General features: G+C 44.7%; 5 protein-coding genes, 1 long non-coding RNA gene and 3 other non-coding genes across 20 annotated transcripts; 7 read left to right on the top strand and 2 right to left on the bottom strand.

Annotated features, from left to right (window-relative positions):
- The first annotated feature begins 4,284 nt into the window (after window positions 1–4,284).
- PRDX3 (peroxiredoxin 3) lies at window positions 4,285–13,328 on the top strand. Its single transcript, XM_072740220.1, has 7 exons — window positions 4,285–4,377; window positions 6,169–6,304; window positions 8,236–8,377; window positions 9,156–9,291; window positions 10,519–10,622; window positions 12,038–12,203; window positions 12,540–13,328. Exons 1-7 carry the CDS (start codon window positions 4,342–4,344, stop codon window positions 12,591–12,593), a joined length of 774 nt encoding a protein of 257 aa, XP_072596321.1. The 5' UTR covers window positions 4,285–4,341; the 3' UTR covers window positions 12,594–13,328.
- Window positions 13,329–15,944: 2,616 nt separating this feature from the next.
- SFXN4 (sideroflexin 4) lies at window positions 15,945–41,156 on the top strand. Its single transcript, XM_072740219.1, has 14 exons — window positions 15,945–16,096; window positions 17,395–17,460; window positions 19,262–19,336; window positions 20,452–20,478; window positions 20,565–20,619; window positions 23,236–23,261; window positions 23,578–23,631; window positions 23,721–23,777; window positions 23,915–23,980; window positions 24,894–24,966; window positions 25,937–26,052; window positions 30,549–30,634; window positions 32,300–32,417; window positions 38,296–41,156. The coding sequence occupies exons 1-14, from the start codon at window positions 16,058–16,060 to the stop codon at window positions 38,371–38,373; spliced, it is 936 nt and encodes a 311-aa protein (XP_072596320.1). The 5' UTR covers window positions 15,945–16,057; the 3' UTR covers window positions 38,374–41,156.
- DENND10 (DENN domain containing 10) lies at window positions 40,988–81,871 on the bottom strand. Of its 11 annotated transcripts, none has more exons than XM_072740214.1 (9): window positions 81,769–81,871; window positions 61,317–61,513; window positions 59,159–59,238; window positions 55,805–55,953; window positions 53,980–54,091; window positions 51,029–51,129; window positions 46,664–46,771; window positions 45,213–45,307; window positions 40,988–42,364 (listed from the first exon to the last, which is right to left on the bottom strand). In XM_072740214.1, the coding sequence occupies exons 4-9, from the start codon at window positions 55,950–55,952 to the stop codon at window positions 42,188–42,190; spliced, it is 741 nt and encodes a 246-aa protein (XP_072596315.1). In that variant the 5' UTR covers window position 55,953; window positions 59,159–59,238; window positions 61,317–61,513; window positions 81,769–81,871; the 3' UTR covers window positions 40,988–42,187. The 11 variants fall into 11 exon arrangements, with proteins under 11 accessions (XP_072596315.1, XP_072596314.1, XP_072596309.1 ...); XM_072740213.1 differs by having other exon boundaries at window positions 61,317–61,533; window positions 81,450–81,857; XM_072740208.1 differs by having other exon boundaries at window positions 81,450–81,851.
- On the top strand, window positions 74,002–74,108 carry LOC112918314 (U6 spliceosomal RNA). The gene has a single exon (XR_003234666.2). It is a non-coding gene; the product is annotated as a U6 spliceosomal RNA (small nuclear RNA).
- Window positions 81,872–81,877: 6 nt separating the features above from the next.
- Window positions 81,878–118,890, top strand: EIF3A (eukaryotic translation initiation factor 3 subunit A). Its single transcript, XM_025994267.2, has 22 exons — window positions 81,878–82,172; window positions 88,469–88,659; window positions 88,832–88,968; window positions 89,381–89,544; window positions 91,630–91,829; window positions 94,380–94,588; window positions 97,042–97,213; window positions 99,676–99,780; window positions 100,164–100,262; window positions 101,626–101,742; window positions 101,987–102,172; window positions 102,894–103,241; window positions 103,570–103,674; window positions 103,763–103,876; window positions 105,547–105,669; window positions 106,408–106,561; window positions 107,118–107,302; window positions 111,074–111,162; window positions 111,811–112,472; window positions 114,993–115,224; window positions 115,930–116,111; window positions 117,667–118,890. Exons 1-22 carry the CDS (start codon window positions 82,124–82,126, stop codon window positions 117,894–117,896), a joined length of 4,053 nt encoding a protein of 1,350 aa, XP_025850052.1. The 5' UTR covers window positions 81,878–82,123; the 3' UTR covers window positions 117,897–118,890.
- On the top strand, window positions 99,891–100,020 carry LOC112918157 (small nucleolar RNA SNORA19). The gene has a single exon (XR_003234609.1). It is a non-coding gene; the product is annotated as a small nucleolar RNA SNORA19 (small nucleolar RNA).
- LOC112918148 (small nucleolar RNA SNORA19) lies at window positions 101,160–101,288 on the top strand. The gene has a single exon (XR_003234608.1). It is a non-coding gene; the product is annotated as a small nucleolar RNA SNORA19 (small nucleolar RNA).
- A 3,953-nt stretch (window positions 118,891–122,843) lies between the features above and the next one.
- On the bottom strand, window positions 122,844–124,195 carry NANOS1 (nanos C2HC-type zinc finger 1). The gene has a single exon (XM_072740207.1). It carries the CDS (start codon window positions 124,056–124,058, stop codon window positions 123,174–123,176), a length of 885 nt encoding a protein of 294 aa, XP_072596308.1. The 5' UTR covers window positions 124,059–124,195; the 3' UTR covers window positions 122,844–123,173.
- A 415-nt stretch (window positions 124,196–124,610) lies between these two features.
- Window positions 124,611–134,741, top strand: LOC112916529 (uncharacterized). 2 transcript variants are annotated; one of them, XR_011997596.1, is made up of 3 exons: window positions 124,611–125,047; window positions 125,320–126,595; window positions 127,083–134,741. It is a non-coding gene; the product is annotated as an uncharacterized lncRNA (long non-coding RNA). The 2 variants fall into 2 exon arrangements; XR_011997595.1 differs by having other exon boundaries at window positions 125,320–134,741.
- Window positions 134,742–243,793: the final 109,052 nt, after the last annotated feature.

Genomic DNA, 243,793 nt, shown 5'->3' with positions numbered 1-243,793 from the left:
ATCTATTCTGACAAGACTTTTTTCTCTATGAGACCCTTCTTGAGTTCTTTCTCTAAACTCTCATAGCTCTTTTCCTGGACTCTTTCATTTAATATAACAAACACAGTACTCACTATGTACCTGTTGACTGTGTTAAATGCTTTAAAATTTAACTCACTTATTGCTCACAAGGACCCTTAGGGGAGGTATTAATATCATTCCCATTTCACAGATGAAAGAACAGGTAGGGAGTAACTTGCCCAAGGAAGCTGGTTTTTGAACCTCAGCTGTTCGCTCTCAATCATTATGCCTCATTTAGGCCCCTTAAAATTATGGATCTTGGATTTGGGTTTTTTACAATCTTTACTAAATGTTTCCTGGATGCCCATGGAGTTCCTTGGCAGCAGGGCCTGTATATTCCACTCAGTAATACTGATATATACTTATTCACTGATTAAAATCACATTGCTAATTGACACAAATTCATCCAACACAGAAGGCTCTACCTGGAACCTAAATAGGAAAGAAAATGCATTATTCCAAAGGCTAAAATAAGCTTGGGGCATAGAGGATGCAGAAACTACACTCTAGGTTGAATGGCAGCATCAGGAGGATGGACAAAATGGAAGGTAGTGTCACCTTTATGCCTAAGCAGGTCCCATCCAAAGAAATAGTACTAACTAAAGTTTCTAAATTTTATTTATTTTTTAAATTATTATTATTTTAATTTTATTTATTCATGGGAGACACAGAGAGAGAGAGAGAGAGAGAGAGGCAAAGACACAGGCAGAGGGAGAAGCAGGCTCCATGCAGGGAGCCCGATGTGGGACTCGATCCCGGGTCTCCAGGATCAGGCCCTGGGCGGAAGGCGGTACTAAACCACTGAGCCACCTGGGCTGCCCCAAGTTTCTAAATTTTAAAACTAAAACCAAGAGAGGAAAAAATAAAAATAAAAAATAAAATTAAATTAAAAAATAAAACCAAGAGAGGGAACTCCACTTGGTTCTGTTGTTTTGTTTGCACTGTGATTTATATCACAGTTAAGTGTAGTTATGAACCAAACTGCCTATGTGTGGAAACTAAAGGACATGTGCATAAAATAGGAGAGAGAGGTGTCCTCCAAAATGCTAGAGAAGGGCAGCCCGGGTGGCTCGGCGGTTTAGCACTGCCTTTTTGGCCCAGGGCCTGATCCTTGAGACACAGGATCGAGTCCCACGTCAGGCTCCCTGCATGGGGCCTGCTTTTCCCTCTGCCTATGTCTCTGCCTCTCTCTGTGTGTGTCTCACATGAATAAATACATAAAATCTTTTTTAAAAATGCTAGAGAAAAGGAGAAAAGGAGAGGTGGACACCAAAGGGCTATGGGTCTAAGGAACATGGGAAGAGAAAAGCTACCTCTTGCCTTTTCTCTGTCTCCCTGCCCCCTCACCTTTTCCAGCTCATATACTTGCTGGTCAGGTATGAGGATGTTCTGGGTTCTAGTCCCATCTCTGCTTCCAACCACCTACATGACTTTGGGAATATCTCTCCATCTCCGAGTCTCCATTTTCTTGTCTACAAATAATCACTGGGCTAGACCATAGCATCCCTACTTTTTTTTTTTTTAATTTGAGGTAACATTCACCTGATATAAAATTAACCATTTTAAAATGCACCATCCTGTGATATTAAGAACATTCATGGGCAGCCCCAGTGGCGCAGCAGTTTAGCACCACCTGCAGCCCAGGGCGTGATCCTGGAGACCCTGGATCGAGTCCCACGTCAGGCTCTCTGCATGGGGCCTGCTTCTCCCTCGCCTGTATCTCTGCCTCTCATTCTCTCTCTGTGTTTCTATGAATAAATAAATAAAATATTTTAAAAGAAGGACATTCAAAACATTGTGCAATCACCACTTCTCTGTAGTTCCAAAACATTTTCATTACTCTGAAAAGAAAACCCTGTACTCATTAAGCAGTCAGTGCCTCTGCCTCCTCCTCCCCACACTTGGCAATTGTCAATTTTCTTTCTCCTTATATGGATTTCCTTATTCTTCATATTTCATATGAAAGGAATCATACAACATTTGGCCTTTTGGATTTGGTTTCTATTAGTCAGCATAATGCTTCTTTCAGTTCATACATATTACAATATGTATAAACCTTCATTCCTTTTTATGGCTGAATAATATTCCATTACACACTACAGTATGATTTTGAGCTCTCAGGTTATGATCTCCCTTCCTTTTCAAACATCTGTTCACAAACATGTTATGAACACCCACTAAACACAAGGCAGGTACTAAGGGGAAATGATTGAGAAATTTGTAGTCCCTTGCTTCTTTTATATATATCTGTATATATATATATATATATACACACATACATATGTGTGTGTGTATATATGTATATATATATATATATATATATATATAAACTTTTAATTGGAGTGTGACATTGGGATGACTGGGTGGCTCAGCAGTTTAGCATCTGCCTTTGGCTCAGGGCGTGATCCCGGAGTCCTGGGATTGAGTTCCACATCAGAATCCCCATGGGGAGCCTGCTTCTCTCTCTGCCTCTCTCTGTTTCTCATGAATAAATAAATAAAATATTTTTTAAAAATTGGAGTATGACATTTAAAACTGCCCAAATCATAAGTGTACAGCTTCATGAAAGCTCACAAAGTAAATACAACTATTAACTTTAAGCTAGGTCAAAAGATAAAATATTACTTGCTCCCCATTCTTGTCTTCTCATTACTCTCCCCCAATTCCCATTTTCTCAAGGTCAACACCATTCTGACTTCAAACACTATATATTAGTTGTTCCTGTTCTTGAATTTCATATAAATGGAACCATATTGTGTCTCCTTTCTCATGTCTGGCTTCTTTCACTCAACATCGTGTCTGTGAAACTCTCCCATCTTGTTGCATGTCACTGCCATGCATTCATTCTCAATATCATAATTTATTCATTCATTCTATGATTTTGATGGGCATTTGTGTATTTTATCTCTGTGTCATTATCATAGTGTTGCTATGAACTTTCTAGCCTATGTCTTTTGATAAACTGATACATACATTTTTGGGGCATAAGCCTATGACTGAAATTATTTGAGCCATATATTCAGTTTACTAAATACTGACACGGAATTTTCCAAAATGGTCAGATCGTTTTAGATTCTCATCTCTAGCTTCTAAGGCAGTCCATTCCAAAGCATGGGGCTGGTACCCACTGCGGTACTAGTGGTGCATACAAGGATTTATGTGAGGAGCAAAATAAATAATGTTAAGGCCCAAAGTGAGAAAATTATTACCCTTTTAATGCTCTTTAAATTCTTCGTATTACATAAAGAGAACCCCATGTGATACCAGGATGTTGCTAGCCATCTCTCCATTTCCCTTTTTACAAAGTCTCAGATTTTCAGCAGGCAACTGTACCTACTTGATACTTAATAACATTTTGTTTTAATGTGTTTGTTTTAATTACTTTCTATTCATAGCAAGTTATAAGGTTTTCCATTTAAGTTATTTAACATATTCTTTCAAATAAATTCATTTACGTTTTTCAAAATTGAGTCAACTTAAAGAAAATAGTAAATAATATGCAGATGATATGAGATTCAAGAAACTATGTTGGTAGCGGAATGACTGATGTCCGGAAAATACCTACTTAGAATCTGCATTTACCGAAAAGCCAACGTGTGATTTTTATCTGTGTTTGATGAGCTTGCTTCAAAGTACCATGATCACCACTGAGCACTTGGCTTTCTAATTGACAGAAAATAGAATTTAAATTTATCCCAGTTCTTCCAGTTTTGGGAAGAGAGGCCAATGGAAGTCCAGACAGCATCCCAAAAGTTTTCAGAACCCAAAAACTTGATGTGTATGGCCCACTTGGCTCATTAACGGACAAAAGTTGCATTAAAATTAATTCCGTTTCCTGCAGAATCCAGAAGGCCATTTGCAGGACGGGTAGAAACAGTTATCCACACAGGTTAGCCATATAAAGCAGAAGCTCCCCACCTGGATTAGTCCTTTTTAGGATGGGGCGACACTTAGAAGTGAGGTATTGTTTTCCCAAGCATTCCGTTACTTAGAAGCCGCGACGGGAATTTTCTCCTAGAATTTTCTCTTCGGAATTGGGGCTGAGGCACTTGACAGGTGAGTTGACCCAAGGAAGGTCCAAGCAAAAGGTGGGGAACTCATCTTTCCCGCCCAGACTCCAGCCCCGCCCCGCCGCTCGGGCCTGGCCCCGCCCCCCGCGCAGGCCCCGCCCCCGCCCGGGCCTGGCCCCGCCCCGCCGGAGGCCCCACCCCCGGGTCCGCCCCCACAAGCCCCGCCCCCTCTGCGTGCCCGCCAGTCCCGCGAATCCCGCGCGCACTGAAGATGGCGGCCGCGGTGGGAAGGTTCCTCCGGGCTTCGGTGAGTGCCTGCCGGCGGGGACAGGCGCGGAGACACAACAGTGGCTCCGAGAACGTGCTTCCCACATAGGATCCTGCTCCCTGCGGCCGGGGGGCCTTTCGCCCTTCTTGGAGGGCGCCAGCGGGTAACGGCCCCGGAGGCCTCGGCCGTAGGGAGTGCGCCTGCGCAGAACCGTCCCCCGCCTCATTCCCGTCCCCTCCTCCAGTCCCTCCTCGCTCCGGGTCGAGGGTCCGCAGCCCTCCGTGCACCTGAGCACCTCGCCCGGGAGGCAGGCGCCCTGGCCCCCGTTCCCTGTTCTGTAGCTACTCTATGACCTTGGACACGTGACTTCCCTTTTCGGAACCTCGGTTTAGTGTCCTCGCCTTAAGGTAGAGTGATGCCAACATCAGGGCGTTGCAGCGAGTATCTACCAAATGGTGGATGGAAACCAAAGTGCTGAAGTACAGAGTGCGAAAGTGCAAAAGGCACTTTGCACTTTAGCATTCCTCCCATCCCCTGGGTCTGTCCCCCTCCTCCCGGCAAAGCCTAGTACCCTTTTGGTAGCCCCCCTCCCCCTTCTCCTTGGCTTGGTTGAACTCCAGGCTCTTCTTCCCTGAGTCATGCTAGACGCGATAGTTGAGCAAAAAAAATAATCCCCTTGAGGCCTGTTCAAAATTTCCCAGAGTGTGAACTTTGCTCTACTTGTTTGCTTCTCTGTGGGGGGCTTGGTCTTTTCTGGGAAAACCTTGACATGATTGAACATGCTTATTAGCAGGTCATGCTGGTAAAGGGCGTAAATACGCAGGGCCTGGCCAAGTCCCCTTGGTTTTTGAATCCTCTGTGGTGTTTTTTTTTTTTTAATTTTTTTTAATTTTTATTTATTTATGATAGTCACAGAGAGAGAGGCAGAGACATAGGCAGAGGGAGAAACAGGCTCCATGCACCGGGAGCCTCATGTGGGATTCGATCCTGGGTCTCCAGGATCGAGCCCTGGGCCAAAGGCAAGCGCCAAACCACTGCGCCACCCAGGGATCCCCCTCTGTGGTGTTCTTTTTTTTTTTTTTTTTTTTCTCAACCTCTGTGGTGTTCTTAAGAGCATGGAGTCTTTATCGTCTTATAATTCCCCTCTGCTTTGCAGGGTTTTTAAGAATTATGTATATATTTTTAAAATAAAAGTTATGTATATTTAAGATGTACAAGATGATTTGTATACATATACATAATGAAATGATTACTATAGACCAGCATCTCTTCACATAATTACCGTTTTTTGTGCTTGATGAGTGAGGAGTGTGCCTGAAATCTACTCTCTTAGCAAATTCCGAGCAGCCCGGGTGGCTCAGCGGTTTAGCGCCGGGTTCAGCCCAGGGCCTGATCCTGGAGTCTGGGGATCGAGTCCCATGTCAGGCTCCCTGCATAGAGCCTGCTTCTCCCTCTGCTTCTCTCTCTCTCTGTCTCTCTCATGAATAAGTAAATTAAAAAAAAAAAAATCTTAGCAAATTCCCAGTGTTCAGTACAGTATTAAGTATAGTCATCATTACCCTACATTAGATCTCTAGACTAATTCATCCTACATAGCTGCAACTTTGTACCCTTTGACCAGCATCTCCCCTACCCCCTCTTGCAGTCTTGAGAAAGAAGGAAGCAGAAAGGAATAGGAATGTTAAAGAACATTGAGATTCATTCTACACTGTTACGGGGTTTGGTGTTTAGTTCACAGGAACGAGGATTGCTGAGGCCCAATGGCCTGGTGCTCTTTCAGCCGGGCCAGCCTTCAGGCTACTTTCTAATATAAAGTGTTTCTCTTTCCAGATTGCCCGACATGTGAGTGCTATTCCATGGGGCATCTCTGCCTCCGCAGCCCTTAGACCTGCTGCTTCCAGAAGAACATGCCTGACCAATGTATTGTGGTCTGGTTCTGGTCAAGCAAAATGCGCTTTTAGCACCAGTAAGTATTATGCCTTGGTTTGGCCCAGGCAGTATGAATCATCTCGCACCATGGGCTCTGAAGCCTGGGTATACATTAGACTCGGTTGGGGAGCTTTGGAAACTATAGCACTACCCCAGTCCCACCCTTGACAAATTAAGTCAGTATCTGAGGTGAGACCAGGACATCATTTTGGTTTTTTGGTTTTTTGGTTTTTTAAGCAGAATGTAGTTGACATAATATGGGTTTCAAATGTACAGCATAGTGATTCAAGATTTATATACGTTAGGTGGTGATGACCATGATAAATCTAGTTGCCATCTGTCACCATACAAAGTTGCTATGGTATTATTAACTATTCATTGTGCTGTCTGTCCCCACCCCCCCGTCCATCTTTCTGTAACTGGAAGTTCATATCTTTTAATTCCTTTATTAGTATATCCTAAAAGTTCACTGAATAATTCTAATGTCCAGTCAGGATTGAGAATTACCGAGGCACACTGCTCTTGTGTCACATTTCCTTGTTGGTCACCAGAGGTTTTTATGTTCTGTGTTGAGGAACACATAGGTTGGGGGAGTGGGGGGACTCAGATGCCTCCTGGACCCTGTGTGTGAGGGGACATGAGATAATTGGCAGTGGCCGACAGCCTGTTAGAACCAAGGCTTTTAGATTCAGACCTGGCCATGTTAGAGCATGGATTCCTCCATTATCTGGTATTTCTTGAGATTTACACTGCATTTTCTAGAATGTGGGCTTTGCTAAGATCAGCCTCAGATAATGAGTGGTACTTGAAAATACCTCCTTTAGATTTGTCCCACACCTCCCCCCCCCCCTTTTTTTTTTTAAGATTTAGTTATTTGACAGAAAGAAAACACAAGTAGGGGGAGCTTCAGGCAGAGAGGGAGAAGCAGACTCCTCACTGAGTAGGGAGCCCTATGTAGGACTCAGTTCCAGGACTCTGGGACCATGACCTGAGCCGAAGGCAGATGCTTAACCTACTGAACCACTTTAGCAAAGCCTTCGTTTGTGGGCGAAATGTTCTGAAAAGTTTCACAGTTCCACAACCCTGGAGCTTTAAAAAAAATTTCTAGTAGTGATTTGATGACCCACATTTAAAATTTTCCTTGTTCTCTGTCCCAAACCCCACACCAGCAGCTCCCACTGTTTCTGAAGACCAGACATTTTGATATTTTGTCCCAAGTTCCCAGGTGGAAGTGAGTCCCCTCCAGTTCTAATACATCTCTTGCATCCTTTCCTTCCCTCCTGTCCTTCTCAGGCACACTGCTCCCATCCATACATCTTATTAAGATCACTGAAACCCCTTCTAATACAGTCTCCCTCCTGCTCTCCTTACCCTCCCCAGCCAGACTTAGCTTCCTAAAAACAGCTGATTTACCTTCTATGTCCTACATGGAAATCTCCAGTGAGGACTCTTTTAAGAACAAACTCTAGCCTGATATTTAAGGGCCCTCAGAGTGTGGCCTTCAACCTTTCTTGCTTTGTCTCCTACGCTTCCTTCCAAACACACCTGCTCTCTGTGTTCTAATCAGACTGCCACGGGCTGTTCCCCACACATGCCCTATTCCCTCTTCCCTGTCCCTCCTGGGTATGGCAACAGCTGAACCATATTTAGAATCTATCCCTAGGCTCCTGTCCTCCTCCATTCTATCTTAATTCCATCCCTATCATTTTCTGACATCATCATCTTAGTCTTTTCAGTACCCATAGTATTTTTGAATTGAATTTGGGTACGATCTAGAACTACAGAAGGGGGGACAAATTACCTAAGATATAGCGTTGAACTAAGATACAGAAGGGGGGACAAATTACCTAAGATATAGAGTTAATTGATTTATACTACTAATTAATTATCATGAGAGAGTTGAATAAAGTCAAATAAGTGTGTGATTTAGCAGATGATGAACTATGTGTATGTGTGGGCTTCCTTCAGGTTCCTCCTACCACGCTCCTGCCGTCACCCAGCACGCGCCCTACTTTAAGGGCACTGCCGTTGTCAACGGAGAGTTTAAAGACCTAACCCTTGATGACTTTAAGGGGAGATATTTGGTGCTTTTCTTCTATCCGTTGGACTTGTAAGTGTGATTTCTGTGGTGCTGTAATGTCATTCTGAGAGCAAGCAAAGGTCCCTGACATTTCCTATCTCTGGTTGCTCTCCTGGTCAAGGAAGGGTTCTTTCGGGTCCTTTTATCACTAGTGGCCTTGCTGAGTACAGCTTGCATCTGCAGCTAATCTCATAAATTTAGAGGATGGGGTGGCATTCTTGTTAATGGGGTAGGGTTTTATTTTTTTTTATTTTATTTTATTTATTTATGATAGTCACACACAGAGAGAGAGAGAGAGAGAGAGAGAGAGGCAGAGACACAGCCAGAGGGAGAAGCAGGCTCCATGCACCGGGAGCCCGATGTGGGATTCGATCCCGGGTCTCCAGGATCGCGCCCTGGGCCAAAGACAGGCGCTAAGCCGCTGCGCCACTCAGGGATCCCCCTGGGGTAGGGTTTTAATACGGCTCTGTTCTATGTGCTCCCGAATGGTGGTTCCTGTAAGCCAGGCTGTAAGGAAGTTTTCCCTGGTCTGGAGGGAAAGGAGAAAGGTAAAGATAATAAAATGGGTTTTCTCACAAAGCTACTTTATTTAATTGTTTCTTTATTCTTAGAATATGCCTCTTTTCCCCTGCCTGACCCCATTTTTTAATATGATTCTTAAGAGAGGTGAGTACAATGAGGGTGGTTAATTGTTTTTGCCTTTTTCACCTTTAAGCAAGTTGAACTAGTTTTTAGACTACCTGTGTTTAAATTTTAAATCCTTGTTTTTAAATTCTCTGATGGGAATTTCTGCCCTTTTTTTTTCTAGCACCTTTGTGTGTCCTACAGAAATTGTTGCTTTCAGTGACAAAGCCAAAGAATTTCACGACGTGAACTGTGATGTTGTTGCAGTGTCAGTGGATTCCCACTTCACCCATCTCGCCTGGATCAACACACCACGGAAGGTATAAAGTGCAGTGGCCCTGCCTTTGCACTTAGGATCCCCTAAACTGAAAAGATCCCATGAAAGACTAACCTAGAAGTTGTTAAAGCATGAACTAGTGCTGAAATGGGCTATTTGTGGGCTTGAAGCTTCTGGCAAGTTCTATGAAACTCTGTCCATATCTTGCCTAGCATTGCCTAAATTTACTGCCCACTACATGTGTGTTTTCCAAGGTACAAAGGGTTGGGACACAGGGTTGTGGGGGGTGCCCAGCTGGGGTTCATTGCCTCCTCTCTCAAGGGTACCTTGTAGATCCCACATACTCTGCGTGGCTTGTGGGGTGGTGGTTAGGTTCTCTGATTTCACTCTTCTGCGTGATAACTTTTCTTGTCTAAAAATGCTTGGAGGAATCAAAATTTCTAGCCATTTTGCTGAACTATCAATACCAAATTATTCAGTCTTTTATTTATTTTTTTTAAATATTTATTTAGGGATCCCTGGGTGGCGCAGCGGTTTAGCGCCTGCCTTTGGCCCAGGGCGCGATCCTGGAGACCCGGGATCGAGTCCCATGTCGGGCTCCCGGTGCATGGAGCATGCTTCTCCCTCTGCCTATGTCTCTGCTTCTCTCTCTCTCTCTCTGTGTGACTATCATAAATAATAAATAAAAATTTAAAAAAATTAAAAAATAAAATAAAATATTTATTTATTTGAGAAAAGCAAGAGAGAGAGCACAAAGGGAGAGGGAGAAGCAGACTCCCCGCTGTCCGGGGAGCCCAATGTGGGGCTCCGTTCCAGGACCCCTGAGATCATGACCTGAGTTGAAGGCAGATGCTTAACCGACTGAGCCACTCAGGTGCCCTTATTCAGTCTTTTTATTACTCTTCCATTTTTTTGCTATAGAAACTAACCTTCAAGTAAAAGAATGCATCAAGAATTAGAAAAAGAAAGGTCTCTGGGTTTAAATCCTGCTTCTGTCCTGTTTTGTTCCCTGGAACAAGTTGCTTAACCTTTGTGTGCCTCAGTTTCCTCGTGTATAAAAAGGCAGTGATGGTAGTGTCTGCTCCAGGGTGGTTATGGGGAGGGAGTGAGTTCACAGAGAAGAGCTAAGAGCAGTGCTCAGCCCGCTCTTGGTTCTCCATTGCTGCTGCCTGTCGCCTTTCTTGTTGGCCTCAGACATCACATTACGTGGCTGAGAACGGTGAGAACGAGTGCACTGTGTAACAGCCAGTCATGTTCGCGTTTTTGTTAGAATGGCGGTTTGGGCCACATGAACATTGCACTCCTGTCAGATCTGACTAAACAGATTTCTCGAGACTATGGCGTGCTGTTAGAAGGCCCCGGTATTGCTCTAAGGTAAGATCTTGTTTCTTTTATGAACTTAAACTATTTCATGCTAAGCACCATCCCACTTCTTAGAGAATTTATGGAGCCCTGCTTTCCTTTTGACTTATACCTGGAATTGTAGTTCTGGGAGCCACGTTGGAGCTTCAGCCTCTTTTACTCCATGGAGATTGTCTTCATTTAATAAACTAAGGCCTGGCTTTGACAAAGTTGGCAAGGGAAGAAGGAGGAGTCCTGGCTTTGTCCTCCAAGGATCCCCTTCCCTGTAGGGTCTTGCTAATTTTGCCATTATTTCCCTTGCTATTAGGATTGACAAGGGAGTGTAGGGTGGCTTGAGTGGTTTGTAAGATAAGGCTTGCTTTCTGGAGTGTGGGCCCTGCTCCATCCTAGCCCTGCATCTACATCTATACCATGCATTCCAGCGTGGCTCCACTCGTGATTGAGGAGCTTGGGGCAGAACCCTTTGAGCCTCAAAGCCTAGACCTCCAAGAGCCAGGCCCAGGGAGAAAGAAGTACCTTTTCACCTTGCCTTTTCTCTTGCTTGCTTTTTCCCTACATGATTAACACTTGGAATGCCACACCCCTTTAAGAGAGACTGTTAAAACCTGTGGTTTAGGGCAGCCTGGGTGGCTCAGCAGTTTAGTGCCGCTTGCAGCCCCAGGTGTGATCCTGGAGACCTGGGATCGAGTCCCATGTTGGGCTCCCTGCATGGAGCCTGCTTCTCCCTCTGCCTGTGTGTGTGTGTAGCTCTATGAATAAATAAACAAAATCTTTAAAAAAAAAAAAAAAAACAAAAACCTGTGGTTTGAACATATCTGCATATGTCATGGTAACCCCAGCACTTGTACAGAAGATGAACACAGACCACAGGGCAGGTCGTCTTGTTACACTGCTGCCAAGTGATAAAGAGTAAAGGTCTTGGGTTTTCCTTTAGATTTCTGCTCTGCCTAGACTTAAGGCCAGTAAATTCTTTCTGCTAAGATTTCCCCAGTGATTTTCCCCCATTTACCAAAGAATTCACTCATTTAGTCAGTATTTATTGAATATAGATAAAATCATCTGTCTCCTCCCATATGTCTCTGGTTTCTTGTCAAGATCTGATACAGCAGCCCAAAGAACACCTAGATCACTTATATGTTAAAGAAGTCTGTTCTCTGTGACTCTTCTCTGTGTGAAATTCTGCTCTTTTCTATGTTGGCCTGGTCCACTCACACCTTTGTGTGGCACATCATCAGTAAGATGATGATAAGCGTTTTGTGTAATAGTAAGAGGTGATAAGCTTTTTGTGTAACAGTGAAAACCCCATATTTAAGCATATGCTCAAGTTTAAAGCTTTATTGAGGAGAATTAAAGACAGAAGCAGGTAGAAGATAGACTTCGTAGTTGTTGTGCTGCTGAGGTACTAATGGGGCTAAATCCTGATGCAGAGGTCTCTTCATCATTGACCCCAATGGAGTCATCAAGCATTTGAGTGTCAATGATCTCCCTGTGGGCCGAAGTGTGGAAGAGACCCTCCGCTTGGTGAAGGCATTCCAGTTTGTGGAAACCCATGGAGAAGTCTGCCCAGCAAACTGGACCCCGGATTCTCCTACAGTAGGTTTCTTTTCCAAAAGCAGTGAGACCTCAGCAGAGGGTCCCAGGTCATCACTGCCCTCAGGGCTGCTGGCCTAGAGTACCTACAAAAGGAGCCCACCCTTGGAGCAAGGGTGCAGATAGTGTGCAAATGGGTGAGGCTGCTGAGGGGTGGGGGTTTGGTTGGGACCAAGGATTAGGCAGGCTGCTGATGTAACTTTCATCCATGTATTTTAAAGGAAACAGACCATGCTTTAAAAAATTAAAGAACTTTGGGTTAAAAACAGAGTTTTCCATTCACTTTTGAGGCTTTTATCATAAAGTCAGCCACCTGATTAAATGTTTTTGTATTTTCAGATCAAGCCACATCCAACTGCTTCCAAAGAATACTTTGAGAAGGTAAATCAGTAGGTCATCCCGTGTGTCCCCACCTCTTCTCACATGAGGAAAGAGCGCAGTTGGAACTCACCTTTAGCATTTCAAAAATGATTATTTATTGAAGATAAAACACAATTATGCTTATATTCGTAAATCTAAATGTTTTGTTTTTGTAACACTGGCCAAGGCTTTTAAATGTACTCACATCCTTTAATTGGTAACCTCTTGATGGCTAGCTAGTTTGTAGGATGCTAGTTCACCTAGTCCTTGCATTATGTCTTCATGGGAAAGAGGAAACATTCTTCTTTGTTGGCCTTACTTGAACCTTTATGTTCACCAGAGTAGTACAACAAGCACCGAAGGTTGTGATCAAAGGTCCTAAAACTTTGTTGAATTTCTTTGCGATAAACTAAATTTTTTTTTAAGGCAGCAAAGATCATACATAGTTTTAAGGTGTTAACATCAGTGGTCTAATGTAACTCTTGCAATGGCTGTATATGTATTTGAAACAAATGTGAATCATGTTTTTAAAAAAAACACGGTGGCAGAGTGACTTAAGTGATCATGTGTGTCTCTCATCCTGAGATTAACATAGTTATTTTACTTATTTGTTAGCTAACGTAGGGTCTACATACAACTCTAGATATTGATTGGATATAATTATAGAGGACATTTATTGAATCCAGGAATTGCATTCTGAAATCATTGTAATTATTTTCTTTTCTGAAATGCTCAATGTAAAGTACATAATAAACATATTTTAAAATATTTGCTTGTTCAATACCATTAATTGTTGGTTCAGCTTATATTACAGAACTCTACTCTAGTTTTCCTTTTGATTATATCACCTAACACGTGTGGAGCATTTAATGCAGGGCCCACAAAGATGAGTAAGATGTAGCTCTACACCCGAAGAACTCAGGTTCAGGCAAGAGAGATATGGAAGTATTTATTTGTTTTTGGTGTCTTTTTTTTTTTTTTTTTTTTTTTTTTGAAGTATTTGTTATTTCAGGAAATCCTGAGTGCCTCTCATATGCCAGGTGCTATTTTGCAGGCCCAAGGGTGAACAATGGAGTTACGTTCTTGAGGGGGAAACCCAATAAATATAATAAAAATACATAGAATGTCTGGAAGGGAAATAACTGGAGCAGGGGGCCAGAGCAGAGAATTGAGATGTTCGGGATAGGGTTGTTAGAAAGACCTTAATAGAGTCAATATCCAGGTCTGTTTTCTCATCTGTAAAAAGAAAGCAATAATTGTCCTTAGGGTTTTGAGGAGGATCAAGTGAGATAAAACATGTAGAAAGTAAGGGAGTTAGGAGGGTAAGAAAATGTTAGGCATAGGGTTTGGCAACTGCAAAGACCCTGAGGCAAGAGCAGGCGTAGAGTGGTGCAGTGGTGAAGGAGGAGATTGGTAACAGGCCAGAGTGCCATTTGAACAAGCTAAGGTCTTTGGATTCTCTTTTAAGATGGGAAGTGTAAGGAAGGTTTTGACGAGACTCTCATCAACTTGTTCTAGGAGGATCACTGTGGCTCCTTTGTTAAGAGTAGACCGTAACAGTCCTGAGAAGAGAAGCTGGCTGGATTTGTGATATACTTGAGGGCAGAGCCAGCAGAATGATACAGATGTGCTAAATACCATGGCACAATAGATGCATTCCTGGGGCATAAGGGGAACACTGAGGAGGGACACCCTACCCAGGGAAGAATTTCCTGGAAGGAGAGGTGAACTCTTGAGGCTATACAGAAGTGAGCCAGGTGGACTGAGCAAAAGAAGTTGCAAAGTTATGTCGGCCTGAAGAAAACCAGGAGCTGGTTTTGTGTCCCTGGAGGGGAAGGTAAGGCAAGGGATGGAATAGGCCCGCACGTGTGGGCCACGTGAGAGGCCCAAACAGCATTTCCAGTGGACCCCATGTCATATTAGGCTTTTCACATGTTTTACCTCATTTGATCCTCAACAAAACCTCAAGTAGATACAATTATTGTTCTCATTTTACAAATAAGTACATAGACCCATTTATATTGACTTGACCAGGGCCATCCAACTAAGTAATTGGTGGTGCTGGGTCCCCAACCCAAGACTCACACCAGGATCCCTGAACTTAAACATCCAGGAACAACAACAAAAAACATGGAGGAACATACATTCAAGAAACACATAACCCCCACCTACACTAGGGCAGGGCAGGGGCTAGGGGAGGCAGCAGCAGGAGGAGGGAGGTGCAGTTTTTCTCTACAACCAGCCCCTACTCCATCTGGCATTCAAAGAAGGAACTGGATCTGCCCCACTGCAGTCCTGATGTCCCCTTCACAGGCTGAGAAGGGCCCCACACTTAGAAGGGCGCTGGGCCTGGTTTAATGCTCTGATGTTGACTTTAAAATTCTCAACCTTGGGGGATCCCTGGGTGGCGCAGCGGTTTGGCGCCTGCCTTTGGCCCAGGGCGCGATCCTGGAGACCCGGGATCGAATCCCACGTCGGGCTCCCAGTGCATGGAGCCTGCTTCTCCCTCTGCCTGTGTCTCTGCCTCTCTCTCTCTCTGTATGACTATCATAAATAAATTTTAAAAAAAAAATTTAAAAAAGCGTATTTAAAAAAAATAAAATAAAATAAAAAAATAAAATTCTCAACCTTGGGGATCCCTGGGTGGCGCAGCGGTTTGGCGCCTGCCTTTGGCCCAGGGCGCGATCCTGGAGACACGGGATCGAATCCCATATCAGGTTCCTGGTGCATGGAGCCTGCTTCTCCCTCTGCCTATGTCTCTGCCTCTCTCTCTCTCCCTCTCTCTGTGACCATAAGTAAATTAAAAAAAAAAAAAAAAAATTCTCAACCTTGGGCAACCCCGGGTGGCTCAGCGGTTTAGTGCTGCCTTCGGCCCAGGGCGTGAGTGAGCACGGAGCTTGCTTCTCCCTCTGCCTGTGTCTCTGCCTCTCTGTGTTTCTCGAATAAATAAATAAAATCTTTAAAATAAAATTCTCAACCTTTTAAAAATAAGGGGCGCTACATTTTCAGATTTCACTGTGAAATTTAAGTAACCAGTCAGACTCTCCCCGGTGCCCTGCACACTAGACTTTAAGGGCAACTGAAGATTTTCCACGGTGATGTCCCAAGAGGTTGGTGCACCCGTCCTCCGGGAAGGCGCAGGTTCTTCTCAGTGGGGCTGTGATGCGGCGGTTCGCACGGGCGACTGGAAGGGCCTGGAAGGGCCTGGAAGCGGCGCAGCCACCCTACCCGGTAGGTGAGGTTGGGAAGGCTCGGTGCGTGGGGGTGGCACGCGGGGACAGCAGGCAGCGGGCGCACCGGGCCCGCCCCCCGGCCACGCGGAGCCGCGGGCGCGCCGGGACCGGGCGGCGGGAACCGGGGACGCGCGCGCCCGGGGCGGGGCACGCTGCCGGCTCCTCCTCCGCGCGGGGCCCGGCGGCCGCTGCCTCTGCGGCCCCGACGCGGGTCCCGGGAAGCGGAGCCGGAGGCGGGAGGCGGGCCCGGGCGGCGGCGCCCTCATGGAGCCCAACGTGCGCTTCTGGATCGCCGAGCGTCAAGTAGGGCCCGGGCCGGCGCGGCTGGGGGCGGGGTGGCCCTGGGCCCCGTGGGGGCGCCGCGTGCGCCCGCCCGCCGGCCCGGGTGACCTTGGGCAGGCCACGTGGTCGCGCCCCCCGCCTCCCCAGCTCGGGTCCGGGCGGGGACGACGGGGAGACGCAGAGTGCGGGTGCCCACGGCCGCGGCGGGGCCCGCCCGTCACCCCTGCCCCAGGCCTGGCCCGCGAGGGTCGCCGCAAGGTCACCGCGCCCTGAGGAGTCACCTCCCCTCAGGTGCCTGCGTCTGCCGCCGTGGCTGCTGCTGGGCGTCAGGTTGGGGCGGACCAGGTGCCCCCGGAGCGCCCGGCCTCCAACCTCGGGGCCTCGGCCGCTGGGGACGCGGGGACACGGGGCTGCGGGCCGCCTGGGGCGTGCCTGGGCGGCGCTGCCGGTGGAGGCGTGACGGAGCCTGTCGGCCCTTTAAAGATGTTCTAGTGGCCGCGTTCAAGGGGGTAGAAAGAAAGAGCTGAGATTAATTTTAATGGCATACTGTATTTAGCCCAACAAATATAAGACACTAACATTTCAACATATAACCATTTATTAATGAGATATTTACATGCTTTTTTTTTTTTTTCTAGGAAGTTCTTTGCAATCTGGTGTATATTTTACACATAGTTTGGCCTGGCTGCGTTTCAAGGCCCCACAGCCACGTGCGGTTAACTGCACAGTGTGACCCTAGAGGGTTCTCTTTCAGCCTTACCTAAAGTAGGGCCCAAACCTGTTTTCTTAAGTGAGGAAGTTGAAAGGCAGAGGGAGCTCATGCTTCCTCAACTTTGCACCAAAACTGGTTGGGAGCAAGCCATGCTTCCTCCGTGTGGGAACCAAGCTGCCTTCACTGAGGCCTTGCTGGAGGTGTCTGGTTCTTTATGACGAAAGTGAAGCCTAATAACAATGATAAGGGGGTAAAGAAATCCTGAGACCCTTCGTGGTATTAGGTTCAAGGTCATTTGTGGGATGTGGACTAGGCCCATCTGGCCCCAAAGTCTGGGCTTTTAACCCTCAAGAGTAATTTGATATTGGAGTAGTTAAGAGCATATGCTGCTGAGTCTTATCCTGGCTGGGTTTCCATGAGCTCTTCTACACCTCTTTCCTCACCTGTAAGATGGGGATGTTGGGAGGATTCCAGGAGGTGTTTCAGTTAGAAAACCCTCTTGGGGTCTCAAAAATAATGTTGTTTTTATTACCATATATCTCTTTTTTTTTCCTGCCACCATTAACCTGGTGTTCTCCCTCATAAGTTTTTTTTTTTTTCTCTTAAGTCTTTTATTCAGAGATTTCTTCAGTGGACAGAATTGTTGGATCCTACAAATTTGGTCGTTTCAGTTGTAAGTATTTCCTTGTTTTCAGAGATAAGAAATTTCACATTTTATTCTGAAATGTAAAGACTTCGCTTCCCTATGACAGCAGTTGAAACCGAACCCATATATATTATCATGGTTTTATTCCTTCCAAATGAGCTTGTTAGATTGGAAGGTTAAGAGCAGACAGGTAACACCAAACTCTCAGCCAGGTGCTGGTGGTTGAAAAGGGATCAAAACAACACCCCCTGGTATGGAAGGAGGATTGACAAAGGTGGTCACTGACCTAGATCTCGGGATCTAAGGGAGGGATATGGCAGGAAACTGGGGGAGGGTGTTGAGGGAAGGCCAGGAGGCAGGAGGTAGGCAGGAAGGGCCAGGTAGAGGGGACTGTAAGCAAAGCCCAGGGACAGAGCATGCTGTCCAGTTTATCTTTTATTTTATTTTGTTTTATTTTTTTAAAGGTTTTATTTATTTATTCATGAGAGACACAGAGAGGCAGAGACATAGGCAGAGGGAGAAGCAGGCTCCCTGCAGGAAGCCTGATGCAGGACTGGATCCTAGAATCCCAGGATCATGACCTGAGCCAAAGGCAGGTGCTCAACCACTGAGACACCCTGGCGTCCCTCAGTGTGACTTTTAATGCAGGAAAGAAACCAGGCATTTCCTGACCAGCCTTGTGTGCATTCAGAGGGGAGGGGTTTGCATTTAGCCTACAGGGTGAGGTGGGGATGTTTGAGTTCCAGAGGGTCTCTTTGGTCACCATGTGGCGAGTAATCAGAGGGGACCAGATGGTAGGTAAGGTGATCTGTTCAGGGGATGGCTTGGCTGTCCAACCAAAGATGAGGGTTTGAAACAGGTGTGGCTGAGGGCTCAAGAGGAAGAGATACTGTATCACCAGCAATCATTCTTTAGGCCCAGACCCACAGGGACACTCCCATCCTTATGCTCAAGATGTCTCATGCAGCCTTGTTTATAATAGAGAAAAACAACCTGAATCCCCAATAGCAGGGAAATAGAGAAACATAATGTGGTATATTCGTACAGTGGAATACTTTTATTAAAAAGTTAAAAGTGATGATCTAATTATCAATGTATAATATTAAGTGGAGACACAATATATATGATGTTAAATGAAAAACATCTACAGTGTTGAGTGGAAAAAGCAGGATGCATAAAGTACAATATTTATGGAAATTGCAATATAAAGACCCAATACTACATCTTTCTTTACAGATACATGTATTTGTAATGTATATCTAACTTAAAAAAGTGGGTTGGAAGTTAATACCTTGAACTCATAATAGTGGTTATCTCAGAGAATGGGGAGACGTGAAACTGGGGATGATGGCTTTTTAGGAAAAAAAAATTGGAAGCAAATATAACTGAGTGTTTACAGTTCTTAATTCTGGGTGAGGGGATTGTGCATATGTACTCATTTCTTTGTATTTTCTGTATTTAAGTCTCTTTACTCAAATTAAGAAAAAAATGAAGAGAGGAAGTAAGCCTGAACCGATCAGATGTGGGAGTGAGAGAGAGAAGGGACTTCCAGGTTTCTAACTTTTAAAGCCAGGCCGCTGGCGATAGTGCTCACAGAGACAGCTGACAACAGCTGTCTGGGGGGAGGGGGAGGGGAGGCACCAGCGGGTTGAGCTCAGGAATCCGAGTGACACACAGGACTATTATCCTCTTGGAAACGCAGGGAGTAGAGAGCCTTGGCTACATGTTGCACTAAAATCAGGTGTGCATGAGCATGTGATTCCTAAATCTGTGGACAAAAAGAAACAAGGTTGAGATCATTGCTCGATTTTTTTCTGTCTGATTATAGGAAAAAATAGAAAAATCAAGGCAACTATTGTTAACAAATGAAGATGCGTCCATCCGTGACTTGGAGGACCCAAGGGTATGTCTTCTATGCTTGGTTCAAGGTTGGATGTGGTTGCTTTCAGGAGATTTTGCTTTCATGGTCTGAAATCAGGTGGAGTTTTGTCATGGGAGACACTGCCCAGGGGATCTGCTTTCCAAAACTGGGTTAGGTTGTTTTTTTGGTTTTGTTTTGTTTTTTTTAGATGTAATTAGAATCCATTCTCATAAACCAGATTATTAGTAGGAAGAACTACTGTTAAGGAGAAAAAAAATCATAGGTCCTATGCTCAGATTATTAGTGGGGATTCTCTGTGGCTGATCCCTGGAGCCCCATGGCAAACTCCAGAATTCAGGCGGGCCTCTGAAGTCGGAATCTATTTCTCATTAGAGGTACTGTTTCGGATTAGGGCTATATTCCTGCCCAAAGAATTAAACCAAGTATTTGTTATCTGTCTTGTGGTGTATGGGGCTTTCCAGAGCCCACAAACATCAGTCCTGTGAGGCAGCCTGTGGAAAGCTCACATATTTATTTATTTTTAAGAACTTGGTGGGGCTTCTGGGCTCACAGCCTGGCTCTGAGGCAGGTGCCTTGGCCAATGGCACGGTGCGTCCCCTGCAAACAGCCTGCTCTTCTCTGAGCCAGGGGCAGGCTGGATTCAGGGACTCACCTGAGGGATAAGTTAGGTGTTGGCCATGAGTCCTCTCCAAGGTGAGACACTGAGGACCTTTTATTTTTATTTTTAAAAAAGATTTTATTTATTTATTCATAAGAGACACAGAGACACAGGCAGAAGGAGAAGCAGGCTCCCTGTAGGGAGCCTGATGTGGGACTCGATCCCAGGACCCCAGGATCACAACCTGAGCCAAAGGCAGATGCTCAACCGCTGAGCTATCCAGGAGTCCTGATACTGAGGACTTTTTAATGTTGTGGTCATTTTCTTTCTGTGGATCATCTCATTGCTTATTGTTCTTTTGTTTGTTTGATTCATTTATTTTTATTTGTTCCAGTCATGTGGCATGGAACCATTCTGGCCTTCACTCTTGAAAAGCAGAGTAAAGGTGGCCCCAGAAATGAGACTTGAGTTTTTTTTTTTTTTCTTCTTTGCTGCCAATTTGCCTTTCAAAGCTGTTGCTTGTTTTTTCTCTTTTTAGATAAAAGAAGCTTGGAAGAGAAGTCTCGTAAGTTTCAGTCCCTTCCTAATTTTTAGCTTCCTGGGGAAACAAAACCAAACACCAGACTAACTGTTGTGTTTACCCTTGTGAAGTCAACAGTGCATCCTGACAGCAGCAAACTGATCCCTGTTCCTTTACGACCTGCAGGTGAGCTGATTCTAATTTTTGGAAGTGGGTTGGGCAAACATGGTTTGTAACAGTTAAAAGAGTCTGGCCTGCCCTATTATTTATTTGTCTATTTATTTATTTTTCCTAGAAGGATTTCTTTACCGTGAGTCTGGAAACCACAGCTTAAAAAGGATGTTTGAAGAGTCTGGGGTTGGTAGAGGAGTAGAGCAGGTTTGGGAGCAGAGCTGTGTCCAGTCCTGTGGAAAGATCTGGGGGCTGGGGGTGAAGGCACAGGCCTGGGTCTGCAGCCTGCTTTGCTCTGTCATTCCCCAAGGAACACAACCAGTCATTCCATTGATGGTTCCAGAACTTGTAACTCATAAGTGTTTTGGATTCCGTGTAGTCTTCTCTCTCTCTTAACTATGAGGAGGGGAATAAAACCCATGGTTGTACAGGGCCTTTTTAACTATAAAATTCTCTCTGTTAGAAACAAGAAACTGAAAACAATGTGAATATCCAGCAATTCAGACTATAGTTAAATAATTCATTAAAAAGAATGAAGTAAATCCTATGCACTAATGTAGAAGGATGAATCTTCAGGAACTAGTATTAAGGGGGAAAAAAGGCAAAGTATAAAACAGTATATAGTGATCCTATTTGTATAAATAAGTACTGCAAGGATAAGAGAATGTGGGAGTTTGCATCTATCTTGATAGACATCACGATGGAAAAATACTTGTTTCTCCTCTCAATCTTCACTTTTTTTTTAAGCCCACACACATGAGTTGGCATTTTTTTTTTAGTTATTTATTGTTTTTAGTCATCTCTACACCCAATGTGGGGCTCAAACTCACAATCCCCAGATCAAGAGTTGTGTGCACTCCCAACTGAGGCAACCAGGTGCCCCTGATGCTTTACTTCTGACATCAGATGTGCAGGCTTTTCCTATACCTTTCAGTTCTGTGGCAACAGCCAGGTGTCCTACAGTGTTTTTTTGTTTATTTGTTTATTTAAGATTTATTTATTTATTAATGAGAAACAGAGAGAGAGAGAGAGAGGCAGAGACACAGGCAGAGGGAGAAGCAGGCTCCATGCAGGGAGCCTGATGTGGGACTCAATCCCCAATCCCTGGACTCCAGGATCACGCCCTAGGCTGAAGGCAGGCACTTAATCGCTGAGCTACCCAGGGATCCCTATCCTACAGTTTTAACTTGTGCCCAAGATTGCGAATCCGAGAAACCACCAAGGAGCCGACACCGATGCAAGTACATGAGGGTTTATTTACCAAGCTTGAGCTTGGGTCCAAGTGTACTCCAAACAGCAGAGCAGGGACTTGGACCCCGAAGTGGGTTACAGCTGGGTTTTTTATGGGCTGGTCTAGGGAATCTTCAGAAGGGGTGGAGGAATTTTTTCCATTCCAATATGGGGAAAAGGGTGGGGGAGTTTCTTAAGATCTGATATGGGATTCTCTGCCGAGGGCATTCTGAGCTTTATTGTCTTTCTGATATGGGATTACCTGCCTAGGACAATCAGCAGTTTTTCCTGTAAAGTTCAGCTCTTACTCCCAGGGACCTAAGATGGCTGTACTTGTGCTAATGCTAAACTTGAGGTGGGATGGCCTTAATTTTTCTCAGCCTTCACAAACTCAATTCTGACACTATCAACCTGGAGACAGCAACAGACCCCACGAGTTAAGGGCTCAGGCCCACAAGACCATCCCCTTACCTCAGATGCCAATTGAAAGTCCAGATTCCCACCTGTCCTTCTGACCAACCTGCTATAAATTGGAGATTCCCACAACTCCCTCTTTAGGTTTGAAATTGCTAGAATGGCTCACAGAACTCAGGAAGACAGTTTACTTACTAGGTTTCCAGTTTATTATAAAAGCGAACAGATGGAAGTGATGCAGAGAATAAGGTGGGCTGGGGGCGGGGGGAGGGGGGGCTTCCACACCCTCTCCAGGCCACCACCTGGCTGCATGCTCAGCAGCCCAGAAACAGTGTGAACCTGCGGCTCTACTAGTATGGTTGACTAAAATCCTTGGCATTGTGATTAGCCCTGCCTCCAGCCCCTTTCCTTGTCCCTGGAGATAGAGGTAGCAGGTAGGGCTGACAGGTCACCTGGGTGTTCCCCTGGCAACCAGCCCCCTCCCTAGGGGCTTTCCGTAAGTCCCCTTGTTAACATAAACTCAGGTGAGGTGGAAGGGGGCTGGTTAGGGTTAAAAAAAAAAAAAAAGACCCCCATTTCACCTTTTTTACTGCTGTTCTCAGGAAATTCCAAAGGTTTTAGGATCTCTGTGCTAGGAACAGGGACCAAGAGCAAATCCAGGTTTCTTCCTATAAATGACAGTATCACGGATGTGCTAAGTTCGTGTGGAAGGAGGAACAGGTTAACGCCACTTGCCTTCTAAGTGGGCCTTCCCAGGGGGGAGGCCTCGTTCGGTCTCTCTGGGCTGTGCTAACAGAAATGCTTGCCATATGCACGTAGTTATTATTAGGAAAAATAAAAAATGAGTAAACACTGTCCTGCGGTGTCTGTGCCTTCAGGGCGCCCGAGGGGAGGTTCGCAGGGGGGTGGTGCCCCTCTGGGCCTCCCCCCTCATCCCCTCTCGGCCTGGGCAGCGGCAGCCACTAACCCCCTTTTCTTTATTGCCAGCTCTCCTACCGTTCACGGCACCCATGGTGAGTCAGCTGCCTTTATGAGACCCCAGGTTTAGGAAGATGCACTTGGGAGTACATACTCCTCAGCCGCCCTGCCCTGGTACATCATATGTCCTGGAGGCAGGGACCACTCCCAGGTGTCCCCAGGTGTCCCCAGTGTCCTGTCGGTGTTCCCTGAGCATCGCTCACCCATCGCCTGCCTGGTAGCCTCATCCCAGCTTCTGGGGGTGGTGGGTCGGGGGCTCAGCGCAGCATCTTCCCTGGGAAGTTCTTTACCCTGGCAAGCTCCCTCTTCCCTCTAAACACTTAAAAGATATTTTCTTTATTTTCTTTAAAGATATTTTTCTCCATGCTGTCAGTAAAAAGTCTGAAGTCCCTGATTTTACCTCAGGTAAAAACTATTTCTATGTCATGATGACTGAATTCTGTTGTGCCCGAATGATCCTAGTGTGTGATCTGTGTGCCTCTATCTTTCTGCAGATTTCCTTCTATACCTACACTACAGCGTTCAACATTGTCAATGGAAACGCAAGTTATGTGAGTATTATGAGGCTGAGAGGATATGTAATCCTGTGTGATTTCTTTGGGGTTTTTTGTTTGTTTGCATGTTTTAATTATCCTTCCTGGGTAAAACTGTGGTATTTGCTAAATACCTACTTTTGATTCTTCCTTAGAATCGTCACCTATACGAGAGTCTACTGCTAGGGACAGGAGTGATTGCCTCTTCATCCTTTTTCGGAGTGGGTATTTTAAAAATCTGTAAAATCTTTTTCTTTCTTCAGAACAATAAAAACTATTCTGAATTACAGATTTGTTTCAATGTAAACAATTTAGAAAGTGTGGCTAAGACATAAGAAAGGAAGTGGTCACTTGTAATCCTGTCACCCCCTAAATAAGCATCTCCATATAAGCACATGCATATTATGCATTTGTGCATAATAAGCATTTCCCAAATTTTTCCCAAATTTTTGGTGGCCAAATTTTTATGCATATTATGCATTTGTGCATAATAAGCATTTCCCAAATTTGTGCATAATAAGCATTTCCCAAATTTATAAAATTTCCCAAATTTTATACTCAAATATGAGTATAAGCATATACTCAGTACTCTTTAACTTTTTTTAAAAAATTACTTATGCTACATAAATGTGTTATACAAATTTTGTGTTGCTTTGGATGTCAGGACACTGTGATAGTTAAAAATAAAGACATCAGAGTCAGATAAACCTGCATTGGCATCCTGCCTCAGATTCTTTTTTTTTTTTTTTTTAATATTTTATTTATTTATTCATGAGAGACACAGAGTGAGAGAGGCAGAGACACAGGCAGAGGGAGAAGCAGGCTCCCTGCGGGGAGCCAGACGTGGGACTCGATCCCAGGTCTCCAGGATCAGGCCCTGGGCTAAAGGCGGCACTAAACCGCTGAGCCACCCGGGCTGCCCCCTGCCTCAGATTCTTACAGGCTCAGAGACTCTGGACAAGTTACCTCCCTAAGCCACCACGTGTTCCTCTGATGATTGGGAGAACACTTCAACTTTGCAAGAATTAAAAAATACACAGACAGCACTTGCCATGGCCTGACCTGTGCTATTGTGTATGTTGAGCCGATTTTCTGGTCCCATGCAATAATGATTTTTTTCTCTTATTTTTCTAGCTATTTCCCCGTCTGCTCCAGCTGCGGCTGAATAACGCTTTGTTGAAAAGAGCCCTTCCCATCATCTTTCTCAGTAAGCAGGAAGCATGTAACCTTGTGGTCTCTGAGCCTTCCTACATCTTCAGGGACAGCCACGTCCCTTGCTCCATGGTGACGAATGACCGCTGCTGTTTTGCAGCTTCCTGGGGCCTCTGGGCCCAAATTAGGACCTTGGGTTGAGAGGTGGCCCTTGCTCTGTAGCTGTGCTTCCCACTGTCAAGGAATGAACACAAACCCAGGGACACAAATTGCATCTGAAAGACTGTGCAAGCCCTCTGCATGCATTATTTCACTTATTCCTGACAAGATGTGTGGGTAGCAATGTTATTCCACTTACAGATGAAGAGTCTGAGGCAGGACTTTAAGCAACTGCCCAAGGGTCATACACAGACGAGGTGACAGCATGGGGAATTCCAGCCTGGTGGGCTGACTCCAGTGGAAGTCAGGGAAAGGCAGAGATCTTAGCCCACCTGTTTTAAGTTTGCCAGCCCGCAAGTTCACTGGTTCACGCTCCAAATTTGAGTTTGAAAATCCTAACAGTTTGAGAGTTGTCAGAATGATATCAGTGGTAAAATATGGGAAAATGTTATAGAAACCTGGCCAGACCTTTCACTTTTGAGGTTCATCCACCTGTACCATGTACCTACTAATAGTTTGTTGCTTTTTACTGCTGGGCAGCATTGTATCCTATGGAAGTACCTGGCACGTGTAGTTCAAGGACGCAGGGACTTGTCCTGGAATCCTGTCGGGGGGCTGGACTGGACTTTCAGGGTTGCTGGAACCTGGTGCCAGGTTGTGGGCAGAATCCCAGAATGGGAGGCCAGCAGTTCAGACCCAGCTCCACAGCCCCCACGACAGAGCTTGGCTGGCCAGAGCATGCCAGGTGACTACCTGAGGGTTGGGGAAATGAAGCCATCAGAGAAAGAGGCTTGACACGAGAAAAGACGTTCCTTTGCTGGACCCAACTCACCCGCTGTTGTGCATTTTCTTCTTCACACCCACAGCCCACATCAGTGCAGTGAATGTTGTTGCAGTCCGAAGTCTTGAGCCCATTCGAGGGATTGAAGTCATGGACAAGGAAGGCCATGTCATGGGCTATTCCAGAAAAGCCGGGACAAAGGTAGGGGGACACTATGGAGTCCTAGCTGGCTTGCCTTTTGGGTGGAGCATGGAGTTTTCAGTTTGAGAGCTGGGAACAAAATCCTTTTTCCCTTCAACTTTTCCTTATCCGGTTTTCCCTCATTATGTGAAGGGGAGTAGTTTTACATTTTTCCCCACAGTGTTTGTTTGGTTTTGGTTTTGGTTTTGGTTTTTTTGCACCACAGTGTTTGAAAGATGGTGCATTAGTCTGGGTTCTCCAGAGAAACAGAACCAATAGGATATTGATTGGTTGATTGATTGTAATTGGCTCATGCAATTATAGGGCTCACAGGCAGGCTCGAAACTCAGGAGCCCATGCCATGGTCTTCAGGCAAAATTTCTTCTTTTTGGAAAACCTTATAGATTTTGCTCTCAGGGCATTCCATCTGTTTGAACAAGGCCCATTCACACTATGGAAGGTAATCTTATTTAAAGTTAAATGATTGTAGATGCTAACCGCATCTAGGCGGCAGCACATCAGTTAGGGTTTGATTAAATTCCTGGGTGCTCTAGCCTAGCCAGGTTGATGTGTGTGACAGACCACCACGGATAGGCCTCTGCCAAACCCATGGCCGCTCTCTGAGGGTGAGACCTGGTGTTTCCAGTTCAGCATCCACCATACAGGCTGCTCTGTACTTGTGGAAGTCAGCAGATTCCCTCTCTGGGTTTAAGAGAAGCATTTCTTTTCCACCTCACAACAGATTTTCTTATAGTCTTCATCTTGGAGGACCAGTTTGCTATAGAGAATGGCCTGAGGAGGGGCACCTGGGTGGCTCATTGGTTAAGTGTCTGCCTTTAGCTCAGGTCATGATCCCAGGGTCCTGGGATCGAACCCTGACCCCGCTCAGCAAGGGGAGTCTGCTTCTCCTTCTCCCTCTGCACCTCTCCCCGCTCCCTGCTTGTCCTCTCTGCTCTCTGTCTCTCTCAAATAAATACAAATCTTAAAAAAAAAAAAATGCCTGAGGAAATCTAGTGCTCTGACCAGAACTCCTCTAAAAGGCCTCAATTTTTAATAAGGTTTATTATTAAATAGTTTATTCTTTTGATCCATGTAGCACAGTGGCTTCTGTGTACATTCAGGTTGAAGAAACTGGAATGGCCTAGAGGGGTCTTATTTTGGGTGTGAACTTATTAAAAAATACTTTTTCAGCAGGTGAGTTTTTTTTTTTTAATGATTTCCATGAAGTGACATTAGCTAAAGAATGCAGTGTGAGACAGTTGTGTGCAAATGGCATGAGGAACAGCACAGAACAGCCCGATTCAAAGTGAAGGGAACAGTTTCTTACGGCGTGTGCGTCCGAGCGGACTGTCAGGACATCCTCCTGTCCCGTGTGTTAGCAGAAGAGGAGGTCAGAAAAGATGGCTGCTCGTTCGGTCAGTAAATACATCATTGTTCAGCTCACAAAGCACTCCTCTAAACCCTATCCATGAGTCACAGAGCTGAATTATAAACCATCAGATACGTGCCATCAGATTCCTGCCCGACCATTTCGTGGCATGTCTGAAAATAATGGCCACCTTTCTAAAGGAATTACAGCAGAGACTCAGTAATTACAGGTAACAAGGGGAGAATTGGCTGTCAGAAATAAAATACCTCATTTTTGAAATAAAGATTTTGTGCCCAAGAGCCACCCTAAGGAGACCTTTTTAATAGCTTTATTGAGATATAATTTACATACTATAAAATTCACCTGTTGTGAGAGTGTAGTTTGATGAATTGAGTAAATGTAAGCAGTTGCACAGCTATCACCACCACCAAAATGACCAAATTTAGAACATTTTCGTCCTAAAAATTTCCCTTATGCCCATTGAATCACTCCCTTCTCCTATCTCTGGCCCCAGAGAAACACCGATCTGCTTTATGCCTTCATAATTTTGACTTTTCAGAAATTTCACATTAGTAACTCCTACATGTGCTTCTTGGGTCTGACTTCTTTGACTTTTGAGCTTCATCCACCTGTACCGTGTACCTACTAACAGTTTGTTGCTTTTTACTGCTGGGCAGCATTGTATCCTATGGATGTACCTATGGATGTACCGACACATCTGCATATCCCTTCCCCCAGGCAGTGGGCATCTGGACTGTGTCCAGTCTGGGGCAAGTCTGCATAATGCTGCTCTGAACCTGTGCAAGTCTTTTTTTTTTTTTTTAAGAAAATTTTTTATTTTTATTTATTTATGATAGTCACACAGAGAGAGAGAGAGAGAGAGGCAGAGACACAGGCAGAGGGAGAAGCAGGCTCCATGCACCGGGAGCCCGACGTGGGATTCGATCCTGGGTCTCCAGGATCGCACCCTGGGCCAAAGGCAGGCGCTAAACCGCTGTGCCACCCAGGGTTCCCTGAACCTGTGCAAGTCTTTAGGTGGACATCTATTTGCATTTCTCTCTCTCTCTCTCTCTATCTCTCTCTGTCTTTTTTAAGATTTTATTTATTTGAGAGAGAGGCAGAGACACAAGCAGGCTCCATTCTGGGAGCCTGACATGGTTCTCGATTCTGGGTCTCCAGGATCACACCTTGGGCTGAAGGCAGCACCAGACCGTTGAGCCACCCGGCTGCCCTGCATTTCTCTTCAGGTCCTTTACCTGCGGACATTAGGGCTGCTGTGAACTGTGCCCACAGCTGAAGAGAAGAGTGAGAGCCGGTGCACTTAGCCTGCGTGCCCGCCAGGTGTGGTGCTAGGCTCTGCTCCGCTTGGCCACGCTCTCAGCCACAGACTCCTTCTGTCCGGGAGCTGGGAGTGCTCAGCCTCCCAGGAGAGGCAGCCTCAGGCCCCGCCAGCTGTCTGGGTATCTAGTCCGCCTCTCCAGGAGGAACTTCATTTTTTGCATGAAGGCCGATTTAGAGTAAAAGAAAGACTTGATGGTCTGCTTCTTTTTTTTTTTTTAAGTTTATCTTCCTCTTAAGAATAGAGTCTGCCACTGTGCGTAAGCATAAGCATTCTTTCATCATTTCCCTGTCACTAAAACGTTGATTGTCTTTGGCTAAAATTTCAGAAACTACGCAACTAGCAATATCTGATTGTAATAGGGCACCTTTGATTGGATTTCAGGGGCCAATCCATGCTGTTTTCCCTTGACTGGCCTTGGAAGCCGTTCAGCTGTGAACTGTGACATGTGTCCCGGTGCCCCTCAGGATGGGTGTTGGGTTCGCAGTGTCTTCCCCTGGCACACAGGCAGACTGAGGGGGGCCTTGCCCCACTGACGTCGAAACGCACCACCCTCAGCAGCCACTTTTCTCTTCCTGAAGTGGAGCAGTTTTATTTTATATTCCTGAAAGTTTATTTATTTTCCTATTTTAAAGATTTTATTTATTTATTTAGGAGTGAGAGCAAGAACAAGAGAGCAGCATAAGGAGGAGGGAGGGGCAGAGGGAGAGGGAGAAGCAGACTCCCTGATGTGGGGCTACATCCCAGGACCCGGAGACCACGACCCAAGCCGAAGGCAGATGCTTAACTGACTGAGCCACCCAGGTGCCCCCTGAAAGTGTATGTTTGAAGAGCCACCCTCCTTGTCCTTTTGTCCTTGTCGGGGAAAGGCGTTCCCCACAGAGGAATCAGATGAGTAAGCGTCAGTGTAAGAAGCACTTGAGAGCAAGAGAGAGGAGCCCAGAAGGCGGGCTGTAGTCACATCCTGAAGCCAGGAGTGGAAGAGACACGGTGGGAAGGGGGTGGTGGAATGTGTGCCTGTCCATCTTGTGCAGGGCAGTGCTGTATGGGGCGTTGTATCTTACCAGGAGTTGGCTTCTGTAGTTAGCATGCGAGTGTCACCTGTGGTCAGAAGTCCCTTGAGAGTCTCTCTCTTACATTGCCCTTGAGAACGTGTGACTTTGTGCATGTAACCCATACGATGGCATGTTTAAACGTTCAATATGTTGAGTGCATTATAGGAAAGATGACAAAATGTTATAAACTGTATATGTGCAAAGTGAGACTTTATAGCACACTCAATTACACAAGCGAAAGGTGCGTGCATACAGGTGGACTCGTGCGTGGCCCATGTGGGTATGATGCTATGCCAGTGCCCTCTGAGCTAGACTTCTGGAGCGTTCCTCACTGGAAAGGGTGGAAGTAGCTGGGGTGCTGCTCAAGATCGGGAGGCCAGTGGCAGCAGTCCTCAGTGGCAAATCCAGCATTTCCACTGAGGGGACTACCCTTTGGTTCTAGGAGACGATTTTTCTATAAGCTGCCTTTGCTGGTACTTGGTATTTTATTTGGGTGGTTAGTGGACTGATGGGGAGACAATAGTGAAGTTGCTGGGAGGTAAATCCCATCTCTAGTTACTCCTGGCACCAACCCCAGCCATCCTCCAGCCATGTGCACGAGAGGGCCACAGCCTCTCTCCGCCTCTCTCCACGCACAGTATTTTTCTAAGTGAGAGAGGAGAGCTACTGTTTGCTTATCTCTGTCTTGAGTTGCAGGATCCCCAGAAATAGTCTCACTCCATGTGCTAAGATGCTTCCTTTCCATTTCCGCCAGGCCGTTAGAGATACAGCATCATCCAGGGTAGTGCTGTATGGGACCTCAGCTTTTATTCCTGAAGTCTTCTCACACTATTTTGTAAGGTAAGAAGCATACTCAGCTCCCCGGGTAGGAATAAACATTCAACCCTCAAGATCCTTGAGTGTCAAACACTGAACCTGGTGGGAGGGATGGGAAGAAGTTGGTTCAGTCATCTTCTTAATCTCTCTTCATTGAAGCTGAGACAGTTGGACTGATTAGGGGCAGGTGTGGAAATCCAGAGGTGCACATTCCTTAACCCTGGACTCTCGCCCAGGCCCCCTCCTCAGTTAGCTTTGTGTTCTGAGGCATGTCCCAGCACCTGCTGAGGTACAGCCCCTCAGGTCTTGAACGCTGAGTTGAGCTGATCTGCAGGTTTTCCAAGCTCTGTTGTGCTGTGAGTATTGCTCCAGCCTGTCTTCTTCCTTTATGGCAAACGTGCTAAGTCAGCCTAAGGGACTCAGATTCAGTGGACGGTCATCTCTTTGGAAAAGCAAAAAATGGCCTATTAGGAGGAAGGCCTGGGGACCAGCCAGTGTGAGAAGCCCAGCATGCAGGAGCTTCAGCCAGAAGGCAGACGTGTTGCTTTAGATCCTGGGTCCGGGCAGGGGCGTAGCCTATGGCAGCTGAGCAGAAGCTCTACTCCTCCTCCTCCTCATAGTGTCAGCTTCCTCCTGTCCTGCCACACATTGGCTCCTTCGTGTTGATGAAGGATGTGCCTGCCAACACCTCCCGGCTCATGTCCTCAAAGAGTCCTGATGAGGGACTAAAAACAGCAACCCCCAGGGAAGGCAAGGAATGTCTTCCACTCAGTTTACAAACTCCCAGGGAAGGGTTCGGTTGGCCAGATGAGGTCACCTGAACCAGTCGCCTCTGTCCAGCGTGGCGAGCTAGGAAGCCTTTGTTAGGACCACGGAACAGCATATTTTCAAGAAGTAGCAGCATGCGGCTTCAAGCCAAGTGTTACTTCCCGTGGTCCATCGGCTGGGTGGGGGTGGAGACTTCTGCTGGCCCAGGCTCTTTCTAGAGCACTCTGGCTGGGTCAGAGCTGGGGCTCCCATGAAAGCTGCGGCCCCTACCTGTTCCTTAAAGCCCACATAGTGGCACCAGCTACCTGGGAGGAGAGATGGCGCTCATTTCCCACTGGCCTCTGCAGCCACAGTAATATCCAAGCCAGACTGACCTTAGTGGCTCTTCTGGCTCAGCCCTTTCATTCTTCCTATGAAAAAAACCCAAGGCTCAGGAAGTGACTTGCTTGAGACCACCTCGGGCTTCTCCATGGCAGACACCGGCCGGACTCAGGACCTGGGGCTCCCAGGCTGAGGTTCTTCGCATCCTCCCGCACTGTTTCTGACACCCTCAGAGGTCAGGGTCAGAATGTCCCAACCGTGTCAGCGGAGACCAGCATCTAGAGTCGGGCCTCTCACTTTTGAGCTGTGGGATTTTGGACAAGTGACTTAGCCAGCCAGCCAGTCAGTGGCTGTGTCCTCATTTGTGTGAAAGGGGCGATGATAACACAACCTCAGAGGGTTGCTCAGGATCAAATGGGCAACGCCCATGAACTGCTTACTCCAGGCCTGACGCACAGTGAGCTCCGTCAGCATGCCTGCTGGTCTTGCGTGTTTGCTGGGGAGTGGGGACCAAACCATGGACCAGCGGCTGGCTACACACGAGACATCAGAGCTGAGGGCCAGCCTCTAAAAAAAGCCTTGTAACCTTGTCTCTTACAGGACCCAGTTCTTCCGGCAACATCCATGGTCATTGTGGACCTTCAAGCTGGCCTGTACTGTTTTAGTAATGGGATTGATGGTGCCAGTTTCTTTTAGTATATTCCCACAAATTGAACGGGTAAGTGCCCTCTATTCAAATTTTTCTCAAAAAAACAAACAAACACTTTTTCTTTTCCTCGTTATAAGAGTAAGATAAATAATTCTAAAATATCTGCAAAGTTTACAAAAGTGTAAAAATAACATTATTTAATCCCACCCCCCAGATCACTTGTGCAATTTGGGATTCTTTTTGTCTTAGCAGTATATCAGAAGCATTTTTCTGGGACATTTAAAAAAACCTTTGAGATATTTTTAATACCTCTTAATATTCCATGGTAATGCCCCATCCAATGGGACTTTCTGCAGAGATGAAAATGTTTTATATCTGTGCTAATACAGCAGCCACTCTCCGTGTATGGCTGCTGAGCACTTATAGGGTGGCGACTGTGGCTGAGGCACTGAATGTATATTTTTGTTTAGTTTTAAGTTATGTACTTACGTGCAGCCGGTGGCTATTGTATTAGTGCAGTTCTATAGCCCGGGATATATTATAATTCATGATGAGTCCAACTACCTGGATTCAAATTCCCAGCTCCTCTATGACCTTGATCAAGTTGCTTAAATTTTCTGAGATTGTTTCCATATCTGTTTAAGAGAATTGAAGATAGTAGTATTTCTCAGAGGGCTGTTGCTGCTATCAGGGACGTTGTTGATATAATAGACATTTCTGGTCTCTGGCATGTCTTCGCTGAAAATTTCAAATGCTTGTTTCTATCACTGAAGTTAAAAATCAATGATGTCTTCAAAAGTATTTAAATTTAGGGATCCCTGGGTGGCGCAGCGGTTTGGCGCCTGCCTTTGGCCCAGGGCGCGATCCTGGAGACCCGGGATCGAATCCTACGTCAGGCTCCCGGTGCATGGAGCCTGCTTCTCCCTCTGCCTGTGTCTCTGCCTCTCTCTCTCTCTCTCTCTGTGTGACTATCATAAATAAATAAAAATTAAAAAAAAAAAAAAAAAGAAAGCTAAGGGTAATTCCTAACTTTAAAAAAAAAAAAGTATTTAAATTTATGGAATGAGCTTGTTCAAAACCCAAATTACACTAATTGTAGGTTCACAGAATCATTAATTCAGGGGACTTTGCCAGCACATAACAGAGAAGCTTTAAGTCATCTTAGATCATTGCGGTACAGCTCTAAGGGTGGTATTTTAATTTTTTTTTTTTTTTTTTTTTTTTTTTTATTTATGACAGTCACACAGAGAGAGAGAGAGAGGCAGAGACACAGGCAGAGGGAGAAGCAGGCTCCATGCACTGGGAGCCCGATGTGGGATTCGATCCCGGGTCTCCAGGATCGCGCCCTGGGCCAAAGGCAGGCGCCAAACCGCTGCGCCACCCAGGGATCCCTCTAAGGGTGATAAATGACAGGATGGGATGGGCAGCTTCTCACTAAAATAAAATGTTAGAAGATTTTCTTTTAAAGATTTTTTTTTATTTATTCAAGAGAGATAGAGAGAGGCAGAGACATGGGCAGAGGGAGAAGCAGGCTCCCTATGGGGAGCCCAGTGTAGGACTTGATCCCAGGACCCCGGAATCATGACCTGAGCCAAAGGCAGACACCTAACCACTGAGATGTCCCGTTAGAAGATATTTTTAATTTTCACAGGCCCACCGATTAGACCATGGCTCGTCAAAATAAGATTGCAATAAAAGTGAATCCTTTGTAAATAATTACTTCGGATTGCGTTGGTACTCCGAGTGAAGCAGATGGCTTAGGTCATTTGCAGAAGTCTTTAAATCTTGGGGGACATCCTGCTGCCTTGGTCTGATTTCCCCGGGGGGTCTTGTGTTCATCTTGCAAACACTTAGAGAGGGCCTCCCCTGACACACCGGCAGCTAGGTGCTGGGGTCAGCCCAGAGTAAATGGGGTCTTGCCCTTGACTAGCTAAGAAAAAGCAATGACGTGTGGCTACCACGGGCTTTGATTTGAGGAAATAGGGGGACAAGGAGCCACAGAGCCCAGGAATCCTGACCTGGCTGAGGGTGCGGGGTGGTGTGCTTTAAGAAGTCCAAGGGGAGAATCTTTCGCAGAGCTCCCTTTGCTGGCATAGGGGAGTCAGAATCTAGAACCAATGAGTTTCTGTTAGATAATCAAGCCTTTCTAGTTTGTCTCGTCCATGTCATCATGGGTCCTGGGATACATTTTTCCGGTGTTAGGAGTAACTTGGTTCCTTACTGTGATACCATTTTGGTCTTGGCTAGTGGCTGCTTTCTATGGCTGGGGCCTCTGGGGCACGAGGTCACCCTTCTTAAGGAAAGCCTAGATCCAGGACAGCCTGTCAGGGGTCAGAGCAACCCTCTCCCCCTTTACCACCACCATTCTCACTGGCCTTCTTGAGTCAGGCGGCCACCAGACTTAAAGTTACAGGGCCGAGTGGATGTGTTTGGGTCCTCGGGCCTGTGAGGGAGACTTCCCCACACAGGTGGCTGCAGACGCAGTGGGATTGCAGGGGAACACAGACACAGACGGGGCGGTATGGACATGACAGAGGCAGCGTCAATGGTCAGGGGCTGGGGACAGTGGCAGGGGACGCGCTGGGGAAAGGCAGCGTGGGCAGAGGGCACAGCTGGTACAAAAGCAGGGAGATGTGCTCTGGTGTGGTCCATCCCGGGCTCCCTAGACCCAGATGGGTTGTGTGTGAGAAAGAAGAGGCTGCAGGGTATTCCCACCCTTAACAAGTGTGACTTCTGGTTTATCTAGCACCTTCTGTGTCCTGGGAACTGTGCCACACAGTTAGTGTCTTGTCTTCAAGATAACTTTTCAAGGTAGTTTGTATTCTCATTTTATAGGTAAGGAGCCTGGGGCTCGGGAGAAACATGAAGTTTCCCTGTAGGTTATTCAGCTATGGAGTAGCGGGGCCAGCGGGTGAAGGGCCTCCCATGCCCCCCACGGTGATAGAACTTTATATGGAGACAATGAGGGAGATGTTTCAAGGAGGGAGTGGCATGGGGCGCCTGGGTGGCTCAGTCGGTTAAGCATCTGCCTTAAGCTCAGATCATGATCTCAGGGTCCTGGGATCAAGCCCTATATGAGGCTCCTTGCTGAGCAGGGAGTCTGCTTTTCCTTCTCCCCCTGCTCCTTCTCTCTCTCTCTCAAATATATCTTATCTTAAAAAAAATAAAAGAGACAGAGTCTGTGGTAAAAGTGAAAAAAAAGAATTACTTAAAATAGGTGTCAGGAAGCTATAACCATGGATCAGCTCTCTGTGTTTTTTAAGTTATGTACTTACATGTTCATTTACATATGCACTGACGCTGGCAGTTGGGTGGTTGGGACAGAGATCCTATGGCCTACAAGCCTCAAATATTTACTGTCTGGCAAGGAAAAGTTCAAACTCCCTGCTCTAAAATATTCATATTTCTACATTTAAAGAATCTGCCTAGGACGCCTGGTGGCTCAGTCGATTGAGCGTCTGCCTTTGGTTCAGGTAGTGATCCTGGAGTCCCCATACTGAGCCCCGTGCAGGCTCACTGCTCTCTCCTTGCTCCTTCTCTCTCTCTCTCTCACTTTCTCTCAAAAAATAAATTTTTAAAAAATATTTTATTTATTTATTCATGACAGACACAGAGAAAGAGGCAGAGGGAGAAGCAGGCTCCATGCAGGGAGCCTGACACAGGATTTGATCCCGGGTCCCCAGAATCAGGCCTTGGGCTGAGGGTGGCGCTAAACCGCTGGGCCACCAGGGCTGCCCTCAAATAAATAAACTTTTTTTAAAAAATGGCACAGGAGTGGCTTAGGTTGTATTTTAGAAATAGCACTCTTTGGGTGCCATGCTGTAGGTGGGAGGCGTAGGGGGTTGTAGAAGTACTCTCTGGCTGGAGGTGATGGGCAGTTTGGAGTAAGTCCATGGTAGGAGGTAAGAGAAATATTTGAATTGGACAAGTTAGAACTTGTGAGCATTCAGATTGGGGGTGAAAATGAAGACCAAGGGACGCACAGGGGCGCCCACATGTGTGGTTTTAGGTGTGATGCCAGTAACCAGGGTGCAGGGAAGGAAGGGCTCTGTATTAACTAGGATTACATTTGGTCGTAACCGCGATCCAAGGCAACAGTGCCCTCAACAAGGGGGAAGTTTATTTCTCCTTCACATAAAGCATGAGTGTCATAGGCACACTACGCAGGTGCACACGCAAGTTGTGTCTTTCCGCAGTGTCAGCTTTACTCAGTCATAAAGCAAAGTAATCACAATTATAAAGCAGGTTCGGGATTCCAAACTCATTGGCATTTCACCACGCGAGTAAACTTGGCTTCATACACAGCACACGGAACGGGACAGAGGCAAGCCACAGGACAGGCAAGGTTAACGGGGGGTGTAGGAAGTTAACGAACCAAACGCAAAGTCAGTCTGTGGGCGCGCCGTTGAGATGAGGCCTCAGTCTGGGCCGGGTCGGCTCTCACACTTACTGCTTCTGTTCAAGCAGCTCTCAGTTCCGTTCGGAGGCCAAGCACGCAGAGCCTTCGGCAGCAGCCGCCTTTCCGAAATGCTCAGAGGGAGGTCACATTTGAAGACCCTGACAAATTGATGCAAAAATCTTTCCCTTTTGAAAGGGATTTAATTGGGGGGGGCCACCTGGGGGCTCAGTGGGTTAAGAGTCGTGACTCGTGAGATCAACCCTGCACGGGGCATGGAGCCTGCTTAAGATTCATTCTCTGCCTCTGGCCTTCCCCTCCTGTCACACCTGTGTGTGCTATCTCTCGGATGGATGGATGGATGGATGGATGGATGGATGGATGAATTTGGTCTTGGGCCCCTTGCAGATGCCCTGTGCTTCTACTTGTTACCAGTTCTGGGGGGTCAGCTGATGGTGGTCCCTGCGATACCTCATACCTTTAACTGCTTACATCATTGATTGACACAGGCTCCTGCTTGACATGAGATCTTCCATTTTGCTCTCTACGGCGAGGTAGCCAGCCCAGTAAGGCAGCTATGCATCATAGAGACCCCAGGGGTCTAATGCCTCCCAGCTCAGCATGCCACCATCCCTAGGCTCGGGCGCCATCTTCGAGGTGCAAGATGGCACCTTTCTCATTCCACTTGGCCAAGTGGCACTTCTGCTTCTGTCACATTGGCCAGTACTTAGTCATGTGGCCAAGCCTTGCTGCAAGGGAAGCTGGGAAATGAGGTCTTTATTCCAGACCTATTTAAGATTCTGCTGCTATAGAAGAGAGCAGGTGGGTGGGGCACATGGCCGTCTGTCACTGGCTTTTGCAGGAAGGGTGACGTGTCACATATGGAAACAACGGGTTACCTGCTAGAAAGTAAGTATGACTGAAAGGCCGTGGGGACATTAGGGAAAGAGGAGGTGCCAGCGGATCCTGGAAGGCTGCATGGAAGAGGTAGGCTTTGAACATGGATGGATTTGAACAGGCAGAGATGGGGAGGGAAGAGGGCATTCCAAGTGGGGGTGAGGGAAAGCTGAAGAGTCCACAGTAGCTGGGCACCTGTGGCTGAGTGTGACTGGCAAGACGCTTGGGGCCAGAGGGCGGGGCCTGCACGGCCAGACTGAGGTAGCAGGCTCTACTCTGGAAGGCAGTGGGTGGGTTGTGCAAGACTTAAAGGGGCGGGACTCTCAGAGGCCAGAGAAGAGGCAGGAAAAGGAGTCCGTCTCCCCTCTTGAGCCTCTCCCCACCAACACCCAAGGAAGTCTTGGCATTTGCTGGACCTTGAAAATGCCTTGTTGATTCAAGGTGGATCCAGAGGCATAGGAGGGTTCGTTATATTCTTTCTGAGTTCGTTTATCTTTGCAATTCTCCGTAACAGAGTTTTCCAGAAGTTACATGTTTTGCTATCTATCACCGAAAAAGTTGGGACTGGGAAAGAGATGCTTTTCTGAAATTCTCCTCTAAGCTTTGAAAACGAGAAATTTCTTAATATAAATATGAAGGATTTTACTTTTTCAGATACAGTGCAGTGAGCTTGAGAAGGAAATTCAGTCTGCGACAGAAGACACAGAGCTCTTCTACCACAGAGGCGTATAGGGATGCGTGCCCGGTGAATTTGTTTGGTTCCTGCTTGGACACCTTCCTCTCTGCTGAGGCGTCGGTTCCGAGAAGCCGGCCGGAGGTCTGGAACCGGGCGTCTGCGCCCACAGGCTTACAGTTGCACAGGCCACGACCGTTTCAAGGCCGGGTGGAAGTAGAGAAGAGAACGGAGAGGCTGTCCTGCGTGACCTGCCCCCGCGGGACTGCCCGGGGAGGGCTGATGTCTGAGTGTTCATCGGCCTCTGAAGGATACTGTGAAATGACTAATAAACTTGGCGAAGAGAGTTGAATATTTGAAAAAATAAAGGAGGAGGGTCCCTGGAGCCCAGGGCCAGGTGTTCTGTTGACAGCCAGCCTCCAGGTAAACGTTCCCAGACCAGGGAACGGCTGGGGAGCACTGAAGGCCCCGGAGCCCCAGAGCAGCCCTCTCCCTCCCCAGCTGCCCCCATGTTGGGCTGCTTAAACCCCTGCCCTCAGCCACCCGCCGCCTCCTCTCTCCTCACTGCCCGAGACCCTGCCTCCTTCGCGCCGAAAACCAGGACTACTGGGCCCTGCGGGACCGCCTGGCACCAGATCTGGAGACCCGCCCCCCGGCGAGGGCAGCTGGGCCCCTCCCTCCTGGGACCTTGGGGCGCCTCCTCTCGCTCCAGCCTCCCCCTCCTTCCCCCGAGCACTTGAACTCCTTGAGTCACCAGCCTCCGAGAAAGCAAACATCCTTCGAGAGCCAAACTTTTTCAAAGACCGCCTCCCCTCACTGCTTCCACCCCGCCTTCCGCTCTGCTCCCCTCCGGCCGCTCCCCGACGCCGGGCCGCCACGCTGCCGGGTGCTCAGACCCAGCGCCGGCCCTTGCTGCCCCGAGCCGTGGGCGCCCGTCCAGCTGCGCCGGGCCCTCTGCCACTCAGCCGCCGGACACCGTCCTTTCCTCCCGGCCTCAGGAAGTGGCACTGCCACTCACACCGTAGCATCAGCCACCATCGCTGCGTCAGCCTTACTCCTCCCTCGATGGGGTCTCTAAGCACCGATCCCCCTGGGCCGCTGCTAACCACCCGCCCAGGCCGACAGCATCCCCTGCTGGTGGTAGCGGCACGTCCTCTGGCTCCTCAGCCCACGCCCACGCCTGCTCAGAGAAGCACCTGCCTAAAAGCCTCAAGTGGCTTCCCTGTGCATCGGATTTCGGTCCAAATTCCTTGCCAGGCAGGCAAGAGCCCTTACCTTACTCATCTCTTGCCCCTCCTTTTCCTCACTCTGGACCAATACTGGTTCCTCATCTCCGCTGTCTTTCCTTCCTGCACCTTCCTATCAGCTGTTCCTTGCCAGGCTAACTCTTGCTTATGCATCAGCTCTGACTTGGGCAGCACTCCCTCCAGGAAGCCTTCCGGGATTCACAGTACTGAATTAGGTGCCCCCTCTTGTGCTCCCGTAGCACTCCTGCGGTATCCAGCGCTTGCCACACCACCGTGGACTAGCCTGTCAGTTGTCCCTGAGCCCCCGTAAACTGAGTGCCTTGAGAGCAAGTGTGTCTTGTGCATCAGGGAAGCCTCAGGATACAACACCGTGCCTCGACACTGGCAGAGCAGGCGCCCAGACATCTGGAGGATTGTTTCCAACAGTCTGCCCCAGGTCTTCAAGGGTTAGGGTTAGATCTGTTCTTCAGTGTTCCTGAAGCCAGGATGATGGTTCTCTTCAACTCTGGTTAAAAGGGTTTCACCACAGCCTCCAAGAACACAAATGAGTAAAAAAAAAAAAGTTCTACCAGGGGCATCTGGATGGCTCAGTCAGTTAAGCTGACAAGCTCAGCTCACGTCTGGATCTCAGGCTCTTGAGTTGAGGCCCCGTGTTTGGCTCCATGCTGGGCATAGAGCCTACTTAAAAAAGTTGTACCAGGGCAGCCCGGCGGCTCAGCGGTTTAGTGCCGCCTTCAGCCCATGGCATGATCCTGGAGACCTGGGATCGAATCCCACATCGGGCTTCCTGCACGGAGCCTGCTTCTCCTTCTGCCCGTATCTCTGCCTCTCTCTCGTGAATAAATAAAATCTTCAAAAATAAAAAAAGTTATACCAGATGGCTCAGTATAGCCACGGGTGGACACTAAAAATTAAAGAGCACAACATACCAAGGCCCCAAGTGGAGACTTAGTAACAGGTGACAGTAGAAATGCGAGGGCATCTTTTCAAAGGAGAAGACGCTGAAGTGCCAGCCCTAGGAAGTGGGGGATGGAGTAGGTGAGGGCAGGGGCATAGGAGGCAAGCCAGGGGTGGAGGAATAGAGCCCGACACCCTTAACTTTCCAACACATCTTTTTTTTGTTTTTAAGATTTATTTATTCACAAGAGAGGCAGGGACACGGGCAGAGGGAGAAGCAGGCTCCATGCAGGGAGATGTTCCATCTTGTAGAACCCCGCCAGCACATCTGCATTGACAAGAGGGTTTTATCTTTTGTTCAGAGTTGGGGACAATTACAGAAAGAGAACACAATTCTTCAGCTGCCTAAAACTTCTGTTCGAGTATCATTCCCATTTTATTTCTGCATCATAAATCTGTAATTTTAACTCTGATCATTAGCTGATATAGTAATATAAAAAATGAGGGACATAAAAGATGTTCATACTCATTTTCATAAAGTGCAGATTTAATTTTCAATTGTTTGCTCTAGAAACATCACCTCATTTCACATCCTCCCCTGCCCCCACCTAGGGAAGGAGGAGAAAAGGCTATTTTTTATTTTTACTCAACAAATGTCTGAACAAAGAATAAATGAAAATCTGATAAAGACAAGATTTTTTTGCAAACATTTTCTCCGGGCAAGATTTCTAAGGACAACAGTAGTGAGTGTAAAATAACCTTTCGTAACTAATTTGAATACATGGAATAAAGTAACAAATACATAATTTAGACCTCCATGCTTATTTTGCAATTTTTAGGTCTCCAACTATGAAAAAGATATATAACCTGAACAAGAACAGTTCCCTTCATAAGTGACTAAATTACTTTTACTAAAGTTTGAAGACACTCTCTAGTTTTGGCCTTTGCAATCACAGGAAGTTGCTGTTCACTCATACTTGTACATACAAAATGGGCTTCTTTTACTCTACCATAGGACGGGCATCTTTTTCAAAAGAACATTGCTAGCAACAGGGTTAATTAACGAGGACTAGTGGCTTAAGTTTGCCAAATGCCCACCTCTGCAACAGTATAAATATGGATTATTAAAGTTGTCTACTCAAGTATAAAATCTATGCAAAATCCTCATAATATAGGCAAAAATGTTCAAAGGCCAAGAAAAAAAATTCTTTTACAAGAAAGTGCAACTGCAGGATCTGTTCTGATCTTCTAGAGAGTTCTGCAGAAAACTTAGTAGTTTGGCTCAGAAAGTAGAGTTCCTCATGAGGAATAAAAGTTCTTCCTAGAAGAATATAAAGCAAAATTTCAGGCAGCTTTCTGAAAATAAACCATTAGTTTGTGGCTACACAATGAGATAACTGGAACTTAGAATAATGAAGGCTTTTAGGTTTGCTGTGATTTGTACAAGAACTTGGCAGAGCTTTTTCTCTCTTACTCCGGGATACCACGCCATTGCTAACGTTATATATGGTAGTTACAGCACTTTGTCCAACACTGATCCCAGGCATGAAACCAATCAGGAGAAATACAGAAGAATTTTCAAATCTGTTTCAGGGCCCTTTCGGGTCAAATCTCAATACTTGCAAATTAATCATTAAAAATATATAATTTCCTTTGTTATTTTCAGTATTTTACATAGTTAGTGGATAATCATGGTAGAGCTTTCTATCATTCATCAGTGACGTCACAGTCAGATTTTCAGCATTTGCTCGGCTGCTGCTAGATGGTAAAGGAAGTTTTCTGTTGCTGGTGGAAATCGTCTTTGCTTCAGGGCCTCAAAATTGAGAACTAGCTTTTTTCCGTCACCAGAAACTTCTGAAAATGGTTCCAAGTTGGTGAAGATTTCTCTCGTTTTTAGGGAAATATCCTTCAATGAAACAGGAAAATATGCCATACGTTAGCATCAAAAAAGATGATTCGCTGTTGCATTCCAAGAGTTCTCCTGCCGTTTTTTAAGTTTATCAGACTATTTATAAATTAAGAAAAATGAAACTTAAAACAACTTTGAAAAACCGGCATGTTTTTGCCATTTTAGCTATTTTTAAGTGTACAATTCAGCGGCATTAACCACATCAGCAGTGTTTTACCACTATTATCCACTTTCAGAACTTTTTCATCATCCCAAACTGAAATTTTGTACCCATTAAACAGTAACTCCCGATCCCAGTCTCCAGACTCTGGTAACTTCCATTCTACTTCCTGCCTCTATGAATGTGCCTGTTCTGGGTACCTTTTGTAAGTATAATCACAAAATATTTGTCTTTTTGTGTCTGGCTTCTTTCACTTAGCATAATGTTTTTAAGGTTCATCCATCTTGTACCACATTCCTTTTTTAAGGCTAAATAATTAATGTTCCACTCTATGCATATACCACATTTTGTTGCGAACCTGGGTGTACAAATACTTATTTGAGTCCCTGTTTTCAATTCTTTCTGATATATACCCAGTAGAATTCCTGCATCTATGGTAACCCTGCATTTAACTTTTTTTTTTTAAACGTTTTTTTTTTTTTTAATTTTTATTTATTTATGATAGTCACACACAGAGAGAGAGAGAGGCAGAGACACAGGCAGAGGGAGAAGCAGGCTCCATGCACCGGGAGCCCGATGTAGGATTCGATCCCGGGTCTCCAGGATCGCGCCCTGGGCCAAAGGCAGGCGCTAAACCGCTGCGCCACCCAGGGATCCCATGCATTTAACTTTTTGAGGAACCCTGGTATTGTTTTTAGAACAAATCTCTTCCCAGAGTCCTCTTCTGCCTGGGGTAAGTAACCCCACACTTGTCATGTGAGCTTTATTCTTCTTTATTGACTGACAGTGCTTTGCACGGCTGAGGATTTACCAAAGGTCACGTTAAGTCATATTTTTTTCTTGGTTTGCTGACATTCATTCATTCAAATATTTTCAAACCCCTATGATATGCCAGGCACTTTCATCCATTATACTGTGTATCACTTTTAGTCCACGAAAAACACAATAATTCATATTTACGGAAGGCCAAAGTGGCTCAGTGGGTTAAACATCTGCCTTCGACTCAGGTCATGATCTCAGGGTCCTGGGATCGAGTCCCACATTGCGCTCACTCCTGAGCAGGGAGTCTGCTTCTCCCTCTCCTTCCTCCCCCCTCCCCACTACTCATGATCTCTCTCAATAAATAAAATCTTTGAAACCAACAAAGCAAAAAAATACTCATTTACATAGTTCACCAACACTGTAAAGAGTCAATGTTCTGGGGCACCTGGGTGGCTTATTTGGTTAAGCACCCGGCTCTTGATGTTAGCTCAGGTCGTGATCTCACGGATCCTGAGCTCATGGGTCTCATCAGGCTCCCTAATCAGCAGAGAGTTTGCTCTCCTCCCGCTCACTTGCACTCTAAGTCTTTTTTAAGAAAAAGAGTCAATGTTTTTACTCCTATGTTGACAGAGAGATGGATGGGCATGACCACCCACATGGTAGGAAAGGAGAAGCTCAGGGATCAGGTCCTTAGGACAAGCCCCACCCACTCTTCCTAGCCAGCGCTGGATGGCCCCCCAGAAACAACAGTAACAACAGAGCTGCTGGGGGGTTCCTGTCAAAGCCGAGGCTCCACTCATCCTTTAGCACCCATGCTGCTTCCTAGATAGTTGTTGACCCCTTCTTTAACATTCTTTACCTTGGCCTCTTGTTTCTATCACAGCATTCATCTATTATGGCTCACAATGATCTGGCATTTACACTATTTTCTATTTACCTACTCCACTAAATACAGGCCATGCAGGCAGGGGACTTTGCTCCCCACAGTATCCCCCTTGGCCCGTGCCTGACATATAGTTAGTGCTCAATAAATATTTTCTGGGTGAATGAACGAATAGATGGAGAACAGAGCAAGGTCCAACCGGGAAACAGGATCTGCTTATCAGGACCCCCTAGGTGGCACAGGTGCAGACAGAGAGAGACAATCCTTCCAGGCCTCTGGCCCCCATGGGATGACACAGGGTCTAGATGAGCCAAGGCCTGGGAGAGGCCAGGCTGGAAGCGTATCCCAGATGAGGAGCAAGGGCCTGGGAACAGGCACAATGCAGACATACAGACAGGAGAGGAGGCTGGGCAGGCTGCAGGGCGAGGAGGGGCTTTATCACCTCGCTGAGTGGCTTAAATAAACTCTTTGGCCATCCCAAGCTGGCGAGGGGGAGAGGCGGGCTCACATGGACACTGACTGTGGTCAGCTTGACAGGCAGACCCCACAGGCAGCCAGCCCTGCAGAGTTGATCCCAGACTCTGCTAACTGTGGCAGGGATCTGATGATATGCTTACCGATGTTCTGAACACAGTACGTCAAAGCTAGAGTAAGACACTCTCTCTAGAGTCCACTGATATAAAGAGAGCAACCTTCTCTTTATAATGCACTCTTCCATGGAAATTCTGCTAGGAGCACAGGATGCACTGGCTGGCCCAGAAGACCATGCCTGACCACTCGGCGGTGTGTGTGTGTGTTACACTTCTCACTCTAGATGCTTGCCTTCAGCACCAGCTCCCGTACATATCTGTCCCCAGAGCCTGCTATATGGCTCCAGTGCTCCCCACCTGCTCATCGTCACCAGGGCGACCCTGCAGACCCTGGTCTGAGCGTCTGCCCATGGCACTCCACAAGTCACGGGCACTCTACGCAGCTCTGCTGCACCCTGCCCAGCAGCACCATTTCAGGACTGTCAGTATATTGGGAGATTGAGGACTTACCTGTATAACCTGGCTGTCTGACTTCTCTGGATCTTCTGCAGACTGGACAATGAGCTGACCGATCTCTTTGTGCAGTTTGCCCATCGTCATGGCCTCTGGTGAGATCAAGCATACGCTACATGAATATTTAGAAGTTTACATAATAAAAACCATGCCAGCTTCTGGAAAAGATGAACAATCACAGGAGGGAATTTTCAAAACAACCTGCTGACAACCTCCCGTTTCCATCTTAATACTGAGCACAAACAGGACAATGTGCTAGGAGGTAGGCACAGTCACGATTTATCCTTCATGTTCAAAATAAAAACACTTCTGTTTGTCACTCCAAAGAGATGATGAGATGAGCTTGTGTGAGAGACTCAGAGCAATGGAAGGCAGCAGGGAGACAGCCACCCCTTCTGGGCCTGATGCTTTGGCAGTTTAAGTGGCCCTGGCCACAGCCAGTGTCCTGTCACCGTGGTTTTATAAAAAGCAGTAATTCCCTCGTTCTCTTGTGCTTACTGACATATCATTCAAGAAGATTTTCCATACAGGAGTCACAAGTCACTCCGCCTTGTGCAGAGCTAAATTTCTATACCTTTTTTGATACTCTTCCTTCATTTCCCCTCACTTAAGTGTGGACTGGACTTCCTTCTAACAAACAGTATGAAGGAGCTCGTGTAGGACTTCTGAGACTGACTCATTAAAGGCGACGTGGTCTGTCTCTTGGCTCATTCGCTCCTGGGGAGGCCAGCTGCAGTGTTATGAGAACACTCAAGCCGCTCTATAGAGAGGCCCAGGTGGTGAGGCCTCCTGCTAAAAGCCATGTGAGTTAACTCAGAAGTTGAGCCTCCAGAGGACTGCAGGATTGGCAATATTTTGATCGAACCCTCAGGACAGACCTTGAGCCAGAACCTCTCAGCTCAGTTAATCCTGAAATTGTGAGATAATAAACACTTGCTGTTTTAAATCACTAAGTTTAGAAGTGATTTGTTAATGCAGCAAGAGATAACAGGATACAGTGTGTTTAAACAGGGATGTGGAGAAACAAGACAGTATCTTATTAATATACACAGTTCCCCATCAGCAGCCAGAACGTATTACTAGCATGGTGAGTCCTCTAAGAATAGACGCTGTGTTCTAGCCATTGAAAAATCCCTCCAGTTTCAGCACAGCAGGCTAAGCAGTCCCTTGAATACTGGTTTTAGAGAATCAGCCTAACAAAATAGAACTGTGTAAGGTAGGCGGGGCACGGGTGAAACAGGTGAAGGGGATAAAGAGTACACTTATCCTGATAAGCACTGAGTAACATATGGAAGTGCTGAATCTTTATCTTGTACACCTGAAACTACTAGGATACTGTATGGTAACTACACTGGAGTTAAAAATGTTTAAAAATTAATTAATTTTAAAAAGTACGACTTGCTTAGCTGACATTTTGTATCAACAACAGAACAGAACAGAGAACTAACCTTTTGCAAGTGGAGCAATGGTAATCTCACTATCTGCCAGGTTCACAAACACATCATAGAGGTCTGATCTGTTGCTCACCTCCAAGTCTACAAATCCGGCGATATAACCTGTGTTACAAAGACAACCAATTATTACCGGAGCAGGAACAAATCCTATTGTGAACATATCAAAAGCGAACAGAATCTAAAAGCTCGTCTGGTGCTTTTCTTCACTGCTTTATTCAGCTGTACCCTATGGCATTTTTTTTTAAATTTTTTTTTTTGTTTTTATTTATGATATCACACACAGAGAGAGAGAGAGGCAGAGACACAGGCAGAGGGAGAAGCAGGCTCCATGCACTGGGAGCCCAATGTGGGATTCGATCTCAGGTCTCCAGGATTGTGCCCTGGGCCAAAGGCAGGCGCCAAACCGCTGCACCACCCAGGGATCCCCCTATGGCACTTCTTAAGATGTCACTCTAGTCAGTTGCCTACAGAAACTCAGACAACTCAAAATGTCTCCAAACTAGCTTTTAGTGTCAAGGGAGAAGGCATTTTCAGTCACTGCTACACAGGTCAAGAATGACAGCTGAGGCAGAGGTAGAGTGTTCTCTGGACCAATGTTCCCCCTTTAGGTCACCCAGATTTACCAAGGACAGCATACTGGGAATAGCACCAGCTGTCACCAGTGTCAGAACTGATGAAATAAATGCTCAAGGAATTATGGCAACTCGAGCATTAGCAGAACTTTGGAACTGATGCTAAGACAACAACTACCAGACTTCAGATTTCATACATCAGCACAACTCAAAACAATAAAAAAAGTTTTGAGGACCAATGTGTCATTGCTAAAGTTTTGCTTTACTAAGAGAGAACATTTAAAAAACAATAGCAATAAAAACAAAAATTTAGCCATAGAACACCCAGAAACAAACTCACATTAGAAATGTGACATATGACAGAAATGATATTGATTACTGGAGAAAAGAGGAGCCCATTCACTAAGCAGTCCTGGGCCAAGCAGCTTTCCAACTGGAAAAAAAAAAAAATTCCAAATTCACTAAAAAAAAAGTAGTTCTAGGTACATTAATTGGGGAAGAAATAAAAACCTTTTAAATGTTTACAAATTAGAATATGCTTCTACCGTTGGTATAAAGATTTTCTTTAACTAAAATCATAAAAGAAAAGTTTAATAAATTCCAACACATTAAAATTAGGATCTTTTTTTTTTAATTTTGGGAGTTGAAAGATTATTTCAGCATGTACTTTTTTTAATATTTTATTTATTTATTAATGAGAAACACACATAGACGCAGAGACACAGGCAGAGGGAGAAGCAGGCTCCATGCAGGGAGACTGACATGGGACTCCATCCTGAGTCTCCAGGATCAGGTCCTGGGCTGCAGGGGGCGCTAAACTGCTGAGCCACCTGGGCCGCCCTAAAATTAGGATTTCTAGAGTAAGGGGATGGACGAAATGGGTGAAGGAGATGAAGAGGCACAATTTCCAGTTATAAAATATATAAGTCACAGGGATGGGACACCTGGGTGGCTCAATCCAGGGATTGAGTCCCACATTGGGCTCCCTGTGAGGAGCCTGCTTCTCCCTCTATGTCTCTGCCTCTCTCTGTCTCTCATGAATAAATAAAGTCTTAAAAAAAAGTCACAGGGATGAAAAGTACAGCATGGGGAATATAGTTGATAATACTGTAATAACTTTTTTTAAAATTTTTATTTATTTATGATAGTCACACAGAGACAAAGAGAGAGAGAGGCAGAGACACAGGCAGAGGAAGAAGCAGGCTCCATGCACGGGGAGCCCGACATGGGACTCGATCCCGGATCTCCAGGATCGCGCCCTGGGCCAAAGGCAGGTACTAAACCACTGCGCCACCCAGGGATCCCTACTGTAATAACTTGAGTGACAGTAAATAGGGTGACAGATGGTGAGTAAATTTATTACGGTGAATATTTCATAATGTATGTAATTGTCAAATCACTACTTTGTATATCTGAAACTAATATCATATGACAACTATACATCAGTTAGCAACAAAAACCCAGGGGGGAAAAAAAGCATGAGGAATACTAGGTAAAACAAGATTGTAATATGTTCACAAATGTTGAAATTGGGTGACAAGCAGATGAAGCATATCAACTTAATAAAAAGTCTAAAAACAAAATAAATTTCTATTCATTGGGGTGCCTGGGTGGCTCCGTTGGTTGAGTCTGCCTTTGGCTCAGGTCATGATCCCACGGTCCTGGGATTGAGCCCCACATCAGGCTCCCTGCTAGTGGGGAGCCTACTTCTTCTCCCTCTGTAGCTCCCCATGCTTATGCTCTCTTTCTGTCAAATAAATAAATAAAACCTTAAAATAAATTCTATTCATTACAAAGCACCGTAAGAATAAAATCCACAAACTCAGATTTTTTTGTAACATATATAATCAACAATGGGTTCATATCCTGAATATATGAAGAATTTCTATGAATCAGTAAGAAAAACCACCCGGGGGAAAAATATGTAAAAAACAGTTACTTTGCAGAAGAGGAAACACAAATGGCAAGAACAGAAATATGTTTAACCTCATTAAGAATCAATGAAAATTAAAAGCACATGAAATATCACCGTATACCCACCAAGTTGGCAAACATTTTAAAGTTTGACAGTAATCAAGTGTTGTTGAGGACAGGAAGCAATGGGACCTCTCCTACACTGGCAGGAGGATAAATTGGTACAATTTCTGAGGAAAATATTTGGCATTACCCAGCAGCTTGAGGATCTGCATGCCTTATAACCCCAAAATTCTACTTCTTGACATATAACCTACAGAAAGTCTTACATGTGTGCACTAAGAGACCCATAATAAGAATGCTTATAGCACGGGATCCCTGGGTGGCGCAGCGGTTTAGTGCCTGCCTTTGGCCCAGGGCGCGATCCTGGAGACCCAGGATCGAATCCCACGTCTGGCTCCGGGTGCATGGAGCCTGCTTCTCCCTCTGCCTGTGTCTCTGCCTCTCTCTCTCTCTCTGTGACTATCATAAATAAAAAAATAAAAAAATAAAAAAATAAAAAAAAAAAGAATGCTTATAGCAGCATTGTTTTAAAAGTGAATAATGAGAGGGGCACCTAGGGTGGCTCAGTGAGTTGAGCGACTGACTCTTGATTTCAGCTCAGGTCATGATCTCAGGGTCCTAGGATCAAGCTCTGCATTAGGCTTGCAGTCAGTGAGGAGTCTACTTGAGATTCTCTCCCTCTACCCCTCTCCACCCGCCCCCCCTTACTTGTATGCATTCTCTCTGAAATAGATAAATAAATAAGTAAATAAATGTAAATAATAAGAAAAGTCCAAATGAATAAACTATGGTATATCACTTAATGGGATACTATATAGCAGTGAACATGAATGGGTCTACAAATACCCAGATGAAAATACATAAATCCTGTTAAGCAAAAATAAAAAACCAAAACACAGACCACAGAATTCATGCATCATGAATCCTTATATATAAAGGTAGTTTAGTAAAACTAAATAATATATTATTTAGAGCTATGTATTTCTGTGTATGGGGCCAGAGGAAGGGAGTAAGAAATGAGATGGGAAGGTACATGAGATGCTTCAAAGTACAGACCATATACCATTTTTTCATCTCTGGTAAGTCCATGAGTGTTCCTTTTATTTTTTTATAACTTGCACAAATATTGCACATTAGTTTATATGTAAGAAATTTTTCATAACTGAAAAATGCAAAAACAAAAGCCCCTACCATCTATCATCATCATTATCACTTTATGAAAGAATCTTTTATGACCATAAGTCTTAGGGAGCGCCTAAGTCTTAGGTGGCTCAGTCGGTTAAGTGCCTGCCTTCAGCTCAGGTCATGATCCCAGGATCCCGGGATTGAGCCTCACACTAGGCTCCCTGCTCAGCGGGAAACCTGATTCTCCCTCTCCCTCTGCCACTTCCCCTGCTTGTGTGTCTGTGCACTCTCTCTCTTTCAAATAAATAAAATCTTAAAAGAAAGAAAGATCATAAAAGTATAAAGGGAATGATAACCTTAAATTTAATGAAACAAAAACAAAAGACTATGTTACGACAATGTCAGGATTCCTACAGATATAAATAACAGTGCTATTAAATTATTCTTAGAATCTCATCATTACAAATTTTTTTTAATATTTTACTTATTTATTCATGAGACACACACACAGAGAGAGGCAGAGATACAGGCAGAGGGAGAAGCAGGTTCCATGCAGGAAGAAAGAAATATTAAGAAATAATAAATTATCATTATTTTGTTTAGGAATGCAGAAACAACCTTCCCCAAAATGGCAATAACCCTGGATAAAGCCAAGGCTCTCTTCCCCTGAGATCCTGTCATCTACCTGGGCACATCTGCAGGGCTTCCAGCTCATCGGCATTCAGGTGCACATAGGAATGAAGTATGGTCCAGTCCTGTCGATGCCACACCAGGGCGGGCAGAGTCCTGAGGAATTAAGGCAAGAACTCAAAAGGTTGCTGGCCCACCCCCGATTCAGCCCGCCCTCCTTCCTCTTCTTCCCCCAAGAGGAAACTGTCTATCAGAGGCAGAGGCAGGAACATTAAACATGCCAATACCTCCAGGCTTCAAATTAAAGTAATACAATGTTTTAAATTCTGCCCCTTTTTTTGGGTCAGATTAGCTACAAAAGGCTCAAGGTGAAGTTTCAAAAGATGTCCGTGGTGGCAAGGAGTAACACTTCTAAAATTTTCCTCCAAACACCTCACTCTGAAAACTGCCACGGAGGCAGCCAAAGGCTAAGATCCAAAATGGGGCCCTGCAAGCAACAAATTTTTCTGAAGTCTCTCATTTCATATTTAAAATTCTAATCAAACTTGTAAACTACTTTGGTTTGTTTTTATACTAGGTAAGTTTCCTTAAAAAACTTCCAATAATACAGCTACTAGAGAAAGAGATGCCAAATTTACCCATGATTTGGTGAACCCACTGGGGCCCTGCTGTATATTTCAGAAGCTGTGGACATCTCGGTTTCAGAAGCATCAACGGAGAGGGAAAGGGTAATTGGGTGGCAAAATAAAGACTTTGGGGGTCAAAGCAGGTGAAAGTCCTAGCTCTCTCACCTAAAATCTGAGGCAATCACTATTGTAGCAATCATTTCTAAAGTGCATTCAATGAGCAAGACACAGGCCAAAGACTTTACAGAGTATCTCCCATCCTGACAACAAGCTTACGAAGTGGGCACTATAATCTTCATTTTTCAGATAAAGAAATGGAGGCTTAGAGAGTTGAAGTATCCCATATGTGGTCAGAGAGCTAGTAAGGTACCCTCCTAGGATTTTAACCCAGATCCTATCAAGCCTTCTTTTTCTAACCAGTTAGCCTCTCAGAGCCTCAATTTTCTCATTCATAAGAGAGGGCAAGAATATTGCAGACTTTTCATCATGAGTAAATTTAGTAATGTAAGGTGACTTACATGATACCTGGCATACAGTAAGCACTAAAGCTAGGTCTTCCTGATTTTAAAAAAGAAATCTGGGGCGCCTGGGTGGCTCAGTGGCTGAGCGTCTGCCTTTGGCTCAGGGTATGATCCAAGGGTCCTGGGATCGAGTCTCGCATTGGGCTCCCCACAGGGAGCCTGCTTCTCTCTTGCCTGTGTCTCTGCCTCTCTCTGTCTCTCATGAATAAATAAATAAAATCTTAAAAAAAAAATAAATCTATGAACAAGTTAGATTTGCTAAAGAAAAAAATGTTTTAAACTATAAAAATAATAATACTATGTTGGTGAATTGAATTTAAATTTTAAAAATTTTTAAATATTTTATTTATTTATTCATGAGAGATAGAGAAAGAGAGACAGAGACAGAGAAAGAGGGAGAAGTAGGCTCCATGCAGGGAGCCCAATGTGGGACTCCATTTCGGGACCCCAGGATCACGCCCTGAGCCAAAGACAGATGCTCAACTGCTGAACCTCCCAGGAGTCCTGAATTTAAATAAAATTTAAAAAAATAAAATAAATAAGAGAGGGGTGTCTGGGCTTCTCAGTCAGTTAAGTATCCGACTCTTGATTTTGGCTCAGGTCATGAGCTCAAGCACAGCATCAGGTCCATGCTCAGCATGGAGTCTTGTCCCTCTTCCTCCACCTGTGCATGCTCTCTCTCTCTCAAATAATCTTTAAAAAAAAAAGAGAGAGAGAGTGAGTCTGTGGTAAAAGTGAAAAAAATAATTACTTAAACCTTTGGATGTTAAACCATGAGACCGTATTAAGTACTCGAAAATAAAACTGAAGGTTGATCAAGAAAAAAAAAATTACTTAAAACAGGTGTCAGGGGGGATCCCTGGGTGGCTCAGCGGTTTAGCGCCTGCCTTCGGCCCAGGGCGCGATCCTGGAGTCCCGGGATCGAGTCCCATGTCGGGCTCCCTGCATGGAGCCTGCTTCTCTCTCTGCCTGTGTCTCTGCCTCTCTCTCTCCCTATGTCTATCATTCATAAATGAATGAATGAATCAATCAATCAATCAATCAATCAATCTTGGGGATCCCTGGGTGGCTCAGCGGTTTAGCGCCTGCCTTCGGCCCACGGTGTGATCCTGGAGTCCCAGGATCAAGTCCCACATCAGGCTCTCTGAACGGAGCCTGCTTCTCCCTCTGCCTGTGTCTCTGCCTCTCTCTCTGTCTCTCTCATGAATAAATAAATAAAATATTAAAAAAAATAAATCTTAAAAAAAAAAAAACAGATGTCAGGAAGCTGCAACTATGGATCAGCCCTCTGTGTTTGCACATAAAGTTTTATGAGAACACAGCCATGCTCATTCATTTACATATGCACTGACTCTGGCAGTTGGGTGGTTGAATCAGAGACCCTATAGGCTACAAGCCTAAAATATTTATTGTCTGGCAAGGAAAAGTTCAAACTCCCTGCTTTATTCATATTTCTAAATTTAAAAAAGAATCTCCCTAGGGGTTCCTGGTGGCTCAGCTGAGCATTTGCCTTTGGCTTGGGTTGTGATCCTGGAATCCTGGGATTGAGCCAGATATCAGGCTCCCTGCTCAGCAGGGAGTCTGTTTCTCTGCCACCCCCTGCCCCAACCTCCCCACCACACTCTCTCTCAAATAAATAAATACTTAAAAAAAAAAAAAAAAAAAAAGAATCTGCCTAAATTCAGTAACTTTGAAATATTAAATCTCACCTGAAACATTAGACCAAAATGACATTTCACCCACAGCCTAACACATTCTATTTATACCAAATGTGCAACAGAACAGAGCACACAGGAATACATATTGCCCCAAATTGGCTGCCAACAAAGGCTCCACTTTTTAATGACCAGAGACAATACCTGGTGAACTCCTGGACGGCTTCTATTTTGGGGTGATAGACGACAATTCTTTTCTTTAGCATCAGCGCTGTGTGTAAGATAACAGTTTCCATTCCAAACTGAGATACAATGTCTTAAAACACAAGAAATTATAAGTTACTGCATTAAATAATATATAAGGAAACAAAATTTTTCTTTCCAATAAATAGAGGTCATTTTCTATATATAGAATACAGAAATATTTTCAAAACAGAGAATAAAGAAGCACCTTGACAGGCATATAAATCCATATCTGCTCCCTAGGATGGGTGCTGGTGCTGCCTAAACCTGATTCCTCCTCCAAGGGACTCTGTGGATGCACAGATGAAGCCAAAACCATAACATAGGAAATGATATGAAGGGAACCAGCATTTTCTGTCATGAAAAATCCTTAATTTTTAAAAAGAGTTCACTGACACCCCCTCCCCAACACATATACATATCATGACTGGGTCCTTTTGAGATAGCTGGACAAATCTAACACTTTAACAGGGATGCTTAGCAACGGTATAGGACAGGAGGCACCTAGGTGGCTCAGTGGTTAAGCATGTGCCTTCAGCTCAAGGTGTGATCCTGGGATTAAGTTTCACACCCGGCTCCCCGTGGGGAGACACCTAGGTGGCTCAGTGGTTAAGCATGTGCCTTCAGCTCAAGGTGTGATCCTGGGATTAAGTTTCACACCCGGCTCCCCGTGGGGAGCCTACTTCTCCCTCTGCCTGTGTCTCTGCCTCTCTCTCTGTGTCTCTCATGAATAAATAAGATAAAATCTTTTAAAAATATAAAAAATAAAAAAGGACATGAGCATCAAGAGCTATAGATAGTGCTGTGGGAGGACAAGAATGAAAGCTAGCACAATCCTCAGAGTTCCCCTATCTTCCCTTTTAAGGACCCTGAAGTCTGTGGCTTAGCCCCATACGGCCATTTTGGATGTTCCAGCTAGGAGAGAAAGGCAGGGAGTTAAAAGAGGAACTCTGGGTCAGGAGTTTGAGCTCTCCAGATGGAAGAAATAACTGCTAAAAGTAAGGAGAGGAAAACTATGGAAGTCAGTGGAGACTCAAGCCATGAAATTCAGCTTAGCTGAAAAATAACATTTCTATATAACTGTCAGAATCCTATGGAAAGGACCAACACAAAAATCTGCTTTCCAAAGACAGAATTCTAATCAAAGAAGGCAATGGAGAAGTTGAGCTTCCTTCCTGTTTCGCAAATAAATATTACATAGATGAAAGTATGCAGAGGATGCCTGGGTGGCTCAACGGTTGAGCGTCTGCCTTCAGCTCAGGGCATGATCCCGGGGTCCTGGGATCAGGTCCTGCATCGGGCTCAGGCTCCCCATAGGGAGCCTGCTTCTCCCTGTCTATGTCTCTGCCCCTCTCCCTGTCTCTCACAAACAAATAAATAAAATCTTTATTTTTAAAAATTTTTTGAAGGATTTTATTTATTAGAGACAAAGAAAATGAGAGAGAGAGAGAGAGAGAGAGAGAGAGAGAGGCAGAGACACAGGCAGAGGGAGAAGCAGGCTCCATGCAGGGAGCCTGACGTGGGACTCAATCCCAGGTCTCCAGGATCATGCCCTGGGCTGAAGGTGGCACTAAACTGCTAAGCGACTGGGGCTACCCTAAATAAAATCTTAAAAAAAAAAAAAAAAAAAAAAAAAAACGAAAAGAAAAGAAAGTATACAGGAATACAGGAAGACAGAATATCAGCGTCTAATGAGGATTGCCCTGGGCTTGGGGATATTGTTGTTGGGATGGAACCATCTGAGATGGGGTTTTGTTTTATGTTTTTTTTTTCTTTTTTTTTTTACCTTTGATGGAGCCTGCAAGATATGCCTTTCGGGCATCAAAATCCTTGCTAAGGAAAGAGCCATTTTCTTCACTCTGGCATATCCCCTTTGTGAGAACTGCAATATAACTCTCCATCATTTTAACTGGGCTGCCATGTTTCAGGTACATTCTGTAAGAAGAACAAAAAGCACCATCCTTTTATTCAGCATGAACCACATGGAGTAATGCAACCCAAGCCTACATACGGGTCCTTGCTAAGACTTGCTAATACACTTCTGAATGCCTGAATCTTTTCATGACGCGACCACTTCCAGAATTTAATTTGAAAATGTATTTAAAAAAACCAAGCACTCAAGAGACTTCAACAATTCCTTGAAGGTGGCTTTCTCCTCACATCTGGGGAAGCCTGCTATCATCCACTTAGGCAAGAGAATGAGCTATGGACTTTCTGAGGCCCTATTATTCTTAAAAATATGGTATACTTAATCTATGTCTTACATTCACAAATGGTGCTTCTAGTCCAAACAACTCTATTTATTACTGGGATTTCCTTTGACAAGGAAGAAGTTTTGCAATGTTTATGGAAAAAGCACTAATTATAGGACCTATATTTATTATCAGAGTTCCCAGAGGTAGCTATATTTAGATAATTAAGAATTCAAACTCCTTTAAGTTTCTAGTGATAAATGCACTCTAGATATATTCACCATCAAGTTCCAAAAAATGCTGACAGGACACTGGCTACATTTATAGCTCATATGTGAAATCAGTCCCCTCCCCTGAAATCTCTTCCTGTGAGTAACTAAATCTAAATTTTGCTTGAGAAGCAAGACTGGGCCTACTTGGGTCTGTAAGCAGCTAAGGGGATAGAAAACTGGAAGGAAAATTAAATCATTGTTTAAAACAGATCAAACTGAAAACTATATTGTACATTAAGTGTAAAAAGCAAGTGTTTTAACTTCTAACCAAATTTTGTCAATCATCAATGTTTTAAAATTATTTTAATGTACAAATTGAGAAAAAAAGGTAGAGAACAATGAATATGGTAAGCTATCATAAATATAAAATAATCACACCCATGAACTCATATACATGTTTCTATATAGAGAAAATGTCTCCATTTGGGAAGTTGGGAAATCAGGGAAAGAAGGGACTTACTTTCACTGTATACCCTTCTGTATTGTTTTTACTATGTGCTTACATTACCACCACCAAATAAACAGCATACCATTAAAACTGTAAAATAGATACAAAAAAATTGTAAAATAGATATACAGTAATAGAGAAGAGAAACATAGGAAGGGTAGTAGGATAAGGCCACTTTTTCCATGATAACCCTGAGCCATGAAATACTGAACAGAGGGAAGAATTCTCCGAAAATCATTCCACAGAAAAAACCACAAAGTGTAACACACAGGAGCTTATTCAGATCGGACAGCCACAGGCTGTCACACCTGGTATGGACAACTGACTCCAGGAGTGCATGAGACCTGAGTTCTCCACCATGGCCACTAGCTGGAGGGACTAGAAGATGAAGGGGGTCATGGCAAGTGACCTGAACCCCACATAGGGAATGGACTCCTTCACATGGGCTCTTCCACTGCTGCTGTGAGCAGCATGCTATAGAAGGCATGCCTGTCTGCTCCTGTCCAGAAGTGGAAGGGAGCACCTCCATGGTAACCTCAAAATCATCAAAAAGTGCTGGTCTATGTGCATGTGCACACAGACACATTAGTGGGGAGTGTGTGCGCGTGTGTGTGCATGTGGGCATGCAGGAGCCTGTGGGTATGTACACACACAAAGGCAAGTGCAGTAAGTGGTAGGGGGCAGAAGAGGTGACTGCCTTGAGTCCTCATTTCTCCTAAACTGTGATAGGTGAAGAGTCCAGAATGCAACAGTGCCATGGCCCTTCAGAAGCCAAGGAACCCTTCCTTTGGGCTTCCTCTTGGGCAAGTGGGGTCTAAAGCAACCTTACATTCTGGGCCCCATAATATATACCAGTGAATTCACTGGGTAACCTAACCTTGACTCAGTCAAATGACATGGGAGTCCAGTGTTTGTTCAAAAACAACTTTGCAGTGTTTTTAGCTCATGGCTCCTAGATGGTGTCTCTTCTTATGATAATAATCTCCTTTTGTGTCAGTGCCACAGTAGCAGCAAAATGAAGATATATTCCACAGTGAACTATATACCTGGAACTTATCTCACAAGAGCAAGAAGCCTCTCTTATCACAGCTGGCTGCAAAACCAGTAAAACTTCATTTTGTCAAAACACAACCTACCTGAAACTCTTAAGTAATGAGAAAGTCACTCTATGAGTGTGTGTACATAAAAATGGCAAAAAAAAAAAAAAAGCAATGATTTATCAGGTTATAGTAAGAAAAACAAAACAACTCCCTTTGCCCCTGCCCCCAAAACTACTTATTGGACACAAGCTTGAGGACTGAAGTTGTAATAGATAACATTAGATTTTTTTTTTTTTAATTTTTGTTTATTTATGATAGTCACAGAGAGAGAGAGAGAGAGGCAGAGACATAGGCAGAGGGAGAAGCAGGCTCCATGCACCGGGAGCCTGATGTGGGATTCGATCCCGGGTCTCCAGGATCGTGCCCTGGGCCAAAGGCAAGCGCCAAACCACTGCACCACCCAGGGATCCCAATAGATAACATTAAAATTACAGGTCTATCTCATAACAGTATTAAAAAAAAAAATCAAAACCTGTCAAAGCCCTGATTAAGGAAAAACCAATGTCCCTAATATTTAAGAAAGATTTCATTAACTCTAGTGCATGTACTTACCAAGGCAAGAGAGCAGACTGGTATATTTTACACAATTTTTTTCAACAGCTAGGATGAAACTAAAGAAGTTTATCTGAGTCATGATTAACTAATTAATCAGATTCTCAGCTTCTCAGAATTCCAGCTAAGGAATATTGTCCCGTGCTTTAGCATAATTCAAAATGCCAGTTAACTTGCCCCAAAATTACTCCCTTACATAGACTTTGACACATATGGACCAGCTTATCATTTCACCAGCACTTAACTTATCCATCCTGTTAAGGAAAGTTCTAAATCACAAGTGAGTAGAAGCAGCAGACCAAAAGTGGCAAGTGACTCAAAATACCCAGGAACTACAATAGTTGTGTAAACTGCTTTTTCTCCTCCATCTATCATTTTCCCAAACAAGAGGAACAGTATCCTCAAAGCAGAAGAGAAAGTTCCTCTTTATAAAACAGTTTCTGGAGGACCAGTAAAGATTAAGTTGGGGAGGCAGAGGGCTGAAATTTGTTTCCTTGGTGTTGAAATCTGCTACATAACTATTGAATAAGATCTTCATTTTTGTATGATAGCATTTAATACAGTTTTCATACAGACCTACACAATATCCTAGTGAAGGCGGCATATTTCTCTGGGTTAAAATCTTTGGCGGTCAGAACAATAGAAAAATGAGTCACCTGTCCAAAAGAAACAAAAAAGTATACTTTTTAAAGACACTTTCACAGATTTATTTTTTATTACTATATTCTAATAACCCTCTTGTACAAGACACACTGGCATTAAAAGGAAAAGATCAAAATGTAACCAAGTTTTCACTTTGTTTCTTTATATTTTTATGTTTATATACACACACATATACTTTTATATATATATATTATATTTAATTTCCTAGATAAGAATGTAATACTTTCAGAGTTAAAATTTTTTCAAAAACACAAATATGTTTCAAGTATCAAAAATGTGAGTTTTCATTTAAAGTCCCCTAACCTCATCAAAGCAAAATTAGAAATGCTGTATTAGACCTACCAATTGATCAACTATTAATTAATGAAATAGAAAAAATAATATTAATAATGAAACAGGATAGGAAACAAAAATACATACAGCAAAATCACACAGTTCCTGAAATAGTCAATTCTCTGTAGAACGCCATATAATCAAAAGCACTGTTACAATAAGCTTCATTTATCTATATTACTCTATTATTATAAATATAAATTTCTGCTAATCACATCTATTATTTCCATTGAGATAAAACAACTTCATAAAAAGCATTTCAGAAATACATTTAGAAATCATATTTTGAAGTATAAGAACTATCTCTAAATCTTGCTATTGGGTAGCCCGGGTGGCTCAGCAGTTTGGCGCCTTCAGTCCAGGTTGTGATCCTGGAGACCCGGGATCGAGTCCCACGTCATGCTCCCTGCATGGAGCCTGCTTCTCCCTCTGCCTGTGTCTCTGCCTCTCTCGTGTGCGCTCTGTATCTCTCATGAATAAATAAATAAAATCTTCCAAATAAATAAATAAATAATAAAATCTTGCTACTTTTCAAATCTGAAAAACAGATTTGAAATCAATGTTGCTATTGTTTGGCAGACTATAGGCAAAACATAGATAAATCTACTTGAAGATACATTAAGACTTTTCAGTAAGAACTTAATGAACCAAACCAAAGCTTTTATAACACGCTGAAAAACATCTTTTTTGCAATTTGTATTTTCTAATTATGAATGTTTTATCTTAAATCTCTAGTAGTTGTATTATTCCTTAAAAGATTTTTTATTTATTTATTTTGAGAGAGAGACAGAGAAAGAGCACATGTGCAAGTGTGCATGTGGTGGAGGAGGTGGCAGAGGGAGAGAAGCTGACTCCCAGATAAGTGTGGAGCCTGCCCTGGGGTTAGATCTCAGGATCCTGAGATCATGACCTGAGCAGAAATCAAGATTCAGACATTTAACCAACTGAGCGAGCCATCCAGGCGCCCCAAACCTCTAGCAGTTTTAAATAGTTGCCTTCCTGTTATTTTAAATGTAATTCCTTAAACTGGTATCTTGGACATGCTTCATATAGTCTGGCTATCAGCTATAAAAGTAGCCCTAAAAAAAAAAAAAAAAGAAAAGAAAAGAAAAAAGTAGCCCTGGAAGATAAAAGAAGTCCCCACTCAGGAACATGCCAGGAGCTTAGCCACTTTCCAATATTTCTTTTCTTTGAAAAAAACCTGCTGGTTGCTTGGGGTTAGAAAAATCCACAATGACCACATACTGGTTTTCAACATGTCTCACTGATACTGTTCATATCAAATGACACACACAAAAGCCTACTGAATGCAGGAGTTTCTTTAACTCTTTCTATTCTTAATATACCCTTACCAATCACAAACAAATGTAAAAACTTTTCTTAATTATACCAAGGATAATTTTATCCTTTAAAATAGTTTTTAATTATAGGAAATGCTTCTTTCCACTTTTAATCAGAGTCTTGTCTTTGAAAGTACGTCTACATTTCTACTTCATCAGAGTATAACCTGGAAAAGGTTTCACTATACCAACCACAGGGTCAGGCATAGAATATACACCAACAAACATTTATAGAATAAATGAGAGTGAAACCTTAAAGGAAACATTCTCAATCAAAATCATATTCAACATTTTTCAAAAGTGTGCTGTGAATGATAATGTATAAAGCTAAGTGTTACTGGAATAATGTGATATCACTTTAAATATTTTTTGGTTGTGTGACCTTTATGCAGTTATACCTTTATCAAAACTGAAGAATCTGGAACTTCAATTGTTGTGATATAAAACCACGTTCTTCTGTACTGACCAAAAACGAAGGGATGGAGAAGTTTGCTCTCATCTGTAAGGCAGCATTTTCTCAGCAGTAAATTCCTTAAAGTAGCTGTCGTGGAAGGATAACACCACACCCACAGAACTTCTCCATTTGTGTCCTTTTCTACGGTGGAAAGATGGTCACTGTGAGAATGTCAAACAGCAGCAAGGAAGTGAATTGATTGGTTACTCAGAAGCACTTAGTGGAATCAGTTTTAACATCCCATTTCACAAAGCATCGCGGAGCACGGGTGACCCCATATTCCCACCTACCTCTACTGGTCAAATTATCTAGTTCTCCTAGGCCTAGTTTTAGGCCACCTGAGTGAAAAGCTTTTATAACAAATTATGAATGAAAACTTAGCCTTACAGCTTTGATAGAGGTCTTCCCTATCCCCTTCCACACAAATTCTCATAGACTCATCATTACATTTTCATCTAGTGAGAGGATCTTCAAAAAATACATGGGAAGGGTTTGTTAAAAAACAAAACTGGGAATGAAGAAAATGGTGAAATCTCAAATCACGCTACTGACTGTGCAAATTCTGTATTTAAAATTCTAATAGTGGGGCGGGGGGGCTCAGCGGTTTAACGCCACCTTCAGCCCAGGACATGGTCCTGGAGACCTGGGAATTAAGTCCCACCATGAGTTCCCTGCCAACCTGCCAACCAGAGGTAGCCTGCTTCTCCCTCTGCCTGTCTCTCTGCCTCTCTCTGTCTCTCATGAATAAATAAATTCTTTAAAAAAAAATAAATTGTAATAGTAATAACAATAATTGTTATCCCGTCATGTATGTAGGTTCATCATCAAAGTGAACACCTCAATAACATAGCCTAAACTTTAGAAAAACAGTTGCTGCACGTACAGCAGTAAGGATGAAGATTTTTATCTATTCTATAAGTTAAAAAAACACCTTTACTATGGGAAATTGGAAAATATCAAGTATATAGAAGAGAGAATTTAAAAAATGAATTCCCATGGGATCCCTGGGTGGCGCAGCGGTTTAGCGCCTGCCTTTGGCCCAGGGCATGGTCCTGGAGACCCGGGATGGAATCCCATGTCGGGCTCCCTGCATGGAGCCTGCTTCTCCCTCTGCCTATGTGTCTCTGCCTCTCTCTCTCTCTCTCTCTCTCTCTGTGACTATCATAAAAAAAAAAAAAAAAGAATTCCCCAGTCTCTATCATTCAGCTCCAGCACCTAGCTACATCTAGCCCCTCCATGTTTCATAAGGGGGAGAGATACTTCTCCCCCCATTATTTTGAACTAAATCCCTTTTAAATCTGTGTCTATATGAAAAATAGAAAACCTGCTGAATTGAAAATACAATAGGTCATCTTTATCTTTGCTGTTATCAAATAAAGTAAGACTTTTAACCCAACTTCATTCAGAAGTACCTGCAAACTGGACTAAGATGCCTGAAATCCTTAGGTTTTGTTTTGAAGTAGTTTTTAAGGGAAACCTGGGTGGCGCAGCGGTTTAGCGCCTGCCTTTGGCCCAGGGCGTGATCCTGGAGACCCGGGATCGAATCCCACATCGGGCTCCCGGTGCATGGAGCCTGCTTCTCCCTCTGCCTGTGTCTCTGCCCCTCTCTCTCTCTCTCTCTCTCTCTCTCTGTGACTATTATAAAGAAATAAAAAAACAAAGTAGTTTTTAAAATCACAATCAGGGGCACCTAGGTGGCTCAGCGGTTGAGCACCTGCCTTTGGTTCAGGTCTTGATCCTGGGATCCTGGGATTGAGTCCCACATCGGGCTCCCCGCAGGGAGTCTGTGTCTCTGCCTCTCTGTGTGTCTCTCATAAATAAATAAAATCTTAAAAAAGTAAAAGCTAAAAATCACATCAGAAAATAAATACAGGAAGCCATTCCCAGATAAATGCACTCCTTTGAGACATCAAAAAATACAGCCAGTTTTGCTAAACGCAAGCAAGCAACCTTCTTCTACACTAGAGGAAGAGAATGTTCGTAAAAAATCTCAATAGGGAGGCAGGCTGGGTGGCTCAGTGGTTTAAGCGCCTGCCTTCCGCCGGGGTGTGATCCTGGAGTCCCTGGATCCCTGCATGGAGCCTGTTCCTCCCTCTGCCTGTGTCTCTGCCTCTGTGTGTGTGTGTGTCTCATGAATAAATAAATAAAATCTTAAAAAAAAATCTCAATAGGATGTTATTTCAAAGGACGACGGCAGGCAGGGAACCCGGGGGGGGGGGGGGGTGGCTAGCTGCCACCTATAGGATGAATGGTTCCTGGAAACACCTAACCCTGAAGCACTGCACACGGCACAGGTACACCCAAAGCTCCCAACGTACTTCCTCAACCACTAACTCATCACTAACCAGGATCCCACCATACTGCAAGGAGCCCCCCCTGGCTCCACCGCTTCTTAGCGTGCCTCCCGGACCAATGCCACCCGGGGCCCGGGCCTCCATCTGCTTCTCCGAAACGTGCCCATCAGACATTACCACCCCCCACCCGCGCCCCCGCCCCCGGGAGCTGTGGGAGAAGTTTAACAGGAGATGACTCGTCCTATAACGCTCAGCCCCCCGGCTGGCACAGTCGGCCACCGAGACTCGAGCCGCTCAAGCACAGAATCGGGGCCAGGCGCGCGCACGTCCCCCGCGTCCCCCGCGTCCCGCCGTCGTCCCGGCCGCCTCCCAGCCGCGCGGCCCGCCACCGGCTCCCGGCCCAGCCCCCGCGCCCCTGCAGCCGCCGGAGCTCGGCCACCCTCGACGGTCCCCCCGCCCCGCTGCCTGGCCCGGGCGGGTCCCACGCGAGGCCGCAGGCGGGCAGGCCCGGGGCGGACGGCCGGGCCCCGCAGCCCCCCGCCCAGGCCCGGTAGGGAGGGGGCCGCGCCGGGAAGGGGCCGCCGGGGCGGACCACCCGGGCCCAGGCGGAGGCGGAGGCGGAGGCGGAGGCGGAACTGAAGCGCGGGCCTGCGGGGCGCGGCGCCTTCGTCCTCACCGATCAGCCCGACTCCGAGCATCAGCTGAGTGTCCACCGCCTCAGCCGCAGCCATTTTCCTCCGCCGCCGCCCCAGCGCGCCGCTCCCGACAGCCCGCTCGCAGGCCCCGCCCCTGCCCCGGACACGCCCACCCCACGCAAGGCCCCGCCCCTGCCCCGGGCACGCCCACCCCACGCAAGGCCCCGCCCCTCCCTGGAGGCCCCGCCCCCGGCTCACCTTGGCTTCCCGCTCTCTGCTCACCTTCAGCCCCGGGGTTCCTCGCCCTCAGAAAACTCCCTTGGCCTCCGCCAATTTCCCTCACTTCCTCTAATCCGGGTCTTCTTAAACTCCGTCCTCCACCTACTCCAATCTTCCTCCCCTCCCCACGCTTTTCTCATTCTACTTCTGCTCTCCAGACCGGCTATAAAGAGGGGCCCTGAGTATGGAGGAAGGGTCTTCATTCATTCATTCATTCATTCATTCACACACAAACCCTGAAGATTTGCAAAGACTGTGGGAATACACTGTTGAGCAAGACAGAGCATTCTAGTAGAAGGAGACAGGCAATGACCGAGTAAAATAATCCTAAAACAGCCTAGAGTGATAAACCCATTGCAATAGAATAGTGCAGTATTTTGGAGGGTGGAGACAGTATGGTGCTTTAAAGGAGATTTGGAGGAGGCCCCTGGGGGGCTGTCAGTTAAGCCTCTGCCTTGAGCTCAGGTTATGATCTCAGGGTCCTGGGATCGAGCCCCACATGGGGCTCCCTGCTCAGTGGGGGAGCGTGCTTCTCGGTCTCCATCTGCTCCTCCTCCTGCTTGTGGACTCTTTCTCTATCAAATAAATGATTAAAATCCTTTTTAAAAAATAAAAAATAAATAAAATAAAAAAGATTTTATTTATTCATGAGAGACAGAGAGAGAGAGAGAGAGAGAGAGAGAAGCAGAGACACAGGCAGAGGGAGAAGCAGGCTCCATGCAGGGAGCCCATCGCTGGAATGGATTCCCGGGGTGGGGAGCCTGATGCAGGGCTTTATCCTAGGAGTCTGGGATCATGACCCCACCCAAAGGCAGACAACCAACCACTGAGCCACTCAGGCATCCCTGGTGTAGAGTTTTAAAAGAAAGAGTATGGGACGCCTGGGTGGCTCAGTGGTTGAGGGCCTGCTTTTGGCTCAGGGCGTGATCCCAGAGTCCTGGGATCAAGTTCTAAGTTGGGCTCCCTGCATGGAGCCTGCTTCTCCCTCTGCCTGTGTCTCTGCCTCTCTCCCTGTGTGTCTCTCATGAATAAATAAATAAAATCTTAAAAAAAAAATAAAGAGTACAATATGTTGTTAAATGAAACATACAAATAAATCAAAACTTAAAGACATATAGGAAAATGACAATGACCACATTTAGAATAGTGGTTACCTCTGTAGGGCAGGGAGGGGAAGGGCTTCAACTACATTTGTAATACTTTATTTCTTTTTTTCTAAATATTTGAGAGAGAGAGAGAGCATGAGTGGGGGAGGCAGAGGTAGAAGTAGACTCCCCACTGAGTGGGGAGCCCAATGCGGGGCTTGATCCCAGGACCCCGACATCATGACCTAAGCCAAAGGCAGATGTTTAACTCACTGAACCACCCAGGTGCCCCTGTAATACTTTATTTCTTAAGCTGGGTGGAAACTACATGTTTTTCTTCGATTGGTATATATTTATGAAATATTTCTTTTTTTTCAAAAGATTTTATTTAGGGGATCCCTGGGTGGCGCAGCGGTTTAGCGCCTGCCTTTGGCCCAGGGCGCAATCCTGGAGACCCGGGATCGAATCCCACGTCGGGCTCCCGCTGCATGGAGCCTGCTTCTCCCTCTGTCTGTGTCTCTGCCTCTCTCTCTATGTGTGACTATCATAAATAATAATTAAAAAAAAAAGATTTTATTTATTCATGAAAGAGAGAGAGGCAGAGGCACAGGCAGAGGAAAAAGCAGGCTCCATGCAGGGAGCCCAACGTGGGACTTGATCCCGCGTCTCCAGGATCAGACCCTGAACCGAAGGCAGGCGCTCAACTGTTGAGCCACCCAGGCGTCCCTGAAATATTTCATATTAAAGACTTTAAAACATATCAAATGAGACACCAAAGACCCTCCCTAATTAATTAGCTTTGTGAGATTTGGGTTTAGAGGCATAGAGGATCCACGAGAAGGGCTCCTGCAGTCACCCAAACTGTCTGGTTCCTTTTTCTCATTTAGTTCTCTGTTTAAATATCTGTTCCTAAGAAAAGCCTTCCTCCAAACCTTTTTTTTTTTTTTTTTTTTAGGATTTTATTTCTCCTGTGTCCTCGAGATTCATTCTTCGACTCTATGAGAAAAGAACCAAGGTCTCCTTGATCATCATGAATAAATAAAATCTTTTTTAAAAATAAAACTTAGGGCAGCCCCAGTGGCTCAGCAGTTTGGCGCCGCCTTCAGCCTGGGGCGTGATACTGAAGACCTGGGATTAAGTCCCACGTCCGGCTCCCTGCATGCTTCTCCCTCTGCCTGTCTTTCTCTCTCTGTGTGTGTCTCTCATGAATAAATAAATAAAATCTTTAAAAAAAAAAAAAAACTTAAAAAAAAAAACTTAAAAAAAATAAAACTTTACACCAGTGCAACAGGAGCTAACATTTACTGAATGGCAGATATTGTTCTAAGTATTTTATTTGTATTATTTTCCTTACTCCTTACAATATCCCCGTGTATAAGTCCTATTAGGTTCCCCCAATGTACAAGAAGACTGAAAAGTGGCACACTTTTCCCAGGATCACATAGTTTGCAAGTGGTGGTGCCAGGATGTAGACCCAAGCAAGGGAACTCCAACTACACAAGAGATCACTTGTGTACAAAGCTTCCCATTCTGTTGCATACTATTTGTATTCACTTGTGAGTTGCCTTTCTTGGCTCAACTTTGTTTTTTAAAATATTTATCCAAGTTAATACTCATAATTCGGGCTCAGTAATTTTAACTGAGTAATACTTTGAGTATGAAAATATGATTAGTTCTATTAGCTATTAATGATAGTAAATGTTTCCTGCTTTTTACTATATGATTACAGTGCTACTGTATTTTGAACAAGCCCTCCTGTTCTACTTGCTCTTTACATCAGAAAATTCTACATCTTCAAGGCTCAAATATCATTTCTCCCCTAAACCCAGGCAAAACTAGCTTCTTCTTCCAAGATCTATTAGCATTTGGCCATAAAACTGGGATTGGAATATATAGGCTCTTCTGTTCTTTCATTAGACTGAATTTCTGGAGGGCAGTACTCTGAATTATGCCCCATGGGGTGATTCTTTGTGCTTACTATTGTAGTACATAGTTGCTAATGCTACTAGTTTCACAGAAAATACAAACTTATTAGGGGCTAAGGAGTGGGATGCAGATTCAGAATCAGTTTGCGAGCCAAGTAGATACTTACACTCCTGTTTCATTGGCTTTAGCAATCTTGCAAGGTTCTATGGGTAAAATGTTGACAAGGAAAATAGATCCTCTTGTGGATTGCCTTTAACGTCAATAATACACCAATCTGTATCAATCTGTACCTCAAATACCTGCTTTTGGTGATGGTAAATGTCATCCAATCAACTAGGATAATTATTAAAATCCTACCATATTTCAGCTACTGTTATGAGCTGATATAACTATATAGTATAGTCCCAAACTCACTACCTCAGATGTGATTGTCTGTGGAGACAGGGCCTTTAGAGAGGTTATTTAGTTAAAATGAGACTGTAAGGGTGAACTGTGATCCAATCTGACACAGATTGGATCCTTTGTAAGAAGAGGAAATTTGGACACACAAATAAATACCAGGGATGTGCCTGCACAGAGGAGAGGCATCTGCAAGCCAAGGAGAGAGGCTTTAAGAAATCAAACCTGCCAACACCTTGATCTTGGACTTTCAACCTGGAACTGTGAGATAATAAGTTTCTGTTGTTTAAGCCACCTAGTCTCTAGTATTTGTGGTGGCAGCCATAGGAAACCAAATATAACTACTCCTCAGCCACTTGTACTGGATATACTATATTTCTGGATATATATTCTGGATATATATTATATACTGGAGATTATATTTCTGAGGGGTTTCCCCCCTCCCTTCTCATGTAAATGAGAAGCTTGAAAAAACTGCCTTTGAATGACTAAGGTAACCCCCTCTTTTCTCCATAGTAAAGGTGTGGGGCCTCATGAGTTCACTTGCAGTCTTCCTTGGATGAGCAATTGCTCCTTTGTCTGGGCTTAGAATATATTAGGCATAGTCATGTCCTTTTGTGGTTGAGAAGTTTGGTTTTTTTTTAAGATTTTATTTTTTATTCATGAAAGAGAGGGAGAGAGAGAGAGAGAGAGAGAGAGAGAGAGAGAGGCAGAGACACAGGCAGAGGGAGAAGCAGGATCCACACAGGAAGCCTGACACGGGACTCGATCCCAGGACTCGGGACTCCAGAACCATGCCCTAGGCCAAAGGCAGGCACTAAACCACTGAGCCACCTGGGCTGCCTGGTTGAGAAGTTTTTAAGATGTGCCAGATGCACAAGGGACTCCTCATCGCTCCAAGGAGAGAAAGCAACAAAGGGTCTGTGTGCTTGGAGCAATGGACTGTAGAACAAGTCCTTGCCTGCTGCTCCTGAGGCAGCTGGTTGCCCCAGGGGCTGAAGCCAGAGTAAGAGTTCATCAGTGAATCAAAGAGAGCACTCCTCCTCCCCTTAAAACCAGTACAAGGATCTGTGCCCCGAGGAACATCACAGATCCTGTACAGTAGCCAGACACTGCAAGCTTAGTCTTCTAGAGTAATATGTGAGGCTATGAGAGCCACAATCAGAAACAGAGTGTCCACAACTACTTCATAATCTCCCTGGATTTGTTTGCTGGCCCATGAGTAAACCTCTGGGTCTGGGACAATTGGAAAGAAACCTTGAATAAATACCAAATTCATGGGGGCCTGAGTGGCTCATTCTGTTAAGTGTCCTACTCTCCTTGATTTCGACTCAGGTCAGGATCTCAGGGTGGTGAGATCAGGCTCCGAGTTCAGTGTCGAGCCTGCTTGAGATTCTCTGCCCCTCCAACCCCCCCCCCCCCCGCCCCGCTCATGCTCTGTTTCTATCTCTCTCTAAAATAAATAAAATCTTAAAAAAAAAAAAAAGTACCAAATTCACTTGTAACAAGGCAGGTGGGGTACCCTAGAATTAAGAAAGATAAAAGCAATATGAGCATAATTGCTTATTCAGTTTGTGACAGTTTATACTGACTTCACTAGGAAACACCCTGTTTTGTTCAATATGGATTTTATGTATTTAAAGATGTATTAATGAATTGAAGCCTTTCTGGAAGGTAGTTTGGCAAATATTTAGAAATGTGATATAAGTCTGTTAAATATATAAGTCTATTAAATGTAATAATATAAGGTCTGTAATTGTAAAAATGTCATAGAACAGTATTGAAAAATATCCCAATGTTAATAACAATGGTTTTCTTTAGATGGATAAGACTTCAGCTATTTTTTCCTCCTCTTACTTTCACTTCACAATTTAAACATTACTGTATTTATTGCCTGCAATAGTTCAAATTTAAAAATCTCTGAAGTTGGAATGCATCCTACAATTATAATTGAAAGTATTTTCTTCTTTCTTAATGGTGTATAAAATAACAGGCTTAGTCTCTCATGGCACTTCTAGATTTGATGAAAGTTGGTAAACGGAAAAAATGAGAAAACACATGAAATCCATAGGCCCCAGATCGCCTGTCCTTCCCACTTCACCAAGGTTATTTGCTGAATCTTACAGAGACACATTTAGTTCAAAATACATAATAAACTTTTCTGTGGTATTTGGGCTTGGGGAATAATTTTCCATTAAATTGGCAGAAAAAAAAAATTGGCAGGAATGTAGGATCAGCAAAAGTCGACTTTCCTTAAACAGAGTGCAAACATTTGCAAAGCAAACTGTGACATGGGCCAAAGGCTGGGAATATGGATTCACAAATAGCCCCAGCAGAATCCTTATAATCAGGTGGGAAAACAGAAAAGGGGAGAGGGAAGGCATGACTAGATCTATTGCTTCCGGGATTTCAGGCCTAGAGATCCAAGCTTGAGGAAAGAGAAGAAGGAGAAAATCTCAGAGGTGAAAGAGCATGAACGCATCTTCAGTGTATTGCCTCCCCTTGCCCGTGGTTGGGTAGCTCATGCTGTATTTCTGCAGTCCCTGACGCAGGCCAGGGACTCTCTTTTCTCAATGAATGAGTTAGGAAGTGGCCCCATGTGGCCAAGGTCCACAGGGCCCTCTTTGTCTCTGGCACTTAGGAAGCATGAAGAAAATAAATGAGGATGAAGAGGATGATGGACAGATACTACAACAAAGGATTTGAGTTAGATGGTGGTGAGTGTACCAGAGAAGGATAATGACGGCTATGGCCAGGCTCAGGACACGGGGCAGTGGTGGTGAAGTTATCTATGAGAAGATGGGAGGAGAAAGGGATATCTCCTTCCCTTCTATTCCACTGCTGAGTGCTGTCACACCTGCCAGATAGACTCACAAGAGTAGAATGGGTGGAGAAAGGGAAGTTTTCTCAACCTTTAGCAGTTAAGACTACTACACTACCATAGATGGAAGTATCTGGGATGTGGAAACAGCTGAGCCTGAGTTCTAATCTCAGCCCTGCCATTCTGGCTGTGAAACCTCACTCACGTTGCCTACCTTCTGTGTGTTTATTTCCTCAGTAACCAAATGGAGCTAATCATACTTTCTTCTGTGCCTCTCCCCAAGAAAAATATTTTTTTTTAAACAATTTTATCTTTTTAAAAGTCATCTCTACATCAAAAGTGTGACTCAAACTTACAACCCTGAAATCACAAGTGTCATGCTCTGCTGACTGTGCCAGCCAGGCGACTTTCAAGAAAAATCTTTATGTTAATGTTATAGATAAGGGGGCCCCAAGACCACTCCCAGATTCAAAGATTTCTTAGGGGGACCTGCAGGATTCAGCACATAGAGGGGCTCATGGCTAGGATTTATCATAAAGAGAAAAGGCACATGGGGTGATATCCAAAGGAAAGTAGGCCCAAGCTTCCAAGAGCCCCCTTCTAGTGGAGTCATATAGGACACATTTCACTTATCCAGCAATAAACTGTGACAATGCAAGTGAAATATTATTGATGAGGGAAGCACATTAGAGAGAGGTTTTTATTGGGGGCCAGTCATGCAGCACCTTCTGCCTAGCACGCACATAAATTCCAGTCTCTCAAGAGGAAACAGATATTCGGCATGAACCCCATCATTTGTGCAAGTAGTCTAGTCACTCTGATTGATTCCAAGAATGGTGGGAGCACTCCTGAAATCCAAGTTCACAGATAACAGCCAATGCTTTTCAATGAGAACTGGCTGAGACCTGCTACATCTTATTTGCACAGCCTGCTTGTTTTGTGCTTCCTGGGAAAAGAGTAAGAAGGTGTTGGCACTGACAAGGATTTGGAAAATGCCCAAACTGACTGGGCATGTGGATAAGTACCTCAACATCTTCTACAGATGTTTTAATTCCCAGGTCCCTGTGAACCAAATTTGGCTCTTCTTTTCATCAGTTTTCTTTAATCATTCTCAATCAAAGATTAGGTATATGTCAGCCAAGAGAGCACTGGGATATCAGCTCTCTTAAGGCATTCCAGGTTTGCTTGGGACCCAAGAAGTCACCTCTGAAAGGGGCGTTAGTCAAATGCCTTGACACTCTGTCCTGGTGGCTCACATAGACAGGAAGCCAGTCTATGTGAGCCTTCTAGAACATTCCCCAGGGACAGTTATCCTTCCTATGTTCTCCACAGTTTCAGGAGTGCTGATAATGGAACCTGAGTAGATCCCAGGCCCCAAGAAGCCCAGCTTTCAAGCTGTGTTGTATTAAAAGAAACAGATAAGCAAGACAATGTAATTGAGATAAATTCTGATCTGTATTTGCATTTTTCAAAGACTGTTAAAGATGATGGACTTCATTACCTACAGTGATATGTCTTAAAATCTTTTTCCCTTCATATTTTATAAATAGACATATTATTTATCTTTTATAATTTTTAATTTTTAATTTTCTTTGGTACAAACTCTAGGATAGATATTTTATTTTAGAATAGTTTTAGAGTTACAGAAAAGTTGCAAAGATAGGACAGAGAGTAACCTACCACATACCCTTCAACCAGATTCTTCTTTTATTAACATCTTACAACAATATGGTACATTTGTCACAACTAATGAACCAACATTGATACATTAGTAACTAAAGTTCACATTTTTTCCTTAGTTTTTACCTAACGTCCTTGTTCTGTTCCAGGATCCTATTTAGAATAATATTATATTTAGTCAAAATGTTTCCTTAGGCTCCTCTTGGCTGTGACAGTTTCTCAGACTTTCCTTTGTTTGATGACCTTGACAGTTTTGAGGAGTTCTGGCCAGGACTTTTATAGACCATCCTTCAATTAGGATTTGTCTGATATTTTTCTCATGACTGATCATGTGTTTTGGGGAGGAAAGACCACAGAGGTGCTGCTGTCATTACATCATTTAAAGGGTACATCCAAGTGTTAACCTTGATTACCTGGCTGAGGCAGTATTTGTCAGGTTTCTCTCCTGTAAAGTTATTTATTCTTTTTCCCTTCCTTTTTTTTTTTTTTTTTTAAGATTTTGTTTATTAGAGAGAGAGAGCACGCACAGGAAGGGGTAGGGAAGGGGGCAGAGGGCTGAGCAGACTCCCTGCTGAGCACAGAGCCCCACATGGGACTCCGTCCCAGGACCCTGACATCATGACCTGATTCGAAGTCAGACACTTAACCAATTGAGCCACCCAAGTGCCCCTCTTCCCCGCTTTCCAGGCTGTCTGTCTTGGACAGAAGTCACTACACCTGGCCCACGCTCAAGCAGTGGGGTGTTATGCTCTACCTCCTTCAAGGCAAAGCATCCACATAACTCTGAATTCTTCTCTCTGGGAAATTGGTCTATCCTCTCCCATTTACGTCCTTATTCAATTGTTGTTCATATTGGCCTAGGCCCCCTCTGTGTTTTTGTGAACCATTAACTACCATTCGTTTCAGATTCTGAAATCTCTCCCTGCTCTCAAAATGGCTCTTCCTGTGCCATCTCCTCTCTCCTCTTTCCTTTTCTTCCCCATGAGTTTCCCCACCCCTCTATTCTCTCTCTCCCATCTCAGCCCTTCCCTGCTGGAATCTCTGGCCCAAGTTCAGCTGTCCTCCCAACTGATTACCTTATGTACCTGAGAAAGAATTGGTGGAGAAAAAGAGGAGAGGCAAGGCGCAAATGCCATGAGTTAGTAGACTACTTTAGCAGTTGAGGGGATGGAAGGAGGCTGTGGATATTTCATGCCTTGATTATTTGGTTTCTCTTATATGTATATATGTGAAAATGATTTCTAAACAGCTTGTATGAGAGACTGTGTGAAGAACACTATGGGTATCTCATTCATACCTCAAACTACTTATCTTTCCTATATCACAGATGAGAAAATGGAGGCTTGGTGAGATTACTTACCCAATATCATAGTGTTAATAAATGGCAAAGCTGGGGTTTGAAGCCATCTGGCTCCAAATGTGGCATGCTTATGGGCTGATCTGAGATGTATTTATAATCCTACATTCCCTAGGAAATGAAACTTACCCCCTAGTTCTAAAAACATGAACGGTACTCACTTCGGCAGCACATATACTAAAATTGGAATGATACAGAGAAGATTAGCATGGCCCCTGCGCAAGGATGACACGCAAATTCGTGAAGCGTTCCATATTTAAATAAATAAATTAAAAAAAAAAAAAAAAAAAAACATGAACGTGGGCAGTCCCGGTGGCCTAGCGGTTTAGTGCTGCCTTTGGCCCAGGGTGTAATCCTGGAGACCTGGGATCAAGTCTCACATCAGGCTCCCTGCATGGAGCCTGTTTCTCCCTCTGCCTATATCTCTGCCTCTCTCTCTTTGTGTCTGTCATGAATAAATAAAAATCTTAAAAAAAAAAACAAAACATGAACATGGAGTATTATAACACATTTGTAGTCTCAGATTCCTTCTATAGGGCTTTTGCTTTAACAGCCTCGATTTGTGTATAGTTAAACCTTACACAGTCTTGCCCTTTTCTTCCACTGAGCTGTGTCTGTTTTCATTTCATGCAAAGCAAAGTCACTTTAGAATTTCAGGCTCTGGGATACCTGAGTGGCTCAGCAGTTGAGCATCTGCCTTCAGCTCAGAGCATGATCCCGGGGTCCTAGGATCGAGTCTCCTCAAGGAGCCTGTTTCTCCTCTGCCCGCGTCTCTGCCTCTCTGTAACTCTCATGAATAAATTAAAACTTAAAAAAAAAAAAAAGAATTTCAGACTCCATTTGTATTTCATTCTTCTTTCTCTAGAAATTAATATGGAGAAAACTGTCTCTGTGTTAGTTTTCTATGTGCTATGTAACAAATTACCACAAACTTAGTGGCTTAAAACAACACCCATTGATCAGCTCACATCCCTATAGACTAGAGGTACAAGCATGGCACGACTCTGCTCAGGCTGTTGCTAGGCTGAAGTCTGGGTGATGGTCAGGTTGCATTCCTTTCTGGAGGCTCTGCAGAAGAATCTCCCTCTAAACTCATCCCAGTTGTTGATGGAGTTCCGTTCCTTGCAGTTCTGGGACTGAGGCCTCCATGCACTAGTTGGCTTTGGGCCAGGGGCTGCCCTTGGCTACCAGGGTCACCTACAGTTCCTTGCTCTGCAGCTCCTTCCATTTACCCTCTCATGCTTTGAATCTTTTCCTTCCTCTGACTAGGACCTCTAGACATGGATTGGTAGGGTTCATGTGATTAGACTTACCCAGATAACCTCTTCTTAAAGTCAATGATGATACATAATAATATAACCTAATCACAGAAGTAACACCCCAACATGTTTATATTCTCAGGTATTAGACAGGGTGTGTACATTAGGGAGTGGAAATCTCATGGGCTTCTTAGAATCTGCCTATCACAGTCTCCATTCCTTTATTTATTCACATATCACATATTTACATGTGGAGCACCTCCCTGTGTCCAGCATAGTTCCAGGAGTTGGAGCTATAGTGGCTAACATGACAAACTTGGCCCTTAAAGCTTACCATCTAGTGTGGTGAGACAGGGGGGTAACCAAGGAAACAATGAAATTCATCCATTAGTGATAAGTGCTCTGCTGAGAATGAAAATAGGGTGGTCTCAAGCATTAGATTGTGTGGTCAGGAAGGGGCTCTCTGAGGAGGTGCCACTTTAGCTGCTTTATGAGATGACACAATGAAAAGGTCCATGTGATTATCTAATATCCACAAGCCCAAGATGAGAGACCACACCCTGTGGTTCCAGAGTTCCTTCTAATCATCTTTAACATATTCAACAAAGAAGCCAATTTTCAAACCACACCCTAAACCACTCTGCACAGTCTTACTCACCCTGCTTTGGGCCCTAGTTGGTTTGTGTAGCTTTCAGCATAGTCTCCTAAATTCCCAAGCAGGAGCTGGGCTGTGTGGCATGACAATGATGGCATGTGTGACTGCATATGCCAATTCCCACAAACATGCTTCTCTTCTTCTCCTCACACGTGTCCTGGAGTCTGGGAGAATATTCATGTGTGAAGACTCCTGAGTGTAAGATGCATTTCACCCAATAAATAACAAATGCTGCCAGGACATCTTTCTGCTTAAAATATACTCCAATGAATATGCATTCCAGTTTCCTGCTTTACTGTATTTATTTTTATTTATTTATTTGACAGAGAGTGCGTGAGCGCACAGAGGGAGAGGGAAAAGGGAAGCAGGCAGGTGCCCCTCCAATTTCCTGCTTTAAATTTGCACAACCTAGGGGTGCCTGGGTGGCTCAGCCAGTAAGTAGTCTGCCTTCGATTCAGGGGTCAGGATCCCAGGGTCCTGGGATTGAGCCCCAGGGCAGGCTCCCTGCTCAGCAGGGAGTCTGTTTCTCCCTCTCCTGGTGCCCCTCCCCACTGCTTGTGCTCTTTCTCGCTCTCTCAAAAAAAAAAAAAAAAAAAAAAGGGATCCCCGGTGGTTCAGCGGTTTAGTGTCTGCCTTCAGCCCAGGGCGTGATCCTGGATACTCGGGATCAAGTCCCACATCGGGCTCCCTGCAAGGAGCCTGCTTCTCCCACTGCCTGTGTCTCTGCCTTTTTCTCTCTCTGTGTGTCTCTCATGAATAAATAAAATCTTAAATAAATAAACAAATAAATAAATAAATTTGCACAACCTAAAGGTTCAGTGAGAACTCCCTGACCCCAGCAGAGTGCAGCCCATATCTGCTCTTGGTACATCATTGTTGAAAAGATTTCTAACTCTCATTGGACACTTTCACAGTTAGGAATGGAGGAGTGTAAGGCTTTGGAACATGTTTATCATCAGATGGTTGGAAACATCAAGCTGCTCTGAAACATACACTGAACAAATACTTCCTGGGTGTTGACCATGTGCCAGGTACTGTCCATACATCAAGATGAACTATTCTAGTCAGTACCTTCAAGAGACTTCCAGTGTCAGGGAGAAGACCAACACGCAGATGGGCTATTGTAACACTGAGGCTTGCTTTAAACCAGCGAGGTCATTTTTTCAACAAATATGTATGGAGTGCTTACTCTATGCCAGGCACTGTTACAGATGCTAGACATACAGGAGTTGAACAAATCAGACATGAATCCCTGTCCTCATCAATCTTTTTTTTTTTTTTTTTAAGATTTTATTTATTTATTCATGAGAGACACAGAGAAAGAGAGAGGCAGAGACACAGGCAGAGGGAGAAACCCGCTCCAAGCAGGGAGCCGACATGGGACTCAATCCTGGGTCTCCAGGATCATGCCCTGGGTTGAAGTCAGAGCTAAACTGCTGAGCCACCCGGGCTGCCGATGTCCATCATCCTAGAAGGGTAGATCATGAAATATATAAATAAGATGGTGATAACTAAATCAATGCTGTGGAAGAAAATAAAGGAAAGGGTGCTTGGAAGTATGGTAGAAAGGGAGGTTATTATATTACTTTAAAGAGCTAAGGGAAGACAGCAGTGAAAAGGTGACACTGGCATGTCATGGGAGGGATGGAGGAGGGGAAGGAGTTATGTAGGGTCTTGCGGCCCATTGTAAGGACTTTGACTTCGACTGCATGAGCTGGGCAGCCACAAAAGGGTCTTGATCGATCAGGGGACTGACATGATCATCTCTCTTTTGCTTAAAATATCTCCCTGCTTGTTAGGGTAGAGGGTAAAAGAGAAGGGGGGCGAGGGGAAATAGACAAGTGAACAGATAATCACATATTCTGGGTGAGACATGATGGTGACCTAGACCAGAGTGATTGCTGTGGAGGTGGTAGAAACATGATTGGCTGATGGGCTGATTGGATGTGGGACTGTGAAGGATCATACCCTGGGCCGAAGGCAGTGCTAAACCAGTGCTAAACCGCTGAGCCACCAGGGCTGCCCTAGTGTTGACATTTTTAAATGTAACATACACACATACATACAAGGACTACTATTCTTTCAGCGAGAAGAGTTGTTCCAAGAATTGAAGATCTTGCCTCCTGGCCTGCAAAGCCTAAAATATTTACCAGCTAGCCCTTTACAAAAAAAGTGTGCTCTTAGTCTAGACTCTAGGGCATCACCATGTGTATGAGTGAGTGAGGTAAAGTAGAGGACACAATTGTGATGGCCAGGTGGCCCAGGATATCAGCAGGGTCATCTACATGGGTATAGAAACCACTAATAATTATGATGGTAGTGTTGGAGAGTGACAGAAAGTTATAAGAATCAAGGAATGAGGGGATCCCTGGGTGGCTCAGCGGTTTGGCGCCTGCCTTTGGCCCAGGGCGCGATCCTGGAGTCCCGGGATCAAGTCCCGCGTCAGGCTCCTAGCACGGAGCCTGCTTCTCCCTCTGCCTGTGTCTCTGCCTCTCTCTTTCTCTCTCTCTCTCTCTATCATGAATAAATAAAATCTTTAAAAAAAAAAAAAAAAGAATCAAGGAATGAGGGGTTGCAACCTGGCAATCTGTAGATGCCTATAGAGGACTGTCACATAGAGGAATCACAGGGGTCTCGTCTGGTAGCAGGAACTTCAATATTCACAATTTAAGGGAGGAGAGAATGGTCTAGAAGTAGCTGGGGGGGGGGGGGGGAGCTAGTCAGTCATTGATCAACCTCCAGGCACCAGTGGTTTGAAGGAGGAATAGAGCCACCCCATGACAGAGCTGCTGGGGCAGCAGAGTGTCCAGAGACGGTGCCCGAGTAACAGTGGCTTGAGAAGAGAGCACAAGAAAAGGGGCAGTTAAGTCAGCCCCCCACTGGCTGAAAGGCTTTGAAGAGGAAGCCTTTGAGCTGAGGCTTGAAGTATTTGTAGGGGTTGGTCGGGTAACAATGGGTGGGATAGGAAGAAGAGAAGGGATATACAAGTATAGGAAAACATGATATATTTGAACACTGACTTGAGAAAGTCACAAATGAACTTCAGTACAGTTGGTTCAAAACCAGTGCAATTAGCTTTGGGTGAAGAGCATTATTGTTTCTTCTTCAGCATCTGTGTGTGGGGGCTTAAAGTAGATTGAGAGCCCCCATGTAGATAGCTAGATGCTCTATAAATGAAAGAAGACACACATTGAACTTTCACACTTGTTACTTCCCCACAGGTATAGTAGAAACTGGTTTATATAAATCTTTATATGGGGATTCATTTATTCATCTTTCCAGCATTTTTTGAGAGTATCTCATCTGCCCAATGCGGTCAGTCATTGGGGATATAGTGTGAACAATACAAAAGCTTCCATTCTCTGAGCTTATAGTCTGTATATAATTACATTGAAGTATGATCAGTGCTAAGACAGGATGTTATTGGTGCTCCCTGCCTTGGCATCTAAACTAAGCTGGGGGCTAGGAAAGAATTCTGGAGATAGTGACGATGTGAGAAATAGGTTGTTGTTAGAACAAGGAATGGGTAGTGGTAGAGAATAATTCATCTGAAGTGATGGCATTCATTGGGTTGGAGGTGGGGGAAACTGCTGTTTAAGGCACTGAAAGACAGAGTGTGGGGAGAGACGGATCTGGAAAGATGATGGGGGCCTGGAGTGGTGTTTCCATCTTCAAGAAGTTTCTGGCAAGTGTTTGAAGTCTTTCTTCTCTCTAGGCTGCAAAGTCCAAGAAGATAGGAACCAAGTCTGTCCTGTTCACTGCTGTCACCTACCTATCAGGTGCTTAATTCTTGTACCTGGCACATGGTATGTACTCCATAATGTTTTGTTTTTTTTTTTTCCCCATAATGGTTTGTTGAAGGAGTAACTGTGAGCCATAGTCTAACTCTCTGGAACTGTTCATTTATCAGTGTAAATAACTTCATTACAGAATTTTTTTTTTCATTACAGAATTCTTGTAAACAAAATGACTAACATGAAAACATCTTGTAAACTGTAAAACATGGTACTTGATTTAAAACTATATTATGTTGCAAATATGTATAATGTAGTACTTCTTTTGTGGCCCTAACAATTGTTTTTTTTTTAGTCTTATTTGCTCCACCCAAAACTCCCATTGTGTTGGAAAAATTATTGTCATGGGTAGTACAAAAGAAACTTGATAGAGAAAAAATCTTCACCAGCCTAATCACTTTCTTTTACCACTTCCTAAAGTGGCTTTTAGCATATTCAGGTTGTTTGTTTTCTGTGAAGTATCAATCAACAAGTAATTATGCTTTGCTCCTGGTTCAGAATAGATCCTACCTTGTTCCTCATTGTGTACTCATCCATCTTCACCAGTGAAACATCAACTCCTTGAAAATAGGCAACCTACATCTTTTGTGTCCAGTATTATGGCTTTAGCTGGTACTTAATCCTATTGGCTGAATTTAATAAAATTTATTATTGAAGTTGAGACTATTCACAAATATAGTACTAGACACTGAATAATTGTACTCGATGCATTAAAATGATTATTGGCTATTACTAAATGCTTCATATACTTTAACTTGAAAGAGAAAAGAATGAAGATTCAGAAATATTGAATTCATTTTTTCTCCAAATTTTCTAGTATTTGTCTTGTTTTAGTTCTACTATGTAATAAGTAATAATAAGATCATTTTACCATCTTCTTTGAGATATGATAATGAAAAGAGTGAAAATGGTGGAAAGAGGGACGCCTGGGTGGCTCAGTGGTTGAGCACCTGCCTTTGGCTCAGGTCATGATCCTGAGGTCCTGGGATTGAGTCCTGTATCGGGCTCCCCGCAAAGAGCCTGCTTCTCCCTCTGCCTGTGTCTCTGCCTCTCTCTGTGTCTCTCATGAATAAATAAAATATTAAAAAAAAAAAAAGCTGTTATTTGCTCTTATGCTTAGCTCTTTAATTTTGACTTAATTACCATATACACAAACGAGTCTCTTGATCCTGCCCCATAAAACAGTTCCCGCAGCTTCTTAGTACTTGTTGCTCCACTCTGCCTGGCTCTTAATCTTGGGGGAGTAAGTTCAGACATTTAGAGTGGCCCAACCATTTTGGAGGAAGAACTCTATGAAGTTAATTTTTAAACAACCCCCCCCTTTTTTTTTCTAGAATTTGAGATGTATTTTGCATCTGTGTCTCCATTTCTCGAGTTTCCTTTCTTTTTTGGTGATAGACCTAAATAGAAAAACCTCTTTGCTGAGGCCTAAAGAACGAGGGGAAGATGCTTTTCGCGTGTGTGGACTGTGGGTTCCTCGTCCCCTCGTAGAGAACTCTGCCATTCGTTCTCACGTCCCATCCGTTACTACAAAATGGGTAACAAATTTGCAAGTTTATTCCATTGACGCTTTTTCTTAATTTTTCTCCTGAACCCGCCTTAATTTCATAGGGCTTGAGTTAACTAAGATTCAGTTCAAACGGCTTTCAAGTTCTGGGTGTTAATAGTTAATGATCGAACATTAATTAAGATTGTTGATCAGTAATAAAGGGCTGTATTGTAGCAAAGGGCCTGAGAAATTGATACCCCCTCCCCCCCCCAGGAACACTTATTATTTTTATGTTCAGCAGAATGTGAAGGTGACAACACTCCCATGTATCTTCCAACATGATGCAAAGACAGATTATTGTCCCCAGTTCGTCCCCATCTTTCAGGTCTCAGCTCAAAACTCACCTTCTCCGAGGGTCCCCATTCCCCAGGCAACCTTTGTGTCAGCGACTTTTTTAAATTTTCCCCTATGAAACAAGCTCACTGATTTATCTCCTGCGTCCCTCCTGCCCCCGGGGACCGTCGAGGGGCAGCTCACTACTACGCCGCCGCGGCGCGCTGCATTTCCCATAAGCGGGCGGACGAGGCATTCTCGCTCGGCTCAGCTCGTTCCCGGGGCGGACGCGACCCGGCTGCAGCTCTGCAGGACTGCGCACAAAGCAGGTCCCAGGCCGGTGCAGACGCCTTCCTCCTCGCCAGGCAGAGCCTCCGACCCAAACCTCACCTTTCCCAGCTCGATTCTCGCTCGAGGAGCGAGGGGCCTGAGAACCTGCCCCCCAACGTGCCCGCCCCGCTCGGAGGGCGCCCGCCGCCGCCGCCGCCGCCGCCACGTCAGCCGGCGCGCGCGACGACAGCGCGCCTGCGCGCGCAGGACCGCCCCCCTACATCCGGGGCCTGGGCGGCGGCGGCGCCGCCGTGCGGGGGTCACGTGGCTCCTTCCTTTCCGTCTCTGGCCGGCTGGGCGCGGGCGACTGCTGGCGAGGCGCGTGGAGCCTCGCGCTGGTTCCCCTTCGTCTCCCCTCCCGGCCCGGGCCACTAAGGAGTTCGCTGACGCCGGGTGAGCCGAGCCTGCCGCCAAGATGCCGGCCTATTTCCAGAGGCCGGAAAATGCCCTCAAACGCGCCAACGGTGAGTCGGGGATCGGGGGCGCGCCGGGCTGGGTCGGCCCGAGGCCTCGGAGGTCGAGGGACCCGGGCCTGCGTCTCGCCGCTCTGCTGCCCGGCGGCGGCCCGAGAGGTCGATGCGACCTGCCAGCCGCCGCCCCGGCCCGTGGTGGGCACGGTCTGCCTTCTCGCTCCGACCGACCGGGGCGGGTGGGAGGCGCGGACCCGGGAACCGTCGCTCGGGGCGGGGGGGGGCTCTTCCTCCCCCCGCCCCCCCCCCCCCCCGCCGCCTCCTGGTGCGTCTCGCGGGCCGCGGCCCCAAGACGGGCTTCCGGGGCCCGAGTTCCTTTCCCCGCTTCTCCGCCTCCGCCCCGCGCCCCAGGCCGCCGGGCCCTCGGCTGCTGAGGCCCCGCGCCCCCAGCCGCCATCTGGGAGTGCCGGGGAGGAAGAAACATGGCTCCCTCCCGGGGACAATGCACGCGAGAACCTCGACTCCACCTCCTGCCGGCGCCGGGAGCCGGGCAGTCCCACCCCCGGCCCTCCCGCGGGCACCTCCGCCCCCCAAATCCAGCGCCGCGCTTTGCTGGGTCAGGGTCCACTGACCCTTTCCCCCAGTCCCCGCAGCTCTGCCGCGGAGACACTGACCCATTTAACCTGTTATCTGTTCTTCCTGGCATTGACTGTCGCCGCCCCGAAGCCTATTCTAAGCCGCATGAAGTTGGAACAGAGTTAATACCGTGAGAGAGAGACTTCGAGTTCTCTCTTAAAGATAACGAAATTGAGGCCTGGAGAGAGAGAGAGAGAGAGAGAGAGAGAGAGAGAGAGAATGTTTACCCAAGGTCACTCTGGGAGTTAGTTGTTGAGCCAGGAGACTGGAACCGAGGTCTCTAGACTTCCAGATCAGTCGTCTTTTTTTTTTTTTTTCTCTTCCCCCTCGCTGCAGCGGCTACTGCCTGCGATTTTTATTTCCATGTGTGTTTAAGCTACAGGCCCTTTAGGGAAAACTTGTGCCTGTACGGGTCTGTTTAAGAGGCATTTATTACGTTGGCATTATGGGGCTGCAAATGTATCATGCATTGCTCTGGTCTTTAAAAAAAAAAAAAAAACAACTTTCTCTCGTTTAGAGTTTTTTAAGCTCAACAATTTCTAAGTGTGTAGAGCGTCCATAGCTCTTATTTTCACCTTCCTCTACCTAAACAAGCTTTGGGTCTTAAGCCATGCTGTAGGTTGTTACACTGTGTCTCTTAGAGATTTATGTTTATGAAGTTCTATTTGTGGACTTGTTTGAAAAATCCCTCTTGGGAAAAATTGGCCAATTTCAGTCAATACATAAAATGAATACTCCTGATAACCTATCAGGACTAAAGGTTACTTAAAAAAAATTTTTTTAATAACATGTCATTTTAAAAGTAGCAATTTGGGGATTAAGAGTGTGAAATTGGGTAATTCCATATTATTTGGATTCGAGTACAGCGTCTGTCTTAAAGTCATTTAAAACTACAACTTAGATCTGATGGCTAGTCATTTTAACCAGTGATCTAATGGTTAAAATAGGCAAGAATTAAGGACGTTAATTTCTAGGAAAGAAAATAGATTTAAGTGGAAATTTATCACTACAAAATGAACTGTAGTAAAGTTAATTTTTTTCTTATGTTTAGAAACTTAAGATGGTATATAGAGTGACTTGGATTCAGTTACTGTTCTAATTGCTATTGTAGATCTGTTTTACAGTCATTTGCTTTACTGACAAGTGTTTTTCCCATGCTAATAGGCTGAAGCACGAGATCTTCATAGCCTAAATATTACACTTTTGATGTGTTCAGGCCTTGTTTCTTTCATCACTCCTCCCTCTGAATGGTCATATAAGCTTAGTATGTCAGTAATTTTTTTAAATTAGAAGGGTTTTTGGATGTGTGACATCTTAAATCTTTTTTTCACATTTTCTAAGTTGGGAGAAAGCTTCTGAAATGAAAGTAGGCAACGTGAGCAAGGGGCACCCTGGCGGGGGTTGTGTCGGTTTTTTAAAAGGCTGTACTGACTCCTTGCTGCGGTCCTTTTAAAATGTAGGTTGGGTGTTTCTGTAGTAGAGGGCTTAGCATTCAACTAGTAATTTCTGTACCTTTGATCTTGTGAATGAGATTCTGTTTGTAAGTGTTAAAAGTGAGCAGAATGTGGATGACACACGGCACTGCTTACAAAACTAGGATTATAAAAGCATATTCCATTCAATAGAGATAATCTCATTTTATGTCAACATTTTATCTATACCATTTGTAGCATCAAACACATTTAGAATTAATCCATTGCATTGTCTTAATAAAATGTGAGTAAATTTAAGTTGAATAGTTCTCCAGGTAACTCTGAATCTGTAATTCAGAACAATATTTTTGGAGACGATTATAGTAATCATTCAGGAAGATGAGAACTTGGCCCAGCAGTTAGCGGCAAGAAATTCATACACTGAAATCATTTGGAAAAAGCCCCAGATTATGTTGTTAGTTCTTTGGAATTAATTGCTCCTGATCTTGTAACAGCCTTTTAATTTTGATTCTACCAGTGTTTTATAAAGTTGTTTGAACTCACAAATTGTGTAACACTGTAGCTTATCTACTTGGTCTGTTGTGCAAGTAAGCTAGTAATATTGAAGGACAGACCTAAATTTTTTCGATACAGTTTGCCATTGTGTCTGAAAGGAAAACTCAGAATGCCCATCCTTCTAGTAATAGTTTATAATTCCGGATTTTAATCTTTATTTCAAGAATATCAATTTGGAAATGAACTTTTTTTAATGTTTTTTTTTTTAAATTTTTATTTATTTATGATAGTCACACACAGAGAGAGAGAGAGAGAGAGGCAGAGAACACAGGCAGAGAGAGAAGCAGGCTCCATGCACCGGGAGCCCGACGTGGGATTCGATCCCGGGTCTCCAGGATCGTGCCCTGGGCCGAAGGCAGGCGCTAAACCGCTGAGCCACCCAGGGATCCCCTGAACTTTTTTTTTTTAACATTGCAATGGAGCCTTTAACATGTGTTATTTCTTTCTAGCCTCAAAACCTTTTTTATCCCTTATTAGATAATTCAGAGGAACTACATTCTCCTTGTATGTAAATTAGGGTAAAGACAGGAACTCACCCTCATGGTTTATAATAACTTCCTATTGCATTCTTTTTCCTTAAAAATAAAAACATGGGCAGCCCTCAGCAGTTTAGCGCCGCCTTCAGCCCAGGGCCTGATCCTGGAGACCCAGGATGAGTCCCACATCCGGCTCCCTGCATGGAGCCTGCTTCTCCCTCTGCCTGTGTCTCTGCCTCTCTCTCTCTCTTTCTGTGTCTCTCATGATTAAATAAATAAATAAATACATACATACATACATACATCCTTGCCTTGGTATCGATGTTTGCCTTCTTTCTTGGTGATGGTAGAGGTGTCTTATAAAAAATAATATTTTAGTGCATATGCTTTGGTTTGTTTGAGCCTACTGTTTCAGACTTTGACAGTGGAATTTGGAATTTAAATTTTGATTGACTGTTTAGGAAGTGAAAATTACCTTTAGTTCTATACCTAAAGAAGATTTTTTTTTATTTTTTAGAATGATCTTAAGAAATCACACTCCCCTATTTAAAAATAAGAGATTGGGTAGGTGAATTATTTTTAGACAGTTTATTATTTTTGTCATCACCACGCTGGGGCTAGCTGTCAACTTTAACTCCATTTGTGCCTGTTCTATGTTACAAGCATTTTGACTGATTATATACAATATAAATTCTCAATGTAAGACTGGGAATTGGATATAATAGATTGTTTTGATGCTGCTGCTGTGCTATTTATTTAATGTGAATGGTAAATTTAACTAAAAACATTTACTTCCAAAGTTTTGGCTTATAGAGACATTTTCTGTTAAATAGTTGTTAAAAACACCTAAGGTACTATTGTATTTTAGAAAATAACCTTGTGTATGTATGCTTCAGGAAGATAGGTTAGGTCCTCCCCTAGAACAGAAAAGGCTTATTATTCTAACAAAGTATCTAGTTGTGTTACGTTTTTGTTTCCTCTTGTAGGGTGTTTTTTTGTTGTTGTTGTTGTTGTTGTTGTAATAAAATGGACTCAAATGAAAATGGACTTTTCCCTATAATGGCAGGATTAATGTTGACATTGATTTGAATTATTGAAGAGGGTTTTGTTTTCACTTGCACATGAAGAATATGATTTGATATGGGGTGACTTATAGGGTATTGTGTAAAGAAATTATTTCAACATATTTTGTGATTTATCTTGTTGCAAACTTTTTAATATACCAGAGTTGGAATATTGTTTGTAGTTTTCCTGGAAGAAGTAATGTTCAGAAGCAACATTCCTGAAAGATGTGATCTTTGGGAGAAGAAATTAATAATTACTAAGTTGTAGGCCTCGTATAACTCCCAAATAAGGGACTTTTCTGCCTGTTGTTTGCCTAGTACAGTTACATGGTTTATAATGCTGTATGGTGTTTATTCTTAAAAATAATTCTTTGATAAAGATTTTTTTTTATTCAGAAAATAATGGTTTTTAACAATGGAAATATAGTATTTTAAGACCCTTTCATAGTGTGTGTAAACTAGTGTTTTGGTTCCCCAAATTATCTTTCAAATGTTCGGTGGAAAGATTTTTTTGTGTGTAAAATATGGCAGTTAACTGAATTTTAAGTTGAACATAACTGATGACTTAGGTTAAATAAAATAGCTCTCCCCATTTTTAAGTTTTGTGCACAAGAAAATAAAAAGATGAGAAAAAAACCTAAATTTTAACCTTTGTCAGAAATATGGTTATAGAGCAGTCTTTCCTTTGACTGAATTTCAAAATGAGCAGTGTATACATAAAACCTGAGATTAGAACTACATTTTGAAATACTGCCACATACAGACAGAATGCCTTCACGTTTAGGTGGTAGTAAATTCCCTAAGAATATAATTTTCTTTGGTATGTGTTCTAAAATTTTGTTTTTAAAAATAAAGTTAACCTTAGAAATTCAAGATTTACAGAATTACTGCATAGATAGTATACAGTGTTTCCATGTAAACCGTAACCTATCGATAATTTTATATCATTTTGGTACATCTGTCACAAGTAATGAACCAGTACGGATACATTATTGTTAACGAAAGTCCATATTTTGTTCATATTCCCTAATGTCCTTTTTTGAATTCCAGAATCCCATCTAGGATATCATATTACATTTAGTTCTCCGGTCATCTTAGATACTTCCACTTGTTATGACAGTTTCTTAGATTTTCCTTGTTGATAACCTTGACAAGTTTCCTGGTATTTTGTGGAATGGTCCCTCATTTGGGGTTTGTCTTAATATATGTATTTTTTTCATGTTTAGACTGGAAAAATAAGTGGAGAGATATTCCATAGATTGGAAGACTATTGGGACGCCTGGGTGGTTCAGCGGTTGAGCCTCTGCCTTTGGCTCAGGTTGTGATCCCAGGGTCCTGGGATTGAATCCCACATCAGGCTCCCCGCAGGGAGCTTGCTTCTCTCTCTGCCTGTGTCTCTCTTTTTGTGTCTCATGAATAAATAAAATCTTAAAAGGCTGAAAGACTATTGTTAAATTGCCCATTCTTTCAAATTTGATAATATAGATTCAGTAAAATTTGAATGAAAATTCCAGTGAGCTATTTTGTAGATATTAACTAATTCTGTATTTATATGGAAAGGTAAAAAATTTAGTAAGCTAAATAATGCTGAAGAACAAAATTGAAGCAGTCACACTACTTGGTTTGAAACCTTTAAGTCTGTAGTAATCAAGACAGTGAAGTATTAGTAAAGGACTAGATACATTGCAATAGAGAGTGATCAGAACAGAGAATCCAAAAGTAGGCCCTTAAAGGAATAAGTGATAAAGTCAATCTAATTGTGTAATAATTGACAATCATGATTTTTCTGCCTGGAGTCTTAGTATAAACTAGGAAAAATTCCTTGTCCAGATCACTGTGACTGAAATGAAAGGTCATAGTTGACTTTACTGTGTTTGCTGAGGAAAGATTTTTTTCCCCCTCATAACCTCAATTTCTGGAACTTTCCAGTCACTTTAAAAGGACACATTTGGTACAGTTTAATTGAGTGAAATCCAGTTTTATCGGTAGGCTGTATCTTGAGATAGTACCAGTTTTTCATTGTGTTAACATGGATAATTTGGGCATGGCTTTAGATTAAAAAATAAATGTGATCTAAAAAGAGATGGTAGTGAGTTCAGAAATTAAAATAGCCAATTTAAGCAAGATTTGGACTGCTGTATATAGCAAACATACCTGATTTTAATTGTCTTCATTTATTTTTCTAGAATTTCTTGAGGTTGGAAAAAAGCAGCCTGCTTTGGATGTTCTTTATGATGTTATGAAAAGTAAGAAACACAGAACATGGCAAAAGATACATGAGCCAATTATGTTGAAATACTTGGAACTTTGCGTGGATCTTCGCAAGAGCCATTTAGCTAAAGAGGGATTATACCAGTATAAGAACATTTGTCAACAGGTATGAAAAGAGCTGGGTTTTATGTTTTTTAGTAAAGGCTTTTTAGTAACTATCAGAGGAGTTTGCTTTTCAAAATTAATATTCTTTATATCCTAAAATTTGTTCTTAAAATATTTTATGGTTTGTTGAGAAGGTATTTTCAGGTTCTCTCTCTTCTTTTTTTGTGTGTTAGGTGAACATCAAATCTCTAGAAGATGTTGTTAGGGCATATTTGAAATTGGCAGAGGAAAAAACTGAGGCTGCTAAAGAGGAGTCTCAGCAGATGGTTCTAGACATAGAAGATCTGGATAATATTCAGACACCTGAGAGGTATGTAAGTTAAATAGCTAATACGTTTTCCTCAGTGTTTTTCTTTACATGTGTCTCCATCATCCTCATTTGAAGTTTAAGTGTTTATTAGAAAAAATGTTCCTCTTTGGAATTTTAAATGTATAGTAACAAAACCATACCATTGAAAATTTATCAGTGGAAAGTCACACCTTCAGATAGGAAGCAGATACTTATCTAAATGATGGTAATACGGGTTGAGGATTCAAATATTTGAACACGTAAGTGACAGCTTTAGTGTGTCCAAAAGCTGTAGAAAGAATTTGCACTTTTTTTATACTATTGTTGATTTGTTTTTTTTTTTTTTTTACTTCTATGACAAAGTACAAAATCATGTCTAAAATTGTTGTAAACTTTTATTTTTTTAATTTAATTTTATTATTATTCTTTTTAGTGTTCTCCTAAGTGCTGTAAGTGGTGAAGACACTCAGGATCGTACGGACAGACTTCTTTTAACTCCATGGGTTAAATTCCTTTGGGAATCATATAGACAGTGTTTGGACCTTCTTCGAAACAATTCTAGAGTAGAGCGCCTCTACCATGATATTGCTCAACAAGGTAAAATGAAAACTGATTTGAAAAATTGATTTTGAGGGAAAGATTTTGCAAAAGATGGACAAAGTTAACCTGTTTTTATCCATATTACTTATTTTATAGTTTTTATTTTTATTGAAAGATGTTTGGCGTTCATTTAAGTAGTAAGTGACTATGAGACATTTGTTTTACTTATTAGGGTAATTCTATATGAAATCCATTTCATGGATATCTGAAAGGCAAAGTCATTTTTGGGATTTTCCAGGTGACTAAAAAAATAATTGGAACTTCTTGACGGCTTTCTGATAAACTTAAATCCTGCTTTTTACTGCATTTATGCATATTCTCCACCATGCCATGGGGAGAATCCTAGAAGCTTTGAACTTCTAGGATTCCTTTAAAAATACATATTTTTATATTCTTAAACAGTATCACTGAATATAGGACTAAGTTATCTTGATGACTCTGCATCATCATAAAAAGTATCCAGTTGTTGGGCAGCCCGGGTGGCTCAGTGGTTTAACGCTGCCTTCAGCCCAGGGCCTGATCCTGGAGACCTGGGATCGAGTCCCATGTCAGGCTCCTTGCATGGAGCCTGCTTCTCTGTCTGCCCCCACCCCCTCTCTCTCTGTCTCTTATGAATAAATAAATAAAATATTTTTTTAAAAATTCAGTTGTTACACTGTATATACCATTGACACCTGAACAACTTAGGGGTGTTAGAAGTGTTTGTGGGCACACCCCTTTGCTTCCACTTCTGCAGTTGAAAGTCTGCCTATGACTTAACTACCCAAAAACTTAATAGCTTCTTGTTGACCAGAACCTTAACTGGTAACATAAACAGTTGATTGTTTATTTTCTATGTTATATATGTTATATATTGTATTTTTAAGAGGTAAGCTAAGAGAAAAGAAAGTGTTAAAGTCATAATGAGAAAATAAACTTTACATATCTGTATTTATTGGGAATATCTGCATAAATAGACCCATGCAGTTAAAATCCTTGTTCAAAGGTTAACTACTTTGAATCTTGAACCATATAATGTCCTTTCTCTTAATCCTGGATCTTTTTCCTTACTGTTACTTACCTTGCTGTTATTGCAGCTTTTTAACTATATGTAAATAGGATGTATATGACTTAAGAGTGGCTTTTGGCTTTTTCTTACTTTGGTTTTAGTACAACCTTATATTGTCATTCTTTCCAATATGAGGAATGATTGGCATTTGTTTATCAACTTGTGACTTCAAGAATATTTTACTGTATTAGAACCTGTTCTGTTTTGTTTACTTGGCTAGCATATGTGAATTTTCATTTAACACAAGTAAACTTGAGTCTTTTGATATCTACTGATATAAATGTTAACTTGAAGTTAAGCTGCGTCCTTTTGTTTTGGGCCTGTTGAAATACACACACACACACACACATATATTTTAAGAGCAAAGGTATTTTGAAACAATTGTTATATTGCATATATGACAGCATAAAATTATTATTTTTTTAAAAAAAAGATTATTTATGAGAGACAGAGAGAGAGAGAGAGAGAGAGGCAGAGATGCAGGCAGAGGGAGAAGCAGGCTCCATGCCGGGAGCCTGATGCGGGACTGGATCCGGAGACTCCAGGATCGTACCCCGGGCCAAAGGCAGGCATCAAACCGCTGAGCCACCCAGGGTTCCCAGCAGAAAATTATTTTAATGACAGAGCAAGTAGTTAGGGTACACATCTAGTACACAGTTGAAATCAGGTTAACATAAGCCCACAATTTGTTAGATAGCAAGGCTATATTTTAGGCTAGGATTTTTTTGTTCTTTTAGGATTTGAAGTGGTTAAGTGTTTGAAAGGTGAGTCTCTCCTACACCTTAATTTGGATAGTTTTCCATTTGTAAATTCTCTTAGAACCCCAGAATCAAATTTTAGCTAGGCCAGGGCTATGTTCAAAAGATGGTCTGGACACATGATTGAGTGAGGACTCTGATCATTTTAAAGACCGATTGATTATAATTTTAGTAAATCTTATTAAAATAACTAATTTTAATATTTGAAATAAACCTTATTCACATACTTGATGATGTTGGAAAGTACCTAATATATCTTATAAATTATGTCTATAGCTTTCAAATTCTGCCTCCAGTACACTCGTAAAGCTGAATTCCGTAAGCTGTGTGACAATTTGAGAATGCACTTGTCACAGATTCAACGCCACCATAATCAAAGTACAGCAATCAATCTTAATAATCCTGAAAGCCAGTCCATGCATTTGGAAACCAGGCTTGTTCAGTTGGACAGTGCTATCAGTATGGAGTTATGGCAGGTATGTTGTGAACTGTTTGCTGTCTTTTGTAGTCCTAATAACCCAGAGTACTTTTATTTTCTTTAATAAGTATCTTCATCTTGATTGTTATGGGATAATGTCAATTAGATAACTGAGAAATTTAAGATTGTCCAATGGATAACCAAGAGTTCTGGACAGGCAGTCTCAGGATATTTTGGTTCTAGTTGCCTGCTGTGAAATCTGGGCCAAATCAGGTAATCTTTTTTGAACCTGGTGGCTTTCCATATAAAACAGTTAATCCTCGTTGCTCAAAATATGATTTAATGTTTGTGAACTATCTACTGGTCCAGGATGAAATGATTATAGTGGAGAATGTATGCATTTACTAAAGATGGGTTTTCTTTTTTAATTTACTTAATTTGTTTTGGGGGGTAACAATTTCATGGTAATTTTATGTTTACTCTGTTTAGAAAAACTGAGCTTGTCCTTCTTTTTTTTTTTTTTCATAGTTTTGCTGTATTTAATAAAAGTAATGCTGGCAGTAGGTTGGAAATTAAAAAAAAAAAAACTTGTCCCCTTTACTGCGGATGTATGAGAAACGCTGCATTAGATTGTCTCCTAGATATCTTAGTGTTGCTTTGGCTTAGTAAATGCACGGAAAAGGGCCTACATTGGAGATCTCAGTGGTGTTGAGAGATGTGTCCACCACTTGGGCTTTTTATGCTAAGAATTCCGAAAAGACATTTTCATATGATTTTGTAGTCCTGATTTGAACCTTTTTATATGTTTGGCCAAAAAAAAAAACAAACTAATGAAATTATAGAGGAAGAGGATTGGTTGTTTCCAGCTGAGTGAAAATGTGATTTCCTGCTCTCCAAAGTATTTTTTTCCTTTCTATAGGGATACCCTTAAAACATTACCTGATGAAATGAGGAAAAAAGGTTCTATAGAAGACACACTCATTATATAACAAATGGTTAAATAGAAAGAAGAAAATATTCATCTGTTATCTTGTTACTCAAATAGCTCTATATTATGTATTATGTTTTTCCAGATTTTTTCTATATATTCTGCCAAGTAGTGTGATGATAATAAACTTTAAAAAACTTTTGAGGGGATCCCTGGGTGGCGCAGCGGTTTGGCGCCTGCCTTTGGCCCAGGGCGCGATCCTGGAGACCCGGGATCGAATCCCACATCGGGCTCCCGGTGCATGGAGCCTGCTTCTCCCTCTGCCTGTGTCTCTGCCTCTCTCTCTCTCTCTCTCTCTCTCTCTGTGAGTATAATAAATAAATAAAAATTAAAAAAAAAACTTTTGAAAGCCATGTTTATTAAAGTATAATTTGCATTCAGCAAAATTCATCCTAAAATTTGACAAATGCAGTCAGCACCATAATTAAGCTTTTCCTCAAAACTCCCTCATGTTCCTTTGCAGTCAGCCCTTCTCTAATCCTTAAGAATGCATTGATCTGTTTTCTGTTAAAATGATCACATTTAATAATTAAAATGATCTGTTATGGAAAAATTTATAAGCATATATAACTGGATTTCTAAAAGTATACTTTTTTTTTTTTTTTTAAATTTCATTTATTCACAAGAGACACAAACAGAGGTAGACACAATAGGCAGAGGGAAAAGCAGGCTCCCTGCAGGGAGCCTGATGTGGGACTTGATCCCAGGACCCTGGGATCACAACCTGAGCCAAAGGCAGACACTCAACCTCTGAGCCACCCAGGCATCCCTAAAAGTATACTTTGAAACATCTTTAGGACAGTCAAAAGAATGGGATTTAAAAATAACCTTTGCAAATTAAAGCACAGTTGACAAAGCTGTCGAGATAGTTCTAGCTTATCTAATTATGTTATGTTTTAGGCTGGGGCTAGTTAACTAGTAGAAAGACTGAATAAATTGAATTTTACAAAATTCTCTATGGGACAGATACATATTCTTACAGATATCTGGCACCACCTCAAAATTCACCCTGCTACTACCATAAAAGGGACAAAGAAAGCAAAAGCCTCTATTATATTAATTGGCACATGTTCGAATATACCTTATTTATTTGAAAAGCTTCTCTCGGGATCCCTGGGTGGCGCAGCGGTTTGGCGCCTGCCTTTGGCCCAGGGCGCGATCCTGGAGACCCAGGATCGAATCCCACATCAGGCTCCCAGTGCATGGAGCCTGCTTCTCCCTCTGCCTATGTCTCTGCCTCTCTCTCTCTCTCTCTCTGTGACTATCATAATTAAAAAAAAAAAAAAAAGCTTCTCTCAAGCATCAGTGCTGAAGTTCAGCATTTTGAACTGAGTGGAATCACACATTGTGGCAGAAAGGACAGTGCACTTTTGTTTTTTTTTAAGTCTGTTCTATCTAATTCTAAGAAATCTGAGGATTTAGTATTTTTGTGATAAAGGCAATTTTCTGAAATATATCAGGTATTGTAGGTGAATAAAAGGAAGCACACAAAGGGATTTTACTTTGTGTTTTTTTTTTTTTTTAGTCAATATTTTGTGTTTTAGCTTTCATAAAGAGATTTGGATTTGATATTTATTTATCATTTAGAACACAGTGACTAACTTACATTACTAATTTTAGGAAGCATTCAAAGCTGTGGAAGATATTCATGGACTATTCACCTTGTCTAAAAAACCACCTAAACCTCAGTTGATGGCAAATTACTATAATAAAGTCTCAACTGTGTTTTGGAAATCTGGAAATGCTCTTTTTCATGCATCTACACTCCATCGTCTTTACCATCTATCCAGAGAAATGAGAAAGAATCTTACACAAGAAGAGATGCAAAGGTAAGAATGTTAGATAATATTGAAATTATGAAACAACTTCTTAAATGGTATGGTTCCAAGTTAGTGTTTCTCAGCCTCTGCACCACTGACATTTGGGGCCAGATAATTTACTTTTGTGGGGGACTCTACACTTAGGATGTTTCACAGCATTCCTAATCTGCCCACTGGATGCTAGTAACAATTCTTCCACTTCTGTCAGAAGTGTCTCCAGACATGGTGGTTCTCTGGTAGTATTCTTGGTCTTCAGTAACTGTCATTTGATAACTACCTCTTCCAGAAACCTGATTGAGAAAAATCAGATTAGTGTTACGGTATGAGCTTTCTATCTGTATACAGTATTTAGAATCTAGTCTAAGGTTAAGTAAGAAAATTTTATTATTTTATTATTTTTTATTTATTTTTTTAAGTAAGAAAATTTTAAAAATAAATGCTATCAAGTCTTTTTTCCCCTCCTGATTATAAAATAAAACTGAGGGGATCCCAGGATGGCTCAGTGGTTTGGCACCTGCCTTCAGCCCAGAGCATGTTCCTGGAGACCTGGGATCAAGTCCCCCACATCACGCTCCCTGCATGAAGCCGGCTTCTCCCTCTGCCTGTGTCTCTGCCTCTCTCTCTATGTCTCTCATGAGTGAATAAATAAAATCTTAAAAAAAAAAAAACCTGAGTGTATGTTTGAATACAGAAAAGGGGTCTATAACCTAGCAATCTAAAAACCACTTTATTTTTTTTAATAAAACATGTAGCCTATTTCAGTCTTTTTTTTTTCTCCTTTTTTTTCTTTCTTTTTTTTTTTTTTTTTTAAGTAATTTTTTAAAGATTTGGGGCACCTAGGTGGCTCAGTGATTGAGCCATCTGCCTTTGGCTCAGGTTGTGATCTCGGGGTCCTGGGATGGAGTATTGCCACAGGGAGCCTGCTTCTTCCTCCACCTATGTTTCTGCCTCCTCTCTGTCTCATGAATAAATATATTTGAGAAAGTGTGCACGTGAGCAGGGGGAGGGGCAGAGGGAGAAGCAGACTCCCCACTGAGCAGGGAGCCTGATGTGGGACTCGATCCCAGCTCCCTGGAATTATGACCTGAGTCGAAGGCAGATGTCTAACTGACTGAGCCACCCAGGCACCCATCGTATTTGGTTTTTTAAATGTTTCAGTTGGACTCAGGAACCTCATACATCACTCTTTTTTTCTCTTTGTAGACTATGTTATTTTGGCCTCTGGTAGAATTATATAGATGAAATTTTCTTTTGGCTTTATAGCAATGTATGGAACCAACTGAATGAATTTTCCTAGTATATTTTCTTTGAAACTCTAAGGACAGTGTTCATTATGTCACTCACTGTCCTTTATGTAATCCATGTCTGAGACTAAAAAACTTGGTTCCTTTAAGGTACTTCTGTACCATCCCTTTATTTTTTATTTATTTATTTATTTAAAAGATTTTATTTATTTATTCATGACAGAGAGAGGCAGAGACACAGGCAGAGGGAGAAGCAGGCCCCATGCAGGGAACCTGACGTGAGACTTGATCCTGGGTCTCCAGGATCACATCCAGGGCTGAAGGCAGTGCTAAACTGCTAGGCCACCTGAGCAGCCCTCTACCATCCCTTTAGAAAGTGCTGTGATAACAGTATTATAACAATAAACATCAGGCTGTTTAGCTCTATGTACATTATGTTGCTTGATCTTTACAATAGCCTCCTGAAAATTAAGTATCTTACCTTAGGTTCCAGTCTTGGAAATGGTGAAGCTGAGATTCTAACTCTTGACCCTTGTGCTCCACAGCACTCTTCTTAATGTCCTATGGTGCTCTGAATTCAACCTGATTTTCATCTTATGTTCTAGCTTTTTTTTTTTTTTTAAGATATTATTTATTTATTCATGTGAGATAGAGAGGGAGGCAGAGAGACACAGGCAGAGGGAGAAGCAGGCTCCATGCAGGGAGCCCGACATGGGACTCAGTCCTGGGTCTCCAGGATCACACCCTGGGCCAAAGGCGGCGCTAAACCGCTGAGCCACCCAGGCTGCCCTCCTCTTATGTTCTAAGGAAGCTAAGATTTAGTCCCACCACACATGCCCCCCCATCGTATTCACTTAATGGTCCTTGTAAATTTTTTCCCTTTCTTAACTGTCACTTTCTCCTTAATTTTAAAAGCTGCCTGTTTTTCTAAGGAAAACAATTGAGGTATAAAATGTATCTATATTTTACATTTTAAATCCCGTCTTTTTCTATAGCTGGGAAATACAATAGTAAGTGGGTGGGTAAAGTTCTGATTCTCCCAAGTATTTTAGTACAGTCTGTTTCTCTTCATCTAATGCTTTGATGAATAACATATATGAATACAGTCTGTCAAGGTGGTATACATATTGTCACTGGCGTATTTTACCAGGCAGTTAAAGTGTTTTTATCAGGTGACAAATATTTATGAATTTAACAGATGCATAATTTTGTTTCCAGAATGTCTACCAGAGTCCTTTTGGCCACTCTTTCCATCCCTATTACCCCTGAGCGTACTGATATTGCTCGACTTTTGGATATGGATGGCATTATAGTAGAAAAACAACGTCGCCTTGCAACATTGCTCGGTCTTCAAGCCCCACCAACACGAATTGGCCTTATAAACGATATGGTTGGTATAAGTTCGAGCATTCTTCAAGCTCAGAATAGAAGGCTTTATGGTCAGGTTTTATTATTTGTGCCAGGTGGTTCTGATGGATGGACTAGTTTTAGAACTACAGGTATAAGTCACCACAGTGTTCTTTTAAGGTGATTTCTCTGTATTGAGTGGGCTGGAGTTAAATTCATTGTAGCATATAAGAGTTGGACTACCTTTGAGGGATAATGTGGACCACTCAGAAAAAAAAGTTACGGTGGGTAAGAAGGTTCAGGCCTTATTTCAGAGGGCTGCAGGAAAACTAATCGAGCTGACAAATGGTAGAAGTAGGGTGACCAGTATACGAAAGAGTGTGAGGTAAATTAAGCTTGATTCTGGACAGTGAAACGATTTCCAGTGTTTTCTTTTTTTAAATATTCATTTTATGTTACTAATGTAGCGGCTCTTGATCAGTGCTATGCAATGAAATTGTGAAGTATTCTTTAAAATGCAGATTCCTAGTAGCACTTGGCTGGCTCATTCAGAGGACCCTGTGACTTGATCTCATGGGGTTGTGAGTTTGAGTCCCATACTGGGTGTGGAGATTACTTAAAGCTTAAAAAAATATATATATATAGTTTCTAGATTGTACCCACTACATACAATAATTAGTTTTAGAATATAGAACCTAAAATTGGTGTACCTTTATGGTGTTTTATGCTGATGGACTTTTGCAGTTAGTGGAAGTTTATCATATCCTAGGCAAGTAACACCTAAAAGGATTTAGACTTTAGGGAGTCTGACTCGGTAATCTGACTTAGTAGTTATTGTAATTTAAGACCTCCAGTAAACTACTTTGAGACAAGCGAAAAAAGAGGGACAGTTGCTAGAGAAAAGGCCTTACTTTTCTGGCAGATTTGGTTAAGAACTAAGTAGTTTTCTCCTATGATATTTTTCTATTATAGTAGTAAGGCAAATTCCCTTTGTGGTCATTTTTTAAAAACTACCTTATCTGTAAAACAGTATTTCTCTGTATGCCCCCAATTTCATTAGCAACTGGTTCTTAGTGCAGAAAGCCAATTATAAATTTTAGTGAGAAATATACTCTAACGGATTACAGTAGCCCGTCTTAGCATATTTCTTTTTTGGGGGAAGGGATGCTAAATGGAGAATCAAGAATAATTTCTTTTTAAAGATTTATTTATTCATGAGAGTCACAGAGAGAGGCAGAGACATAGGCAGAGGGAGAAGCAGGCTCCTTGCAGGGAACTTGATGTGGGACTTGATCCTAGGACCTTGGGATCATGCCCTGAGCTTGAAGGCAGATGCTCAACCATTGAGCCACTCAGGCATCCCTCAAGAATAACTTCTTGTTAGGAATAAAAGCTGGGAGAATTTTATTTGAATGTTTATACCACAGCTAATTTCAATAAATATATAGGGCCCCTTCCAAGGAGAAGTATTCAAGAAGTGTGGGACATCAGTCGTGCACCCATTTTGCATTGGAGATGCAGACTAGAGTGTCTGTGTGTGGAGATAGGATCCACTGTTGTTTACCCGTCTTGTTACTCATAGGTCTGTATGGGACACACTCATGTGCTTGCAAGTCTTGCTGTGTCGCTGTAGCTAGTCTGTCTTTGGGTTAGCATTTCCCAACATATGAAGGATAAAGATATCCAAACACATTATGTGCCCTAGTTTATAGCTTTTAGGTAAGAGAAGATTCACTTATGGGCAGTTTTGAGATTTATTAAATTAGGACACTTTTTGCCTCTTTTAAGAGCGGTTATACAGTGGCACCCTTAGCTGTGTTCTAGTCATGTATAAGAATGTAAATCATAAATGTAATTGGGTAAATTCTCATAAGGTGGTTTCTAGTCACCACTCCTCATTCTCCCCCATAGCCACTGCTCTGATTGGTAACCACATATTAACTTGCTTGTGTACTTTGTATGAGATTTAAGTTCTCTATAAATGTAATAATATGTTAAGTTTTTGTTCTTACCATTATTTTTGCAAGATTTACTCACATGTTGAATGTAGTTGGTTTTTCTTTGGTCATTTCTGTATAAGAATGTCTCCTTATTTGTATTGGTTTTTTTTCTAGTTTAGGACTATTATGAGTAGTTTTGTCATGGTAATTTGCATGTGCTACAATTATTTGTAAGCTGTGGTATTTTATTTATTATTACCAGTACATTAAGTTGGCCTTATGAGTTGTCTTTACAAATATTTTATTGATCATGATTTAGGAGTTTTTGTATCTTTATTAAGCTCTTGGAGACCTTTTTACTCTAGGTAGATGCATAATTTGGGGTTAGAGATCCAAAGGTAGTTTTCCTTTAAATTCCTCTGATAAATTTAAAGGGTTGAGGCTGGTTTTTCAGACATTTTCTAGATTTCCAATCTATTTCCAATCTTTCTTACTTACATTCAGTTCAACTGGAAATCTAGTTGGAAAATTCCTTTCAGTTAATTAAACCTTTTATTAATTGTAGGTCAGATTCAACGTGCTACAGTATGTTGTCCCTGAAGTGAAAGACCTTTACAATTGGCTGGAAGTAGAATTTAACCCACTAAAACTCTGTGAGAGAGTCACAAAGGTAAGACTTTGTATTTTAGTTTTGTTTATGCTACCATATAGCTGGCCTTTTTGCTATTTCAGATTGTATTTATATTGAGAGAGAAGAATTTCCCTATATGTTTTAATTTAGTGCACATTTCATTGTCTTTTTTCTTTATGTCAAGAGAAAAGATATTTCTGATGTGCTAAATAAAATCTTTGGAGGTAAATTAGCAGCATGACTAATGTAGCCATTGCTGTCAGTCACCTTCAGACAGGTCTCGATATAGCTTTTTGTATTACATGTGTATTTCCCTTCTCTGTGGGATGCTTTTATATATTTAAAAAATGTTGGAAAATTTCACAAATGTTTGAGTGTTATTTAGAAAGTGTAATTCTCTTTCAATGTAATGGATTTTACAGGTTCTGAATTGGGTTAGGGAACAACCCGAAAAGGAACCAGAGTTGCAACAGTATGTTCCACAGCTGCAAAACAATACCATACTCCGTCTTCTGCAGCAGGTAGACACTTTTAAATGAATGTTTTATTTAGAACAGGAATTTCTCCCCTTGATTTTTTTTATCACAAAGATAGAAAGTTTTAGCATCACCTAAGAAGTGAACACTTCACCAAATTCTGTCCTTGCCAAAATTAGTCTGTCTTTGATTTGAAAAACAATTATTCTATGCAGTTTTCTTTTTCCTCTTTTATTGTATAACTTTGTCTTTGTACATCTCTCCTCTTTAGCCATTTAGATCTTACTCCTTTTAATATTTCCATGGTTTTACATTGTCTAAAGGGTACTGTGATTTATGTATTCAGACTATTGATGGAAGTCTATATTTCTAGGGGTTTTTTTGCTGTTAGAAAATGTTGCAGCAGTGAATATTTCCATATATGTATTCTTGCATACTTCTGTGGCTTTCTGTAGTCTAGGAAGTGGAATTAGTCACAGAGCTTACACATTTAAAGCTTTAATAGCTCTTTAAGATTGAATTAATGGGGCAGCCCAGTGGCTCAGTGGTTTAGCACCGCCTTTGGCCCAGGGCATGATCCTGGAGACCTGGGATCGAGTCCCAGGTCGGGCTCCCTGCATGGAGCCTGTTTCTTCCTCTGCCTGTGTCTCTTCCTTTCTCTCTCTCTCTCTCTCTCTCTCTCTCTCTGTCTCTGTCTCTCATGAATAAATAAATAAAATCTTAAAAAAAAAAAAAGATTGAATTAATGAATACTACCAGTAGTGATTGGAGAACCTTTTACACTACTTATTGTTAGTCAAAGGAAATACTGGTAAAAATATTTTAGTATGATTTATGTAAGTTTGAAGATTATGGTTTATGATATGGCTTCAGTGTTCCTGTTTTGTCTTCCGTTTATTTCATTGGGAGGGGGCTTTTATGGTATGTTCACTTGGAGTATTTGTGCACATTTCATTGACCTGCTTTTCTTGTATATGTGAGCAGTGTTATTTCTTGTGTGCTATACAAATAGTTGAAGGTTAATTAGCAGTATAACTAAATGGTAATGCTGCCAGTCTCCTTCAGACACATAACAAATTTATTGAAAGTGTTCAGATGAATTAGGTAAGTAGCAAGTCTTTATCTACAAATATGTGGCCATTCAGGGATTTTTGTTTTATAAAACTAGGATTTGAAAGTATTAGCTTCTGAGGAATGTTATACTGTGATGATTCAAAGCATAGCATTTGGGATTGGTAGCCTTGAATTGGAATTCCAGCTCCAGCAGCGTAGTGTTAACATTTACTCTGAGCTTCAGTTTCTTTTCTCTGAGAAATGGGCATAATTTCTACTTCTCATGCTTGTGTAAGACTGCATGAAAAAATGTCAAATGATAGCTGTTGTTACTAACCTTGTGTTTCTTATGCAGGTGGCACAAATTTATCAGAGCATTGAATTTTCTCGTTTGACTTCTCTGGTTCCTTTTGTTGATGCTTTCCAACTGGAACGGGCTATAGTCGATGCAGCCAGGCATTGTGACCTGCAGGTATGTGCTGGAAGGGATACTAGGTGGAAGGCCTTTAAGGACTAAAAAACATATACCCTTTGTCAGCTTTTGGTTCAGTGGCACCTTTTTAAAGTTGTACTGAATCAATTTTCTGGCTTTTGTAATTAACATTCTTAATTTTTGTCTCAGTTGAAACTTTTTTTTATCAAAAGTCATTCATTTCTAGAGTATCTCATATTTATATATAGATACAACTATTGACGGTATCCTTTAATTCTCAAAGGTTCGTATTGACCACACTTCTCGGACCCTTAGTTTTGGATCTGATTTGAATTATGCTACTCGAGAAGATGCTCCAATTGGTCCTCATTTGCAAAGCATGCCTTCGGAACAGATAAGAAATCAGCTAACAGCAATGTCCTCAGTACTTGCAAAGGCGCTTGAAGTCATTAAGCCAGCTCATATACTGGTATGCATCTTTGAGAAAAATGATCTACAGAATTTTTGAGGGGCCATTATGCTATGTCTTGTGCAAAAAGGTTTGTTTGAGATGATGTCTGAGAAAATTGGTTTATTATATATTTCCTATTCAGTTGTATTTGCTAGTATGGGTGTTACACCTGCTATGCATATGATGAATTCCCTTACCCCCACCTCCATGCTCTTTAGGGGAGTCCTTTGCTTCTTGAGCTTTTCCTTCTTGGTTAAGTTCTTATCTGTGTGCTCTGTTAGGATTTCTTCTTGGCTTGCTGACTTCATTCATTCATTCATTCATGATAGACACACAGAGGGAGAGGCAGAGACACAGACAGAGGGAGAAGCAGGCTCCCTGCAGGGAGTCTGACACAGGACTCGATCCTGGAACTCCAGGATCACTCCCCGGGCTGAAGGCAGGCGCTAAACCGCTGAGCCACCCAGGGATCCCTGGCTTGCTTACTTTAAAGTAGATTTGTTGCAGAGAAAACTTGACTAACAAAGGTTCTTTAACTACATCACTCCTATTAATAGAAGACTATATAGGTCATAGTTTTTGATGCTGGGAACTAGTAGTTCGAATAACATCATTTCCTATTCTTAAAGCAGACACATGTAAGGGTAATGCATCAGGGTTATTTAGTAATTTATTGGATGCCTAATACCATGATATGTCACAGAAAAAAAAATTTTTTTTAACGCATTTGTTTTTGAAGCAAGAGAAAGAAGAACAGCATCAGTTGGCTGTTACTGCGTACCTTAAAAATTCACGAAAAGAGCATCAGCGTATCCTGGCTCGCCGTCAGACAATTGAGGAAAGAAAAGAGCGCCTTGAAAGTCTGAATATTCAGCGTGAGAAAGAAGAACTGGAGCAGAGGGAAGCTGAGCTCCAGAAAGTACGGAAAGCTGAAGAAGAGAGGCTGCGACAGGAGGCAAAGGAGAGGGAGAAAGAGCGCATCTTACAGGAACATGAACAAATCAAAAAGAAAACTGTTCGTGAGCGTTTGGAGCAGATCAAGAAAACAGAACTGGGTGCCAAAGCATTCAAAGATATTGACATTGAAGTATGTAGCACATTACTTCTTAACTTTGATCCACATCTCAGAAGCATAGTCATTTACTGTTTATTGATTACATTGGTTATTTTCACTCCGTTGGTATGCCTGATTTTTTCATCTGTGAAGTAAAACATTTGTTTTTAATGGCTCTGCAGGTTTTAACATATATTGAAACAGAAATATGGTTATCGTAAAGCATTTTTATATTGCCCAAGTTTACCCATTGTGAGCATCTACTCATTGTATAAAAAGTAATTTACATTTTGATTTTAGAAAATGTTATTCCATACACATTTCTTTTATATTATTAGTGTGCATTTGTGATATTTTTCAGGATCTTGAAGAATTGGATCCAGATTTCATCATGGCTAAACAGGTTGAACAGCTGGAGAAAGAAAAGAAGGAACTTCAGGAGCGCCTGAAGAATCAAGAAAAGAAGGTAGGTGAAAGAACCGGTTGGTAAACTTTTAACATGCCAGATTAACTGAAACCAATTTTTAAACTATATTTGTTTTCATGTCGTTCAGATTGACTATTTTGAAAGAGCTAAACGCTTGGAGGAAATCCCATTGATAAAGAGTGCTTATGAAGAACAGAGGATTAAAGACATGGATCTGTGGGAACAACAGGAAGAAGAAAGAGTAAGGTTTCTGATTACCTGTAACATTTGTAGTCTGTAAGCTATAATTAAATCCTTTGTCAGTAATGGGGCCACAGTTTCAAAATTTATTATTTTGTGTTCTCTTGCCAGGAATGGTGCTTTAGTGGCTGTATACTAACAGATTGATGGACAGATTGAAATTCACAAGAGATTAAACAATGAAACTTGTAAAATACAAAGGGCAGCTGAAATGTTTACTTAAAAAAACAGCTTTATGGGGATATAATTCACATGCCATACATACAGTTTACTTATTTAAACTGTATAGTTCAGGGTTTTCAGTATATGTATAGAATTGTACAGCTGTCTAATTTTGGAACATATCCCAAAAGACCCTCTGTTTCCTCCCCCACCACCTTGGCCTTCTGCAGCCAGCAGTCACATTCTGTCTCTAGATTTGCCGCCCCCTCCCCCCAAAGATTTTATTTATTTGAGAGAGAGGCAGAGACTAGGCAGAGGCAGGCTCCCCTGGGGGTGTCTGATGTGGACTTGACCTGGACTTCCAGGATTACAACTGGAGCCAAAGGCAGATAGATGCTCAAACACTGAGCCACCCAGGCGTCCCATAGATATGCCTATTTTTCAGACCTTTTATGTAAATGGGGTCGGATAGTACATGGTCTTTCATGACTAGGCAGTTCCTTTTGATGTTTTGCTAGTATATATAGTGTATTTATATAATGAAAGAAAAGCAAGGTTTTCAAGTGCTTGTAGTGGCTACATTTGTGATTAAAAACTAGTGACCCCATTCTGGTTAAAAAAAGAAAAGGAAAATAACTACAGGCAGCACAACTGTGGGGACTGTGGTATGAGAATGCAGTCTCTTGTTCCAATTAAGTTATCTTTCTGGGCTTCATTTGCCAGTTTCTCCCATTTTTTTCAGAAGTTAGAATTTTTGTGATAACATACACAATTAGGGAAACAAGCATGCAGACCAGGTAAAATACTTGAGATGATCTGCTACAGACTATCTCAAAAGCTTCCTTTTCCCCCCTTAAAGTGCAAAGAGAATAGCCTACTTAAATCAATGGTGCATCCTATCTTAATCTCTAGTTTTCTTTTCTTTTTATTTTATTTATTTATTTATTTATTTTTTAAATTTTCTTTTCTTTTTAGATTTTATTTATTTATTCATGAAAGAGACAGAGAGAGGCAGGGACACAGGCAGAGGGAGAAGCAGGCACCACGCAGGGAGCCCGACTGTGGGACTCGATCCCAGGTCTCCAGGATCAGGCCCTGGGCTGAAGGCGGCGCTAAACCGCTGAGCCACCTGGGCTGCCCTCTAGTTTTCTTTAAGAGAGAAAATATTTTTTATAATTAAACCATAGTGATTATTACCATGAAGTCTTTTGTGTTACTGTCTACATTCTAGTTTTTCTTTTATAAAAATTTTCAGTATTTTGGGCCAAAATAAAACCAGTTCTTACAGAGAAACTGCAGGGGTCCTTTATCCGTCTGTCTTCTGTCCCTTAATTGCCTTCCTAGGAATATGTGTGGGCATAGATGATAGTAACCCTTCCATTTCTATGGCATGATAGAAGGGGCAGAGGAGCTGCTTGTCATTCTTCAGGAATATGTCAGGAATTAAGAGTAAATTACTAATCAGATAACAAATGCTTTGAAATTTAACTTTATATTATGTACTTGCAGATTACTACCATGCAGCTAGAACGTGAAAAGGCTCTTGAACATAAGAATCGAATGTCACGGATGCTTGAAGACAGAGATTTATTTGTGATGCGACTGAAGGCTGCACGACAGTCTGTTTATGAGGTGAAATGACTGGTTTCAGGAAAACATTTATGAGCTTTTTAGTTTTGCCTTAAGGTGGTTCTTTAACACAGTTGGTACATTCTGTCTTGAGTTGACATTTTATAGTGATTGTTCAAATAATATTTTAATAGAAGATTTCTGAAAATATTTTTTAGGCTATTAAGCAGTCAACCATTGCTGTAAACAAATTTTTCTGAAGGTGAAAGTGGACTGCATAAAATTTGCTTTTGTTTACTGTTTGATTTAGAAAGGAAAAGGCAGATCAAAATGTCCTGCACTTAAATTCTAATTTAGTCCTTCAGTTTGTTTTGTATAAAAACCCACTGGGTGTAGAAAATAGCAATCAACAATGTAAAATTTAAAGCATTTGAGATATGAAGAAACTCCACAGTCATTTGGAAATTTTTAAAGATTTCATTTTTTTATGGTGGGGATGGTCAGAGAGAATCTCAAGCAGGCCCCCCCACACACACCAAAGCTGAGCCCACTGAAGGGGGCGGTGCTCAGTCTCTTAACCCTGAGATATGACCTGAGTTGAGACCAAGAAACAGATATCCAATGGACTGAGCCACTTTGGCGCCCCCATGTGGAAATTTTTGTACTTGAAAGTTGATTCCTGTGGTTTCAAAAAACTTGTGCTTTTTTGTAAACTTTTGAAGTTTTTGTAAATTTTTGAATATAAGTAGTGTGTATTTTTGCAGAATTTTGACTTTTGTTTTTTACCCATTCTATTAATAGGAAAAACTTAAACAGTTTGAGGAACGATTAGCAGAAGAAAGGCATAATCGCTTGGAAGAACGTAAAAGGCAACGTAAAGAAGAGCGCAGAATAACCTACCACAGAGAAAAAGAAGAGGAGGAACAGAGGAGGGCAGAAGAACAAATGCTGAAAGGTATTTATAGGCCAAGATTGGAGGTGTAGTATAAGGCAACCGGTTTGATACTCAGTTTATAGCAATCATGTTCAGAAAATACAGGAACAAGGAACCAGGATCATTGGCTTCTTATCTGCAACTAACTAAAACCTAACTTTTAGTTATCTGAAGTTTGTTGTAGATGAGGATGTTATGTCCTTTACCAGCTTATTTCCAAATTTTTGGTGTTTTAAAAATAACACCTTTTAATTTTTATCACTGTATTTTATGTAGTAGTAACATATAGTGAGGAACATGTGCCAGCTGTAGTCTGTCAAATGATCCTTTATCTGGAAATCCCGGGTGCTAAGGAGTTGGGGAGGGATTCTGGTATCTTTTTGTCATTACAAAACTATTCATGTTGGGTGGTATAATTATACTTATTTTACTTGAATATCTTCTGATTATAAAGTACTTAAAGTTTTTAAAAAGATTTTTCCTTTTACCTCATGCTGCACCAGCAAAGTAGACCTAGCGCTAGGGAAAGATGCCAGTAGAATGCACACTAACCTGATAACCCTACTACATTATACAGAGCGTGAAGAGAGAGAGCGTGCTGAACGGGCAAAACGTGAGGAAGAGCTACGAGAGTATCAGGAGCGAGTCAAGAAATTAGAAGAAGTAGAAAGGAAAAAACGCCAAAGAGAGCTGGAAATTGAAGAAAGGGAACGACGTAGAGAGGAAGAGAGAAGACTTGGTGATGATCCACTTTCTAGAAAGGTGAATATAGAAGTTACTCTGTTTTTGTGATGTATTTGTCACCTAGTTCTTTTGCATGATCCATATACCTCCGTACATGTGTCAGCGTCTGGGCTTGGTGTTTCAAGTTGGTTGCATTCATCTCTTTTAAATTCTGGTATTACTTTGTCTTCCCAAAGATAGTTTCCTAAAGGGGGGATGATTAGACTTAAACGTTAGCAAAGCTGTGTTTTAGGCTTCTGTTTAGAATCCCTCTCAGTAAGAATGAATCTTCTAAGACCTCAGTATTTGACCAAAAAGCACTCTTTAGTGAATGGAAGAGGGACTATTCTAGTTTCCTTGAAGGGGGTTGCTGTGAATTCAGAGGATGATATGAGTTCTCTTAAGTCTTAGTACTCAAAGATGGGTCTGGTGGACCAGCAGTGAATATTCACCAGACTGTTAGAGAATCTCTAGCCCACTGTCAAACCTGAACAGAATCTGCATTTTAACAGTATTCCCAAGTGATTCAAATGCTGCTCTGAATATATTTAATTTTTAATTGCATTATTTTTTAAATATTTATCTTTAATAGACCTGTGTGTCCCCCCCATCTCCTTTGTCTCCAATCCCTGCTCCTGATTGGTGGCACCATTACCCACTTAATCATGGAGTTTTTTAATTTTATTTTAAGATTTTATTTATTCATGAGAGAGAGAGGCAGAGACACAGGCATAGGGAGAAGCAGGCTTCATGCAGGGAGCCCGATGTGGGACTCTATCCCAGGACTCCAGGATCATGCCCTGGGCCAAAGGCAGGTGCTTAACCGCTGAGCCACCCAGGCGCCCCAATCATGGAATTTTTTATCTCCTCCTCCCTGTCCTTTCTGTTAATTCAGAATTTCCTTTTGCCTGCATTATTTTTTGTTCTTCCTGATTATAACCTTTCCCCAGTTTCAGACCTTCTACGTTGTATCCTGTTTTTTTGTTTTTCATTATGCATATTTGATCATTATACTTGCTCTTGGGTTCCACACCTCCCTTTGATTAATACTCTGTACTTGCCAAAGGTAAAACCTGCTTTAGCAATCCAGGCCTGTCTAGTGCTGTTTTCTATCACCTTCATCTGTTCCCATTTTCCTCTTAATCACCTGTACTCTAGCCATTCTGAGCTAGTTTTATGCCTTACCGTGTTTCTGTGTGTTCGGTATCTTGGATGTGCTTATGCTCCCCCTTAAGGTATTTATTTTCGAAGTTAAGAGGTGAGTAGCAGGAGAATTTCTTGCCTGCCTTTTCCATTCATCTCTGCCACACGTGTGTCAGTTCTCTTTATTGGAGGACCTGTTCATTTAATTTCTGTTTAAGACATACATGGTTAGATTTCTGATTTTGTTACTCTGTTAATTTTTATTTTTCTCTGTTAACCAGTGAATGTGGCCTGTTTGGGTTTTTTTTTTTTTTTTTTTTTAATTAATTTATTTGAGAGAACGCTCGTGCCGGCGGGTGGAGGATCAGGCCATCTCCCTGCTGAGCCCCGTCTGGTGTGATCTCAGCCCTGAGATCACGACCTGAGTTGAAACAGTAAATGCTTAACCTACTGAGCTACCTAGGCACCCCTGGCCTGTATGATTTCTAATTTTTTGGGAATTTAATACATTTTCCCTTTGTGTCCTAAAATACGTTATGTGTATTCTTTTTCTGTTGGACACAAAGTTCTGTGTGTTTTATGTATGGACTCAGAACTGCTGTATTATTTTAATTTGCCACATTCCATTAGTTTATGGGAGCCTCATCTTCTGAAGAAAGGGAGGTGATTTAAACCTGGGATTATGGGTTTCTGTGTGTGTGTTTTGTTTTTGTTTTTGTTTTTGTTTTTGCACATCTGTCTATTCATCCTTGTCATTTTCAGCCTTTTGTGCCTCACTTCCCTTTCAGTTGGAGTCTTTAGATTTATCTATTCGCATTTAACATGGCAGTGACTGTTTGGTTTTATTCTTAACGTTTAGTTTGGAGGTTTTTATTTCTATGTTTCTGCTACCTCTTTAAGCCAAATTTAAGAACTTTCTCAGTAGTTTTTATTATTTTATTTGTGATTACCATCTTTTTTTTTCCCTAAAATTAACCTCACAGACTGTAGATTTTGAGAACTCTCTTCTCTGAACAAAAAATTTTGAACATGCCTTTACTTTGTTTAATTGCAGTAAGCAGGATATTTTTACTTCCAGCTCATTAAAACATGTTATCTATTTAGGACTCAGGTAGCAGTTGTACAACCATACTGGCAAACACTATATTTACTTTCAAATGTTTATACTGTATCATCTTTTCTTTGTAGATATGTTTTTGTTTGTTTTGTGTATCCTTTCAGTTCCTCCCCCCTCCCCCAGGCTGTCTTTGTGTCAAAAAGAGGTTTTATTTTTTTTCTCACAGTTGAAAAATTGTGCCATGGTTTGGTCAGTTCAGAATCTTCTCTCAAGTTTTGAGATCATGCTCTCAGGGATGGGAGAGGATCTTGATAATAGTCTTGGTTTTATTACTTTTGTAAATTCTGTTTTAATCTTTGGGAGCTTTCAGAATTTATTCTTGCAGTAAAGGGAGTGTGAGGATTTTACTGAAACTGTGTTTAGTCACCTAAGTATATAGTCTTTATTATTAACCTTTTTTTTTTTTGGCGCTTGTGCCTTTTTAGTCAGAGGGTGCAATTTACTTACCTTAGAGAAGATTTTTTTTTTTTAAGATTTTATTTATTTATTCATGAGAGACACAGGCAGAGGGAGAAGCAGGCTCCACGCCGGGAGCCCGACATGGGACTCGATCCTGGGACTCCAGGATCACGCCCTGGGCCGAAGGCAGGTGCTAAACCGCTGAGCCACCCAGGGATTCCCCTCCCCCCCTTTTAAGATTTTATTTATTTATTTGTGAGAGACACACAGAGAGAGAGGCAGAGACACAGGCTGAGGGAGAAGCTCCATGAGGGAGCCTGACATGGGACTCGATCCCGGGTCTCCAGGATCAGGCCCTGGGCTGAAGGTGGTGCTAAACCACTGAGCCACCAAGGCTGCCCCCCTTCACTGCTTTTTATGGTAGTTATGGGAGGGTTTTGTTTCCAAAACACTTAAATTTTAAAGATCCTCTTACTCTCTTACTTCGGATTGTTAGCTTTGTTAGATTATTCTCTTACTCCTCCCACCCCTGCCCTAGGTCTTGTTCCATATTTTCCAGAGTGTTCTCAATTGCTGATTGTAGCCTTGGTTATGTTTGTAGGAACAATCAAGCTGTGTCAGAGGTGTTCGTGATTAACATTGTGTGCATTGCTCACTCCAAAGGTTGTACCCCATTTTACATTTCCACTTTAAGAGTGTTTATCTCCCCACACCCTTCCCATAATGTTTAATGACAACATAGTATTTTGAAATGGGAAGTAACTGTTAATTGAACCATCTCACATTTGACATTTCATGTGTTCCACTTCTGTTTAGGAGGCACTGTGATCTACATTTAGGACACAGGTTTTTTCACATAATCTCAAAAAGAAAATTTGAGGCCAGAGGATACCTTTAGATACTTTAATACTTCCAGGGGATGGGTGTGTGCCAGATTGTTTTTAGGTGGTATTTGGTTGATTTTTAAAACCACTCAAAATACATGAGAATGCCAGTTTCAGTGTACCGTCACTCTGACTTAAGGTTAAAAAAAAAACAACTACTTTGAAACGTGTTTTTATTTAAGGAATAAGTGCAAAAACATTTGGTAATACCAGTAGTTGTAATAAGTGTTGCCAATTAGTGCCTCACATTAACTTTGGTGAATGTAGGACTCTCGTTGGGGAGATAGAGATTCAGAAGGCACATGGAGAAAAGGACCTGAAGTAGATTCCGAGTGGAGAAGAGGCCCACCAGAGAAGTAAGTAGAGTTAAGGAAAATAGTATCAATTAGTCATAGGTCCTATTAATACCATATTAGCAGTTTTTAAGTTTGGTTTATTTTGTGGAGCTGGGGAAAGGACAACCATGAAGAGTTGTGTGCATGTCTGTTACTGAAATGTTTTTCATAGTTCAACAAGTCTGTAATTACTGATTTCTAAAAATTTTGACAAATATATGCTTCAGAACCTTTTTATTCCCTAGTTGAGTGCTTTTGAGATTATAATAAGAATGAACAGTTCTAGAACCTATTTTCATTTTCCTTTAAATTTGTTAAATAATTTGAACCATTCTTTGAAAGGGACTGCTCATGATAAGCATATTTGCTGGTCCTAAGTCCTATACAGAGTTTTGAAAGTTCATAGGTACTAGATTTAGAATTTGCCTAGATACTTCTTATATACAAGTCCAGTTAGAGACTTGTTTAAGGAAGTTGTTTGCTTATTTAGCTATTGATGTAAGATTTTATGTTGTATTATTTTTTATTAATAGCATATATTCCTTCAGGACTAGGAATAATGATTTTAGGCTGAAGAGGTTTTTAAAAGGGACTGAAGTAATTCCCAAAGATAGCATGTGCTTTTTAAGAAAATGGACTCTTAAAGATGTTTGGCTTGTTGATCTGTAGGGAGTGGAGACGTGGAGAGGGGCGGGATGAGGAGAGGCCTCATAGAAGAGAAGAAGATCGGCCAAGGCGCTTGGGGGATGAGGAAGAGAGAGAGTCTTCTCTTAGACCAGATGACGATCGCATTCCCCGGCGTGGCATGGATGATGACAGAGGTCCTAGACGTGGTCTTGATGAAGACCGGTTCTCTCGCCGTGGGGCAGACGATGACCGGCCTTCCTGGCGCAATGCAGATGATGATAGACCTCCCAGACGAATTGGTGATGAAGATAGGGGGAGCTGGCGTCATGCAGATGATGATAGACCACCTAGACGAGGACTGGATGAGGACAGAGGAAGTTGGCGAACAGCTGATGAGGACAGAGGACCAAGACGTGGGATGGATGAGGACCGGGGGCCACGGCGAGGAGGTGCAGATGACGAGCGATCTTCCTGGCGTAATGCTGATGACGATCGGGGTCCCAGGCGGGGCATGGATGATGACCGGGGTCCCAGGCGTGGGCTGGATGATGATCGAGGACCTTGGAGGAGTACTGATGATGACAGAATTTCCAGGCGCGGTGCAGATGATGACCGGGGGCCTTGGAGAAACATGGATGATGATCGGATTCCCAGAAGGGGCGATGACTCAAGACCTGGTCCCTGGAGACCATTTGTCAAGCCAGGTAAAATTCTGGTATTCAGAAAACCAGCTTTAGATGCTTTATAAAATCTGCTTGATGTGTTTTATAACTAGAAAGTGAAATTTTATATGAGCTAATAACTTCTGTAGATTATTTCAAATGAGACATCTCAAATGATTATATTTTGATAATCTTAATAAAAAGTTCTTTGCTGGAAAAAATTAAATTTTAATGTAGGTATGACTTTGATGAGACTATTACTAGTTTCCAGATAAACTGGTCTTTTATCTTCCCTTCGATATCTGTGCAGTGATTTTTATGTTAGGGGCTTGGCTTCCATATCCCACACACCAAAAGTTAAATAATTTACTTCACCCCCTGTTCAGCTTTAGTGATGCGTGCTTTGTTTTCATTCTGCCAGTTGACTGCTTCTTTGAGGGTTCTTGTTCCCATGCCCATTCCTTAAGTATGGATGTTCTTCAGGTTCTGTCCTAGACCAGCCTTCTCGTGTAGATAATGAAAAAATAGACTTAATGTTGTCTGTTCTTCCAACTGTGGGATTATGCTTATGAGAAGAGCTCAGTTTTTCCCCTCAGTCTTGGGCCTGTTCATGTTTTCATATTTTAGTTTTCTTGAGCAGTTGTATAGAAGTTTGTGATTTCCATTACTGTCTTCTCCAGATGACCTCTTTCTTACCTTCAGAACCATGTTTCCAGCTGCATGTTGCACATAGCACATTTCTACCTAGAAGTGTCTGTCACATTCAACTTGTCGAAACAGTTCACACCCACATGCATCTCTTTGGGGATCCACCATCTATCTGATCGTATAAGCTAGAGATCTGGAGTTCTCCTTTACCCTCTTTTATCGTTTATGTTAAATCTTTCATTTAGTTCAGTTCTACCTCTTTAGTTCCTCAGATCCACCCATTTCTCTTTGTCCCCTGCATGCACTTGGGTCTGAGCCACCATCATTCTTTCCTTCAACTCTGGCTGCTACTGGTCCCTCCAGGCTCTCCCACTCCCAGTTTTAGTCTTGGTGCAGTAACCAGAGTAATGCATTCTAAACACAGATTTCAGCAAGTAGCCTCCTTTTCTTTGCCCTTTGTGTTTTTGTCCCATATTTCTGTATCTTCTGGTCTCATTTCTCTGTCTGGCTCTGTGACTTTCTTTTGCCTTGTGTAAAATGGAGATAACAATGTCATGGATTCTCATTAATTCACAGTAGATGTTTTATGAAGTCACTATGAGTACTGAACCATTGGTCCTAAGGGAAGGTAGTACAAGGTTTGGTTCTCTGAGGCCTCTGGTCACAACATTTCTGTCAACCAATGAACACAGCCTTCTTTTGTACATTTCAGTTTTAAAGATACCTTATTTAATACATGTTGTTGATTCATTAATATTGAACTCATGGCCAGTAGCGCTGTAACTGCTGAATGAAGCTTTTCTAACATGAGTATTTCTCTTATATGGCTGTCCATCGCCTTCTTGTGTGTGGTCCACTAGATAGCACTTTAACATAGCGCTTGAAGGCCAACAAAGCACAAAAAGGTAAAAACCTATCAGTAAATAGACCGCCAGAAGGGCACTTGTTTTAAAGTATCAGAGCCTCAGGAAGAAGACAGTATTGCCCTGTTCGACCTCTACTGTGAACATGCTCTGCAGGTGACTCAAGTGTTTGATCACTCTGCATGTGTCTGTGGGTGACTATAAAAGTACCTGAGTGCTCGTGTTAGCAATTTATTTACAAATACATTTTAGCAAGTAGGTAAATTAGTGAGTATGGAATCTACTTAGCTCAAAGCTATGGATAGGACTAGATAAGTTCATATACACAGAAAGTCTATTTATTTATTTATTTTAATTTTTTATTATTTTTTTACACAGAAGGTTTAGAATAGTGCTGTGGCACATGGTAATATAAATATTAACAATAATAGTTACTAACTTTGTAATAGGTTTTTATTTAAATCTGTTCCTTTGATCTCTTTGTGCATGTATATAATGTTTCTTTATTGGGGTGTCCTGTGGCTAACTGTGAGATACTGATCAAAGGATTTATCTTTGTTCCATGATTGCATGGGTGGTAAATGGTAGAGGGCAAGAATTTGAAAAAGGTTTTGGTTATAAAGATTTTGAAAATGTTGTAAGATAGGAATGAAATTAATTAAATTTAGATTGTCTCTCAGAGATCTAGCTCTTGCCTCAACTTTTACAAGTTTTTTGCTTAAAATATGTTGTCTGTTTATTGTCAGAAGATTTTTATATCTGAAATCTCAGCATATGGAACACTCAACCCAGATTCTATAAATTTCCTTTGTCTTACATGTTCCTCCCTTTAGGTTAGAAAAACAGTGATAGGTAGTCATAAATAGGACCTTGTGATTCTGCAAAATAAGATACATAGCTTTGATTTTTTTATAAATGAAGCTGGAGTGTCTTAAATGAGCATTGATAATGGTGATATTAATGTCAGCATTTAGATCTCTGTTCATAGTTACCAATCTGTGTTTTTTTGAGAATTAAAAAAAAATGTTGCTTCTTTAAAAAAACAAAACAGGTGGATGGAGAGAGAAAGAAAAGGCCAGAGAAGAGAGTTGGGGTCCACCTCGAGAATCGAGACCATCAGAAGAACGTGAATGGGATAGGGAAAAAGAGAGAGAGAGAGAGAGAGAGAACCAAGATCGTGATGAAAATGACAAGGACCCAGAGAAAGAAAGAGACCGAGAGAGAGAGCGAGAGCGGGACAGAGATCGAGATGGGGATCGAGAGGACCGCTTCAGACGACCTAGGTTTGATGCTCTGATTGGAACTCTTTGTGGAATTACAATTAGGATTCTCATTCTCTTTGGTGTTTTCCCAAAAGTCTTGAGAAATGGTATGCCTCATTCCTCAACTGAATGTCCCCTCTTAACAAAGTTGAGAAAGTGAGGCTGATACTGTGTGGCTGTCTGCAGGTTGTAGGACTCTTTAGTTACAGAGGTATCTTCACCAGTCCATTGCCTTTCCCCTGTCGTTTAGTTACTCAGGTTTATAGCCCTTAAATTATTAAGAGCCCCTTGACTCTTATTAGTGGTAACAGTTCTAACTTGGTGCTTCTGGCCTCTGTGGCTCTGTGCTGATTCATCTCGACCAGCACCATTTAATACAGTTTTGTGCAAGGATGAAAACATCTGTATCTACAATGTCCAGTATGGTAGCCAGCAAGCACATTTGGCTGTTGAACATTTGGAATGTGGTTAGTGCTACTGATGGAATGTTTTGTTTCTATTTCAATTAATTTGTATTTAAGTAGCTACATGCACACAGTGGGCTGTGTTGGACAGCACAGATACAGATGTTCTCATTTGACCTCTTTACCTAAGGCATCAGATTGAGATCAAGTCATAAATTTAAAGGGTCATCCCTGTTGAATTTGTAAACTCTGAACACCAACTTGGTTGTGCTCTCATGGAGTCTAATGACAGAAATTAACATGTCATTTTGAATGGCTCCAGGGATGAAGGAGGGTGGAGAAGAGGACCAGCGGAAGAATCTTCGAGCTGGAGAGATTCAAATCGCCGTGAAGATAGGGATCGGGATGACCGTCGTCGGGAGAGAGATGATCGCCGTGATCTAAGGGAAAGGCGAGATGACAGAGACCGAAGAGGACCTCCTCTCCGATCAGAACGTGAAGAAGGTAATGGATGGTCTGTGTGTTGCTGAACTATTGGAAAACAGTAATTTCTGGGGAAATTTTGGGCTTTGTTACCTCACTCATTTGTGTATAAACATCAAAAGTAATCTAATGAATATTCAGTTTAGAATTCGCAGTTCTTGGGGTGCCTGGCTCAGTCAGTTAAGTGCCCCACTCTTGATTTGGTTCAGGTCATGATCCTTGGGGTCCTGAGATTGAGCCTTGAGTCAGAATCCATGCTCAGCAGGGAGTCCGCTTGAGATTTTCTCTCCCTTTCCCTCTGCCTGTGTCTGCCTTTCTCTCTCTGTATCTCTCATGAATGGATAAATAAAATCTTTAAAAAAGAGAGAGGGGGGGGGATCCCTGGGTGGCGCAACGGTTTGGCGCCTGCCTTTGGCCTAGGGCACGATCCTGGAGACCCGGGATCGAATCCTACGTCGGGCTTCCAGTGCATGGAGCCTGCTTCTCCCTCTGCCTATGTCTCTGCCTCTCTCTCTCTCTCTCTCTCTCTCTGTGACTATCATAAATAAATAAAATTAAAAAAAAAAAAAGTAATAAAAAAGAGAGATTCTCTCTCCCTCTGCCCCCTCCCCCAGCTCACTTCTTCTCTCCCTCTCTGTGTAAAATAATAAATTAAAAAAAAAATCACAGTTCTTATAAACTTAGTAGTCACTATGTGAAGTTAGTTTATATCTAAAGTCACAGTATAGTAGTAGGCTAATTGAATGGTAAACATATATTGCTTTAGAAGTCTGTGTAATTAGGATATAATTTGTCGGTTGTTTAAAAGTAAAATCTTGGTAGGTAAGCACAGTGTAAAGCATTCTTTCTCTGAAATTGTGACAGTTGAAACTTTAGTAAAAAAATGTTTTTTTAATGTTGAAAATGGCCATTGCACTTAACTAAGTACTTATCTCAAACTTTTTTTTATCTCAAACTTTAAATGTTTCATTTGTACAATGGGGTTATAAGGGTTTTTCTTATATGATACCTGTAAAGTAAAGGTATAATGCAGTCCTTATGGCCATTTTTGCTTTCATGATTTACTCAACAAAAGCAAATTTTTTAATTAAAAATTTTTTTTGACATTTTATGTATTCATGAGAGACACACAGAGAGAGTGGCAGAGACCTAGGCAGATGGAGAAGCAGGCTCCATGCTGGGAGCCCGATGTGGGACTTGATCCCAGGACCCTGGGATCACAACCTGAACTAAAAGCAGATGCTCAACTGCTGAGCTACCCAGGTGTCCCTTTAAAATTTTTCATTCAGATTTTTGTCACTTTGTCTTAAATTATTTTAACCATTAGGATACTTCCCGGGCCAATGGTTTCAAATTTGAGTTCTCAAGTGTATTGCTATGAAGAATTTGCCAAACATTGTATCAAAATGATTAAAATATATTGATTGTTTTTTTAAATGGGGATTCTCTGTGGTTACCTTTATATATAGGATTTCTGAGTAATTGGAAGCATTCCTTTTGTTGAAGTTCTGTTTTGTCTGAACCAGTACAATACAGTATAAATTTACTTTCTTTTTCTTTTAATTAAAATTTTTAGTAAGTTCTTGGAGACGTGCTGATGACAGGAAAGATGAGCGGGCCGAAGACCGGGAAGCCCCTCGTCGTGTTCCTCCCCCTGCTCTTTCAAGAGACCGAGAAAGAGACCGAGACAGGGAAAGAGAAGGTGAAAAAGAGAAGGCCTCATGGAGAGCTGAGAAAGATAGGGAATCTCTTCGTCGTACTAAAAATGAGACTGATGAAGATGGATGGACCACGGTACGACGTTAAATCTCAAGATAATGGATTCAGACTCATGTCTCATATGTTTGATCACATTCAAGGATTATTATACTTGTGCTTCAACCAGTCTAAATTGGATTCTTTAATGTTGTCTCACCATAACACAAAAAGCATGAACTTGTATTAATCCTCTATAATAGATTGATCGTGCACCGTGTCCACAGGAGGTTGGACTGCCAGGCCATTTTCTGGAATTTAAGGTGTTGCATTATTTCATCAATCATTTGTTTACAAAAAAGAAAAAACTAAAAAATAAATTTAAAATGTGAATCCGTCAGGTATGGAGTAACACCTGTATCTTGGTATAGAACTGATCTTTTTCTTTGGTTTTTGAAATACTATATTAATTTGGAATGAGGTATGATTCTGTTAAAGAAAATGTATTTGAAGACTCTTCAAAGCAGGGGCTGAAACGACTTCCACACTATTAGCGGTTGAGACATACCTCTAGATATTTTGAGGTATTTACTATATTAACTACATTTAGAAAGTTTTTAGGTTCGCTATAAGTGCAGTAAACATTACAGACATTGGATACAGTGGGATTTTCTGTAGATTTTACTTGAGAGGTGAGTATAAAGCAATTTGCAGTCACTGAAATGACAAGAATACTGCTCAAGTGTGAATCCAAAACAATTAAAGCTTTTAAATTTTAAAGCATTTGGTAAAACTATTGCTGAGTTTTTTCTGTTGCCAATAGCAAACTGCTTTTCCATTAATGGAGAATTCATGCCTTTCAAGCATTTTAAATATGACAATATTTATAAATGTGTGGTTTGGAGGAATTGTTTAAATTCTTTTTCCTAATTTCCTTTCTCTTCAGGATAGATTCTTTCAACAAGTAATTTGTAGTAATGACTGTGTTGACTTCAATTTTGGAATGTCGTAGCTATGTCAAAGATTAACTATTTGGTCTTATTGAAGCCAACACAGAACTTGCTGCTGTGTTTTTTCTTCAGTGATAAATAAAATACTTACAGAATTTGTTTTGGTGTTGATTTGTAGTTACAGCCAAAGTGTTTTTATTACTTACTAATGATGAGTTTTTGTATATCGTGTTGAATTTGAGTTTTTTTGGTTGACATTAAATGTCTCAGTATGTAGGAACAAAAAATAACTCAAGTAGAAAACAAACGTGGCTAGGATGTTTCCTTCCTTAATTGAGGAACCCCTTAGTTTCCTTGTAACGCTGTCCTCTCTGTGAGCTTGTATATGTGGGTGGGTGGGTGGTTTACTCTTTTCAGTATTCCTCTGAAATTAGAGAATATTAGTAGCAAATTGATAGTGGCTACAGACATGTGAATTACTTCCAGGATTGAGTGGAGGTGAGAACTCCTGTTGGCACAGCTATTTAATAAGGCCAGAAGAGGGAGTACTGAAGCTTTTTTAAAAATAATCAGATGCAGCCTTTTCTGTTTGATGTTAACAGTGATGGAAACCACTTTTTTCAACATTTAATTTTCTTAATATCTAGTATTTCAAACAAGTGGAAATCTTAAAAGGTCTTTGGGGAGAGGGCCTTTTCTTTTTAACAAATTAAAGAGCTTGGGGCAGTAACCTGCTGAGTCTCCAGTCATTAGAACAGGACTATACCTGTGACAGCACTGATTGTCCCCAGGGGACCATTCATTTACACTGATTTGTTTATGTGAGTTAATGGATGCATGTCTGATGCTTAGATTCCTAGGCTAGTCTGCAAACCTACCCTTTCCCAGATATGCTGCCCGAAAGTTCTTTGTCCTGGGAGTTAGAAAGGGGGCAGAAGAGTCTCCTGATGCTTTGTGGTCCTGCTCTTAAGTTTCTCCTCAAGGCCTCATAGCCACCTCCTTCCTCAGGTATTCACAGGTATCAATGGAAAACTGAACATCTAACTCTACTCATTGTGTTTAGATTGTCTTTATGTTCCCAGTGGCTTCTGCATTTTTAAACAAGAACACCATTGCTCTTAATATACATGGATCTGCAGGTGGAGACAGTGGCCCAGAAAAGACTTTTTACATCCTCTTAGTTGTAGTGGCTTCCAGGGAGAGGTTGGCATCTGTGTTTGGATGCTTTTATGTGTTTTACCTGTGTTTCATTTCTTACCAAAGATTTTTTTTTAAGTGTTCTCTGGTTCTTTTTTTTTTTTTTTTTTAAGATTATTTATTTATTCATGAGAAACAGGGGAGAGAGAGAGGCAGAGACACAGGCAGAGGGAGAAGCAGACTCCATGCAGGAAGCCCGACGTGGGACTTGATCCCAGGTCTCCAGGATCACACCCTGGGCTGAAGGCAGCACTAAGCCGCTGAGCCACCTGGGCTGCCCACCAGATATTTTGACTGTAGATTTATTTCTAACTTTACAAGTCTGACATTGGATACTGGAAAGAGTGAAAGAATGTTCCTCAGGTGGCTAAGCACAGACTAGAAGGTTAGGACTAACACTGAAACTTTGTTGCCCTTTCCTTTGAGGCACACATATTTGTAGTATAATTTTAAAATAATTTTGGGTATTTACAATCTAGGCCAAAATTTTTTGTAATCAAAGTTACTCTGCAGCTTCCAAAAAGGACTGCATAGGAAAATTAAAATCCAAAGAAATAAGCTATTCCCTGCAAATGTGTCTACAGAAAAGGACAGAGTAAGGCAGTCTTGCCTGTACAGCTGGTAAAACTTTATAACGATTCCATACATTGTATTTAGCCAAATATATGGCATAGTCTTGTAAAAATTACAACTTTGTCATACTGATTGTATGTATTTTTTAAACTTTAAAAGTTGGGTTTCTTTTACCCTGAATTTTTTATTAAACTCTACTTGGCAATGTGGGGCTCAGATTCACAACTCCCAAGATCAAGTCATGTGCCCTGTCACTGAGCCAGCCAGGTGCCCCATACCCTAAATTTAACTTTGCAAGTATTTAAGTTTGTTTTAGATTGAGAGTTCTGGATTTGCTCTTAAGTGGATTAGAGTGGTTAGTATACTTTTCCTGAGAGATCTCTAGAAGATTAACCATAGTAATATTCTCTGTGTATGTTTTAACTCCCAATGTTTTAACGTTAGCTGGAAAAAGACCAATTTGAGAGGGGCTGATAGGACTGTTTTAAATGAATTAACATGATGGCTGCCAGACTAGTTGTAGAAGGCCTTTCAGATATCTTTTCTTGATGCTCTCAAGACTTAAGTGAACTCTATGTTCAACATGTTCACAGTTTTGGTAAAACAGGGATGGTGTCAGTATCAAATTCATAGTAGGCACATCTCACTTGGGATTCTCCTATTGAGTATGTCAAAGCCACATGCCTGAGACCTTAGAAACAGTGTTAACACTATTGTTCAAAGGACTGTTTGGTCCTTTGAAAATACAAAGTAGTTAGCCTGCCTACTCCTTCCAGGGTAGAGAATACCTTGTTTCTGGTGATCTTTGAAAAGGTGTAGAAGGGGCAGTAGGAGAGGTAACAGGAATTCCTATTGACCTGACAACTCTCCAAGGCCAAAATTAAACTGGTACATTTTCTAGCACAACACAAGAGAATAATTACATGGTTTTATTTAGCTACTTAAGTTTGAGACCAGTCACATCTTAAGTTCTGTGATCTGAGGCTAGACCAGCAGGAAGGGATTTTCGCTTAGCCAGTGTACTTTTTGCCTGAACCTCTCCCTCGTTTTTCTGACACCCCTTCCTTTGACCAAAAAGGCTCAAAGCCTTCCAGTCTTCACCTTGGCATCTTTTATACGCTCAAGGGAGTATTCATGCCAGTCTGCCATGGAGGAAGCTGTTTGATGTAAAAGCAGTCTAATGTCTAACGAGCTGAATTCTCCTTGAATCTATATACTTGCCACGGTTTTCAGATAGCGATGTACTTTGTACATTTCATGTACATTCATCCTAATTCACTTGTTTTTGCCTCCTGTATCTGTCCTGAGGGTAGTTACAAGCCACGGTGTGGCATCTGGCTTGGCTGTAAACAGGGGTGGGTGGTAAAGGAGGGTTTTGCCTAAGGTCTGATCTCCAATTGTGGATAAATGGCGGGATTCCAGAAACAGACTAGGGTCTTCAGGGAAGAAGGGAGCACGAGGGAGGCCATGTTGCTTGTTTTCACCCCCCACTCCACAATCAATTCCTTCCGTGCTTGTTCTGGTTTGAGGACAGCCTGAGCGTAAAGCCAGACACAGCCCGCAGTGAAGCCTTCTTGAACACAGGTTATTACATTAACCTTCCGGAGCTCAAAGGACTGCATCTTTCATTTGAGTTTGAGAGGCAACAGCTGGAAAGAGCTTTACACTGCTTGGGAACTCTGAAATTGAGCAGCGTGAACTAATACTGCTCCCTTTTGATGTTAATGTTGCAAATGTTTTTAAAGAGCAGGGGAAATGGGGAGGTGGGTGTGCATGTACAAAAGGCCAGGTAGCAAAGTTATAGGCAAGATAAATGAATTCATATATACGGTTACTGTATAAATACACAAATCAAGTTTTTAAACAGCACCAATTTCCAAGTGTATACACAATAGGATTATAACTTGGCACAATTTTTCAAGGTGGAAATGCTAGTTGCTAGTTCAGTAATAAAAAGATCTGGTACATGAAAGGATAAGGAGCCGTATTCTACTTGCTACAGATTGTGCATTTTTTACACCTCCAGCCAAGACTGAAACAAGCCACAAGGAGGGAATTACCCACACAAAATTAATACTGGAAAGTTTACTAAACCTTCACTTCTCAAAAACGGTGATGCTGCCCCCGGGGGGTGGGGGTGGGGGGCTCGCTTGCTTCACCTGGAATCCGAGTTAACTGATTAAGGACAACTAAGAAATATGGTTTCCAAACAATAAAATAGTCATTTTGCCGACAGTTCCATAAAATCGCCAGGTTCCAAGTTCAGTCACGAGGCTTTTAAAAAAAATATTCTAGACCTAGTAAAGTGCCTCCGTAGAACTAACCATCCGGAGAGCAAGCAGATCGAGCCCATTCATCCTGATGCGCATCTCCGACAGACCGGACGTCTACAGTAAATAAACGGCGCCATTAAGCGGCCCTCGCAGGTAGCGGGATACACACCCAGCCTCCTCCGTCCGGATGTGCACAAACTAGAAAGTGGAGAGCAGCAAACGGAGGTCGCAGCGTCCGGCCGCCCCGGCGCCCCGGCTCCCCGGCAGCCAAGTGTTGCGCGCGGCCGGCGGCTTTGGAAGGCGCCCGCACGCCCCCGGGCGGCCCGGCGGCGAGCTGCGCGGCTGTCCCCGGCGAGGGCGAGGGCGAGGGCGGCGGCGGCCCGGAGCCCGCGCGCTCAGCGCAGCTTCTTCCCGGGCGGGCAGTCCCTGGCGGGGCGCGGCGGCGGCGGCGGCGGCGGCGGCGCCTTGGAGAGCGGGCAGTACTTGATGGTGTGCGCGTTGTCGCCGCTGGCGCCGCACAGGGGGCACGTGTAGCGGCGCAGCACCGGGCACAGCACGCGCCCGTCGGGGCCCTTGAGGATGTGCGTGGTGTAGAGCGCCACCGCCTCCTTGTTGTTCCGGCAGAACACGCACACCTGCAGCTCGGGCTTGAGCAGTCGGGCGGCGGCCGCCCCCGCGGCGACGTGCAGCCGCGGCTCGGCCGCCCAGGCCGGGGCCCGCTCCTCGCGCGGCGCCACCTCGGCGGATGCGGCGGCGGCGGCGGCGGGCGCGCAGCCCAGGAGCACGGCGGCCGCGCGGCCCGCGAACGGGCTCAGCTCGGCGAAGCGCTCCTCCAGCAGCCCGGCCTCGGCGGGGCCCGCGCACAGCTCCAGCGCGCGCAGCTCCAGCGCGCCGCCCAGGTAGCGGCCCCGGGACCCCGGCTCGTCGCCGTCGCTGTCGTCGTCGTCGGGCGGCCCCAGCGCCGGCCCCAGCGCCCCGGGCCCGGCCCCCGCCCCCGCCCCCGCCCCCGCGTGCGGGGAGCAGCAGGGCGAGGAGGAGGACGAGCGCGGGGAGGCGGAGGCGCCGCCGCCGCCGCCGCCGCCCTCGCCGCCGAAGCGCGGCTCGCCGTCCACCGCCTTGGTGATGAGCGTGGCGAGCCCCAGGTAGTCGTTCCACGAGCTGAAGGGCTGCGGGTGCGCCGGGCCCGGGGCGCTCACGTAGCGGGCGCTGGGCACGAGCGCCATGGGCGGGGGGGCGCGGCCGCGGCTGGGCGAGCGGGGCGCCCAGGGGAAAGCCTCCATGGGCGGGCTGCGGGCCGCGCGCGCCGCCTCCCCGCGGCCGGCGCGGGCCGGACGGAAGGGAAGCGCCGAGCCTGCCCGCCGGCCTGCCGCGGGGTGGGGCCGCCTCGCCGCCTTTTATCGGGCCCCGCTCCTCCCCCGGCCTCGCCGCCGCGGCCCTGCCCCCCGCGCTACCCCGCCCCGGCCTCCCCGCCCGCGCCTCGGACGGGGACGGAGGCGGAGCGGAGGCGGGCGCGCCAGCGGCGGGCGGGCGGGCGGGCGGGCGGGCGGTGCGCGCGCCCCGGTCCGGCCCGCGCGGCTCCCGCGCCCCGCGCGCTGCGCCAGCCTCGCCAGCTGCGGCGGCTCCTACTCCGCGAGGGGGCGGGCGAAGCGCCGCCTCGGGCCCGGGCGCTAATTGGCTGCGGACCAGAGCCCCCTGCGCCGCGGGCGCCGCTCGGGACGCCGATTGGCCCATCTGCGGGAGGGGGCGTGTCCTGCCTGCGGGGCTGCGAGGGGAAGGGAAGGGAAGGCCGAGGGATGCAGAGGGAGGGAGAGAGGGGAGAGGGGGGAGAGGAGGGGCGGGCCGGCCGCCGGGGCCCGTCTTCGCCCGAGCGCCCTGCTTTGGTTTGGAGCCGGTGAGCAGGCCTGGGTCTCCCTCCGCCCGGGGGTGAGACTCGCGGAGGACACGGGCAGGCGCGGGGATGGGGGGATGCCCCAAGGTGCGCGCACCCATCTCCCGCCTTGAATGCCCCAGCTCAGCCTTCGGAGGAGCCCCCCCGCCCCCGCCCCAGCATCCGCAGGAGAAGCTCCGGCGAGGCAGGATCTGGCGCGCGCGGAGGATGCGGTGGTCGAGACGGAGCTGCCCGGCACTCGAGGCCCTTCCCCTTGCGCAGCGCCCTGGAGAGCTGTGAGCCGGGGAAGGCTTCGCGCCGGCCTCTGAGGTTATGGTTCCTGCCTTAGGAAGCGGTGGAGGCTTCAGGACTTTCCCAGGGCGCGCAGCCGACTCCCAACAGGTGTGCCGAGAGCCGGGGTGGCCGTGAGCCCCTGACTTAGGCAGGGAGGGGGTCGGGCCAGAAAATCTGCCCCCCTCGGGCCGTGATTGTGTGTGCGCGGAGCTCCACACCCCCGGGGTGGGGGAGGCTGGATCGGAAAATGGGCTGTACGTGCAGCTTGAAAAAGAAAAGCATACTCAGCGTCACAGTTAGATACTTTAAAATGAGTCCAATATTTTTGTAAAAACAATGGAAGATAAACTGGAAGTTTTTTGTTTTTTGTTTTTTTTTAGGAGGATGTGAGGTGGTCATGCCCTTCTCAGAAGAATCAACACGTTTTACAAGATGGAGCGTAGGAAAGGTTTTGGGGACTGGGAAGAGTTGTTTTTTCCTTTTTTAAAAGATTTTATTTATTTATTCATGAGAGACACACAGAGGCAGAGGGAGAAGCAGGCCCCATGCAGGGAGCCCGACGCAGGACTCGATCCCAGGACTCCAGGATCACACCCTGGGCCAAAGGCAGGCGCCAAACCGCTGAGCCACCCGGGGATCCCTTGGGAAGACTTCTTAAGGGTTCTGTGGGACTGGCGGGCGGATCAGGACTTTCCTTCTTCGCTCTGGCTGTGGGCTCCGGCTATTGAAACAGGGCTGCGGGGTGGGGGCAGCTGGTGCTGACAGCCCTCGTTTGGCAGGAGGCTATGCTCTTGGGTCTGGCCCCATCCAGCAGGTTTAGAATGCCCAGAGGGGCTGCCCAGAACCTCATGCTGGCACCAGTTGCCATTAGAATGAATGAGAGAATCAATGTCAGCTGTGGAAGGGACCTGTGGGATCATCCAGTCCAACCTTACTTTATAGATGAAGAGAATGAGACCCAGAGAAGAGAAGGTTTTCTTCAAGGTCACACAGTGCATACGTCACAGCCAGAACTAGAACTTAGGCCCCTCGACGAATGGCTGGGTGGCCTTCCTGTTACACATGGACCCCGAAGGTATTTCAGACTCCAAGTCTGTGTGTGTCTCTGTGTGTGTATGTGTGTGTGTGCATCAGCAGAAATCAAATGTGGAAGAAGAGAAGTGAGATGGGGCCAAATCATTTCTGGCCCGACCCCCTCCCTGCCTTTTGCTTGGACCCCTGCCCTCAGGGAGCAATCCAGAAGCCAGGTGGCAGACACAGGGAAGGACTCGGGCGGTAACATGATGCCTGTTCTGGCCACCTGTCTGCGTTTAGGCTTGAAGATATGTTTCTCAGCCTCTTCCTCACCTCCTACTCGCTAACGGTTGATTTAAGTCATGAAACCAGGCAGTAATACTCTGCACTTGCCAACCCAGTTCCTTTTTCAAGTTTGTGTTGGCACTCAAGCTAAAAAGTCATTCCTTTTTTTTTTTTCCCTCCCCCTCTCCCACCAAAAATAAATAAAAAGAGCCCGCAGAAGCGTGGCAGGTTTGCTGACACGGAGCTCTGAGCTCTTACCACGAGAACACCGGCCCCTAGAGTGGTATGAAGATTATTATTCTATAAATGGAAAATTCTACTCGGTTCGCACAGCCCTGCAGCTCGCATACTTTCAAGGTACACAGACTTTTCAGCTCTGAGGAGTGGGAGCCACTGTTCTCAGAAAAACTTGTGTAAGGAAGGTTGAGAACTGCCAGCTGCTGTGCCGGCTTCCCCTTGGTCGGGCCAAAGAGAGCACGGCAAGTCAGTGAGACCTTTCCTCTCCCACATGATCTTTAGCCCTTGGGGGGTTTCTTATTTGTTTGGTTTGGTTTACAAGGTGGAATTAAAACTTTTAAGTGAAGAAGGGTAAGAGCAAATGCCTTGCTATGGAGTTGCATTGCAGGCTGGGTGGGTAGGTCATGATGACAGCAAAGAGATGCCCTGGAAAGAGGTGGAAGGGAGCTTCTGTGTCCTGGGGGGGCTCGCCCTTTCCCCAGGCTGCTCCCCTTATCTGCCATCTGCCTTGCCCACCGTAAGCTGTTTGGAAAAGAATGTCTTTCCTGGAAAGAATGTCTGGAAGTGGAGGCAGAGTGCATGAAGGATTTTTTTTTTTTTTTTTAAGATTTTATTTGTGAGAGACACAGAGGCGGAGACATAGGCAGAGAGAGAAGCAGACTCCCTGCGAGGAGCCCGAGGCAGGGCTTCATCCCAGAACCCCGGGATCACAACCTGAGCTGAAGGCAGGCGCTCAACCACTGAGTCACCAGGATGCCCCAGGGTTTTTTTTTTTTTTCCTCCCCAGCACGGGTGGTCTCAGTGTCCTGGGACTTTCGCTGTTACCACAGAAAGGCCAGAGCCGGTGCCAGGGCCCCCTGTGGCTTTAGTAAACCATTACTGCTCCCACTAAGCACAGATCTCAGCTGGGCAGGAGCTCCTCAACTCTTCTTGGGGTGGCAGAACTGACTCCAGAGATGGTCTTAGCACCTTGATGAAGTCTGCCCGCTTTTCGTTCCCCCTCAGAAGTCTGGAACAAAATGGACAGAAAATGCCTGAGTGTGAAAATTTCTTCAAGAGATACCCTCTGATTGGTGGAGCCAGGAAGGCAGGTTGGGACAGGCCTCATCCCGGAGGATAGAGGGTGTTCCTCAGTTTCTTCTGGAACCGGGCCTGCAAAACACAGGCAGAGGGCCCTGGCAGGGTAGGGGTGGGTGGTGGGGTGGGCTCTTGGATTCTACATTCCCACCTCTCTGCAGGGCTCCCAGCCCCCAGCCTGAGAGGCAACACACAGTCCTCAAGAGTCTTGAGGATCTTCAGAAATATGAAGAATTCAGAAATATGAATTCCCTGGGGAATGGGACGGCTTGGCAGGAGTCCAGGCCTCTACAGAGATGCTGTTGGTCAGGCTCTGGGTTCCTGCCCACTTGCCTGCCAAGCTCTTTCTAGGGGCAGGAGTTGCTTTGGCTCCCCCAGCTTTGGGGCTTGTATGTGGGTTGGGCACATTTGGGTGCCCTGGGGGCTCTCTTCTCTAACAGGGTTGACTTTGGCCATATCATGCCTGTGGCCAAGCTCAGGGAGCCCTGGCAGTGGGGCTTCTGTCCTTCAGAGGCTTCGAGTGAGCTATAGTTAGTCGAGAGGCACTGTGCTGGAGTGGAAAAAGCTTCTTGAGCTGGTGGCCGTGTTTTCATCCTCGCCCTTCTGCAAAGTCACATGTGGCCTTGGAGGAGGGACTTAACCACTCTGGGTTCCCACTCCTTCCTCTGATCCTCGAGGGGCTCATCATATAAAGTGGCAGGCACTTTACCCTTCTGCCTGTTACTCCAATTCCAGATGAGTCTCTCCCTTGGCCTCCGGGGTTGAGCTGTGACAGGTGTAATCCAGCCAGACATATCTCATTTCCCCTGGGCATGATTGGTTTAGGAGGGGGCTGGTGACCCAGTTCTGGTCCCTGAAATGTAAGGGGAGGTCTGTTCGAGGACTCTGGGAGGGAATTTGCTCCTTCATTTAAAAAGAAAAAGAAACAGGGATGCCAGGGCAGCTTGTGGTTGAGCGTATGCCTTTGGCTCAGGGCCTGATCCTGGGGTCCTGGGATCAAGTCCCACATCGGGCTCCCCAGAGCGAGCCTGCTTCTCTCTTTGCCTGTGTCTCTACCTCTCTCTGTGTCTCTCATGAATATAAATTATTTTAAGAATTAAAAAAAGAAAAACAAAGACCATGGGCTTCCCTTTCTTTGAGCCACTGGCAGGTTATGGAGCCGAAGCAGCCCCGAGGTGTTAAGTCCTGAGGACAAGAAGCTGGCACACTGGGGATGGCTGACCAGAAAAGCTATTTTATTTATTCATTAAGTAGACTCCACGTGTCACCTCGCTGTGGGGCTCGAACTCATGACTGTGAGATCAAGACCTGAGGTGAGATCAAGAGTCAGGTACTTAACTGAGCCACTCAGGTGCCCTCGGAAAAGTTGTTAAAAAAAAAAAGCTTCAGGGCCATTTCCGTGGATGACTTGGTGGCTTGTTACACAAAACAATCAACTTTATTATCTCAGCCACTGCCACTCAGGTATTTTACTTGCAGCTGAATTCATTCCATTTGAAACACGTAGTAAAGTGAAAAAAAATGCATTTGGTAATTCTGTCGAAAAGGTATGATTTGCTACTCTGGCCACGTGGAGCTGACAGCCGTGTCAGAATTGTGGCATATGGACAGGGGTGGGAAGAAACCAAAGGAACGGGGAGCAGGAGCTATGCTTTGCAGTGTCTCTTCTGCCATCTGCCCTGTCTTGTGCCAAAGTCTCCCAGCTGAGACCAATGGGCTACCCCCTTCAGACCAGGTGCCTTTCAGCATCGCCTCATGCAACCCCCATCTTCACGTGCTGCACAACTGCCGCATGAGGCAGGGTCTGTGATTGCCCTCCTGGGGATGAAGGGTTGTGGGACTCTCGACCAGCAGGGCTCAGCTCAGAATTTGTGTCCCTCTCACTCCAAAGCTGGGATTTGTCCCTACTTGGAAGTACCTGGTCATACTCTGGCAGTGCGACTTTTAGGACCAAGGGGGTGGAGGAGGCCAGCCAGGAGAAGGTGGTGCAAGAAGCCGCCAGGGGTAAAACTGGGCTCATTCCGCTGCATGACAGAGATTGTCCCCCAAGAAAACCAACTCCAGTTGAAAGAGGTTAGACTTCTCTATTTACCCAGTAGCAAGTACTTTGATACAGTGAATAATGCTTTCTCTTTGTAACACTCCCCACCCCACTCCTCCCAGCCACATGGTCTCCTCTTAAAAACCCCCAGATTAGGGATCCCTGGGTGGCGCAGCGGTTTGGCGCCTGCCTTTGGCCCAGGGCGCGATCCTGGAGACCCGGGATCGAGATGGGGCGGGTGATGATGCCGGGAGTAATAGTACTAACAGCAGCTCACAGGTACGGAGCTCTTTCGAGGCACTAAGCATGAACTCCTGTCTTCCTTAGACCTTGCCAGCAGTTCTGTGTTGTGCCCAAGATTGCGAATCCGAGAAACCACCAAGGAGCCGACACCGATGCAAACACACGAGGGTTTATTTACAAGTTCGAGCTTGGGTCCAAGTATACCCGACACAGCGGAGCAGGGACTTGGACCCCGAGACTAAGAGGAGTAGCAGCTTTATAGGGGCCAGTGGCCCATGGGATACACAGAAAGTTGCACAGTCCTGTCGGTCCACACGCAGGTGGCAGATTGAATTACACCTTACCCTATAGTATCCACTTGAGCTGGCCTATTACTTTGGTCAGAATCGGCGCACAGTTTTGGCGGGCACAGGCAGGGTTACATTGTTATAAGCCGATTTCTGATTAGGGTGTGCCCAGCGGGTTGACTAGGGTGGGGCCGCGCCTTAAGCAATAAGCAGGTCATGTGGGGGGTCATACGGGAGGTGGCAGGTGTAGCACAAAATGGAATCAGTCCTGCTCTGCTTGTCCAGGGGTAGGGGATTTTTGTTAAATTTCCTGGGTCCCACATTCTGCAGTGATACTCATTTCACAGAAAGGAAAATGAGGTTTGGGGGAGCTTAAAGAGTGTACTACTCAGCTTCTCCCAGCTAGTTAGTGGGTGGGATTTCTCTGTGTGCTGTGGGCCTCTACCATCTCCTGGCCTGTGGACATTCATTCGGTTAGAATTCACAAATCCTGCCTCCCATCTCAGGTGTTTCCCTCAATGGGACCTTCGGCCTTCTCTGGCTCATCTTCAACGCCTAGCGTCTGCAAAAGGGGAGGTGTAAAAGCTGGGGCCTCTAGTGGAGGAGTCATACATAAAATGATAAGCTATAAGGTCAAGATTGTCCTCCAGTGATGCATAAAACGGGGCATTAGAAGGTCAAGGTTGTTCTCTAGTGGGCTTCAGGGCTGGAGTGGGGGTGGGGGAAGATAAGGTCAGAGAAGGGGATGAGACCAGACTGCCAGGCAGGGCTACTGTGTCTGTTTCTGCAGGTTGTGCACTGCACAAGGCCTTCCCCTCCAAGGGGGTACCTTTTATTTCATAGATGTGGTAATACGTATCAGTGAATCTCAAACAGTTTTCTGGTAGATACAGAGTAAAGTATCTTTTTCTAATGGCATTGATATGACAATTTTCCTGACAGATGGATAAAGATGTCTTGTGGATGAAGTACCTTTTCTTAATTTGCCCAAAGCCCAACACTTTGGCTCTAGGCAGAAACATGAAATGCTAAGCTTCTCGAATGCAGGCCTCAAGTTTGCCATTAGCTAGGTGCCCATGGGGCCTTGTGAAAGCATCTCCCTAACTGAGCTGACCAGGTAGGTGTCTGGCACGGGTCTGCTCTTGGATTATAGGTGGATCAACATTTCTGTTGGGCTTAACGTTTTTAAGATTGCTCAAGTCATTTTAAACATCTTCTCCTGGTCATACCTGGCTTATACTTAATAATATTTTCCCAGCTGTCCCGAGTTCCCTAGGGATTGCTCGTGCCCTGACAATGCCCATCCATGATGAAGAGTTGGCAGTGGTATCTGTCCTGGGGCGTCTCTGGCTTAGTAAGCAGAAAGTGGGGTGATGGCCTAGGATGGCATAAACCGAGTAGCCTTGAGCAAGTCATTTCCTTTCTCTGGACTTCAGTTTTCTCTCACTTGAGATAATTGGATGGCCTGAGTGGTTTCTTGGCCCTATTTAGCTCCAAAGTTTATGTGTTCATCAGCAAGGCCTGGGACTGAGTGGTGGATGAGACTGACGTCCTTCTGATCTCATGGAGCAGACACAGCAAACAGGTGGTGATGCTTTGGTGGGAGGCCTATTAGTTTCCTGTTGCTGCTATAACAAAGTACCACCAACATAGAGGCTTGAAACAACAAAGACTTCCTTTCTTACCGTCCTGGAGGTCAGAAGTCTGAAATGGGTCTCGGTGGGCTATGGTCAAGGTGTCTGCAGGGTTGGAAGCTCTCAGGGACAATCTGTTTCCTTGCCATTTCCAGAGGCTGCCTGCGTTCCTTGGGCTCAGGGCCTCCTTCCTTTTTCAAAGCCAGCAACAGCAGGTTAAGTCCCTCTCACCAGCCATCTCAGTTTTTAATTCTCCCTCTGTCTTCCACTGTGTGATGACAGTAGACCCACCCCGATAATCCAGGCTAATCTCCCCATTTCAACACTATCTAATGAGCAACTTAATTCCCCCTTACCAGGTAAAATAACATATTCTCAGGGACTGGGAATTAGGATAGGACATTTTCTGGGGCCATTATTATACCCCCTTCCAGAGGGGCCCCTTAGCAAAGGAGTGTCATGAGTCCCCAGACCTTAGCATATCTGGAGGTCAGCTGGGCTGGTAAATTGAGGTTTCCTTTGCCACTCAAGACCTCACAGACTGCAGGAGAAGCTGTGGCCTGTGGGGGCCCTACACAGGGTGGATGAGTGTGTGTGTGTGTCTGTGTGTGTGTGCGCGCGCGCGCGCGCCCCTCAGGCAGATGGTAAGGTCTGAATTGCAGGAGAGAATGGTGAGCAAAGGAAGAAATGTATGTGTCATGTACTTGAAACAAACTTAAAATAATAGTGATGATGATGTCACTTAATTTGCGGTTAAGTCAAGCAAAACAAACAGCCAAGCACAACAAAAAAACCCAGCAGCAGCATCTACAGCAGGGAGACCAACTGGAGCAAATGCCCTACAATCCTTCTCTTGCTCAGGAGGAGGGCAAAGATACTGACAACTGTGATATTCTTTAACTTATGGAAAATTTCAAGCGTTACAAAAGTAAAGGTCACGGTATAAAGGACTCTCACCCAATTTGCCCTTAATATATGACAAATCACATCTCCACACCGATTGTTCTGTCCGTCTCCCATGCCATGGACCATCTTGAAAAAATTCTGAACATCAGTGTTCATTAAATTTAGATTTTGATAGGTTAGGTGTATATATACATACATATATGTATATAGGGAGCCAGTTAAAAAGATAGAGGGTATAATAGTAGATGTAAAGAAATGGGATGAGGAAAAATAATCATTACAGAAGAAAGGACAGAAGGAAAATCATCATGGAAATGGTAGAACAAATTGGAATTATACAGTAAGATGGTTGAAATAAATCCAAACATAAAATTACTTAAAGTAAATGGACGAAATATTAAAATACAAAATTCCAGACTGGATTTAAAAAAAAAAACAGCTATTAGGGGTGCCTGGGTGGCTCAGTTCGCTAGGTGTCTGCCTCGATCTCAATTCAGGTCTCAATCTCACGGTCATGAGTTCAGGTCATGTTGGGCTCCACGCTGGGCATGAAGCCTACTTAAAACAACAGCTATATATCCTCTGTAACAAACACAAATAAAATGTAAGGATGCAGAAAGCTTAAAGGTAAAAGGATAAGAAGTTTCAAGAGATGCTGAAAAGGAAGCTGACATAGCTGTGCCAATAGCAGGCAAATAGGCTTTATGGCAAAAAGCTTTACTAGAGATAGGAGGGTGGCTATGTAATGTAAAAGGTTCTATTTACCAGGAAGATAGAACAATTCTAAACTAGCATATACCTAATAATTTAACCTAAAAGCATACAAATGAAAAACTGATGAAATATCAATAAGGATATAGGAGATTTGAATGACAATTAACAAGCTTGACTTTATATATTTATAGGTACCTACATATATACATGTCATTCTATAAAATCATATGTAAACACTGCTTTCAATAATTGCAGAATTTACATTCTTTTCCAGCACTCATAGAGCATTTATAAAAGTTGACCGGATTCTGTGCCATCAACCAAGTATTAACAAATTTGATAGGATTGGTGTCACATCGAATTTTCTGGCCACAGTTCCATTTCATTAGAAATCAACAGCAAACTATAACTAGGAGAGAATATAATACAGATAAGTGAAGGAATTGATGAAATGGGGGAATGAAGATATGATAGATGTCTGACAGAGCTAAGCAGTGGATTCTTATAAAAGACTAATATAATTAATTTGGCAGGATTTATCAAGAATAAAAGATGATGCAAATCAATAGTTTTGTGACTTGATGCTTCATAAATCTGAAAATACATGTGAAATGGAAAAATTGGTAGAAAACAAGAACTCAAGAATAATGTATGTATCAAGAAGATGCTATGTTTGTGTATTAGAAAATTCACTATTATAAAGTCAGTTCTTCGAAATTCATCTAGAGATTCAATACTATGTATGTATTTGAGGGGAGGAAGGACAGAGGGAAAGAGAGGATCTCAAGCACATTCTGCACTAAGCACAGAGCCCGACAGGGGGCTGGATCTTGCTCCCTGAAATCAAGACCTGAGCTGAAGTCAAGAACCAGATGCCTAACTGATTGAGCTACCTGGTCACCCCAAGAAGAATTTAAAAACCTCGATTGTTCCGCAACATTTATATAAATTGAATCAGAGTTTAAAAATATTCTCACATAATAACAGATCCAGTTGATTTATCTTTTTTTCTCCCATTGACTTTAAACATAAGTTCTGTTATTCAAGGAATAAATAATTTCACTTCTACACAAACCATCCTAGAGTGTAGAAAAAAATAACCATTTTCTAATTTATTTTACAAGGCAAATGGAACCTGATATAAAACAAGCATAAGAAGGGAAAATGAGCCTTTCTTCTTGGGATCCCTGGGTGGCGCAGCGGTTTGGCGCCTGCCTTTGGCCCAGGGCGCGATCCTGGAGACCAGGGATCGAATCCCACATAGGGCTCCCGGTGCATGGAACCTGCTTCTCCCTCTGCCTGTGTCTCTGCCTCTCTCTCTCTCTGTGACTATCATAAATAAATAAAAATTAAAAAAAAATAAAGAAGTCATTCATGTAATTCACATTAACATATTAAAAGAGAAAAAATGTGACCACCAAAATAGATGCTGAAAAAGCATTTGATAAAATTTAACGTATGGTTATGATCCAAACTCTTGGAAAACTAGAAGATTTCCTTAAGTGATAAACCATGTCTCCAAAAACGGTATAACGAATATTGTACTTAAGTTTCTATCTCATATTGTATTGGAAGTCTCAGAGGCCCTAGCTGGTATAGTATGGTAAGAAACAGAATTAACATTATAAAGTTCAGGAAGGAAGAAATAAAACTACTATTATTTACAGGTCACATGGTTTTTCTGTGTAGAAAAATACTGAAGGAGCTACAATAAATTGTTAGAATAAGAAACTTTAGTAAAGTTTGCTAGTCACAAAATCAACTTACAAAAATTAATTACATTTTATTAGATGAACAGTAACAGAAATGTTGGCAGATTGCTAATAACATAAATGATAAAAGATCATTTATACTAGCACAAAGAACTCCCCCTTAAAGAAAACACAAGGTCTATATGACTTTAGAGATAAGTTCTACTATTCAAGGAAAAAAAATAATTCTAGTAATCTAATAACGTATGTACAAGACCTCTATGGAGACAACTATAAATTTTATCAAAAGATAAAATAAAAAAAATTTTATCAGGCAGCCCGAGTGGCTCAGCGGTTTAGCGCCGCCGTCAGCCCAGGGCCTGATCCTGGAGACCTGGGATCGAGTCCCACGTCAGGCTTCCTGCATGGAGCTGGCTTCTCCCTCTGCCTGTGTCTCTGCCTCTCTCTCTCTCTGTGTGTCTCTCATGAATAGATAAATAAAATCTTTAAAAAAAAAAATTTTTATCAAAAGGCCTTAAGGAAAACATAAATAGGGAAGAGAAGCTATGTTTGTGTATTAGAAAATTCACTATTATAAAGTCAGTTCTTCCAAATTCATCTATAGATTCAATACTATTCCTATCAAAATCCTAACTTTGTGTGTCAAATTTGAAAGCTAGTTCTAAAACTTCCATTGAGGGATCCCTGGGTGGCTCAGCCATTTAGCGCCTGCCTTTGGCCACGGGGCGTGATCCTGGAGTCCAGGGATCTAGTCCCACATCGGGCTCCCTGCATGGAGCCTGCTTCTCTCTCTCCCTATGTCTCTGCCTCTCTCTCTCTGTGTCTCTCATGAATAAATAAATAAAATCTTAAAAAAAAAAAAAAAAGGTCAGGCACAGACCAGAGAACATGAGTGATGAAATTATCTCAAATACTCAAGTGGGGGGCACTTGACGGGATGAGCACTGGGTGTTATTCTGTATGTTGGCAAATTGAACACCAATAAAAAATGAATTTATTATTAAAAAAAATAAAATTTATTTGTAATATTTTCATTGGAAAGGTACTTTTTTTTTTTTTTTTTTTTGGAGAGCCATTTGGCATTATCTACTAAGAACCTCAAATAGGGGTGCCTGGCTGGTTCAGAATACTGTGCGACTCTTGATCTCAGGGCTGGGAATTTGACCCCTATATTGGGTGTAGTGATTACTTAAATAAATAAATAAAAACTTTAATGAAAAGAGAGCCTCAAATGTGTACCCATTGGATCAATGCTTTGACTTCTAGGAATCTATTCAAAGGAAACAACCTAAGATGTAGTCAGGAGTTCAAGCAAAGAGAAATGGTCTATAAAATGCCTGTCGTTCTTACCTCATAGTGTAGCTACGTCAGACTTAGACGGTGTGTGTAAAAGATTTCACACACTGGCAGGTACCTAACAAGGTCTCCCCAGGTGGTATAGATCTGTAGTTTACTTCTCTGGTTTTTCTTTTTCTTTTCTTTTTTTAAAAAATATTTAATCTCAAAAAAAAAAAAATTTAATCTCTACACCCAATGTGGGGCTCAAATTTAAAACCCCGAGATCAAGAGTCTCAGCTCCACCGACCAAGCCAGTCAGGCACCCCTAGATCTTTCCTGAAATGCACAATACTGTTCTAATAATTTAAACCAAACTTATCAAGGTGTTGGGTCTGCTTAATAGGAAGGCATTTTATGTAATGAGCACCAGCTGTTATAGACAACTCATGAATCACGAAATTATACCCATGAAACCAATAATATACTATATGTTAACTAAATTGAATTTTATTTTATTTTATTATTTTAAAAGATTTGTTTATTTATTCATTAGAGACACACAGAGAGAGGCAGAGACACAGGCAGAGGAAGAAGCAGGCTCCACGCAGGGAGCCCAATGCGGGACTCGATCCTGGGACTTCAGGATCACACCCTGGGCTGAAGGCGGCGCTAAACCGCTGAGCCACCGGGGCTGCCCACTAAATTGAATTTTAATTCAAGAAAATAAATAAGCAAAACTTATCAGAAACAAGCACTTAGCAGTTAGAAGTAGGCCCGAAGAATAAATACATCCAATGGCAAAAGGACCTTTCGGTGAAAATCTTACAAACACAGCTTAGTTATTCAAATAGAGTTAATTCCTATTTTGAAAAACTCAGAACAGTATAAATAAGCAGATACTTTCCTTTGTCTCCCCAACTCCTACCCTCTGTCATTTTCATCCCAGAGGCAACCCCTGAATAGAAGTGTCATGAGAGTAGGAACGTCATTTGTATTTTTTATTGTTTTTTTTTTTATTTGTTTGTTTGTTTTTTTAAAGTAGGCTCCAGGGATCCCTGGGTGGGTCAGCGGCTTAGCGCCTGCCTTTGCCCCAGGGCATGATCCTGGAGTTCCGGGATCGAGTCCCACATCAGGCTCCCTGCATGGAGCCTGCTTCTCCCTCTGCCTGTGTCTCTGCCTCTCTCCCTCTCTGTGTCTTTCATGAATAAATAAATAAAATCTTAAAAAAAAATAATAAAGTAGGCTCCATACCCAAGGTGGGGCTTGAACTCAAGACCCTGAGATCAAGAGTTGCAAGCTCTACCAGCTGAGCCAGCCAGGGGCTCCAGTATTCTTCAAAATTTTATCTCCAGAGTTCGAAGTAGTGTCAGGCACACAGTAGATGTTCAATTCATGTTGGTTGAATGAATGAATGAGTTTATGTGTATTATTTCAGTTCTTTTAGAAAATTTGCCTATGAATCTTGGTGGTGTTGTTATTATATCCCAGTTCCACAGTTGTTGTTGTTTTTTTTTTAAAGATTTTATTTATTCATGAGACACAGAGAGAGGCATAGGCAGAGGGAGAAGCAGGCTCCCCTAGGAGCAGGGAGCCCGATGTGGGACTTGATCCTATCTGAGCCGAAGGCAGACACCCAGCTGCTTAGCCACCAGGCACCCCCAGACCCACAGTTTACTAGCCATATGGTCAAATTACCTAACCTCACAGAACTTAATAATTTCGTCTGCAAAATGGGGTTAATAATACTACTGCATGGGGTTGTTGGGAGGTATTGCAGTTCTTTGGCCATGCATTATATGGACACATGTACACCCTCTTTTAAATTTAGTGTATCTGAGATCCTATATATTGTTCTGCAATTTGCTTTTTTAACATTTAATGTGTCTTACGAGCTTTCCAGGTCAGTATATATAGAGCCACCTCACTCTTTTTAGCTGCTGAACAGATGAACCCTGGTTTATTTAAGGGATGGTGTCAAACTCCCGGCCCTCCTCCTGTGCCTGGCAGGTGCTCAGCGAACAAATATCTCTTGCTGAATCACTGATTGGGCAAAGTGCTCCGAGAGCTGGAACAGCCTGTTGATATTTTAGTTTTCATCAACTGTGCAAAGTCTTTGAGTCTTTTTGGTTTGAATGCGTCAGAGTCTGGTCTGGAAATCTACCCAAGATTATTTTTAGCCTATTTGGCCAGAGGATCAGCTGCTCTGTGGAAACGTGAACTTGGGGCTCGGAGCCTGTCCACACGTGCTGCCTCTAGCAGGTGGTCACAGACTCTGGAAGGTCTGCCTGGGTCTATGGTGGACCTGGCTCAGAAGGAACGTTGGGTTCCTGAATCTTAAAGGAGGACCGAGGATTTCCTGGGATTGGCTCCAGCCAATAAGTAAGGGACCGAGGAGATTCCTGTGTCTTCTCCTGGTCCTGCTCGGACTGTGTCCGTGATGCTTGTTGGATGCTGGCCTCAGCCTCTGTCCCAGCTCTCCCTCAGCTCCACACAAGCTGTGAATGTTCACATCTCTGTGCCTTTTCTCAAGCTGTTTGCTCAACTGGGACCTCTCTTCCCTCCTTTTTGGCATTGAAAGCTCAGCTCGAATGTCCCCACTTTGGTAAAGCTTCCCTCTTTCCCACAGTGGGAGAGCTGGTCACTTTCTTCTGAAGGCCCAAGGACTTTGTACCTGCTATACCCTGATCACATGGTAGGATTATTCTGCTACCTGTCTGCTCCCCTCGCCAGATAGAGGCTTCTGGAGGCAAGGACCCTGGTGCCCATCCTAGGGCCTGGCACAGTATGAACTTTGCAAATGTCGCTGGCTATAGGAAACTCCGTGAGTGCAGGATAAAGGCACTGAGGAGCAAGCCTGCGAACAATGAGTGAGGAGCTGAGCGATGATCATGTGATTTGGAAACACAAGCTGTCTTGAAGAGGCCACTAGTTGGCTGGCTGTCCTTGGGATGACTTCCTCGTTGTCCTCAGAGTGTCCTTCTTAGCTGGAACAAGAAACCCAGCACCTCAGAGGCTTTAGTTCAACTCAGATGAAATCTCTAATTTCTAGAAAAGTACTAAAGGAAGATGGCAGTCATTCCAGTGGTGATCATTATACACATATGTAAAACATCTTGAAGCACTTCCCATGTTAACAGTCACATCAGATGAGCATAAGAATGGTCACTTTTCTAGGGGTCTGACTCCCAAAACCTCAGCCATCCAGGATGAGGCCGAAGAGTGGGAATTGAGTAGGAGGCCTTGGGTAACTATCTCAGAGTTCTACAAAAGCATTTTTGCTGTGCAGAAGAGTCGAGTCCTCTCTGAGAACCTATTAACTCATACTTCACGCACATTTGTCACAAGCCCTTTTATCTGGTTTCTCAGCTCAGACCATAAGCTAGTGGTGATGGAGGAGGTAGTGATGTTGCAAACAGAGAACCTGACACTGAGGGAGGAGACCAGCAAACTGTAAAAAAAGCTTATATGGGCACTGTTAGAATGGAGCCACCTTGGGTTGAGCCATTTAGCATTTGTACAAATAACCCAATGTGCATCCAGTCACCTCTATAGATATTACTACATGGGGGCAGGATATAATCATTTGGTGCCGTTAATTCTGAATAATCTGTTTAGGAAGGCAAGCTATGTACGGTTTAGAAAATGATTAACACATAGACTGGTTTGTGGTGTATCTATCATGTGCCTATATCCACTTATGTGCTATCTTTCCTTTCTCAAAACCACCAGGTAAATAATGATTGATTATGGATAATGTGTCCAGCACTGTGCTAAGAGCTCTACCCTGTTACCTAATTTAATCTCCAACAGGTGTTGTGGATAATCCCATTTTATAGATATGGAGGGTGAGGCTCAGAGAGGGAATGAACACATCCAAGGTCACACAGCCAGTGAGGGCTGGAAGGGACTTTGATCCCAGGTTGATAGGTTCTAAAGCTGGTGCTCTCACACATTGACCCTGACTCTCCTGAGGTTTTCCTCCCTGGTCTCAGTAGACTGCCTTCTTGCTGGGCATGTCTCATGCTGTCCTGTCATCTCTATACTTGCCCTAGCTCTGGGAAAGGTTCAGGGTGATGGAATTGCCTCCCTGGAGGCTGGATCCATGTCAGAGCCCCTGATGTACACTGATGTGACATTTTGCTGATGAACAGCTCCCTTCCTGGAGTGAAGAGTATGCATTGTCCAACCACAGGAAAAACATACCACATGTCCCCTGGCAGCCCAGAGATGAATCCTGACTGTCTGGACATGCTCAGGGTGTACCCATGGCCTCTGGTTGAACCAACTACACCTTGTCTCTAGACCAGAGGTCAATTCTAGGGCCATCTGTCTGCCTAGTGACTGGGTCCAGCGGGAGGTCAGGAAATGCCAGCTCCTGGGAGGCAAGGCCCAGAGTCCCAGCCAGGAAGTCATGAGGTTGCCCCGCAGGCTGCTGTGAGGTTGAGGGTGTTTGAGCTCTGGAATCTGCTAGGGGAGTCCAAGGCATGTTGAACACAAGTGTCATGTTCAGAAAGGAACTTGCCACACAGCAGTGGAACGGACAGGAAAGGGCTCTGAGTGAGCCAGAGCTGGGGGAGCTTGTTGACCCTCCTGTGTGTCAACAGCAAGTTTCCTTCCTCCTCTGGAGCTTGGATTCTTCACTGCTAAATAAAAGGGCAGGCAGGGCACCAGGGTGGCTCAGTGCCTGAGCGTCTGCCTTCAGCTCAGGGCGTGATCCCGGGGTCCTGAGATCGAGTTCCACATAGTGCTCTCTGCAGGGAGCCTGCTTCACCCTCTGCCTGTGTCTCTGCCTCTCTCTCTCTGTGTCTCTCAGGAGTAAATAAATAAAATCTTTTTTAAAAAAATAAAAAATAAATAAAAAGATAGGCTATGGCATGGAAAAATGTTAATGTATATCACTGTTAAACAAGATCATGAAAACAGTAGGACCCCTCCTCTCACTTTTTTGTTAAATAAACCAGTTGGTATGTATAATTGTCTCTACATATGTTGTATAAAAATGTAGAAATTTGTAGGGGTACCTGGCTGGCTCAGTTGGTAGAGCACACGATTCTTTTTTTTTTTTTTTTTAAGATTTTATTTATTCATTCATGAGAGACACAGAGAAAGAGGTAGAGACACAGGCAGAGGGAGAAGCAGGCTCCATACAGGGAGCCCGATGTGGGACTTGATCCCAGGACCTCAGGATCACGCCCTGGGCTGAAGGCAGAAGCTCAACCACTGAGCCACCCAGGGATTTTGAGCACATGATTTTTTTTTTAAAGATTTTTAAAAAATTATTTATTCATGAGAGATACACACACAGAGAGAGAGAGAGAGAGAGAGAGAGAGAATGGCAGAGACACAGGCAGAAGGAAAAGCAGGCTCCATGCAGGGAGCCTGACGTGGGACTCGATCCCGGGTCTCCAGGATCACACCCTGGGCTGAAGGTGGCGCTAAACTGCTGAGCCACCTGGGCTGCCCTGAGCACATGATTCTTGATCTTGGGGTGGTGAGTTCAAGTCCCATGTTGGGCATAGAGCTTATTTTTTTAAATATACATATATATATAATATGTATTTGTAAGAAAATATATGTAGTATAGAAGGATATACATAAAATTGCTATACAGGGACACCTGGGTGGCTCAGCAGTTGAGCATCTGCCTTCAGCTCAGGTCATGATCCTGGGGTTCCGGGATCGAGTCCCACATCGGGCCCCCCGCAGGGAGCCTGCTTCTCCCTCTGCCTCTGTCTCTCTCTGTGTGTCTCTCATGAATAAATAAAATATTTAAAAAATAAATAAATAAATAAAATTACTATACAGTGGTCATCTCCAGGTGGTGGAATTATGAGTGATTTTTTTCATATAGTTATACATTTACTTATTTTTGAAAAATACAAAAAAAATCAAATCCAAGATGTTAGATTCCAAACCCTGTGCTGCTTGTGCTATTAAAGCCCAACAGCGACTGTCTCTGCTTGGCCCTGGAGACTCCAGCAAGCTCACTGCAGGGACCAGGCACACCTGCCAGAGAGGTCTTAGGAGTTGTACTTGCTCATTCTGCTCTTTCTTCCCATTGGGTCCCTTATGCTGGAAATGAGTGTGCTTTCAGCTGGGATTTTGTGGTGCCAGATTCCGTTTTCAAAAGAGCCCAAGTGGAAGTCTGGGCCCTGTATGTTTCTTCACCTCTCACCACTGCATCCATGGCTCCCACTCCCAGATTCAAACATCCTGAAGGCCCTGGAGAGATTAGCTGGGGTAGAGGGAGGCAGTGAATGGCATGTGATGTCTCCGCTGCTTTCCTCTGTTTGGGCTTGGGCTGCTACGACAGCAAGATATCCTAGATTGGGTGGCTTATAAACAACAGAAGTTTATTTTACCATTCTGAAGGCTGAAAATCCAAGATCAAAGAACCAACAGATTTGGTGTCTGGAAAGGGCCTGTTTCCTGGTCTATAGATGGCTATTTTCTCCCTGTGTCCTCACATGGCCTCTTTTATAAGGGCACTAATCCCATTTATGAAGGCCCCACCCTCAAACCTAATCACCTCCCTAAGGCTCCACCTCTTAATACCATCACATTGAGGATTAGGTTTCAGTTTAGGAATTTAGGGAGAACACAAGCTGTATATGACTATCTCATTCTCAGCCACTCTCTGGGGTCACTCCTATCCCACACTTCTTCCCTCTGCTGTCCTCCATCTCCCCCAGTGAATCCTGCCCAGCCATCACGGCCAGCTCAGGTACGGCCTCCTCAGTGAGACCTTCAGCTCTTGACTGGGAAAGTGAGTTTCATCTGCCTACCATGCTTTCGCACACTCCTCCTTCCAGTTCCTCTAGAGAACTCCCTCATATTACATGGTTTGGTAGGGCTGTCGATCATAGCACTGCCCCTGCCAGAGGGGTGGGCATATGACACAAGCTGATCAATCAGAGGATCCAACACCCCCTGGCAGAGATTGGGTCAGTGATGGGCATGTGACTCAAACAGGACCAAACAGATTCCTCCCTGAGATTGATAGGAGAATATTCCAAGAGAGAAGCGTTCTTTTTTGCTGTCCCTGCTTACTCATGATGCTGTGAGTCTGCACCTGCTGGTGGCCATTTTGCCTGTATAAAAAGTGCTTCTATGCAGAAGAAAGCCATATACAGACAGAGTCTGCATGACGTCATTGCTTCAGCCTCTGGATCCAGCTATACCTGAAGCAGATGCTCCTGACTTCCCAGTAAATCTACTTTTTATTTGAGTTGGTTTGAAATGGGGTTCTCCTCCTTGCATCTGGAGGACACCTGACACTTTCTGGTGTCAGGAAGTACAACTTCCCTGACACCCCTTGACACCCCCCACCACGGACCTCCTTGGAGTTCGTAACTCGTATTTCTGTGCCACACTGTTGCCACTTGCTACTGTCCTCCTCCGTAGGACCTTCCTGCTCCTTTTACAACCCACAGCACTGAGACCATATCTCATTAAAATTAACAAAGGGTGATTGCACAGATCGGGGGTGGGATGAATACATATGGCCACCTTGAGACCCTTTCTGCAGCTGATAACATTTCTATTCAAGGACAAGCTGGGTCTGAACTTATCTCACAAGGAGACTTCATGAAAACAAACAGACTTAGCCCCACCAGCCAACATTCCTACTTCAGGAATGAGGCTGGGCTTGGGCAGTGCCTTGACGATCCAGTTCTGACCTGCCAGGGACTGAGAGAACAGACAGACTGATTCTGCAGGAATAAGAGAGCCTGAAGCCATAGCCCTGGCACCCGTCAGGGACAGAGGTGACATCAGAGCGCTTTTTGGCCCCTTGGAGGGCAGCCAGGAGCTGGCTAGGAGGTCAGAGGCAGGTTCCCTGTGGTATTGGGGCCAGGTTCCAGACAGGAGTCCATTTGAAATGGACGTGGAGAAAGCTGACTTCCTGCCAGGAATCTCAACCATGCACAGCCTCAGCTCCTGAGGAAGAGTTCAGATTTATTTCATGTGATGCAACCCTGGGACATAGCCACTGTTTTCAGTGTGGCTGCAAGAATAAAAGTTATGATGGATTTAAAAAAAAAAATAGAATCAAGTGATCAACATGTTTCCAGGTCTGCAACTTGTAGAAAGCTTGGTGGACAGGTGAAGAAATGTTTTCCTATAATAAATTAGAATGTGTTTTATTTCCCTTCAGCTAACCTTTCATAAAAATTTCAATTGTGGTATGGTGGGGCAGGATTCTTTTAAATAATTTTTTCCCTGGATCGTAATATCTGCTGGTCTCAAATTGCCAGAAAGGACCCTTGATAAGTCTGAAATAGATGAAGAATAAATATTCTACAATTTGTCCATGTTTTATTTTCATCTGTGGATGGCACCCTCTCCTCCTTACACTGGTTCTCAAATAAATACCATGATTGTGACTTGGGTATTCTGTAAGTCCATGGATGGTGGTTTTAGCAAAAGCGTGGACAGCAGGAAAGGCAAAGCTGTATTTAAATACTCCATTCCAGTAAGAAAAATTTGCTACTCCTTCCATGATGGAAGTGATCCAATGTAATCAATCTGCCACCAGATCACTAGCTGATCCCCTTGGGGAATGGAGACATTGTCACCAGAGGAACCTTAAGGAGTAGAAGTCTGCGTTGTTGAGCTCATGTCTATTTTCCACTCATCAAAGTGCCATGGCCACTTGGGTTTGTGAGCCAGCATCCTGTAATCTCAAAAAGTCTAGTTATTTCCCCTTCTCCAAAGCAAAACTGGGTAACCTGGTGGAAGGCTATTTTGGGGTAACAGAGTTCTTTCTCAAGGGGACTGTGGCAGATTGTACTTCTCAAACATAGCTCTGTTGAATGTAGTTCATCTCATATGTTCTTCTTTATGATATGACATTGAGATTCTTTCACTGAGTGGCATGGCCTATGATCTCTTTGAACATGGCTGGTCCTAGTTTTAAAACACAGAACATGACTGTGATGGTAAATTTTATGTGCCAGTGTGACTGGGCTAAGGAATGCCAGATACCTGGTAAAACATTATTTTTGGGTGTGTCTGTGAGGGTGTCTCTGGAAGAGATTAGCAATGGAATTGGTGAACTGAGTAAGATGGTCCTCCCCAGTTTAGACGGGCAACATCCAATCTGCTGAAGGACTGAATAGAACAAATAGGAAGGACAAATTTGCTTTGCTTAAGCTGAGATGTTCTTTTTTTTTTTTTTTTCTTGCCCTCAGACATCAGCACTCCAGGTTCTTGGGCATTCAGACTCGTATCAGGGTTTACATCATTAGCTTTCCCCACTCCTCGCTGCCTCCAGTCTCAGGGCTTTGGACTCATATTGAATTATACCACTGGATTTCCTGGTTCTCCAGCTTGCAGATGGTAGATCACAGGACTTCTCAGCCTCCATAACCATGTGAGACAATCCAATAATAAATCTCCTCTTCTATCTGTCTGTAGATAAAAGAACCAATATATCCTACTAGTTCTGTTTCTCTAGAGAACTCTGACCAATACAGTGGCAGTAGTGATGGTTGGCATGAGGCTAGGTTATAAAAAGTAATAGTTTCCATATGGTTCTCTTTCTCTTTACACACACACACACACACACACACACATATATGTGTGACATGTACCTTGGAAATTCTGAGCCAACATATAAGAAGTCTACCAGCTACCCTAAGGTTGCCATTCTGGAGAGAGCACCTGTGAAGGCCACATCAAGATAGAGAGAGGTGGTTGAGGGACTCAGTTGTTCCAACCCTCAGCTGCTTATATGTTTACACCCTCTAAGCTTTAACAGCCAGACATCTGGATGAGACTTCAGATGATTTCCACTCTCAGCCTTTGAGTTGCCCAGTGGATGCCAAGTAGAATAGAGATGAGCTATTTCCACTGAGCCCTGACCAAAATGCAGATGTATGAGCAGAATAAATGATGTTTTAAGCATTGAGTTCTGGTTGGGATATAGCATTATTTTCAGGGGCTCTGGGCCTCTGAGTTGGCTAAAGTTTGGGAAGAGTTGAGGGGCTTTGACTCTGTTGTGCTCTTTCAAGCCAAACCTTTGCTCACCTGACCTAGAGCTTTCCTCTTTATACAAATGAAGTCAGTAGCAGGGTATCCATCTCTTTCAGTTCTAGGGACGTCATGATCTTAGCCAATACCAAACATCTGTGCTTGTCAGACCTGTCACATTTGGTTCTGTTCCTCATTACAGAAACCATCCTAACCTTGTCTCTAGTGATTGAATACTATCCCTTAAAAAAAAAAAAAAAGAATACTATCCCTTAGCCTCTGCTTCCTAGGATTTCAGCTTTCCTAATTGAACTCAGGAAATCTGGGTTGATGCCTCCATCCATCATTCCTGGTCTACAGAGGGCAACCACTATAAAGACCTTCAAGGATGACATGCAACTCCCATCAAAGTATTTCTCAGAGCCTTGGTGCAGGGAGTGTCCTCTGGATTTTCCCAAGGATCGTGGTTGTAGGGCAGGTGAGCAAGTGTCACACAGTAAACCCACTCCAGCATCCCAATCTACTCAAACCTTTGAACATCCTTCCCTACAGTGTACTAGGGAAGTTTTGGCACTTCAGCTTCATTCAACACAGACATGTTTGGGTCTAGGACTCATTCAACCCAACAAATCAATGAAAAATTGAAGCCTTATGCCTATGACAGCTTTCAGTGTAGAGCTTGAACTTAAATATATGGTAGAGGACTTCCCAGCTGAGATATTGATGTAAAAATATAGTCCCTTGGGATGCCTGGGTGGCTCAGCAATTGAGCCTCTGTCTTTGGCTCAGGGCATGATCCTGGGATCTGGCACTGAGTCCTGCATCGGGCTCCCTGGAGGGAGTCTGCTTCTCCCTCTGCCTGTGTCTCTGCCTTTCTTTCTGTGTCTCTCTTGAATAAATAAATAAATCTTTAAAGAAATTTAAAAAAATAAAAATATAGTCCCTGCCTTTCTTTCTGTGTCTCTCTTGAATAAATAAATAAATCTTTAAAGATATTAAAAAAATAAAAATAAGTCCCTACTTGCAGAAGCAAATATGAAACTTTTCATAGAGATTCTTTCATAACTGACATCCATAGGACTGCTATAGATAAACTCAATCCAAAATCACAAAAGATATGATATGAAGAATCACCATGAGGAACAGATAGCATATAGGATTAGTATTTTAATAGCTGGAGAAAATGTAAATGTACTAAAGAAATAAGTACAATGAAAAGAAGCAATAAGAAAAAACAGGATCCAATAATAAGAGAAAAAGCAGATTTGAAAAAAAAAACACATTGAATTTATAGAATTAAAAAAAGATAGCCATTGAACTAAAGATATTCAGTGGATGGGTTAAATAGGTCAGGTGGGGATCCCTGGGTGGCTCAGCGGTTTGGCTCCTGCCTTCGGCCCAGGGCATGATCCTGGAGACCCGGGATCAAGTCCCACGTCCGGCTCCCTGCATGGAGCCTGCTTCTCCCTCTGCCTGTGTCTCTGCCTCTCTCTCTCTCTCTCTCTCTCTCTCTCATGAATAAATAAATAAAATCTTAAAAAAAAAAGGTCAGGCATAGACCAGAGAACATGAGTGATGAAATTATCTCAAATACAATGCAAATGATAAAGAGATGGAAAATGAGAGAGATTAGGTAATATGCACGCTCAAATGAGAAAGTCCAACATGGATCTAGTAGCCATTCCAGGATGAATAACAGAAGGTAGAATAATGGAGTAGTAGTATTCAAAGAGAGATAATGGCTGAGAGTTTTCTCAAATTAATAGAAGTGATGAATCTTCACATTGATAGCAAACAAAGAGTCCTCTGAACCAATAAATCTACTCTTATATATGATGATTAAATTGTAGAAAACCAAAAACAAAGAGAAATCTTAAAAACAACCATATGGCATTGATAAATTACCTGAAAAAGGACAATGATCAAGCTGATTGCAGACTTAGTAACAATGGATTCCAGAAGACGATGGGACTCCATAATAAAGATACCACTATATTAGAATTGTCAATCAAAAATTCTGTACCCAAGTAAGAATGACAGCAGAAGAATGACTCATTCAGACAAAGAAAGTCTGAGACTCTATGGGTCACAGACCCTTCCTGAAAGGATCGCTAAAGGGTGTGCTTCGTTAGGATGGAGTTTAGCCCAGAAGGAAAAGGGGAGACCTAAGCAGTAATTTGGGACAATAATTTGGTAATTATGTATGTAAGTCTCAAGAAATACTGAGTGTATGAAAACCAGTACTTAAATAACAACCAGTGTGGGGGACTCAAAACAGTAGCACGGAACTCTCAGATCACGACCATTTGGTGAGATTGGAGGCAAAGTGTTCTGAGGTCTTTGTGTCATGGAGGTGGAGGACAGGGATGTTGCTTAACTTGGAATCTTGTTAAGTACTCATATTAAAATACGCTAGGAACTAGCTACAATAGTATGAATCGATTCTGTGACTTTGAAATCAGTAGAAAAAGAATCTTTAAAAAATACTCTGATTGGAGCACCTGGGTGGTTCAGTTGGTTAAGTGTCTGACTCTGGATTTAGGCTCACGTCATGATTTCAGGGTTGTGAGATAGAGCCTTACATCAGGCTCTGAGCTGGGCACGGGGCCTGCTTAAAATTCTCTCTCTCCTTTAGGGCGCGCGGGCTCAGTCGGTTGGGTGTCAGACTCTTGGTTTTGGTGCAGGTCATGATCTCGGGGTAGTGGGATCCAGCTGCACATGAGGCTCTGTGTTCAGCAGGGAGTCTGCTTGAGATTCTCCACCCTGCTCACTTTCTCTAAAACAAATATATAAATAAATAAATCTTAAAAAAAAAAGATTCTCTCTCCCTATGCCCCTCCCCCATCTCTCCTTAAAAGAAAAGAAAAAAAAAAAGAAATCTTTTTATTTTATTTTATTTTTAAATTTTTAATTTTTTTTTCTTTTTTAGATTTTATTTATTTATTCATGAGAGACACACAGAGAGAGGCAGAGACATAGGCAGAGGGAGAAACAGGCTCCCTGTGGGGAGCTTGATGCGGGACTTGATCCCAGGACCCTGGGATCATGCGCTGATCTGAAGGCAGATGCTTAACTGACTGAGCCACCCAGATACCCCAAAAGAAAAGAAATCTTTAAAAGAAACCCCTGGGGATCCCTGGGTGGCTCAGTGGTTTAGCACCTGCCTTCAGCCCAGGGTGTGATCCTGGAGTCCTGGATTGAGTCCTGCATCGGGCTCCCTTCATGGAGCCTACTTCTTCCTCTGCCTCTGTCTCTCTCTCTCATGAATAAATAAATAAAATCCTTGGGGGAAAAAAAGCCCTGATTAGGGGCACCTGCATGGCTCAGTCAGTTAACTCTCTGCCTTTGGCTCAGGTCGTGATTCTGGGGTCCTGGGATTGAGCCCCACATAGGGCTCCCTGCTAGTGGAGCCTACTTCTCCCTCTCTGTCTACCCCACTTCCCCACCTCCTTGTGCTCTCTCTCTATCTCAAATGAATAAATAAATCTTTTTTAAAAAGCCAAAACCAGTAAAAAGTAGGAAAAGAGAAAAAAGCAGCAAAGAAAAAGCAGAGTAAATGGAAAACACAAAACAGTGTGATAGAGGGAATCTCAATACTTCAGTCATCACAATACATGGAAGTGGGTTGCACTAGATATCTAAAAGAAAATTTCAGAACAGATTAAAAAATGCAACACCACCAGCCCTTCAAATCCAACTTTGTACAGTCAACAGTGGTTCATTTAAAACAGTAGAAATATATGGAAGAAGATACATCCAACAATTACCAACCAAAAGAAAGCCAGTATAGCACTGTTATTATCAGACAAAATAAATGAGGAATAGGGTCTTCCATCAATAAAAGGAACAACTCACTAGGAAGATCTACTTGGACTTGTATCCCCTACCAACATTATTTCAAAGTACACAGAAAAGTACACAGAATTATGAGAAGAAATGGAAACATCTACAGTTTTAATGTGAGATTTTTACCACAGCTCTCTGGAGCATGACAGCTCTTGTAGACAAATTAGTAAAGACACAGAAATTTTGAATAACAGCTTTATCAGTCTTGATAGGATGAAGACAGAGAGAGGCCTAGCCTTGCATTTATCATTTAAATAAATATTTTCAAGCATATGTGGAACACTAAAAAAAAAATTGATCACTTGTGAACCCAACGCTAGTCTCAACAAACACCAAAGAATGACTGTCATCTGTAGACTATATTCTAAAACCACAATACCAGGAAATTACAAAAGTAGTGAAAAGTTAGCCAACAAAGAAGAAAGCTTATTCTCAGGATTTCCTACCACACTCTTGACATCCTGACATGGGACTTGGGAGCCAGGCTGATGGTTGCCACTGTGGACAGTTATCCTCTGTTGTTCCTGGCAAACCATCCCTCCCTGGGCCAGTGTGTGGGTCCAAGGACAGAGAGTGCATTGCCAGTGAAGTCAGCGGGCACGGTCACTGGTGTGTGAGTCCTTGAGGGTGACTCCGTAGTGCCAGCAGCTGAGTCAAGGAACAAATTGGGGATGACACCTCAGGACTCATCTTTCCTTTTCTCTCTGGTTCCCCACTGTCTCCAGATTCAAGTCTGGATGAAAGATCCACCTTCAGGCCCTAAGGTAGCCTCTGCCCCAAGGGCTATGGGGCACCTCTCTCTTTGACCTTTGCTTGTCTGTGGTCTGGACCCTGCTGGGTCTTGAGAGTGGGGTGGGGTACTGCTGCATGAACATCTCACTCCGTGTGTTGGCTTTAGGGTGGCTTTGGGTGTGGGCCAATGCTGGACCCCTGGGCAGAGGAGAAGGCCAAGTAGTGCATCCTAGGGAGCCTGAGTTCTGGTACGTACCTGAGGACCTGAGAGGTAGTGCAAGCCAGGCAGCCTACCTTCTGGTCTCTGCCCTCTCACGAAGCAGCTCCATGACCTCAAGCAAGTCACCATTGCCTTGTGTCCCATAGGATGTGCCCTTTTTAAGACCCTCACCCTTGAGGTGAGTTACGAATCTGGGAGTTTTATCCAGGACTCGTGGTTGTGAGCAACAGAAACCCGTCTCAGACTGGCTCAAACAAAAGGGGAGTTGATCGGCTGATGAAATCGGGGAGCTCAAGAGTGTCACTGGCTTTGGACATGGTCGGATCCAGGGCTTCAAACAAGATCATAAGGACTCTACCTTTCTCTCTGTTGCTTTGCACTGCTGTCCTCAGAGCCAGCTTTGTCCCGGGGGCTCATGCTCCTCCACACCCCACAGCGGAGCTGGCCACCTGCGGATCAGGCTTCCACCCAGTCAGCTTCAGAGCCCCTGTGGGAAGGTAAGGCCTTTGTTCTGGCCATTGGAGCACAAATCCCAGGGCTGAGTCTCATTGGTCTGACTTAGGTCATGTGCCCATTTCTGAGCCCATCACTAGGGTCAGGCACCTGGATTCTCTGCCCAGGGCTTGGTCAGGGCCTTAGCACCCAAGCTGGGGGTGAGGGTGGTGATTTGCCAAGACCTCCAAGGTAACAGGGGAGTAGCAGGCAGCTTAGGGGGGGTTGGTTTGAGGAGGGTAGATACGCCTCAAGGAACCATTATACCAGATGGACCCTCTCTGAGGCTGGCGTGACAACCCACATGAAGTGCTCCAGAGCCCAACAGAGGCAGGAATTAATCGTGCCTGGGGGGTCGGGAGGGCTTCTCAGAGGAGGTGATCTCCATCTGCCCTGCATCTCTCTTTACTTTCTGCCTGCACTCAAAGGCAGCCAAGACACGGTGACACAGGCTGACCCCGGAACAGGGACCTGAGCCTCCCTTCCACCTGCGGGAAGATGCTGAGAATCGGCTGCCACAGCACAAATCTGATTATCGGGAACGGAGTGGCTTCTAAGGGCTCCTGAGGACCGTGGTTGCGCACGTCTGAATATGGAAATTTAATAACCATGCTCGTCCTAACCCTACATCTCCGTCTGTACCACTCCAGAGAGAAAATTAGTCTTGGTATTTGCAATTTTGCAGACATTAGGGAACCGGTGCACAAAACACTGGTTCCTGAGCTCGCAGGTCCAAGGTGACAGGAGGTTGGGTTACTGGTACAATCCTTCTGTGTGAGAGAGGGCAGGCCTAAGGGGGGGTCCCGGCCAGGGATTCCTCATGCAGAATCTGGGAGGCCTCCTAAATTGGAGACAAACTGGTGCTTCTGTGTGTATGTGAGTGTGAGTGTGTAAAAGCACACGTATGTGCCCTCAGGAGAGGCTTCGTTACATTTGTCAGCTTCACAAAGGGGTCTGTGAGCATCAAACTACTAAGAGCCCTGAACTGGGCCCAAAGCCCTCACGTGGTGGTGGAAGGAAAAGAAGCCTTGAGGAGAAATGATTCCCAACAGAGCCCTTCAGGTCAGTGTCTAAGTGCATCTGACCCTTCGATAGCCAGCTCCTGGGCGGGGGGCTCTTCCCCTAAACCAGGGGTTCCCAAGCCTGACAGGGCATCAGAACCCCCTGGGAGGCTTGTGAACCCCCAGTTTCCAGGGTTAGCTCCAGACCCTCTGAGTAGAATAAGGCAAATGCCAGGAACCTGTGTGCTTAGCAGGCTCCCCAGGCAGGTCCAATGCAGGCCGCTGAGGCCCAGGGCTGGGGCAGAGGTCTGGGTCCATAGCTTGGGGGAGAACATGGCCTGAATGAGTGAATGGTCAAAAGGGCATCTTTGATGGGGGTGGGTTGGGCGGGGGGGTTGCGGGTTTACAAGACCACCCAAAGGTCTGGTGATTCATTAGAAGGGCTCATGGGGCTCGGCAGATAGTCATGTCCGTGGCTAAGATTTATTATAGCAAAAGGATACCAGGAGAAACAGCAAAGGAGAGGGGGCATGGGGCGAAGACCAAAGAAACCAGGCACAAGCTTCCAAGAGTCCTGACCCACGGAGTCACACAGGACTGGCATGATTGTGACAGCAGGTGTGAGTGTTGTGTACCACTCAGGTGTGTCTGAATCCAGGAGTCCAGGGTTTTACTGGGGGTCAGTTACACAGGTACCCTCTGCCTAGGATGTACCAAAACTCTAGACATTCAGGAGGAAAGCAGGTGTCAGCATAAGCCGCAGTGTTTGTACGGGCACCTCAGGCATTCCCTAACCTGACAAGCTGAGAAGCCCCTCTTTTCATTCAGGGCGTGTTAGGAATACTATGGAGGGACACCTGGGTGGCTCAGTGGTTGAGCATCTGCCTTCAGCTCAGGTCATGATCCTGGAGTTTCGGGATCGAGTCCCAAATCAGGGTCCCCGCGAGGAGCCTGCTTCTCCCTCTGCCTATGTCTCTGCCTCTCTCTGTGTCTCTCATGAATAAATAAACAACAAAAAATATATATATATATTTTAAAAAGGAATACTCTGGAAATCCAAGTTCCCAGAGGAGGCCTTTTTTAGGGCAGCAGCCCTGGGTCTGTTGTGGGAACTCTCTTCTATCCAATGGGGACACCAGCTGACTTGACCTTGACAGACACCGTGTCCTCAGTGCTCTGGGAGAAGAGCCACAGGGTGGCCTGGTGCATCAACACACCTGTGTTCCTGTGGACAGGTGGTCACAGCAGCTGTGGTGCATGGCCCCCCGGGGGTGTGGTGGTGTTCCTGTGACCTCACCAAACTTGATCCTCTGCTTCTCTGTATCAGCAGCCTCCACTTAAAGTCCCAGGGGATGCGTCGGTTTGACCAATCCTGGGGCAGTATCTGGTATATTTGGCTTCTGCTGTGGGTGTTGGTCTCTGTCTCCTGTCAAGACTCACAAGGGGGGTATATTTGTCTGCTGGGGACAAATATGGGTGTATCTGCTTGTCTTTTTGACAAAGAAATTTACTGTCTCACAGTTCTGGAAACTGGAATTCTGAGATTCAGCTGTGGGCAGATTTGATTTCTTCCGAAGTCCTTCATCTCGGCATGTAGACGGTGGTGTCCTCTGTGTGTTCTCGTGTGGTCTTCCGCCTGTGTGTGCTTGCATCCTGATTGCCTCTTCTTATAAGGACCCTAATCGTATTGGATTAGGGCCCACTCCAAAGACCTCATTTAACATTAATTACCTTTTTTCCAAACACAGTAGTAACATTCTGAGGTCCTGAGGGTTAGGACTTTGACATATGAGTTTGAGAGAGGGGGGCACAATTTAACTGACCACAATAGAGAATTTTCCCAAAGATAGACCAGGGACTTGGAAGGAAGCTAGGCATCACGTCCTGAAGGACAGAACTGGGATTTTAATGACGAGCTTCTGTGGCCATGGTTATCACGTTCTGAGCTCTTCACTTTTTTTTTTTTTTAAGAGTTTTTAAAATTTATTTATTCATGAGAGACACAGAGAGAGAGAGGCAGAGGGAGAAGCAGGCTCCATGCAGGGAGTCCAATGCCGGACTCGATCCTGGGACTCCAGGGTCACGTCCTGGGTCCAAGGCAGCTGCTCAACCGCTGAGCCACGCAGGCATCTAAGAGCTCTTCCCTTTGGTGATGTGAATGTGTTCTCCCCCTAACTCTTCCCCTCCGCACCTCTCTATAACCAGCCTGGGTTTATTATTTTTTTTAAGATTTTATTTATTTATTCATGAGAGACACACACACACACACACACAGAGGCAGAGACACAGGCATAGGGAGAAGCAGGGTCCATGCAGGGAGCCCGATGTGGGACTTGATCCTGGACTCCAGGGTCACACCCTGAGCTGAAGGCAGATGCTGAAACTACTGAGCCACCCAGGCATACCTAACCAGCCATGTTTATAGGAAAAAAGGCAAACTGGTTTTATGCCATGAAAACAAATCCATTATCTAAACCCAGCCAGTGAGCAGGTGCTGAGCCTGTGCGGCTGACCCCTGGAGCTGGTGCAGGGTCCCAGCCTCACGGAGATGTGGGGGAAGTCACTGGAGCTCCAAGCACCACGCTCACTGGATGGCTGGCTCTGTCTGGTCCGGGTACCCTGGGCTCTGAATTGCAGGTAAAAGAAGGCGGAGGCAACTACCCCCCGCCACCCCTGCAGCATCCTTTCTTGGTTTCTTGAAGAAAGCCCCCTGGTTCCATAAATAAAGATCCTGGGAGTGGGCTGACAGCTACAGAGACATCTTGGGAGCGGTGGCTGAGCTGCCACATTACTGGAGTGCAGGCCAGGGACCTCTGAGAGCCTTGTGGCTGGCGGGGGGGTTGGGGAGCCATCAGGTGGCCACAGGTCTCCCCCTGTGCCTCCGGCTTTGATTCTGCTGCTCAAGGTCTCCTAAGGCCTGTTCTGACGGAGAGAGAAAGTGTCACCTCCTGCATAGAGGCAGAGCGGCAGGCAGAGGGCTCGCTGGGGGACCCAGGGGGGGTGGTGGTGTCAAGGGAGAGTCATAGGGCCTCCTGGGCCTCCATTTCCTTGTCTGCAAAATGGGAGCAATGGTCCCTGCTCAGCCTCCCCCACAGGATTGGGTGGGGATGGTCTACAGAAGGGAAAGCCACATTACCAGGGACCTCCCAGGTGTGAGGACGCTGCATGGCCTCTTGGGGTCTATGGCAGGGAGGCCCAGATTTCACCCTGTGACTGCCCCAGGTGGGCTAATCACAGAAGGCCCTACCCACCGACGGGTCCTCAAGCTCATAGTCAGAGGGCAAGTCTGGCGTTTGAGCAGAAGGGGCTGCTGTTGCTCCTGCTCTTGTTCCCACCCCAACTGCCATGAACACAAGGCTGCTTTCAGACCTTGCCTGACTTTGTCCCTTGAAATGGCAAAAAAAAATGCACCTTTTGGTTCTGAAGGGCAGAAGCTGCTGCTTTCCAGCTGGGGCGGCACGCCGTGGGGAGACCTGCACGGGACCTGCTGTGATGATTTGCTTGGAGTCTGCAGGGTGGGAAGGGGGGCGCAGGGCCCCGCTCGTGCTGCCTCGTGCTGCAAGCACTTGAGATGCACTCTGGATGACAGTGGGTGGTTTTCGCCGGGAGAGAGCAGAAAGCAGCAAGGGGACAGGGGACAGCAGACAGCCCTGGGAATCCGGGCCCTGCCTCCCCAGGCTCTGCAGGCAGGGGCTGCCCGAGGCCTTTGTCCACTGTGAGTTCAGAGTGTGTTTTCTGTCACGCTGTGCTGGGCTCACTGGCCCTTGAGGGCATTGTCAAGCCACGGATCCCTTACACACTTGCTTCTCCGGAACCCATCTTCAAGTTCCCAGGTCCTTGGAAGCTCAGGTGAACTCCAGAACCTCAGGAAGGTCTGTTCTCAAGGGGTAGATGTGTGTGTGTGTGGGGGGGGGGGCAGAGGGAGCCAGAAACTCCCACCTCAATAGCAGGGGTGGCCATTGGAAGATTCTGGTGATTGTCTGAGCACTGGGGCCAGAAATAAGGCCTGGATCATTTTAAATTAAGTCTCCTGTCCCAGACAGGGGGCACCCAGGCAGCTGGGCCTTGGGGGGTTGGGCAGACTTGCCTTGGGGTGTGTAAGGTCAAGAGCTGCACCTACCACCCTTAAGAGAATCCTCTTCCAGGGAGAGGAGACAAAATACATTTCAGTTCAGATGGATTTTAAGTCAGTTCCTGCATTGCTCCTTGTTTGGCTTCTAATACTTAAAGACTGTGACTATTTTTTATTAAGATTTTGAAGAAAGAGAGGTATTAGGTTCACAATAAAATTGAGGGGAAGGTACAGAGCGTGTCGTCTACGCCTGTCCCCACACATGCATGGCCCCCCCCTTGCCCCCACCCCACCAGAGCGGTGCGTTTGTTAAAACGGATGAACCTCCATCCATGCAGCATCATCACCCAGAGTCCATAGCCTGTAAGACCATTCACCTCGGTGGTGTATATTCTGTGGCTTTGCCAGTGGATGTGACATGTGTCCATGATATAGCATCATGGCCACCCCCACCCTCAGCCCAGGCTTATATATTTTGCCCACACTTATGTCAGCAAACCATGTTTCCAAAGAACCTCTGGGCAGCTGGGATCTGTTGTCCGAGATGTGGCAGGAGGGGCCCCCTCCTGGTTTAGGAGTCGGGCTTTGCTATCCACTTGCGGAGAGACCTCAGCCACGTCACTACAGTCTCGGGGAACCTCAGCCACACTGTCGGTGACATGGGGGCAGAAGCCCCTGACCAGGGGAGGCTAAGGTGAGGAGGTGGAGGCATGCTGTGAACTGAGGAGTGGGGTGGGGTGGGGGCAGTGGTACTCAGCCTCTCCTCCTGGTTGCTGACCTCTGCAGGGAATCCTGATCCTTCGTCACCTCATTGCCAGAGTGTGTGTGTGTGTGTGTGTGGGGGGGGTGATAGGGACAGCAGGGAAACAAATGGGCAATTTGCTCCTGCAGAGCCCCCGGCCAGGGCTGGATGTGCTGTCTGAAGGGCGCCCCCTGGTGTCCAGCACCCGGGTGATGAGGCCTCGTTTGGCAGCGACACAGGGACCGGTTCCCTCTTCCCTGAGTTTGTAACCTTCTCTTTTCCTGATCGAGTTCCGAACTGAAATGTGAAGTAGAACTTCATGCGCCGAGCAAATTCTGCTGGGCCGCCCTCCCACTCTCCCCGTGTGCCAGGATACACTCCGCATGGGAGTAAGTGGGCACGTAACACCCACTGCTTGTTCTGAAGTCCAGGAAGCTTACAGTTTCTAGGTCCTGCTTATGCAATCTTTGTCTACCCCAAGGTCATGTACATATTCCAGTTACTTCCTAGAAGCCTTTGTGCTACTTCGTGTGGCCTTTGCTTAACAAACAAACTAAAATTTGCTTAAAGAATAGAGATGAGTTGGTGGCAGGGGTGGGGGTGGGGTAGAGAAATTCAGTTTTGGGCAAAAATATGCAAGAACACCTAAGCTTTGGTTTCTTTAGCTGGGAAATTATTGGCCCAGGACGTTGTGATGTTAAACGAGGTGATAAAAGTGCTCAGAATAGGGGCTGGCACGCAGTGAGGGAACTCGATGGAGGCTATTATTGTTTAGGACCTAGCTAGTTGGTTTTGTTCTTTTTCTTTAAGATTTTATTTATTTATTCATGAGAGACAGAGAGAGAGGCAGAGACACAGGCAGAGGGAGAAGGAGGCTCCCTGCGGGGGGCGGGGGGGGGGTAGCCTGATATGGGACTCGAGGCCAGGACCCCAGGATCATGACCTGAGCCAAAGGCAGGTGCTCAACCACTGAGCCACCCAGGTGTCCCACTAGTTGGTTTTAAGGCTGGGGTGCAGTGCTCGAGCGCCTGGCTCCGGGGTCCCACACAGAGTTCAGCCCCTCGCCACTGACAAAATCCAAAGACAGAGAAACAAGTGGTGGTGGACCAAGAAAGGAATTTTTTTCGGGGAGGCCAACACCAGGAAGACAGCAGACTCGAGTCCCAGAGACTGTTTCGAAAGTGCTGGAAATACTTCCAGGTTTATATAAGGAAAATAAAAGGTGGGTGGGGAGGTGTAAGTGAGCAGTGAAGGTCAAATCCTCATTGTCTTGGAGTCAATCAAGGGGATGGGGCTTGCTGGCTCTGAGTGGTCCTGATGCTCGAGGGGTAGTTTTGGTTCCCATCAGGGGGTGCTTGGGTAGTTTTGGTTCCCATCAGCGGGTGCTTTGTCCTTAGGGTCTTCCGCCTGAGCCAAGAGACAAGCTGGGAAGAAGAAAGTTTGAGGTCAAAATGGAGACAGCCGAAATCCTCTTTCATGGCTCTCCAGCATTCTCTTTGACAGTCCTGGTCACGGAGGTGGTTTCCATTTTTCCACTCTTACTATCCACGCTGCGTAAATATGCTTGCAAACACAGGCATTTGAGAGTATTTCTGCAAGACAGATTGTATCTAGGTTTTTTTTTTTCCAGATTTTCTTTTTAGAATAATCTCTACACCCAACACAAGGCTCAGACTTAAAACCCCAAGATCAGGTGCTGCTCGCCCTACCAACCGAGACAGCCGGGCACCCCAGATTGTGTCTATTCTTGATGATTCCTTATGCCTCCCTTCAAATGTCCCCACCAAGTGAACCGGAGGAAAGGACTGCGCAGTCCCCCCCCTCCCCACCCCCTGCCTGTGGGAAGGGGTGAGCGAGGAGCTGGCAGCTGAGAGGCTGCTGGAGGAAAGCCAGGAGGAAGACAAATCTATAAGATTTGCCCTCAGAAGGGGGAGAGTGGCCAGGATGCAGGTGTGGAAGGAGAGTGTTTGCTACAAACGGTGAGAAAATAGCTCGTGGGAGCCTTTGTTCCTTGCGAAGAGTGATTGCCTTTGATGGGCTGTTAATAGGAGTCATTACGTGGTTATTAAGAAGGGAATGCAATGAGCCCAGCTCTGAATTGCTAAGTTCAGCGGTCTTCTGGTTTAACCATTGTCTTTCCCTCTGCACAGGAGTACAGGCTCTGTCCTTAGAGCCCCCTAGAAAGGGGGTGGGGGTGGTTTGACATTTTAGCTCCACAGGACGGACAATGCCTGCAGGTGCCAGTTACCACCTGGGGTAGCTAATGGGAGGGTGGGGGTGGGGAAAGCAGTGGGAAGGAAGAGACTAGAAGGGAGGGTGGGGGTGGGCGACAGGAGGCAGAGTAATGGAGAGATATGGGAAGAGGGCGAGGGAGACAGTGGGAGAGGAGTGAGCACAGAGGCAGAGAGCAAGAGGAAGAAGGCAGGGAGAGAGAGAGAAGGAGCGGGGAGAGGAAAGGAAAATGAGAAGAATAGTTGTCCTAAATTCTAGGGCCTGGATTCCAGCCCAGCGCCAGCATCATCAGCATCACCTGTAAACAAATGCAGATTTCCAGGCCACCCAGCCCTACTGCTTTACTTTCCGCATTTCACAAGATCCCCCTGGTGATTACTCTGCATGTCCAAGCTTGACGAGCCCTGGTTTGGGGCTCACCAGGGCAAGGAACCCACATCTGTCCATGGGCCTGGGGTTAGCATTGGCCATGCCTGAGCCAGGAGGACTCTCCGCGCAGAGTCAAGCTGGGTGTGACCTCGAGAAAAGTGCTCAGGACGGGAAGAAAGGAAGAGAGGGGGTTGGAGGGCTTGGGGAGGGGGCAAGTTTGGGGTGTGTGGTCAGAGGTGTTGCTAAGGTGACATTCACAGAAAGTGCTGGAGGGAGAAGCAGCCCATGCAGCTCCTACGAGCTGGATTCCGTCCTGAGATCTTCATTGAATTCTTTCATTTCCCCCTCACGCCCCCGAGAGGAAGGTTCACACCTTCTGCATCCTCAGGTGTTCAGGCCAAGTTCACCCTGAAGCCAAAGCCAGGAGGGATTTGAGCAGTTCTGGCCCAGTTACCTGCCTGCTTGGTGCAAGGCCGTCACTGGAGCAGCTGGAAAGAAGCATCTCTGCCTCCTCCTGCTCCCCGCACGCCCCCACCCCCCCACCTATGCTTTCCGGCCTGTGTCACCTGGGATCTGCCTCATGCCCATTCCTGGGAGCTCTGCTCTTCTTCCCAAAGCCAGAGGCCTTTATGCTTCACCTAAGAAGGTGGGTAAAAATGCAGACGGTGGTGGTGAGGAGGGAGTGACAATGAGGCGTTGTTGGGGGACAGCTACAGGCCTCCAGTACAACCCCCTTTTCATGGGCTGTGGTCAGGATGGTGAGTGACTTACTGGAGACCCCTGGTCCCATAGCCAGAGCCTAAACCGCCCTGGATGCTGGCCTCTCGGTGCCCCCACAGAGCACAGCAGTCTCCTGTCTGGGGATTGGTGGTGACAGGTCCCGGGAGTGGCTGAGTCATAGCAAAGGTGGGTGCAGCCGCAGACTCAGGATCCGGAGCCCAGGGTGCGATTCCTGCCAATGCCATTGGGCAAGTCCCTTTACCTGTCTGGGCTTCACTTTCCTTACCTGTAAAACGGAGGTAATAAAAATCGCACCTACCTGTCGGGCTGTTAGAGCGTAACTGCTCTGAGCAGTCAGTGTAGTAATCCACTCTGTCCTACCATATTGCTTCATTACTGCTCTGACTTCCTCCAGTTTGGCTGGGGGAGCCTTTCCTGCCTGTGGAGACGAGTCGGGGCTGCATGCAGGGTGCTAGGGGAGAGAGGACACGCTGGGGAACACGCGGGTCACCCACGAGCCAGGGCGAGCCTGGGTCAGGGTTGAACAAGGCTCCACCTCAGGCAGTGAACGGAGCTCGAACAGGAGAACAAGACCTTGGAGCACAGTGGGGCCACCAGCGCCACCTCACCTGAATTTGAGGGGTTTGCAAAGTTGGCAGTGCCTGCGGGGACAGAAGGAGGACATTGGGCTCCTCCACGCATTACCATCCTCCGGAACACCCACCTGGCCAGTTTTCCATCAGCTGCCCCACGTGTGTTTGGAAGGAGACGGCAGGCGTTGGGGGTGTTTTGCCCCAAAGGGCTCTTTACACCTTCCATCCTGCAGCCACATCCTTGTGTGCAGGTGACAGTCAATGGGGGGACCAACCAGGGGTTTGGTCCAAACTATTTTTTTTTTTTTTAAGATTTTATTTATTTATTCATGAGAGACACACAGAGGGAGGCAGAGACACAGGCAGAGGGAGAAGCAGGCTCCATGCAGGGAGCCCGATGTGCGACTCGATCCCAGGTCTCCAGGATCATGCCCTGGGCTGAAGGCAGGCTCTAAACCGCTGAGCCACCCAGAGATCCCCCAAACTAGTTTTAAATGCATTCAGGGTGCCATCTCAGTCTAAGTGTGGACCCAGGGAGAGCTCAGAGCCTCTGCCACCTGCTGGGGGTCCAGCTGGCTCGGGCCAAGCCCGGCTCTCAAGGCCTCCGTGCCCTGGACTTGGGGCCCTCCTCTCCCTCATCTCACCTGAGCAGCTGGAAGCCAGGGTACACCTGAGCGAGCGGATCTCTCTGCCCAGGAGGCCAGACCCACCCCGTGCCCTGCTGACTCCACAGCAGGGCCCACAACTCTCAGGCACATTGTCCCACCCCGTCCCTGACCTGGCGGGCACTTTCCTCCTCCTGCAGGCTGTGGGGGGGCTCCTTGCTGGTTCAGCATCTCGTTTCCAGACTATCTGCTGACTCGGTGAGTGAAGGAGTGCTCCTCCTTCTCTCCAAGGAAGTCTCTATGTTTGCTTTCTAGAATTAAGGCTTTCTCATTACAGTCTCTGCTCCTGCTTCCCACCAAAATGTCAAGGAGTTCCCACTCTTCAGACAGATAGGGAAGAGAAAGGAAACTAAATTTATCTGGCGTTTGTTTTGCATGAATAGCATGGAGCCAGCCTTTATCAGACCAAGTGTTTCAAAACGAGAAGGTCTGGCTGAAATACTGGTTTTCTCCTCCTGTCCTTTCCTTTCCTTTCTCTCCTCATCTTTACAAGGCTGCTCCACTCCAGATCACATGAATCAGAGTCTCTGGGGGATGGAATGGGGCTTGAGGGTTTTTTTTTCTTTTTCTTTTCTTTCTTTTAGGTGTCCTAGGTAATTCTAATGTGCAGCCAGGGCTTCAGGGTAATTGTTTTCATTAGGACCAGAAATCCCAGAGGCCATCGATATGGAAAGGAGCAGCAGTAGCTGTAGTAATACCACTGGGACCTGGTAGGTTTCTCTCTCCTTTTTTTCTATTATCCTTTATGTTGGCTCTTCTTTAGCCCTAACCTCTGAGTCACAAGATGGCTGCAGCAGCTCCTGGCTTTACATCCTCAACTTCAAGCCCTCCAGAAAGAATATCCAGCTGATGACTCCATCTCATTGGTGCTTGCTCTCCCTATCTCGGCTGGCTTGTTTCTGTTATTCATTTCTATATGTAGGTTTTCTCCAGTAGAGGGACTGGTGCATTTTCAACTTAGGATGAGTGGGTAGTTGTAGTGGGGGATGTGTGAATTGCTGGGGGAGCACAGAGTCGGGTTAATGGCCAGGAGAAGTTTGGTGACAGCTCAGGGGAGGCCTAGAGGAAAGAGTGTTCCCAGCAGAGCAACTAGAATGTACAAAAGCTAGAGGTGAACCTGGGAGGATTCGATCCTGTGGTCATCAGCAGCCTGCTGGGGAGGTGTGATATTGTGGTTTATAATAAGAAATATGTCTTTGGTCTTTATCCCATTCCTGGCACCTCTTAAAACCCTTGGAATTTACTAAGTGGTAAGAGGATAAATGTGCCTTAGGTTATTTGTAACAAGCCCCTTTCGGGGCACCTGGGTGGCTCAGTCAGTTAAGCATCTGCCTTCAGCTCAGGTCCTGATCCCAGGGTCCTGGGATGGAGCCTCACATGGAGCTCCCTGCTCAGTGGGGGAGTCTGCTTCTTCCTCTCCCTCTGCTGCTCCACACCCCCCTCCCCTTGTACTCTGTCAAATAAATAAATAAAACCTTTGAAACAAGGCTTTTTTGATGGACCCTGAGTTTACATTAACGAGGGGCCTTTAGGAAAGCCCCTAAGGCTGGGGCTGGTTGCCAGGGCAACCAACCACGTGGTCAGAGGCTTGGCACTTTTAGCCCCCATCCCACTTTGGGGAAGGAGAGAGAGGAGCTGGAGGCTGGATCAGTCACCAGTGGCCAATGGTTTAATCAGTCCGGCCTACATAAGGAAGCCTCCATTAAAAACCCTAGATTTGGGGATCTCTGGGTGGCTCAGCGGTTTAGAGCCTGCCTTTAGCCCGGGGCATAATCCTGGAGACCTGGGATCGAGTCGCACCTCGGGTTCCCTGCATGGAGCCTGCTTCTCCCTCTGCCTGTGTCTCTGCCTCTCTCTCTCTATGTCTATCATAAATAAATAAGACCTCTTAAAAAAAAAAAACAAAAAACCCTAGACTTGTGGGTGCTCTCAGAACTTCCAGATGGGTGAACAAGAACACGACTCCGTGCTAGAACGGTGGCACACCCAACTCCGTGGGGACAGAAGCTCCTGTGCTGGGGACCCGTCCAGACCTGACCTTGCCCTATGTATCTCTATCTGGCCATTCCTTGGTGTCCGCCAATATACAAACTGGTTATCTAGGAAGTAAACTGTTTTCCTGGGTTCTGAGCCACTCTAGTACTTCTCATTTATAGCCCGTGGGTCAGAAGTACAGGTAACAGCTTTTGGATTTGGGATTGGCATCTGAAGTGTGGCGGCCAATTTCGTGGGGTTGAGCAGGTGTCAGAATTGCTTTGTGGCCTGGGGAAACCTCCCCCTACGTTTTGGTGACCATAAGTGCTAGAAGTGTTGAGCACTGAGACTGAGCACAGGTGTTTCCCATGCTGGAGCTAATAGGTACATGCAGCCTAACAAGGCATATAGTTTAACAAATTAAAAATTAAATAGTGCCCTCCGAGGCTTATAATGCAAAAACCGCAAAACCCAATTTCTTCCCCCCTTCTTGATGCTCAGTGGTAACAATTTTTTCTGCTTTTCTAGAAATGTGTTCTAGGGGCACGAGGGTGGCTCAGTCCGGTTAAGGGTTCGACTCAGGTCATGATCTCAGGGTCCTGAGATTGAGGCCTGTGCTGGGCATGGAGCCTGCTTAGGATTTTCTCTCTCCCTCTGCCTCTCCTCCCACCTCTCTAAAAGAAAGGAAGAAAGAAAAGAGAGAAAGAAAGAAATGTCTTCTGGTTTCTGCATTTGTTCCAATGTTTACGCTGCTCTTTCTTGATGTTTCCATTTTAGACACTGATGACTTCCTACTCTGGAAGATGGGATTTAAACCTATTTCAGCCTCCCCTGCCCCAGCCCCCAGATGTCCATCCCTTAATCCTCTAAAACTGTGTTACCGTATATGGCAAAAGAGATTTTGCCGATGTGATTCAGGTTAAGAACCTGAACATGGGCAGATTATCCTGGGGTACCTGGGTGGGCTCAATCGAATCACCTGAGTCCTTAAAAGTGAAAGGCAGCAGAATGGGTCAGTGATCTGACAAAGGAACGGGAGGCAGGAGAGAGTTGAAGTCCCCAAAGATGCAGGATGGGGGCCCAGAGTCAGGGACTTGTGGGCAGCCTCCAGAAGCAGGAACAGACCTCAGCTGAGAGCCAGCAAGGAAATGGGGACTTCAGCCCTACCCGTGTGGCAAGGAACTGAATTCCACCCACAACCTGAATGAGCAAGGAAATAGATTCTCTCCTAGAGCCTCCAGAAAGGACGCAGCCCTGCACGCATATTGATTTAGCCTAGTGAGACTCATTTCAGACTTTTGACATCCAGAATGGTAAGAAAATAAGTTGTTATTTTTGTAAACTACTATATTGGTTTGTTTAAACTAATAATTTGTTACAATAGCGATAGAAGACTAAAAGGCCTCCTACCCTGACGCTGCATACTTGTGCCATCCCCTCTTCTGGTGTATTTACACATTTATGTGAGATTACAGTGTTTTCATTAATAAGGCTAAATATTGTTCCCAACTGATCCACCTAGTGAACCGTGATTATTTTTTTCTTATACATTTTGTTTACTTGAAATTAATAACTGCCTTTTTTTGGTTTACTTAATTTTTTGGCATGCTTATGAATTCAGCCCTAAATATTTGGTCACAGTTGATCCATCATAGGCTTAGCTGCAAAAAATTATACACTCTAGCTAGAGGAGGAATTCATTACAGGATGTTGACCAGCTCCAGGATTTTGGGTTTGGTGACATCATGTCCAGGGACCGTTAGCAGACCACAGGGCTAGTGTCAGGGATGCCCATCTTCCACTGCTCTTGTCCCTGAAAGTTGGATGGTTTCCCCCTCTTAGCTGCCCTTGAGAAGCAGGTGTTTTTCATTGACACCTGCTGCTTTTTCTCTTGAAATCTCATGTGCGTTCCCCCCACCATTGGTGGGGCTGAGGTCACATGTTCACACCCCAGCTGCAAGGGACTCTGGGAGAGCTCCCCTTGCATCTGGATTAGTTGCTTTCCAGATCTGCTTTATGGAAGTCATTCTGGGAGCTCCCTTCAACATCTTTCCAGGTATTTTCTACCCGCCCCCCCCATCTCTGTGTTGGACCCTCCCATTTCCTGAATTCCTTGTCTTTCTTTTCCTCGTGTTAGTCTCCAGTAACAAGAGGAAGAACATTCTTGATTCTTGCAAGTCTGAAAATGCCTGTTCTATCAGCCCACTGACAGTTTAGCTAGAAACAGGGTTCTAGATTGAGAATACTCTTCAGAATTTTGAGTTCTATTGTGTCCTAGCCTCTGGGGAGAAACTCCATACCATTATAATTGTTGCTTTTTTGCACGTAGACATTTTTTCCCTCTATCTCTCTGGACATCTGTAGAATCTTCTCCCTGGCTGAAATTTCCCTGTCACTGTGCCTTCATGTAGGTTTGTTTTTACCCATGATGCTGGCACTTGGTAGGCCTTTCTGATTTGGAAGCTCAGGGCTTTTATTTTGAATTATTTTATTTTTTTTTGATGACTTCTCTGTTCTTACTGGAATGCCTCTTATTTTGATGCTGGATCTCTTAAAGTTGTTCTCCACCCTTCTGTTTTTCTTCTATCTGCTCTTTTTGGGGAGGTTTTTTCCTTCCTTTTTTTAAAAAAAGATTTTCTTTATTCACGAGACACATACAGAGAGAGGCAGAGACACAGGCAGAGGGAGAAGCAGGCTCCATGCAGGGAACCTGATATGGGACTTGATCCCGGGACCCTGGGATCATGCCCTGGGCCGAAGGCAGACGCTTAACTGACTATGCCACCCAGGCGCCTCTGGGGAGGTTATTTTTTTCATCTTCAACTTCCAAACCTTTATAGGGGATGTAATTTCTACTGTCATAAGACTGCATTTAGTTCTAAGTATTAAAATGATAGTATCTTGTTCCGATTTTATGGATTCAGTGTTTTTGTTAAGTCTTTGAGAATCTAAGATCTTAGAAATTAATGATTCTCTTTCCCCCCAAGATTTTTTTTCTTCCTGCACTTTCCTCCGAATTGTTTTATATACAGTTGACCCCTGAACAACATGAGGATTAGGGGCACTGACCCACTGCACATTTGAAAATCTGCATATACCTTTGAACTCCTCCAAAAAACTGAACTACTAATAGCCTACTGCTGACCACAAGTCTTACCGATAACAGCTGATTACCGCGTACTTTGTCTATATACTATATTATGACAAATTGCAGCTAGAGAAAAGAAAATGTTATTAATCATAAGAGAGGGATGCCTGGGTGGCTCAGCGGTTGAGTGCCTTCAGCCCAGGGCGTGATTCTGGAGACCTGGGATCGAGTCCCACATCGGGCTCAGAGCCTGCTTCTCCCTCTGCCTGTGTCTCTGCCCGCCCCCAAACCCCTCTGTGTCTCTCATGAATAAATAAATAAAATATTTTTAAAAAATCATAAGAGAAAATACATTTATGGTCTTGTATCAAAAAAATCTGCATCCAAGTGGACCCACACAGTTCAAGCCCATTTTTGTTCGAGGGTCAAATGTACTTGATTATTTTGGTCTGGCTTTCACGTTAGAGGTTTTGCTCCTATCTCTGGTGGCCATTGCTGGTCCAGCCATATAATTTCAAGGTAGATATTAGTATGCTGATTGGATGCTCTGATTACGTGAGTGGGCTTGTCACCTGCAGGCTTCACGGCTGGGCTGTGGTTTTCAACCCCTGCACATTAGAATCACCTGGGGAGCTTTTACAACTGGAGGCCTGACCCGCCCTGACTAATGAAATCGGAATCTCCGGAGGGCTGGGTTCTGGGATTGGTTGGTTTTTAAAATTCCCCAGGATAATTCTAATGGCAGGTCGAGTTGAGAACCTGCTGTAGGGTAATCTGGCTCAGCTCTCTTGGGAAACAGCAACAACAGCCGAAATGTAAGTAGATTCCCTACACCGGGAATCCTCCGTGTCAGACCCACTGTGCTATCTCCCTGCTCTAAAATAGAAACTACGGGAAATAATAGAGAGTAAGTGTAGGAAATTGTGTTTTCTCTGATGGAGTTTAATTCTTTTTTTTTTTTAATTTTTATTTATTTATGATAGGCACACAGTGAGAGAGAGAGAGAGAGAGGCAGAGACACAGGCAGAGGGAGAAGCAGGCTCCATGCACCGGGAGCCCGACGTGGGATTCGATCCCGGGTCTCCAAGATCGCGCCCTGGGCCAAAGGCAGGCGCTAAACCACTGCGCCACCCAGGGATCCCTGATGGAGTTTAATTCTAAATTAAGTTTTCCTGAAAGAAAAACAGGGAAAAAAATTTTTTTTTTTTTAACATTTGTCCTTAGAGGACACAAAACAAATGTGCTAGCACTTGGAGATCTTTTCTATTGAGAACCTCTCCCATGAATAGATTTCCAGGAGCACCTGGGTGGCTCAGTCCCTTGAGCGTCACCTTTTGATTTTGGCTCAGGTCAGGATCTCAGGGTCGTGGGATTGAGCCCCGCCTTGGGCTCCGTGCTTGGCAGGGAGTCTGTCTCCCTCTCTCTCTCCTCCTTCTCTTCCTCCTCCTTCTCCCCCTGCCTGCCTCCCACCCCCACTCTCGTGTGTGTGTGTGTGTGTGTGTGTGTGTGTGTGTGTGTGTGTGTGTGTATGTACACCCATACTCTAAAATCTTAATTTTTTCCCCCAATTTCCTTTTTTGCTAGCATTCTGAGATCTGAGTGGTGAAAGAAGACTGGGATTCTCAATATCTAATATATAAGTTTTGACTTTAAATGTCCTGTTTTTGGCGCAGGTTCCCCACCCTCCCTCGGTTCCTGGATGTCCCCCAGCATAGCGATCCTGCTTCCTGTCTCCAGTGAATCAGCCTCCAGTCCTCCACGGGGGGGGGGGGGGGGTGCGGGGGGGTGGGGTGGGGTGCGGGTGGCGGGTGGCAGAAGGGGTTTGGCCCAATTACAGGAGTGGAAGGAGTCACCAGGGTCTAACTGCTGCGTAGTAGTTTGTAGTTCGCTTTCAGTGAATTGACGTGTTTTCAACCCTGCTCTCTCCCTTTCTGCCAGGGGTACCCTGATCTGGTGTAAATCTTTCTCCCTTCTGTTCTATCCGTGACTATTTATCCATCTGCTCTCCAGGTTCCAAAATCTTGTTATTGCTCTTTCTCCTTTTTTTTTTGGCTCACCCTTATGTGTTTTGTTCCTTTACCAAAGGTGGTAATGGGATTCGGGGAGGACTCCCCGGTGAATGTGTTCGATCCATCCTCATCCATCAGTCGTTTTCACCATGTCAATGGTGAAAAAAGTTCAGTTCATTTTCACCAATGAACTCGTAGTAGGAGTTAGTAGGAGTTCATTGTGCTGCTCGGTGTGGACACGTGAGTGATTTCAACTTTAGCGAGTGGCTGCGTTCACAGTTTCACAGTTAACTCTTCAGGTGTAATTTATTCTCCCATGAGGCACAGATTTCACTGTGAACAAAATGGTCTTTTGGAACCTTCCAGCGTGATGGGCTGTGGGGGTAGAAAGGCTCTGTGTAGAACACTGATGGCACAAACTTTTTCTCTTTTTTTGAGACCATTTGGTGTCCTTTTTGCACAGAAATGTCACGGAGCGTATCACCGATGCCGCTGAGTGGCGAGCTGGGGGATATTTCCACGCTTCTGGCTTCACGTGGGTTTCCGCTCACAACTGCTGCTGGAATGCGGCCCATGGGCTTGCTTTCCAGAGAGCGAGAGCTGCACATCTCATTTTTTTGTTTGGACATAAACATTCCTTCCCTTGTTGCCAAACGACTGGATTTGTAATGTTGAGCTCTGCACCCTGGACTGAGAAATGCATTTCCTGGAAAGAAAAGAAGTCGGGTTCCTGGGGATTTGACTTTCCAGGGAGGTGTCTTGAGCTAGTAGGGATCCATGTGGTTCTCTTTTTGACCAAGTGGTGGAGGCAGGGGTTAGAGGGGTGAGGGGTCCACAGGAGAAGCTGTTGTCCGTGGCCCCTGTCTGCTGCCTGGGGCGGAGGCAGGCGTGGCTGTGGCCAGGGGGAGGACCAGGTTCCTTGAGAAAGCCCCCAGACGGCAGGTGGGGAAGGAGGCGTCCAGAATCCGGACTCTTGGCTGCAGGCAGGCTGCCAACTCCGGTGAACATTTGACAACCCATTTCGATATTTTATCCTCCCCACGGTGGAGGCAGCTCTGGGGGAGTAGAAAGAGGCCATACTGCAAGATCTTGCTGGTTAGAGAGCCTCCTCCCCTCCACCTCTCGATGGGGGTCTGCAAACTTTTTCTGTATGGGGCCAGATAGCTAACATTACAGGCTTTGTGGGCTGTGCAGTCTCAGTTGCACATATTTTTGTTTCGTTTGGTACAACCCTTTAAAAATGTAAAAGCGTTCTCAGCTGGCTGGCATCCGAGGAGGCTGAGGGCAGGAGTTGGCTGGAGGGTCGTGCTTTGCCAAACCCTGCATCATGTCCCTCTGAGTATTTCCCTCCTAAAACCTCCCAAAATCTGAATGATTTTATTGTGCTTGTTTTCTGCTTCCTCTGTGAACCTCACAAGGGCAAAAGCCTTGGCTGCTTTATCCTCTGCTCTGTCCTTAAGGCCCAGGGCAGTGCCTGGCACAGAGGGGCCTTCCAGGATGAGCTGAGTGATTGAATGCGTTATTAGTTCTAATTTCATCTCTGGTAACTCATCTGTGAAACAAGGGACATGACCTGGGTGGTCTCCGGAGGGACCTTCCAGAGCTTAAGTTCTGAGATTCTAATTCACGGAGCAGCGTGGGACTTGGGTTCATATTACAGCTGTGTGTGGACTCTCCAGACCTCCCAGCCCACGTCTGAGTGCAGTGTGGGGGTGAAGCAAACAGCCCTAGGAGCAGAGGGCTGCCTCTGTCCTCTCACCTACATCCTTCTGACATATTGGCCCATCCTGCCTGTGCTCTAAGGGGGAGTTTTCTTTCAAAAACAACATCGGATCCTATCCATGCTCTGCTGATAGTTTGCTGCTCCAGCCTCTGCAAACAGGTCAGGTAGTCAAATTGTACAACTGGTCTGAGCACAGGGCCTGACCAGTCAGGACAGGTGGCTGCCTGCAAACCACTGGAGCTGCCATGGTGATGCCCACAGCTGTCCTCCCTGTGTCCTCTACTTCTTCAGCCTTACCCAGCCTGTCACCTGGGTGTGAGCATTCCCATACCTCCTTTCTTTATTCCTTTATTCCTGCTGACTCTTCCAGCTGGAATGGCTTGCCCAAACTGCTTTTTTTTTTTAATTTTTATTTTTTGTCTAGCAAATTCCTTTGCATCCTTTATTTTATTTTTTTAATTTTTATTTATTTATGATAGTTACACAGAGAGAGAGAGAGAGAGAGGCAGAGACACAGGCAGAGGGAGAAGCAGGCTCCATGCACCGGGAGCCCGACGTGGGATTCGATCCCGGGTCTCCAGGATCGCGCCCTGAGCCAAAGGCAGGCGCTAAACTGCTGTGCCACCCAGGGATCCCCCTTTGCATCCTTTAAAACCCAGCTTAGCTATCAGTGTCTCCGTCCCCAAGGCACACTTAACTGCTCCCTTACCTGTGTTTCCATAGTACTTTAAGTCTTCTGGGTCATTACGCTTCTATGGTATTATTATTATTTTAAGATCTTATTTATTTATTTGAGAGAGACATGGAGACAGAGATAGTGAGAGAGAGCATGAATGGGGAGGAGAGGGAGAAGCAGGCTCCCCCCTGAGCAGAGAGCCTGAGATGCCTGTGAAGGCAGATGCTTAACCAGACTGAGCCACCCAGGAGCCCCTTGTATGGTATCATTGTCATTGCCTCAGGTTTGTCTCCCCTCTGGACTTGGTCCTTAAAGCCTGGCTCCTAAAAGCCTCAGTAAATGTTTACAGAATGAAAGAGATTTAAATCAGATGAATGAGGTGCACACGGCTGATTTCAGGGACGACGAGTCTGGCATCAGGATGACATTTCCTCTCCTGGGTTTGATACTTGGCTTCATCACAGTGGTAAGTAGGCATTTTTGTGAGGCTCTTGCATGTTGAGAGAATTGGATGGCAGCACCGGGCAGCTGGTCCTTTAAGAACTGGCACCTGTTCTAATGGTACCGCAGGCCACATGGGCCACCTGCGGGGAGTTACCTCATTGCTGGGGCCCTGGTTGCCTTTTCCTCTGGAGGGATTGCAGTATTGCCTCTGAGGTCCCTTCTGGAACTAAAGTGTCAGTGATTCCACAAAAGAAGTGTTGGGTTATTAAATCGTCTTCTTTATCTGCTGATCAAATACTACCCAGTATTTAAAGATTTATTTATTTATGAGAGACCATGAAAGAATGAGAGCAAGAGCCAGAGAGAGAGAGAGAGAGAGAGAGAGAATCTCAAGCCAACTCCATGCTGAGCAGGGAGCCCGAGGCTCATCTCACGACCCACTGACCGACCGTGGGATCACAACCCGAGCCAAAACCAAGAGTTGGCCACTCAACCAGTTGCACCATATAGGCGGCCCAAATGCTACCCAGTCTTTTTAAATGCCTCCCCTGGGAAACTCCCAGGTACCAAACTGGAATCCCTCTGTAGGACCTCCATGCTCCTTAGCACATGTGCACATGGCACCTGTAATTCTGGAACGTCAAGGCTGTCTGTATGGAGCCCGCATCCAGCACTGCACAGAGAACGCACCTGTCACCTACTGCTCAGCCTTCCCAACACTTGTGTCCCTTCCTCAGTGAGGCTCAGAGGGGTGCAGGGAATGGCTGAGGGTGTGCTCTCCAGCCCACCCCTGAAGTCACCTAGAGATTAGTCCCTGCACACTGGGGACATCCTGCGTCTCTCTTTCCGAGGCTGTTCTTGGGGCAGATGCTGGCCTGTGTGCATGGCTAGTCTGAAGTGCTAGGGAATCATTAAGTCCTTGGCAGGGAATAGAATGGACACCCGAGTGGGGTCCCTGACATCTCTGTGCTTAGGGACTGCTCACAGAGGGGAGGGGAGAAAGCAATGCCCCTGGAATGGGGGCCTGACCATTCCTGATGAGAAGGGCCAGGCCAGCTGGTGGTGTGACTCAATTCTCCTACTCCCCTGTCCTGCCACCCTCACCCTCTTGCTGGGACCTCCATTGGACGAGCCCAGCCAGAAGTTGAGACACCCAGGGCAGGGTGGGGGAGGCCAGGAAGGCATCCAGCTAGCGGGGCTTCCATGCTCCTAGCCTGCAGTTGCATCTGAGCAATCTCTGGTACAAAACACAGCATCCTGTTTTCGCGATCCTACTGCTCCTGTTCAATCAGAAAATGTGCCAGTCCCGGAACTCAGTGTGTGGCTTTATTTCCGACTGGATGCCTCCCTTTCTCTAAATGTGAAGCATTTGAACAGTCCCGCATTTGGTGTAATTGCTCCTTCTGTTCCTTTGCTTGTACCTCCCTGACCTTGAAAGAGCCATTTTCCAGGACTGCTGCTAATGGACCTTCACACGATGACAATAAAATATCCTGGCGCTCGGAGAAGAGAAAGGAGAAGCCGTCTTGAATGATTCTTCGCGTTACCCAATGTCTTATGAATCGGCCAAGGTGACAGATTCCCTCCGCGCTTTGGCCTCATTCGTCTGGCCCCCCCTGGTGCTGGAAATGATGCCGTGTTTTAAAATACTTTACCATTTTTGCAAAACCCACCTTGAGTAATGTCATGGCCCACTGCTGACCCTCGGGGTGGCCTCTCCAACCTACCGAGTGGGGCGGGTCCAGTGAGTGGATGCGTTGGAAATGTTCAGTGAGTTTTCTGAGACTCAAAAGATGCCTGTAGCTGGGAAGCTGAATCTTAGGCTTCTGTACTTGTCATCTCTGTCCACTTCCAGAATACAGCCCACCTCCAACGTGGGGAATGAGGGGTCAAAGGTCCGCGGCCTGTCCTGAAGGTCTGATACACAGTCCCCAGCTGCACCTGCTTATGCCCTCCTGGCCAGAGGGTGGAAATGAATCCTTGCAGGACACACCTCTCCAACTCTCCCTGGGAGTGAGTGGCCATGTGGTTGGAGACCTTGGCAGTTTGTCTAGCACTGTCTGGCAGCTGCTGGAGGCTTCCATGGGATGGAGGGGTGCCCAGTGGGGTGGTGAGCTGCCTCTGCGCCCAGGTCCCCAGAGGGTGTGAGTGCAGGATACAGAGTTCTTATAGGGCCTGAGATCCACGCTTCAGTAGAAAACCTCATTCAGAAAGCCTGGCTGTGATGTCGGGAGCCTCAGCTGAGGGCTCTAGTGGTCCCTACCTGCTGGCCTGGATGGCAGGAGAACTGGGTTCTCCTCTGGCTCTGGCCTCTAACTTCCTAGGGACCCTAGACGGGTGTCCTTTCTCCTTTATGTTTCTCATTAGCAACGTGAGGAGTGGAGGGGTGAGGTGGGGTCCCTTCTGGACCTGACAGCCCAGCTTTGCTGTCATTGGGGGTCCCTTTGCTCATGTCCCAGCCCCAGACCAGGAACCACAGTTCAGAGTGCCTCTCCTGCTGTGAGCTCAGTACTCCAGCAGTCCTGCAGCGTGGCTGTGGTGAGCTCCTCACTCACTGGAGGGTACCCAATGAGGACCTTTGACCCTGTGTAAGGTCCCCACGTTGGAGGGTGAGGCCCGAGGTCAGCACCTCTGATGGTAAACTCTGCGCTGACTTCACATCTTTAGACCACTGCCTAAGCCCATACCCTTCTGGCGGGGGTGGGGTGGGGGTGGGTGGGTGTTGGGGGCAAAGTGTACAATCCCACCCATTTGAGCTTTCTGGTGCTGCCACCCACTGTGAGCTTTGTGGCTTAAAACCTCACAGATTTATTTTCTTACAATTCTGTGGGTCCCAGTTTGACACAAGTCTCACTAGGCTAAAATCAAGGTGTGGGCAGGGCTGTGTTCCTTCATTTCCTTGCCTTGTCCAGCTGCTAGAGGTCGCCTGCATTCTTTGGTTTGTGGTCCCTTCCTCTCCCTTCAAAACCAGTGGGTATGGGTCTCCCACTTTGTACCCCCCCTTTTTAAAAAGATTTTATTTATTCATTCATGAGAGGCACAGAGAGGCAGAGGGAGAAGCAGGCTCCATGCAGGGAGCCCGAGGCAGGACTCGATCCCGGGACTCCAGGATCACACCCTGGGCTGAAGGCAGACGCCAAACTGCTGAGCCACCCAAGGGATCCCCTATACCTCCCCTTCCTTTCTCCCTTCTCTGACTCACCCCACCACTTCTTTTAAGGCTTCCTGGGGCTAGATTGGGCCCATGCAGGGAATCCGATAGTCTCCCCATCTGAAGATCCTTAGCCCTATGCACATCTGTAAATCCTGTGGCCACATAAGGTAACCACAGCTTCTGGGGGATTAGGCTGTGGATATTTTAGAGGGGTGGCACGATTTTGTCTGCCATCCTACCCCACTCTGAGGCTTGAGGCTTGAGCCATAATAGGTTTCCTTTGGTGACTCAGTTCAGGTGCTGGAGAGGAGTCCTCCCCAGTCGTAGCAGCTGAGGTAGCTGGTCTGTACCCCACACTCTTATGGCCCTTTATCATCCATATCACCGTGGCAGTGGGGTGGCCTGGACTCTTGGAGGAGGTGATAGAGCAGAAGTCTAACCGGGGCCTCCTCTCAGCCACTGTCCCCCTGCATCTCGCTCTGTTACTCTTCTCAGACTGCCTCTTGGGGGCTGAATTGTGGCCCCCACAAATTTAGATAGAGGTTCTAAGTCCTGGTCATCAGTGCCTCGGAATATGACCCTAGCCCTCAGGGGTAAAGCCTGGCTGAGCTGTGTCTCAGCCTTCAGCCTCCTCGCCCGTCCCTTTGTCAGCTCCGGCCACACTGGCCTTCCACATACTCATTTCTTAACAGCCTTTTTTGCGTCATTGTAATGGACCTAGAGTAAGCTGGATGTTGTGCAATCTGATGGGTCTAAAAAAATTTTTTTTAATCTGATGAGTTTTGACATATGTATACACCTGCACAGCCATCACCACTGTCAAGATGATGAACAGGTCACTGACCCTTGGGAATCTCTCCCCCCTGCCCTACTTCCCAGCTCAGGTAACCCCTGCCACCAAAGATTACCTTTGCTAGAATTTTATATAATTGGAATCTTCCAGGAAGTGTTTTTGTTTTGTACAGTGGCCTCTTTCTAGGTTCTTGGAACTCCTGCTGCCCTCCTGCCATGGGATCTGACCCTCCTCTTTCCATACTCTCCCTCACCTCTGTTTAGCATCCCTGAGCTCTCCTTGGTTCCTCAGAGAAACCTTCCCAGAGCCCCCAGACCAAAAGGGCCCCTACTTAATGTCCCATGCTGGCCCACATCCTCTCCCAGCCACCTTCCGCAGGTACATTTCACATTGTCTTTGTTTTTTTATTTTATTTATTTTGTTTTTATTGACGTTTGATTTGCCAACATCTAGTATAACACCCACATCCATCAAGTGCCCCCCTCAGAGCCTGTCACCCAGTCACCCCACCCCACCCGCCCACCTCCCCTTCCACTACCCTTTGTTTGTTTCCCAGAGTCAGGAGTCCTCGTGGTTTGTCTCCCTCTGATTTTTCCCCACTCAGTTCCCCTCCTTTCCTTATAATCCCTTTCACTATTTCTTATATTCCCCGTATGAATGAAACCATATGATGATAGTCCTCCAATTTTTACATCGTCTTTGTGACAAATGCTGTTTCGCCCACCAGCCTCCACTGGTGGCAGGTGCTCTGTGAGCCCTGGCACCTGGCAAATGGGTGATACAGAGGAGGCACCGGACAGACAAATGCATCCCTGCCACACGGGGCTCAAGAGCTGGTCTGTGCAGTCAGCCTGCCTGATGGTCTTGGGCAAGATCATCCAGCCTTCTTTACACCTTTGGTTCCCCATCTTTAAAATGGGCACAGCAACTGTGCTCACCTCACCATGTTGTGGTAAAGTCTAAGGGAGGCGAGGCATGGGAGGAATTTCAGAGAGCCCCTGACACATAGTTAGCACTGAGCTGCTGAAGGTCCTTTCGGGGGCTATCGAGGATTAGAAGATAGTTCTGTGGCTCAAAGCTAAAATTTTCTTCTTCCAAATGATGGGCCTGCAGGGCTAGTTTTTTTTCTTCCCCTTTTGCTAACAAGCCCGTAGTTACAGGTTTCTTGTTGGATTGGTAATGCAGGAGAATTAACTGAGCGGGGATAAATCACTGTGCGAGCCTGGGTCCAGTCCAGGGTTGGGATTTCATTAGCTGTTGGCAGCACTGGCCTCTCCTCGAGTCCTCTTCCTGGGGACTCAGGCTGGATTTATTCAGTGCATATGTTTATGCCGTGGACCCCGAAAAATGGCCCTGTGGGGTGCGTTGGAAAGTAAAGCCAACAGGCGGGCAGGGAAGATGTAACTGTGGCTGTGGAGGGTGGATTTCCCATCATGCTGACATCAGTAAAGCCCCACAGGCTTCTCAAGCCAGTCCTCATGGGTTGTGCCCTGGCCTCAGGTAGAGCTTGGTTTAGAGAATATGCCGGGATCAGTAGGCTTTTGAATGCGATGGTCTCTCCAGGCTGATGGGGTCATGCCCAACTGAAGGAGCCCTGAAGAGCGGGGCTGGAGGCATTGGGCTCTGTGTAATTGGGCAAGATGCTGGGCCAGGCCTGTGTGGGTCTGGGTTCAGACACAACTCTGGACAGTGTACTCCAGGTGAATGGGACTCGCTGGAGTTGCGCAGTAGGCAACCTGTGCAGCTGTATGTGGTTGCTCTGTCCAGGGTACTGGTTTGTAGATTAATATTTCAAGGCAAGCGCTCAGACCCTTAGGAACATTGAGGAAAGCAGTAAGGAGTGGAAGAGAAAGCTGGCAATCTGTGGGCAGGGCAGATGGCGCAAAGCCCTTAGAGCCTCTGCTGTTGCATCTGTAACACAAGGATCATCTCTCATGTCCCACTTGCTGCACGGGGTTATTGGGAGGATGATGTGAGCTGGGGCATGCAGAATCTTTGTACGCTGCTGAGTAGGATGGGCAAGTATTGCTTAGCTCTTTGTGCTCTGGTCCAAGGGTGAGCTCTGGGTTCTCCAAATAACAGTTGTCCCCAAGAGAAGCACTAGCACCGTCGCTGCCTTGACATGAGATTTTGGTTTTCTGGGAGAGAGTCAGAGCCCACACTGGTGGGTGTTGGGAGGCAGAAGAGGGAACCAAAGGGGCCACAGAGCAGAGCTTCCTCCCACATGGCCTCCTGCTTGCTGAAGGTACCAGGGAAGAGCGTACAAAGCAGGCTCTTAGCACCCGGGGCTTGATGTCCCACCTGACAGGTGCTTCTGAGGCCGAGGCACTGCTCTGCTCAGTGTCCCCACATGGCATCAGTGCACACTGGCAGCAGGCCACAGTCCTGAGTGACCTGGAGCAGCCTTCCTCCTGTCTCATGTGGTATCAAGTAGTAAGCGTGTGGGCTCTAGAGCAAGCTGGAATGTGGTTTGAGTCTCCTATAGTGCTCTGGCCTTGGGAGAACTGGTCTACCTCCCTGCCACCCCCCCCCCCCCCCAGCTTCTCTTCCTGTGAAGCGAAGGTAGCAACAGCACCTCTCAGAGTCTGCTGTGAGAATTTAGCGAGCCCAGTGCCAAGGTGCTCCAGAGGGACTTGGCTCTCAGGGGAGGCAAGAAACAAAAAGTGCCAAGGGATGGCACCTGTTTCCCCTGGGAGTCACCAGTTTTTGCAAGTGGAGAACTGGGAGTGGCTCCCTTTATGTCTGGGGGTTTTAGGCTGGTGGGCTGCCTCCTTGTGTGGGGCATGTTCCCAACCGGGTTGGGAAGTAGGGGGTGACCTTGTCTGCTCCCAGCCCCGGAACTGCCAGGATATTTTTTGGAGGGAAAATCCCAGCAATAAAAGTCCCTAGCACAAAACCCAATAAATCTCAAAGACTCATAAATGAGATGGTCCCAATATACTGATCTGCCTTCCTAGACCCCCAGGACAGACCAATGCAAAGAAAGTCCCAGATAATATAGGTCACCCCACAGTATTACAAGCTCCTGGTAGTTCTGCTTCTTTCTTCTGAATACTCAAGGCAGCCCCCATGGAGGAAACAGATAGCATTTCTCTGAACTATCAGCAGCTGGTCCGGGCTTTCTCCAGGTTATTTGGAGAAATAGGGTGGCAAGTGCTCAAAGGCACCTCTACCTCCTGGGATGAATCCTATTATGGCTTGAGGCTATACCTGGACTCCTAACAGATGAGAGTTGGGCTCCATCCATCAGCATTCTGGAACTTTCCCTGCTGCCCAGGGCTCACATGCGCCAGGGGTCTACGGGGCTGTTCATTTGTGGGTGTTGTGGCCTGACCGGGAGGCACCTTTCTCTGTGGGTATCTTGACTCCAGGTACCCGGAAGCTCAAGGAAAAGCAACAAGCATAGGCTGAGTTGGGTTTCCATGTAGGGAAGGAGACTAGGGACCCAGGGCTTTTGAGGCTTATATTTGGGGATCTCCCTCCTCAGATCAAACAGTCCAAGTGAATTATTAATAGTCGTCAAAAGAAAGACCACTTATTGAGCATATACTCTTTCAGACACTGAGTTCAAGGTAACTGGGTTACCACTGGGTCCCCTGTGTCCTGGTCTCTGTGAGGAGCCACTTTCAAGGAATATAGAGTGGCACCTCAGAGGCAATTAAAGGTAGTTCACATGCTGACTCCATCTCTTGAGGAGGATCAAAGGCAGGAACGTATTCTCCGTGTGGTGTGTAACACGTTACACTTGTGCTTTCTGATGCTGTTCACATGGTTGCTCTCCCCAAACTTGCTTGTGTTGGGGGGGGGGTTGGTCAGAGGCCAGAGTCGGGGGGTCGGGGCTCAGTCCTCATGGCCTTCTCGGGAACTTGCTCACCTTTACCCCAGCGGCTGTACCTTCTCTTCTGACAGACAAGGCATCAATCCAAAATGGCAAAATGTAGTTGGTGGCATCCATGAGTTGATGAGTCGTTTTAGTTAGTTTTTTTTTTTTTTTAAATGAGATTAAAACTTTTTTTCCCCAAACAGGGCAAAGTTTCTTCTGTATGATTTATTATAACTGGAGTTATTTTTAAAGAATGGGTGTTCAGAGGTGCCTGGGAGGCTCAATCAGTTGAGCATCTGACTCTTGATTTAGGCTTAGGTCATGATCTCAGGGTCAAGAGATCAAGCCCCGCATCAGGCTCCAAGCTCAGTGGGGCACCTGCTTGGGATTCTCTCTCCTTCTCCCTCTGCCCATCACCACCCCCCCACTCATCAGGTATGTGCTTTCTCTCTGTCCCTCTCAAAATAAATCTTAAAATGTAGAGAATGGTTGTTGGAAGCTGAAACACCGGAGTGTTGTATAAATCAGAATAAGACGAGCTTTCTCCCGTGGTGGCCCGTGCTCACCTGAAAGTCATGAAAGACAGTCTCAAGTCTGGGAGAACAATGAGGTCAAAGGTCAAGAAGCCGTCTCTCCAGCATTAGACTCAGGTTGGCAGAAAATCAGCTTTGGGATCCCGTTTCAGAGGATTCAGGCACTAGCCTGGGAAAGCCAAATGAGCATTTGAAAAGTTTCCTAGGAAGAGGCCCATGACCCTTCGAGGGAAATGATCCAGGTACAGGTAGCCCTAGCTTGTGGATCTGTCTGGCTATTTTTAAATTTTAATTTTTTAAATTTTCTGTTAGATTTTATTTATTTGACAGAGAGCACACAAGCAGGGGGAGTGGCAGGCGGAGGGAGAGGGAGACGCAGGCTCACGGCTGAGCAAGGAGCCCGATGCTGTCTGCTTATCTTTAATAGGCTAAGTCAACTGCATCCCTTCAAATTCCCAAGCCGTGGGGAGAGGATGCCACTTGTCACAGCTCCTTCTGCCTCCTGCCAGTGCAACCTGCTGTCCCCATGGCTGGGAGCCCCCCGTGGGCACCTTCTGCCATCCTGCCCAGGGCCACACCTGACCTGCTGAGGAGACAGGTGTCACGGTGTTCCCCATGCCAGGCTGGCTTTGTCACGGGGTGAACAGAAACAAGCTCCAGGCTCTCCTCTGTGCTGTGAGTTTCTGTTCAGGACTGGGGGAGACTCCGAGTGAACTCGGGTGGCATTTCAGGGCAATCTCGGCAGAGCCTTATCTTGGGATGGAGGTGGCGACCTGAAGGCTTGGCTCAGTCGTGGGAGGGTGGGTTTCCTGGGGTCTCTGACTTAACGACTCCTTCCTCTCCTTCATGGAAGTCCCAGGCCACCTCTGTGCTTTGGTGGACCCTGTCCACAGGGCTGAGTGTCACCTTGTGCTGGGCTGACATACGGTGACAGTGACGATACCCGGTGCCAGTGCCTCGGACAGGCCAAGGGCTCGGTGCGCAGCAGCTCCCCTACACGAGCCCCCTGGAAGCCACTGTTCTAGACATGGGACCTGTCTGTTCTAGACATGGGACGCTGAGGCCCGGAGGGGTGGTTTGCCCAAGGTCACCCAGCTAGAAACAGGTGGAGTCAGAATTCAAATCCAGATTTTCCAGCTTGGAGCATGGCTGTGGGTCAGAGCTCTTCCTTGGTCGGAGCTGGCTTTAGTTTCTCGTTGCCCCACCTTTTCCTTCAAAGGCCCTCACTGTCTTCTGGCTTCTCATCTGCCACCCGTTCGCCTCCTTGGCTGGATCGCCTTCCTACTTGGCCAACTCCCACTCAGTTCCAGGACCTGGCTCAGTGACTGTGACCTCCCCGCTCCCCCGCCCCAGTCCCGCCTGGGTGCCTCTCCTGGTGCTCGCCTAGCATCCTGGGCTTCCTCCCAGCAGCCTGGTGACCACTCACTGTTATAACTGGGTGCTTCTTGTCCATCGCCTCCGTCCAGGCAAGCATCTTGAGAGTAGGGCCTGCTCACTGAATGTTTGATGAATGAATGAGTGAGCGAAGGATTAACTCCTGTCTCTTGCTGCCGTGTCTGGGATTATCAACTCCGTGTTTCTGGTCAGTGGTGCAGCCTGGTTGCTGGGCTTCCATCCCGTCTCTCCACCCTTGGGTTTCCCATCTGGAAGATGGGGAGGTTCACTGATCATCCTTGTAGGGTTGTAGTGTAGCTGACATGAGTGTGAACACACGCCCAGAGCACTCAGAACAGCCCTGGCTGCCTGTGAGCCATCCTTACTTTGCCAGGTGCTTGGCATCCTGGGGGTGAGAGAGGCTTTGCCCTGGGCTGACCTACTTCTCCCTCAGGCGCTGCTCCCTGGGGTGAATGACTCAGCGTTTGCAAGTTGGGTTTTCTTTTTTAAGGAGCCAGGTCATTTCCCCCATCAGAGCAAAGCTAGTAGGTGGGGTTAAATGCCAACTGATGGGGTGGGAGGGGGTGTTTGGGGGCGGGCAGGCGTTATAGGGGTGTGGTTGGAGGTTGGGGGATGGAAAACAAAGGAAATCATCCAGATTAAAAAAAACCAAGAGACTATTTGCTGCAGGGGACAGCAAATACAGTGTGAGTGTGAGTGTGTGTGTGTGTGTGTGTGTGTGTGTGTGTGTATAGGGCATGAGAGGAACAAGCCAGGCGATGTCTGGAACACGGCTGTAAGATGAGATTCGAAGTAGTACTTAAATGTCCCCAGATCTGTAGCTGCAATAGTCTGCGGTCTACCTCCTAACTCGACCCTGAGGTGGCGTCCCAGGGAGGCAAATGTGTCCTCCAGGGGGGCAGTATATTCCCTCCATTACCTCTGTATTCTCTCTTGCAGTTTTCTAAACTGTATTCTGTAGAAACAAGTCCTGCCAGAGGCTCTTGGAGGAGGGTTCTCCGGTCACACAAACGGAGGAGCCCACTCCTGTGTCTCTTCTGGGCATTCACAAGGCATTTTGCACTGGAAAGGCTCTGAGAAGGCCTGCAGTAAAGAAGTCCTTGTAATTTTGTTCAGGCCAGTGTTTCCCTGATTCCTTGACCAGGGAACCCCTTTTCTCATGCTACACCCATCCACATCTTGTGGTTCCAGAAAACTATAAGGGGACTAAAACCAGGGAAGCTGCCCCTCTACCAAAAAGACTGGCACACAGTTTGTAACAGTATGACATTTGGAAACTTAAACATGAAAAATGAGTTAAAATCTGTATTAGTTTCTTAGAGCTGCTGTAACAAAGTATCATAAACCGGGTGGGTCAAAACAATGGACATTTCTTGTCTCCTAGTCCCTGAGGCCAGAAGCCTGCCATCAGGGTGTTGGCAGGGTCATACTCCCTCTGCTGCCTGGAGGAGGGGGTCCCTCCTCTCCTCTCGCAGCTTCTGGTGGGTGCAGGCCCGTGGCAGCCTCACTCCAGGCTCTGCCTCTGTCTTCACGTGACCATCTTCCATCTGTGTGCCTGTCCCTACGTCTCTCTCTCCTTGCTGTGTTGGTTTAGGGTCTCCACCCTACACCAGTATGACTCCTCTTAACTAATTTTTATTTTATTTTATTTATTTATGATAGTCACACAGAGAGAGAGTGAGAGGCAGAGACACAGGCAGAGGGAGAAGCAGGCTCCATGCACCGGGAGCCCGACGTGGGATTCGATCCCGGGTCTCCAGGATCGCGCCCTGGATCAAAGGCAGGCGCCAAACCGCTGTGCCACCCAGGGATCCCTCCTCTTAACTAATTATATCTGCAACAACCCAATGAATGCAAGATCACGTTTTGAGGTTGTGGGGTTTAAAAGTTCAACATGTCTCTGTGGGGGACACCATTCAACCCCTAACAGAGACCCTTCCATGCAGGTGGTTCTGGGTTGGGAGTGAACTGTAACCATCCAGAAAGGTACCTTCTCTACCTTCAGAGACCCGGAGATGACGTTTGCTATGCACAGTAGTTAGTATGTGCTGAGGGTTTGCTGTATGAGGGCGTTAGGATAGCTCTCATTGAGACTTCCCGCAGGCATGAATGCTGGGTTCCACTGTTACTATGGCCCTAGGGACAGGCAGGTTCAATGAGGGGACACAGCTCGTCAGCCAACTGGAGTTTGGAACTTGGGCTGTGTGTCTGCACGGCCCTGGCTTTTATGTTCTGTGCTGTGGGACTTCAGGTGGAGATGAGTAGCTGGCTTCAGATGATAGTTCCCGTCCTTGTCACATGCATTTTTCACTCCCTCACTTTTTTTCTTTTTTTGGTCTTCATATATTTATTAGCCACTTAGATCGGATTTTCAGTGAATTTATGTCCATATCCTTTACCGACTTCTTGGTTGCTTTTCTATTATCAATTCATGAGAACTCTATACAAAGCAGGTAGTAACTCTCTCAAATGTAAATATTTTCCCCACCCAGCAATTTTTCCATTGGAAAGTATATAAAGTATATAAGTATATATATCCATTGGAAAATATATAAGATAAAAAAAAAAGGAAAATATATAAGATATACTTATATCTTTTGCTATTCAAGAATGTTTAATATTTTTGGCTAAAATATCTTTTCTTTCTTTTTTTTAAAGATTTTATTTATTCATGAGAGACACAGGGAAAGAGAGGCAGAGACACAAGCAGAGAGAGAAGCAGGCTCCATGCAGGGAGCCCGACGTGGGACTCGATCCCAGGTCTCCAGGATCAGGCCCTGGGCTGAAGGCGGCGCTAAGCCGCTGAGCCACCGGGTTGCCCTAAAATATCTTTTCTTTCATAAACTTCAAATTTTCTCTCTCCATTAAAAATTCCCCCCGATGCCTAACTTATATTGTCTCCTACATTGTGTGATTTTTATTGTTTTACTTTTGACATGTGAGCCTTCATTCCATCTAGAACTTATTTTTGCAAATACTTTCCAGGAAGGCATCCCGTGGTACTTTCCTCCAGAAAGAGAGCCCCTTGGGCTGGCACCATTTATAAGTAAATTGTCCTTTCCAGTCGAATTGCCAATTATTTGCTTTTCTCCAGGGAGGAAAAAAAACTGGGCAAGTGTCATGGAGGAGGGGATTTCAGGAACTGCAGGAATGTGGGGAGGAGGGATCCTGTGAAGGGGTAGGGGTCCTATAAAGAAGAAAGGGGGGCTGGCTGGGGATCGAGGGGTCCGACTGAGGAGACGGGGCAGGTGCCATGGGGTCAGAGAGCTAGGCGACACCAGGTTAGCTCTTACAGGGCAGGGCACCCCTTCTCTTCCAGTGTGTGTGGGGCCGGGGGTGCTGGGACACGGAGTCCCTGGACAGAGTGACAGGGTGTGCCCGTGTCCACGGGTGTGGTCCCAAGTGATTGTCACTGGAGATCTGAGGTGTTGACAGGAAGGCAGTGCCCAGGCCTGGGAAGTGGGGAGGGGGGTCAGGGGGTACCTCAGAGGCTAGAAAACTGAGCAGGAGCCCAGTCCCCCTGCTATGGCCGGCAGATGTAGCAGTGCCGTGCCCCACACCCCGTCTCCTGGGCACTCACATGTCCATGAGCGCTGATGAGCCTGCCCTGGAAGCACCTGCTGCTCTGCCTGAGTGTATTTGCCCTGCACGTGGGCAGGCCAGACACGCTATTTAATTAGCCAATGTCTCCAGGAGCAGCTCTCAACCCAGGGAGGCTGGAATTTGGTGTGTAAACCCTTGGCTTCCTTGGCCCTCTCTCAGAAGTCCTCAGCTTACTGATGGCCCCAGTTACCAAAGGCCATAACCTTCCCTGTCCCATCTCACAGCACTCCCCTACCTGTGCTTCCCTGTCTCGGGATCTGCTTCTGGGGAAACCCAAACACAGATGTTAGGTCAGGCCCCAGAGGGCTGGCTGGGACCTATCCCATCTCTCCTGCACCACATGAAGTTGGTGCCCCGGATTGGTGGGGGGTGGGGTGGGGTGGGAGCCTATGGGGAAGGGAAGAGGGACTTGCTGAGTTCACCTCCAGAGAAGGTGCAGCTTTGGAGGTTGTGAGCCAGCGAAGCTCACTTTCACTAGTTCAAACAACACGGAGGAAACGTTGGCCCATGGAGCTCAGAAGTTCTGGTGGTGACACTAACTGGAGGCACGGCTGGGTCCCGGGCCTCAAATGAAGTTGTCAGATGTCTCCATCTCCTCTGCTTTCCTTGAGCATCTGCCTTTGGTTCAGGTTGTGATCCTAGGGTCCTGGGATCGAGTCCTGCATCAGGCTCCTCATAGGGAGCCTGCTTCTCCCTCTGTGTCTCTTATGAAACATGAAACACCTGGTGCTCTCCGTGTGGTTTCCCCTACCCTGGCCCCAGGTTTATATTCTTCCAGCTGAGCAATCCCAATAGAAAGACTGCCTCTTTTCAGATAATTTTGGGAAAAGTCTCAGCCTTGACCCTACTGAGTAAAGGACCTGATGTCTGACCCAATCCCTGTGGCCAGGGGAGGGAGAAAGGAGGAGGAGCTGGGAGCTGACTGGCCAGGCCTGGTCCTGGGCTGCCCACCCTGCGAATGGGCTCAGCCTCCCAACTAAACGGTCTGATGCTGAGTCTGACATCCTCTCTTCTCCCAAAGATGGGCTCTGTTCCCTGTGGAAGAGGGACAGGGAAGTGAGAGCGACAGAGGAGGGTGGGTGGGTGGGGCTGATGGAACAGTGGATAACAGAGAGACAAAGGCAAGAGGCCAGGGGCACGGGGAGAGGAAGGACCATTTTGATGAGTCTCTTGGGGAGCCCAGGCTGACAGATGTCTGCCCAGAAGCACTGTGAAGAGAAGGCAAGGCTTTAAATATACATATATATATATATATACACACACACACATTTTTTTGGGGGGGGAGGGTTTGTTTTCAAACTTCTTGTTTTGAAATATAGGTTTAGCTGAGCGTTGCAGAGATAATGCAACTCTCCTGGAGGCCCTGATCTGGTTTCATGATAACAGTTTACATGCTCATCACATATTTATCAAAATTAATAAGTTGGGACACCTGGGTGGCTCAGTGGATGAGCGTCTGCCTTTGGTTCAGGTCATGATCCTGGGGTCCTGGGATCAAGTCCCGCATCAGGTTCCCCCTAGGGAGCCTGCTTCTTCCTTTATGTCTTTACCTCTCTCTGTGTCTCTCATGAATAAATAAATAAAATCTTTAAAAAAAACCTAACAAGTTAACATTGCCATTGCTATTAACTGCAGACTGTATCCAGATCTCCCCGTTTTTCCCCACTGATGACTATTTTCTCTTCCAGGATTGATTTCAAGATCCTCCTTTGCTTTTAGTTGTCATGTGTCCTTATCTTATTTTTGTAAAAAGATTTTATTTGAGTGAGCATGAGCAGGGAGGGGCAGAGGGAAAGGGCAAGAGAATCTCAAGCAGATGCTCCATGGAGCGTGGAGCCTGTCTCGGGGCTCGATCCCGTGTTTGCAAGATCAAAACCTGAGCCAAAACCAGGAGTTGGATGCTTAACTGACTGAGCCACCCAGGTGCCTCATCCTTGTCTTATTTTTTAATCATCACATGGCTCTGATTGGTGACCACTTTCCCCATCTTTCCCTGCCTTTCCTTACCTGGACACTTTGGAAGAGAAGTGGTCAGATATTTCATTGACTGTCCCTCGATTTGGGTTTACCTGATGTTTTCTTAGGCGCAAACTGAGGTGATGGGTTTGGGGAAGAAAAGCACAGGGGGAAGCCTTCTCAGTGCCTGTCTTCAGAGGGCACAGGTCACCAGCATGACTTACCGCTGCTGCTGTTGCCCAGGCAGTCAAGAGCTCCTCTACTGTCAGGTTCATGGTTTTCCTTTCCACGCTCTATTGGGATACAGGGGGCTTGGGACCAGATTGGCCCCAGGAAGGGAGAACTGGCACCGCCTCTGCCCTCCCAGGTCCCCGCTCTCTCTGGCCAGGCCTCTGCTTACATCTGCTGCCAAGTGCTGGAGCAGACACCAGGCCTCTTTTTGCTGTCACCCAGGGAAGGATGGCTGTGGCTTCTCCCCCAGGGCCTGAATCTTAGGGTCATCCCATCTGCTAGTTCACAGAACCATTGTGTTTCAGGTACGGCTGGTGGGGGGCTATGGTTGCCCACCTCTGGATTCTAACCCGGAAGCCTGCGCCAAAGGCAGGATGCAGTTTGTCCCGGTTCCCAGAGAAAGCTGGAATTTCCTCAGGGGTGGAAAGAGGGCACCCCTTATTGAAGGCAAAGAGGGGCAGTTTCTCCCAGAAACTGGGAGGACCCGACTGGGAGGACCCGACTTTCCGAGGAGGACACTTGCTGGGCAGAGGTAGGGAGCTCACAGTGCGGGAAGGGGCTCAGGGACAGGGCTCGTGTTGGTGTTGGTGACAGCCTGTTTGGCGGTGTACGTTGACCTGTGGCTGCTCTCTGAACATGCAACAGTTTGCAGATCCATTCGTTAGGCTCCTGTTTGCAGCTACGTTCTGAAGGCTAATCAATTGTCAGAGTGAGTAAGACCTTGTGCTTTATTATTTATTTATTTTTTAAAGTGTATTTTTAAGAAAGATTTTATTTATTTATGTGACAAGGAGTGTGAGCACAAGTAGGCAGAGAAGCAGGCTCCTTGCCAAGCAGAGAACCCAATGTGGGGCTCCATTCCAGGACCCCGGGATCGTGACCTGAGTCCCAAGCAGATGCCCAACCACCGAGCCATCCAGACACTCCAGACCTTATGCTTTAAAAGGAAACCAAGAGGGGATCCCTGGGTGGCTCAGTGGTTTAACGCCTGCCTTTGGCCCAGAGCACGATCCTGGAGTCCCAGGATCGAGTCCCACGTCGGGCTCCTGGCATGGAGCCTGCTTCTCCCTCTGCCTGGGTCTCTGCCTCTCATTCTCTCTCTCTCTCTCTCTCTCTGTCTATCATAAATAAGTAAATAAATAAATCTTTAAAAAAAATAAAAGGAAACCAAGGGGTGCCTGGTTGGCTCGGTCAGTAGAGCTTGTGACTCTTGATCTTCAGGTCATGAGTTCGAGCCTGACATTGGATGGAAAGTTTACTTAAAACAATAAATAAAAGGAAACCAAGACTAAAAGTAACTGTGGTTGGTAACTGAAAAACTTGGAGGTTTGTAGCATTCCTGTGCTCCTGTGGAATTCACATACTTTAGCTCTTACTGGAACTGAGGGACAGGCCGGGAAGACACTGGATTTGGGTTTGGTGTCAGCCCTGTGAGGCTCAGGCTGTGTACACTTTATTGGTTTGGTGTGACCTCTGGCAAGCCTGAGGCCAGTGTCTCCTTTGAGAAATGGGGATAGTAATAGTCCAACCATCTAGTCTTGCAGCGCAAGGGACTGTTTGCATTTGAGGTCATTAGGCAGGCCAGAAATTAAACCATAGGTGTGAAGGAGATTTTCTATTTGGCCCAAGAAGGAGGAGCAAGATTCGGGCGCAGTGTGCCTGGGGCTGAGAGGGCCTGTAGGGAGGGAGTACAGGGTCTGTTTGCCTTCATCCTTGGCTCCAAGGATTGGCTTTGGGCCTCTCAAGCAGCAGGAAACAGAAGTAATTGCTTTTGCAAGACGCGGCGCTCAGACAATGCTGCTTTGGGTCCTGGGGACACCATGGGACCCTCACAGGGAGGCCCCTCTACCATTTGAGCCTGGAATGCCGAGAGGGAAGGGAACACAGCTGGCTGGCACCTTTTGGGCTTTGTGCTCTAGGAGACGGTGTCTGAACCCCAGCACAGGGGGCTGCATAAGACATGGTCCCTGAATGGTGTGTGCGCAGCCCAGAGGAGGCCGGAGTGGAGGAAGGTGACAGATTGTGGCTGAACCCGTGGTAGCCCAGGGGGTCCCAGAGAGGCACCTGTGGGCAGAGGTTTGAGGTGGAGCTGAGACTCTGAGGTTGGTGTCCATGACCTGGCACGATGCCCGTGGGCCCACAGATGGTCCCCACCTGCAGGGGTGGCTGAAGACACCCGGGTCACTGTGATACCTGGCTCGAAGGCAGGGAGCTGAGCCCAAGCACATTGGGGAGGCACCGGCAGCTCACGGTGCTGTGACCGACTCTGGGCGCCCCACTCAGCCACCTGTCCACTGCTGGGAGCTTCAGCTCAACGTTTGTGAGATGAGGATCATGAGAAGGACCTCCTTTGTCAGGGGGTGTTACAAGGATCCAATAAAGACGACTTCTGGGTAGCCCTGGTGGCGCAGCAGTTTAGTGCCGCCTGCAGCCCAGGGTGTGATCCTGGCGACCCGGGATCGAGTCCCATGTCGGCCTCCCTGCATGGAGCCTGCTTCTCCCTCTGCCTGTGTCTCTGCCCCTCTCTCTCTGTGTATCTCTCATGAATAAATAAAATCTTAAAAAAAAAAAAAAGACCTCTTCTCAGAGATGGAGAGACACGCACGAAGTCCTCGCAGCTGAGGGCGTCGGTGCCAGCTTCAGTTTGACCTTGAGGTCAGCACCGTGTCCCTGCTCAGCGGATGTGCCCAAAGGGACAGGTGAACACTGTTTCTCTACTCCGTAGCATCCAGTTAGAGCTCAGACGCACTACCTGGGGAAGTCCTGTTGTGGACACGCTGCTATGGAAATAGAACACAGAGCCTGAACCCTTGCCAGTGAAGGCAGCTAGTGGTCACTGGGGGGCTGGGCCCCCCCCAGCTACTGCACGTTGCTGTCTGATCTCACAGTGATCCTATGCAATGGGTCTTATCCTGGGACCCAGTTCCCATTGGGTAGAACTGCCACTGTGCAGAAAAGAAAAGCAAGTCTTGGAGGTAGCCTGCCCCAGGAGGTAGGAGGCAAGCTCAGGATTTGAACCAGGTGGTTTTCTCCAGAGCCCCAAGTCTCCAGTCCTTGGCCATTTTGCAGTGGATGAAGCATAGAACTTGGTCTCCATTATTGGGGGGCCGTGCCTACACCCCATTTCTGGTTCACCAACCCTGACCCCCCTGTACCACACCACAAATGAGCGGCTTGCGGGGGCTTGCTGCCAGGGTATGAAAGACCCCAGGCTTCCTCCAGGAATGAGGTTAGGGGATTCAGAGGCAGAGATGGTTTCCGAAGAGCTATTGGAGCCAACGGTTATTATTTTTTTGGTACAATGGGTAAAATTTTCCTCTCCGTTCTTACTCCCCTGCTAAAAGACTCAATTGAATAAGTAAGAGAAACAGCAGCATGTGTTATTTGAAAACTGTTTAGTGCAATTACTGCTGCAGACTTTACTGAATTTGAGAATGATAGACGGCAGATCTTAATTTTCCAAGCTCTCCATTCTGGCGAGCAGTTTGTTAAAGACTAGCGGTGCGGCTAATCGCCGGTGCATAATGCCCACAAATACACGTTTTTCCTTTTTATATAACACATTATGCTAATCACCCTGTATTCCATTTTTCAATAAAAGGTCAGCAGAGCACTGTTTGTTCAGAATGTGCAATTTAAACTTCATGTCTGTCATTAGAGATAATCTAGGTTTGCTGTATCAAGTGGGGTTGTCATAGAAACCAGACCCGCAAGCTCTGTTTACGGCCTTTGGAGAATAAACACTTTGCATTTATTTCTCTGGAAAGGGGGAAAAAAAAACACATCAGAAATCATCGAACAATTAAGTAAGGTTTGAAAACAAAGCAGTAATAGCCCAGAAGAGAGAGCTATGTCATTCATCAAAAATCAATAACTGTCACACAGTTGGTATGCCCGGGCATTCAAGCAGGTGACTGACGGAAGTGGTCAAGTATTTCCCCTGGGAAGAACAAGTGAGGGAGAGTGGATGTGTTATTATGCCGAGTACAGAATTAATTTAAGTGTGCTAATGGGTTTTATCCAAGCTATTATACCCTTGAAAAGCATTTTGTGTAAGTTGCATTGAGTGTCTGATCAGGCTTTTTATGCCATGTATTTGGTTATTTGTGAACCCCAAATAACTGAGATGATTCTATATTACGGTTTCTCTGGTCTCCCTATCATTTAGAAGGACCCTCTCTTAGGGCGCCTGGATGGCTCAGTCGGTTAAGCATCAGCCTTTGGCTCAGGTCGTGATCCCTGGGGGAGGAGGGTGGTGCTTGCTTGGTGGAGAGTCTGCTTCTCCCTCTGCCTCTCCTCCTGGCTTGTGCTCGCTCTCTCAAATAAATAAAACCTTAAAAAAAAAAAAATAGAAGGACTCTCTCTGGAAGCAGTTCAGGAGTCCTGGGCCTTGGATTTTTTTCCTTTAAGATCCTGCCTGAGAAGTATGATATTGACAGCTAGTTCAATTTGAAACCTCAGAAATCACCAAATATTTTGGAGCGTAAGGGTATCTCAAGTAGTGCATGGGACATACTTATGTGAAAATGATTTATTGCTTATCTGAAATTCAAATTTAACTGGATGTCCTGGATTATATCTGTCATTTTGTGTTTGAGGGGTTCAAGAAGATGAGGAGGTAATTCTCTGATCTCTCCTACCAGCCTCAGGCCTGTGCTTCCTTTAAGAGGAGAATGAGAAGTGTGTGCACAGGATGTGTGCATGATTCATCCTGTTAAATTACAGTGTAATTGTGGCTCTCATTTGCTGGAGACACCAGCAAAGTCAAGTTAAAAAAAATGTCACCTGTTTGCCAATGACCAAACACCCGGTTAGCATTGCCACTCGGTAAGGGGAAAGCTCCTGTTTTTTGTTTTGTTTTGTTTCCCCATTTGAAAGAGAGTTGTTGGGCCTTCTTTCCTGGGGGAGGAGCTAACCAGTCTTGATTGTTTTTAGATCTGGTCCCTAGTTATTTTTTGGAGCTGGGCCAGGGGAAGGACCCGAGTTTATCTGTTGCATAAAATGTTCAACCTGGGGATGAAAGTGTCTGTTTCTATGGACTGTGGCCCTGCCCAAGGACCACCTCATTGTTGTAATCTCTACCCGTGCAACACAATTCACAGAAATCTGGTAATTGGGTAATATGGGAGGAGAAGAAATGAATTTCATCTGGGGAATCCAGGGAGCCTTCTTAGAGGAGGGGGATTCTCAGCTGATCTTGGAAGTGGCCATTTATTAAATCAGGCTACTTAACACTAGGCAAGTATATATCTTACAAGGACACTCTCACTGGATTTGGGGGTCACTTCAATTGAGTATGATCTTATCTCGATCCTTATATACATCTGCAAAGACCCTCTTTCCAGAGATGGTCACATTCTGAGTTTCCAGGTAGACATGAATTTTTGGAGGATACTATTCAACCCATTCCAGTTGCCAATGATCAAAACTTGGTAAATGTCACAAAATTTAGGGATTTCTCTTGAACAGTCAGCTTGCCCCAATAGGCCTGCAATAGACTAGGGCAGAGGGGCAGCTGGCCCTTTCCCCAAGCATGCCTTCTCCAGGCACCTGGGTGCTCTGCCCAGGCCCTGATTTAGTTTAGGTGGAGCAATTATGGTTCATTAATTTGGAAAGATACTCGAATATAAAAGTTTCTTTTTACTGTAGGATACTATGCGGTGTGACTTTCCTAAATTAGAAGAGAGCACAGAGTATTTCCCAAATATATATAGCCATAGGAAATGCCCCCTTACCATCCCAGTTGTTGGAACTTGCATGGCATGGAATGCAACACTGGGAAAAGACGTCATGATTCTTGATGAATGGCTGTCCCCCACCAAATGCTAGGCATTCTTAGAGCTTTTAGGAGGCCTCTAATTCTGGATAAAACTGCCTGGCTGCACAGTCCTGTGATTTTGTCCTTTATTTAAAGGACAGGCTGGTCAAGGAGCTTTGGGTGATAAGCAAAGCCACCAGACACTGAGATCGTTGACAGAGGTCACCTCAAGGGAACCAGGGACAGACTCCTGTAGGCCACCTGCACACTACCCAAAGAGGAAGAGCTGGGGAGAACCAGGACTCGGTCCTGCTGCCCCAAACAGGCTCTCCTCTCCTTGTCTGCTTTCAGGTCCTTTGGCACCAAGTCTAATCTTTGGAGGAGCTTCTGGCAGCACCTCCTATAGTGTCTGAGCCCAGATGAGTCTTCTGGAGGCCAGGGATGGTCTGTTCCCTGAGCTGTCACCTTTAGTCTCCTCTCTCTGCCACCAAATCCTACCACCAGCTCTACCCAGCAACCCCTTTTCCATGTGGGCCTGAGGAGCCAGGCAACACCATTAACCTTAAATACTTTTACTTGGAAGTCACCTAGTATAATTTCTTCACTCATGTTTCTTGGTAATTCTATCCGGTGACTCCTAGCTGCAAGGGAGGCTGGGAACTAGGTGTTCTTATGCCCATCTCAAAATCAAGCCGCTCTTAAGGAAGACAGGGACACTGGGGTGTAACTAGCAGTCTGCTATAATATCCCTTACTTTGGACAAGACACTCTATTGATTTATTATTTATTATTTTTTATTTTTTTGACTTATTATTTTTTAAATGAAAAACATACATGCTCAGTGATGAAAATCTGCAAAATATTGACAATTGTCAAGAAGAGAAGAGCAATCAGTGGCCACTAATACTGCTTCCTTGAGATAACCATTGTTAGTGCTGTATATAGGCATTCCCTTGCCTCTCAACTTATTAAGATTTATTTACTTTTTAGAGAGAACAAGATAGAGTGGGAGGGGCAGAGGAGGAGGGAGAGAGAATCTCAAACAGACTCCCCACTAAGCTCAGAACCCAATGTGGAGCTCGATCCCATGACCTTGAGATCATGACCTGAGCTGAAACCAAAAGTTGGACACATAACTGACTGTGCCACTCAGGTGCCCCCTCTGCCCCCCAATTTTGAGGTCATCTCTTACATTTGATTTTATATCCTGTGTTTTCACATTTTCGCATGTCATTGAACTCTTCACAAATATTTTTTACTGATGACACGAGATTCTATCATAGGACTGTAATTATATGTACCATAATTTACTTAGTCGTTCCTCTAATGGATACCGAAATTGCTAGCAATTTTTTATTATTAACAATCAAGAACATTTCCTGGGCTTTGACCTCATTTTGGATTATTTCCTCAGGCTTGATTCTTGGAAGTGGAATTACTGGTTCACATGGGCTGATATTTCAGAGTTTCTTGATATGCAATGCCAAATTGCTTTCGTGAAAGCTGATTCATATCACTCTCTCCAGGACTAAGAAGAAATATAAATTTAAAGTCATCTGGGCCTTTACCTTTATGATATTAGTGGTCAATTGATTGTTGAAACTTTGTCTTCTGTGCCCCTTTAGCTAACTGGTGTCCTACCACACAGCTAATGTCATCATGTTGGGAGGCTGGGAGCCAGGAGCATGGTAGCCCCCAGACTGGGCAGTCATTAGGTTTCACTGATGTTCCAGAGACATCTTCAGCTGCAGCTCTGTGCCTCTTGTGTTGGGCATTGCTGACCATCTCATCAGTAATGATGTTTCCAGGCTTCTTTATGTTTTCCTGCTTCTCTCTGTCCATGGCTGGTTCTTTGAGGGCTCTGATGATCAGAGAAGGGGTAAAAAGTACCATTATAGTCCAGTCTGACCATTATGGAGGGTCAGTTTCACTGTTGTCCTTAGCTCCTTCCATCACCAGAGCTCTTAGCCTTACCTTAAAACAAAACAAAACAAAACAAAACACAACTTTTTAAGGGGCATCTAGGTGGCTCAGTCAGTTAAGCATCTGCCTTCAGCTCAGGGCATGATCTCAGGGTCCTGGGATTGAGCCCCACACTGGGCTCCCTGCTCAGTGGGGAGCTTGCTTCTCCCTCTGCCTCTGCTGTTCCCCCTGCTTTTTCTCTCTGCCCCCTGCCCCTCTCTGTTAAATAAAATAAAATCTTAAAAGTTTAAACATCCTTTTATTTTAGAACAGTTTAGAATTTATAGTAAAATTGCAAAGATAGTACAGACAGTTCCCATATACACCTCACCCAGTTTCCCCTATTATTAATGTTTTACATTAGTGTACCACACTCTTATCATGGATGAAAATAGCATTGTTATTAATTCCATACCTTATTCATATTTCCTTAGTTGTTTTTCTTGAAGATTTTATTTTTTAAAAAAGATTTTATTTATTTATTCATGAGAGACACAGAGAGAGGCAGAGACATAGGCAGAAGGAGAAGCAGGCTCCACGCAGGGAGTCCGATGTGGGACTCCATCCCAGGACTCCAGGATCACACCCTGAGCTGAAGGCAGATGCTCAACCGCTAAGCCACCCAAGTGTCCCTAAAGATTGTATTTATTCATGAGAGACAGAGGGAGAAGCAGGCTCTCCCTGGGGAACCTGTGGTAGAACTCTATCCCAGGACCCCGGGGTCACAACCTAAGTGGAAGGCAGATGTTCAACCACTGAGCCACCCAGGCGTCCCTGGATTTCCTTAGTTTTTAGCCAAATGTCCTTTTCCTGTTCCAGAATCCCACACAGGATACCACATTATGTTAGTTGTCATATCTCCTTAGGCTCCTCTTGGCTGTGACAGTTTCTCAGACTTCCTTTGTTTTTGATGAATTTTTCAGTTTCTGAGGTATACTGATTGGATATTTTATACTGTTGCTCAGTTGGAATTTGTCTGCTCATCCCACCCCTCCTTGTTTTTTGGGAGGAAGACCTTAGAGCATTTAGCCATTCTAGATACCCTATGTAGCAAATAGCCATTTGTAGATACCCTATATCCTATCAAGGGTCTATACTATCAACATGATTCATCACTATTGGTGTTGGTCATTTGGTCTAGGTGGTGGTTGTCAGTTTTCTTCCCTGTAAAGTGATTTTTTTTCCTCCCTCCTTTCTATGCTGTGCTCTTTGGATAGAAGTCACTCTGTGTAGCCCATAGTTAAGGACTGGAGGGTTATATTTCACTTTCCTGAGAGCAAAGTGTTTACATAAATTATTTGGAATTCTTTTTGTACTCGAGATTTGACTATTCTTCCCCATTTATATATTTATTTGTTCAATCATTTATATCAATAGGGACTCATGGATTCTTTTTTTTTATTTTTTATTTTATTATTTTTTTAAATTTATGATAGGCACACAGTGAGAGAGAGAGAGGCAGAGACACAGGCAGAGGGAGAAGCAGGCTCCATGCACCGGGAGCCGGACGTGGGATTCGATCCGGGGTCTCCAGGATCGCGCCCTGGGCCAAAGGCAGGCGCCAAACCGCTGGGCCACCCAGGGATCCCGGGACTCATGGATTCTTTGTGCACAAATTAATAAAGCTGTTAATGTTTATAACAGCTTTATTGACACATACCACATACCACACATACTACAAAATTCATCCATTTAAAGTATACGATTCAGTGTTTTTTTAAAAAATTAATCTCTATACCCAATGTGGGGCTTGAACTCAGGACCCTGAGATCAAGGGTTGTATGCTCTTCTGACTGAGCCAGCTAGATGCCCAAGATTCAGTGGTTTTTAGTATATACCCAGAGTTGTACAGCAGTCACAAATGATTCTAGAACATTCTTGTCACCACAAAAATAGACCCTTTACCCTTTAGCAGTCCCTCTCCATTTCCTCTAAGTACCTCTGATCTTAGGTGACCACTAATCTTTTTGTCTCCATAGATTTACTTAATCTGGACATTTCATGTTAATGGAATCATACATACAACGTGTGGTCTTTTGTGACAAGCTTCCTTCACTCGGCATAATGTCAATTTTCATTCATATTGTAGCTTGTGTCAGTAATGTCTTTTTATTGCCAGTTGTATTCCATCATCAAGATAGACCACATTTTATTTATCCATTTGTCAGTCGATTATGTGGTTGCCACTTTTTGGTTATTATGAATAATGCTGCTACAAACACCCATGTACAAGTTTTTGTGTAACATGGTTTTAATTTTTCTTGAATATATAACTAGAAGTGGAATTTCTGAGTAGTGGATTGAAGTAGTATTTCATTGTGATTTTTTTTAAAGGTTATTTATTTATTTATTCATGAGAGGCAGAGCATAAGCAGAGGGAGAAGCAGGCTCCCTGCAGGGGAGGGGGCCTGAAGTGGTGGTCAACCACTGAGCCACCCACTGAGCCACCTTCCCAGTCCCTTTATTGTGATTTTGATTTGCATTTCTATGAGGGTTAATAATGTTGAGCATCTACTAATGTTCATATTGGCCATTTATATATCTTTGGAGAAATTTGGGGAGAAGTGATACCTTTATAGTGTTGAGTCTTCTAGTCTACTAACACTAGAAGGATATTTCTTTTTATTTAGGGGATATTTCTTTTTATTTAGAAATTATTTTATTTCTTTCATCAGCATTTTGTAGTTTTCAACATTTAAATCCTGTCCATATTTTGGAAGGATTTGTTAGATTTTTACCTAAGCATTTCAATATTTTGGAGCGACTTAAAACGATATTATATTTTTTATTTCAGTGTCTACATGTTCATTGCTAATATACAGAAATACAATTGATTTTTATATGTTTATCTCATATCCTACATCCTAGCTGAGATCATTTTTTAGTTTTAAGTTTTTATAGATTCTTTTAGATTTGCTATGTAAATATGTCATCTGTAAATAGGGATTTATTTCTCTTTCCTGTCTGTCGTTTCCTTTTCTTGCTTTATTGCTCTGGCTAAAACATCTAGCAGTATGTTGAATGAAAGTGGTAAGAGTGAATATTTTTTCCTCATTCCTAGTTTAGAAAGAAAACATTTGTCTTTCACTGTTAAGCATGATGTCGGCTGTACGTGTTTATAGATGCTCTTTATCAAATTAAGGAAGTTCCTCCGTTCCTATTTCACTGAGAGTTTTCAACATCAAAGTGCTTTAAATTTTGTAAAATTATTTTTGTTTTTGCATCAGTTGAGATGATTATGTGCTTGTTCCTTTTTAGCTTGTTAATATGGTAGATTACATTATTGATTTTTCAATATTGAGCCAGTATTGCATCCAAGGAGTAATCTTGGTCTTAGAGTGTAATTCTTATTATTAATTGCTGAATTCTATTTGTTAGCATATTGCTAAGGACTGTTGTGTTTACATTCATGAGGGATGTTGGTCTGTAGTTTTCTCTTTTTGTATTGTTTTTATCTGGCTTTGGTATCAAGGTAATAATACCTTCATAAAATGGATGAGGAAGCTGTTACCTCCTCTTCTATAGTCTTGCAGGGATTGTGCAGAATCAGTGTTAATTCCTCTTTAAACAATTTATAGAATCCTGCAGTGAAACTATCAGAATGTAGAAATCTCTGCTTTTGTTTTGTTTTGTTTTTTGAAGATGGCTTAAATCATAAATTAAGTTCTAGATCTACCTGAAAGATCTCTTCCACATTGGATGAGTCGTTTTTTGACTACTTCACCTAAGTGGTCAAATTTTTGTGTGTAGAGTTGTTCTTAGTATTCCCTTTTTATCCTCTTGATGTTTGCAGAGTCTATGGTAATATCCTCTCTTTCATTCCTTTTTTTTTTTTAATTTTTTAAAAAATTTTATTTATTTATGATAGGCACACAGTGAGAGAGAGAGAAGCAGAGACATAGGCGGAAGGAGAAGCAGGCTCCATGCACCGGGAGCCAGACGTGGGATTCGATCCCGGGTCTCCAGGATCGCGCCCCGGGCCAAAGGCAGGCGCCAAACCGCTGCGCCACCCAGAGATCCCTCTTTCATTCCTGATATTGATAATTTCTGTCTTTTTTTTGGTCAGTCTTGCCAGTGGTTTGTCAAATTTAATGTTTTTTTTCAAAGCAGCAGCTTTTTTATTTTTTTTCCCTATTGAAAATCTATTTTTTTCAGTTTCACTTATTTCTACTCACAGCTTATTATTCCCTTTGTTCTGCTTGTTTTGGGTTTGTTTTGCTCTTTTTGTCTAGGTTCTTGAAGTAGGAGTTTAGATGATTCACACTTTACTTTTTTTTTTTTTAAGATTTTATTTATTTGAGAGAGAAAGAGTGAGACAGAGCATGAGCAGTGGGGAAGGGCAGAGGGAGAGAGACAAGCAGTCCTCGTTGAGCAGAGGGGCTGATGCGGGACTCAATCCCAGGACTCTAAGATCATGACCCGAGCCAAAGGCAAACACTTAATTGAATGAGCCATGCAGGTACCCTGATGCTTTACCTTTTTTCTAATATATATATATATATTTAGTACTATATATTTCCCTTTCAATACTGCTTTTGCTGCGTGTCCAAATTTTTATACGTTGTATTTTCATTTTCATTCAGTTCAGTCTATATTTTTTATTTCTCTTGAGATTTCCTCTTTTGCCTATGAGTTATTTAGAAGTGTGTTGTTTAGTTTTCAAGCATTTGGAGTCTTTTCTGTTATCTTTTTTGTTATTGACTTCTTGTTTGATTCCATTGTGATTGGAAAGTACATCATATATGATTTCAATTCTTTCAAATTTGTTGAGGTTTGTTTTATGGCTCAAAGTATGATCTATCTTGATATATGTTCTGTAGACACTAGAAAATAATGTATATTCAGTTTTTGTTAGGGAGAGGATTCTATAAATGCCAGTTAGATTCTGTTGGTTGATATTGTTGAGTTCTTCTGTATTCTTGACTTTGTCCAGGTGTTCAATCAATTGTTGAGAGGGGGGTTCTGAAATCTATAACTGTAGTTGTGGATTGTCCATTTCTCCATCCACTTTATCAGTTTTTGCTTCATATATTTTGTAGCAAAAACTGTATTTTCTATTGGGTGATATATACACATTTAGAACTGCTATGTCCTCTTGGTCATTATAAAATGTTGTTGTCTGTGGTAATTTTCTGTGCTCTGATGTCTACCTTGTCTAATAGCAATAGAGCCACTCCCATTTCCTTTTGATTAATATTTACATGTTATCTTTTCCATCATCTTACTTTCAACCTGCCTATATTGTTATACTTGAAGTGAATTTCACGTAGACAGAAGATAGTTGGATAATATTTTTAATCTACTTTCTCAATTTCTATCTTTTAATTGATATATCATTTATATTTAATATAATTATTGATATGCTAGGGCTGTCTATCATTTAATTTGTTTTCTGTTTATTTTCTTTTTTCCTACATTCCTATGAGTTACTTGACCATTCTTTAGAATTCCATTTTTATTTATTTGTAGTATTGAACATATCTTTTTATTTAGCTTTTTTATTGGTTGTTCTATCCATAGGTATTAGATTATATGTATGTGTATGTGTGTGTGTGTGTGTGTGTGTGTGTGTGTATATCTGTAGCATATCACTGTATACCGGTATTGTCATTTTACCAATTCAAGTGAAATACCGAAACCTCACTTCCTTTATGTCCCTTTATCCTCTTTTGTTTATTATATAACTATCTTTAATATTTCTTCTACATACATTCAGAACTATACTGACAATGTTAAAACTTTTGCTTGATCTTCAAAAGGAATTTAGATAATTCAAGAGAAGGAAAGTTTATTTACCCCTATTTTTGCTTATCATGTCCTTTTCTCTTGATGTTCTAAGGTTTTGTTTTCTTGTTTGTTTGTTTTTAATGTTTTTCTGTTTAGAGAACTTCCTTTAGCTATTCATTTAGAGTAGGTGTGCTGGGGACAAATTCTTAGTTTTTCTTAATCTGAGAATACCTTTACTTCCCCTTCATTCCTGAAGGATATTTTTGCTGGGTATAGGATTCTAGGTTAAGTCCTTTCTTTCACTACCTGAAAATTATTGTGCCACTTTCTGCTGGCCTCCATGGTTTCTGATGAGAGATCCACTGTCATAATTGTTTTCCCCTAAAGGAAAGCTGTCATATTTTCTCTGGTTGATTTTTTGTATATTTTTTATTGAAGTTTGATTTGCCAACATATAGCATAACACCCAGTGCTCATCCCATCAAGTGCCCCGTCAGTGCCTGACACCCACTCACCCCATCCCCCCACCCACCTCCCTTTCCACTACCCCTTGTTCATTTCCCAGAGTTAGGTGTCTCTTATGTTCTGTCACCCTTACTGACTGATATTTCCCACTCATTTTTTCTCCTTTCCCTTTTATTCCCCTTTACTATTTTTTATATTCCCCAAATGAATGAGACCATATAATGTTTGTCTTTCTCCAATTGACTTACTTCACTCAGCATAATACTCTCCATTTCTATCCACGTTGAAGCAAATTGTGGGTATTTGTTGTTTCTAATGGCTGAATAATATTCCGTTGTATATATAGACCACATCTTTATCCATTCATCTGTCGATGGACACCGAGGCTCCTTCCACAGTTTGGCTATTGTGGACATTGCTGCTATAAACATTGGGGTGCAGGTGTCCTGCCATTTCACTGCATCTGTATCTTTGGGGTAAATCTTCAGCAGTGCAATTGCTGGGTCATAGGGCAGGTCTATTTTTAACTCTTTGAGGAACCTCCACACAGTTTTCCAGAGTGGCTGTACCAGGTCACATTCCCACCAACCATGCAAGAGGCTTCCCCTTTCTCCACATCCTCTCCAACATTTATTGTTTCCTGTCTTGTTAATTTTCACCATTCTCACTGGTGTGAAGTGGTATCTCATTGTGGTTTTGATTTGTATTTCCCTGATGGCAAGTGATGGAGAACATTTTCTCATGTGCTTGTTGGCTATGTCTATGTCTTCTTTGGTGAAATTTGTGTACATGTCTTTTGTTCATTTCATGATTGGATTGTTTGTTTCTTTGCTGTTGAATTTAATAAGTTCTTTATAGATCTTGGACACTAGCCCTTTATCTGATATGTCATTTGCAAATATCTTCTCCCATTCTGTAGGTTGTCTTTTAGTTTTGTTGACTGTTTATTTTGCTGTGCAGAAGCTTTTTACTTGATTAAGTCCCAATAATTAATTTTTGCTTTTGTTTCCCTTGCCTTCATAGATGTATCTTTTTTTTTTTTTTTCATAGATGTATCTTGCAAGAAATTGATGTGGCCAAGTTCAAAAAGGGTGTTGCCTGTGTTCTCCTCCAGGATTTTGATGGATTTTTGTCTCAATTTAGATCTTTCATCCATTTTGAGTTTATCTTTGTGTGTGGTGTAAAAGAATGGTCTAGTTTCATACTCTGATTGATTTTAAGAAGTTTTCTTTGTCTTTAGTTTAAAAATTTTAATTATAATGTATCTTTTTGTGAATTTATTTGGGCTTATCCTGTATGAGGTTTTACTCATCTTCTTAAATTGGTAGATTTATACCTCTTGCCAAACTTGATAAGTTTTCAGCCATTATTTCTTTGGGTACCTTTTCAGCCTCCTCCCCTTTCTCCACTCTTCTGGGACTCTGTTCCTTTTTGTTTATTTTTGTTTTTGTTTATTTTATTTGTTGTTTAGATTGGGTAATTTCTATTGTTCTGTCATCCAGTTCACTGATTCTTTCCTCTGTCTCCCATTTGGTTATTGAGGCCATTGACTGAGCTTTTATTTCAATTACTGTAGTTTTCAGTTCCAAAATTTCTCATTCTTCTTTATATACATTCTTTTTCTTTCCTGAGGCTTTCTATCTTTTCATTGACTTCAGGTGCATTTGTAATTGCTTGCTTAAGCATTTTTATCATGGCTGCTTTTAAATCTTTTTATTTTTTATTTTTTTATTTTTTTGCTTTTAAATCTTAAGTGACATAATTCTTACATTCTTCTTGGTGTTGATGTCTACTTTTTTTTTTTTTTTTTTTTTTTTTGTGTTGATGTCTACTGATTGTATTTTTTCATGTGGTTTGAGCTCCTGGATTGTGCTATGATGAGTGATTTTTTGCCTGAAACCTGGACATTTTTGTATTATGAGGTTATTTAATTTGTTTTGGATGGATTTCTCTGACACCACTTCAGCAAGGAAGTTGTAGTGCTGCCTTGTTACTGTCAGGTGGAAGTAGAAGTCTAGGTTTCCTATGTGGCATTTGTTGACACCTGATTGGCGGGGGGTGTTCCTTGTTACTGCTGGTTAGGAGTTCTGGCTACCCATGTAGTCTTCACTGACATGTTAGGGATGGGGTTGCATTACCACTCTGCAGGGATGGAATAAAAGCCCTGCCTCCCTATTTGGTCTTTTCTGATACTGACTGGATATGGGTGTTGGGGCACCTTGTTAAAGCCTCATGAGGATGGAAATCTAGGCTCCCCACTTTGGCCTTTGCTGGCATCAGTAGAGGTGGGATCACAATTTTTATTATAGTATTTGATTGAAGTAGAATGATTATTGGCTAAAAGTGTTCTGTCTTGCTAGACTGGTTCTTTTCAGACCCTTTGGCTAGAGAGAGCAGGTTTTCCTTTTCTTCCCTTTTTTCTCCCTGTGTGTGTTGGCATTTCTGGGTTGTTGGCTTCTTCATTCCATGTATGGGATATATGAAGCAAAAAGAAAACCCAGGGAGCTCAAAATATCATTTCTTGGATACTGAGGTCCCTAGCTGATCTATTGCCTTTTACCTTTTAGTCTACTTGCATTTTATATGTAATGTTATAAGTTTAGGGTTTTTAGTTGTATATACTGGAAGAAATAGGGAAAAACATGTCTATCCCATCTTCCTGGAATTGGAAGTATCTTCTGGACTCATGGATATTTATTTTCTACTTTAGGTTCTAATCTAATAGTATTTTCTTTTTTGCTTAGAGTTTTCCAGCTATATTGGGAATGGCATCTCCTTTTTGCATCAGAATTCACCTGGGTTGCTTCAAGGATCAAGGAAGGAAGGAACCTCATCTCATGGAAGGGCCAGAACTCCATTTCAATGTAGAAGGAGAGACTTGGCTTCTTTCAAGCCCTTCCCATCTGACAGCTTGAGTAGAGGCCTTACTTGTAGCCATTTCTGTGGCTCCCCCAAGAGTTTTCCTATATAAATTGGAGGTAGGCTGTTAACTGGTTGCAGGGCACCAGACTCCTGTCTGTCCTCCTTGGAGCCTTAATCTTGCCCATTTGATTGTGACCATTCTTCCTCCCATCTTAGCTTGTGAGGAAATGGGATACAGCCAAGGTGATCACTTATCTGGGGTGACAGCAAGTAAACATGAAAAATGTGCTGAGGAACACAAGAGGACAGTGATCAGAAAGGCTTTTTCTTTCAACCTAAATCATGATGTTTTGGGCGTCGGCTAGAGTTTTCTAAGTTATTTATAACTGTCCATCCCTGTTAGGGGATATATGTTTTATCTAAAAATAGGTAATCTTTCCTAATCAAATGATAAATGTGTGTGTCCCAAATGGAAGCCCCATAGTTACCCACCTCATTACAGAAGTTCAGGTGAATAATGGAAATATTACCAGCATGACACTGGATCAGATGCTTCAAGATTCTCAGTATTTGGAAGTTAGGGCTCTTTAAGTTTTTTGGTGGAAGGTCCTTCATGCTAGTAGAGGTAGCCCTTACAAGTCAAGTCCTTTTAGAATGATATTCAAAGTACTTCTTATTCCTAGCAGCTAATGATTGTGTGCGTAGGAGGTTATGTTGTGTTCCTTTGGAGTTTATGTCACATACAGACAGCATCTGGCTCTTTATCTCCAATCCTTCTTGAGGGATCCCAGTGGGGCATCTCAGTCCCAGACTTAGTAGGTGTCTAATACTCATTTCCTCCTTACACAATGGGAAATTCACAGAGTGTTAGAGCTGGCAGGAAGCTAATTATTGCTTCTCAACTCTGGTTGCTATTTAAAAATTTCTGGAAAAATAAAAACACTAATGCCTGGGCCCAATCTCTAGAGATTCTGACTTTTTACACCTGCCCAATAAAGTAGGTAGTGTTATTATTTCTTCTTAATAGATATAGGCCCTGAGACCTGGGCTAAGTTTCCCTCAGACCCCATAGTTACCCATGGAGGAGCAGGATTTAAGCCCAAATGGTTCAAGTTTGGAATCCCAGATTATAGTAACCCACTACCTGGAGGTGGGCTTTGACACACATGGTTTCCTTCTCCTATGCCAGGGATTCTCCAGTTAGAATCACCAGGGGAGATTTTGACAAATATGGACACTAAGATCCCAACCTCATATACTGGTCTGGGATGAGGCCAGTGCATCGATGGGTTTTTAGATATCTCCAGGTGATTTGAGTGAGCATCCAGGATCAAGAACCAGTGTCTATGTTTGATCATATAAACCACCTGCCACTTTTTAGAAACAGACCTCAATGCCCAGAGGTGGAAGTGAGCCAGAGGTAGTGCTAGGACTCAGATGCGGCCCAATTTTCTATCCAGAAGAGGCATCTGGCTGAATAAGGCCCTTGATCTTTTTATTTATTTATTTTTTGGGGTTATATTTTTATTAAAATATTTTTTAACCCATTGAGGACATTGCAAGATTGGGGAAATTTCATATAGAGGTCCGGATTTTAGAATTCACTAGAAATGTTAGAGTATCTGGTAACACATGGCTGGAGCTGAGCAGTAGCTGATGCCTTGTGGCAGGATTGTCCTTACCACTTAGACCTATTCCACTGCCTTCCTGGCATTCCCATTGCTGTTTCCCAAAGGTGCTGGAGTTTACAACTACCATATTCCTCCCATGCTATCCATCATAAAAAGTTGTGTAGTTGTCTTAGTTGCTCTTCTAGATTGCAAACATGGTAAGATTTTCAACCTGGGGACAATTCTCTTCCCTAGGGAACATATGGCAATGTCTGGAGATCTGTTTGGTTGTCATACTGATGGAGGGTATTGTGAGAGGACAGCTTTGCTGACTTCTAATGGTAGAGGTCAGAAAGGCTGCTAAACATCCCACAAACAAACATCCCTGCAACTAAGAATTAACTGGCCCCGAACGTCAGCAGTACAGAGGTTGAGAAACTGCCTTAAGTGTAGTGTCTGTGTCTCTTGCTCACCTCTGAGTCCCCAGCCTGGCTGGTGGCACATAGTAGACAGTCAATTAAATGTCAGCTGGCGGCCTGACGGATGTCAGACTGTTGGCTTTTCCCCTGCTCCCGCTGGGCTTCTGCCTAACGCATCGTTGCTTTGCTCTGTGTGCACCATATGGCCCTGAAATAAGTGAGTGAGTCAATAAAAAGCCTGCCATATGCGAAGTAAGTGATCTTATGAATGAAATCCAGAGCAGGGACACAATTATTTCTTCTGAAGAAAGAGACTAATTAAACACACAATTGCAGCAAGCACATTTGCTGGGAGAACTGAAGGCGTTCTGCTGTAGGAAGACGTATTGCTCATTCCTAAGGAAGGGTAATAGGGAGGAAGTCTTAATCATGCTTTTAATGATCAAAGGTGTCTTTAAAATCAATCTTTTCATTAACTGGGTGAAGAATGATACTGACCTAGTGGGACATTTCAGGCAGTATAAATTAATTATAAATTGCTGCGAACGATCTGCTTGGTATCTAGCTCCCATACTTTTGCTGGAAGGGGTAGAAGGAAATTCAGTTAAGGCTGATATTAAATAACCCAAGCTAGGGGGGACCCCTGGGTGGCTTCTCCAGTTAAGTGTCTGCTTTCAGGTCATGATCCCAGGGTCCTGGGATTGAGTCCTACATCGGGCTCCCTGCTCAATAAAATCTATTAATCTATCTATCTTAAAACAAACAAACAAACAAACCCCAAACCCAAACTCGGGTATGCTGAATTGAGGCTTCATGTCACCCTTTTGGTGACCACTTGGGATTGGGGTCCATGCTGGACTTAGCCTGGCTACCACTGTGTCTAGCCTTGCAGCTATGTCCAAAATGAGGTGGCAAATTTGGGGTGACCAGCCATCTGGGTTTGTCTGGGACTGTCTCAGTTTTAGTACTGGAAATCCTGTGTTCTGGAAAATTCCTCTGTGAAAAGTTCTGGATTTCAGTGAGGAGTGTAGTAGATCATGGGACAAGTGAAAAAACCATACTGTGATCCAAAATATAGTGCTAAAAGCAATACTGTTCTAGTGTTAAATGGATGTGAAAGAGGTGGTCATTTGCCTTCTATAGTTGCTGTGGCTGTTCTTGCCACTGACGGCTGATGTTGGCAACCACGGGCAGCCTTTGGAAGGCGCCCTTTGTTCATCCTTGCTCATCTAAGACTCCTCTTCCTTGTTTATTCAACACAGAGAGAGGGTTGTAATGAGTGCCAAGTGAAATAAGGCCATCAAATGCTCACTGAAGAGCTTGGTTCAGAGCAAGTGCCCAATAAATGTTAAATGATACTTCAAAAATAATTGTACCACAATGATTATTATTACTGTTAGTGTAAACCTCTCAGTGGATTTGATCAGCCAAGAAAGGGCAGCACAGGTCTTTGCCCTGAACATCTTGTAAGCACCAGCTCTTCTTGGATGATGGGGACTCCCATTCTATGTGGCAGGGAGATATGGGGTGATTGCCTTGGACCATGTTCTTTGAGCTCCAGTTACCTGGACAGGGATTTGGGGAGTGGATGTGGGAAATAGGGAGGAGACCAGTTGGGGCCCCCAGAGACCCAAGTTTAGAGTGATGATGGACTCACTCATCCTTTCCCCTAGAGAAGTCCCTTCTATAAGTTGTTATTTTGGTGTCATATACACTGGGAAGCTATTACCACAATCAAGAAAATGAATGTATCCTTCATGCTCACAAGCTTGTAATGTCTTATCCCCTAACCTAAGGCCACAAATATTTTCTCTGTTTTCATCTAGAAGTTTATTGCCTAACCTTTTACATTTAGGCCTATGGTCCATTTTGAATTGAACTTCAAGGTGCAGATCAAGGGACATATTTCTGCACCATTTATTGATAGTCTTGCCCATATACATGTGGCCATTTTCTCAACTCTCTATTCTGTTCCATCGATATCTTTGTCTATTTTGGTGCCTTCACAACGCTGTCTGGACTATTGTAGCTTTATGATCAGTCTCCAGTGTTCCTTCTTTTCAACATACCCTCTAATACAACATTAAATAGAAGTGATGAGTGCGCATCCTTGCCTTGTTCCTGATGTCAGGGAGAAAGGCATTCAATTTTTTAAAAATCAAGGATGATGTTGGCTCTAGGCTTTTTGTAGATATTTTTTATAAGGTTGAGGAGATTCCCTCTATTCCTAGTTTTCCGAGAGTTTTTATGAAGAATGGATATTGGATTTTATCAAATGCTTTTTCTGAGTCTGTTGATATAATCACATGGTTTTCCCATTTTGAATTTATTAATATATATTCAATTATATTGATTGGTTTTGAATGTGAAACCAATCTTACATTTCTAGGATGAATCCCACTTGGTTACAGTGTATCTTATTTTTATATATGGTTGGATTTGATTTGATAAAATTCTGTTTAGAATTTTTGTATCTATGTTCATGAGGGATATTGCTTTTTTTGTTTGTTTGTTTGTTTGTTTTTGTTATACCTGTCAGGCTTTGGTATTGATTCTGGCCTCAGAGAATAAGTTGGGAAGTATTCTCTCCTCTTCAATTTTCTAAAAAACTTATATAGTATTGGTATTATGGCTTCCTTAAATGTTTAGTAGAATTCACCAGTAAAACTATTTGGGCCAGGAGTTTTCTTTGAGTTAGTAAAAAAAAATTTTTTTTAAAAGATTTTATTTTATTTTATTATTTATTTATTTTTATTTATTTAAGATTTTATTTTTAAGTAATCTCTACACTCAACATGGGGCTTGAACTCATGACCCAGAGATCAGGAGTTGCAAGCTCTACCAACTGAGCCAGTCAGGTACCCTTCTTTGGGTATAGTTTTTAAACTATAAATTAAATTTCTTTAATAAATAAAGGGCTATTCAGGTATTTACTACTTCTTGAGTGAGCTTTGGTAGTTTGTGTTATTCGAGGAACTTTTCCATTTTACTTAAGTTGCCAACGTTTATTGGCATAAAGTTGATCATAATATTCAGTTTGTTTTCCTTTTATTATCTGTAGAATCTATAACGGTATTCTCATTCTTAATGTTGATAATTTGTCTCTGCTTTCTTTTTTTTCCCGATCAGTCTTACTTAGATTTATCAATTTCATTAATGTTCTTGAAGAATCAGATTTGAGTTTTATTGATTTTCTCTGTTGTTTTTCTGTTTTTTCTTTCATTGATTTCTGATTTCTGATACTTTTATTTACTTTGGGTTTGATTTGCTTTTCTTTCTTAAGGTGGAAGTTGAGGCCATTGATTTGAGACCTTTCGTCTTTTCTAATATGCTTTTTAGTGCTGTAAATTTCCCCCTATGCATGGCTTTAGTGGCATCTAACAAACTTTTACATGTATATTTCATTTAAATTAATTTCAAAATACTTTCTTTTTTTTTTTTTTTTTTTTCCAAAATACTTTCTATTTCTCTTTTGGTATTTTCTTTGATCTATGAGTTATTTATTTATTTATTTTTTAAAGATGTTGATTTTTTTTAAATTTTTTATTCATTTTATGATAGCCACAGAGAGAGAGAGAGAGAGAGGCAGAGACACAGGAGCAGGGAGAAGCAGGCTCCATGCACCGGGAGACAGACGTGGGATTCGATCCCGGGTCTCCAGGATTGCGCCCTAGGCCAAAGGCAGGTGCCAAACCGCTGCGCCACCCAGGGATCCCCGACCTATGAGTTATTTAGAAATGTATCAATTAGTCTCTAAACATCTGAAGACTTTCCAGAGATCTGGTATTGATTTTTAATTACATTCTTCTGGGGAAGGAGAATATATTTTGTATGACTTGAATTTTTAATTTATTGAAAGTTGCTTTATGGACAGAATCTTGGTAAATGTTCTGTATACACATGAAAAAAATATGGGTTCTGCATTATGAAGTCTTCTATAAATATCAATTAGGTCAAGTTGATTGATGGTGTTCAGTTTTTTATATCTTTACGGAATTTTTCCCTACTTGTTCTATCAATCATTGAGAAAGGGGTATTGAAATATCTCATTATATTTGTGGATTTTCCTATTTCTCCTTTCAGTTCTTTTTATTCATGTATTCTAAAACCCTATTTTTAGGGCCATAAACATTTAAGATTGTTATATCAACCCGATGGATCTATTTATCATTATGAATTGGTGTTCTTCATTCCTGGTGATACATTCTTTGTCCTTAAATGCAGTTTGTCTGATGTGAATATAGCCAACCTGATCCATGGAAACTGTGAGATAAAATTTAATACTCCAAGTTTATGACAGTTATATAGCAATAGAAAACAAATACACTGGGTATGGAGTTCTGGGTTGGAGATTTTTCTCTCCGTACTTTAAAGATGTAATCCCACTCTTCTTGATTGCATTATTTCTGATAAAAAGTCTGCTGTAACCTTTGTCTCCCCCCCCCATCCCCCTGTATGTAATGTGTCTTAAAAAAAAATTCTGGGGATGCCTTGGTGGCTCGGTGTTTGGGCGTCTGCCTTTGGCTCAGGGTATGGTCCAGGAGTACAGGGATGGAGTCCCACATCAGGCTTCCTGCGGGGCATCCCTTTTCCCTCTGCCTATGTCTGTGCCTCTCTCTCTGTGTCTCTCATGAATAAATAAATAAATCGTTTAAGAATAATTCTGGCTACCTCTAGGGTTTTTTTTTTTTTTTTTTTTTAATGATTTTGAGTAACTTGACTACAATGTGTCTTGGCATCATTTCTTCAAATGTCCTCTGTTGAGGTGTATTGAGCTTCCTGATCTGTGGGTTTATAGTTTTCATTAAATTTGGAAAAGTTTCAGGGGATCCCTGGGTGGCTCAGCGGTTTAGCGCCTGCCTTTGGCCCAGGGCGCGATCCTGGAGTCTGGGGACTGAGTCCCGTGTTGGGCTCCTGGCATGGAGCCTGCTTCTCCCTCTGCCTATGTCTCTGCGCCGCCCCCCCCCCCCCCGCCACTCTCTATCATAAATAAATAAAATCTTTAAAATTTGGAAAAGTTTCAGCCATGATTTCTTCAAATATTCTTTTCAGTGATCCTTGCCCTCCTGTGTCTTCTCCTTTGGGGACTCAATTACACATATATTAGGTTGCTCAAAGTTGTCCCACAGCTCAATGATATTTTACTTTGTTTATTGAAATAATTTTTCTCTATATTTTAATATTGGAGAGATTTTATTGCTATACCTTCAAGTTTACAAAACTTCTTCTGTGATGTTTAGTTTTCCTTTTTTTTCCCCTAAAGATTTTATTTATTCACGAGAGACACACACAGAGAAAGATAGAGACATAGGCGGACGGAGAAGCAAGCTCCCTGTGGGGAACCCCGTGCAGGACTTGATCCCAGGATCTTGGGATCATGATCTGAGCCAAAGGCAGATGCTCAACCATGCAGGGAGCCTGACGAGGGAGTCGATCCTGAGTCTCCAGGCCCGTGCTGCCCTCAGTGTATTTTTAAATCTCAGACATTATAGTTTTAATCTCTTGGTTTCAATCTTTTTTTTTTTTTCTTTTTTTCATCTTCCATTGCTCTACTTAACTTTTCAAATATATGGGGAACGTCAGGGCATGATCCCTGCACGGAGCCTGGGTCTCTGCCTCTTTCTCTGTGTGTCTCCTATGAATAAATAAATAAAATCTTTTTAAAAAAGCCTTTTCAAACATATGAAATACAGTTTAATACTATTTTTTTAAAGATTTTATTTATTTATTCATAGAGACAGAGAGAGAGGGGCGGGGGTGGTGGGGGTGGGGGTGGGCAGAGGCACAGCCAGAGGTAAAAGCAGGCTACATGCAGGCAGCCTGATGTGGGACTCGATCCAGGGTCCCCAGGATCACACCCCAGGCTGCAGGCGGCGCTAAACCGCTGCGCCACTGGGGCTGCCCAGTTTAATGCTATTTTAATATTCTTTTTTGGTAGTTCTAATACCTGTGTCAGGGTAAGTTTCAACTGAGTAACTTTTTTCCTCATCATGGCTGTTACTTTTCTGTTTTTTTGCATGCCTGGTAATTTTTCACTGGATTCCAGAATTTGACTTTTACCTTTTTTATGCTGGATGTTTTTGTTTTCCTGTAAATATTTTTGAGCATTGTTCTGGGATGTACTTACGTTGCTTGGAAATATTTGATCCTTTTGAGTCTTGTTTTTAAGATCCATTAGGTTGGACCAGAGCTGTATTTAGTTTGGGGTTAATTATTGCCCACACTACTGAAGCGAGGCTCTTGCTCTGTGAATTATGAGGTTTTACAGTCCTCTTGAGTGCTATATATTATTCTCTCTTATACTTTTGACTTCTTCATTCTCCATTCTTGAGTAGTTTCCTCACACTGCTAATCAGTACTCTGCTGAATGTTCCTAGAGGACCCTCTGCAGGTCTCTAGAGTTTTCTCTCTGTAAGGTCTCTCCTTTGTGATACTCTGTCCTGTGAATCCTAGCTCTTCCACTTCTCTGGGCTCTCAGTTTTGTCTCCTCAACTCAGGGCTTCTCCTGGGTGCTGCCCAGATTTTCCCTCTTAGTGCTGTAATCTGGAAACTCTGCCAAAGCAGTGAGCTGGACACTGGGGGTTCATCTGGTCTGTTTCCTCACTCTCTGGGGCCACTGTCTTTCACCCTAATAATTAGTCTCTTGAAAATTGTTCTTTCAAAGATTTTTGTATAGTATTTTAGTTGTTTCAGATAATAGGGTAAATCAGATCCTTCTTTTTTCCAAATGGGCTGGAAGCAGAAGTCCAAACCTCTTTTATTGGCCAATTTCTAGCTACATTCTGGTTTATTTTATTTTATTTTATTTTTTTTACATTCTGGTTTAAACTCACTGTTGTGACTGTAAGAATTAGAACAGAACAGAACAGAAGATTTTGCTATCTTCCCTGTTGTTGTCGTAGTCGTCATCGTCGTCTTCTTTTTTTTAAAGATCTTAAGTAAGTAATTCCTACACCCAGTGTAGGGCTTGAATTGACACCCCTAGATCAAGAAGAGTCACATACTCTACCAACGGAGCCAGCTAGCTGCCCCACTCTCTTCCTCTTATTATCTAGTCTGCTTTTGACAATGTTTTGATGATCTCTATGCTTTCCCCCTGAATTCTGTGACTTAATAAATTCTATTTTTATTCACTTACTAATCTTAATTGACTTTCATCCTCTAATGCAGTAAATTTCTTTCCTGACCAATAGGATCTGACATACACACAATGCATATTCATCAACCAAAGAATGGCAGTACTGCCTTGTTACCATCAACTGAATCGTCGTGTCCCTCTAACATCATATATTCAAGCCCTAATCTCTAGTGCAATGGTATTTAGAGGTGGGATCTTTGGAAGGTAATTAGATTTAAATGAGGTCATGAAAGTGGGGCCCTTATGATGGGATTAGCATCCTTGTTGTGTGTGTTAAGCTTAATGCCCAGTACAGAGCCCAACACAGTATGTGAACTCATGACCGTGAGATCAAGACCTGAGCTGAGATTAAGAATCAGATGATTAACCAACTAAGCCACCTGGGTGCCCCAGGATTAGTGTCTTTATAACAAGAGCTCCCTCTCTCCAGATGTACACACCGAAGAAAGGCTATATGAGGACATACTGAGAAGGATGTTGGCTTGGCTGTCTACAAGCCTGGAGGAGTTCTCACAAACCAAACCCTGCTGAGCCTTGATCTTGGACCTTCCAGGCTCCAGAACTGTGAGAAAATAAATTTCTGTTGTCTAAGTTGCTTAGTCTCTGGTGTTTTGTTATGATCACCAAAGAGGATTAATAGACCTGCCATCTTTATGAAACATTTGCTTTCTCTCTTCTTGTCATCTTTCTCAGGCTGCCATCTTGGAATTTCTCTCCCATTTAAGTTATTTTATAACCTGTATTCTAGGTTGTTTCTTCCTCTCCTTCCCTTTTTAACCCCTGCACTATTCTAGGCTAAGTTTTCCTGGTCTATAATAGCCTTTGCCTTTCTGGTCCTCTACCCTATACATGATGCCATGGTATTTCTATAAACCATGGCTCTGGTCATGGCACACCTCTTTTCATACACTTTCAGTGACTCCACTGTTATCAGAGATGGTATTCAAAATTTTTGAGTTCTTTCCTTTAGAATGCAATTTTTAATCTGCCAGTTGGATGGATATAATTTCTCCTTTGTGCCCCCATAGGGGGTTTCTTTTCTTCTGCAGTCTTTGCACATATCAGTTTTCTCCTGGTAATCAGCTGTGAACTGGCATCTCTTTACTAGTCTGCAAACTCCCTGATAGTACACCAGGATCAGGACACTTCAGAGAGCTTTGAACATATTAGGTGCTCACCAAATACCTGCATCACAATCTCCATGATCTTGATTTCATGGTCTAGATTTTTTTTTAAAGATTTTATTTATTCATGACAGACAGAGAGAAAGAGAGGGAGAGACATAGGCAGAGGGAGAAGCAGGCCCAATGTGGGACTCAATCCCTGAACCCGGGATCACGCCCTGAACCAAAGGCAGATGCTTAACTGCTGAGCCACCCAGGCGTCCCTCATGGTTTAGATTTTAACGTGATCTTAAGATTCCTTTTAAAAGAAATGTTTAGGGGCATCTGAGTGGCGTAGTCAGTTGAGCATGTAACTCTTGGTTTCAGCTCAGGTCATGATCTCAGGGTCCTGGGATTGAGCCCTGAGCCAGCTCCACGTTCAGTATGGAGTCTGCTTGAGATTCTCCCTTTCTCTCTGCCCCTCCTGCTCATGCTGTCTCATTCTCTCTCTCTCAAATAAATGAATAAAATCTTTTATAAAAATAAATGTTTAGAAAAGAGTAGAAAACCACCATAACATACCTACCCTAACACAACTCATATTTGTTCTTCACCTCTCAGACTTTGTGTCTGCATTTTCAAAGCTATATTTACAGTGAACATTCAAATCAAAGTTCTTTTTTTAAAACATACTACCTTGCACATTTCCCCCTGTATTTAGCTTTATCATTTTAAGTAACTGTAATATTCCATTAAGTAGAAGTACCATAACTTACTAGATTATATTAAGATTTATTGGATTCAAACCTGTAGAAATGTAACCTGATATCAGGTTTATTTAATTAATATAGCTTAGCCCCTTCACTAGTTTCCATGAGAAATACAGGCAGACCAAGTACTTTTTGGCCCTGTTTACTAAAGATCTAAGGGCCTAGGCAGGGATCACATTTCACAGAGCAGAGCCTTTACTTAAGAGGTTATGGTTAATGCAGATTTTTTTATCTATAGAGAACCCCCACTCCAACTCCCACTCTGCCCCATCCCATACCCAGTGTTCAACCTGGCTTCTCAGTTTCCCTGCAAATTTCTCATCATGTTATTCAGAGCATGTTACTTTGCCCTAGTAAATTATTTCAATGAATAGAACCAAAAACTCAGTAAAATAGAGTCCTCCAGGTATGGGACTCACCCTCCTGGGTGTACATAGGGGGTTATACATATCATCCCTCAAACCACTCTCCCCTCCAGGCTATATAAGGGATAGAAAGAAAAGTGGTGAGCAAAGTACAGGGCTTGCTATGGGCTCCCCACCTGTCTTTTGGGGTGAAGCTTAGTCTGAGTCTCCCTGGGATGCCCTGTCCATGAGTACCAGTGGTGCTCAACCCAACCGAGGTCTGTCAAGGTAGGGTGCTGACTTTTCTTTGAAGGTGTTGGCAGGGGTTGGCTTGGGCATATGGGAAGAGGAAATGTAGATGAGTGGATGCTTTCCTGGCAATGCATACTCTTGGAATAGGATTCATGGTGCCACAATATCACTGAGGCAAGTGTGTCTCTCACCTCAGGGAAGCTGAGATGTCTGCTTGTCTTAGAGGGGCATCTGCTGTAGACTGACTGTATCTCCTTCTTTATTTCTACCTTCTGGGGAAACCAGTATATTAATGGTGCTAGACCCCTACTTTTCATGGCCAGTTATTGGGATTCTCTGGGTTGAAGTAACCCCAGGTCAGACTGGCCCAAGCAAGAGGAGTTTATGGGTCACACTGCTGGGAAGGCCTCTGTAACAACTCATGGCATTGGTAAAGAAGCTACAGCAAACAGATTTGGGGCTGAAATTTTACTCAAACCAGCTGTGACTTGCTCTCTCTCATGTATGTCTCCATTTTATCTCATGCTTGGTAAATTCTCTTCAATTGAAAACAGACCCCTTTCTCCATGTTTCAGGGTGGGCAGCCAATGGTAGTCACCTCTCATCTCCCTGTTTTTCTAGCACCAGAACCTTCAGCTCCAAATTGGTCTCCAGGGGAAACTTTTCAGTTCACCCTGGGGATCCTCTGGACCAATCCCACTCCGGAGAATTGGGTGCCATGATGGGTCTCAAGTCCCATATGTGGAGGTAAATAGCAGAAGATGGGAGATTGGAAAGGTTATATGTAAGATAAACAATCCTGTGCTATAGCAACTGGGGCCAACCCCTTCCTTCATCCAGGCAGTGGCTGCCCATACTGGTGACTCAGTTTTGAATTGATGACTCTATAGACTCCGCACCCAATTCCAGATCATTGAATTTCACTTACCTTGCTTAATTTAAGCTCAGGTGTGATTCTAGCCATTTGAAAACACTCTTCTAGGAGTTATATTGAAATGAATTGATCATATTATCCAACACACAGTAATACAGATGAGCACCTTTCTACTCCCTCATATAAAGGTGTTAAATCTCTGGGTACTCATTTCATACAATGCCTGTGTATATGATCAAACATGTCTAATTTGAACTGCTTGTGGGAAGAGCAGTCTGGATTAGAAAAACATCTGAATCCTAACTTATTTTTTAAATAATTCAAGCTCCTGAGCTACTGATTAGGGTGCTAACTGCAGACAAATGCTACCACTCTGGGTGGTTTGGGTAGAAATGATTCACTGGGGAATCTAAGTATCCCACAGAATGGTTGGAATTGCTGAAGAGTCAGTTTTGAGTCTATATTCCAAGAACGACTTCCAAAAACCACACTGCAGAACTCAGCTGTCAAGTTGCTGCTGCCTCTCCATGGTCAGAGAGCTGCTGAACAGGGATGCCACCTGCCCCAGCTCCTGCCCCAGAACTGTACCATTTCTGGTAGGACCTGTCAGCAAGACAGATGTGTTGCACCTCTCCTCATGTAACCCCTTCCCATGTCAAGACTTCATGCAAGCACCTTTTCCTCTATGCAGCTTAGTTCTCAATCAAGATCTTGTGCAAATACACATGACTATTGGACCTAAATCCCACCTGGAACGCTAGCTGCCATGGAATTTAGGAAAGCCTTTGTATAAGTTTCCTGTGAGTATTCCTCTGTGCAACACAAGGGGGTCGGTGATTGGAACTGATGTTGAATGAGCATCTTCTTGGTTTAGATTCCCCATAATGCCCTATATAGAGAAGGTGCTTGATGAATGGTATGTGTGCATGTGTGGGTGTGCCAACATGCTCATTATAGACTCAATGTTTGTGCCCACCCAGAATTCCTATGTTAAATCCTAATGCCCACTGTGATGTTATCTGGAGGTCAGGCCTTTGGGTGGTGACTAGGTCATGAGGGTGGACCTACATGCATAGCATAAGAGCCTTATAAAAGAGACCTGGAGGGCTCCCTTGCTCCTTCCACTACATGGGACCACAGTAAGAAGATGCTTATTTTTGAACCATAGAGCAAGCTCTCACCACACACTGGATCTGCTGGCACCTTGATCTTGGACTTTGTGGTATTTTGTGGACACCAATCTGTGGTATTTTTGTAATAGCCTGAATGGAGTAAGAGAATGTGTGAATGATAACCGGAAGCGCAAGACTGGGGGTCAACTGGCCCTAATTCTGAGAAGTTCCCTTTCCCATCTGGACAGCACTTTATCACCCAGGTTACGGGATTTTTTTTTTTTTTTCAGGTTATGGGATTTGACTAAAGAGTCTCAAAGTTCCCTTCCAGTTTGAATGGTCCATGATCCTCTGAATCAATTTTTCATGATAATTGAGATCCAGTGAAGGAAATCAGTGAAGTCAATGGGAAAAGCTTTGGTTTTTGATTTATCGATGCCTATTTCCCTAAAAGGATGTGAGGAAATGAGTAATCTTGAGGTAATTTCACCTTATATATACATGCCCAATGCACATCTTTACCCAAGGGAGAGTGGTTATTCTTTAAAAAACATAAACTCATTAGTGTCAAAGGAAAGCCAGGGAAATTCCCTTCTGTCACTGCTGTTTCCTATTGCAGAACAGCTCTGGTTTTGGGGATCAGAACATCTCGTGCCTGTAAGCTGGATAAAATATGTAAAGAAAATAAGACTTAGGGGCATGGTGTAACACGTGCCTCGGGTGATCTTGCGGTAGAAATTTAATTTTGTTTCTAGTTATTTAGGGTTATAGATAGGATTATATCTCTCAGGCAGAGAAAGTCATTAATCAAGAAAGGGGCCTCTTAATCCTTCTCCCAATTTTAATGAGACACTGTAAAATTCCTTCCGATGGCAAATGGCAAGTATCAACTGGGTGTGATTAGCAGGCATCCGTGGCAGGTTGGCCATGGTACTGTGTACCCAGTTATCCACCAGCATAATCCCATCTGACTATCCTGGGGCGGTGGGTGGGGAGGGTCAGAAATGGGCAGAGGCTTTATGGTCTCCCTCAAACAATAGACTGACAAGTGAGGACCTGGACATGGCATATGGGATAGTCCTTAGGCATCAGCCTCAAAACAGTACAGTAGTCCCTACGGGGAATTTCCAAGGTGTGTATTATATATATATACCAGGAACAGAGCTTCACCATCAGCATATGGGTACATCCCTCATTTATTGAGGTCAGAGCTTCAAACCTGCTAGAGTGGTGTGTGAGAACCATTCCCTGCTCCTTCTACATGCCAGTAGCTGTGCTAGTCACTGGGGAGAATGGCAGTGCATAAGATGCAGTGCCTATCTGCAAGAAGCCAAAGAAGAAGAGTGACAGATGTGTTGCACTGGTCAGTTACTGGGGTGAAACAACAACCTTAAGATCTCAGTTTCAGGGTGCTTATGAAGCTCATGCATCTGTGAGTTGGCTGGACGTTGGTCGATCTAGGCTGAGCACACATGTCCTCCCCATGACATGGGGCACAGCTCACCAGGGCAAGCAGAAACACACCAGGTACTTAAGGCTGAGGCTTGGACTGGGCGTGCTCTCACTTCGATCTGATTCTATTGATCAAAGTGAGTCACATGACTCAGCTTTGGAAAAAAAAAAAAAAAAAAAGGATGGGTAAATATGCTCAGCCTTGATGGGGAAGGTGAGTTAGAAAGCCGGGGACAAAAATGCGATCAATCACAGTGAACCAATTGGAAAGATAAGGCATCTGTAATAGTGCCCTTTCTGTTGCAAGTATCAGAAATGCTCTGCAAATAAGCCGGAGCTCACGTAGCTGGCAAGAACTGGCAAGAGCAGGAGCTGTCTCTCTGTGCATGGCTGGGTCCAGAGGCTCAGATGGTGTTGTCAGGGCTCTGTCTTTCATCCTCTTGGCCTGGCTTTCGGGTGTGTTGGCTTCATCTTGCAGATGGCATCTTTAATGCAGTTGGATACGATGGCTCCAGCAGTTCCAGGCTTTCTCCGTCTTTATTGGTGCCACTGGAGGAAGAGAGACACCTCTCCCACCTACTGAATATAGACCTAAGTCTTTGAGAAGGCCTGGATTGGCCCACATTAGGTCGTGTGCTCATTTCTGGACTCAGTGATGCTGCAGAGAGAGAGAGGGAGAGAGAGGGAGGGAGGGAGAGAGAGAGAGAGAGAGCACATCCTGATTGGCTGGTCTGTGTGCCATGTCCTGATCTACGTTAAAGGGAATGAAGCACCTGTGATAGGCAAGGCACAGGCACAGATAAAGTGGGGAGAGGTAGTTTTCTCAAAAGAATAGGGTGTTTATATCAGATGGCAGAGGAAGGGCTGCTGGGCACAAGGGAGCACCAGATGTCATTTTGGCACAGGGTCCAATGGGGGCAAGAAGGAAGGAATGAGGGGGTCCTGGGGGGCTCAGTCAGTTAGGTGGCTGCCTTCAGATTAGGTCATGATCTCAGCCTCCTGGGATGGAGCCCATGTCAGGATCCCTGCTCAGCGGGGAGTCTGCTTCTGCCTCTGCTCATGCTCTCCTCTCTCTCTCTTTCTCTCTCGCTCTCTTTCTCCCATAAATAAATAAATAAATAAATAAATAAATAAATAAATAAAATCTTTTTTTTTTTTTTTAAAGAAGGAATGAAATAACACTACTGTTATTGATGGAAGACCTATCCCATTGCCATTAGAAGGTGTTAAGGAACAGCACAAGAGCCAGTGATGTGTTTGGGGCAAGAGGTCATCACCAGGAAAGAACATTGGTCTGGCAGACAAAGGGCTTTATGACCCAGCTCCACCTCCCCGTTAGGGTTAACAATGGACAGTGCCAGTCAGGTAGGTCACTAGGTGATCTGGAAGGTCTCTTCTTGTTCATGTGCTTCGTGACTCCATCAGAACCCTGACCACAGGATGAGCTGGGACATCTCAAGGGTGACTTTCTCACGTGCACCACATGGATGGAGATCAGATACAGGGCTGCCAAGGTACAAGATGGTACCTGTATTACTGCCCAGTATCAGTGCCCATTCTGATGCTTTTGGCTTTGAGAGTAGGCAGTAGGCTTTGGTGGGGGACCGTGGGATACAAATGCTTTAGCTCTACATTTTTTTTTTAGCTCTACATTTTTGGGTGTTTTTTTTGCATGTTTGATGGTTTTAAAGTACACTCCATGCCCAGCATGGAGCCCAATGCAGGCTCAGGACCCTGAAATCAAGACCTGAGCTGACATCAAGCATCGAATGCTTAACTGACTGAGCCACCCAGGTGCCCTGCTTTAGCTCTAAGTTTTATTGAGCATCACAGACACACAGGTGTGTCTGGCACCGGGCAGAGGGATTGGCATCGCATGTTCATAAACCACGCATGGCATGTGCTTTCAGAAAGAAGTCCAGAGTTTCAGGCTTGGGTGGTCACTTTGCCTCTTTTGAGTCTGAGTCTTCTCATCTGTAAAATGGGGCTGGAATCCATCCTGTTTACATCACAGGGGAGCTATTAGCATCAGATTATAGAAAAGCAAATGTGTGGCAGTATTTTGTAAAGGCATCATACACCTGTGAGGGATTGTATGAAGACAGGAAAATTACCTAATTGGGAGCAATGATTCCATCTGTTCCTTAGTGTCACCCTCAGGGTAGCTGGAAAGCACCCACCAAGTGACTGACATGGGGAGACCCAGGTACAGAGAATCAGTGTGACAGAGGCCACATGGCATGTCCACGAGAGGACTCATGATCTCAGGTCTATGATCCTTACCTGGAGCCTTGTTAGTGGAAAACCTTTGGTCCAATGGTAAGATTAGGCCCCTGAGAGGGGTTTGAAGGCATTCCTGGCATCTCTTGGGCATAGGCCACCTTAGCCCTCCTGTGAGGAGTGTGTGATGAGGGAGGAGGGGCCATGGTATGATGATGATTCTCTACTAGGATCTCTGCTAGGATTCTCAGCCTCTTCCCCACCTTTTATCTCTTGCATGACATTTCCTTTTCTGCTTCTGCCTTTTGTTAAAATCCTAAATATCTGGCCCTTTAAACAGCACCCTTGCCCCATAGGAGGGCGAGATACAAGTGGCTCTGAGCACCTTGGCCAGACTAAGTTTATCAGGGCCACTCATGTCCTTGAGCCTTATCCCTGGCTAGGAGTGGAGCAGGAAGCTTTTGCCCATAACGTGGGGCTCTAGGGTAGAAGGACTGGGGGGCAGGACAAGGGTGCTGGCCCCTCTTGGGTTAGCCTGGAAGACAAAGCCATGCAGTGCAGAACCTGCATTCCACCTGCTTCCATGAAGGACTTGGAAGCATTTCTTTCTGCTTCCATGAGGGACTTGGAGGAGTTATGGTAAAAACACATATGTGGGTAGACAGGGGCATATAAATTAAAGATAAAAAAAATAAACTGTGGGTAAGGAGAGATAGTAGCAGAAACAGAAGTTAAGTGATTACTTGTGGTTGAGGTCTAAATTTGGCCCCGAATCTCCTGGCAGACAGGACAAAGACAGAAATACAATGAGTTTCCGTCTCTTCATGGAAAGAAATGAAAGTGTTTAGAGAAAGCATCTTTTCCCCTCTGGAGGATTTTGTCACCTGGGTCCTTATATAAAGGATATTGAGTCACAGAAATGCAGCACATATGTACCCTTGATCTTGACCTCATGAGCAGATGCCTCATGAGCTGATACATTTGTGGACTTTGTTGTTTTAATATCTGTGTCTTCTAGACTGTAGACTCTGTGCAGCCAGTGGTCTGGTTTGTCTTATTGATTGCTGGGTCTCTGCATGAGACAGAGGTCTCCAAGTGTGTCATTAGGATTTAATAAGTAGTATTTTAGGGGAAAACCAAATATTTAGTGAGTAATCAGAGGGGCGGCCAAGCCAGACCTGTGTTGTCGATGCAAGAGGGCAGATGGTTTCCTGGGTAAAGCCACATCTTAGTGGAGACCTGAAGGACTAGTAGGGATTAGGTGGGAGGGCCGGGGGTGGGGGGAGATGGTCAGCAAGAGAGCAATATAGCTCTCTTCCTATAGCAAATGCAAAGATTTGAGAGAGAATGCCACCTCGTGAGAAACGTCAGTCATGGGCTCCGCGTAGAGACAAGGTAGAGAGTGGGGAAGAAGTTTGGAGAGAAAAGCAGGAGCCTTTATACAACAGGCAGGAGGTGGGCTCTTCCCTTCAGGCAATGGGAACCCCTGAAGGGTGGGACATGGTCACCTGGCCACGTGTCCCTCTGGGCCTCTGGCTCTGGCCTCTTGAGACTCAGAAGGAGAGGGTCAGGATGGCAGGCACCCCAGGATCGACACCTCCGGTGAGACCCTCAAATGCACATTCTGGACTGACTGCCAGCTCCAAGAGGTCAGACACACTGGTTGTCATGTGCGCCACATGCTGTAGTTACACAGAAAGCCTGGTGGCACTCTGGCCCCCCGCCCGAGGTCTGATCCACTTGAGAGAGAGTTCAGGAGAGTCAGCAGGTGGAAGCCAAAATATTCTCTTTATTCCTGTGTGAAGGTGGTGCTTGCAAATGTGGCTTGGGCTGATTTCCCCGAGGCAGGTGGCACTGGTGTTGCGGAGTGGGGACCAGGCCCCTTGGGACCTGTCACACGGGAGGGATCTGAGCAGGCAACTCAGGTAGAGGCATGGCCTGTTTCTCCAAACTCACAAATAGGGTCAGTTTCTTCCTCTCTGGGGGAGCAGTGGGAAGGCTCAGGAGAGTTTGCTCACGGAGCACCACCCCCAGGGAAGGGGACACTGGCAGCAGGAAAAGCCCTGCCCTAGCGCCCAGCGCGGTCCCTAACAGTAGTAGCTCTCAGGAAATTCTTACTGCGAACCGGATGGCTACATTGGGAGCACCGTGGATTGAAACAATCTTGTTCCTTACCTGCCCCATTATCAGAAGGTGGTCTTGCCCTCTGTATGGAAAACTACTACGCCCACCAGACCCGTGCGTGGTGTCCATTCTTTCCCCGAGGAAAGCCATGTGCCCTCCACCCCTCGCTCAGGAGCTCTTTATTCCTGGTCCTTAGCCCATCTGGGCTCCCCTGTCCAGCCCGCTTCCTTGGAGCTGGTGGATGCCAGTGCCTGTATTGCTGTCCCTCTGTGCACCAGTCAGCTTGGTGTGACCCATGTGTCACCTGCCTTGCCATCTCATAGGTGCATGTGTGTGTGCGCATGCGTGCTGCAGGCTGTCCAGGCTGGCCAAAGGGATCCGTGTGAACCTGATAGGAAGGGAACTTAGGCCAGCTCAGGTTTGAGGGGCTAGAAAATAACCCATGGCCTGCAGATTTGCAGAAGGAGGGAGTGGACTCATCAATATTCATGTCCTTGAATTAATCCCTGAATTGAAATCCCTAAACCCAATCCAAAGTTTTCCTTTCCGGCCTCTCCAAAGCCGGAAGGGAGAAGGGAGAAGGGAGAAAGATGGAGAAAAACCCACAAATCAATAAATGAGGATTAAGTTTCTGTGTGTGTGTATATGTGTGAAAGCTCTTGTGTCTCAGGGACTTGGGGGGACAAGCTTGGGGAAGCGCCTGAGTCAATGGCCTGTGGCTGGGAGCTGAGCAGCCCCCGGCTCTTCCTGGGTTCAGGGTGGTTGCTGCAGGAGTTGCTCCCCCTGGCCCCTTTTGAGGAGGGATGGAGCAGCTCCAGTTAGATGGGTTCTGATGCCACCTTCCCTACTGATCAGTCAGAGGGAGAGGGGAGGGGCTGAGGCTGGGGGAAATTCTCCTCACCTCACTTCTCTCCCCACAGGATTGTAGAATGTGAGTGTATTTGTTTCCTCTTGCTGCTGCAGTGAATCACCCCAACCTAGAGGCTGAAAGCAGCCCAGGTTTGTTCTCCTGCTGTCCTGGGGATCAGCAGTCCTAATATCAAGGTGTGGGCAGGGCTGCATTCCTTTCAGAAGCTCTAGGGGACAGTGTGCCTCCCTGCCCTTTCCAGCTTCTAGGGGCCACCTGTGTTCCTAGGCTCCCTGCTCCTTCCGGCACCCCACTGCCTTCTCTTTGAGCACTCTCCTGCCTCCTCCTTAAGAGGATCCTTGGGAGGATGTCAGGCCCATCTAGAAAAATCTCCCCACCTCAGGATCCTTACCTTTTTTTTTTTTTTTTAAGATTTATTTATTTATGAGAGACACACAGAGAGAGGCAGAGACATAGGCAGAGGGAGGAGCAGACTCCCTACAGGGAGTCTGATGCAGGGCTCCATCCGAGGACCCTGGGATCACGACCTGAGCCAAACAAAGGCAGATGCTCAACCACTGAGCCACCCAGGTGCCCCCAGGATCCTTAACTTAATCACATCTGCAAAGTCCCTTTTTCCATGTAAGGCAACATAGTCCTAGGTGCTGGGAGGAGGACACGGACCTCTTTGGGGGGGGCCCTTATTTCTCCTACCACAGTGGGTACCTGGATCAGTGTTTTCCAAGGGAGTGATCCCTACGTTCCAGCACTCTGGTGGCTCACAGGGCGGGGAGGAGGGGCCAGCTCTGATGCTCTCTGACCTTCAATCACTGGAAGCTGTGTTTTTCTCTCTGGTACCTACTGGTGCTCCATGGAAGTTTCGTTTGAAGAAAAATTTTGAGAACCACTGACTTACTCAGATCTTTATTTTATTTTATTTTATTTTATTTTATTTTATTTTATTTTATTTATTTTATTTTATGGTATATGTGTAGGATTTTTTTTTTTTAAGTTTTAGGTAGTTGACATCCAGCACAATATCGGTTTCTGGAGTAGAATTCAGTGATTGATCACTTACATACAACACCCGGTGCTCATCACAAGCGCCCTCCTGAATCCCCATCACCCATCTAGCCCATCCCCTACCCAGTTCCCCTCCGTCAACCCTGAGTTTTTTCTCTATGTTAAGAGTCTCTTATGACTTCAGTCTGATCTTTTTAGAATGAGGCCCAGAGAGAGAAGGTGAATTACCCAAAAATGAACAGTTAAAAAATGGCAGATTTGTGCTAAACTCTGGTCCCCTGACTCCCAGGCAAGTGCTCTTTCTACTTGGTCCTACTAAGGGGGGAAACTTAAGGAGGGATGTGTGTGTGTGTCCTCGTTTATTGGCACAATGGTCCTGAGTGAAAAGCAGAGGGGCACTGTGTGTGTGTGTGTGTGTGTGTGTGTTTCTCCATTTATAGTGAGAAAGGCCCTGTCTGGTGCCAACAGGTAGAGTTCCTGGAGTGTCACCAGGAGGAGACCTGAGCCTTGCCATGGCCTTCAGACAGGCCCCATTCCCATGCTCGCCTTCCCCTGCAATTCCCTCCTGCCCCCGTCCCTGCTCTGGCTAATTGAAATTGGTGGCGAGTCAGACACTCAGCCGCATCCCTGCTCTGGGGCTTCTGGACCACAGATTGTCATTAAATTAAGTGTGAAGATTTTCTGTGTGCGCTGGGAGGCAGTGATGCAGGGGGCACGGTGGGACTCGGGGGCTGTCATTTGCTCTCTTGCCTCCGCTCAGAGCTGCGGCCCCGAGCACCTTGAGACGCGATAATTCAGTGGGGGGAGCACTGCCTCCACCAGCCTGGGCTGGGCCCAGACACACGGTCCAACCGACCAGCAGCCAGACGGATTTGCGAAATGGAACAATTAAATCTAAAGCGAGCTGTCTGAACTGATTTTTCCCCTTCATCCTCAGCCAGTTCTGCAAACCCCTTCCCGGCATTGTCTTCATTAGTGGCCAGGACAGCCTGGACAGGACTCAAACAGCTCGCTCCAAACTGCGTGCTCTGTGCCCTGAAAATCAGGCTTCTGTTCCACTCACCACCTGCCTGCATGGTTTAGATGTCCCCCTCCTGGCTTCCCGAAAGTCAAAACTCCAGGGCATGCCCTGTGATTTCTGGGGCTGGGCAGCTGTGACCACCCCCGCCCCACAGCTGTGCAGGCCCCAGCTCCTGGGGGCCAGGTCTACTGTGAGTCCTATTTGAATGGTGCCCCCTGGAACTATGCAGGCAGTGCCCCCTTTCCAGGCTCCCCTCAGGCCCGAAAGGAGAGATCATTCATGTGGTTGGTGCTTCTGTTCTGACTCTTTTGTGTCTGGTGCTCAGTGGTGATGAGGTGGAAGGAGGAAGGGCTTTTCTCTCCACCAGATGAAAAAGCCCCATTTCATTGCCCACTTTCCATCTGACCTCATAAATGGACACAGGGTTGGTGCCCCTCTCATCGGGGGGATTACATTTGTCTGGGTCGAAAGCCCAGGGGCAGAAAGAATAGGGGAAAGAGGGGAGCCTGCCAGAGGCTCTGGGCAACATTCTGATGTGGCTTCTTAGATCACATGTGAGTACTCAAGATGGGGAAACAGGCTCAGAGAGGCACGAGCAGGGCCCCCAAGCACAGTGTGGAGGGAGGTGGATCAAGCCTAGCTTCTTTGTTGTTCCATGAGACCCTGGGCACAGAGTTCCTGGGTCCAAGCACAGTATCTGGCACCACTGTTGGTTAGATGACTGAGATAATGGGAGTAACAATGATGTATCAAAGAAGAAATGGCAAATAGACCCTCAACCAGGGTATTGTTGTTTTCATCTCTATTTCCCAGAGCCCAGAACAGCCAGGTGTGAGTAGATAGTCAGTAAGAATACATTAAAGGCGGGGTGCCGGGATGGCTCAGTCAGTTAAGTGTCTGCCTTTGGCTCAGGTCATGATCGCAGAGTCCTGGGATGGGGCTCCCTCTCAGTGGGCAGTCTGCTTCTCCCTTCGTGCCTCCCCACTGCTCAAGCTCTCGCTCATGCTCTCTGTCTCTCCCAAATGAATAAATGAAAAATCTTTTCTTAAAAAAGAATTTATTTATTTATTCATGAGAGACACAGGCAGAGGGAGAAGCAGGCTCCATGCAAGGAGACCGATGAGGGACTCGATCCCGGGACTCCAGGATCACGCCCTGGGCTGAAGGCAGGCACTAAACTGCTGAGCCACCCAGGGATTCCCCTAAATAAAAAATCTTAAGAAAAAAGAATGCATTAAAGTCAAGGTAATTGAGAGCAAGATGACTGGGTCTTGAAACAAAGAGGCCAGTCCTCCCCCATCTAGAAGTTTTTTGGGGAAATTAAAGGGAGCTGTCCTCACTGAGACTTTTTTTTTTTTTTAAAGATTTTATTTATTTATTCATGAGAGACACAGAAAGGCAGAGACACGGGCAGAGGGAGAAGCAGGCTCCCTACTGGGACCCCGATGTAGAACTTGATCCTGGGTCTCCAGGATCATGCCCCAGGCTGAAGGCAAGTGCTAAACCACTGGGCCACTGGGGCTGCCCCTCACTGAGACTTTTGGCCAGCTGTGGGAAGTTCTAGAGTGAGGCTCATTCTTTAACAAAATTGGGCTCTGGTCCTCATGATGTGTTGATGGCCGAGTCCCTTCTCTTCTCTGGGCCTATGTCTTCTCTTTAGTGAAAGGAGGAGGTCAGGTGGAGTGTTCCCCACCCAGCTCCAATGTCTTAAGAAAGCCTAGGGGGTTCTAATGTAGCCTGGGACCCAGGGCTCACGAGGTTGGCCGCTGGTTTCTTGTCCTGATGACCTGGGAGACATGAACAGTATCTTCTTCCCCAACACTTCCAGGCAACAGAGTGGAAAAGCCTGGGTCTCAGGGCCAAGAATCTGGAGAGAAGTGAAGTCAGGCTCTAGTCTTTGGAATAGAGAGGGACCAACTCCCTCTCTGCCCAAGGAAGGAGGGCCTCTGGGAGGAGACAGGACCAAGCCATCAACTGGACCTTGAGAGCCCTGAGGCCATTGATACCCCAGCTCCACATGGGGCTTGCTACTGACCTTGGGACATCACATGATCAAGTTGCCATTTCAAATGCCATATGGCTGGTGTTGTGGCAGGAGCTCTTCTGGGGACATAGGCATGCCCTAGATGACATGGATGGGCTGTTTAGTGCTTACCATGGGCTTTAGAAGGCCTTGGGTTTCTTGGGATTCCTGAGAGAACCCCAGACTGCTCTGTGAGAGTGGAAAAAAGACAGGTAGTCCCCATAGTAATCTCAAGGTTTAGTTCTGGGATTGCTGAGTGACCCAGATGATCTGCTACTGAATCAGGTCACATGCGATGACTCTTATCTCTTCCCCAGCACTTAGGGTTGGGTTTTCTCCTTTAATTCATTCTTTGGCTGCATTTCAACACTTGGCATGTTACACCTTATCCGGTATCTCTCAATAGTATGATCTTAATAGCTGCAAACGCCCAAATTTAATTATTGTAGCATACACACATGTACAAATATATATACACACACTCACACAAGAAGAATACGCAAGCTCTCAATAATCACATGGATTTCTGAAGTCATACAGGCCAGTGCTTTGAAGAAGCTCAGGTAATCTTCAGTGAGGCTGCCCCTCCTCCTCTGTTCTCTGCTCTGAACAGCACAGCAATTCGCCGAGAAATCCAGAGTCCTTTGTCCCTTCCTCGTACATGTAATTCACCACTAAACCCCATTGTTTCCATTGTCCAAGTGGCTCTGGAATCCTGCCCACCATCTCTTGCTCCCTGTGGTTTTCTGGGCCATCAGCCCTTGCTCTCTGACTCAGCCACAGCTCTGCTCCCCTCTGGTCTTCTCGGCTCAACCATTCCCAGGCCGCTGGTTCCTTGAATAGTCAAGGCTCCTTCCTTTGTCTGCCTTCCTCTGCTTGGAACATGCTCCTACACCTCTAGAGCCCCCGAGTGTTTCCATGGCCAAAAGTGGATTATTTTTACTGATTCCTCTGGATTCAGCCTAGACATCTATTTCTCCTGCTGCCTTTTACATTCCCTCATGTTGCCATGTAGTCTTCACTATAATCAGCTTTATGCCTTCATTCGATTCTATCTGCTGGCATTTCCACCATCACATACTACTGGGCATAAAATGTGTTTCCTCCATTCCACCATGAGAGGTAGTGCTGCATTTTCTTGATATTTGAGGGGCACTGTAGGGTAGTAATTAAGAAGACTGCCTCTAGATTTGGCTCCTGGATCTATGGCTTTATAAAGAGTTGTCAAACTCTTACTGCCCTAGTGTTATCATCTACAAAATGGGCATAACATAGTATCTGTTTCGTTGAGTTGTGAGAATTAAAGGAGCAAACATATAGAAAGTGTTTAATATAGCATCTGGCACAGTTACTATAACCTATTATTTTCTTTCTTATTGTGGTTTTGATTTGCTCCTTACAGATATATTCCCAGAAGTAAGATTATCGGATCAAAGGTTAGAAGGTTTTTATGGCTCTTGAAATGTTTTGACAAATTGCTTTGGAAAAAATTATGCTTCTTTCACTCACATCAGCAACAGCTGGTTGCTTTCTCCTGTCTACATGTAATTCAAAGTGCAGATCTTAAAAAAAAAAAAAGAAAAGAAAGAAAAAGAAAAAAAAACAAAGTGCAGATCTTAGAATGATGAAAACCATGGTGGATTCCACGTCTGCACTTCTGGATGTGTTACCTGTATCCTTCCATTCGGCTCAATCCTCTGCTACTAGCCTAGAGGGTTCTCTCTTGCCTTGGGCGTGTTCTGCGCTGCTTGGCACTGCATTTTTCGGTAATATTTTGGTGCTATAATGATTTACTGAGATATTAATTTATGTTTTGCTTTTCTTTCCCATTAGCGGGTTTGTGTTGCAAGGCATTGTGGGACCCATATGCAGCATGGGGGTGGGCAGGGCAAGAGCCAGGAGATGATAGGCACTAACAGGACCACTGGGGCTGCCTGTCAGGATTCAAGCTTCAGCTGTTGAACCACTCACAGATGGGATCAGGTAGGCAGGTGGTAATATGGAGTCACGTAGAGCTGCCTTGGGGACCTGGGAGGGCAGGGACTTTATCTGTCTCATTCCTTGTTGGATCCTGAGCACTGGTAAGTGTTTAAAAATACTAGTCAAATGAGTGGATATGTATATTGAGGGCAAGCTCTCTGTGAGTGGCTGTAAGCATGAAGCCAGGGTCCTGGTCAAAGACCCTGGGCCTGCTTTGGAGGGAGCAGGGAACCAGGCAGATTTCAGAGTAGAGGTTAGAGCAGAAACCTAGGGGAGGTGTTCCCTAAAGTCATGGGAAGAGGGGAAGATGGAATTTGGGACCAAGAGCAGTCCTGCCTCAGCTCCTGGCTCTGGCAGACTTGCAAGCTGTCATTCCAAGTCATGCTGGATGGTAGCCTGGAGTCACCCCCAGTCACGGTCATGGTAGTTCTGGCCTTTACCCTCAAGTGTAAGGAGTAGTGGCATGACTGGAGAAGCAAGGCATAGGCTCCAAGGCCATCAGTCAGGACCAGTAAGTGTTGTGGGTATGACTGCTGCCCTGACAAGCTTGAGTCAGAAATGCCCCAGCCTCTGTTCAAACCATTGTGGCTCTTACTCTGTGCCCTTCATCGTGCCAGTCTGGTGATGTCTTCTGATCTGATCAAGTCTCCCTACCCTGGTATATGCAGGTCTCAGGGTCTTGTGCTGAGCAAAGGCTTCTGCAGCATCTGCAGCTGCCCGAGCTTGGCCTCAGGAGCCCTGGTGCCTCAACCAGCCCCTAGGGGGTCTCCAACATCACCTCCTCCAGAGGTCCTCTGGGCTACTTTGGGTCTGCATCTGATACCTGCAGACTTCTATCTTCCTGATCTCCCAGACAAGCAACCTTACCTCCCCCCATTCCCTGCTGTTCCTGTTCTGCCCCTCCTCAAAGAGACTCTGTTCTTCCTTCTCATGGCCTGGATCATCTAGCTCAGCCACTAATGAGCCAGTGCTCTCATAGAAGCCAGGAGATTTTCTGCAAGCAGCCTCTCTTTCAGGCCCTGGGTAAGCTAGCTGCCTTTGAGCCAAGGGGCCCTGGCCACTTTCTTGGAGGGTGGGGTGAGGGTGTGAGAAAAGTGCAACCAGAACAAAATGCAGATGAAGATTACAACAGATGACCTGTCACCCCAGCATCAGCCATGCTGGGCATACAGCAGGAGCAGGAGATTCATAAATTTGTGCCTGTTGATTGATAATTCAGGTCAAGAAAAAAAAAGTCCCCTGATGTTACAGAAAAAGGGAGCCTTTTGTGTGCATGTGTGTGGGTTTGTCTTGGTGAGCAGAAGACCTGAGAGAGTCTGAAGCATGATTTGCAGGGATTGAATTCAATGTGTGCTACCCAGAACTTCTTGGAGACTGTGGGTTGGTGAAAAGGTTTATAATTAAGTTAATGTTGCATTTGCCATTTCAGGTTCCAGACTGGAAGATCTTTAACCCCTCTCACTGCCCCCCTCCCCAGAAAAACTCTCAAATCCACCACTGAATTACAGTCAACACAGGGTTGATTTAAAAGAACGGCATGAAATTATTCATCAGGCATCAGGTCCAACAAATCTAAGTTGGTTTTCCTAAGTCATTTAATAGCTAATTACATGCTACAGGATGTAAAAATGCAGAAAGGCCTCATTAAGGATAAATCCAATTGTTTGCAAGGCACATTATCGAAATTCCAGTTTAGCCTGCTCCTACCTTCAGTGACTGCACACAGTGTACAGTGGCTTTTGGCAAATGAAAGACCCGGAAATAGAACTGCTGTTTTTATAACAACCCTGTTACCTTTAATGACCATTTTCTTCCCTTAAGTGCAGCAAAGTATGAAAATATTGCCTTGCTCTTTGGTGCAATTTTCCTAGTGCGATTTTTTTTTCTTTTTTCTTTTTTCTTTTTCTTTTTTTTTTTTTTTTTGCCATTAAGAGCCCTGAGAGAGTGCATTTCTCTACCTACTTATTTGCTACTGTCAAAAGATAGCAAAATTCATGAAAATACTCAACTGTCAATCCCCAACAAATATGCAATTATTTCAGGCTGGTGTTTTAAGCAAAAATGGCAGAGATTTGCTTCTATTTTCTGAACTGGGATGAGGGGATGTTTTTGCTTCTAGCTGTTCCACTTTCTCTGGGCATCTCCCAGGAACACCTGTTCTAACACGCAGAGGTGAATTTCCACTAGCAGGGCCCTGACATTCGGCTGTGAATTAAATGCCAGTTTGGGTGCCCTTTTGTGCATCTGTTGGGGAGGGGAGAGCACGAAGTAATTTCTCTTCCAGCCTCACAAAGCCCATCATTCCAGGACGTTACACCAGGATGCTGGGCAGTAAATGACAAGAAAGGCTTGGAATGGAGGCGAAAATAGACGATCTTGTCCCTACAATAATACAGGGAAGATATATAAAGGCAAGTAAGTGGTAATGTTCTTGAAAGATAAACAATTGACTGCCTGTCACAAATAATTGATGACCGAGATCCCGAAGAGTATGGCCATGATAAAAAATACATAGAGGAGTGTACACACACCATATTCTCCTGACATATCATTGCTTTCCTCTTTGTGGGAATCTTTGCAGGATCAAATTAGAAGTACTATTTGCTGAGAGGCAATATTCTGCACTCTGAAAGCAGAGCTCCTTGTCTCCTGGGGAGCCTTCATTTGACTTTCATCTTGATATTGAATTTAAGCCTCGCATTTTAGGATAAATGCATGTAGCCCTTGGCCCACCTGGTAATAACTACTGCCCTACAGAGGAAATTCCGTTCACCAGAAGGCCTGGGAATGGACTTGTCTGATTACCTGCACTTTTTTGTATTAATTAATGAAAATCTTTCTCTGGTTTCAACAGTCCTTTGTGGGATTTTTCCCCAAGTGCACTTGTTTGCTTTGCTGTCTTGCCTTAAGAATACCATCGTGAATGGAATTGAATTCCTGGAGGAAAGAGCCTTCCTGTGGTTCTGCATGGCTCAGAGGGCAATGCTAAGACCAGCAGGTGGAAGCTGCAGGGACCCTAATATCAGTTCCCTGGGGGGCAGGGGTGAACTTCTCCCCCGGAAGGCTCTCTGGAACAGAAATGCTGGGCTGCCTTGGGAGGTGGGTAATGAGTCCCTTACTACTGGAGGAGATTGTCGGTAGAAGAACTCTTGGAAGCTTTACTTACCCATTGGCATCACTGGATCATACAACCTTTACATTTGGTGACACCATGATCCACCTGATCCACCCGTATGCCTTTATCCTTACTGAGTCAGTGCAGGAAAACCCACCTTCTAACCCTCAGCATATTTGAGGCATTCCAACCATTTTGCTTACCTGTGCTGCTCATGCTAGAAACACTGAGGGATTAGGGCCCCCTCTCCCTGTGACCATCAGCCAGTGACTGGTGGGTATGGATAGCTCAGCACCTTCACCCCTCAGGGCTTTGTGTCTGCACACATTAGCTTCTGTTGCCCGCAGCCATAACTGGCTTGATGAAGCACCGTTAACTGGATAATGAGGGTGAAGGGTGGCTTCCCTTCTCTGCCTCTCATCTTCACTCTTCTGCACATCTGTTCTTCACCTCCCAAATGGACCACGTTATCCTTATCTCTGGGTCTGCTTCTAGGGGAGTCCCAGTTAAGATAATGACTGTCTTTTCCTGACAACACGGTAGCCCAGGGCCTGACAATAGGGCATATTTGAAGTTAGGACTGGTGACCATGGTGCAGGACTCCGGGGAACCATATTGTGAGAGGCTTTCTCAGCCCTGATGACAACAGAACTAATTCTATGATAATCCCATTGAGTCCAGTGCCCGCTCCACTGTGGTTATACCCAGATAATGCCCTGGCTTTGTTTCTTATGCTCCACTTCTACCTTGTACCCCTATTTCTTCAGAACCGAGGACCCTCCCCATTTGGTACTATACTTGCTCCTGGTGCCCTGGGCCCATTTCCTGCTCCTGTGCATGCCTGAGAATGGCTCATTGCCCGCTCGGGCTTTCTCTTGCCTATTGCCGAGACAGCTGTTAGTTCTGGCATCTTCTGTTTAGTTGCCAGGTATCAGGGAGTGATGCTCAGGAGATTGTAAGGCCAAAGTGGCACCATTCTGACTATTGAATTTTATTGTAGATTTAAAGGCAGAAACAGCAAGAGACTGAGGAGACCAGACTGAATGTGTCCGGCCTCAACTGGATATGCAAGCATTTAGATTTCCTGGTGTTTGCCTCCTTGTATTAAAAGCTCAGGGCATGAGTCTTGGAGTTCTGGTGAATTGAAGCCCCCCAGTGCTGAACACACATGAGTTTCCGAGTTCTATGCTTGATGAAAATGGTGGGTGATGCTCATCTTTGGGTGTTTTCATAGCATGAACAGTCTTGAGTCAGCTTCTTGTTTAAGGGCCCAGGGAGAAACACTTGAATCAAACACCATTAACTCAACCCTAAATGCTAGGCTAAGTCCACAGACAGCTTTCAGGGCCTCACCATTACCCTGTTTGGGTGGCACACTTCTGGCTGATTTGGCTTCTGTCCGCAGTACCCAGAGAGGGCCTTGTCCATCCGAATGGTGCATCCGAATGGGAGGACCTAGCCTGTTTGTCTTGTCATGATTTATGGCCCCTTAAATGAGGTTAAATGTTCTAGTCTCATTCTAGACTAGAACAGGTCTGATTTTTCCCGCTAATTAGTCTCTCTGATATTACTTGCCTCATCTGTCTCAGGTAGTCTTCACCGCATCAACACTGTTCTAGTGAGGAGGGAGACCTTGATTTCCATTAGTTTGGACAAGAGTTTTCTTTAGCTTCCAGTTATTCGCTAGAAGGTGCCCAGTAGGCTGCTTATTTTAAATCTGTAAAAAGAGCATAGCATTAAAATGACCACCAAGAACATTGGGGCTTCCGGGTGGCTCAGTCAGTTGAGCATCTAGCTCTTGATTTCAGCCCAGGTCATGATCTCAGGGTTGTGAGTCTGCTTAAGATTTTCTCCTCCCCTCTCTCCCTCTACCCCTCCCCCTGCTTGCTCGCTCACTCTCTCTCTCTCTCAAAAAAAAAAAAAAAAAAAGGATGTCTGGGTGGCTCAGTCAGTTAAGTGTCTGCCTTCAGCTCAGGTCATGATTCCAGGGTCCTCAGGGTTGACCCCTGCATCGGGCTCCCTGCTCAGCAGGAAGTCTGCTTCTCCCTCTCCCTCTACCCTTCGCCCCTGCTTGTGCTCTCTCTCTCTTTCTCAAATAAATAAAATCTTAAAAACAAACCCAACAAACACCAAAAACATAAAATTCTCTGACCTTCCCTCTTCCCAAGGCAACTCAATTTCTGTGTGTAAGGCTCCCCTCTTGTCAAACAAGGCTTTTTCTCTTTAGGTTCTATCAGAATGTTTTCCCATGTTCCTACAGAGGCTTTACAGTGATTCTTTTAATGGCTATGAAATCACAGTACGCTGATTTACCAAACTGCTCCCTCATTGTCAGTAATTGAGAGGATTTCCAGTCTTGGGTTATGGTACTGGACATCCTCACAAAGAAAATTTTTTGTTTTCATTTAAGTACTTCCTTAGCATATAGTCCACAAGTGGAATTCTTGGGCCAGAGGGTGGAGATGTTTTCCTGGCTTTTGGGAAATATTTCTACATTGGTTTCCAAAAGGGCGAGTCAATGTACTCTGCCGTCCCATTGGGCTTTATGAAGCCTGTTAGATCCACATGTGAAGAAAACAGTTTGTAAGGGTTCCTAGCTCTCTCTCTCCTGTTCAGAACTTCAGTCATCCCCAAGTCATCCCCATCTGCAAGAAGAAGAGTTAGAAATAACATCTTTAATAAAAACAAAAACAAACACAAAAAACCCACCAAAACCCCCAAAACCCTGGCATTACACACTATCTAACAAAGACACGGTGTCCCCAGAAGGTTGATGATGATGGTCGTAATGTGTCCTTGTGTGCTAGGCAATGGCTTGCTATCCTTCTTGCATTATTTTCCTTAGTTCTTAAAATAGCTCTCTAAAATGTATTCATTATCCCCATTTAAAGATGAGAAAATTGAGTCTCGGAGAAGTGAAGTAACTTACTTCAGGTACATGACTACCATCAGAGCCATTTTGGTCTACCTTGCTTTATGGAAACAAAAATTGAGATGTTGAGGTATTTAAATGTGGAGATGAAAGAAGGACCATGAAGATCATCGTCAGCCTCAGTGCATCTTAAAGAACAAGAATAGTGACCACAGCTGTGGGGGTGAGGCCAACTGAGGGTCAGCTTGAACCTGATTCAGTCCAGACCTCCAGGCCAAGGTGATGACGAGATTCACGAGTCCTGTCACGGGGTATGGTGGAGCAGGCTGCCCAGTATCTGCTTACAATCAGCAAATGCTTAGTGCTAAGTGAACCTCTAACTGGGGAAGTTGATCTTGTCTGGGGAGTTAGGGAAGGCTTCCTGGAATAGGTGCTGTTTGAGCTGCAATTCAAAGGATAACATTAACTTAAGGGGGTGGTCGATGATGAGGCAGGGAGGCCATTCTAGCACAGTGGATAGTATGTGCAAAAGCCCTGGGGCTGGGGAGAACTTGGCACTTTTGAGAAAATGAGAGAAGGCTCCTGTGGCTGCATTGAACATTGGTACCAGCTTCCAAGGGTAGTCAGAGTAGGGGCCTCAGGTGTGCTCCCCCTCTGAGAAGCTCTGGATGGTGGTGAAAGTACACGCTACTGGTGAGTTATTCAAGAGTATGATAGACAAGGCACATTGGCTTCCCCAAACCTCTTTCCACCCTCCTTCCTGTTTGGGATTTAGAAAGCTGAATGCCACATTTCCCAGACTATCTGACAGCGAGCACTCTGGATGTGAATCGAGTCCTGTCACTGAGACACAGGCATACAACACTTGGACAGGGGAAATACGGCAGAGGCCTTCTTCCTGCCCCCTTAGGCTGCTGTCTAATGATTTGGGTCATGGAAAGTGTGAGGATTTCTGCAACCATGTTGTGAAGCTCATGCTGGAGGCTCCTGGCTGTGGAGAGATTGTCGTGGTGGCAACCACCAACAGCAGTGCTGACCTCACAGGGCAAAGGTCCCCTGGTGGGTCAGTGCTTTTTGTCTGGGAGTCACTCCTGGAGACCAGCCTAGAAAGGCTTTTCTGGCCCTTCCAGTGAATATCTGATTCCTGTTAAAATGCCATACAGGATGCTGTTCCAGCTCTAACCCCTGCCACCTATGCTTCTGCAAGCTGTGGCCCAGAGTTCCCAGCTTTCCTTCTGAAGTGACTGAGCCAAACTTGTTTTCTGATTCAGGGCTTTTCATCTACCTCAAATTCACACTGCTAGATGCAGGGCCAGTCTGGAGGGTGAAGGTATTAATGCTCTGGGGCAAATATCAGCCAATGGGGAATGGGATTTGGCAGGTAAGAGCCCAGCTTTCAGTCCCAGTGGGAAAATTCTGGAACACGGTCCTCAGTGAGAGTGAGCCCCACTTGCCTATAGTGATAACCACTCATTTTTACACCTTTTATTGATTTTTTTTTCTTCCTCTCCTGTCTCCCCCTCCCCCTACTTCCTCCCTTGCACTTTATGAGATCACCTACTGAATAAACCGCATGCATCTCAATCCACCCTTATTCCAAGGTCTGTTTTAAGGGGAGCTCAACCTATAGAACTTTTTAATTTTGGGGTTCCAAATCTGACTAAGGGAGAGAGGCACAAAAGACTAATTCAAAGACACAGATTATTGCTAATTTTTAACCAAGTCAAACAGATTCCAGGCAATCATATCACCATGTTTTGAACTTATGTCCCCAGGCTTTCAGCGTCTCAGTAACAAGACTGCGATCTTAACATGTTCAAATAAACTGCCAAAGTTGCCATACTCATCCCCACCCAACCATCTATCCATCTGTCCATCCGTCCAACCAGCAATCACTTATTAAGCCTCTGCTGTGTCCAGCATTGTGCCAGGGGCTGAGGTTGGAGAAACCAATTAGACTTTCTGCCTGCAAGTTATTTATGGTGTGATTAGATCCAATGGCAAATGTGGCTCTGCCATTTTGAATGCCACTCTGATTTCTGTGCGCAATGCAGTTAGCTTGTCCACATAAACTCAACCCTAACGCCAGCCAGTGGTCTTAGTATATAAACATACTACTAACATTTCCATCTGCCCTAAGAAGTGCCTCCAACACTCAGACTGTGTCTCTATTTTATTAAAAAAGTCCTGTATTAAGACACTGCTTCTAAGGAACTAAATTTAGTTTGAGAAACTGCTCTGAACTTTGGAGTCATTAAATGTAGCCTGTGTGTGTGTGTGCGTATGACAGAGAAAAATTACAGCCAGCAGTGTCTATATTGAAAATCCTGCATTAGATTGCCATCGGTTGCTAATAATACATCATAATTATTCTTATAGGGTTAAGCTTTTCTCTTTCCTCTTCCACCTGCCTTGCTGAGATAACCTCTAAGGATGTCCTGGAAGACGGTAGGGCTGGAATTCAAAAGCTTTCATGACAGCTGAGCTCTCCATGCAATTCATTATGTTGAAAAGATGGGGAGGAGAGGGTTGTCTGCAAAGATAATGACTGTGCAATTTCCAGTCCATTCTCCTTGCAGCCAGATCTTGGAGGCAGCCCATGGACCAATTTCAGCAAGCAGACCCTGCTCATCTCTCATCCATCTGTATTGGAAAAGAGGTTGTGTCTGGCTCAAGCAGGAGCGTGGGCCAGTGTGTGTGTGTGGGGGGGGGGGGGCGGGAGGGGGAATGGGTTAAGGAGATGGCTGGGGAAATAGAATGGGGCTCATCCCCAGAATGCTTGGTACTGGGGATCTTAGGCATGGTTCTGGCTGACATCAGTGTCAAAGGGGCTCAGTTGAGAGCATGGGCTGAGATCAAGAGACTGACTCCCAGCCTAGGCTACTGTTCTGAGCTTTCTCTGTGTTCCCAGCTTGGAGCCCAGAGCCAGGCATAGCAGGAGCTCAATAAATGTCTCACTGAGAAAGCACTGGTACAGGTTTACATGCAGCAAGGAAATCAGTTGTGCGTGGTTCCAATGGGAAATTAAGTCAGGGTTTTCTCTAGGTTCTGCCTATGGAATGAGAGTCTCTGGAGGAAAATTCTAGCCCAGTAGCAATGTCAACATTGGACTATTGCAAGGAAGATCTCCTGCGTCTCTGGCAGACATCCCTACTGCTTCAGTCCCCGGCATGGACCCAAGACTTCCAGGGACTGGGACTGCTGCTGTTGTTGTATCTCTCATTATAGGCTAAAACCAGCAAAGTCCTGTGTGGCCCTCAAGGAAGCCAAGTCAAGCTTTAAACACAAAGGAGCTGGTTTCTTTTAACTGGAAGGTGGCAAATGTCACACATGCCGAGTCTGCGGTGCAGGTTTTCATTCACACTTTCAAGGCTGTTTCATTTTCCTTTCCAGCCCTGCTACCCTCCTTGCTTTGTCGCCCTCTCCATTTGTCACCAGTGTGCCCTTGGCAGATTCTCAAGGTTATGGTCATTGCTGAATGGCCTTGCCTGATTAGAGTAGGAAAAGGAAACAATGAAAAATTACAGAAACTAGCATGACAGCAAAAATTAGAAGAATTATTAAATTAAAAGTGTCTGAAATCTTCCTTGAGGCGCCACCCACCCCTCCCCCCCAAGAAGAATCATTTATTTGCTTGATTGACCAATAGCAGAGACCATTTAGTTATCCCTCTAAATCAAGTTTCTGCTTCTACAGTCGAAATACCCCCAAATTTTAACCGAGCATAGAGCTACTGGGAGTAATGCCTGGAGTTCCTAGTCTTTCTTACAACTAAGCATGGCCATATGACTAAATTCTAGTCTTTGGGATTCAAGCAGCAGTTGTGTGTTCAACTTTTTTTTCTCTTTTTCTTTCATTATTTAAAAAAAAAAAAGTGCAGTAGGGGCACCTGAGTGGTGCAATCAGTTGAGCATCTGACTCTTGGTGTCTGATCTCAGGGTTGTAAGATCGAGCCCCGAGTTGGGCTCCATGCTGCTTGTATTTCCCTCTCCCTCTCTCTCTGCTCCGCCCCCCCACATACACACACACTCTCTCAAATAAATAAAAACAAATCTTTTGTAAAAATGCAGTATAATTTACATACAGATCTTAAGTGTACTGTTCAATGAAATTTGACCAATGTATACACTTCAGTCAAGATAAAGGACATTTCTAATACTCATGAAAGTTCCCTACATCCCCTTTCCAACTAATCCTCTCTTCATGCCCCAATCCAGACAATCCTTCACCCTCTGCTAACCACTGTCCTGATTCCTAACAGGTTGGTTAGTTTTGTCTATTCTTGAACTTTGTATGAATGGAATTACACAGTGTGTACCCTCTTGTGTCTGGCTTCTCTTTAGCACTGCCTCTGTGAGTTCCATCCTTGTTATTATGTGTATCAGTTGTTCATTCCTTTTATTTCTGAGTAGTGTTCTATTGCAGTGGATGTATCACATTTTACTTGTCCATCTCCTTTTGATAGACATTTGGGAGGTTTCTGGGTATGGATTATAAGATTAAAGCTGCTGTGAACATTCTTACACAACCTTTTTTTTTATTTTTTTTATTCATGACAGAGAGAGAGAGAGAGAGAGGCAGAGACACAGGCAGAGGGAGAGAGAAGCAGGCTCCATGCAGGGAGCCCGACGTGTAGGACTGGATCCCAGGTCTCCAGGATCACACCCCAGGCTGAAGGCGGTGCTAAACCGCTGGGCCACCCGGGCTGCCCCAAGCCTTTCTGTGGGCATATGTTTTCATTTGTCTTAGGAATAGGATTGCTGGGTCAGTAGGTAGGAATATGTTTAACTTTATAAGAAATTGCAAGAGAGTTTTCCAAATTGGTTGTCCTATTTTATAACTTCCACCAGCAATGTATGAGACTTCTACTTGTTTTATGTTCTTGCCAGCATTTGGTAGGCTCAGTCTTTTTAATTTTAGCCATTCTAATGGGCACAAATTGGTATCTTATTGTGGTTTTCATTTGCAGACTAACGAAAGTCAATCCTGTTGCCAAATGATATTGAATATCTTTTTATGTGCTTATTGCCTACTCGTGTGTGTTTTTTGTTTGTTTTTTTAATGATATGTCTATTTAAGTGTTCTTTTTTTTTAAGATTTTATTTATTTATTCATGAGAGACACAGAGAGAGAGAGAGAGGCAGAGACACAGTCAGAGGGAGAAGCAGACTCCATGCAGGGAGCCCGACGTGGGACTTGATTCTGGGTCTCCAGGATCAGGCCCTGGGCTGAAGGCGGTGCTAAACCGCTGAGCCACTGGCGCTGCCCTATTTAAGGGTTTTAAAGTGAGTGAGTGAATGGCCTGAGGGGAAGAAGGGAGAGAGTCTCAAGCAGATGCTGTGCTGAACCCAGAGCCTGATGTGGGGCTCGATCTCACTGCCCTAAGATCATGACCCAAGCTGAAACCAAGCTCAAGTGGCTGCCTAACCACCTGAGCCATCCAGAAGCCCCATTAAAAAACCTAATTTATTGCATGCAATAAGATGCATCCAGTTCTAGTGTAGAGCTCCATGAATTCTCACAAATGCATGTACCTTTAAACCACCAGCACAAGCAAGATACAGAGTATTTCCATCATTTCACAAAGTTCTCCAAATGCCTCATTGCAGCCAATTTCAAATGAATGGAATCATATGATACGTACTCTTGTGCTCGACGTTTTTTGCGGCATACTATTTTTGAGTTATACCCATGTAATTGCATGTATCAATGTTTTTCTTTTTATAGCTGGGTAACATTTTACTATATGGACATGTCACGATTTGTTCATATGTTCACTAGCTGATATGATAGATCAGCTGGTGGGTTGGTTCTCAGTTTGGGGCTATTATGATAAAGCTTCTATGAACGCTTGTATACAAGATTTTATGTGGATATATGTTTTCATTTCTTTTGTATAAACAGACACCTAGGAATTGAATTACTAGGTTTTACGCTTAACTGTGTAAGAACCTACCATACTTTTCCCAAAGTCATTGTACCATTTTACATTCCTAGCATCAATGTCTGAGAGTTCTAGTTGCCCATAGTCTCACCATCATGTGGTATTATCATCTGTTTTAATTTTAGCCACTTTAGTGGGTGTAGAGTGGTATCTAATTGTAGCTTTAAGTCACATTTTCCTGTGACTGATAATGTTGTTCACATTCTCACGTGTTTATTTGCCATTCAATATCTTATTTTGTGAAATATCTTTTCAAATCTTTGCCCCTTCCTTTTTTATTTGGTTGTCTTCTTATTGAGTTGAAAGGGTAATTTATGATTCTAAACATTGGTCCTTAATATCTACATATTTTGCACATCTTTTCCTCAGTCAGTGATTAATACTGCTTTTTTAAAAAGCAGAAGTTTTTGATGAATTGGAAGTTACCAATTTCTTTTTTTATGGTTTATGCTTTTTTTGTGCTCTTTGAGACATTTTTGTCTGCCTTACATTTGTAAAGTTATTCTCAAATGATTTCTCCTAGAAGCTTAATAAATAATGTTAGCTTTGGGGCCACCTTGGGTGGCTCAGTTGGTTAAGTGTCTGCTTTTGGCTCAGATCATAATCCTGGGGTTCTGGGATTGAGCCCTGCGTCAGGTTCCCCACTCACTGGGGAGTCGGCTTCTCCCTCTCACTCTATCCCTGCTCATGCGCTCTCTCTCTCTCTCTCAAATAGATAATTAACATCTTAAAAAAATAATTTAATGTTAGCTTTTACACTATGGTCTGTGACCCATTCCAAATTGAATTGTATATATGGAATGAGGTAGAGGTTGAGATTCATTTTCTTCCCACATGGATGTCTAGTATATTCCATCATGATTTCTTGAAAAGATCCCTTCTGTGCATTGAACTGCCTTACGGTCTTGTCAAAAATAAGTTATCAGTATGTATTTGGATCTAGATCTGGACTCTGTTCCATTAATAATTTTGTCCTTATGTAAGTACCACACTGTTTTGATTATTGTGGCTTTATGGTAAGTTTTGGAATCAAGTAGTATGAGTTTTCAAAATTTCTTTTCCAAAATTGCTTTGGCTAGTCTCGGTCCTTTGCACTTATTTCTGTAGAAGTGTTGGAATCTGTTTTTCGATTTCTTTTTTTTTTTAATTAATTAATTAATTAATTAATTAATTATGATAGTCACAGAGAGACAGAGAGAGAGGCAGAGACATAGGCAGAGGGAGAAGCAGGCTCCATGCACCGGGAGCCCGACGTGGGACTAGATCCCGGGTCTCCAGGATCGCGCCCTGGGCCAAAGGCAAGCGCCAAACCACTGCGCCACCCAGGGATCCCCTGTTTTTCGATTTCTAT

Source organism: Vulpes vulpes, chromosome 15, assembly GCF_048418805.1.
Source record: "Vulpes vulpes isolate BD-2025 chromosome 15, VulVul3, whole genome shotgun sequence".
In the NCBI taxonomy this organism is placed as follows: Eukaryota; Metazoa; Chordata; class Mammalia; order Carnivora; family Canidae; genus Vulpes; species Vulpes vulpes.
Note: the sequence above shows the minus strand (reverse complement) of the source record. Positions and strands in the feature narration are given on the sequence as shown.

Bases quoted from the DNA above. Each gene is read 5' to 3' on its own strand.
- PRDX3 (XM_072740220.1), top strand. From the start codon at position 4,342: ATGGCGGCCGCGGTGGGAAGGTTCCTCCGGGCTTCG. The intron at 4,378-6,168 runs GTGAGTGCCTGC...TTCTCTTTCCAG, and splicing joins GAAGGTTCCTCCGGGCTTCG to ATTGCCCGACATGTGAGTGC. The intron at 12,204-12,539 runs GTAGGTTTCTTT...TTGTATTTTCAG, and splicing joins GGACCCCGGATTCTCCTACA to ATCAAGCCACATCCAACTGC.
- SFXN4 (XM_072740219.1), top strand. From the start codon at position 16,058: ATGGAGCCCAACGTGCGCTTCTGGATCGCCGAGCGTCAA. The intron at 23,632-23,720 runs GTAAAAACTATT...ATCTTTCTGCAG, and splicing joins AGTCCCTGATTTTACCTCAG to ATTTCCTTCTATACCTACAC. The intron at 23,778-23,914 runs GTGAGTATTATG...ATTCTTCCTTAG, and splicing joins TCAATGGAAACGCAAGTTAT to AATCGTCACCTATACGAGAG.
- DENND10 (XM_072740208.1), bottom strand. From the start codon at position 81,615: ATGGGAAATGCAGCGCGCCGCGGCGGCGTAGTAGTGAGCTGCCCCTCG. The intron at 61,514-81,449 runs GTGAGTTTTGAG...TTTCCACCGTAG, and splicing joins AATGGGGACCCTCGGAGAAG to AAAAGGACACAAATGGAGAA. The intron at 55,954-59,158 runs GTCTGTATGAAA...TTCTTCTTACAG, and splicing joins TTCACTAGGATATTGTGTAG to AATGTACCTGAAACATGGCA.
- EIF3A (XM_025994267.2), top strand. From the start codon at position 82,124: ATGCCGGCCTATTTCCAGAGGCCGGAAAATGCCCTCAAACGCGCCAAC. The intron at 97,214-99,675 runs GTTGGTATAAGT...TATTAATTGTAG, and splicing joins TTGGCCTTATAAACGATATG to GTCAGATTCAACGTGCTACA. The intron at 103,877-105,546 runs GTAAGGTTTCTG...ATGTACTTGCAG, and splicing joins AACAACAGGAAGAAGAAAGA to ATTACTACCATGCAGCTAGA.
- NANOS1 (XM_072740207.1), bottom strand. From the start codon at position 124,058: ATGGAGGCTTTCCCCTGGGCGCCCCGCTCGCCCAGCCGCGGCCGCGCC.